Source organism: Carassius carassius, chromosome 30, assembly GCF_963082965.1.
Source record: "Carassius carassius chromosome 30, fCarCar2.1, whole genome shotgun sequence".
In the NCBI taxonomy this organism is placed as follows: domain Eukaryota; kingdom Metazoa; phylum Chordata; class Actinopteri; order Cypriniformes; family Cyprinidae; genus Carassius; species Carassius carassius.
Genome location: NC_081784.1, coordinates 2,795,497 through 3,028,105, shown reverse-complemented (window position 1 = coordinate 3,028,105; position 232,609 = coordinate 2,795,497). Strand labels below are relative to the sequence as shown.

Here is a 232,609-nt window from a genome sequence, read left to right as displayed (position 1 = left end):
TGCAGAAATTCAAGTAACACTGCAAGTGACTACAAAATACTACTGCCAACACAAACACAACACCTTAAATAGATCACTGCAATTTATAATCACCGTAAAGCCATCTGGGGAAAGCTGATGACCTAAGTGAATTTCTTATCTCTTCATAATGCAGGTTCTAATTTCCACCACATCATAAAACCAGGCGAGAGAAAGAAAGACAACCATCAAACCTGTCAAACACTTGGTCAAACCTCAGGTGACCTTCTCCATGAGTGGATGCTGCTGTCTCCAACAGGCTGCTTGACTTCACTGGTCAGCCAGTCCTGGTTGGAGAGATCCATCAGTTTTGTTGCTAATTAGTGAAAAAATCTGACATGTATGAGAGCACAATGTGAGCTATAATTGAGATACACAAGAGAGACAAAGTGATTATTGAAGTCTTTTTCTAAAGAGAAACATCTAAGAAGTGGAGGACAAAAGTCTACGAGAAACAATTGAGATATTAAAAGCATCTCATTTGTGATTTTTCTACCGTATGGGTGAAGCACAGACAAATCTGTCAGAAGGATGGAAAAGGAATCGCATAGATTAGATCTCTTCACACTAACCAGCCCCTCCTCTTTTTCCTCTTAGCACCTATTGCCATGATCTCTATATTCATCTGTCAATGTGTTTCCTGTCCGGGACGCCACAGGGTCAGTGGAGTGACAAACATAGAAATCCACCCCATTTCACTATATGCCCCATCCCATCCTGGGACTGTCAAACCAAATGGCCCCCTGCCCTGTGGTTCCCACAGAATGGGTGTCTGTCAGTCACGCAGAGTGACAGGCCTATTATACATCGCTGCAGTCCCTCGTTTCCAAACTGCCATGAGATGATGAGCTGTCTGTCAGTCATACAGCACTAAAGCCAAGCACTAAAGGGTCAGAAGGCCAACAAATAATGAACCCAAAATATGACATGCGGGCTCATATGCATAACATGTGAAGCTACCCTCCATATTACCCATATTATTTATAACGAAATTAAAGGAAAGGAAAAATTATGAAATCTTGCATCACTGTCACTACTGCACATGATTTGGGTTAGTGATTGGAAAAAAAACAAGGACAGGAAATATGAAACTTGTTTTGTGTGTAACTCATTCTGCATGTTTTTGCTACAGTCATGAATGATTCCTCAAATAATGTGTCAAATAACCCCATTGCAACAAAATTAAATAAAACATAGAATCGTAAAAAAAAAAAAAACCTACCAACATTAATAAAATTACCCAGAACACCCTATAGCAAATGCCAAAATACTAAATATAACCCAAAATATAATAGCAACCACATAAAACACACTTCAAAATAACATCAAACACCCTAGCAACATAAAAAACAGAATACCCTAGCAAGCCCTAAAAATAACCCAGAACAACCTAGCCTAGCAACATACTAAAAAATTACTCAGAAGAACAATTACTCAGCAACCTCATAGCAATATACTTGAAAATAACCCAAAAGAACCTAGTAACCCCTTAGTAATGTACTTAAAAATAACCCAAAACAAACTAGCAACCTCATAGCAATATACTTAGAAAAAAAGCCCAGAGCAATCTAGTAACACTTTAGCAAAATACTTAATAATACTTTAAAAATAGCCCAAAACAACCTAGTAACCTTAGTGACATACAGTACTTACAAAATAGCAACCCTGGCCCTTGAAGTCCACTTTCCTGCAGAGTTTAACTCCAACTCTTATCAAACACACCTGAACAAGCCAAACAAGGTCTTCATAAATAAAAAACATAGTTAAAAAAATAACACAGGACAACCTAGCAACCACAAATGAACATATAAACATTAAAAAACAACAACAACAACAACAACCATGCAACCCCATATTAATGCACTCAGAACAACTTAGCAATGGCATAGCAAGGCCCTGACAACCACCCACAACTGAAACAGAAAGAAATCTAGTCTATGTATGTAACCCCTCTCAGCATTCAGTTCAGAATGATGAAAGCATGTGTGTTTTACAGCAGCAGATGTGAAAGTGCAGAGTTAAATAATCATACTCATTTAAACTCCTGCTCTACCCACTATAACTCATTCCAGTCAGAGCGGAGCGGAGCGGGCACAACGCCTGTTCTCCTAACCTCCTGTGTGCCAGAGCCTGAACAAAACCAGAAGCACATCACACTGTCTTCCTGAATAGAAGGAATGTAGCTTGAGAAATGTGCTTTCTCCAGCAGACGGACAGCTGAATGGAGCCGAGCTGGTGCTGCAGTCTCTTGGCACACGGAGGCAGATGTCCCTACTAGATCAGTCCAGTGTTAGAAAGTGATTCATCCTGGGAGGGTGAACAACAGTTACTGTCCTTACATTCTTACGCAGAAAGGCATTTGATGGGGTAAGAGTTGGCATGAGTGCCAACCCACAACTGAACTTTAACCTTAAACAAACCCACAATCCATCCTGCCGTGATTAATACTGTCTCTTCACTGTCTGATGTATAATGTCACAATATATTAAGGTTTTGTGGCCGGTACCCTGTGAGAAAGATTCAGCCACTATGTAGACTATAAGCGCTCTCATTCTTAGGTTAGTGCATCTTATCACGATCTGAAGACTTAATGTGGTCAGACAAAGGAGGAAGATGTGGGTGTTGTCCAGATGCTCTTCACCGTCTCGTCTGGGGATAGTCCTGGGCTCACCTTCTTTCCAAATGGAATTGCACTGTCACACCACACATCCTCACTAAGTGATCGCCTGGATCATGAGAGGTTAAGAGAAGATGAGCTAATCTCATCTAACTCACACATAAAACTTCAAGAGGGGTTAGTATGACTCCTCACTCAGTTATTATGGATAACGCTCATTTGGATTCGGTTCGAAGAAAGGTTCAGAGTTTTTAAGAGTGTGAGTTTCAACATTGGGCAACAGATGAGAACAAACGTTCCATACTGTGAATAATAAAGAATGAATGATCAATTTACTATAAATAAACCATCAGTTCTGAACTACCACAAACCAAACTTCAAGCTTTCATTTTGAAGAGAATGACATCAACAGATGAGGAATTGTTCAGTGATTATCATTCTGCAAAGCTTATTATTCTATGTAATATTCAACACATTTCTGAAATTATTTGCTTGAGGTCCCTGGGAAAGAAAATACAGAATATGTAAATTAGATTTAATAAAATATTCATATGCACTAAATATCAAATGCAAAGCCTTTTCATCCTTACTGAACCGTCATATGACCACTTTAACATTTTACCAAATTATCTGCTTCTAAGATGTTTCTCCTGAGAAAAAGGCCCCAAATAATCACACACATCTCTTCTAAAGTTTCAAAAGAGATCTCGTCTCATTTTATCATTTGATCTTTGAAAGATCACCCGCTTTCAATGTATAACTCTTTACTTTGACTCTACTGTATGATAGAGAACCATACCATAGAAGTGAGTAAAAAGTTTCATTGGAGAACATAAATGTTTTGCAAACAAATGCAACAGTTCTAAATGGAACGCTAAAGTTTTGCCAATCAATACAAAGTTTCTTTGGGGAACACAAAAGTTCTGCAAACGAATGCAATGTTTCTTTGAGGAGAACAAAGGTTTGTTTGCAAAACTTTTGTGTTCCCCAAACAAAACTTGTTTACCTAAGAAACTTTGCATTCACTTGCAAAATTTTGCATTCTCATGAGAAACTTTGCATTTGTTAGCAAAACTTTTACATTCCACCAACACACATTGCATTTGTTTGCACAAAGTTTGCGTTCCCCAAGAAATGTTTCATTCATTTGCAAACTTTCATTCTACCATGAAATTTGGTATTCACTTGCAAAACTTTTGCATTCCTTAAAAAAGCTTGGCATTTGCAAAATGTTTACAGTTCCAGTTACGTCGATGTAACGGAGGCCAGCTAGTTAGAGCTCTGCAGGTAAAACCTGAGTCCCTTTGCCTTAAGAGGCAAGCTTTCGTCTTTAGCGTCCTTGTTATCATGCTGGTCTGAATCCCACTCAAAGAGGCGCGACTAGAAAGGGGAAGGGGTACATTAACACTAACAAAGAAAGTACGAAAACGCGCCATGGTAAGAGACCTGATTTATTTCATACCCTCTAACATCTCTGGCCCTTCATAAACACAGTTCTATGCATTTTGATTGTATCTCTGGTTTTTCTCTGCTCAACTGATCTTTTCTTCTTGTTTACCAGTGAGTACCAAAAAAGAGGAAGTCAGGCCTTCATCACCCTTCAGCTCCAGGCATTCCCATGAACCAGCCTGGAATATATACTGTACAAACACAATCATCATGGTTACACAACCACAACTAAACACTTCCTCTCCTCCTTCCTAGAGTATCAAATTCTTGATATCATTAATTTTTCAGGCTTGATTTTGGTTTCCATTATTTAACCCCAAATTTTCTCTTGGTTTCTTGTGGTTTGAACATGGTTGGTGCCACAGATCCCCGAAATGGTCCCTGGCAGCACATCACAATTCTTTGGGGCTTTGTAAGTAAATTCTAATTCTCTTTAAATTGCTTTTAGGATATGAAGGAGGCAAAGGAGAAAGAGAGGCGTCAAGGTTTTTAGTCTCCTCAGCTCAGAATTCCTGGATAATAACTGGGCTGTAACATTACAGCGCCGCTCACAGCCAAGTGAAACAATGATTTCTGCCAGTTTCTTTCTATTTATTTCTCTTCATTTTTCATCCTTCTATTTTTTTTTGTATTATTACACACATACTGTATTGAAAGTGAAATGTATAGAAATTTTGTGTTTAATTGTCATTAAAATTATAACAGAATAATAATAAAAAAAAAAAAGGTTTGGGTTTAAGTTTGATCTGGACATTGCCGTAGAAATGCAAAAATGCAAGAATAAATGTAAAGCAGCCAAAGTTAATGTATATCACTGAGAGACAACAGCTCTGTGAGACACAATGGAGGGAGGGCGAGCATCCAGACGTGACGTCTGTTGTATTTGGCAAGGCAGGTGTGAGGCTTTGCTCTGGAACACAGTGTGTGAGCAACTGATCTGCTGCAAGACTCCTTAAGACGACTCACTCACGCACCCAGACGCACAATTTTTCCATCAGACTCCGGGCCCTTTACATGGAAAAAACAGAGCATTTCTTTCAACAAATGTTAGAAAACAATAACTTGACATTGCATAAATCAGCATTAAAGGAACAAACCAGCCAAACCCGGATAATTCTGTCACTTGTTCACCCTTGTGTCATTCCAAACCTGCATGCAAGGCTTTCTTTCTCAGCAAGAGATTTTTTTGCAGTATATATGGACTCCTCTTTTCCATAAAATGAAATTTGATGATTATGCGCACTATCAAGCTGCAAAAAAGGACAAATATGCACCCTAAAATGCACTGAAATTAGCAGTTAGGATATTCTGTGTTGTGGTTCACATACTGTCACTATTAGCATTCAATAGGTCAATGCTCTGCTAAATGTTGATAACTTCACTTCTATATTTGAGAAATACAGACATTTGATTCCATCACAATAAACTCCATTGTACCTCAGAATAACAATGTGTTTTACAAGCATAAAATTCTTCAGAAAGCTGTATGAGAACTTTAAGAGATCATGAAGTACTTAACAACTGCTCTTGGCATGTGATAAGAAACTAAAGAGCCCAGTATGCTTCAATCCAAGCCTGCACAAAAAATGTAATAAAAATAAAATAGAACACAATTGAATCTTAATCTCATTGGTGTAGTTGTGTTCTCAAAGCAGACTTGTTTATTAAACTGCACACCTGTAGAAATGATAAAGTTACTGAACTGTATGCCATCATCTGTGATACAGTGATGATCGACCCGTTCTGTACTCTCACAGTAGCAGAGTGATTGGAAAAGTAGTTTATAATTTTATGACGCAGCTGAAACCACATGAACGTGTTGAGGTTGTGTTGTGAAGCAGGTTTAGGACGGGTCTGATCCGCTGGCTTCCCTCGGGCCTGAGGTGGTGGGATTTAATGTTTAACGAAGCGTGTCTCCTCTCTGCATTAATTAAGACCACTATAATCCCCATTCCAGCTCAGTTAGACCACCTCAGCCAAGACACTAAGCAAGAAACCAGTGTCTCAAACATTAGACCCGAGCCAGGTTACAAATGATTTTTATCTTATATACAGTATACAAACTTCTGACCTGTGACTAAGATATCTGCCCACTTAGATAGAAAGAGGTCATCTGACTTACATGTAACTGGACCAACTACAGTTTTCTAAGTAGAATTTACATACAACAGCTGATAGCTAAAAAAAAAACAAGGCATGGAAAAAATGTATTTCATAACATTTTGTTCAGAGTAAGAACCAACCAATATGAGGAAAAATAAACTGAATAATATTATTAATATATATATATATATATATATATATATATATATATATATATATATATATATATATATATATATATATATATATATATATAGCAAAATATTACTCATTATTAAAATTATTTTAATAACTATATATATATATATTCTGCTTTGATTTTTTATTCTTTATAATTATTACTATTATTGCTATGTAGGAGTAGCAGAAGTAACAGTACTAAAACGTGTTTCTGTATTTAATATTTTATTGATGATGAAAAATTAAATAGTAAGCTTGAGATGTTTCAGAAAACAAAATAACTGGCTCTTATTTGGCACTTAAAGATTCTTGAAATTACTGCAAATAATAATTATTACAACAAACATTATCTGGAAAGGGAACAGAACACTTTTTTTTTAATATAAAAGAATACATGCAGATTTGATTTGTACTGTTTATTATTATTATTATTATTATTATTATGCATTGTATTACCCTATTTATTTTAATTCAGAACACAAAAACACAATGAGATCACAACCTTTTCTTTCTAAGCACCTTGATCCATGTAAATACAGTACCAATGCTATATATCACTGTACCATTGTACAGCCATAGTCATTTTGAGAGGTACAGATGGTAGTCTACAAGTGATCTGAATTTATTTGAACAGTCAAATTTGTGATGCTGTCTAATAAATGAAAGGCTCTGACTTCACTTAAGCAGGTCAGACTAGTCGAATATTTGCATTGGTCATGGACGTATATGAATCTCATCTTAAAAGTGTCTATCATAGATTGCTTACATCAGTCTGATTTGATTGTTTTGGAGGAAAACACAGATATACTTCTTCATGTTTCTCCAAATCAGCAGTTCACCCATCTAAGGGTGCTGATGAGTCTGTGGTCAAGCAGTCCGGTTACAGCCAGAGTTTTGGACAAGAAAATGGAAAAAGGCTAAAAGTTACTCCACCCATCCTCTGGAAGATACAAACGAACAGAGTTACAGACAGTCTAGACTAGATCCACTTCAGAACGGTCCTGAAATCTGTGCCACATCACAACCAATCACCGTTTCATCAAGTGTTTAGTAAATCAGCACATCTGATTGTTTCATGTGTCAAATAAATGCAGTACAAATTTACAGTAGGAGGATGTAATACTTGAAACATTTCTGACATGTTAAATCAGGAAGGGCAGTAAATATCTCAGTCTCTATATGATTTACACACAATGAGGACACAGCAAACACGCTGTAGACCGACCACAAGCATTCATGATCTGAATAGTGCAGTGAGATGTTATGTCACCGCTTCACCTCCCGCCATCTTGTTCATATTAAATGGCAAACATGTTTTGCTGTTGCTGATGATTGATGGACAGCTCTTCACCCAAAAATGAAAATGCTGTCATCACTTATTCACTCTTATGTCCAAAAACCTGTTTTAGACATGTATGGCTTCTTTCTTCAGTGGAACTTGATATTTTGAAGATTGTTTTAATTGTTTCCATCCATATAATGAAAGTCAACGGGGTCCAAAACAACACTGGATCCCACTGGCTGTCATTGTTTTTTTATTCTTTTATTTATTTGTTTATGTATTTATTTTGTTTGTGTTTGTGTTGTATGGAAGCCCGTTTGTACCACTGAATAATAATAATAAAAAGTTAATTGCACCTCTTTATCTCACAATTCTGAGAAAAGTCAGAATTGTGATCTATACACTTGCAATTTTGAGATTTTCTTCCTAGAATTGTGTGATTTATCCTTGCAACTGCAAGTAATAACATCCATTTCTGAGAGGGAATTCAGAAAATGTTATTATAAAGTCAGAAATGCAAGATAAAAACTTTTATCTCTATTCTTTTCTCACAATTGCAAGTTTATGTCACACAATTCTGAGAAAAAAAACTTAATTGCAAGAAAAAAGTTGCAATTCCCTTTTTTTTTCTTTTTCTTTTTTATTCAATGCAGGAAACAGGCTTCCACAGATTTGAAACAACATGAGGGTGAGTAAATAATGACAGAATTTTCTCTTTAAATCTGCATTTAATGAAAACAGAAAATTATGTTCATGTCCTTTACAACACTGTATTAATATTTTCAAAGGCCACACTTTTCTGGCAGTCCAGCCCATATACATCAAATTGATTGCAATTCCTTATCATGCATCATTATGCTTAAGTTTCTCAAAAAAAAAAAAAAAAAAAAAGCAACTGGACCCAAATAAACTAATACGAGTCTCGTAACAAGATCTACTGGGAATATAAACTTAAATAAATAAATAACATAAAGAGGGTTGGAAAATAAACCCACAAAACAATAGCAGTTCCTGGAATAACAGATTATTACAGACTTTTCATGAGCAGAAGCAGCGTTTACTGGGCGAAGAGCTGAGCCAAGAACATTTACAGCATCAAATGAGGCGCGAAGAGGCGAGAAAAAGACAAGGAGGGAGAAGGAGTCACATCTTTAGCTGAAAAAATCACTTATGAGAGTGAACAGTAGTACGCTTGTTGTTTTTACAGACAGAATAATTGCATTGATCCATGACAGAAACCAGGAGAGAGCACCTCATTGGAACGAGTCACCATTACAACACTACCAAAGCAAGACAAGCGTATATTAACCCAATCTCCAATTCATCAGGTTTTGTGAGCTAAAAAATCAAAAAACATAACGTGCCGCACTGGACCATAAACATCTGAGATTTTATAATCTGAAATTGACAGAGGTTTTTGTGCTCTGGAGCGCAGGCCAGCTCTCCCTGAGACTCAGCAGGGCTTTAATACAGATGCCAAGCATCAGAGAACAACAGCAGCATCCACAAAGGTGCGAGATTTACAGCGTTTCCACTTCACCTGAGGTTTTGAGGACAGTGAGAGAAAATATTTATTTTCCACAATTCTGTTCTAAACCCTAGTGAGTGGCCTACCCAGACATCATCGACACACTCCTGACAACATTTATAAGGGTATGTTTACACCACAACAATTGGTGAAGTTTCACGTACAGACGACAATGATCGCAAAACGTTCCCTGTTCACACGAATACACAACAACTTTGAAACCGGTTATCAAAAGTTTGCTTTTTCAAGCCCCAAAAAACACAGCTGTTGTGTAAATGAATGATCTCAAATTTAAGCATATCTATCTTTTACTCATTATCATGTTGTTCCAAACCTGCATTATTGTGTTTTGTGGAACACAAAAGAATATATTTGATATAATTTTGGGGTCTAATGTTGACTTTCACTGTATGTACAAAAATATCTTCTTTTTTTCCACAAAATAAAGTCATACATGTTTGGAACAACATGATTAATAATCATAATTGGAAAATGATTGCACTATTTTAGGAACCCCCCCCCCCCCCCCCACCTCGTTACATTTGTGGTGTTCCTGGTCTAAAGGGACCACTCTACAAAAAACTGCTATACCTCTAAACTGGATTCAATCTTTTGAACAACTTGTTTTCTTTCAGTTAGCACAGGTTTTTTGTTTCTTTTTGGAAGTGGCTAATCGTAGGCATCACTGATCTGAGTTTATGCACCTTTTCTCTCAAAAACTGACGTGCATAAGCTCAGATCACATGAGAAACAAATGTTTTTGAACTTTGAATCGTATAAAAGTATTATAGCAGAGTCCAAAAAATAACCCCTGAACTTGTAAATAAGCATAATATGGGCACTTTAAGGCTTTGAGGAGATTGTGAGGTGTCCCATACACTCACACAAACATCACGGTTCAGAGCAGATGAATTTTATTGACAGAGGCAAAGGAAAGGAAGGTGGGGGTCCTACAAACCCCAGGCCTAATCCCTCAGAGAAAAGCCCTGCATTTAGGCCTTGGTACACTTAATCCAGGGCCCCTGTTCACAATGCACTTCAGATCTTCTGCCCGCTGCGCTTCCGCTTGGGGCCCATCCAGTGCCATGAAAAACACAAAGAGAGAGCGAGAGAGCGAGAGAGAGAGAGAGAGAGAGAGAGAGAGAGAGAGAGAGAGAGAGAGAGGTTAGGAAACTACAACACATGGATGGTTTCAACAAATCAAACTTGAGCAGTGATTTACATAAAGCTTCCACACGATCATCACCATGTTGACTGAGTGATATAAACACACAGTGTTTACAATATCAGATAGCTCTACGCAGCTTGTCTGGCTGCCAAACCAAACCCCATGCTTCCAAAAGAACACTGTGTTTTATTTACAAGTCAAAGGCACATTAAACAACAGTGAGACAATAATAAAACCACAAAATTAGAACACTAACCTCTCATGCCAGGACACAAGAAACACTCACCCTCCTTCTTGTGTCTGTGCCAGAACAAACATGTATAAAGAGCACGTACGTATCCCAAACACACACTGGTGGGTATTGTGAGTGTTTAGACGGAGCTCCCGTGTCGAGATGGAAAAACAATCGTCTCTGAATGGACAGATAAAGGAGGCCAGAGGAGAGATAATGTTTACAGGAGACGTTTGCCACATGTTTATTCTGATGCTGAAATATTTCAAGATCTGAGATTTGATTAGATTTGACCCTTACGAAAATATACTGTGGTGGCATCATACTAACAGATTGGACTTAAAAAATTACACTTCTGTTCAAAAGATTGAGGTCAGCAAGATTTTTAAAATGTTTTTGTTAATCGCTTATGCCCACCATTTTTATTTGCATTTCTTTGATCATTACAGTTAAAAATGTATGTTGTGAAACATTATTACAATTGAATTTATATTAAAATGTTATTTATTCCTTTGATGCGAAGCTGAATTTTCGGTATCTTTACTCTAGTCTTCAGTGTCACATGATCCTTCAGAAATCAATAATTTTTCTTCTGCTGTTTGATGCTAAAGAAACATTTCTTAGTATCAATGTTGAAAACAGTTGTACTGCTTAATATTTTTGTGCAAATGGTGAAACAATGATGATTTTTTGTTTGTTTGTTTCAGAAAGTAAAAAAAACATAGTATACTGTTTAAGTACATTCATATTAGATATTATAATCAAGTGCAAGGTTGGGGGTTTGATTCCCCGGGAACACATGATAAAAATTGATAGCCTGAATGCACTGTAAGTCGCTTTGGATAAAAGCGTCTGCTAAATGCATACATTTATTTATTTAATTTATATATCATCAATTATATCATATTATAGAAATGCAATGAATATCATGGATTTTAGCATCATAATAGAGTCCATAAAACTATCAAATTACAGTACATTCCTAAACAGCTCCTTAAACTGTTCAGCTTACTGTTCAAGTACAAAACACACAATGCTGCTTATTAAAAAAATAATAAAAAATCAAGAAGGTCCTGTTCAATAACTGAAAGCTAACTTCGCCACACTCCAGTCTTCTAAACAAACTGAATCATTGTAGTCAATGCCAGTATTTGAGTGGGATGACGGCAGAATCATTACCAGAGGTTACTTTAGATCCTCACATCTCACTCCATGTTTACCTCGCTTCCCATCGGTTCATGTGGCCTATCCATGCGGAAACTCAAGTCTCAGAGCAGAGAAAACTCTTCACCAACACCACAAAGCAACCAGTGTTTTTTCTGTCCTGCAGTCGCCACTCAATGCTACTAAATCCAAGTACATTTCTTCAAATCGAACTGCACGCTATCAGAGTAATAGAGGGAATTTACCATCATTTTGTGTTGCTTTAAACTACATCAGAGCGTTTACCACTACTGAAATAGGATGGTTAAACGGATTTTGCAGAATGCAGCCTTGGCATGGGCCACAGTGGTTGAAGATGATCTTGGATGCGATCTGAAACATGCAAATTTATACCTTTGCGAGTGGTATACAGAGGAATGAGGGCATCAAGGCACATCTGACTCCAAATACATGAGATCCTTTTTACGCATATGACTTTATGCAATTTTTTAAAACAATGTAGATGCATCATTCACAGTCTACAATAATCCACAAGTAATCCACAGCACTCCAGTCCATCAGTTAACAAATCAATCACTAATGCATTTTAACATGAGCCCATAATCCATAATAATGCTTTGTTCAGTGATAAAGTCCATCACCTGTTGTCCTCTCACATTAAAAGCCATCCACATACTTGTTTAAAACTGTTTTGGTCTGTATTCATCTCTAAATGGTGATCTATCTGTGTAGATTTCTGTCCTGATACAAACACCAAAACTTTTTTTTTTTCTGGAGAACACAATATTATTGATAGAGGATTTTTGTTTTAGAAGCAATGTTTTGAAGATAAAAAACATCTATATGATGGATTTATTTATTAAATACAGCTCCTAACTTCACAAGATGTTAACTGATGGTCTGGAGTGCTGTGGATTACTGTGATGTTTTTAATCAGCTGTTTGGACTCTCATTCTGACGGCACCCATTCACTGAGGATCCATTGCTGAGCAAGTGATGGAATACTACATTTCTCCAAATCTGTTCCCATGAAGAGACAAACTCATCTACATCTTGGATGGCCTGAAAATTAGTAAATTCTCAGCAATTTTTATTTTATTTTAGGTGAACTGTTTCTTTAAGCACTTCAGCTATATTTATGAATTTAAAACCGTTAAATGGTGATCAGTAAACGAGATGATAACACTAATGTGACTGAGGAGCATATCACAGTGCTGATGGAGACACTAAATCAGGACAAACTAAATCATTTGATCTGTTAACACAAATAGCTTGTGGCTCACAGCCCTCTTAAACACACCATGGCCAATGTTTTTAAAATAGTAAAGTGATGCCTGGTGTTTTTACAGTGCTGGCTCCAGAGCTCCGCTGGCACAGCGCAGAGACACTAACACCATGTGGCAGCGCCAACAGAGGCCTGAGAGACTAAGAGAGAAAGAGAAAAGTTACAAAGAAGAATACAAGAGACATGCAGTCCCAAAACATCCAATGCATACTGCATGCAAAAATGACATTTGCTTCCTCTGACCAGCTTTAATGTGATTTAACCGTGTGGGTTTTTTTTTCAACTTGTGTGACTTCCAGAAGCCAGGATGCACAGGATAGTTATGGTCAGACACAAACACATTTGAAGAACTAATCACTAGATTCACCAAAGTTCACACAAGAGTGAATCAGACACAATATAAAATTAACAAAAACATTAATAATGATAATAATAATAATAATAATTCCTTTCATTTATATAGCACTTTTCTAGGCTCTCTAAGCCCTTTACATAGAAGAGGGTAATCTCCTCAACCACCACCAAAAACATTGACCTGTAGTACTACCTTTTTTTAAAGAAAGAAATGAATGCTTTTATTCAGCAAAGTGATTCTTTCAAACCTTCAAATGATCCAAAAAATATATCAAGTCTGCTTTATTGTCAATTCTTCCACATGTACAGTACATACATACAGAGAATCGAAAGAAGCTGTGTGATGGGTGAGTGGGATCACCTGCAATGCAGAGGGCTTTGCGGGTGAGACGTGTTCCATAAATGTCCTGGAGGGAGGGGAGAGAGACACCAATGATCTTCTCAGCTGCTCTCACTATGCGTTGCAGAGTCTTTCGGCAGGACGCGTTGCAGGCGCCATACCACACAGTAATGCAAGCTCGACAGGATGCTCTCGATGGTGCCTCTGTAGAAGGTGCACATGATGGGGGTTGGGGCTCTGGCTCTTCTCAGTTTGTGGAGGAAGTAGAGACGCTGTTGTGATTTCTTGGCCAGTGCTGTAGTGTTGTCGGTCCAGGAGAGATCCTCTGTGATGTGCACACCCAGCAACTTGGTGCTGCTCACTCTCTCCACAGTCACACTGTTGATGGTCAGAGGAACGTGCTGAGTGTGAGCTCTCCTGAAGTCAACTACAATCTCCTTCGTCTTTTCCACGTTCAGAGAGAGATTGTTGTCACTGCACCATCCGGCCAGGCGGCTCACCTCGCTCCTATAGTTTGTCTCATCTTTGTTGCTAATGAGACCCACCACAGTCGTGTCATCCGCAAACTTAATAAAGAGGTTGGAGTTGTGTGATGGTGTGCAATTGGTTTGCAGTTTATATAGCAGTTTCCACAAAAATACTAAGCAGCTTACCTGTTTTTAACAATGATAATAAGAAAATCAGCATATCAGCATGATTTCTGAAGGATCATGTGACACTGAAGACTGGAGTAATGATGCTGAAAATACAGCTTTGTTCACAGGAATAAATTACATTTTAAAAAGAAAACAGTTATTTTAGACTCAATTAAACTCAATACATTTGAATTGATGTCAACTTTTTATCAATTAACCCACCTTTAAAAACAAAACTGTGGCTAAATGTCAGCCAAAACAAACTATTCCTGTTTAAGTGGGGCATCAAAAGCTGAGACTGAGCATTATTCATGTGGCTATCCAAAGACATAATGAATTGCATCAGATGTCAGGTGACACTCATTTCGCACGTTCTCTGGATCGACAACTGGCTCTCGCTCTTGGTTCAACACCAAGGCCACCCAGCCCTTCTCACCAGAGCCAGTTCTTCTGACAAAACACGCCGTCCCTGGCCAGACGCGAGTGAGTCAGCGGTCTGCATCAGCATTCACACGTTACTCTTTAGATCTGACCGAGGCACAGGAACGAGGACTGGAGTTTGTCCCAGAGAATACTCAAACACAAAAAACCTGCTGTTTCCAGTCCCACATACAGCTACAAATTGAGACCACACCAGCAGATCATTTATATTTTTTTATTTTGTTTGAAAGAAAACAATAGTATTAAAATAAAAGCACTCAAGCTATTACTTATTATAACCGAGAGACAAAGTGAGAAAATAAAAATCTGTTCCACAGGAATATGGATTGATTCAACCCTCCAGCAAAGTCTCTCAACATCATAGCTTTGGATAAAATTAGTCACTTTAGAAGAACACGAATATCGGGAACATTTAAGACTTTGGGAAAGCAGTTATCCATGTCACCAGAGGCCAAACGTTTCAGGGTCACAACAGTCTAGAAATACCCAACCAAACAGATTCAGAATGAGAGTCAGCCCAGCTAGTTAAGATGTGATTGGTGGCTTGTAAATGGGTAATATTTTGGGATACACTATGAGATAACAAGTGCATGGCTGCGTGTTGAATGTGTGCGAGTGTGATTATTACAAAGCGCTGCCGGCCAGAAAATCTAAAAGTAGAGTTCAAAGAGATTACGACAGCACAGCATAACAAAACTGTAAAAACAGATGGGGAAAAGACATAAAAAAGACAAATAAACAATCAGGAAGACAATAAACAGACAAGCGTACAAGAGGACAAACACTTTCATGTTTTGAAAGACAGACAGAGGGTTGTAAGGTATGAAGGGGCTCTAAGCTCTGTAGAGCAGGATTCTCTCTGCACAAGTCTGGCCCACCAGACTAGCGTACTGCTCCACTTCCTTCTCATCGTTCGAACCCTTCCGCTTACGGGCATAGGCCACATAGGGCATCACTGTCCTCCTGTGGAGCACTAACACCCTGCCCAGTTCCTTCAGTGCACAAGCATCACCTACAGAAGGATAGAGAGAAGAGTTAGACAAACCCTGAAAAACTACAATTCTGAAATTCTAAGAATTGTGTCAATTATTAGAAATCTTCTTCCTAAAAATCTAAATCAAATTGCAAGTCTGCATCTTGTTTGCAACTTCAATTCGAATTCAAATCCAGGAACTGAATTGGACCTTAAAATGCAATTCTCAATTCGATTCTGAAAAGTAAGACAAATGCTGAAAAACTTAAGTGCTGCAGGATCACTGAAAGTTAAAGACCATTTGTTCACATGATTGACCAATAAATGAAAAAGAGAAACGAACAAACCTCAAACCGTTGAACAGTAGTGTCGATGAAATGCTACAAAATGAAAACCTTATAAAGGCAGAATAAACACCCAGGTAAGCAAACAGGGCCTAAAAGTTCACTTCTGCCTAAAAATAAAGCCAAGGAAGACAACTCTCCAACTAACAGGGCTACTTCAACTTGAAATCCTTCACTGAAACAACATGAAGTCACTGGGTGGAGGATAAACATCAGTACACGTGATCTGAGCTCAAAGGTTCAAATGAGGGTCAGGTGCAGATTCTGACTCACAATTAGCCAGGTATGATGATGAAAAAGGTCAGTCAGGGTTGCTACAGTTTGACCTCAATCGTTCCAAAACCATCATCTCAGAGCAGAACAGCCAGAGATGTGAAACAATGACTCCTTCAGTGAAGGAACAGCTTGGTTACTTCTCATTTGTTTTAGGGCATTACTCCAGCAAGCCAAAATTCAGACACACATTGCGTATTTGGTCAAGAAGCCAGCACCTTCCCCCATGAGCTGTTAAAACAGGAATTGTTGTTAAAGAAAAAGAAGAAAAAAGCAGTTTGTGGAAGCTTGAAAATGGTCCTCCAAGGCAGCAGGAGGTTAAAACAGGGGAGAATAAACCACTAGCCCTGGCTGACTAACCCAAATGAAGAATTACAACGTCAAATCAACTCACATAGTAGCACTGAGCAACGGCACTATGAAACAAGGCTGTCAAGTTAACATTCACACTTTTTTATGTTTTTGAAATTTAAAACCATTTTGACATTCAAAATGACATTCAAAAAGGAAGCTGGATTCCAACATGAAGTTCAAATGTAAAAAAACGGACAATTTAGAATGTTGCAATTAATTGGAATTCTACTTTCCTTAAATTCAAATTCAAATTGCAATTCTGCATCTTGTTTGCCACCTCAATTCAAATTTTAATTTAAAAGGCATTGTTAATTCAATCTTGAATGGTGCATAGCCCTGTGCAAGAAACATTGTTAATAAAGCTAAAGAACATACTACAATACTTTTATGCAACAAAGTAGGCAAAATTATTTTGGCATAAAGCACTGGGAAAATAATGTAACAATGCACAAACTGACAGAAATACACAAACTACAGACCACCAGCCTTAAATAAAGCTGGAAGAACATAAGGGAAAATAAACAACAGGATCTGCAAAACTCCAGGCTAAGAGTGACAGATGAGGAACAATATATTGCTAAGAATTTTTTTTTTTTTTGTGAAAGTTATGATTGTTATTAACAGATCTGACACCAGCTCATGGCTCTGTGAAGTGCCTCATCTGGAAGCCAGCTGACAAGAGATTTCATGGGGATGCTGGGTAATGTAAATTAGCCCTCATCATTTCACACACACCGGGGGTATGGTTTAATTTTCACTGTTTCCCTGTAATATAACCAGTAAAACTCATCTACCACACAGACACTGTTTAAACTTGGCTTCGGGTTTTGTGGGAGATTGAGGGAATGAGAAAAGGGGAGACTGGGGGGTGGAAAAGAGAAATGAAATTTAAAACTTGAGCACAACTATAGTACCCACACTGTTCTATCATTTTAATACAAAAAAAAAAAAAACACACAAACACTGTTGAGAAGACCAGCATACAGTATGTTGTGTTATTCCAGATCATGCCATTTGACCAGCATCACAGTATTTCAGCAGCAAAAATCAGCCTGAACTAGTCTGGAAATCCATCCTGGTCTTAAGATGTTGCTGAGAAGTTAGGGAAAATAAAATAAAATGGAAACAAGATGGATTAGATGCACTCTTAAATTTTGGTGTACTTTGAACACTTGTGTAATGCCTAAATAAATGTCTGAACTTCATTGCATTATATGCAATATATAAAATCAAATGACACCTGCAAACATATGTTTGATATTTCATCTTCATTTCGAAGAGTACATCTATTGTTTGTCTTCAAACTTAATCTGTGAAACATTTGGCTTTCTTTCATATAAATGATATTTGCGTTAATAAAAAAATGTCCTAATACTTGTTAAGGTCACAAGAATTGAAGATGCCTTTATAAATGTTCAGATCTGTATGTTCTGTATTTGATTAGATCTGATCCTTGTCTGTAATGGAGAAAGATGCTAGCTACTCCAGACTGTAATATGATAGCAGCGCGCAGACAGATAGAGTTGGATAAATAGAGTGCGAGGAAGACAGACAGCAAAAGAGTGCACGCGAGAGAAAAAAAATGGAGAAAGGAAAAAGAGAGGTAGCTGGCAGTCCATCACACTACATCCAATAAATTATGATAAATGAAGAGCAGACGAGACCTGTGAACAGCAAGGTCTGGACGTTCTCTCATAACCGTATGAAGCCCCTGCCTACACCCCCAAACTAAACACTGAGAGCTTTATTATTTCCACTCAAAAAGATGAAAAACATTCCCTGGAAAACCCCTTCAGGCGCTCAATACTCAGTTTCTGTCCCAGTAAGGTTCTTTACTCACCCTGTTAGAGGAGAACAAACGCTTACTTTATATTTTTATACTGCAAATACTTCATTTTTTCGTCCACTGGCACTTTATTTTTTATTTTTTTGCTTGCAAACAGTAGTTCCTGGAATTAAATCTCCAAGCTAGGAGTTTAAAATTCAAGTCCAGCCAAAATTCTAAATCAGCACAAATGGTCCTCTAGGGTAAACAATAATCTGGTTCTGTACACTTGTGTACATCATATTTAGCAAATGCAAAAGATATTTACTCATTTAATGAGCAAGAGAAAAAACTAAGAAAACAGTGTTGAGATAACAAACAGCAATAAACAGTTCATAATAAAAGCTTTTAGCTGCTCAATTAAGCACGACAAAACACTGTAGAGAAGCAGTCACAACAGTTGGGCTCTTTTCATTCAAGACAATCCAAACATCCGCTCTTTACCGTATATAAACACACTCCTTCCCCCAACCTGTTCTTACTCCATTAATCTATCCTCTAACTCGATTAACACTTCCATCAAGCGGCATCAGGCCTTCTCAAATCTCAGTCAGCCGTGCCTAAGGTTCACCAGCACACTGCTTCAGAGCAAGATCTGTCCCGGGGTCAAAGGTAATTAATCAGACTTTCTCTGGAATGAGACAGTCAGAGCTGACCAAAGAGGTTTCTGACACCCCGGCACGCTCCTCAAAGAAGAGGAAGCCTCCAACAGAAACACGTTTCTGCAACACATTAAAACTAATTATTGGAACTTGTCTGTGCTTATGTACACTACCGTTCAAGAGTTTGGAATATAAAGAAGTCTCTTTTTCTCACCATTTTTAAATATAATAAAAATAAGAATATTGTGAAATATTATTGCAATTTAAATGAACTGTTTTCTATTTGAATACATTTTAAAATGTAATTTATTCTTGTGATGCAAAGCTGATTTTCAGCATCATTTCTCCAGTTTTCAGTGTCACATGATCTTCCGAAATCATTCTGCTATGCTGATTTGCTGGTCAAGAAACATTTCTGATTATGATCACTGTTGAAAACAGTTCAAATACTGTACATGCAGGCATGGTGACCTCTTTCAAATTCACTGAAAAATCTTGAATATTCAAAACTTTTTGCCAGCAATGTAACCCTAACTACACATTATGATATAAATATCCATTCACCAAGCAAGTAACATTAATTCAGCAACCGCTCTGACAGGCACAGCAAGTCATTTGTTAAGACTGATTCAAAAATGTTTATTTTTCTCCAAAAACTCCAAACTCACAAATCAGATAAATTATTTATGTTTATTTTGCTGTGGTGCTGTAGGTTCAGCCTAGACTTTCAATCCTGAAGATTAAATTTGAAAAACAAATCAGAGCAGTGTAAATGAAGCCAAATAAGTCAAATAAAATCAAGAGTTTTACTCATTACTCATCACATAAATACAATTATTGACATGACCTGAATCCTGACGGTCAGGAGAAGCTCATAAGGTCAGTATGATACTCTGTCTCTCCACATAAGCTCTTGATAGACAGATCCAGACAAACACAATGCAGCCCTTATCAAGCAGTAACCCCACGAATGAAGAGTTCAAACAGTATGTGAGTAAACATACTCTGCAGATACCTTCATCCTCTGCCTTGACTCTGTACTGTTCTCCTCCAATCACAGAGGCCCCTGACAGAATGTTTTTCTTTCAACTCTGAACTCACACAAAATTCAGTAAATCAGGTGTTGCTTGAGGACTGCAGAGGATGAAAGATTTGTTAGATCAGGACAAAGACATTTATGTCAGATAGACCACCAGTACTATATCACATATCAGCTAAAATGAGAAAAACTAATATGATCCACAAACTGTGTGTTTTTGGGTTAGATTCACACTGCTTTGTGTAGATGATAATAAAAAAATGAAAGGAACACTCCACTATTTAAGGAAAAAGGCATAAAGGCATCATTTTCCAACTCTCCTAGAGTTAAACAGTTGAGTTTTACCGTTTTCGAATCCGTTGAGCCGATCTCTGGGTCTGGTGGTAGCACTTTTAGCTTAGCTTAGCATAGATCATTGAATCCGATTAGACCGTTAGCATCTCGCTCAAAAATGACCAAAGGAACTTTGCTGCCATACCATGTGTACAGCAGGCACAGTGATATTACACAACACCTGAAAATAGTCCCCAGCTAGTCTGTGTAGTTGCTGGGGACTATTTTCAGGCTCTGCATAATATCACTGCGATATCGGCCGAGAAAATCGCAACTTTTCATTTTCCATCAGTCTTAGTACACGATGTGACTACAGAAGAGTCAAGTTTTAAATAGGAAAAATATTGAAACTCTTTGGTCATTTTTGAGTATGATGCTTACGTGTTTAAGTGATAGAGGTTTGAGTGAGCACAATTTTATTTTGGGGTGAATCATCTCTTTGAGAGCTATGAGCGACCTTATCCTTATCCTTAACCTTGAAATAACCTCAGTGATTAATTAAAGATTCTTCACAGTTTTCGAAAGAGTGCACAGAGTTTATAACAGCCATTTCTACATTAGATTCCTAATGTGGCTCCGATGTGGCTTCGACAGAATCCAAACATCGACCTCGTGGCCAACCATCAGACCACTGGCCTTGAGCTCTGCTGAGAAACAGGCCTGAAATAGTTGGTCTGTCTGGCCAAGAACAACAGGTCATGTAGGACTGGAGGCACCACAAGAACGATTTAAAAACACTGGGGAAATGAAGGCCCACGTCTGGTTGCCAGTCAGCACAGAGGTAGGTAAAACAATACCAAGGGCCTCCCAAGCTCTGCAATCAAACCAGCATGAAATGTGTGGGAAGCCATGAAGGTAACAATGAGGTTATTCTTATTGGCATCATTCAAAAAAAAAAAAAATTATAGACTGTAGAATATTTCCTATGCATACCCTACGCAGTTTTGACTTATATATATATATAGAGAGAGATGTCTCTTTATCTCTCTGTCTGACTCTCTTTTATGTTCATCTTGGTTTTGTCCAAACCAGCCACACTACGACAATTGACAAGCAATATTTGATTGGTTGCTCGATTTAAGAGCCCTTCCTACAATGAATCTCAATGCTCCCAAATTCTGCCTTGTGTAACTTGGTCATGTTAGACGCCATGATTAAATTGACACATATGTTGTGAAAATCAGATTGTACTTTGGAAGGCAGTTCAATCTACTGAACAGACTGTACTATTTATGTCAAATAAAATATGGTGTCTACTTCTTTTAAGGCCTGATTGGCTGCAGTTTTGATGCTTCAAGCAACATCTGACTATTACTTGGACACTGGCACTGTGACTGCTTAGTAAACTCTGTAACACCATATTTAGCGGACAAATTAGATCTCTACCATACATGACACTTCCATGAGGATCATAGAGCTTTGTCACCCTCTTCATCAACAGCTTCAGATACGAGTTCAAAAATCTCTGTGAGGATCTGCTGACCGTGAGCTTAATCTTTCTTGACCCTTACCTCAGCCCTGTTCCAGAGCGCTCCATTTAACGTCCAAACGATCAGCTCTAACTTAAATATTTACACACAAGAGAAGTACAGGCACAATTACGCTTGCCCCAGTGTGTTTACAGGGCTGACAGGGTCAAATGTGAAGACAGATGAACCTGATGACAAGGAAAGTGTACTAAACGCCATGATAATATGGATGAGATCAAAATACTATTGTTACATATATGGAAAAGTTTAGCCAGTATTTATGTTGCTAATGTTGTTATAACCCATATATATAATTCTTTACAAAAAAAAAAAAAGTTATCATATGCCTTTCACTTTTTTTTCTTCCTTTTTTGAACTAGTTGTATTCAAAATATAACTGTGACAGTAGACTTTTGCTGTTAAATTTATAAATATTTCTATTTCAAACAAATGCTGTTCTTTTAAATTTATATTTCGAAACCCAAATATTTTTACCACGGTTTCAACAAAAATATAGTAATAATATCTCACAATATTTTATAGTTTTTACTGTATTTTGATCAAATAACTGCAGCTTAGCCGAGCATAAAAGACTTGTTTCAAAAACATTTACCACAAACCTTTGAATGGTAGGGTATATGTAAAAGTGTTTGTGTTTATGAGCTCAATGGGAGAAATAACAGCATACAAGTAAGCAACATCAGGGCGAGTAAATAATGCCAGATTGTTCATTTTTAGGTCAGCTACTCTTTTAACATTATGTTCAGAAGGGACGTCTGACATAAAACAGACATGAGGGTATAGATGGATAAAGATCACAATGAGAAGGAAAAATAACTGCATTGTGGTGTGTCCAGGATGGCGTCCCAAAAGCAATGCTCCCTTCAGCCTCCGCCTGTATCATGCAGTATAAATATGAATTCACAATGTTAAAAGAATAACAGAAATGTCTCTAGAAACCCTCTAGAAAAACAGATCTTTGTGTCAGGAGAGCACACACACCCCTACACCTCTGCTGTGGCACGTCCTGATTACACTGGGTAACACACACAACCGAGACTCCTCTCAGATTACATAAAAAACGGTGCTTGAAGTCAGACACATATTTAAATTCAATAACACTGTCTGTCATAAGCAGACCTAGACGGCATTTTTACACAAATTTAATTTGGGGGAAATCTGAGGAATTTTGTCACATGAACACAGAATGTCCAGAGCTTTGAATGGCGGCTGTTTCTGAGATTCTGAGAAAATAATTTCTGAGTTTTATAGACTTGATCATGAGGCACTTAACATACTATATACGTCAGTTCTTACTTAATCTATTTACTATATAAGTAAAAATTACCTTTTTAATCTTTCATGAAATGCATTAAACTGCTCTGCCTCTGCATTGCCATTGCTTTTCCCACATATTTTTCAATCTCTCTGACGCCAACCTTTCATGACCAAAACATTTAGATTACGGTAAACACTATAAAAGAGTAAACTCTATACAGATAAATCTACACATCTCACCAAACAAAAAATCTGGACACACTTAACTGAAATTGTGTCTTGTGATCTTAAAAATCTTAAGATCAATCCTATGTTCAAATATTTGTAAAAAAAAAAAAAAAAAAAAAAAATATATATATATATATATATATATATATATATATATATTTCAAACTGATGTTGGAAACAATGGAATAATATAAGCGAAGAACTGCAAACGTCTTTTGAGTATTTGCAGTGTGAAATTAAAAAGAAAAAATATACTTTTCACTTACAGAACCTAAATCCAATTTGAGAATAGATTATATAAATAAAAATTTTAATTTTAATAATTTATTATTATTTCTATTAATTACAAACAGTCAAGGTGAAATTAATGCTTATTTTAGTCTTAAAACAGAACATTAATAATAATGATAATAATAATATTAATATGTATATATATATATATATATATATATATATATATATATATATATATATATATATATATATATATATTAATATTAATATTATTATTATCATTATTATATATAAATAAAATACATGTTTGTATATGTTGGACTGTGTGCTGTCTTAAAAAAACCCCAGTAATTCAATGATATTAAAACAAATGATCACCTTTGATAGTTTACAGATCATTCTTAAACATATATAAACCTATATTTTAAATGGATGTTGGAGTTGGAGCAGATCATTGAAAAAAACAAAAACAAAAAAAAACACCATCAACAAATGTCCAGCATGCATATTACTCTTTCAGGATGCATTTTCATGAAGTTGTAGTTCAAATATGAAGTATTCTTTTGGTCGCTGCATCATTTCATACTTCCATTTGTGTTATTACATCGTTTGCATGACTTTACTTTTATTCAAAAAAGTTAAAAACAGTAATAATAAACACGGAGAAGGTGTGTCTTAACTTTTGACTCCTATAGTGTACAAAAATGACAAATCTGAGAAAAAGAAGAAGAGCATAAGCGTTTTCCCTCCCTCTATGGTCCAGCCATGGCGTCTGCTTGTCAGTACTAACATTATTATATTTATTATTATTATCATTGTCATCAAGCCCACAGTTCTGGGCCGTGACCACAACACTGACCCCACTTGACCTTCCGCAGCAGAATCCTGGAAGCTCTCCATGCCTGGATCCAGTCCTGTTATTTCCACACATGCTTCAAAGGACCAATGCAGAACTGAGAACTATAAACACAGTTGACGGTTTACAAATTGAGCTCCAACCAAATGGCATCCAAGGAGCGATTTGTCAAATGGCTACTGTTATTAAGCTGATATTGCGTAATTACAGTCATGGGAAATGCTGTTACATATTTATTTTCCTACCAACTCCACCAATGTGTCAAACTGATTAGTAAGTCTGATATTAAAGGTTCATGATGTGGTCAAATGGAGTGGTTCCCGAAACTTACATGCGGTGATTGATTTCAATCAGATTTCACTCAAAAAATAAAAAATAAAAATCATGATCTGGATTCAAACATAAAAGACGTCTCATTTCTAAATGATGGCGATTCACGTGCATGCAAATGAGCGTGCGCAATTACCTGCATCTCTGGACGGAATCAGTGCAAGATCTATATGAAGTGAAATAGCTTCAGCGTTACTAATGTGATGTGTTGACGGTCGACTGATGCTTGTAAAGTGGCGCTCAAAGTTAAATTAATTTCAACACCCTGTTTAATACATTAATGAATCTGAGTTTTAAGTGTCGTCACTGATTGAAGGGTTAAATGATAACAGTCCTATGCCGCCTTAACAATGTAACTGCGCAGACTGACAGCCTTGACCTAATAGAAACACGGTAGCTGCAGGTCGGAGTAATGGGTGTAACAGAAACAAAACACTAACCAATAAGAAAGACCTTTATCCACACCCACTATATTTTGCCACGCCCACTGCTCCAGCCTGTAGTTACAACTACTAGACGGCACTTTTTTTAAATGAGTGCAATAAATGTTCTGGTTGAAAAAATGAGAATCGTGTGAGAGAATCGTGATGTCAGTTCCCATGGAGAATAATCATGATTTACATTTCAGCGAGAATCATGCAGCCCTACCCGGGGTCCAGTAACCTGCTGTAATTTTGACACTAAACAGACTGCATTTGATAAGCCCAGTCAGCTGTGTTAGGCGAAGGATGGCTGAACTTTCTCGAGAGGTCCTGTCAGAGTGGCTCTGGAGAAGACAAGAGCTGCCAATGTCTTCAACTACAGGATCTTTCTGAACATGCACAGTAGAAAAGGTGAGCTAGTGGATGAATCTCACAATATTTCAATATGTAAATTATTAATTATTATTAAAAATAAATTAATTAATTGTAATTGTGATTTATAATTATTTAAATTATAATAGTAATAATAAAATTAATAATAATACATTTTATTACTTAAAAATCTTATCTTTAAAAAACACATACATTTACATAAATACAAATAAACTATTGATGTTGGTATTTATTGGATTACCTATATGCAGTTTTTAATGAAATGGTTTTTAATAAAAATTTGTTAAAACAAATGAGTGAAGAGACCTTCAAAAGTAAAGCAATGGATGAGTCACAGTTCTGACAGTTAGCTGAGAAAATGTGCTTAGCTGTCATTAAAAGTGCAAAACCTTAAAAAAAGTGACAATTTTAACAAAACAAAAAAAAGTTTAATTTATGCAAAATATTCTGGGTGCGAAGAGTGACTTGAACCTTTTCATTTAATGCACAATGTGAGTGTATTTGCTAGGTCATGGGTTTTAAAATGATTGAAGGCTCACCTTCATGGGCGTTCTCACTGAGACGAGAGTAGGCAGAGATCTCGAGGCGGGGAATACATCTCTCGATGGACACCCAAGTGTAGGTTTCAGGGCACAGGAGGTCTGAAGGCTGGTACTGCCCCTATAAATGCAAAAACAAGTGAAAGTGCTTGGTCAGGGTCCTGGTATGTCAAATGCTGTATATTTGCTGTAAAAGCAGGAGAGAGAAAGAGGAGTAAAGCACATGGCCTCCTGGGCCTTGAGTTGAGTGTGTTTTAGGAGGCTGCAGATAGTCATACAGAGCCAAACAAACACACACACACCATTGTGACCGCAGTGTAAACAAGCAAACACCTCAGCGCAGATTTCTGCATCGCTTCAAATGCAAAAGTTCAGTGACACGCTGCACATACGGACACGCACACGCACGCTAAAGCCCACACAGATTATGTGGGTTTAGTTCAGCATTTGGTCAAACGAGAAGCAGCCTTGTTAAAGTCCCACCATTACTGACAGGATTCGTCTGTCATTATCCTGCAGTGGAAACTATGTGTCCTGTTTTTACAAGACGGACAACACGGTAACGAGGGACCCTGTGGAACGTGTAAATAAAAGGCATTTTGTGGGACAGCTAATGTTGGGTGAGTACTCATGAGGGAAAGGTTTTCACACTCGTGTTCATCACTCTGTCATCAGCGGACTATATGGAGAGCCCTAAAGAGTGAGGGGACTTATTCAGAGCAGACCGATGACAAGCAAGCGAGGGTCACTGGATTTAAAGGCCTCACTGAGAAATGCAAGAGAATCTGAATTTTTGAGCCTACGGACTGATGTGTGCACGATGTGTGTGATGTATAAAAGAAAAGAGAAACACAAGCTCCACTAATGCATAAAAAAGGGTGGAATTACAACATACACAAACACAAAAGTAAAGTAATTCTACAGGAGTACAAAACAAAAAACTTCAAAAAAAAGTTTTTTTTTCTTTCTGTTTTGATATAAAAAAAGCTGTGAAGGTAAGCAGAGGTTAGTCAAGCATAATGGTCTTTTACAGAAAATTCTTAAAGGTACAGTAGCAAAAACAGTCTAATGCTAGATCACAACTTTTCTGGTGGAAGAAACTTCACAATGGACTTCAGGGAAAAGGAATAAAATGCTACAAAAGTGCAGATTATGACCCCTTTAGAGTAAAGCATGTGCTACTGATATTCGGATATGCTTAAGTTAAACGTCACACTCCACAGCCTTTAAATGTGCAGCTTACGATCATGCTCTGGAAAGGAATCTTGGCTGCTGGTACATGCAAGAGCCTGTAAAGAGATTTTGCAAAGATGCAACTTCCATTATTGGGGAAACCAGGAAGTAACCAGAACAAACAGATGATACATTCAATAAGCCAAACTTAAAACGAGAAACAGTTCAAAAAGTGAGAGAAAGAAAGAAAGAAAGAAAGAAAGAAAGAAAGAAAGAAAGAAAGAAAGAAAGAAAGAAAGAAAGAAACATCTTAGAGACTGCAGGAAAAAAATATATAAATAATATTTTTTATGACACACACACACACACACAAACACACACACACACAATAAGTCATAAAAAAAAATTGTTATTGATCATCAGCCAATTAAATAAAATTAATAAAAGATCAAATGAAAAAGAACACAACAAAACAAAATATTTTACTTATTTATTAATAAACCACATTGAAGAACAAAATTATATATATATATCAAATAAAAATAATTTAAACAAAATTAATTAAAAGCTTTATCTCCATAACAGACAATTGCACATAATGGAATTATGGAATTAAGGAATTATTCATTTATTTAATATGTAAGAGAAGAGTAGGAGCACATAAAGATCACTTTTTGTTATCATACGGATGCTGGTATGACTGAGTGCTTCCAGTTCCTTAATTTAGGAAACAACAAAAACATTTCAACATTTCCTTGAACTCTGTTCTAAATCTGTTTTTTTTTTTTTTTTTTTTACATGAACATATCTTGGTTAATTCTGACCCCATTTGTGATTTTTTTTTTACTAATTCATTACACACTACACTGCTCACATCATATGTTAGTTTTCGAGTGCAACTAGTAAAGACAATATAGACGGTAACATGCAACAGAAAGTCACGTAATGGCTTTGTTTCACGATACATGCGATACCTCATCATAACTCCAGATCACATTTCTGGAAAAATATTTCTTTTACCGTAGTGCAGGAAACACTGCAGTTAGCACATACTTACAGAAGCCTGTGATCTCGGGGGAGTCCGAACGGTTCATGCAGAAGACACTTGGATAAAGGCTGTCAAAGAGTTAAGACGAGAGAGAGATGGAGTCTGGCTGGTCATTAGCTCTGCGTCTGTTCCACTTCCCTGACGGCTCTGTTGGCCACACGTCTCGAGGCTGAGCTCACCGCCGCACCAAAGGCCTTCTCTCCTCATCTCTCTAAGATCTGCTGTTTGCACGCTAGTGCTTGCTCTAAAGAGAACCAAAGTTTAACCAGCTCCTTGCTTTTAAAATTAGTGATGAGATTTTTCAGAAATTAAATAATTATGTGTCAGATTTCAAGTTCTAAAAGTTTGAATTTAATGTGTCTAGCAACTTTGTGATGTCTCTTAAGCTGAGCTCAGACTGCACGATTTTCAAAGTAGTCGGGTCACCGTTCTTTTCACACTGCATGACTATCTTGTCCAGCATTCAGTCACTGCTGTGTTCACACTGCACGATGGATCGGCGGCAGAAGGTTTCACACTGCATGACTTTACAATAGGAAGAATCGCAGACAACTCCGTCTGGCATGCAAACTACGTTTCACAACCAAACACCCACGAGATGTGACAAGGAAACAACGCGATATCACACGTGCAAGACCGGAGTTCTCACGTGAGACTGGGATAGCTCAGATGAAACCTCAAACAGACACTGGTACTCCTGCCAAATTTCTACTAATTTTTCTTCCATTTCTTGGGTCCAAATAGACCAAGAAGAAAGCCTTTTTCTGAAACGAAGCCATGCTTGCTGATATTATGGTCTATAACTCCTCCCCGAACCCCCGCTGCTCTGCGACTCGTTGGCGATTCTCTCAGCTCGCGTCTTTGCTCATTCACACTGCGTTATTGTCACTCGTGTGGATGAGCACCAATTTGCCTGTGATTTCGGGCATTTGTCGGCGATTTCTCAAAACCTGTCGGTGAGCCAAAAACTGGGCTAAAATCGTGGAGTCTGAACTTGGCTTTAAAGGAATGGTTCATAAATGTTGAGATTTTGTGATTCTTGAGATTCTGTCAAACTTTTCCTTACAATGAAAATGAATGAGAACTGGAGCAATACAATTTCAGTAATGCAAAAACAGTTCCCAGTTCACGTGCCAGTGGGAACGAGGGTGGATGTCAGTGCAAAATTCAAAGGATGTTTATAATGCTTATTATTGCTTAATTATACAGAATATATGCTACTGTTCAAAGGTTTGGAGTTTGTAAGATTTTTGAATGTTTTTAAAAGAAGGTTCTTCTGCTCACCAAGGCTGCATTTATTTGATCAAAAATACAGTAAAAAACTATAATATTGCAAAATATTATTACAATGTAAAATAGCTGTTTACTATTTGAATATATTGTAAAATGTAATTTATTCCTGTGACAAAAAGCTGTATTTTCAGCATCATTACTCCAGTCTTCAGAGTCACATGATCTTCAGAAATCCCTCTAACATGCTGACTTGAAGAAAAAAACTACTTTTTTTATTTTTTTTTGATTCTTTGACGAGTAGACAGCAGTGTTCGTTTGAAACAGAAATCTTTTCTAACTTTATACTGTAAACGTCTTTACTGTCACTTTTGGTTATTTTAATGAATTCTTGCTGAATAAAAGTATTACTTTTTTCAAACCTCAAACTTTTGAATGAGAAGAACAAAGAAGAAAGAAAAAATCATACAGGTTTAGACTGACAAGGTGAGAAATGGTTTTCATTTTCAGGTGAACTATTACTTAAAACACATCCTTTGGATTCAGTTTTTCTGTGAGGTCTGATCTGTACTCCTGCATACATTTACACAGACGGGAAATATTGAATCACGCTTTGAGTGCTGATTCTCATGTACAGCTGAGAGAGAATGACAACACCGCTCATGTTTTTATTGCATATTTTATTACAGTATTCTGTCTGATCTGTGGAACAATGCAGATGTTCCATAAACCACTAACAGAACTGGATGTCAGGAAAATCATAGTGTTTCCAAATCTTTTGTGAATCCATTCTTGCTATCTCCTGGTAACTTGATCTAGCCGACGCCTGTATCTAAAATGAAAGCAGAGGGTATCATGGGATGCTGAAGACTAAAAAACAACAAAAACAGCCAAACGTGCAAAAATAACCACGTGGAGCAGATTTTCCCCCCTTTGCATTCATAAATCCATCAGTTTTGCTAGCTCAGCACACTGCTATCAGAAGAGGATGTGATAGCACAGACTGAAGGCCAGGTAAGGGGGAAAAGCAGCAAGAAACGACATGCTCACTGTCCCACTCCTTCCAGCTGATCTAAAGCCACTCTTGTCTTAAGTAAGCCATGACGGCTGAAAGGATCAATTGAAATCAGTTTAATCCGTGTGTTTCTGTCTGCATTTCTCACTCCCCAACGTTTGTTTAAAAGAATGGCACGGTGAACACAGCGCCATCCGTCTTCAAGTCCTCCTGCCAACCTGCTTTCACACGACAATGAAGGTAATGTTGACAGACGGCCCGCACTCGCTAAGGCTCACTGACATCACCATAGTGAGGAGTGAGGAAAACAGAGGACAAAGAAAAGAAAATAAGAACTGTTTGAGAAGCACCTTTCGTCACATTGCATGAATAGCTGTTTTAAAAGAATACACAATAATAAATCAAAGATCAAATCAGAAAGCTCCAACAACACACACATGGATGTGGCTAGGACACAAATCCAATCAAGCTGAAGAAGAAACATGGATATGCAGGTATGTTTTGGTTTAAATTAGCAATCCAATTTCATATTTTTTAGAATTCTCTGCTATAGTCAAAGTAGGTTTAAATTAGAAACAGATAAATGTTTTCCGACATTAAAAAGTCATTTATAGTTTTTTTATTAATTCTTTTACTGTATATTATAATGTTTTGGTGAGACTATCTGTAATCACTCAAACATAAAAAAGATGCACAATACAAAAAAACTAAAAATAAATGATCACTGTATTATTGCCAATAATATCTGTGCACCCTTTGTTTATTTTACTGTGATGATCTAGTTGCTCAAGAGATGCTATTATATATTTCAAATTAATTCCTAAATTAGTAACACTTTTTAGCATGCATACTACTAGCATATTGGCTGTTTATTAGTACTTATAAAGCACATATTAATGCTTTACTCCATGACCATATTCTAGATCCCTTAATCCGACCCATACCTAAACTTAACTGATACCTTATTAACTATTAATAAGCAGTAAATTAGAAGTTTATTGAGGCAAAAGTTATAGTTAATAGTTAGTTAATAGTGAAAATTGGTCTTCTAAAGTGTGACTAAATTTGAATTGAGGAAGCAAAAAGGAAGCAGAACTGATAATTTGAAAAAAAATATATATATAATTAAAACCTAAAATGCATGTATCTGCAAAAAAGTTGACGTCTGTCAAGAAAAATCTTGAATGTAGGCTTTTATTTTAAAAGTCTAGTTTGTGTTCAACAGCATTCATGGTAAAGCTCCAAACGAACAAAAATAATAACTTTAAAACACGTAAAAAAAATAAAATAAATAAATAAAATAAAGACACTCAAACTAACCTAAAACCAAAAAGGATGGATTTTAAATATGGCCAGAAAACAGAGTATTTGTTAGAGTATTTATTTTTTATCCTAAGGTTAATCCACTGTACAGGTTAAATGCTCAAAAGATATTACATAAACTGAAAACACTAATTTTAACAATGTTGGTCTTGTGTTTTATATGAGAGGGAGGTAAAGTTCTGACAAATGCATATATATATATATATATATATATACACATTTGCTTCATTTTAATTTGCTGTAAAAACCTCCACCCCTCTGACTGGGGTACGCTGCAGGGTCCATACCTGAGAAAAGCAGTTAATCAGGGGCATAAATCCTCGACTTCACTGCTAGCTAGGAATCTCTGTGAAAGACAACACCTCGACTCTCGCTCTGGGGAGTGAAGATGTCTGCACAAGCTGATCTGGGAGAGCAATCTTTACCTTAAAGTCAACTATGACCTACAAAAAAATGGTTTACACATCATAAAAATGCTTTAAGTTAATCTACTCTAACAGCTTTTATACATCTGATCTGTAATCAAATAACTTCATGTAAAAAAAAAAAAAAGTTAATGTTATTAATCTCAAAGTTTAAATTCTAGTCGAACCAAAAATTTGAGGATTCATTATTGAGTTTATGGATTTACTTGCAAATTTTACAATTGTAGATCAATTAGCTGTTCTTTTAAAAAATCGGTGAAATTTGCTATGGTCACTTATAAGATCCAGATCAAAACCACAAACTGGGTCTTATAGGCCATCGTAGGCCACGAAGGGAACCCAAACCCTTCCACTGAGAGCCAATGGGGTCTAAATAGAAGCAGGATGTCGACTTTTCACCATTCACCATGATTTCATGCACATCTGGGGCCTATTTCCTCTGTAGAGGTCCATTTCATTTTTTAGAAGTATTCATAGGCACCTACAGGCTGAGAAGACTCAATGAGAGGAACTAGATATTTAGACTTTCTGATGAAAATGTGAATGGTGTTAGACCATGCAAAAGTCAAAGCCACACATGCTAGGGTGTCTGAAACCTCTAACCCTGAGTATGAGGAATAGTAACAGTGGCCCACACAGTAAAAGATAGAATTGTGTGCACTGCAGTCATGAATTCTAACTGCAACCTGTCTAAACATTTACCATGCTGTCCACATTCCCTCCTGCTCCATGCTGTCCCTAACAATGCCTGGCCTATCCCTTCTGACATAACAAGGACAGGCCTGTGCTTTGACAGACACAAGTGCACACTTGCTTTCACCCACTACTATCTTATCTTGGCTTTGAGACACACACAAAGAGCAAACACAGTTTGTGCCTATTGTTTAAATTGCAGGTTACACACACAATTGACGAGTACAGATGAAATACAGGCAAAAAGTGCTAAAGAGGCGGGATTCAGATCAGGAACATGCTCTACGCAAGTATGCAAACACAGACCTGTGGTTTTGCATGACAGCCAAAGGGGGCGATAGAGTTGCTTTCATTTATCCATGCAATAAAACCATGTCTTATTAATTAGGTATAAGCTACAAACATGTGAATGGTTTAATGCCTCTTGCATTGAGAAAGAAATGTGCAGTTTTTTTCTATGACATATAATACATCAGTAACACCCTACTCGTGATTTTTAAGCTTTTGTCTTGAAAAAGTGAACTAAATGGGACTACAGAAGTTGTCGGGGACATTAAACATCACAACAAACAGGAAACTTATTTTCTGCAATAATCCAAAAACTAATGGATAAATCCTACTGTCTTTTTGTCAGGGGAACCGGGGTGATGCTAACTTTCAGACGGGACTATAACAAAATCATCCTTGCAGCACTATTGATTTAGGCTGGAAGATCTGTCTAGCACTAAAAAAAGGGAGGGCTGACCTGGACTAAGACCTGATGCTTTCCTATAGGTCAGTTAAACAACGAGTGCATGTCTATACAAAGAAAACCCTTTTAGTTTTCCTCTAGTCATTTACTCTGGCATTCACGAACGCTGCACAGATGGCAAGACCGCCCTGTTAGAGCTGACATCAGGACAGACTTCACTGAATGACACGTGTAAACACACTTTCACACAAACAGCGGTCGGACAGGGCTTTGTAAATGAGCAGAAGAGAGGTGCGTGTGTAAATAAAGATCCCTCCCTCTCCTTACATACTACAGTATGGCATGCATACAGAGTACCACACAGCGGTCCTCAGGAGAGCATCAAACCGCATTCAGAATACAGATTTTTACACAAACCTGGAGTTGGGCGCGTCGTTTCGCCTCACTCAACACATTACCAGGGGACAGAATTCAAATAAACACAGTGTCCCGACTGCTAACTAATGCCTCCTCAGACATACACACACAAATACACTCTCACTTGTAGTGCCTGACCGGGCTGTGTATCAGGGGTTGGTGGATGACATCTTAATGATGGGAAAATATTTTTACAGGATCATGTTTCAGCAGGGCACCGATTTACAGGCGCAGCCTCCCGAGCCTCGTTTTATCTCTCTATCTTTCCTGCCGTTTATAGGCGAGCTGCTTAAGTGCTGCAGTCTTACAACCTTAACACTCACCTTCCTTAAGTGCTTTTCACTCCAGACATCTCTAATCTGGCTTATTAGATGAACACCCAAAAATAAAGCTTGTATGGAAATAAGCACCACATTTGTGCCAAATATATATATATATATATATTTGCATGATATATATTTGCCTAATTTTAAGTTTATGATCTAACAGGATTTTGGTGATAAAATACTTTGTATTTTGTTTGTATGGGGTGGAGTATCCCTTTAAAGGATCCTGAATTAAATTAATTTCTTAAAAAAAAAAAGAATCTTACTGACCCCAAACTTAAGAAAAAAAAAACAAAAACAAAAAAAACCACAGCAAAAACATCAGAATGTGAAAACAAAATTAGCATGCTTTATACAAATTACGTTAAGTACAAAACAAGACCTGCATGTTTCATTTCAATGCTCCTACAGGGGGAAAAAAGGCTGAAAATAGTCTAAGTTTTGTTCGCTTGGTTTCATGCTCTATATATCAAAGTGTGCTATACGTTATGTCTGTAGGCCTTGTCAAAGTGGCTGAATCCAAGGCTCTGAAAATAAACCGAGGGCGAGTTAATGGCAAGGCAAACACACTGCGCTGGCAGCTGGGCCACTCTAGCTATTTCACCCTGACATCAGATCTAAACTCTCATTTTCCAGCCCTTTGACCTTCACACCCCCCTCACCGAACACCCTTCCCCCACCATATATATCTGCACTCTTTCACTGCAGAGACTAAATCGCCTAACCCGACCTCTCAACTCTGACCCCGGGGGTCTGTCGTCATGTCAGCGCTGCTGATGGGGGAGCAGAGGAAAGTGCGCTGAACCAGGGCCTCAATGTAAACACATAAAACACACCACCTCTATTAACACACGGTGTCAACACACTAAACGAATATCCTGAATGTGGGTTATTAATTATTTAGGGATGCACAATATATCTGCAATTAGGCATGTTGCAATCATCTGAGAAAACGCAATCACTCTGCACTCAAAATTTCAAACTGCCATCCAAGTAAGTCAATTTTAGCAAATGCAACATGCATTTTAATGTCTTATGTGAACTCTCAAACGTCTCATCGACCCACATCACAGACCAACAAACCACACAAAGAGCAGCTACTGATGAATTCATGTCACACACACTCCTAAACAAAGCTTATTGTGCACTGCAACACAAAGCACCCTGGTTTTATATTACTATAAAATAATATTCATTTGGCTGGAGTCTATTAGAAAAAACACTATCAAAGAGAGCAAAAAAGGGAAATATATTAAAAACTTAACTAAAATAATATTATTCCTGTCATTCTACCCTTGTGCAGTATTTCTTTTCAAAGCCTTAAGGGAAATCAAAAATGCTCCACATTCACTATGAGTTTCTTTAGACTTTCTGAGGTGCAAGACTGAACTAGTTTACAATCCCTAGTCTGGAAGGGCAATCTTAGCAGTGTAAAGTATCAAAAAATGAATCTTGTTAAGAATTCTTCTGCTCACCAAGCCTGCATTTTTTTTTAAACAAAATGACAGATAAAACATAATATTGTGAAATATTATTAATGTTTATTCAAAATAAATATTTTCAATTTTCAATTTATTCCTGTGATTTCCAGCATCATTACTCCAGTCTTCAGTGTCACATGATCATTCAGAAATCATTTTAATATGCTGATTTGATCTCAAGAAACATTTCTGATTATTATAAATAGTGAGAAGAGTTTTCAGAAAAACATGACATGGATTCTTTCAGGATTCTTTGATGAATAGAAAGATCTAAAGAACATTGTTTATTTGAAACAGAAATCTTTTGTAACATTATGAATGTCAGGTTAATGGATCCTTGCTGAACCAAAGTGTACATTTCTTTGAAAGATTTTTAACAGTAGTGTATGCTACACACATGTGCTAAACATCTAAAAACAGATCAACTAGTGAGTAAAAATTGCATTGCCACAAAGATCAACACAGACAGAAAGAGTTTGCTAGATGTTTTTTTTTTTAAGTAATTGGAACAAGACCCTTGTACTGGCTTCAACCCATGTCAAAACTTACACCGTACAGAAGGGAGAGAGAAAAGAGAAGAATCAAACCCCAATTCAAACAAACTGTTCCCCTCATACGCCTCGCTGTTGGTGGTCTCAGTTGAACCAAATCAAAAAGCAACTTCTGTCAACTTGACCGCCAATGAAGGACTCTGGGAAGAGGGAAAAACAGGCAAATAGAGAGGACGCTGGTCTCATAAGTGTTACTTAAGAAGTGAGAGGTATAAAACAGTATAGTCAAGGTGATGCGGTGAGCAGGGCACGACTGGAACAGAGTAAAGAGGGGAACTGAGTTCATGAACAGATATTTTAAAGACACATTCAGCCAGCATTTCAGAAACGCTTCACCTAAAATTGAAAATGCTCATCAGCCTCACACTCTCCTAAACTTGCTTTTTGGATCTGTTTAAGCAAAAATAACATATTTGGGGTGAACTGTCCAAGCTGGCCAAGCTAGGTGTGCAATAAAAGGAGCTAAAACATTGGTGGTTTAGCATGTAGATCACGTATTTTGATATTTCAGTTCTATGCTAACATGTTCACACTTGCACATGCCTGTGGGAGAGACTTCGGACGGGCAGTGAGACCCCAATGCTGGAAGTTTTCTTTTTTTTCCCCCTGTCCTGACATGCACCACAATCACAAACCATCTCAACAGCATGTAACGAAAGTGCAGACCGCATTTCAACAGCTAACTGACAGCTCCACAGGGCCGTAGCTTATTAATGAAAGAAAAACAAGTGAAAGAGATTATGCTACAGAACAGAGAACGCTTCAAAGGCACTTTGATGGGGGGAAAAAAGGAGAAAGGGCAGAGCATGCCAAACTAAATGTGTGGTAATTGTTTATCTTTCTCTCAGACAACTTTCTTTCATTTCAACCCTCATTTCCTATCATTTCATTCAGCGCTTCAAGCTGCCGTGATGCTGTGGTTTACAGGACGAGCAATGGTTTGAAGTCCGTTTACATGATGAGGTTGAATGAGAAGGGCCGGGTTCTGCAAGCATACAGAATAAAAAGACTTCTGCTAGGACTGTGTCTCAAAACCTAGCAAGTGGCCTACCTAGACAGCATTGTTGGGCATTCAAACTCTAATTCAAAAATGCTGCCAGAAGGCAGTTCACTGGGTTTTTTTTTTGTAGGACCCGAGTTTAATCAAAGGTTAAACAAAAACTAAAGTGTGACCATGTGTGCAAGCACAAGCAATCATGTACAACACTAGAGGCGACAAGAGCGAGAGCAAGAAATGAGCATGTGTTCCCACCTGCCTCTGCATTCCTGAGGATTTATACAAGAGCAGGCAGAGCGAGATTCAGAAATACGTACAGCAAACAGGTCGAGGACTCCATTATAGAAATCTAGAGATTAGATTAGAAGGAGACTCTAAACACAATGTGTACAATCTCCAGGAGTCCCACTCCTTTTGATCACTGAATTTCCATGACTTCTGGCTAGATTTAAAGAAAGATGGACAGAATAATGGTTGTACTCACAAAGTCGGTGAAATATTTTTAGAGCTGAGCATAAAAATAAAAAAGAACTACAAAAATTTTCATAATTTAAGATTTTTTATTACATGAATTTTCAAGACCTAGAAATTGCAGCTTTTTCAGTTCTTCATAAAAGTGGGAACCCCGATTCCCAAAAGCAGTGCTAAAAACACTACCATTCAAAAGTTTAGGATCAGTGAGATGTTTATTGTTTTTGAAAGAAGTCTCTTCCTCTCATCAAGGCTGCATTTATTGAATAAAAAAAGAAAAAAAAAAGAAAATGGAACCGGTAGTATTGCGAGATATTGCTACAATTCTAAAAGAACCATTTTCTATTTGAATATACTGTAAAATGTAATTTATTTCAGTGATGTAAAGCTGAAATTTCAGCAACATAACTTCAGTCTTTAGCATCACATGATCTTTCAGAAATCATTCTTAGCCGATACACTGCTCAAGGAACATTTCTGATTATTAATGCTGAAAACAGATTTGCTGCTTAATATTTGTGTGCAAACCATAATACTTCTTTAATGATTCTTTGATGAACAGAAAGTTCAAAAGACCCTTAACATTTGAACTTTAGTATATACCAGCATTTTCACTTGCTCTGGCCAAAACAATGTTCTCATAAACTAAATCACCAATCTTTGTTTGAGATCAAAGAATTAAACCTTAAAATAAACAATAACTACATAGTTCACCTAAACTATTCTTTAATGTCACTGAAACACACTTTAACTCAAAGGAAAACTAAAACCGAGACTTGGGAACATGCTTGGTCTCAAAATGCAAAGAAAACAACGATAAATAAAATGTTGTGCAACATCGCAAGGCCCCACGCAAATTATGGGAAGTGGAAAACAGGGAAGCACTGACAAAAGTCAATAAATGTTAAAAACAAAAATGGTTCTAAGAATCACACATATAACAATGTGAAACATGAACAGATGTTGTCATCTATTTTGGTTTAGCATGCAACAAATACAGATTCTGCAATGCATGCATCAAGCTAATGCATGTTCTTTCAGCCCAATACAATTCAATACATTTGTCCCAGATTAGCAGATGAGAGGTTACAGTCAACCAAAGAAACATGTCACAGCAGGAAAACATGAGTGCAATCCCTCGACTACACTAGAGGGACTTTCACTGAAGTAGCAACTCTATACATAGCTATAAAAAACATACATGCCAAAAAAGGGTCCTTTCATAGGGGTCTTCCAGTTGCAAAATATAATTGAATGAAACACTCATGCTTTAAAAGACATATTAAACTCGCTGTACATTAGTAATTATTAAACATGCTTAACGGTGGCTCATTTGCATCAAAGTTGGCCTAAGCACAGTGCAAGCATTATCCATTTAACCCACTGAAAATCTTCAGGTTTCCGACATTAACTTAGCAGCAAGCGGCTCTTAAGACTAATGAAAAGCCTCTCCAAGATGACCGGCAGCCCAAACACAAACATACAAAGACCACCCCAATGCAGTTCTCAGACGCTTGTTTCCTTTGGCCTAGATGTGGAATTCACAGGAAGCTTTGAGAAACACCTGGTGGATGGAGTGGGAGGCAGAGGTAGGGATGGTGGAGGGGGGATGCATCTCCCGCCAGAACCCACAGACCTGCTCATTCCACCCCATTAGACACATTCAGAAGCTTGAAAGCTTGGGCAAAGTCGAGGGCCAAACAGCCATCAGCGGCTCAGGCACAGAATGGAGACGGCAGGGCCAGGAAGTCACGTCTCGGACTGGACGGCGGTCTGGCTCGACTGCAGTGAGAGGAAAAGAGCTTGCTGGCACTGGATAAAGCCTCCCGAAAAGACTCCAACCACTGCCTTTGTGACCAGTCAAGTTTAAACGGAGGCCAGTTAGAGTTCTTGGCATTTTGGTCTGCTCCAGTCATTCTTCCACAACAACTAAGTAATATATTCTGTATAAGTATCTTTATCTACAAAAAATAAATAAATAACTAACATGAAAAGTACATTACCATTCAAAAGTTTGGGGTCACCAAGTTTCATTAAAAATAACACTTTTATTCCGCAAGGATGCATTCGATTTATCAAACGCAACAGTAAAGAAATGTATAATATTACAAAATATTTCTAATTTAAATAAATGTTTTTTATTCAAATATATGCTTTATTATATTTACTGAATATTACAACTTCACATTCAAAGAATCCTGAAAAAAAAGAATCATGGTTTCCACAAAAATATTGGGCAGCACAACTGTTTTCAGCATTGATAATAATCAGAAATGTTTCTTGAGCAGCAAATCAGCATATTAGAATGATTTCTAAAGGATCATGTGACACTGAAGACTGGAAAAATGATGCTGAAAATTCAGCTTTGATCACAGGAATAAATTACATCTTAAAAATAATTTAAAAGAAAACAGTTATTTTACAATTTAAAAAAATATTTACAGTATCACTGTTTACTAATTCACTATAATAACTATAATACACTTCTGGTATCACGGGGATCACCATTGAAAAATGGAGGCAGAGAATAGGCCGATATTCCCAGCCAGCATTTAAAAAAAAGTTGTTGGCCATCTCTTAATCTTAGCAGCCGATGTGGAAAAGAATCCAGGATTTAAGATAATTCCTTGAGAAGTGTGTGGAGACAGTTGAGAAACTTGAGCATGAAAACGCTGAACTTCGGGAAAGGCATGACCGCATGGAAAATCAGAACACATGGTATTACCTTGTCTTTTATGGCATCCTTGGAGTCGGATCGAGAAACATGGTAAGAGTGAGAAAAAGTTGCAAGATCATGTTAAAGAATATTTTGATTTGGAACGATGTGGAACTCCCAACTGAGCGCACTCACCATGTTGTTGGTTCATTTCGACAGGTGGAAGGACAAGGAAGAGATTCTACAGAAGGCACGACAGAAATCATGGGTATGGTGTGAACAAAGTTAAAATGAAGATGACGGAATAAATGGGAGAATTCGGGTGTCAGAGGAGATATGCAGAGAACGCTGTTTTACTTTAATTGCAAAAGATATGTTCAAGGGTTAAAGTCTTTGTTAGTAGAAGAGAGCTACAACGCTTCTGGATATAACATGCAACTGGTGCGATCATTGTACCTTTTTAGATGATCAAGTCATCAGTTAGTTATAGAGAGAGATTAGTTAAAGAGAATTAAAAGATTTTTCTGTGCTCTTTTGCAGTTACAATTAATTATGACTGGGGCTTTTAAGATTCAGAAAGATGCAAAAACATCATAAAACCAGTTTATTCAACTCTTCTATAGTCATACAATCACTTTGTGTGATAGACAGATCAATAATGTAGACATCAGTCACTGAAAATCTGCCCTAGATTTTCTTGGCAAATCACTCTTTTGTATCTTATAAAAGAATCAGTTCATTGTTCATTCAATGATTCATATATGATTGTTTATCATTTAACTCAATGATCCAGGCGCAACTCATTAGCTACGTTTCCATGCACGTAAATAAATAATTTCATCATCATTATCACTCAAAAGCCTTCATGTAAGCATCTCGACTGATGCAATTGAGCTCAGTCTGAATAAACATTTGAATCGGATTAAAAAGTGGTCTAGACCTAAAATAATCTGAACAACAGGAAGAAAAATTAAGCATGTAAACGCTTGAATTCGACTTTTTTCTCAGTTGGATTCAAAAAAGACCTTGCACAGTGCTGTGATGCCAATTTAGACAAGTTTCACATCTTACAAACTTTAAGCTTTAATGAGCTCATTATTTCTGCCTAAAATTAATGAATTCATGTTAGCTAACTGTATGAATCTATTATCTTGAACTGTTCATTTCTGAATTGGACATTACTTGGACAGTCACCTCTGATAGCAGATCACTCTAAATGTAAAACAAATACAACTGGACTGCAGTTGTAGGGTTTTGTTCAGAAAATATATTTGAATATATGAATTGGATTGCCGCGTTCAGGATTCATATGTACAGAATGTTCAGACAATAATGAGTGTTTTTTGGTTTCTCACATAAATATATTGTATGGGTTCAGATGATACTTTAATGATGCTTTTGTGCCCTTTTTGAAGCTTGAAAGCTTCAGATCTCATTTATTGCAAATTTCATTGAAAAGTGCAATAAAGCTGCATTTGGATTTGGAAAGACACGAGTTGATTTGAAAAGATAGTTTCTGGATGTAGGTGAGAAACACACAACCTTGTAACCCCAGACTAATCTCTCAGTGCAGAATGGCAGGAGGTGAATCAAAGGGATGAGTGGCACTCATACCCATACAGAAGAGCAAGAGCTGGGCTCCAACCGAGCTCTATTCTCTATTCCACACACACAGCTCTGCACAAAGACAGACAGACAATCAACTTCCAGGACTGCAGATCCAGCCTGAGGTTGAAAGTTTGAAAGTTTGACTTTACACTCACTGCCGCATTGCAGAGATGCTCGAAGCTTTGAGATGGGGAAATTATGTCATGGTTTCTAATAGAGTGCATCACTGATAAACCTGACTTGGATATGAAAACAATCAAGATCAAAGCTGTGATAAAAGACAATGGACCATTCTACCAAACATGCCATTTGTGTAGCTCCTAAATAAATATAGGCTACATTTATATATCACAATGAAATCTTATTTTTTGAATGAATACTTTAAAGAAATTAACTATTGCATAAATAAAAAAGCTATAATGAAATTACGAGCCTATATATATATATATATATATATATATATATATATATATATATATATATATATATATAAAACTATCAGCAAATATCAACCTTGCTACCTTTCTAAAGGCATAATGAACATTATAAATGTATTATTAACACGTTAGGACTCTTCGACCAAAAAAAAAAAAAATTACTTCATTTAAATCAGTGGTTCCCAATCCTGGTCCTGGAGAACACCAAACACTGCACGTTTTTGGTGTCTCTCTTATCTGACACACACATTTGAGGTCTTGGAGTCGTCACTAATGAGCTGATGAGTTGAATCAGGGATAGGGAGACATCTAAAATGTGCAGTTTTGGGGGTTCTCCAGGACCAGGATTGGGAACCACTGCTTTAAATGAATTCTCAAATATGCTGCATCAAGACGTATCATGCCAGATGATGTTGATGATGAGATATGGGATCCGAGGAAAGGTATTAAACTGGATAAGAAGTTATTTGACCCAGCGAAAGCAGTTTGTGAAGCTGGGAGATTATTTTTCTGAATGCTTGGAAATTTCTTGTGGAGTCCCACAGGGGGCAGTGTTAGGCCCGATATTGTTTCTTATTTACATCAATGATTTATGCCAAGTGTCAGATGTATTGAAATTAGTGTTGTTTGCTGATGACACTAATATTTTTTGTTCAGGCAGTGATCTACAGTTGCTAGTGCAGGAGACAAATAAGGAATTAGAGAAGATTAAATTATGGTTTGATACAAACAAATTATCACTAAATTTAAAGAAAACAAAATTAATGATGTTTGGTAATGGTCGAAATAATTTGCAAATTGAAATTAAGATGGATGGAGTGGTCATTGAAAAGGTTAATGAAATAAAATTTTTAGGAGTTATCATTGACAATAAAGCGAACTGGAAACCACACATTAGTTATGTTAGGAGTAAGGTTTCAAGGAGTATAGCAATAATTGGCAGAGCAAGACCAGTTTTAAATCAGAAGTCTTTACGTATGCTTTATTGTTCATTAGTTTTGCCATACTTTACTTATTGTGTAGAAATGTGGGGAAATAATTATACAACAACAGTTCAGCCACTTGTCATTTTACAGAAGAGAGCTTTAAGGATCATTCACGGGGCGGGTTATAGGGAACATACTAATATATTTTTTATGGAGTCCAAATTACTAAAATTTAAAGATTTGGTGGATTTACAGACTGTGCAAATTCTATATAGGGCAAAGTGTAATGATTTACCTCAAAATGTACAAAAGTTATTTACTTGGAGAGAAGGAGGGTATGTGTTGAGAGGAAAACTAAATTTCATATTACCAATGGTACACAGTAGGAAGAAAAGTTTTTGTGTTTCCATACAAGGGGTGAAACTGTGGAATAACCTAAATGAGAAGCTTAAGAAATGTCCAAATATAAAACAATTCAGGAAAAGATTTAAAGAAATGATTTTTGAACGTTATAAAAATGAAGGAAATTGAGTTGGTTAAGCCAGAATGTCTGTTGCTAACATTTTGTATAAATGTATGAAGATTTATGTGTTTGTGTTTTGTAAAAAAAAAAAAAAAAAAAAAAAACTAATGTATTAAGAGTTTGAAAGAGGGGTGGGAATTAACAAGTGTTAAACTTCAGCCCACTCCTTTTTCAAGCAGCGGTGAATTTTATTTGTTGGATCATCAGTGTTTTTTCAATTATTGTTTTATGTTGTACATACTGTACACTTTTTCACTGTATGCTTGAAAATAAAAAATAAAAAAAATAAATAAATAAATAAAAAATAAAATAAAATAAGAAATTTGGTGCTGTTTGTCTTGAGGAGCCATTTTTTAACTTAACATAAGCATGAATGAGATTTCAGAGCAATGGACGGGTAAATGACAGACAGAATCATATTTATTTAGGTGCACTACTCCTTTAAAGAGAGGAATGTTTACATAAAGAGTAGAGCCGTCTACCTCTCTGATAACACGATCAGGTGACACCATGAACTACAGTAGCTCTGACCTCTTCCTCAACTGCTGATAGCTTCAACAGATGCATATATTCCCTCTTCCTCACCTTCAGCTCTGAGCCGGACCGTCACTTTTATTTTCTTTCTCCATCCATTGTATATGAATCAGCTGTTCAGTTGCCCAGCATCTCCCTCGTCTCAGTCAAACGACAGCCAACACGCTTCACACTTGGCCACACCTGTGCAAGCACTTACATAGAGTTCCCACTGGACTGCTTTACCATCATCCTCCGTACTCCTGCAGCCCAGCTTGAACACGTCTCCAAGTCCCTTGTTCACAAAAGAGGTTGAAAACCATCTACAAGCCAAGTGTGAGGCTACGGAACAGCTAACGGTATCAGAAACTCAATAAACCAAATCTGGAAGCATACCTTAACATTTTCCGTGGTTTATGCGCACCAAGAGGCTTATGGGCTGAAAAGCATGGAATGCGATATTGAGATTGCGCTGATGAATTCTGCAGGTTAGTCTGATGCTGAGTTTACTGTAAGCCAAATATATTAGCTTTCCACATTGCGGAGTAGTTTTAAAATAGTCCAACTGTTCCAGCAAAATTTAGGAACATTTCGTGTTAATAGTTATATGACCTGGGGTTGGCAATGCTAACATTATGTAATTGAAAAAACAAACATGACAAGCTAAAATAAAATAAAAAATTTAACTGAAGAAATGTATGTACTGGACTTATAATTTGTATAAAATGTGATTTATAATAATAATAATAATAATAATACAAATGAACAAACTTATTAGTTAAAGAATGAAAAAATTAATTAAAAACAAATAAAAATAAATAAATACCACTGATTAACACAGAAAAATAATAAACTTTTGTACACCAATGCAAGTCCTCAAACATGAAGAGGAAAGAAAATGAAGACTTGAAGGTGTGCAACTATAATGGTATTTTCTCACTCATCTCCAGTGCTGTTATTGTCAACTAAAATAAATACGGTTTAATTTTTTGTAATTAATTGAATTAAAGTATCAGGGCTGTCAAATTGATTAGTGATTAATCACATCCAAAATAAAAGATTTTGTTTGTGTTACATAATTATATGTGTGTACACAGTGTATATTATATGTATATATAAATCAAACATATACATGAATATATTTAAGAAAAAGATATTATATATATATATATATACACACACACCGTATTTTTCGGAGTATAAGTCGCACCTGAGTATAAGTCGCATCAATCCAAAAATACATCATGATGAGGAAAAAACATATATATAAGTCGCACTGGACTATAAATCGCATTTATTAAGAACCAAGAGAAAACATTACCGTCTACAGCCACGAGAGGGCGCTCTATGTCTTAAGTGTAGACTACAGGAGCACTGAGCAGCATAGAGCGCCCTCTGGCGGCTGTAGACGGTAAAGTTTTCTCTTGGTTCATGTCTCTTGGTTCATTTCTCTTGGTTCATGTCAAATTAATTTTGATAAATAAGTCGCACCTGACTATAAGTCGCAGGACCAGCCAAACTATGAAAAAAAGTGCGACTTATAGTCCGGAAAATACGGTATATGATTAATCGATTTTACAGCCCTAATTAATATTAGATAAAACCTTAATCTCATAAAAAGTAAACAAAAATTTGAAATGTTGCCTTGAGAACTAACTGAAACAATGAAATAAAAATATAAAAAAAAAAATGCTGAATAGAAGTATTTTGGAATCATAATAAATACTACAATAGTCGATAAATAAATTGAACACTGCTCCTCTGATACTGTATCTACCATCTCACAGGTCTAATAAAGGAAGGAGGCAGAGATATCTCCTGTGCTGGAGGCAGATTTCCAGAAGTGTGGCACTGCAGTTGCTCCCGGGTGAGTCATTGGGAAAAATTAACGAGAGACAAACAGATCACAGCGGCAACTGAGCGGAGAGGTGTGATGCTGGCAGACGACAGACCATTAACACCTTTAACAGGTGTCTACTTCAGCTCCAAAACAGACAGCCACCCTGTTGACTACACAACCACTGCCCAAAAGTGTGAAAGAGAGGATACATGCATATTAACTATTTAAGAAAGTGGATGCTCGCACCCCTTATAAAGACTTATTTTGATGCATATTGCTTTACTATTCAGCAAAGTGTGCTCTAGGGAAAAAAGTTTTGAAAGTGAGAGACTTAGCAGCATAATATATCTTAAACATCACTTCAGAATGGTACCAGAAAAATTTGGAAAACATTTGAGGTAGCTGCACAAGATAAAGGTGCATTTTGCTGGATGATACTACAATTGTCATGGTCTCTATACTGCCACCTCTATCAATATGGCATTGCAGTATCAGTGTTCGGTTAGGTGACACTGACCAGTGCAAACAGAAGATGAACGTACCTTATAGCGCATCTTGGGACACGAATGGACGTAGAAACCCAGATAGTAGTAGGCAAGTTTGGGGGACTGCTTCTGCAACTGCCTGGTGAAGGCAATCTCCCTGCAGAGAGGATGAGAGCAGAAACAGGCGAGTGTATGCAGTTATGCAAGGTTTGTGCTCAAGTTTGTAAAACTTGTAAACTGCTCAGTACAAAGACAAGTTAATGCTGATAAAATGCTACAAATATCCACTGTTTAATCATCAGATGTTTTGTTGGCTATTAACAGTTCTTAATTTGACTATAATCAGGATATGATGCTTAAAGTAGATCAAACATCACCAGAGTTGCTGCATATGGCCCAGATCAGTTTTCCTCATAAACAGCCATTTAAATGTGTATCTAGAAGAGCAGAAAAAGAGGAAGGGGAGGAGGAAAAACAAAAGGGAACTGAGAAAACAGAGGAGATTTATACTTCCTCCTGCGAGCAATCAATGCGCTTTATTCCCTGCACAAACATGTTTCTCTTTTCCATAAATAAATCCTGCTCTTTCTTCTCTCTTCTTCTGCATTTTGTACACCTCATACTCTCTGTGTTCCTAAAAATTCGGGGGAGAATAAAGGAAGATAGAGGGAAGCCAAAGCAAAATAAAAGCGCTGGAAAATGAAAGAGAAAAATAGTGTAAGGAAAAGGAGCGACGACAAACAGCGAGGTGCTGGAAGGTCATGCGGTCGCTGCCAGGTTCCCGGGTTCCCATCCCCTGGTGACAAAGCCTGGCACTCCATGAATGAGAGACGGATAAGAAGAGGCTGTGGAACCCATTCACAAAACAGAAAGAAAGGGCAGCCCCCTCCCTCCTCGATTTGAACCCCAGTCTCCACCCGCTCAGTGCTGGCAGCAGCTTGAAGCCTCCATTATCTCCTCTTCAGCGCTCTGACAGCCCTACACAAGCCAATTATACCACAGCGCTCACCACGACAAGACGCCTGCTTAATATTAATGTCACACACATTCAGAGCAGGAGATGTGAGGACCAGATTTCTCTAACTATTAAAGTAGATGTAAAAAAAAAAAAAATAGCAGTCAATGAAACAAAACATTTACATGGGTAAAGCTTCTTAAAATAATATATATATATATATATATATATATATATATATATATATATATATATATATATATATATATATATATATATATATATATATTTTTTTTTTTATGTAAATGTATTTTCTTTGACTGAATAACAAGAAAAATATACTGATTAAAATTATTAATTATTAAATTTTAATTATTAATTACAATTATATATAAAAAATTATATATATCACACCAAAATAAAAAAGGAATACATTTAACAAATAAAAAATAAATACAAAATTAATGAAAGGTAAGCTATTTTATATATGTTTCCATTATTACTATAATGGGAATTAAAATCTTTTTTTTTCTTTATAAAATGTGGTACAATGTCCAGACACAATGTTCTGAATCAAAAATTCTAAATAATCCTACATTGATCCTAAAAAAAAAAAATCGAATCAACCTCTATTTTATTCTTGCTAAATAATCTTTATTTTTTAATTCTTACGATTTAGGGGTTAAATAGGACAAAATATGACCAAAACACTCTAAATGAATTTTCAGCAGGTTTAGGTCTTGGAGGAAACTCACTGTGTTTGTCTTTGCTGGCCATTCATCATTATTTGTACCGTCCAGCGCAGCATGCTCAGACAGTCTCACTCAATCACACTGACACACAACAGCACAAAGACACTGACCCCGCGGCTGCTCTGGACACAACAGAGCCCCACGCACAATCTCCACTTCTCACTCGCACCTTCTTTTTATTCTCCTGTCTGTGAGAAATGAGGCTCCCGAGGCCTCCAGACACCCAAAACTGAGAACAACACACACACACACACACACACACACACACACACACCTGGCATCTCCTGTAAAGTGTAACCTAATCAGGTGAGTAGCCCATGTGAAACACATTTGAAAGACAAAGAAAAATAGGCGTGTGAGTGTGTATGGTTGTGTTTTGAAAACAATATGCATTCAAACTCAGGATGGATTCCTGTGCTGTTCATCTGCAGCATTAGTGCTGCTAAACTTTTTTTGGTTTTTTGGGAGGTAGTGTAGCCTAGTGGCTAAAGGTTTGGACTGGTAACCAAAAGGCTCAAACCAGTTTGTGTTTTTGCCTAAAAAGCTCAAAGATTAGAGTGAATTTGTGATTGGCTGACCAACCTGAGAGCAGAGTAGGTGCCCAGTGAGAGCGAGGAGAAGTCGGGGTGATAGTAGAGGTACACAGACGAAACACAGGAGGGCAGGATGTCCAGAACTCCTACAGCTACTATTCTGCCATCCAACCAATACTGCTGATGAAACGAGCCGTAGCCCACATCAGGACCATCAGGAGCGGTCTCAGCCTGGAGTAGATGAGCAGAAGTCAGAGAGAGAACATCAATTATTATTATAAACATTTAATTATTATTATTTGTAGCTTTTCGCCTCTTTTTATTGGATGTTGAAAACTCTGCTGGTCAGACTCAAGCATACATGACTCATATTATATATATACCGGTAAGTGGAAAAAACTAAGTTTTTTTTTATATTCATTAAAAAATCTGAAATTTTCAGCATCATTTCTCCAGTCTTCTGTGTCACATGATTCTTCAGAAATCATTCTAATATGCCGATTTGCTGCTCAAAAAACATAGTATAGGGCAAATAAAGAGCATATTAGAAAGGGAGCAGCTTTTTAGTCATCACCAAACATCCCAATTTTATCCATAATGATGAAAAGGATATTCAATTAGAAAAAAACATGAAGGGTGAGACCTTTTATTTTATTTTTACTTAAACATTTTTATTGACTTTTTTTGTGTATGTGTATACTGATGAACTGTACAGAATAAGACCAAGAACAGTCAGTTTAGATATTCTTTAAACTTTAAATTGAATTTGTAGATTTCGGACTTTCCGAATTTCCAATATTATATCATGCAAATCAATTAAATAACTGAAAACTTTATGAAATATGTTCCTGTGTGTGATCCTGTCAATCAATGATCAAACAATCTAAAAGTCTGAGCTTGCAAAGGAACACAGTGTGTACAGTAGCTTGCTAATTGTTCCCACATGTGGGCCGAGAGCAGAGGTGTGTGTGTGTGTGTGGTAAACGTCCATGCCAGGCGCACACATAAACTACAAGAGGCCATTTAATAAAAATCCTTTCATGAACAGAATCAATCTCCAGTCTGAAAGCCTGGGCAGGAGGGACAGAGGGGCTGTTTTTACCCTGTGTGTGAAGGTGTGTGTAAATCAGTCGAACCATAAAAAAAAAAAAAACTACCACTACTGTTATGTCTGAAGATAAAAGCCCACATTCCTTCACGTGACATGAATGCACTCGTGTATGCATATATGTCTGCTGTTTTGGACAGCTGTAAAACCCCAAACCGTTACCTGCCCGAGATCATATTTCCCACTTAAACCTTTAAACTGGCTTTTTTCAGTCAAGTGGCTTATTGAGGAGGGTGTTTTATTCAGCCTGGTCCAGCTACGAGACTTCAAACGTCTCAGCGGGAGGGGGCCTACACAGCCGTAGCTGTAACGGGATCTCTCCGCAGCCCCTTCGGCCCATCTGGGTCCAGTTAGCCCTGCAGGAAGCCGGCTCGTTATCACAACACCAGGGGAGCGACTCGGCCAATCCGATCAGTATGAGAGGCTTTAGACACTGCTGTGCCACGGTCACTCACCTCCAAATTAAAACCAACACAGAAACTCCAAAAACGCCACTCACAATGTTTTTTATGGTAAAGCCTGTAAAACCCTGTTACGGCAAGGTTCCTTACTCTATACGGTGAAAAAGTCCTGAAGCAGATTTTAGTCCTTTAGGAGCATGTAAAATGAACAGTATATCGGTTCTATAAATAAACCTGTTTTAATTTAAGTTTAGTCTTGTAAAACCTAGCATCTTCCAAAATCCAAACTTTACTCTGTTCACAACATCCCTAGAGAGGTGTTACAGTAAACCCCTCATTTCCCCAGCGAGGAACACATTCCATATGTATAGGTTAGTTACTTTTATTCAAAGTGCTTGTCCAGCAGGTTGGCGCTTTAAACTAGCTGTCAGTATTAAGTAAACACAGATCTCAAGATGAAGGTGCTTTCATAGAGCGGCTAGTGGTGATGATTAAGGGCTTGCGGTGAAACAGAGAGCCCCTTCTCAATCTGCCTTCTGGCACCACATGTGCCGGGCCCCGTTTCTGTCAGAACCAGACCGGACTCAAATCCAACGCCTGTCATGCTAACTTACCCTCCGGCAGCGGAGAGCCACTAAAAGAACGTTAAGCTCTCAGCACCACCTGACAGCTGCCCATCTTTCATCCATAATGATCTGACGGAATGTTCTAGATGGTGTTTTCACTTCGTTTTAATGAAACGCAGCCCCCGCAGAAGTATTTCACGGTAAAAGTATCAGACATGTTTACGCAGCCATGACCTAAGTGCGGAAAATGGCATCACCTTGACCCCGGGATCACCTCGCCGGACAGCCTAATGACTGCGTCTGTGCACACAGATGAGGCCAACAATAAAGGCAGGGGCCCAAATCACAAGCATATGGTGCTCTGTGTCGCTCTTTGTTCGGCTGACTTTCTCTAGTGTGCAGTGGCGTGCTAAGCGTCCGTTTGCAGTCTGCAGAGGGGACGCCAGCAGGCTGTTTGTCAGGCGGATGGGTAGTTAACATTCCTGTTTTATTAACAAAACAGTGACTATGTCATAGAAACAATAAGAGAGGTTAATGCATGCAGGAAACCATCCAACCAGATTCTATCATACAGGAGGCTGCACTCATACACTGATGCATGTACAGTATCAGAATAGTATTGTAGAATAAGAGACGAGATCCCTTGATAATACAAATGTACAAAATTATACAATTTAAATAATGTGTGTTTTGTTTGTAAAATTTACAATAATAACACTAATTCACATATAAATTACAATACATTTATTCATATTTTATTATTATAGTATTTTAGGGGGGAAATGTATATATCATTTGTCAGAATATAATTATATGTGTGTGCTTTAAATTTATAATAACAATAATTTACACAAATCTATTTTAATCAATGCATAGTAACGCACCGCATTTAACGTCCAGTAATGTTAACGGCGTTGTAACGACGGGAAAAGTAATTAGATAGATTACCCCGTTACTGAAAAAATTACCTCGTTACCTAACACCGTTCTTTTAAACGGCATTATTCCAAACACTGTTCATGACCTCTAGACTGGACTATTGTAATGCACTTCTTGGTGGTTGTCCTGCTTCTTCAATAAACAAGCTACAGGTAGTCAAAATGCAGCAGCTAGAGTCCTTACCAGGTCAAGAAAATATGATCATATTTCCCCAATTTTACAATCTCTGCAATGGCTACCTATTAAGTTCTGTAACAGTTACAAATTATCATTACTTACCTATAAGGCCCTAAATGGTTTGGCTCCTGTGTACCTAACTAGCGTTATACTACGCTACAATCCATCACGCTCCAATCTAGATTAAAAACACATTTCTTTCGCCAAGCATTCAAATAATGCATCTCATAATTTGTGACTGCAGTTGTATCTGACCAAATGTGCATTCTTATTCTTGAGCTTGGGTTAAACTAATTAATTTTAATTAATTTCATGCTAACCCTGAATCAACAAACAGAACTAACAAATATTGCTACTTAATATGCAATCACATTATAATTGCTGTTAATAGTGTTCATCGTCTGGTTGACTATGTCTTGTATACATTTTTCTGAAAATTCCTGTCATTTGCACATAAACTGACAGTCACCACTGATAAGCTACTACTAAATATGGTAGAAACTTAATTTTCTGTAAAGCTGCTTTGCAATGATTTGTATCGTAAAAAGCGCTAAACAAATAAACTTGAATTGAATTACCTTTTGATGACAAGTCATCAACATACCTGAAATCACCCTATAGCATAAAACAGATAACCACAGTCTACACTGTGAGAAGCACATACAAATAAAACTAACTTGAATGTAGTACAATAGAAAATAAAAACGCCCATTATATTATATAGAATACAGAAATTATTCCCACAGAGCATTGAATGTCAAAGAATTATTCCTCAAACGTGGCCCTGGAGAGGCACTGGGAATGCAACAGGACTCAAATGTTATTCGAGTCACACAGAGGCACTCTAAACTCAGCACTCATTAGACGCAGCTCTCAGCGACGGCTCATTTAACCCTACGTGGAAACAGCAACGCTCAATTACTGCTGCCATTTTTCTCCAAGTCTCCACTCACGGCATGCTCCCGTCCGGGGAACGGCTCCCTCTGCGGCACAGATGCAATGCCTGTCCTGGATACATGCAGGCATGTGGAGCTCTGATTATGGGGAAGTGTTTATTAATGCGCTAACGATTTCATTGTGCATCCTTCAGATGAGAATATGTGTCGTGCTGACAGAGGCACAGACAGTTGAAGGCCAAGTGCTATCGCTTGTCAAAACCAGTCACTGGAATTAAAAAATAAAGGAAAATTATGACATAAACAGTGTCCCACGAGTATGTGTGTACATGCATGTGGAAAAACAGGGGAATGGGGCAAAGGCAGGGTTTGAGGTCTATAAAACCTTGACGACTAATTAAACAACACCACTGTTAATGAGCATTTCCCCTTAGGGCAGACATTTCAGGTCAATAAAAAGACATTTAAAAAAAAAAGCCAAAGTAGAAACAGACATACAAATGCAACACAGGCGTGCATCAGGAGAAGGGCATCTCAGTGACGCAAAACATGCTGCCACGAACGCCATGTGATACACACGTGAACAAAGACACACACACACACACACACACACCTAGATAAGCACAACCAGGTGAAGGAGTCTAATGCATGCTAATGGCATATCCACAATTACGTTCCTTAACTTTTGACTTTCCAGGCGAAGTTCAAATAGTGTTATTGTTCACGCATCTTTAAGTGAGCGGATACACCACAAGCACACTCGGTTCTGCACCTGATGCCAACTGCCCCTTTAAGATTTCTGCATGAAGAATCTTACTTTATCTGTGCATGAAATAAAAGAGTCCTTCAAATAGCACTATATTAGCATTGTCTTTCTATAATGTAGTACTAATCAAATAATCTAATTAAAGCATCATTTCTTAAGCTAAACAAGTGAAACTAGTTTTGGTCAGTAAGATTTTAGAAATTAATACTTTTATTCAACAAAATCATTTAATCAGATCAGAAGTGACCGTAAAGTCATTTACAATGTTAAGAAGGATTCATTTTTTTCATGTCTTTTGATTTTTCTATTTATCAAAATGTTATGATAAATTCTAAAATAATTTCAATACATTTTCCTATTTATGTGTCACAGTTTAAACATAAATATTGAGCAGTACAGCTGATTTCAACATTGGTAATAAGAAATGTTTCTTGATCAGCAAATTATAATATATACATCATATTAGAATGATTTCTGAAGGATCATGTGACACTGAAGACTGGAGTAATGATGCTGAAAATACAACTTTGATCACAGGAATAAATTACATTTTACAATATATTACAACAGACATCAGTAATTTTACATTTTAATAATTGCACTGTATTTTTCATCAAATAACTGCAGCCTGAACAACAACAAAAAGCTTGCAAACAACAACCTAAAAAGTGTAAGTAAGTTTACACCATCGGCAGCAATGGTGTTGGAGCGTCTAACTACCAGGCTTGACGAAGTGATAAAAGCATGTTTGCAATAAATTCTTACAATCTTCATTAGCACGAAGGAGGAGGCAGAGTGCACGTTAACATCCACACCCTCCCCCTTCAAAACATTTAGAAAGAGTTAAATAAAAATGCTTATAAGCCACCTGCAACTAAAAATACAAGTAAAACAGCTGCACCCCAATAGAATCACTGCAGAGATGAATGTGACTGAATGGTGGCACTGGTCTATTTAAGGATCATATGCAATCTGTCTTACCATGGCTACACTAAATTTGAAATGAAAAACTGAAGTATTAAAAAAAGCCAATTAAAAATATTAGTAGATACATACATTACACCGCCTGATACTGTAATGAATCAGATATAAATAATGCCACGTGACACTAATTCTTTGGTACATGTCCCAAAAAAAAAAAAGAATAATAATAATAATAATTGGTAGTATCACAAATCTTTATGTGCATGTTTTAAAATATAAATTGGTAATATCTTGTTTTTTTGGACATGGTAAAAGCATGATATTGTTTGAAGTGGAGCACATCATATAAATACCAAGGAAAAAAACTATTTTAGTTTTTCTTATATACTCCTCATATATATACATATCCTCTGGTGTAAAAAATAAAAGTAAAATCGCAAACATTACAAAATATGACATAAAAAGGATTTAAATCACTAATTTTTCTAACATAAAATTGTCCAATAGTGAGACCAGCAGGGAGTCTGTGTCTCTCCTGCCTCCCCTGACCCCACTGAGTTTTAACAGACGGCATAAAAAGTGCGGTGAGTTTGGGAATAAATGAAGGGAAGTCACATGAGAGGAGGTAATGCCTCCATCGCGAAATGACTGGAAATGATTGGTTATGATTGGCTATGGTTGGTTCATGTGATAAATCCCACCTCTTGTGTTTGTGTGAGTTCCACTTTCACAAATGAGTCTGAATGAACAATATAATGCCATTAACAACTCACACACTTATATATCACCACTTCGCCAAGTCAAACTTCAAATGAAAACATGATCTGTGGGGGTTTTTAGTGAGCAATCAGCTTGTTGAAATTAAAGGTACATCTCCGCATCTGTGACCAGTGTTAACCGAGCTCTGATGAACTGAAAATTAGTTTATTATTAAAAAGAACAGTCTTAAGTGTCAATTTTTTCAAAATTGAGATTTACAAATCATCTGAAAGCTGAATAAATAAGCTTTCCATTGATGTATGGTTTATTAGGATCAGACTATTTGCAGAATATTTGGACAAGACTCAACTATTTGAAAATCTGGAATCTGAGGGAGCAAAAGAATCAAAATACTGAGAAAATCATCTTTAAAGTTGTCCAAATGAATTCTTAGCTATGCATATTACTAATTAAAAATTAAGTTTCGATATATTTACGGTAGGCAATGTACAAAATATCTTCATGGTACATGATCTTTACTTAATATCCTTGTATAATTCTGACCCATAAAATGTACTTTTGGCTACTGCTACAAATATACCCCAGTGACTTAAGACTGGTTTTAGAATTAAAGATATATAGAATTAAAATATATTTGTACCATGCCATAGTTCTTTTCTGTAATTCAAAAAGAACTTTTTTTATGGAAAAGCAAAGTCAATAAGATGTCCAACCTCCTCCATTCAAACACATTTTAACATCCCAAACATTAACAAACATTTGCCTAGTCACATTTGCTCTTTAATGACCTCTTCTGCTCCTCAATAATAAAGTAACACAACAAGAGGATTCTTAACACTGGCAGCTGGACATGACAGAGACACGGTCTTCTGTCAGGGACAATTTCACATCACAGTCAACTCTTTGTTTGTGTCCCGTGTGTGGCCATGCCATGCTGCACAGAAATGTGGTTGGTTTGGACACTTGAAACTTTTTCCATTGATTCATGAGAACAATTACACTGCTACTCAGAGAGCCGTTTCCACATGTTGTTTGTCTCACTCCGGCTCTCCTATAGACTGCACAAAATTAACATTGTTACTCTTATGTGGCATTACCCTAAGGTTTTATACAAATATATGAAAGTATCTCACAAAGCCTGTCAAGAATCTCTGAGTCATATTCTCCTTTAAAATCAAAAGAAAACAAATATAGTTTTGTATAGAGGTTCTGTGCAAAATCATTTCTAAGTAATTATAATGACCACCAATGGAAACTATATGCGTACTTTGAGTTCTTCAGCAGAACCAGGATTTGACTAGAAACCATAAGAAATGTTAAGATTATGATCCATATGGAACTACTGATGAAAGTGATTAAATCATCTGCTTTGAGACTAAACTGGACCTGTGCAGTTTCAAAGGGAAATCCTCTGAATTGGCCAAGACTTCAGAAAGAGGCAAATCTAAAAAAGACTTACCTCTAAAGGAGAGTCACAGAGGAACCTCTTGAACTGTGAGGGGAAAGAGGTAGAAAAGAAATGCGTTACTTTACATTCATGTACATATGACAAAATACAAAAGATGTAGTTGGCGGGCAGTCTCATGAATACAGCTGAGCACATTTGATATGGCCTTCTGCGTGATTTTATCAAACAATTCTCCTGCAGCCTTTGCTAACTCAAATCCCTTATTAGACTGCTAATGCTTGACCAGGCTTCATTCTATCTATAATACCTACACACAATCATGCACATAGAAAACTGAGTAAAGATTAATGACATGTCTGCAAACAACATTTTGCAGTGCTGGGCTGGTTGCGATGCTCGAACAAACAGATCAATGCTTTAAATTTTCAATTGGACTTTCAAATGTTTTAATTCTCCTTTATCTAAGAGAGTTGAAATAAACTTGGCTAAACAACAAAACACACAATTGTGACTTTTGTAATCGCACTGATGTAAGACATTTAATATTGTTGACTTAATTTCCCAATGAGTAGCTGTTCTGTTTGTTTTGGCCCGAAGCAAGGCGGCAGTAGCTGGATAGCATTGTGAAGAAGGAGAAAGAGTGAGACGTTTATTCAAGGAGGTTTTAAATAACTTGATCTTTGCTTAAGCATTTTCTTCAGTGCCATGATGGAATTTAGTTGTTATTGATGACTGACAGATGATTTGGGTAGTGTGTTCCTCTGTTTAGATCACAAATAAGGCCTAGAAATTACAAAAAAGACAAAAGAACACACACACACACACAGCATGTTAGGACACAAAACACATTTGACAACCACACACAAGACAGACAAGAGTGCTTATTTGGCAAAATACTACTGAAAATGAATGATGTCAAGTTGCTTTAACCCTAACCCATGAGTCACATAGTTTTTATTGTCTTTTTTGGGGCATAAGAACAATGTTTTTATTAAATCCTTTTATCATTTATCAATGCCTGGTCTGTCTCAAGTATGCTGGTCACATGATTTGCTTCAAGTTTTCAGTGGTATATTAGTCAGCCTGATCTAAATCCAACATGGCTGCCAGTGGTGGAGATCATTCAGATTTTGAGGTAGTTAATTATATATTTAACTTACTTTTCTTGAAATGTATGTGACTCCTGAGTCACGTTGCCTGTTTAGGGTATAAAAAAGAGAGTATTGAGTATATACGTAACATTACACAAAATTTAAATGGTTGTAATTTAAGAATGTTTTGGAATATAGACATAAGTTTGGTCTTGTTAAAAAAAAAAAAAAAGAAAAAGTAACTTCAAAAAATGATTACATTTACTGTAAATCAAATGTACTCTAAATATTTTATATAAAATATATATTGTACAAAATAATTTTTACTCTAAAATTACTATCAAATCAAAGTCATATGTCTAACCAATTTGTGTTCTAAATTTTAATTTGATATCACAAAATGTAACTTCCCATGAGATTTTTAGGCGTTGTACCAAAAATAGCCACTGGGTGTTTTTTTTATGCATTCTCCTGTATCCAATTTATACATTTCAGTCTCAATATCAAAAAACAGTTGGCAGATGGGACCGTAAGACTCAGAACTTTCTGATGATATGTGTTTTGTCAAGATTAGAAAAGTTTTTTTTATAAAGTAGTTCAAATAAATTGGGGAATAAAAAAAACCTGACACCACCCACTAGGTGAGGAGCTTGGTAAAAGAAATTAACCCCATAACTGTCACTGCCCCACCTGTGGGACGCTTGGCACTCTTTTTTGTTGTTGTCTTTTTCTCTGTTGTCTTTTACTAAATCTTTTAGTAATCATCATAATTCATATATCATTTGAAAAGTTAGAAGCCCAAGATTCATCCTGTGAAAACCATTTTGGAATCGGACATTGCTTTACCATGGAAATGGTACTTTAAAATCTAATGGCGGTCACCTCCCACTTAGTGGGCAGGGTCAAGTGTCATAAAACATTATGCATTACGGTCTTCTAGAACCAAAACTTTTTACAAAAGTGTTAGTTGGTTAAGTGCAGGCGAAAAAGATGAGTCTTTAGCTGTTTCTTGAAAATGAGTAAAGACTCCGCTGTACGAATTGAGATTGGGAGGTCATTCCACCAGCTGGGCACAGTCCAGGAAAAGGTCCGTGAGAGTGATTTTGAACTTCTTTGGGATGGTACCACAAGGCGTCGATCACTTGCAGAGCGTAAACTTCTGGAGGGCACATAAGATTTAACCAATGAGTTTAGGTAAGTTGGTGCCGTGCCAGTGGTCGTCTTGTAGGCTAGCATCAGTACCTTGAATTTGATGCGAGCAGCTACTGGTAACCAGTATAACCTGATGAGGAGAGGAGTAACGTGAGCTTTTTTTGGCTCATTGAAGACAACCCTCGCTGCTGCATTCTGGATCAATTGCAGAGGCTTGACAGTACATGCAGGAAGGCCAGCCAGGAGAGCATTACAATAGTCCAGTCTGGAGAGAACAAGAGCTTTGACAAGAAGTTGGGTTGCTTGCTCTGACAGGAAGGGTCTAATCTTCCTAATGTTGTATAAGGCAAACCTGCAGGACCGGGTAGTTGTAGCAATGTGGTCTGTGAAGCTTAACTGATGATCCATCACAACTCCTAGGTTTCTAGCTGTCCTCGAAGGAGTAATGGTTGATGAGCCCAGCTGTATAGAGAAGTTGTGATGAAGCAATGGGTTAGCTGGAATCACCAGGAGTTCTGTCTTCGAAAGGTTAAGCTGAAGGTGATGGTCATTCATCCAGCTAGAGATGTCACTCAGACAGGCTGAAATGCGAGCAGCTACCGTCGGGTCATCTGGTTGGAATGAGAGGTAGAGTTGGGTGTCATCAGCGTAGCAGTGATAAGAAAAGCCATGCTTCTGAATGACAGATCCTAATGATGTCATGTAGATGGAGAAGAGAAGTGGTCCAAGTACTGAGCCTTGAGGAACCCCAGTAGCAAGGTGGTGTGACTTTGAAACATCACCCCTCCAAGACACACTGAAGGATCTGTCAGAGAGGTAGGACTTAACCCACAGGAGTGCTGTTCCAGAGATGCCCATCTTTCTGAGGGTGGACAGGAGAATCTGGTGATTAACAGTGTCAAAAGCAGCAGAAAGGTCCAGTAAGATTTTGAAGCTGCTCTTGCTAGTCGCAGGGCTTCAGTAACCGAGAGCAGAGCAGTCTCAGTTGAGTGGCCACTTTTGAAGCCCGATTGGTTGCTGTCCAGGAGGTTGTTCTGTACAAGGAACATAGAAAACTGGTTGAACACAGCTCGCTCAAGTGTCTTTGCAATGAATGGAAGAAGGGATACCGGTGTGTAGTTTTCAAGAAGCGCTGGATTTAGAGATGGTTTCTTGAGCAGTGGGCTTACCCGAGCCTGCTTGAATGCTGAGGGAAATGTTCCAGACTGAAGAGAGGAGTTGATAACGTGAGTAAGCGAAGGTATGACTGAAGAAGAGATCGCTTGAAGGAGGTGAGTGGGGATCGGATCAAGTGGACAAGTAGTAGGATGATTGGACAGGAGAAGTTTGGAGACGTCCATCTCTGAGAGTGGGGAGAAGGAGAAAGAGTGTGCATCGGTCATTGTGAAGTTGTCCTCAGTCTGCGGTGTGGAGAATTGTCCGCTGATGGATCTTGTCTTATTTGTGAAGAAAACTGCAAAGTCGTCCGCTGTAAGAGTCGATGGAGGAGGTGGTGGCGGCGGATTAAGGAGAGAAGAGAAAGTCTTGAAGAGTGTCCGAGCTTCACAGCAGCTGTTAATTTTGTTGTGGTAGTAGGATGTTTTAGACGTGAAGACATTTGCAGAGAAGGAACAGAGGAGAGACTGATACACATTGAGGTCTGTAGAGTTTCTTGATTTCTGCCATTTCCTCTCTGCAGCCCTGAGTTTAGAGCGATGTTCACGGAGAACCTCAGACAGCCAGGGGGCAGATGGGGCAGTGCGTGCTGGTCTAGACAACAGTGGGCAAAAGTTGTCCAAGCAAGGTGTTAAAGTGGAGCAAAGAGTGTCCGTAGCGCTGTTCGTGTCCAGAGCAGAGAACTGAGAGAGTGCAGGAAGCGAGGATGAAACCACCGAAGATAGGCGAGATGGAGAGAGTGAGCGTAGGTTCCGTCGAAAGGTGACCTGCGTTGGAGTGTGAGGCACTTCAGGAGTAAGTGCTAGGTTAGCAGTAATGAGGAAGTGGTCTGAGGTGTGCAGTAGAGCAACTGAAGAATTGTCCACAGAGCAACAGCGCGTGTAGATGAGGTCCAGTTGGTTGCCTGATTTGTGAGTCGCTGTAGTAGACACTAGCTTGAGATCAAATCAAATGAGGTGAGCAGAGTTTTGAAGTCAGCAGCCTGGGGTTTATCTAGGTGGATGTTGAAGTCACCAAGCAGTACCAGAGGAGTACCATCTTCAGGAAAGTTTGATAGCAGCACATCCAACTCCTCCAAGAAGTTTCCCAATTGATCTGGGGGACGATAAATGACCACAAAGTGGATTTTAACAGGGTGGGTTACAGTAATGGCATGTGATTCAAATGCACCAGTACCTGTAGGTGATGGCTGAAGATCAAATTTCCATTCTTTTGATATAAGGAGACCTGTCCCTCCACCCCTCCCAGTGGTATGAGGAGTGTGGGAACAAGTGAAATTAGTGGAGAGGGCTGCAGGGGTGGCAGTATCTTCAGGTTTGATCCAAGTCTCTGTCAGTGCCATGAGGTTGAGACCGGAATGAGTAGCAAGAGAAGAAATGAAGTCTGCTTTGTTAACTGCAGACTGGCAGTTCCAGAGACCAACTGGAATAGAGAGCGTAGTAGTAGAGGTCAGAGGGACAGGCCGTAGGTTTGTCAGACAGGCCTTCCTGCGACGTACATAGCGTGCTCTCCGAGTGTTAGTAGTGATAGTAGAGATCTGAAAGCACATAGTGACTACAAGTGTAAGATATTTGAGAACAAGGTATACAAAAAGTGAAGAAAGAGGAAAAAAAGCAATACTCAAGTGCCCTGTCGGTGTCCTTGCTCGGTGGAGTCGCGCAGGTAGAGTCGATTGTCTTTACACTCGTCCGTCTTCACACGAGGAGGGCTCACACGAGGGCTGCCGCGACCGCTGCCGCGGTGAAACTTAGCTCTTTTGTATTAGCCTTATTACCTGTGATTGAAGTCAGCTGGCCACGCCTCACTATTTAGCAGATCGAAACCAGGCAGCCCCGCGATAGGCAAACGCAAAACCAAGCGCCACTTTCAGCACGTATTAACCAGGGTAAGACCAGTGTTGGGGAAGTTACTTTTAAAAAGTAGTGTTTGCTCGTTACTCGTTACTTTTTAAAAAAAGTAATCCGTTACTTTACTTAGTTACCCCCTTTGGAAAGTAACTTTTTATGTTACTCGTTACTTTTACGTTACTTTTATGTTGTTTGACTTTGGGCAGAACCCAATATCTGTTCCTTAATGTGTAGGCCTACATAAAGTTATACTATGGAGGACATAACAGGTATTTCTTTTGTGCTCTTTATTATAAAAAAAATAGTATCAATAAGCTCCTGGTAACCTCAAAATTGGTCATATGTCTCAAAATAAAACATGCATGCCTCATCTAAATCCAACAGAAAAAATAATAACTTAAAAATGGCTTGATGTCAATGGCTTGTGTAAATAAAATAAAATGGCACAATACAGTTTAGAGGCAAAGACATTTTAGCCAAAATAAAATCAAGCACAACTTATAGCATGACTAGCCTCAGAATTAAAAAGGCTATGTTAACTGAATATGCTGGCCCTACTTCACAGTATGATGGGCAGATAGAAAAGAGGATATTAGGCATAGGCTTGAGTTGTCTATAGCATGGGTGGCAGGCAACCTATTCCACATCAGCACAAAATGTGTGATTATACCTCATCAGGAGCAGTCTTTCAAAACGTTTATCTGAAAGTCTGTTTCTTCTGGGGGTAAGCACAAGACCTCCCAGGCTGCCTTTCCACCGGTGCACTGGATGGTGTGGCAGTGTTGTATTTCATGAACACAGCTTTCACTCGGGGGAAACGGTTGAGAACTTCTAATTCTGAGCCTGATCTCATGTACTCAAGTCTTCCTCCTCCTCACCAAAAGAAAAAAAAGTCATTTTCATTGGCGCTGCTGTGTGCGGCAACTTCTCTGTTTTTATTCTCAGCTGGCTCTGCATCATGGGGTAGAGTGCGACACTCCGCGATGAGCAGCGCACGCGCCGCTTCTCTCCGATTCGCTCCCCCTATCCACCGAACTTTAAATTTCGGCAACGTCAAGACAGCCAATAAAGTTTCCCTGCTCTCCAACACCGGTGCGAATCGCGTCTTGATAGCCTAGGACAAAATGATAAGACATAAGCTTAGCTTTCAGACATACGACGCACTCTATCAAGGTAGAAAAAAGAAAAAAAAAAAAAAAGAGTAGGAGAAAAAAAAAGAGAGATTTTGATAAAAAATAGGCCTATATATTTTGTTTAAAAGTAGCTACACATTTCAAGCTTTCTATATATTTCTCAGGTCTGTGAGGCAAGTAGCTTATCTGAGTTTATCTGAGACTCCAGTTCACGCCATGATGATATTGCATGCTATATTTACTTTCTTATTTATTAAATTCAGGTAATTGGTTGCCCACTCCATTTGTCTCCCGATATATTGCGCAAAATTATGATCTTACTCATGCTTTACACTTTTCATATAATCAACATAATCAATCGGCTGCTTCTCACTTGCCATGATTTCTTTGCAGACTGCTACCAGCCTCTGTCACGTACTGTGTGGAGCTTGTAACTATTGCGCAAGCGCGCAGATGGCAGTGTCGCTGTCAAATCTAACCATGAGAAAAGTAACGTTGCGCCGAATTGAAAAGTGAACTACGTTTCGTTACCAAATTTTCAGTAGTAGCGCGTTACACTACTTTTTACCCGAAAAAGTAGTTACGTTACTGTAACGCGTTACTTAGTAACGCGTTACACACAACACTGGGTAAGACACACAATTTAACCCAAAAACTTTCCTAGCAATGACGATCACACACTAGTCTGATGAGAAAACAAGGCAAAACACTCACAAGCTGCTGTCCTTCTCTGTAGCTCAACTGTTTCTTCTGACAAGTGCTTTCTAAACAGCTAATTAACTACTTTCACTGGCTTTGGCCACGCCTCACTATTTAGCAGATCGAAACCAGGCAGTCCCGCGATAGGCAAAAACGCAAAACCAAGCGCCACTTTCAGCACGTATTAACCAGGGTAAGACACACAATTTAACCCAAAAACTTTCCTAGCAATGACGATCACACACTAGTCTGATGAGAAAACAAGGCAAAACACTCACAAGCTGCTGTCCTTCTCTGTAGCTCGACTGTTTCTTCAATCTCACATGAACCTCAATTTTTTTCATATCAACTTCAAATTTGTAATATAACTTATTTAGACACAAGGCTTTAATTTTATACCAATTTTAGAGTAAAACCTTTTATGTAAAATATTTATGATAAATAAAATATAATAAAATTAATATTGCGCATATTATTTACAGTACATTTAAACTTCTATAACGTTTTGATACTTCAATTTCTTGAAAAAAATCCACGTATGCCAGAATCTGCTCATTTTCTTCTTTAAAAAGAGACCAACCTTAGGTTTATATTCCAAAGTGTTCATAAATTACAGCAATTTAAGTTTGGATAGTGCACTTTAATGCCTATTTAAAAAATGGGGGGTAACAGAGTACCATTTTTATGGTAAAGCAAGGTCCGATTTCAAAATGGTTTTCACAGACTGAATCTTGAGTTCGTAAGCTTTTGAATGATATATAATTTGTCAACATTACATCAGGTAAAGTATAGGATATAATTGTTTTAAGCATGCAGTGGCAAGTAGGCCAGTAACAGTTAACAGATTAATGACTTGGTCCTTTTTTTATACCCTAATCAGGCAACGTGACCTGGGAGTCACAACTCATAAAATCCAAAATATATCAAATATTTCAAAAATTCTTTTGGATATGTTTTACTTAAGCTCAGATGATGTAAAAAAAATGACATGAAAATATTTTTTGCTTATCATTTCCCACTCTTGCCTGTTTAAGGGTTAATTATTAATTAAGGGTTTAAGGGTTAATTACACCCTATTAAATATAATAATAATAAAAAATAAATTTGTCAGCTACAAGTGACTAATTGCAAAAAATAAAATAAAATAAATAAAACCTTCAATGGCACATTCAGTAGCATGTGTGTTGGCCGTTTTAGCTGGTTGTCAATGCTTATCTACAGACCTGTGAGAGGGATTTAAACAAAATGACTATTCATCCACATTCACTCCATTAGACTTGAAGAAACCTTTAAATGAAGCCGCTGCTTCCAGATCTTTATCAGAATAAATTAGATGGAATTACATTTGGTTCCATAACAAACTCCCTATCCCCCTCCATACAGACACATGCAACGAGGGTCTGGTAGTAATTGGGCAAAACCAGGCTCCTGTGGTTTAAAATCCTGTGTGAGCGGCTTCGCTCATTGGACGGCGAGAGGGTTGGAGAGAATTAGTCAGCAGTTACAAACTCCATATGGTGATTTCTGCATCTGTGATGTTTAGAGGACTAATAGCGTATGTGGGTTGGGAATCAAGAATAGTCCTAAATATACTACAACCACACAATTTATGATATTCGGTTTCGTTAAAAGTTCTTGAAACATATACACTTTTCAGAGAACTGTTATACTGCATGGCTTATATCAACAACTTATTGCAATAAGGCTCAATTTGTTTACCTCTCCAGGCGGTTGTGAAAGAGAGACGTATTTTTGGGAAAGTGGAACTGAGAACTGAGATGGGACGTAGGAGAGGGATGCAGGGAGTCGCTCAAGGGGTAAAAGCTGCCAAAGACTCTCTCCTGTGCTGCCAGGCACTCAACGGGGGTTTGTGGGTAACGGCTCTATGAGAGAGGACAACGCAGCCTTGCATATTTCCATTAGTCTTCTTGCTGATCTCCTGGAGCCTGGCAGCCGTGACCCAGCTTGGTTACTAACTTGGACTGGACAGCGTTAAGATTTACATTTACATGCACAGAAGAAGAGAAAAGAAGTTAAAAAGAGAAAGAGACAGAGAAAAGAAAAGAGCAGAAATGAAAAAGAAAATAAAGAAGTGAAAAAGGAAAGACTAAAAAGAGAATAAAAGAAAAAAGAAAGAAAAGAGAAAGAAAATAATGGAAAAGGAAAATATTAAAAGGACTAAAAAAAGAAATAAAATGGAAAAATAAATTAAAAAGCAAAAGAATAAAGAATAAAGAAAAGGGAAAAGAAGAAAAGAAGAAAAAAGAAAAGAAAACAAAACTTGAAAGGAATAGCAATAAATACAATGGGAACTATTAAAATGAGAAGAAAATGAAGAAATTAATAAAATATTGGAAAAGGAAATAAAATGAGAAAAAAAAATCAAATCAAGAATAACGAAGAAGAAAAAAAATGTATATATATGCAAAAGTGATGATATATATATGTATGTATATATATATATAGAAAAGGAGTTTTAAGAAAAAAAGAACTAATTTTGGAAAATGCCATTCATCATTTAACAGCAAATGCATGTACTAACACTTAAAAGTCAGAGACCCTAGTCTTTGTAAACCAATCCTGCTGGTAAGAATAAACGCACATGAATCAATTTGTGTTCCTCCTCTCCTCCCCAGTCCTACTCCGTATAATTAGTTAATGTGTCATTAGGTGGAGTAAATACAGTTTTAACAGGATTTGTTGGGCTGAAAATTAGTGCCACGTGTGTAGGAACTCAGTCACGCCTCACTACATCAGAATACAACAGCAGAACTTTGAGAGAAATGGGTTACTGCATGACCAACCCACAAATTCCATCATTTACTTTAATCACAGTTTCCAAAAGAGCATTGATGGTAACAGCAAATCAGCATATTAGGATGATGTCTGAAAGACACTAAAGACTGCAGTAATGGCTGCTAACAATTCAGCTTTGCATCACAGGAATAAATAGCATTTAGAAATACATTACAATAGAAAACTGTTCTTTTAAATTGTAATAATATTTCAGAATATTACAGTTTTTACTGTATTTTTTTTAATCAACTAAATGCAGACTTGGAGAGCCGGAAAGACTTCTGTCAAAAACATTTTAAAATCTTTCCAACCCAAAACTTTAATTTCACGATTCAAATTCCCACATTTTACCAGCATGTGGATTTATTAATTTGCTGCTGGCAGAGCCGGTTTCCAGGCCTAAGGGTGACAAAGGCCTCTCTCAGGTGACTGAGAATATTTGCAAAATATCACAGTGGTTTTTTTTTATCTATCATAAATGCAGCCTTGATGAGCATAAGTGACTACTTTGAAAATATTTAAAAACTGCCCCCAAACTTTTAAACAATAGTGTACGTGTGTGGAGTATGTTTCAGGTCTTAATGTAGAGTTGCACTCTATTACAATAGCATGACATGAGAGTGTCAATACTGCAAAGATAAAAACTATATTTACAGAGCATTCACAAACAACAGATCCATAAGCTATTAACCTGCTGACTGACTTCAGCAAGCCTCACTGAATGCCACCTGTTTGTTCATGACCTGTTTGTCATTCGGTTCAGTGTTGCTTTTTTTATCATTCTTTATAGAAAATTCGATTTTTCTCGGCCTCCCCTTGTCCTCCTGACAGTGTTTTAATAATGTAAAGATTCCCTACAAGCTCCCAGACTGCAAATGTTGCTTCTTTTATGACACGCAATTGAGTTATGGCCATGTTTTACAAAGCAGGGCATGTGTTCGACCCAGTCGAAGAAATAACACACGGTAAAAGAGTTTTACCCACTTACAGCTCAACAGATCCATCCAGTCCTGATTCACTCTCTACCAAAACACAGGTGAATTACTGACCAATCCAGACAATTGTTCATGTAGTTCTGCATGTACTAGAGAATTATTATAGCAGCTTTTCATTCAGCAACAGACATCTGTAATGAAAAGTTATGGAATCTTGTAGCTCTGACTCAAAATGCTAGTCATACATTTCTACTACTGCACGACTGTTACTAAAATCATCAAGGGGGACATTAATAGAAGATGCAATAAAAAAAAAAACTTTGGTTGCATGAATAATATATGGACCAAAATCTGCTCAGTCAAAAAAACATTTGCAATCTTCATTTCACATTTAGCATCAACCCCTCAACAAAACAAACGTATAATAAAGTACCTACTGTGACGTGCAATGTTCGTTGAGGAATCTACGTATATAAACATTTAGCCTCTGATTTAGCTCTTTTTATGGCAGTCATTACAAAATCAATGCATTCAGGCAGAAGCATTGTACAAAATACATAAAACCACACTGAATCTGTGCAATCTTTTTGCATATTTTATGCACATAATGCACTGGAAAAAAAACTTTCATTTGAAACAATTTTCACTCGGAAGTAGCTAGTAAACTTCACAATTAATTACAAAGAAATGGCAAGCAAACATTGAACTAAATGATACATTTAAAAGTATAATGAATGAAGTAGTATTTTAGTTTTATTTACTTTTATATTATAATACAATTTATACTACTATTACAATTTATATCATGCTACTATTATATATATTATATTTTATAAAAACTATTTTTACAGTGTGGGTGGGAAAGTCCACTGATTAGATTCAAATACAAATTCAGAAATCTCTACTTTTATTTAGTTAAAATGTAGTGTCAGTAACATGCATTTAAAAACTTGATCAAAATGTCGCTACAATTGGAAAACATGATGCTCGCCCATGCAAAAATTCTCTGCCACTGCTATGTGTGTTTTTAGGGGATGGGTGGAGGCCAGGGCATTGCTAGGGTCTTCTGGGTGGTTGCTAGAAGTTTCATATTAGAGTTAGGAGTTTGTTCCTAACCTTAGCACAAAGGTCCTAGCAATAGCACAAAGAGCCAAAAAAAAAAACTAAATCATCACATCACACAAGGCAGAGAAAAAAAAATTGAATGTTTACATGGTAAGTAGATTTGTGAGTTAGTGAGCAGAGCTTCAGGTCAACCGGTTGAGTGTTTCATGTAGTTGTGAATGTGACATGTTTCAGTCTGTACCTCGCTCTCCCCGCACTCGTACGGAGCGTCGCCATGAACGGTCATCTGGTAGCGGGCGTACACTGCTGCTGACTGCTTGTACGACGCCAGGAAGTCCGGGTCCTCAAAGCTGACCGGCACTAGCCTCACCTTCAGAGTGATGAAGGCACGATTAGAGGGAGGAAGAACAACAAAACGGCACGGGAGGAGAAGACGATTGAATAAGAAAGATGGAAGGATAATAAGAAATCAAAAACGAATAATGCGAAATAAAAAAGGGAAATGGAAGATAGGGAGAATGAAGGGAAAAGGTCATGAATGTGTGGATAAGGAGAGTGGTTAATACAAAAATAAGAATGAATTAATTTCAACAACACTATATATATCTCCTTTGAAGTGTTCTGTTCACATGACCTTTTAAATGTGACCCATATCAGACCCTGGTCTGAACAGGCAATGCTTAAATTCATCACAATTTAACTGAATAAATGAGTCAATATCGTAATTTGTTATAGGAAGCCCTGGTCTCCTCTGTATTTTTGTGCATTTCAGTCTAAAACTTAAGTAAGCAACTAACGAATTAATCATATGAATTCTGACTGTTCACATCATCACTTTTGCATGTGAAAGTGGTTAAGAATGTAATTAAACTTGTCCGATTTGATGTGGGGGGGGGGGGGATTACAAAGATTCTTAAAATAGTTACTGCATCTGCTGAAATAAAGACAGCCTAAGTGTAAATATGAACCCAAAAATTAAATGTTATTGTATTCCCAAGCTGTTACACTTAACTTCATTGTAAATTTTGCATATTTAAAGTAGTTTTTGCAGGGATTTACAATTTGGCTGTCACATAGTGAATACAAATAATGATTAATATTAGTGATCTTATAAACTATCAGTCTTATTAGGCTGACACTGGAAGTCATTAAGGAATAAATGTGATATGATATAGTTCAAACAGTGTAAAAGAAAATTCAAACAGTGTAAAAGAAGTGCACAGTTACACCATTTATATTACAATATTCTGATGAATCAAAATAAAAAAGCACATAAGATATAAAGACAAATATGACAGGGTAACTTGTTTCTGTGTTGAGTTAGACAGGGAAGGGAATGTGTTTCATGGATTCAAACTAAATGTAGGGAAACAGGAGGCTGAAGGTGAGGCTGGTGCACTGCGGCTCTGAAGACTCATACAGACAGTCAATGAACTTAATGAATGTCATCTGGGCAGTGGGATACGCACTGGTCCCTTGACAGATTTTAAAAATAAATAAATACATTAAAAAACACCCATTCCAAGCTTGATCTTTTTCAATGTGACAACTCAAGCCAAACAAAACCAGCATGTTTGAGACCAATATATGCAGTAGGGCATCAATAACTTGGCACCCTTCAATGTACACACACACACACACCCACACACACCCACACACACCCACACACACACACACAAAGCATTCATAAACACTTCAATAACTTGGAACAGTCATAAAGCGAGGGCAGAAAGAACAGAAATGTATAAAAAGCCAAAGACTGAAGTGCAACACCAATTCAGCCAAACTAACAACAAAAAAGTCCCATGCAAAGCTTCCCATTTATTCTCTAGTCTAGTTAAATAACTTAAACGTATTACAGTGTTTTCATTATGTAAGCTAATGTGTTGACCTACTCATTACTCAAAAGAGCTGGTTGGGTCAGACATCAACAGAACCACATCACAGCATATGTTTGTTACCATATGCAACAAGCAACATGCATCTATTAGCAGTGGCAGAGAATTGAACAAATAAGCTTAAAGATGTTATGTCACTGAGTTGATGATTTAGCTTTGGCGCTATAACAGGAAACACAGATGATGACGCAAATTAATGCTAATGAACTGTAATTTCTCACATTATTCAAAGAATTACTAAAACTTAGAAAACATTTGCAAAACTGTAGTAAAAAACAAAAGGTGCACTACCTACAAGATGATGTTTGACTAAAATGGCTGCTTTCAGTTTGACTTGGGAATATGAAAGTGGAAGGAAAACACCAGTATAAGAACCTAAACATCTCAACAGCATAAAAAAACTCCTCATTTTACATGGACACCTGTAGAATCGCTGACACACAGTGCAGTTGAGAGTGTTTTCCTCATTTCCTTTCCATTACTCTTTCGCTCTCTTTTCAGGATTAGATTCATGCTGTTTCGTGGAGTTTCCGTTGCTTACCTCCATTTTTTTTTCACTTATAACTGCTTCAACTTTTCCTCATTTCCTGTTTGCTTGCTATGGGTTTCCTCCTCCTCACTGCTGTTTTAAAACACTGCTCATTAAAGTCACTGCACTGTGATTTCTCGCTTCCAGTTGAACATTCTTTTATTTCTACCTCATGCTCTTTACCATTTCCACCCATCTTGGACTCCATCTGTAACATGCATCAAAAGTCAAAACCCTCAAAATATTATTTGGTTTTAACACGAAAGTAGAAGCATGGCCATGTCAAATGTGCTCAACAGCTAAGAGAAAGCCCTTCAGTGGTGGATCCCCTGACCTGGCTCTCGGTAGGTTTGTCAGGCGGGTCCTTGTGAATGACCATCTGGTAGAGTTTGTACACTTGGTACGAGGCGTCAAACGAAGCTTTGAACTGTGGACTGGGAGGGTTGGAGCGCACTAGCCTCACCTTCAACATGGGGATGAGCATCAGAGAGTTAAACAGAAAAATTATAGATTGTTTCCAAGAAACACGCCAAGATAAAGTTAAAAGTACAAACACTGCAGGAGAACATCTTATGATTTGGAATGGAAACAGAAGAAAAATAAACTGTACATGCAGTTCTCTTTACAGCACATGAGTGAATCTCATGAAACAGGTCAAGAACATGTCCAATCCAAAAAGTACAGTACAGACCAAAAGTTTGGACACACCTTCTCATTCAAAGAGTTTTCTTTATTTTCATGTCTATGAAAATTGTAGAGTCACACTGAAGGCATCAAAACTATGAATTAACACATGTGGAATTATATATGAAAATATGTCATATTCTAGTTTCTTCAAAGTAGCCACCTTTTGCTTTGATTACTGCTTTGCACACTCTTGGCATTCTCTTGATGAGCTTCAAGAGGTAGTCACCTGAAATGGTCTTCCAACAGTCTTGAAGGAGTTCCCCGAGAGATGCTTAGCACTTGTTGGCCCTTTTGCCTTCAGTCTGTGGTCCAGCTCACCCCTAAACCATCTCGATTGGGTTCAGGTCCGGTGACTGTGGAGGCCAGGTCATCTGGCGCAGCACCCCATCACTCTCCTTCTTGGTCACATAGTCCTTGATGCCTTCAGTGTGACTCTACAATTTTCATAGTCATGAAAATAAAGAAAACTCTTGGTGTGTCCAAACTTTTGGTCTGTACTGTATATATATATATATATATATATATATATATATATATATATATATATATATATATATATATATATATATATATATATATATATGTGTGTGTGTGTGTGTGTGTGTGTGTGTGTGTGTGTGTGTGTGTGTGTGTGTGTGTGTGTGTGTGTGTGTGTGTGTGCGAGCTTTGGCTGAGAGCGCATTGAAGACCGTCATTCAGAGAGTGGACAAGTACTTTATGGGTTAAAATAACTTTAATGTTTAAATTGGCATGACTTAAAATGACGTGCAAGTGACAATTCTGTCAACTGTCCGAAACGCACACTAGCCTTCTATTGCAGAGTGCAGCTCACTTGCAGAGCAAACTTAATGTGGATATTATGGTGGTAGAGTGGGAGAAAATGTAGAATCACCCAATCCCAATCATTCACACTGTTTGTAAACGTTTTAAATGACTGATCTGCTCTGATAATCTATTTGGATTAAACCTACATGCTATACACAGAGCCGTTGTTAACTGAGAAGATGCGCAAATAAACGCTGAAAATGAAGTGGATTTGCGCATCTTCTCAGTTAACAACGGCTCGGTGAAGTAAAAAACTGCTCTATGTGAAATCACGCACCTGATGGAATTTACCGCTGATTAGAGAACCGGCTTTACTGACGAGATGCGAATAACGATCGGCCGATCGTGATTGGAGCAGCCCTAGCAGAAATGTTTGTGGGAATTCCCCGCTTTTTAATTGCAAATCCTGTAGGAATCTGTCGGATTACGCACAATGGCCGCAATCCCGCAGGGAAATTCAATTCCCTGATTAAATTGCACAAAATCACAGAAACATGGCAACTCTATAAATTCACAGCATTTTATTTTAATGGAGTTGTTAAATTGTTATGTATATGACGTTGTTTGTGCTGCTTGCGCTGAATGCTAGGGATGCATCGATCCGATACTCAGGATCGGTATCGGCTCCGATACTGCCATTTTCTACCGGATCGGGTATCGGTCAGGCGAGAACGATCCAAATCCAATACTGTGCGTATACTATTCTGTTGTTGTTAAGCCTCACGAAAGCACAAAACATTTTAAAGCACCATAAAGTCAAAGTCCAAGTGTTCTGAAGCCATTCCATAGTTTAATGTGAGGTACAGATGAATATTGAAGTCGTAAAATTAAAGTTCACGTAAACTCTTCTCTTCACTGCGACTGTCTGTCATTCTCCATTCAGCATTAAAACTGCACGTCGAGTTTGATTATGACCAAGTTCGGTTATCCAAGATCGCACAATAACTGAGATTTAAAACAGGTAAAAGAAAAGGCTCAATAAACTATCGCAGATATACAGTAATAAACATAAATCTCTTTCCTTTGTGCTTTGAACTTGAACTGCGTGCTGTGACTCCTTGTTGCTTCAAGAAAATTAATTTTGTACACGGGATGCGCATAAGCGTTCTGAGTCCCTCTTTTCTGGAGCTTTTCGTATTATAATACTTTTGCGCAATGAAAGATTATTTATAGCATTTCTTGTTTCGTCCTATGATAGGACAGAAAAAGAAAGGCTATAAATAATCTAATGTATAGCACAGTAATGGAGGAAGCAATATATGATAGATAGAACTCCTAAACATTTAAAGGAAATGTCTTTTAATTTTATAGTTGATATTTAATTATAAATAAATACATTAACGTGTTCATTCATGTATTTTACAACAAAAAGAGCAATGTGTAACATTTTACCAGATTTAGTTCTACACTTATTCACATTTATTTGTTCTCCACTAAATAATGCTATATTTCACAATGTTCAGATTTTATAAAATTGTGCACTCATGATTTTTTTTTTTTAGAATAACTTTTGGTGCTAAATTATCCACTAACGTAGTTCATAATAGTATTTTTGTCAAAGATGGTATATTTTCTCATGTTATTATTCATTAAAATGAAGTTTTCTATATTTAGTAGATGGTGTTTAACACACAAAAGAGTGAAGTTTAGAAATTCTACATTGAAGAAAATAAAAAAACCTGCGCTGTATCTGATCAGAATCTGCCGATACTCCGAATTTTCTGGATCGGATCGGATAAAAAGGTCTCGTTGCATCCCTACTGCACGCTGAAGAGATAATCACCATAGTAAGCCTACAATAAAACCTTTACTCCAGCGTAACTTGACCAGACTCATCTTATAAGAGATAAATCATTTATAAACACTACATATATATATATATACAAGTGATGAAGACATAAATCTCTGCATGCATTCCTATCATAGCAATGCGCTGAAACCAGGCATATTCTTTAACACTCATGTTTTCATTATAATTTTATGTAGCCTATATGACAGATTTGTTCTGCACATGCTGTTTTTAAATGGTACCTTCCTTTCCAAAGTGATTCAAGCAATTCAAAACCATAATGGTGTACGCGTTTGAAATGTCTCAGCAGGAGGTATTGTAGTACGCCATGAGAATACTGTGGTACGTACCGTGGGATGTGCTTTGCTGTTTTTTTTTGGATCAGTTTGAATATCGTTACACCCCTAATATATATATATATATCTATATATCTATATATATATATATATATATATATATATCTATATATATATATATATATATATATATATATATATATATATATATATATATATATATATATATATATATATATATATATATATATAATACACACACACACACATAATATTTTCATGAGATTCACTCATACATCTGCAAATCAGTGGTCAATGAAAAATCAAAGAAAACATGCTAGAATGAAAAAAATATAAAACAGTGACCCATACTCATCACATCACAACATTTGTTTGCTTGGGTAAGATGCAGCATGGGTTCAGCAAGAAACTATTTATGTATTATTATTATGTATGTAAAATGATTATGTATATATAAAAGGGCGACTCTCGTGAGAACATGTCCATGTCATATTTCACCTTGAAACTAAAAAGAAAAACGTTTCTTTGCATTAACAAAATAGGAATTGTATATCCCAATTATGAATTACTTATTAATTATTGTGACCCAAATTACTAAATATGACCTGGGCATGTTCTTAACAGGCTTCATGAGACTCTCTAATAATATAATTTAGATCATCAGCTGTGTAATGCAATTAGTTGTGCATTTTCCCAACAGATTTTGGAAGAACGTTACTGTGTCTCCAGAAATCGGTTCATTTGTACATGCCATTCAAGAACCACTTCCTGATCCTCAATGTAATACAAACTGTAGAGAAGACGATTACACATGACTTCCTGCACTAATGATTAAACACAGACCTGCAGTGAATCCATCTCAAAGTGTCTTCTTACTGTATACTGATACAAAGGAAACTTCCTGAACTTCTAGCAGCAGTTGAACTGGCTTTCATTATACTGCATTAGCAAACACAGTCAAACACAGGAAATGATGTAAAGCTAAAATAATGATGACCAATACTTTAGGTTATGATATAAATTTAAAATATTTTTTTTCTTATCCAACCAGCACCTATACATATATATATATATAAATAAAAGAATGGGTGATTTGAAGAAGTAGTCCAAGACATGTTGAAGTTTGGCCGGTCAAGATGCATTACACCAGGTAATTAATAAAAACTTCATTGATTCTTATTAAAATAAGCATATACATTTACAAAATGCAGGTCACAACTATTAATATACATGACAGTCAAGTCATTCTGTGACACTCTGAAGACCAAGTGAGACTAAGCCTCTTTTAACTTGCTGTGTAACGTGTAAAACTGTGTGGGATCAGATGTTGTGTTTGATTAGTAAAACTGAGCTTGACATCTCACAGGATCATCTGTGTTTGCACAAGGAAAAACTGGCCTCAGAAGTGAGGAGGCAAAGCAAAATGCAATCCTCCAAGAAACATTTAATTGACTGGCAAAGCTGTTCCTAATTAAAGGACCTCTCACAGAGACACTTTCATTGGACGAGGAGCTTATAGTTCACAAGTACCCCAAAAGAGCATGATGGGAGATTTAGCTCCAGTTTTATTTTATTTGGCCCTCACTGGACATCTCTTATTATTGCTTGGCCAAGTAAATGAAGATATTTGCGACTTTAGTTTCAGATAAACATAAGTAAAGTCTTCTAATCTGCAGGGCGATTCTCTTGAGATCTAGACATTTGATTAAGTGTGTGAGGAGTAACCAAGACAAAGAGAGAGAAGCGCTGTCAAAACAGGGGTGAAAGAGGGTAGAAGAAATCTATACAAATCACAACTTGTCAAGATTTTCAATGTGGAAAGTTAGAATATTCCTCTACTGCCCTCCGCAGGTGTATTTTTGGGTGATATTGATAACAGCATTCTATCATAAATCTTGAGAAGACACAGACACATACATACTTTAAAAGTACTTTAAAGTTATGTTCTGGGTTCAATACAAGTTAAGATTGAGCAAAAAGCTTTTGTGACAATGATGATAACAACAGAAACTCTGATTACAACAACAACAAAAAAAACAAGGTTATAGGAAACAGGCAGTGCAACATTCATTCTAATATAAATGTATAGAGTTTCAAACTAAAAATTTGCATTCAAATTTTGATGTCTAAAAGAAGTATCTTACGCTCACCAAGGCTGCATTTATTTATTTAAAAAAAAAAAAAAAAATACAGCAAAACCTGTATTGTATTGTGTATATTGTGGAACTGTTTTGTATATTGTAAAATCTAATTTATTCTTGTGATTTTTTGTTGTTGTTGTCATTGTTGCATTCAATACTACAATCTTCATAGTCACATGATCCTTCAGAAATCATTCTAAAAATAAAACAATAATACATTTAAATTATGTAAAATATATAACAAAAAAAACTTTGGAATGTATTACAAGAAAGATTTTTGTGTGTGTAAAGTTACATCTAATCTTTCAACAAGCAAACCTGTTTAGGTTTTGCATACGATGAAAGTAAAGTCAGAGAGAGAAAGGATATCAGGCAATAATGCCTTCAGAATACCTGGAATATAGCATTTCAGTTTCATTGTTACACTTCGTTTCATTATATGACAGATTCATAGCATTGAAAAGCACTGCTCAGATCTCCTTTTCTATGTCATGAAAAGGGTAAACTATTCTTTCAATATGTACTGAACCCAGAACAGTCATATATTGAACTTAAAGGAACACTCCACCGTTTTGGAATCCTTTGTTGCCAGCTAGCATGGCCTGAGTAAAAGTGATCAAAAAAAATAAAAAAAACCCACCTAATTACTTCTTGTGGCCTGCGTATTCACAACGAGTACAAATAGCGATCCAGATTAACACTAGGCGATTTCCTAGGCAGATATTGACTTGGGACTATATTATGGGGAAGCACAGGCGAAGCACTGCTGCTTAGGCGAAGCACTGCTACTTCGGCGCAGAGATATCACGCAACACATGAAATCCCACGAATTCCGTCAACATAGCTGCGTGCAACGCGTCAAAAAAAACAGAAGAAGAAGAACATACCGGCGTGACCTGCACCGAGTGTCTTCGCTTTTGGATGATTTATTTTGAGAAGTTACAGCAAACATGGTTATTACCTGCATAGCAAAAGGTTGTGAGAACAAGCAAAGGACATACACGAATGTAATGTTTCACAGAATTCCACCTAATGTGGAACTGAGAAATAAATGGCTAGCAGCTCTGGAGATCTGTAGTTCAACGCCTCTCAACAAAATAAAGCAGTATTGTGTTTGCGAAGAACATTTTGCACCAGAGGACTACTTTGAAAACACAGGAAGAACAAAGTGCACATGTAAGTTGTCTTTTATTTCTCTTCCTATATAACCTATATTGCCTGTGAAAACATCAACTCTATGTGAATACAGCTATAATATGGGTCGATCTATACATGCGTCATGATTAAAATAATCACTTACTCTGTGGACAGCTGTCCATTTGGTCCATTCGGCGTGGGGCGTTTTTTCCAGTTCACTTTGTCACACCGGAAAAAAAAATCGAGTACTGCAGAATGGATCAGCGCCGTGAAATCCTCTGTAGATGTGACACAACTTCGGGCACGCTCATCTTGATCTGACGTGTTGAGCCTGGTCATCAATGGCAAAAACATGTCCCACTCTATACAGCACAGACACTCTATTTCCGTTGGCATATATTGGCATATTCCCCCACATTCACACCACCAGTTCATGTTGGCTCTCATCACGAGCGATCCTCCTCCTGTCGTTCTATTTCCAAAGCACGCAGCTCGTCTTCTGTAAACTCTGGTTCATATAGGTATGGTTCTGGTTCTTGACTGTCTGAGAAGTCACCCTCTTCGTCTCTCTCAAAATCAGCCATGTTCATCGCCATTCGTGTACTGTAAGGAAAATAGCCAGGCAGCTACTATACTTGACTATTCACGCCGGTATATTGACGGAAGTCGTGGGATTTCATGTGTTGCGTGATATCTCTGCGCCGAAGTAGCAGAGCTTCGCCTAAGCAGCAGTGCTTCGCCTGTGCTTCCCCATAATATAGTCCCAAGTCAATATCTGCCTAGGAAATCGCCTAGTGTTAATCTGGATCGCTATTTGTACTCGTTGTGAATACGCAGGCCACAAGAAGTAATTAGGTGGGTTTTTTTAATTTTTTTGATCACTTTTACTCAGGCCATGCTAGCTGGCAACAAAGGATTCCATTCATTGTGCTAAGCTAAGCTAACGCCAACCCAGTCAAACTAAAACAATGCATGCACTGACGCAAAAATGCATTTGCCCACCTATCTAAATGTAGGAAATAATGTGAAAAAGCCCTATTTCAAAAAACGGTGGAGTGTTCCTTTAAAGTAATATATATCTACAAAGAATGTTTCACTTACAGTGTGCTGTGGATTATAAAACACACTCCACACGTGTCTGATAAGCTGTATGTAAACATCTCATTAGGCCGGGTGTCTCTGAGGTCCCTCTCCGAGGGCTTATTGACCCCACAACTGAGATTTACTGAAATTAGCCCTAACACCCCCATTTCCCAAGTGATAAAATGAGGTCTGGAAAGGAAAGATATGATACTCCACACACTGTATTAAACATCCGTTTTCATTAATATGCACCAGAGAGATAAGTGGCAACAAACAGATTACAAGGATGGAGCTTCACTAACATCAAACTACACTCAACAAGTGTCTCTCACGCAAATTACACTCTTGAATAAACAAATGCACAAATTGTTTGTTTGAGTGAGAAAGTTTGTGGTTTTGTACACAAGAGCAGCTTCTAGTCCTGGCCATGAAGTCTCAGATTATCTCATGTGTTGTTTCTAAGGTGAACCATAACGTTGTTCAGATGGCAGTGACATTGACTGCTATCCACTTAAGATAATTGAATGACATGTTGGAAGTCAATCAAATTAGTCCAGTGGACGAGCTAATCGAGGGATGAATCAGCCCAGTGCTGTCTCCAAGGACAATCACATTTGGGGTATAAGATGGTCTTTCATACAGACTTGTTTAGAAAGCACAAACATTGGCTGTTTACCCATGCTGACTTCACCCAAGCAATCATAGCAAAAACAGGAGAGGACAGCTTGGAATATCTAAACAGGATACTCAACTACCGTGATAGTTACAGCTTTGAGATTGGTGCATCCTCTCTTGCTTTGGCCTGTTTCAGTTGATTACATACAAGCAAAGTTGATGTGCTACCTCTAGACGGTGCAGAGGGTCATTGGGTAAGGACTCCGTAATGAACTCCTCCAATGACTTGGGCTGATTAGATGAAGATTTTGATGGGGAGGGATCCACAGAGGAAGACTTTGCTTCTTGCTGCTTCTGTTGCTCCTTTTGAAGTCGTCTCTCTTTCCTGATGTCCTTAGCTTTCCGACCCAGAGGCCTGCTGGGATCGGCTCCCTTACCTAGAATTAAGAAAACAACAATGATAGAAGATATGAGCTGACTAAAGCACAAATTGACAGTACAAGCATTACTGCATTGTCCTATCATCAAGCAGTTACACTACTGTTCAAAAGTTTGAGGTCGCTACGTTTTATTTTTTCATGTTTTTAAAAGAAGTTTCTTTTGCTCTCCAAGGCTGAATTTATTAGACCAAAACTACAGTAAAAAATAGAAATATTTTTTTACGATTTTAAATAAATATTAAATGTAATGTATTCCTGTGATCTAAAGCAGAATTTTCAGCATCATTACTTCAGTTTTCAGTGTCACATGAACTTCAGAAATCATTCTAATATGCGGATTTATTTGCTTTGATGCATTTTGTTTTCTTTTTCAAAAGTATTTAATATACAAAAAGTGCTTGATTTAATGCGTTCTTGCTGAATAAAATTATTACTTTCTTTAAAAAAAGGTGGAGAACGATTTCATCCATGATGAATTTATACAATGGTGTCAAATGGGTGTTTTTACAGGTTTTTCAGCTTGCAAACATATTTATTTCTTAGCATTTCGAATAATGTGCACTGATAAATCACACACATTTAGACCAAGAAAGTAATGGGGTCAATGTTGATTTCATGGCTATATGTGGCATGTGTAATGTTTAAGAACGCACGCCCAATGGGCAGAGGAACACCCTGTGTCTAAAACATGTCAAATAAATAGTTCAGCACAGTGGAAAACTTGACATCTCCAAAAAGAGCAGAGGAAAACCAGCAGGAGTCGTCTGAAAAACCTGCGTCCATTTACAGACTACCACATAAACTGTAAGAGGCAGAGGAGTGAAGACTACAGGAGAGGTATAATCAGTAACAGGTCTTAAGCACATCCCACATTTGGAGCTGTTTTGCTGGGTGTGAGAGCATGTTTCTGTAAGCGGCTCGTTTGCGAACGGTAGGAGAGTGTGATCCTTCCAGCGGGTTACGAGCACGATGTGCGCGCTCCAACAAGTCATCTAGTTTGCATTAGTAAGCGCAGGGCCGGGTCCTCCTGTTTAGATGGAAGTCATTTGCGCTCCTCTGAAATCATGACATCAGCACAGCTGTAAAACAACACAGCCTCTGTTTGTTGACTCCCGCTGCTTTTGCGAGGATTGTTCAGGCCACTTGCAGGTTTAAATGAAAGTGTCTTGGATGGTTGTTCATTTGCCCTGAAGGAAACCAAAGGAGGTGGTATTCCCAGATCGAGAACGACAGGCAGGGCTGGTCAGGAAAAGGGGGGGCGGAGAGGGTCATTGCATCAGTTACTGTTTCAGAGTGTGCGGCGGTGGCAGCTGGCCATCCATTTTCTATTGAGAAGAGATTAGACAGTGGGATATATGGTGTAGAGTAATGGTGTAATGCTGAGCTAACGCTTGGACACACACTCCAGTCATGACCTTTATCACTAACGGTCAAGCACCCCATCACCTTATTTTACCTCAAAATACACATATCCTGGAGCATAATCACATTTCTAGCTACAATTAAACTTCTTAGAATAATCTGAGTGGTGCATATTATTTAAAGCACTTTCTGCTCTAATTTTAAATATTGCAATGCATTTGCTACAGTTTCCGTGATATTCTGGTCTCTAGATATGGCTCAGCTTCTTGCTGTAGGCAATTTTGAACTGATTAGCTGGCACTTATGAAAACAGACACGCATATTTGACACCAGAAGTGCAAAATGAAATGATTCACATGCTGTTCTAGCGGTCAAGAAAATTTGCTGGACTGTGCAAGCTAAACAGTTTATTTGTGATAATGTGTTTTGAACTTTGGCAGTATATATCTGGGTTAGAGTACAATAACCTGCTCCCTCCCTCCCTTCAATCTCTCTCTCTCTCTCTCTCTCTCTCTCTCCAGGCCCTCGGAGTGCTCCCGGCGTCCCATGTCAACAGTTTACACGCCGACATCCTGTTTGGAGCAATAAGGAAAGCAGGGTAATTTCCTGCATGTCCCTGTGCCAGCCCGCCTGCCATCAACTCATCAGAGATCAAGGAGCATAGCGGAGTGGATCTCATTAAACCTGTCAGAAGCATATCAATTAAATAAAACATTATTAAAATAAGGAACTATATATTTATATAAACAAAAGGAAACCTATTTCTAAAACATTTATTGCACTGTTATGATTATCACTACTGTAATTTTTTATAAGTACAGAAAAATAAATAAATTAATAAATAAAAACAAATACTTCCATGATAAACACTTCATAATTGTAAGTTTAGAGTAGGTTGAATTTTTTTTAATTCTATTTCAAATAAATGCTGTTCTTTAAATTTTAAAAAATTATACCACAGTTTTCACACAAAAAACTAAGCAGCAGCACAACGGTAATAATAATTATAATTTTCATCACTGGTAATAATAAGAAATGTCTCTTCTGCAGAGAATAAGCACATTAAAATGATTTCTGAAGATCAAGTGACACTGAATTCTAAAGTAATGATGCTGAAAATCAGCTTTGATCACAGGAATACATTACATTTTAAAATATATACAGATAGAAAATATTTATCTTTCAATTTTCTTTTAAACTGTGATATTATTTCACAATATTACTGTTTTGGTCAAATAAGAGATTTCTTTCAAAAACACACACAAAAAATTATAAATATACCGATCCAAACATTTAAACAGTAGAGTGTAGCTTTTGAAAATTACATTTCATTACAAGAATATTTCACTTTTAAAAGGAAAATGAGCTTAACTGTCATTAAAATAATGTCACGATGCAATATATATATGTCTTAAAGAAACTGACCCCAACAGGTTCTGGACTATTTTGGACAAATTTCAAGAAATTCACCTAAAAGCCACACAAGAACAAATATTTACTTACTTTGTTAATTTAATTTAATACTACAATAAACTCTAGACACCTTAGAAGTTATGTTTAGAAGTGCAGCATTAACCAGATACAACTTGTTAGTTACACTTGCAACACAACGCGCAGATTTGGACCAGCTTTAAAAAGCACATCCGTAACAGACTATTTACACTTTCCTCAAATAAATCTGGCCTTTACACGCTTCGCATGAGATGTGCATGAGACCTCCTACAGGACCTCCGAGTGCTGCTCTGTGACTTCCTCCGACAAAAAGCCGGAGTCACTGACACAATTAGCTCTTTCATAACATTCATTCTTCCCTTTTTTCCTGTTAATACCTCTAGGTGACTTAGAGGAGGGAAAGTTTCCGGTCAAGGTTGTAAATACGGCAAAGGAATGATAGCGACGTTGAATGGCTTTCCTCCAAATCAGAGTAAACATGAGAGAGCTAGAGCAGACGCTGGGCCGGATCCAGGACAAAGACAGCCTGCGTTCTGTAACTTGCACTGTTTAAGTGGATGGGTGCTGGTGTAGTGCTGCCTGGTTAAAATACAGTAGAGTATCATATGAATGCATCTGCATAGTCCTCAACTCAGCACACATTAAGAAACCCCTTGACACAGCAGTCAGGGGTTTGAGGTCCAGGTTTTTAACCACTTTCTGCCCAGTTACAACAGTGTTATGTTATTGACACAATTGCAATTAAACTCACTTAAAAATATTAGTATAGCACTTTTCAAAATAAATCTGAAAAGTTCTACCAAAAAAGAAAAACTCCAACAAGCAAGCCAACTTAAGCACAGAAAATCTTTTTAAAGGGACAGTTCAATACGTATGACTTCCTTTCTTTTGCAGGACACAAAAATTAAGATATTTTGAAAACTATTTGGGATTCAAACAACACTGGAACCCATTAACTTTCATTGTATGCACAAAAAACACTGATACACTTCTCAAAATATCTTGTTTTGTACTCCATCGAAGAAAGAAATGATAAAGATTAAGATAAGAATCCATAGACAAGAATAAAACATTGGGAGAAACTAAAATAATAGTAACTAAATAGTAACAAAATATATACCGTATTTTTCTGACTATAAGTCGCACCTGAGTAGGGCTGTCGCGGTTAAGAAATTTCCCCTGCCGTTATTATGGGTGGCTCAATAGCGCGATATGCGGTATTACCGCCGTTTTTTTTTTTTACATACCTAATTTATCCTGATTTTGCTGCATACAAAGCTCTATCGTTGAGTTATGTAGCATATATTGTTGCTTTTTTAACTGACAGAGAGACACGTTTTAAAACATTTTTGTTTATTGTTAAATGCCAAACAGCAACAAGAACATGAGTTTTCCAATACATTTTTTTTTAAAGAGATCAAAGAGTTCTAACGTATTACATGTATTTGCACGCGACTTTGGACAGCAGCGGAAATCTAGACTGATAATCGCGGCACTGGCCCAACAGGACAGTGGATTCGCGTTGGAGTCAATGCACTCCTCAAGCAGATAGCGTGTGTTAGCTCGTTATCTGCTCATGCTCTCTTGGGTATGGGCACTGAAGCGGAGGTTGTCCGTGACTTCAGCAGGTATGCCTGTTACTTTCACGTCTGTATTTTACAGATTTCGCAAAGGCTTCAGCTACTCCTAACTGTCGGCCGGTACCGGTCTCAGCTGTTCTTTTTGATGTTGCTCCGCGATCTGATGCTTGAGGGGGCAGCTGCACTGGATGACAGGGGACACTCTAAAACGCTTAACATGGCTTAATGTACTAAGACAGTGATATTAACAGACCAAACTCACTAAAAATCATACTAATAAAGTATACTATCTATAAAAAAATCAGATGAGCCCTGAATATGAATGCAACTCGTTTAATAACACGTTAAGCCTTTTCCTCCCATAGAAAACCGTTATAAGAAAACGCTTAATGTGGCTTAATGTGCTAAGACAGTGATTTTTAAAAACCAAACTCACTAAACATTATACTAATAAAGTAGTTAATGTGTTATTAAACGCGTTGAATTCATATTCAGGGATCATCTTTTTGTAGATAATATACTTTATTAATATGATGTTTAGTGAGTTTGGTCTGTTAATATCACTGTATTGTATTAAACCACGTTAAGCGTTTTTCACGTTAAGCGTTTTAGAATGTCCCGATGACCTCAAATTAGATGTATTGCCGCGTCACAGGAACCTTTTTTGCAGCACATTTTGCATATCGGCTCATCTATATTCGCTGGCTCGTCCTTTTCATTGGGTTGAAAGCCAAAATTATGTTTTGGGACGAGATCGAGCGTCTCCCCTCGTTTCAGCTGGCCTATTCAAAACAAACGAAGCACAATAAAGCTACGTCTCGCGAGAAAATTACAGGCGTAACCATATTGTATCATTAATTTATTTAACATTGAATGCACAGTGACGAATTGAAAAAAAAACAATAAGGCCACAGCCTTAAAAAAAAAAAAAGACCTGAACAATGCGGTTGCCGCGGTTTCTGCGGTTGCTATCTTTCCTCTGCGGTTTGCTTGTCAATAGCGCAGTATTACAATATTGCGGTTATCGCGACATCCCTACACCTGAGTATAAGTCGCATCAGTCCAAAAATACGTCATGATGAGGAAAAAAAACATAAGTCGCACTGGACTATAAGTCGCATTTATTTAGAACCAAGAGAAAACATTATCGTCTCCAGCCGCGAGAGGGCGCTCTATGTCTTCAGTGTAGACTACAAAAGCACTGAGCAGCATAGAGCGCCCTCTGGCGGCTGTAGACGGTAATGTTTTCTATTGGTTAATTTCTCTTGGTTCATGTCAAATTAATTTTGATAAATAAGTCGCACCTGACTATAAGTTGCAGGACCAGCCAAACTATGAAAAAAAGTGTGACTTATAGTCCGGAAAATACGGTGTATATATATATATATATATATATAATTTATAATATATAATAATTTATAATACTTTTAATGGTTTTTAATGATTACACTAATAATAATTGTACAAATATGAACACTATTTAACACAGCTCAGAGTGTATGAAGACTAATTAAATGAGTCATGGTCAAATGCTGACCTATAACCACTGAATATTATCACATTTGACCAGAAACACGGAGCGGATTGTACGGAGGTCACACAGACCTTTAGCAGTATACACGTGCTGTTTCGAGTGGGCGCTTGTGTGCAAGCGAGAGATCAACTCTGACAGATCTGTTCCTGTAGAAGACACATTCTCCCTCTCTAGCAGTTAACAGTTCGTAAAAAATCCAGAACTGGCTTTCCTTGAGGACTCATGGACACACATTTACAGTAACACATATACAAAGACACATTCCTTCAGATGCATGTACACCTGCCCACACACACACACACACACACACACACATTCTCCCTGAGGGGACAGTGGAAGGTATATTTGCTGTGTGGGGATGAGTCCAGGCCGGGTGAATTAGAGCTGGCACACTCCTTTATGAGAGGAAAACATATGGAAAGAGGAATAGTGGGGCGTGGAGAAGAGAAACACTTTTACTACCTGGTCAACACACAAACACACACACACTGGCAACAAAAAATTGAATCTAAATGTACTTTTGTTATACACATTCCTGGTCTTTTAGTGCAAGAATTATCAAGATGATCCCCTCTAAAAAAAAAAATTGATTATTAAATCTCATGTTTCGCTCAAAAATGCACCAAGTTTGAGTGTAGAAGGGATTTGCGTTCATAAACAGATTTCATGAATGTATGAAAACTAATCAAATGAACAAATGATTGGCCTTTTCACACAACAATTGTTACAATCAACTTCCATCAGACAGTCAAATGATTCATTAATGGTTCTGTTTCAGCATAATTAATGCTGCTCACTTAAACAAACGTATTACTTTCATTCAAAAAGACAACGTATATAGCTTGTGCTACAGTTATGCTACCGTTCAAATGTTTGAGGTCAGTTTTTTTTTAAAGAAAATAATATTTCAGGATGGATTAAGTTACAGTAAAGACATTTATATAATTTAGCAAAAAATCTATTTAAAATAAATGCGATTATTTTGAAATTTCTAATCATCGAAAATAAAGTATCGCAGTTTACACACGCAGCATGGCAATTTTCAACATTGATAATAATGAGAAATGTTGCTTGAGCATCAAATCAGCATGTTAGAATGACTTCTGGAGGATCATGGGATACTGAAGACTGGAGTAATGATGCTGAAAATACAGCTTTGTTCACAAGAAATCAATTACATTTTAAAATAGATTCAAACAGAAAACAGTTATTTTAACTACTTCCAAATATTATTGATTTTGCTGTATTTTTGAACAAATAAATGCAGCCATGACGAACTTAAGACACTTTCAAAAACATATTCAAAATCTTAAAACCTCAAACTTCTGTACAATAGTGTATAAAAATGCTTCCTCAAATGATGTGACTTGCACTTTTACTTTTCACACTTAACTAACCTCCTGTGTGGAATCAGTCATTTAGCTCAGTCTGTGTCAATGCTAACAACAGACATAAATGGTCATAAAGCAAGCTACGATAAATTTGAGAGAGAGAGAGAGATTTCTCCTTCTTTTAGGAGCCTCTATAAATCCTTCCCATTTCTGGACCGTTCTGTGGGGTGCTCATTCCAAGAGCCAGTAGATGTATGGGACTTTTAATTTGTCTATAATTCATATTCAGAGATGCATGATCCTTTGTGCTACTGGGAATTTATTATATGTTTGGGCTCAAGCACTATAAAGGAAAGCAAGGTGTTGACATTAGATACTTCTGATAAAGCTTCAAACTTCATTTCGCTAAAGAGTGAAATTCAGTTTGATGTGGGAAGTGATGTTTTCCAGGAACAACCGTCTTGCACAGATGAAAAAATAAAAAATAAAAAAAATCGGATGCCATATTTATTTCTGAACACATGCTGCCCTCTAGTGTTTCTCAGAGGAGAATCTTCCAGTTACCAGTCCGGTTAGGAATTGACAACTGGTTCTTATTCAGAACTGGTTCAGTTTTAAGACCCAGATGATTTTAATAACAAAATATGCAAAGCGGTGGTATGTGAGGACTGGATTTGAGAACCACTTACTCAACAAAACAAGCAACAAAATAACCACAACTTAGAATAAATCTATTTCTATTTTAATTCAACCTCTCACCAGCTGTTTTTTCCTCTGAGGAATCAGAGTTCCAAAAAGAGTCTAGAAAAAGCTGGATAAATTATAAAGTCTAACTTTCAGTGTGATTTCTAGACCCTGTAATAATCTTATGTCTCCAAGGGCATTGTATCATGAATATACAAAACGAGACCAAGCTCTATAACATTTAATCAGGTAGATGTTGTAAGAAAAACATTTAAAGATAATTATAGAGTAAAATAACACAACTGGAGGTCTTTGGGTCTTCACATACTGTTGTGGACAATGGGGGCCTTAGAGTCAAAACGGTTTAAGAGCCACTGCCTTGATGATGGTTCTTTGGCCTCTTAATCAATGTACAGAACAATGTGCTACAATTTTCTGATAATGTTTCCATTGATGCAACTGATTCTACAACACCAAGGCCAAAAACCTTACGCATGCTGGAATCTTTGAGTTTGCAGTCTGAATTGGATGTGATGAGAAAGACATAATGCACTCTAAAAAAATCTGGGTAAATTCTTAAATCTTAATTCTTGGGTTATTTTGGGGATTATTTTTTATATTTTTACCCAGGTGCTGGATAGTTTTTCTGTAACTCAGCTGCATTTTCACTGTCAATACAAATGATGAACCCCCTCACACACTTACCCAGCGCTGTAACCCAATGTTGGGTAACCCTGTGAAAAACCAGTAAAACTAGATACATTTATTAACAGTCATTCTGTGTTCTGTTCTGAGAGAAAACTTGACTGAGTGACAGGAAATTAAGGTTTGCATTACATTGTATTCCTGTCAATTTTTTACTGTATAAATAGGAACATAAATAAATAGTAACCTAACATTTTGTTTACATGTGTGTTGCAGCTAGTGTCTGCTTGGAATACTAGTCTACACCGGATCTACACTAAAAGCAAGCGCCACTCCGGTGCCACCATGGAAGTTTCACCCCCCGCCAAACGAATGCATGACTCAAAGACTTTAAATATACCAAAGATGGTGCACTCCTATTACATATGAATGGGAAAAGTGCCATGCACAATATGGAGGAATAGTCCTGCCTTCTCAATAAAAAAAGCCAATTGATAAAGCCATAAAGACAACATTCTGAGACCCCCGATAAGACTGCACATGCGTATTGGCCGGTCAAGCCTGAAAAATTAGCTTTTTTTAACACTATTGGAGCAGAAAAAACAACATTCATGAGGCAGTTGTTTTAAGATTTCATTGGTGAACAGTTTAGGAGAATTTGATGTTTCCCCATTTAGAAAGATAGGAGCTGCACTTGCATGCCCGAGAGGCGTTTCAAAGAGGGCCACCGAGTGAAATGACTTGTCTTAAAGGGACTTTGGGTGTATCTCAGTCAGCCCTCAAGCTTGTGAATCTCCCTTAAAATTTCTGACTCCCTTATCAGTGCTCTGACTACTGAACTAGTGAGCTGATTGAGACGCAGCCTTTGATTTAATCCAAAATAGTTATTTTAAACCAGCATTTTTAGAGAACTAACAACACAAGCCATCTTTCTGTTGTGATGTCCTAATTGGTTGCACACAACAGTAATGCGTTCCCATTGTGGTTCACATCTAATTTACTCTGATGAACCAATTATTTTTGTCAAAAACACTCAAAAATCTGTCTCAAACATATTAGTTATTGGTGAATCAGTCTAATGACTCACTGATTGACTCAATCAAATAACTGTAACTATGGTATATGTACTTAAAGCGGACATGTTTAAGAAGCACATTCTATGAGACTGACCTGGTTTGGGTGTAACATTAGGAGTTTTCTCTTCTGGGGCGGGCACTGCATCTTCTCTGGGCGGTGTTGGTGCAGCAGAGTTGGTGGTGTCTGTGTCTGGGCTGGTGCTGATGTCCTGTACGTCACTATGGTCTATTTCCAGAGGGTCTTGGGGAGGTGGTTGAACACCCTCTTCATGCACAGAGACCATGGGCTCTCCTAAAGAATCAACACATGCACATTTAAGATATCCATCATCACAGGGACTCTCATGTGGTCTACCACAGGAATTCATTTAACTCGCACCACTACTTGAACCATCAAATTATGCAAATCATTTGAAAAGAAAACCACAATTGGTTGCATTCTAGAACACACTCAGACAGGTTTTAAATGTGCATGTCTACATAGAATGAAATGGGTCTCGATAGGGAAGGGACTGTAGTCGCAAGCACAATTTCATATTATAAACCCTAACAAAACCTGTCCTACACAACACTGCACAAACAAATCATGCACAGAAAACACAAAATATGGAGAATAAGACAAAAGGGGAAGAAAACTGTGAAATATGGGTGAAAAAACACGTGATGCCTGGATGACAGGAAGGGGGTCTGATCAATGTCTGGTCTACAGCACAGAAAGCGCACCTGACAAAAACGACTGGGTTTTTCCTGCAGCTATAGCCACTGTCCTCTGAAGTATGGAAGAGAAGGGCTTTAGATGACCTTTGATATCTTCTAACAAACCTGGGATTGCAAACCGAATCAGACCAGACCACAAGACATAAGAAACAGACAGAGGCTATACCTGTAGAAAACATTGGCTTGGGGATGCAACTCTTTATACACTGGCTCAAATTAGGCAGATGGGCAATATACGGAATCATATGTAACCAGATATGATTTGCTGCCAGTGTAAAATTAAGTGACACTGTGAAAACATGAGCCATTTCAAAGGAGAAAAAAAACTTTTGAACTGCTTTCAATGCTGAAATTATGAATCCTCTATTGGAAAAATAAATCATAATTTCAAACAACATCAGATCTAATTCATAACTTAAGATAAACACTGAATATCAGTAAAAGCTATTATTTATTAGTCAACTCAAGCTCAAAAAGAAATAATGTGGCCTCTTCAGTTGAAGGGATGCAAATCACATGTTTTATACTATTTTCTGTCAATCAAAAGCTTTTTTAAATTAGTCCATAAAACAGACAATATGACCTGCATTAGACCTGCATGTGGTTTATGATACTTAGTGAATGTTGGGCCTAAATTGCCACTAGTTGCTGATATCCAGTAAATGGCTCTCACCTTCACGTCCCTCATCATGCCTCTCTACTGGCATCTCTCCTTTGGAGAGGAACCGGTTCACCTTCTTCAAGGTCTTTTTGTGAGTCTTCGACGGATGGAAGTTCAAAGCATGGCACCTTCATAAAACAAGTACAACAGCATATTAATATATGAAGAAAGTGAAAAGGACACATAACATATTTGACGTTGCATTGTTTTTTAGCGTTTCTGAGCTGTGATATATACAGTTAAAATGATCACTCAATACTCACTTAACTCATTTGACTAAGATATTAATTTTAATATACCACAAAGTATCCTATTGTATATAGTAAAATAAAAACATTTGGATCCTTTACCTGATGGTGTACTGTGGGCAGCATGTCTTATCCATTACAGGCTTGTAAACATATTTGCCACTTCTAAAAAACAAAAAGTAATTTTAATTTAAATAGAATAAGATTAAAATGTAGGCATACACAAACCAATAATTAATGATTAATAAAAGCAGTTCATTTATGCAGGGCTCACTACTAACTCTACATAAAAATTCACAGTTCTTCTTGTAATAAATAATCATTTATTAAAAATTAACATATATAAATGATGTTTCAATTAACCCTGGCATTGTACACTATAAAAATGTTGGCTCTATGACAAACTTATTTGTAAGTCAATTAGAACAAAAGTGTCTGATAAATGAACATACGCACATTGTTTCTCTTGATGAATATATATATTCACTCAAGTTGATCTTGAAACATGATCTAAAATGTGGATTTGTGTTGACTTGAATTAGATTTCTTGAGAAAAGCCATTTGTCTTGTTGTAAGGGTTCTGTGAAACAGCTCGGGGAGTATGTCTGATTCGGTCATTACACTGACTAGACTACTGCATCCTGTTCATGTGTAAAAGTGATTCCTGCTAAGATATTATGCAAGAACACCTATTTATGTGGCACATGATTTAGAGTCAGAAGACTATATTATTAAACACGCAGTTCAAAGGTCAGACAACAACAATAATAATAATAATATCAGCACCTCCTCCAGCCTCTGTCGATGAGATCTTGGTAGTCCTGCACTGTCATAGTATGGGACCACATGCCTAGAGAGAAAGAACCACAGCATTTAGAACATACTACACAAACTTACCAGGATAAACCTCTTAAATAAAGACATGTACGATCACTTGAACACTTAAGAAGCTGTGCGTGCATACATGTATAATATAGGGCATCTTAAGCCGGTGTTATATCCATGTGTACTGTAGATATGAGACACAAATGGACCCCTGACACCAAAGCTCTCTGACACACTGTTCAGAAAGGAAAACGTTTCCTTTGACGTCACAGAGAATTACATTCCCACACAAGGACACGTACAGGACATCAGCCCTCAAAGCTTTCTTAGAATCCTCTACATTTTTTGGCAGTGGGGTTAAAGGGATACTCCACCCCAAAATGAAAATGTTATCATTAATAACTTAACGTACCAAAGTAAAAGCTTTGTTCATCTTCGGAACACAGTTTAAGATATTTTAGACAAAAAGTACAGTTGAACCACTGATGGCAGAAGGACTATTCTGGCGATGTCTTTCATACTTTCCTGGACCTTGACAGTGTTACTAACTTGGCAGTCTATGGGACAGACTCAAGCCTCCCGGTTTTGCATCCAAGACATCTTAAATTGTGTTCCGAAGACAAACAAAGCTTTTATGGGTTTTGGAACGACTTGGGGTGAAACGACTTTCATTTTGGGGTGGAATATCCCTTTAAGATGTCTCTTTATCTAGATTGAGCTATAATGCATTTAATGCAAACACTTAGACACACAGAATTACAGATTAAAGAGACTCCTGTCAGTGATGCGCGGGCTGATCCAAAATGAGCGGGTGCCTGTGGTCATCCGCGGTTACGAGTCATCCAAGAATATTTTTAATGATATTCGGTCGCGGTCAGTTGGGTCGTTTGAAATAAAGATGCCAATTAAACCTTTGTAATTTATATAGTACTCGACACAATTTTGAAATACAAAGGCCTTCACTTTATTGGCTGAATAACTGGCGCGAAGATGACACACGAGCTCAGTCTGCAGGTACAGATGGAGGCGGCAAGAGAAAATGTGAAGACTGGGGAGCAATGGCGCTGTTTTTGGTAAAACATGATTTTGACGACTTCATTAAGTTTTGTTTGATAGAAATTTTATTTTCGTTTTGTATAAATTGTATCTTAATTTTGATCAATGTTTTATCAATGAATTGCCCATATTTAATAAATAAGAAGCAAAATATTAGACAATGTAATAAGGAGCCAACACGATCACTTGTATTGCATGTGAACTGGAGGGCGTCGAAACTCAGCTTGTGCTCACTGATTTAAGATATATAGGCTATATATTACAGAAAGCTTGAAATGTCTACTTTTAAATGAAAATATTCAAACCAAAATAAATAGGCTACTCTCTGATTATGTAATCCATATGAAATGTGCATTTCTCTCTGGTGTTCATAGCGAGTCCACATCGTCAGCTTCATCTTTGCAGCGACACAGAAAACACCAGTTTATTATTAAACAATTACTAAACAATCGTAGCTTATTTAGACACATTCATAATTGAATTGAATTTGTGGCAAGTTTTCTGCGTGCGGTCATATAGCTTATTATCATGTAGGCTATAGCCTATTCTGGGCGCTGCGGAATATTAAGAACGCTCTCCACTCGCCCCAACATCACCCCCTCCCCCCGCACCCCTACGTCTATGGCCCAATGACACTACGATGAGCATTTACTACTTTTAAAAAATGCGGGTCTAGAAGCGGGTCGGGTACAATATTTTCTTTTTCTTTTTTTGAGGTCCGAGTTGCGGGCGGGTCAGTTGAAAACGTCAGTCGGGTGCGGGTTGTTTATACATTGACCCGTGCATCACTGACTCCTGTCACTACCTTGTGAACTAAAAACATAATTATTAAAACCCATACAATACTGACAAGACATTTTATTAAAGAAGCTTATAAGTGACTGATAAAAATGAGTGACTGTTTACATTTATCAATGTGAAATGGCATAACTAATATCGAAAACAAGAGGGCGGGCTGATAAATACATGTGATGTAGGCTAAAATAATTAATTATGACACTTTAGACATGAACATAAAAAAAAATTATCATATTTGCTTGTTGGCAGATTTTGGAAAGGACACAAGAGGGTGCTGCCAAGTAGGAATGGTCAGTGAACAATCATTTAGATTTATTACTATTTAAAATTCTGTTTGTAATCTACATATATGAATTCGATTTTGAGCATAACACAAACATTTCAATAGCAATGTATGATAACGGTGCAAAAAATTTACATAAATCATGCTCTTAAAAAGTTAAAGGGAAAGTGCTAGATTACAGAAAACAGTGTAAACACACACACATAACTTAAACAACAAAAAAAGGGTAAATAACAATAGGAGTAAATATTGTTTGATGTACTGATATCATGCATTGCTACTGAAATGCTCAGACTGTTATTTTATATACGGAGATTCTGAACTGGATTTTTAAGTGGGATTTTAGGTGGGAAACTGAATAAATAGTCTTTATATTTTGCACCGTTTTTTATTTGAATCTATTTTCATTTTGTGATCCATTTTAGAGGTGGCTTAAGGTATAGAATGCTTCATTAAAGAATGTTCTAAAAAAATTAGGAAGAGAATTGCTTTTGAAAAAAGAATCTGCTAAACGCACAAAATGTAAATGTAAAATTATCAAGAAAAATGAATTACATTTAAAACACTTCCAGAATCTGAGCCAGGAAAAAGCAGGTGCTCACTTTCAAGCTCTACAGGCCAGAACAATAGTTCTCGAAGCAAAAACAAACAGACGTTTCAACAGAACACGACACAATCCAGAAAGACCCATGAAGTGACATCATCTGATCAGCACAACAAAAGAGGTTTGTTTTTACCTGACTTATCGTACATTAATCTGGCTGACAAAAGACACCTGTTTTTCACAACACAATAGCCCCTGATTCGTTTTGAAGCAGATAAACAAGCCAGCAACAACTCCTTAAAAGATTACAAATTTGAGTAATCATTTCAAACATACTACATGATTTCCTCACGAGAAATTAAAATCTTCACTGGCAAACAGTTCAGTTCAGTCCCAAACCACACCACACAACAACAGTTAGTCAGGGCCCTGAAAAGACAGAGCCGGACCACATCCTGTGCTAGCTTACCTGCAGTCTGATTTATTACTGCACTGCTAAAACACTCCATTTGAATACTCTACTCGTATAATAAAGAATAATAACTAAAAAAAAACCACTCATAAACAGGGCTTGACAGTGCAAGCATTTCACTCCTAAAAATAGGAGTGTATGAACCCTAAAATGCATACAAATTTAGAAAAAAATTATTGCGGGACCCTAAAATGTAACAATAAAAATGATAAACATTCAATTATATGAAATTTAAGGTCATATGGTGTAGAGCTGAAACAACGAATCGATTTAATCGATTAAAATCGATTAGGCCTAAAAAGAAAATTTGTTTGGTTCCGGTTTCCGACCGACCCTGTCAATTTATGTGCGACCCAAATTTATTTTATGAGACTGGGGAAGAACGGTCTTTCACACATCGTTAATTAAATTACAGTTTCCTTTAAATGCTGTTTTACACTTAAGTAATCCGTTAAAAACCATTAAGTATTGCATCAAAACCCTTTAACTGTCAATTCCTAAAGTGAGCTATAACTTAAGGTTTGGAAATCGTAACATTAAGAGAAACACGGGGGGAGGGGGGAGTCAACAATATATCGCGGAACAGAGAGGGCACTGACAACATGCTGACAGACAGGACATTAACATTACCAGCTTACTTTTAATATGAAACAAAGTCTCATTTGGTTATTTCACCCTTCAAATGTGGTCATTTTTTAAAGAAATGTAAACAATAAATACCGTTTTGTGGCTCTTGAATGTGTCGAACAGATTACTGTAAGTTAGATCATCAGTTAAAACTAACTGATCGTCTCTTGCTTCTAGTTAATTTATAGCATCAAAATCAAATAAACCACATAAATGAACATCATAAAGAATGTTGTTTGACTACAAAAAGATGTCTGTACACTCCGTTTTTCAAGTTCAAATCCTCCAAGTTAATCTACTATGAGATCGCCTGTCAAACTCCCGCGAAGGCTTTTTGTGTGTGTGTGTGTGTGTGTGCATTTTGCGTGTCTATGGCAACAACAGACTTTAAACGGGAATACAGAATCACTGTCGTAAAAGTACCGGTACACACATTTAAAATCAGCGCGGGTGTGTGTGTAAAACTGCCACTGGAGAAAAAAAAAAAAAATTAAAAAAAAAATAAATCCCTACCGACCAATGACCTCAACTGACAACCAACCGGAACCAAACTTTTTTTTTTTTTAGGCCTTATTAAAATAGTTGTCAACTAATTTAGTCATCGATTCGTTGCTAAATAACTTTTATTTGCCGTAAGCGGCTCATTTCGAACATATTTCAAATCTGCGGTGACCAAAGTGTGGCAGTAATGAGCCACCGGAGGTTTTACTCAGCCAGTACAGCAGGAGAAGTAGCGAATAGCCAATAGGTGGCCACGTTTTATGTCACGTGCTTCCCGAACATCGTCTCTGCAGCGTTCAGCGTGATGTGGGAGCTGGGAGTACTTTACTTTGAGCCTTCAAAAAAGAAGAGTAACCTGTAAACTCTGCACTACTGAACTGTTTAAGGGGACGTTCACATATCGCGTCTTTTCGCAAGCGCACCGCGGGGTCATGTGACAAGAACTAACCAATCAGCTTCATTCTTTCCCGTAACAACGTTAAAAGCTCAGTCAAGATGAAAGCAACAGCTGATCATAGTTGTATATGGATTTCCATTTTAAAATAAATTTAGTAGCAGAGCTACTGCAAGCGATTTTTGAGCTGCAAATCCATTTATCCTTTGCTGAAATTTCCGTGTCTTCAAGGAGAGAGCACGTCATGGTTGCTTAGCAGAGGCAGACGCCTCAGGGGCGCTTCTGCACGAGCGCTTTGGAAAGAAGGAGAAAGCGGTGCGCCTAGCGTTTTCCATGCGTTTTTAGGCACGATATGTGAACGGCCCCTAAGACTTTCATTCGTGCAGATTCTCCAGTACAATGTTGTTTGCAAATGTTTAGTCGTAAAAGCTGATAAAATTGCTTTTTAACAGTTAACATTTAAAGCTTTACAAACATGTTCTGTGATCAGTTTGTCGTTTACCAGTTCAAAATTCAGTCGTGCAGCCTAATTATGACTGAATGAGAGAGGTAAATTTTTAAAGATATTTGAAATGCACTTTTTTTTCTAAGTATTCACTGCTCTTTTTCACACAGCAGGTTTTTTGTGTGTGTCCAATTTTTTTTTTTCTGGTCAACCTTCTGATGGATTTTACTTTAAATTGTGAGTTCCATTCAGGTTTCATGCCATTGGCACTTTTTTCGAAGGATTCTTTACAATTTCACAGCAAAAGCTATAAAGCTGTTTCCCAGTAAATAATAAAATACAATGCACTGCAATCTTATTCTGTTTTATCCTTATTCTTCGTGATAATATGTTCTGAAAGATTCCTTAATAAGCTTCGTTCGGGATGTTAAACTACTTTAGGAGCTCTAAGGACTGCCATGGTGAAAACATTATTTGAAATCTACTTGTGAAATTTGCTAGAGTATGGGTCAGTGTTCTGATTGCAGAAGAGTTCGACAAAGGATTACTAACACAATAAAACAACTCCAGGTATATTTTTGATGAGGATATGACAGTGCAAAATGGTTAAAATCTCTTAAAAATCTATGCTGAAGGATAAAGACCATTTATTAATAATTTACTTGGGGAAAAAATGGAAAAAACTAAAATATAAGTACATAAACCGATGAATCAATTAATCGTAAAAATAATCGACAGATTAATCGATTATCAAAATAATCGTTAGTTGCAGCCCTAATAAGGTGTCTTCATTATCATTTTACAAGGTCTTAACGCGGGGATGTAAAACAAGGAACCGTACACAGCCTAATGTAAATTAAACTTCAAAAGATGATGATGATGATGATTTCATTAAATACATAAATGTGCTGCATGTTTAAAAGTGAAGGCTCACGCTTTCAGAGATTACATATTTGAAAAGAAAGCCAGCAACACTAAAGCATAGACATTTCAAAATAATAGTCCTGGTGTACTTCAAGGTTGTGAATTATTAAAAGTTGCACATAATTCATTGAGGATTTTTCTAATAAATTAAATATCTCCTTGTATTCATTGCCCTAAAAAGATTTTAAATGCACTCATAATTTTGCAATTTAGAAGCATGTGTCTGACAAAGGATTCCGGCTGTGTGCAATCTCTGGGTTAAGCATTAGCCCAGTATAATGCAATCTCATTACATAAATTTGATCAGAGTGTTAAAGTTAAAAGTTTAAGACAAGTCATTCACTTCTATATAGTTATGCCAGTCCTTAAGTCATCCAGCAGCAGCTTTTCCTGCATTTCCACTAGACTGCTGATATTTATGGGAACTGGTCAGTATACTTTACAAAGAAAAATTATGCACAGCTTTACCACAACTGTAGTTCAGCCCAAATAAAAGAGAAAGCTGTACTGTTCAAAGAGGTCAAGGTGAAACCAAAACTGACCCATTTACCATCTCAGACTTATTATTCATGATACATTAGTGCACATAACTCAAAAAAGATTAAGAAGATGAACGTGCATCTACTACCGCAAAGTCCAAAATAATGCATTGACTTAGACTTATTGTGAATGATGCACTGGTTCATATTACTAAAAAAAACAAAAGAAAAACATCATCAGGCCCTCTTATATTTCAACAGCTCAGCTTTATTCTGGTATATAACACCCAGTTTTCACAAATACATTCGCAATGAATATCCTAAATTAAAGTCCTGTCCAGCTTTTCTTCTCATTGAATATCCAGTTTCAATTGGAAATGCATGCAATTTTCAAGCTGACTTTAAAAGGTTCAAGTACTTGCTTTATCTTTCTGAAACTTTGGCAATCAATTCAACTATTCTCCTACATGGCAAGATTGAAATTATGGTCATGGCTGCCAATCGGTTAAAAACAGAGCCCCCAAAGATATGAAGAGTTACTGAGACAATCACCATAATGCTGGTCACTGGAATAATCAAAGCAAGTTATTTAGGACTCCTGCCAAACTAAAGTAATCAAACGTCTCTGAACGGTCCTCGTGATGGCTTCTAGCCACATCAGGATTAGCATCAGAGACACGCTTCCTTCTTTCGGTCTTCCACATAATGTGGCATGGAGCAGATTAGCAGGATCAGATTATCTCCAGCACGTTCATTCACAGACAAGCTTCATTTCAGTCTGAATTATCTGGTGGCTGCAGCAAAAAACAAACCGAGAGTACATAAAACCACTTATTTCCATGACCATCCTATTGCATCAAACTTGCAATTCCCTGGACCATTTTTAACTATTTATGGATTGGGAAATACGAAAACTGGTACATCTGGCACATGTTCTAAAAAGATTTATGTTTAAACTGTAATATAGAAGCTCTATAGTACAGAGGTTCTCAAACTGCAAGGAGGAGGTCGCAAGGGTGAACTAGGGAGTCTGTATAAAATGTAAAGACAAATAAAAAATAATAAGTAATACTTTAATGAATTAAAAAAAATACATTAAATAATGTATTAATAGTAAGAACTTAAAATAAATACATGTATAATTGCAGCACTATAAAAGCCCTATAATGAGTAGAAAATACAAAAAATATTTGAGACATTTACAATTTAATTTTTAACCGCATAAATTTGTGCTATAATTAAGAAACCATGTAGAAGCCTTTTAAATTTTAGGATGGGGGTCCCTCACAAGAGGATAATTGTAGTTGGGGTTCTGTGCCATCTAAAAGACTGTACATTTATTATTTCATAAAGTCATTAAAACTGTATTTGATTGTCTAAATTGTATAAAACAAGCACTTTATTATCAGGATAAATGTTCAGTTTAAATGATGATCTGGGCTGTTAAACCCATTGCAAAAGAAGGACATATGATTCACTGGTCCAGACAGGGTTGATCAAACATGACCAGGCCTCTGCTATTCCTAGTTCACAGCAAGAAATAATTTATATCTTCTATTTAAAATATATATATATATATATATATATATATATATATATATATATATATATATATATATATATATATATATATATATATATAATACTCCTTTAAAATTGCAAACTAACACATTTCAGTGAGAGGAAAGGTTTTGCTGACAGCTGACAAGGACTTCCACTATGAGACCATCATGCTGTTAATAATGGATTGCACGATGAAGTACTATAAGCAACCCATTTGGAACTATATAACCAATACTTTTATATCACTAAGCGTCTCAATATTCGACAAATCATGCTCACCAATTCACGAAACCGTTGAAAGCTAGTCAAAACAGAGTGATCAAACCCGGCTTCCCTGAACAGTTCCGTCAAGTCATTGAAACATACCACCAGCCATTGGTAACGGATTAATATCCACTCACCGTGTGAGAAATTGCCTGTTTCTTGTTTACAGTAACCGCAGCGATAGCCGCCATCTCCCCCAAAATACTCCACGATACTGTACGATCCACCCGCTGCCATTTCCACGCTCTCAGCTGCGCAAAGAAGCCTACTTCATGAATATTAATTACGCTGCGTAACGTTCGCCCAGTGCGCTTCTCTGATTGGTCTGACTTGCTGAAACCCCGCCCCTAGTAGGTGGGCGCCAGCGCTATTGAAACATTCCCATAGGCTTTCAGTATGAACTAAGGAATGCGGAAGTAAAGCGTGTGACGCGTGTATCACAGTAGGAAGTAAAGTTTCCAAATATTAATTTTATTATTATTTGGATTTAAATAATAATAACTGCATTAATCAGTTGATTAGATCTATTTTTGTTAATACATCTTCTCCTCCATCTAAATGATGTTTCCTTCATTTGAGTGGGAACATTTTGGGGGAGTTCTTTGTCATTATTGTGTTACTAATAAAAGCAAACAAATGTCCTTTAAAATTGATCACAGATTGTATTGTAATTTTAAAACGTAGTCAGCGTAGTTATCCACGCACAATCAATGCAGGTTATGTGTTACTATAAACTGCTGTAAATATTAAACCCATTCAAACAGACTGAGCTCCATGAACCACGTGACCACGTGGCGGCGAGATCAAAGCATGTTACATGACCTGGACGCACTGATTTACTGCACATTTCCTGTTGTGGTAAAAGCCCTTTTTAAAAAAGCAACAAAACATTTATGATTCATAACTATACAGAATGCAACTTACCTTGTTCATATGCACAAAAAAGACTGTAAACGAAATGTGTTGTTATTTACTTGTTTGTTTTGTGTTTACTTCATACTATGCAGCTTCACTTAACGTATGAAGCTGTACCCTTCTTCGTTTACACAGTAGCCACAGCGATATCCACACTTTACACCTTTGAACTCCACTATAAAGTACATGGAGTACGTCTATTAATATAGATAGTTCATGCCATGCAAAACTATGTCTATGTAGTAATTAAAAGGTACACAGTAAAATGCCCGTCTCCGACAACGTTGGCAGTTTGTTTATAAGAAGACAGTGACGCTTTTTTGCGTGATATACGTTAAAATAAATACTAAGTTAAACTAAATATTCATAAAGGACCGAAAACGCCGAGATATGACAGCTCTACAAAATAAGAACACGTTCAAAGGATGGAGACGTTTTCACAGCCACTAGAGGACAGCACATGCCCTGTTGTGGAAACCACTGATCTATATGATATATATTCTCTGTGGTTAAAACCAGTTTAATAAAAATAGTGTCATGTTATGTGTTTATATATTTTTTAAATACTTGGAATCTTATATTAATCATATGCTATTGTTATTTATTATTATAATATTTTGTACTTCTTTCGTTTTGTGTATAATACTTTGCGAATAATTTATGTAAACAAAATCATCCCAGTAAAGTACTTTAAATTAACAATAGCTGTGGAAAGATAAGTAAGATATCCTCCTGTATTCACAACTTTAACAACAGATTGCAGCCAATTTTAGCTATATTAGTGCGCAACAACCACCACCATGTGGCAAAGTCGTTTAAAAGAACGAATGTGACCGAACAATTCCGAGACAATCCGACTAAAACCGAACACCAAGCGAACGTGCGCCACAGAATTCGAAAGCGGAGCCGAGTGTGACCGAAAGAATCCGGAGAGGGCCGATCTTGGACGACGCCCCAGCTGAGAAACAGTTCGTGTGTTGCCTATCAACCGCTCGTACATACACCGGCCCGACACATCACAGCCATGCTAGGGCTTGTTGAGTATCAGTGTCGTACAGATGAGACACTAACTGAATGATGGACTAATCCTCGGCATTTTGTTTTTCCCAACACTATTAAACCGTTTTGAGGAAATATTAACCTGGAGTTCTGAGACTGTTACGGTTATTTGGGGATAACAGAAGTAGCTAGCCGAAAGCTACTTTGGCTTTGACCACTGCTGCCAGGTGAGTTATCTTAACTTGTGACATCTAAACTAACTAGTTTAAGCGTTGTTAGTCTGATCATTGTGTTGAACTAGTTTTAGAACAAGAAAACGTATACAAATGTTAAACAATTGAGATCCAACTAACGTTACCTTGAAAGGCTAACAGTTCGGCTAGAGCGCACTAGCCGTAATGTTAACCAACTAAGAATTTAACTTTATTCATAAGTATTTTCATATATATCAGTACATAATTACCTGTTGTATATCTTTAATATTTAAAAGATATAACAAATATCTCACAGCAAGTGTGTACGTTAGCTTGCACGGTTATTTTGATGTCGATTAGCCTCACCTTATTTAACTAACGTTACAGCTGTTTTTCTAAAAGTCTAGTAAATGTTGATGGTATCTGCTGTGGTTATTATTGAGCTCGATGTACTTGAGGTGATATGTGGCACAGCTAATCTGTCGATTAGTGTCAATCCTCACCAGCATCATGACAGATTATGGTGGACTCTAGTGACATATTCTGATCCATCCGACTATAAAGTCACTCGAGTTTTATGAAGGCATCTAAATCAAATGTTACTTAATGTTTTGTTATGTTGAATTTGAGCTTCTAGAATTTTAAATGTATTGTTTGCGAATATGAAACTGCAAAACAGTTTAAAGCAGGGGTTTGAAACTGGGGTCTGCAAGAAAAAAATTAAATAAATAATTAAAATCAACTAAATAAATCAGTAAATCTAATAAAATATATTTGTTTTAATAAATAATAGATTTCACAGCATAGCACTATTTTATCTGGTAGAATAAATTGAGTAATATAAACTAAATATTTTCTAAGTAATATCTGACACAAATTTATAATTTAAAATTTTCACAGTATAATTGGGTTTTTATATATAAACATACAGTATATAGGTGCATTTTAGATTTTAAGATAAAGTAATTATTCATGGCATCTATGAAATGCAAAACCCCAGGTCTACTCTGTAATTTATATATATATATATATAAGTTGTAAGTAAAATGATTAAAGATTATCAGTGTTTGGAAGAAAAAATTATTTCAGTCTTTCTACTTAAAAATGTCATGTTTAATAAAATGTTACTTGCCTTTTTTTTTTCTTTTTTTAATATTTGAGAATTTTACATTACCAGTAATTTCTAAGTGAAAACTGTTTCACCAAGTTGTCAATGTAGAGAAATCAAGTAAGCATGATATTATGTAGTTATATGATGGACACTGTTGTGTTGTTTATTGTGTTTTACATACTAATTAGTTACTTTGACTTTTTAATCTATGGTAGCTTTCATGTTTGAGAAAAAACCACTTGTAACCTGTAGCCATCTACATGTTGTATGTGTGTCTTGGGTTAAATAAGTTTTTTTATTGGTATTCCAGACTTGACAGATATGTTAAAACTTTACCAAACCTAAAATCTGCCAGGTTTGTTTATCCTGTGGCAAATCACTTCATTTCTGTTCTAGCAGCAGAAGGCTGCTCATTGTTTTCTGCTGCAGCTCTATGATCCTATGAGCGTTTGGCCTCTGGCACAGCTTAGTGCAATGAAAATCAATATATTGAGCTCATTGGTTTCTGAGCTCAATAATGGCTTAGAAATAGGATAAAGATTTAAAACAGTTTCAGTACATTTCAAAAATATAAAGGCCTCACTCAAAATGTAATATTGCCTCTGGAGTCAGAATCTAGTTTACCATTTGAACTAGGCTTTGAGCTTGGCTTTGAGCTTGGGTTTGAGCTTGGGAAGTCGTGGCCTAGTGGTTGGAGAGTTTGACTCATAACCCTAGGGTTGTGGGTTCGAATCTCGGGCCGGAAATACCATGACTTAGGTGCCTTTGGCCTTGATCAAGGCATCAAACCCCCAACTGCTCCCCGGGCGCTGCAGCATAAATGGCTCCCCACTGCTCCGGGTGTGTGTTCACAGTGTGTGTGTGTGTGTGTGTGTGTGTGTGTGTGTGTGTGTGTGTGTGTGTGTGTGTTCACTGCTCTGTGTGTGCACTTTGGATGGGTTAAATGCAGAGCATGAATTTTGAGTATGGGTCACCATACTTGGCTGAATGTCACGTCACTTTCACTTATGAAACTGAGGAGAATGTCAGATCTTACAAAGCTCCTTTCAAATAGGTCTGAAGGCCAGTTCACACCAAGGATGATAATTATTAAGATAACTCTAAAGATATATTTCCTAAAATCATTGTCAATATTAAAGAATAACAGAGTCCGAACCACAGCTATAACGATGTTGTGTGTGAACGGGCCTTTACTCAGCAAGGCAACGACTGCTTCTGGGACTCACCTCACATCCTGTCTTCTCTGACGAGAATGTACAGTTTGCATGCAAACAAGATTCAGATGTACTGCCTCCATGTGAGCCCTAGGCTTTAGTTGGCTTTATTAATAGTCAATGGCAGTTACTGATCTCGAGAGCCCGGGGATAAAGACTGACCATGCTCCATTTACTGACTCAAAATAAACACTTATTCATGTTAGCTTTGAATGATTGTAATTTTAGCAGTAAAAGACTGTAAAATGTTATGGTAAAAACCTGTTGTTTAACGGTAATAACAGAGATGTAAGATGCTGTTACTAAAGGGAAATAAATTACTGCTAAATGTGCAGTTTTTGTTATTGAAAAATAAGAAGTCATCTTATAATACATTTAACACCTCACCTTTGATGCTTTCATTCATCATTTTGCTTTCTCTTCAACACCTGTGTTTTTATGGTGTTTGTCAGTATTCTAAATGTACCAAACACTTTATAGTTCTTTGGTTTATTAACATGATATCAGTAATCTGTCATTGAGCATTTTTAACCTATTTTGGTGTTCCCGGTCAAAAATGGCCAGTATTTGAAACTGCTTGTAAATCTCCCATTCTGCTATATTATCACCAAATCTTGGATTCAGTTGTTTTGTCAATGTAGTTTTCTTTGGATTAGCACAGGTTGTATTTCTTTGAGTAAGTTATTGGTCGTAGGCCTCACTGATCTGATTTTACGGACCTCACGTGAATGCGCAAAAAACTCATGTCAGAGCAGCATGCCAATAATGTACTTTTTTGATTGCGAATAAGTCCAGGGTCCTGTGAGTGTAACTCTAATGCTGAGTTAACATCTGATGTGAATGTATGTGGTGCTGTGCAGTATATTGAGAAGGAGGTGTCAGAACTGCATCTGATAGAGTGTGCGCTGTAGCATACTACCATATTTCTTCAAAAGCAGATCATGGAGACATTTTAATCCCTCCAGACCCCTACACTAGCAGATTACATTCAGACAGCACGTGTGTATAGTGTGAAGACATAAAGGTATATGAAAATAAATATGACTCACAAGTTAAAAATAAAGTGGTAAAGTGTTTAGCACTGGATCAGGTAGATACATTTAATAAAATTCAGTAGCAGAAAAAAAAAGCAAAGGGAATAATTGTACTTGTATTACACAGTCCACTGAAACCAACTAGACTGTAAGACTGCTGCTAATGTTTATGAATTGATATCATGTTGACCTTGGACATTATGTCATAATATGTTATTTACAGCTCTGCTGTTATGAAATGGTGCCAGTATTACTTCACTCTTGTAATGTGGTTAATGATCGACAGTTTCCTTTCACCTTGAGGCCAACAACCCCAGAAAAAACAGATTATCAGAACGGCACATTCCTGCTGTGGCATTATATTTGTCTGTCCTTCTAGTGAAGGCTAAACTCTGAAGTGTAGTCCAATGGGGCATGAAGATGACGTGTTTGTAAGCAGAATGATAGTGTCCTGAGTGTAGGAATGACTTGTTTGTTGGTTTGTTTTTACAGGCAAAAGCAGTTGTTTGAACTGATCCAAGAACACTCGCTCCCGTGATGTAACTCTCCATTAAAAAGTAGCAAGGCTAAAGTATTATTAATGGTTGTGCACCAATCAGAATTACATGACACCATGATACTGAATATTCAAATGAATTAATATCATTTCTGTATGCATAGTTTCATTTTTCAGAATGCATCACTTAAACAATCAATAATTCCATTCAAATTCCATTCAAAAAGCGAAAATTGTATATTATATTCATTCATTACACACAGACTGATATATTTCAAATGTTTATTTCTTTTAATTTTGATGATTATAACTGACAACTAAGGAAAATCCCAAATTCAGAATCTCAGAAAATTTGAATATTACTTAAGACCAATACAAAGAAAGGATTTTTAGAAATCTCGGCCAACTGAAAAGTATGAACATGAAAAGTATGAGCATGTACAGCACTCAATACTTAGTTGGGGCTCCTTTTGCCTGAATTACTGCAGCAATGCAGCGTGGCATGGAGTCGATCAGTCTGTGGCACTGCTCAGGTGTTATGAGAGCCCAGGCTGCTCTGATAGTGGCCTTCAGCTCTTCTGCATTCTTGGGTCTGGCATATTGCATCTTCCCCTTTACAATACCCCATAGATTTTCTGTCAGGTGAGTTTGCTGGCCAATTAAGAACAGGGATACCATGGTCCTTAAACCAGGTACTGGTAGCTTTGGCACTGTGTGCAGGTGCCAAGTCCTGTTGGAAAATGAAATCTGCATTTCCACAAAGTTGGTCAGCAGCAGGAAGCATGAAGTGCTCTAAAACTTCCTGGTATACAGCTACATTGACCTTTGACCTCAGAAAACACAGTGGACCAACACCAGCAGATGACATGGCTCCGCAAACCATCACTGACTGTGAAACTTTACACTGGACCTCAAGCAACGTCGATTGTGTGCCTCTCCTCTCTTCCTCCAGACTCTGGGACCCTGATTTCCAAAGGAAATGCTAAATTTACTTTCATCAGAGACCATAACTTTGGACCACTTCGCAGCAGTTCAGTCCTTTTTGTCTTTAGCCCAGGCGAGACACTTCTGACACTGTCTGTTGTTCAAAAGTGGCTTGACACAAGGAATGCGACAACTGAAACCTGTGTCTTGCATATGTCTGTGCGAAGTGGTTCTTGAAGCACTGACTCCAGCTCCAGTTCAGTTTGTGAATATCCCCCACATTTATGAATGGGTTTTGTTTCACAATCCTCTCCAGGCTGCGGTTAACCCTATTGCTTGTACACTTTTTTTTTCTACCACATCTTTTCCTTCCCTTCGCCTCACTATTAATATGCTTGGACCGAGCGGCAACCTCCCGCTCTCTCTAGTGAAGCCAATAAGGAAGTGACTTAAACTGCAATTCATCGACTGGCCGCTTGAGGCTGGCTGCAAAAGAGAGTCAATCCCATAGACTCCCCATGTTAAAATGCCCAACTTTACAGCAGAAAAAAACATGTTTTCAGCCTGGTGCAAAAAATGATTTTGGTCTATATAGCTAATTTTGCCCTTCATGACAAGGGGGTGAATTTTTTTATAATTTATATAATAAATTATATTAAGCCTGCATAATTAAGGGCGTGGCCACTTGAGTGACAGGTGAATTGCCACTGCTGTCACAGCCGTCGCGCTAGGTGGGCGTGGCTTCAGCAACCAGCTCCCGCCCTTTTGCCCATTTTCGATTGTCCGGGAGAGTCGCGCGGTAACGCGCTGCCAAGATGGCGACGGCTCGCTCTGCACACTTTAGGCTTCAAAAACTCTCTTCAGGAGTCTACGGGTGACGTCACGGACACTACGTCCATGTTTTTATACAGTCTATGGCTTGGACACAGAGCTCTGTGAACAGCCAGCCTCTTTTGCAATGGCCTTTTGTGTCTTGCCCTCCTTGTGCAAGGTGTCAATGGTCGTCTTATGGACAACTGTCAAGTCAGCAGTCTTCCCCATGATTGTGTAGCCTACATAACTAGACTGAGAGACCATTTAAAGGTGTTTTGAGTTAATTTGCTGATTAGAGTGTGGCACCATGTGTCTTCAATATTGAACCTTTTCACAATATTCAAATTTTCCGAGATACTGAATTTGGGATTTTCCTTAGTTGTCAGTTATAATCATCAAAATTAAAAGAAATAAACATTTGAAATATATCAGTCTGTGTGTAATGAATGAATAAAATATACAAGTTTCACATTTTGAATGGAATTATTGAAATAAAGTGAAATAAACCTTTTGATGATATTCTAATTATATGACCAGCACCTGTATACACATCTGTACCTGTATACACAAGGTGTTGTTAACTTGTATAGATCAATACTGTTGGCCTAAGATGATAAACTTTCAGAGACACCGTAACTACTGTTAAAGGTCATGTGAGTCTAGCAGAGCCGAGTCTAATGATACTGGCACAAATTAGGGCAGTGAGGCTGTGCTATAGATCAGGAGTTTCAGCAGCAGCACTGGAGAAAAGTTACATCGGAATCTTCTTTTCATCTCTCCATTTCAAGAAAGTTCATTTGTTTAATCAATACTATGAAAGCAACATCATGTCCAAGATAAATAATTGAATATAACAAACAAATCAGCAGTAGTTTGTAGCCTCGTTGAGGTCAGAACTTTCAGTTCAGTTCAGAACTTAACGAGTGTCAGCATGTTACGGGAAGGCACGTGCTTTGCTGAAGTTTCCAGTGACCTGTTCAGAATCAGTTCTCTCATTGATCTGTTGACCACATTTTCAGACATCTCAAAAAACGGGTGAAAGAGCAACGGTCTTTCAGAGCTCAGGATGCATTCAACATGAGGCCTTTTTCAAACCATTGGCTGTCAGACTCAGATGGACCGCTGTTCAACACTGTGTTTTGAATACGCAATGCCAGGAAATCACAAGATCTGTCCATGTGGCAGCAGGCCTAATTGAGCATAAATAAAGAAGGGCTCTCTGTGAATGGGTCTCTATAATATGGATCATTTGCAACCTGATGCTTTTTTTTAGAGCTTGGCTGTCACAAGCTTGTAACATTTTCTGTCATGCGCTGTTTGTTTCATGACTCTGCGTTAGCATTGAGTTCAGAAGAACAGCAGCGGGGTGGATGTCCCAGCTATCTGTCCCAAAGCCTCCTAGAGACCCTAGTCTGATGTCTACAGGCAAGAAAGTATGAATTGTTTGACGGCTGCCAAAGGCAATGCATTAACATTTGCAATTTCTTTTATAAATTCTTTTAACATGGCTGAATTTAATGCATCTCGTTAATCTAATTTGAGATTCCAGCTGTTTGATTCTGTTTCGTGTGATTGAATGTGCCAGGAACAGTTGCAGAAGTTTGCACAAACCCCTTCCCATGGGGACTTTATTAAAGCCTTCGTTTCAGATGCCCATTCACACTAAGAAATATAACTATATTACAGTCCAAACCAAAGCACAATATTGTTCTGTTTATTATAAATGCACAATGCAGTTTTGTTGTTCACTTTAAATGCTTATGAAAGCAAGATGTTCATTCATTGTCAGTATCATTTTAGTTATATACTCAACAAGAATTAGAACGATTATTAAAACTTTATAGTTATTGTCATTTGTGTGAACAGGCCTTTATAAGCCATGAGCCAAACCAACCATCTATGATGTGATTCACAACATTACAAACTCGAACAAAAAGACAAAGGTACAAGATTGTGTACTTCACAGCTTTAAATTCCATGAAGCATTACAAAATTAATAAAAAATTATATAATATATATATAATATTTATATATATATAAAATAGTATTATATAATATTTATATATATATATATATATAAAAAATAGTAGTTTGAGACTGACTTGCATCATTTGCGGTTCTTAATGGCAGTGGCGCTATTTTTGGCGCTATTTGTATGTCAAAATTCCCTGAATCCAGAAATTTCTTTGCAGGGTGATATAGTATTTCACCAACCAGGAATTGGTGCTTGTGAAATGATGTCAAAGATGATGCTTATGGCTGACCCCACCTTCAGCTGGTTTGGCACAGGACTTGGTTTGTTACGAAACCCAGCATGTGACTTTCTCTCCCCATCACTCTTATGTGCTGTATTTATTTTCCATTGGAAAAGTCAGAGTCCTGCTGTCACTGTTCACATAACCTTGGTTCTGACATGAATCCACACCGGACAGCCCTTTTATGTGTATGTTGCATTACATTCTTTGTGCAATATATTAGCAAATGTAACTACAAATGACAAGCGGATTAAACCGTAATATTTGGTCAACCTCTTTTACCATGACAATGAAAACAAACATCAGTTCAAATTAACCCCACTTAATTTGATTGCACATTAAAAGCATCATTATTTTAGTATCTGCAGCCATATCACCCTGGAGCCCAAGACCGGTTTCCCACTGAAGCTAAGCAGGGCTAAGTTGGTCAGTACCTGGATGGGAGACCTCCTGAGAAAACTAGGTTGCTGCTGGAAGAGGTGCTAGTGAGGCCAGCAGGGGGTGCTCACCCTGTGGTCTGTGTGGGTCCTAGCGCCCCAGTGTAGCGATGGGGACACTATACTGTCAACAAACACCGTCCTTCAGATGAGACGTTAAACCGAGGTCCTGACTCTCTGTGGTCATTAAAAATCCCAGGATGTCTTTCGAAAAGAGTAGAGGTGTGACCTCGGCATCCTGGCTAAATTCGCCCTTTGGCCTCTGACCATCATGGCCTCCTAACAATCCCCATATCCGCTGATTGGCTTCATCACTCTGTCTCCTCTCCACCAGTAAGCTGGTGTGTGGTGGGCGTTCTGGCGCACTATGGCTGCCGTCGCATCATCCAGGTGGATGCTGCACACTGGTGGTGGATGAGGAGATACCCCCTGATAGGGATGGGACGATAACCGGTTTTATTGATAACCGTGATAAAATGTGCTGAAGGTAAGTAATATCGTTTAAAAATGAATTATCATTAAAACCGTGTTTGATTATCGCGGTTTTAATAACTCACTATTAAATCATGTCCAGCCAGCAACAGTCTGACGCAAGCGCAGCGCACAATGTTTTTTTTGTTTTTTTTCGAGAAGGAAATGTCAAAAAAAAAAAGTCAGTGACTTTTCTATGCTTTTCTATGCTTCTACACTTTTCATTGTAAGGAAGGAAATGCCACAGAATTTAATCTTTCTTTAAATTAAGTGCATAGAGTTGCTTGTTTTATTAGTTGTTTGTTGATTATTAAATATAAAACTTGCTGAAATGTTTTCAGTGTGAGCATCAACTATTTTTGAACACTTTCATCTCGTTTCAACAAAACCGTGATAATATTGATAATCGTGATAATTTTAGTCACTATAATCGTGATATTAAATTTTCATACCGTCCCATCCCTACCCCCTGACTGTGTAAAGCGCTTTGAGTGCCTAGAAAAGCGCTATATAAATGTAATGAATTATTATTATTATTATAATTATTATTATCATTGACATTGTTATAGGTTTTAAATGTTTTATATATTTTTATATTTATTATTCTTTTCTTATTTTTGTTCTATAATAGTGTCTGTATAGTTTTATACAGTTTATTTCAGCTTTAGTTCAGTGTTTTGTTTTAGCTACCTAAATTTTGTATTTAATTTCACTATTCAGTATTTAGTATTTAATTTCAGTTAACCATAATTTTTTTAACTACTTATTTCAGTTAACTACTTTAATAATGCTTTTATGGGGCTCTTTAGACTGGAAAAAGGGGAAACCATTGCAAACATCAAAATTTATTCCTTTTTTTTGTATCACAGATGAAAGAACACATTTCTTTCTCTCTTTTTTTCATCTGTGAACTATTCTTTAAAGGGTTACTCCACCCCAAAATGAAAATATTGTCATTAACCAGAGGATACTCTCTGTAATGGCACTACGGTGATGCAGAGAGACATAGAGGAGACAAATTGTTGAATAAAGTAATTATTTTAGTTTTCTTTGTGTACATAAAGTATTCCCCCTTACTTCATAACATAATCTCTATTATAGATCAGTGGTTCTGTAGTATTAACCCCAACCCCAAATAACGCACCCCCCCCCCCCAACCGCTGCCACCGATCTCAACGTCCATAGCGATGTTTCACTGCCAAGCTTGCAGCAGCATGCCAGAGCACAACAACATTAGAGGTGTGAACCTACACTGGTCTCACGGTTCGGTTCGATTACGATTATCAAGTCATCGATTCAGTTCGATTCGATTATCTCGATGCATCACGATGCATTGATGATGCACTGCCTCCTTATTTTTCAATTTTGCTTCATGTATACAATTTTGTCAATAAATACAAGCAGTCAGATATATGAACTGAACCTTTAATTTTACCTGAAACACGCTTCTTGAATGTATCAAACATCAAATAAAACTCAAGTCTGGGCACAGAAGACAACAGCAGCATTAGATTAGAACACACAAATCTAAGTACTAAAAGTGCATAATGCAGGGAGTGTACTTAAATACTTATATAGTGCAGTGTACTTTCTTGTAAAACATTTAAATATTGACATTGAAATTAAATTACAAACCAAAATAAACAAGAGGCCAAACCTACTTGAATATAATCAATATACAAAAAACTAAATCTGCACTTCAGCAGTGTTTGTTAATACACAAAATATGATATTCGTCGGATTCTGCCCAAAAGCCTGGAGAGCGCGCCCACTTTAAGAGCGCGCTGAGATGCCAGATTCAGCGTATGCGCGAAGCATGTTACGTGAGGGAATTTTCCAAATTGAGCTGCAGCGATCATGTTCGACGCATTATCTGTTACAAGCACTACATCCTTATGTGATAGCTGCCATTCATCCACGACATGAGACAGTAGCTCTGCCAGATGAGCACCCATGTGAGACTCATAAACGGCTCACGTTTGCAGCACATGAGACAAAATCTTCCAGTCATCGCTAATGTAATGTGCCGTTTTCCACTACAGAAAAGGGCCGTATATCCTTTGCAATAAAAGATGCCACTGCTCTGGTAATTCTCTGCCCTCGCACTGAGTTTGGCGGCAACGTTGATATAAGTTGATAAATTTTTGGCTGAGCTGGATCCACAATGGCACTGACAGGCGTTTGCAGCTCGGGGTGAAAACGACTGACGTGGTTTCTCATGTTGGTGGTATTACCCCCTGCATATTTTGTTTTTGCGTGACATGATTTGCACACAGCATGTGTCTTGTCAAGGTCGGGCTTACCGTGTTGTTGATAAAAGCCGAAATGTGCCCAAATGTCGGCTTTTAAAGTGGTTGGAGCATTTTTTATTGCACGCTCAGGCGTTTCGCCTCCCTCTGCCATTGTATGCCGCGACTAAGCACGCAGTGATGACGTCAGAAATGCGTCAGTACATTATAACCGGTTATGGTGTTTCTATTGTTTCCTTTTAATGTAGTCTTTTGATCTTTAAATATGCTAGTTCAGCTAAGTAATTCTCTACGAAATCTAAACTGTCTATGCCATTTCTTAAAGTACAGTAGTTCACCTTAAAATTACCATACGGCCATCATTTACTCTCCGTCATGTTGTTCCGAATTTCTATAACTTTCTCCTGTAAAACGCAAAAAAGATGGTAAGCAAAATAACAGACTCCTACAATGAAAGTGGGCTATTTTTATTTTTGTTGCACATACAGACCCCATGTGATCAATTTTAGAGCTTTGAGTCATCTGTATGCTAGTATACCCCTAAAAACTTTTTTTAAAATGCACATTATCACCCTCTACATCTTATCTTCAAACAGGTGGAGTTTCAGCATGCAGCAGTACTGAGGATGCTGATTGTCTTAGCTTTGCTCGTGATGGCTGCGACCGGTGAAGCTGAGGTCTGCACAGGCTCTGACAACTGCTCCAGCTCCAATGGCTCCAAGGACTTCTGCTATTCAGCCCGGATCCGCAGCACCGTGCTCCAGGGCCTGCCCTTTGGAGGAGTGCCCACCGTACTTGCCCTTGACTTCATGTGCTTCTTGGTGTGCATCACAGGCTTACAATTTTCAGTTGTTGTTCATTTGCCATGAGTTTGTCATTCAAAGTCAACATGCAATCAGTCTTTATCATCTTTACTTTCTTAATACCTGTTCTTGGTCTAATGCATGATTCAGGCTTGTTGTTGAATGTTAACCCATTGTAAAATAGCTGTTTAGGTTACTCTTGTAGGTAATGTACTTTTTAATAGGACATCCAACACCATAAGGATAAACACAGTCTATTCTGGTATGGAACACACTTTTCACAATTCAAATGGGTTGTGAAAGCTGTTTCCATGTTGACTTTAAAATGTAAACAAACACTGAATGGTGCAGTTAAAGACACACATTTTCTGCAGGCACTTAACCACTCTACAACCCTATACCAATGCACTTGCAAAAAACAAACAAAAAGAAAATCATTTTCTTTCACTTCTCTACATTTCTCCACTGCTATAGTTTATTTCCCAACCAAGCAGTCTTATAAACGTGGCATTGTATACTGAGAATATTGCTGCTTCTGTGACAATTCTCTTATGCTAATCTATTTTAAGTCACTTTGAATAAAAGCATCTCCTAAATGCATATTGTAAGTGTTAATAGACACGTGGCTGAGGATGCATAAAACAGTATCAAATTCAGTGGACGTCAGCAGAACTTTCCCTGAAATTCTGCACGCCTTTACGATCCACAATGCACATATTTGTGATTATTTTGGGCCTCAGAAAAATAAATTCTTGTTTTCCTGCAGTTCTAAGTTTTAGCACTGTAGGAATGTTTCATAATTGTGTTTAATTTGCATGTGCTATTTGTCACATATTTGCAGTGTTGTGCATTTGAATACATGTGTGGAATGAGATGTGAAATTGAATGTGTAATGTGTATGTTCTGTGTCTCCAGGTGCTGCTATGTGTGTTCTCTTTCTTGAGGAAGGTGGCATTTGATTATGGCCGTCTTGCATTGGTCTCTGATGCTGACAGGTAAAATTAATAGTAGCTTTCTCTAATATACAACTTTAAAAAAACATTCATTTACCGTTTTGCACGTAGGCCTGTTCTGTCGTTATTCTAATTACCGCAATGTGCAAAAATTCTCATTTGCAGAACCGTAATACTGAAAACAGTCATTTTCTTAAAACTGTAAAACACAACTGCACCATTAGGGCCGTATTTCCAGCGTTTCATACTGCAGCCTCAGCTGGCTGCATTATCACAGCATGCTCTTGGCCCCAATATAACCCCAAACAAACTCTCATCTTCCCTGCACCAAGTAACATTTTGTGAAACCGTCAGGCTGTTTATTTACAGCTGGACACTCAATCCATCAGTCATGATTTGGACAAGACCTCTGATTTGGCAAAAGAAAAGAGAAAATGCATCCTGCAGCAGTGTTTCTTGCATTGAACACTCCGTGATCTCAGCAGCTGCATAATGGGTTTAGCTAATGGATTTGTTGTACAGAAGCTTCTACCTTTCCAAAAGCTCAGCCAGTCTTATTTGATAAGTAATATGACCCTGCCTTTCAATCATACTCGTATCCTTTGATTTGGAAACTGGTTTGACCACGATGTAAGTGCACAAGAGATTATGTTTAAGGGGGATCTGATTATATTCCGGGCATCTCAATCATAATTTTGTGTCCTGTCAGATCCTACAGTCACTATGCAGATGTCAAAACCGATTTTCCATGTTGCAGGCTAGCACATATACTTAAAAAAAAAACATCATTCAGCTGGGAGTCAGATCCACTCACTGTATTTTAAGAACAAGTCTTGGGTTTTATCTAGTCATTTTTTAAGGATTATTTGAGGAGGTGTCGACCCTTAAATGTAATGAATGTTTTGTGTGTACCCATCTAACATTCACTGATCTGTTTTGAACATTTAGTTCCATAAACACTTCCCTGAATTACAACATGTACATTATGACTTCCCAGTTCTCTATTTAAATGTCATAAAAGTTTAAGAGTGAAAAGTCTGATCATGAAGCCAAGTGCCTGTTACAACTTGGCAGTGCATTACTTTTTTAGTGAATAATTCAAAGGTTTATTAATGCACTCGTACTGTACCATTTGTCTCAGGGCATTTTACATGTTTTCGTCCCTAAAACATTTAGAACTGTTTACCTGAGTCACAGATTAATCTTGCTTACAAACAGGTCAAGCTGACAATACTAGTTTATATTTATAATATATTACTAATATATATATATATATATAATATTATTTTTAATTTAAAAAAAGACAACTGTGTCACATGACATCTGACACCAAGAATGCAATATTCATTGAAGGTTTGATTTGATTTAGTGTAATAACTTGCTTGAGCCAATGTGAATGAAAAATTACTAGTGTCATTGCATTACAAATGAGTGATCTCATATTTTGACGATTTTTGTCAAGCATGAACTTTAGTGGTTTCTTTTCCCTCAGCCGTAGGCAGAATCCACAGTATCAACGTCTGGACGATCAGGAGGAATAGTATGTGTTGTTTTTAAACTTCAGCTCTCTCTTCCAAGGAGGCCTTGTGTCTGCTTTTTGAATTTACCCTCTGGCATTTCTTCTGTTGTGTGTTCTATCGGGAGAATTTTGGTTGAATTTCTTCACTGTGTACTGTTTGTAACTCTTTTTTTCTTCCTTCTATTGTCCTTTTTTTAAATGACTTCCACTGGTTGAGGGTTTCTCAAGATACTAATCAAATTTACCTGAACTAATCAATATAATTGTGTTTCTTATGAATTGGTGTCTTTTAAAGGTGAATTGTGTATTTTCTACACCAAACAAAATTGTACAAATGTTTCCAAACAGATATCCTAATCTCTCCCACATTTTCTCATCAACATCTTCCATTGTTGAAATAAACAAGATAGTCCTGTCCCAAACTCACAGCACAAGTCGGACTGCTCCAAAAACAGAGGAATGTTTTACAAGTGCCAATGTGACTACACATGGTTTACTTATATTTTTCTCCATGTACAACTGGAATTGGACAGAGTTATTGTAACATTGCAAAAACTACACTCTTCACCATTAAATAATATATTTTTGTTCATTAAAGCGTGCACTTTCTGGCTATGGTCTTAGCACCCTATAAGTCCCACAGGGAAGAGGCTTACAGGGAGAGGTAAAACATCCTGTGGTGGCATAGAAAACCCCTGTGTAACTGGAAGACCTAGTTTTGATGGATACCTGTGATTTGTCCAGTTGTTTAATTGTTTTTGTCAATGGATAAATGGATAGGGTTGTTACTTAATCCAAGTGCCCTGTAGAAGTGGCCCTATAGAATCCGTCCAAATGTTTGTGAATATTATAGCTAGAGAATGACACACATACTGGCCCCAAAAATATATTTTTATATTTAAGGCGTACTTGCGTGTATGTTGAACTAAATTGCATTTGTCAATTTAATTTAAAAACAAAAAAACAGCACACCCACACTTTTAAGCTAAATGCAGTTGATATTTTGTCACCTAATGCACTGTAGGTTCGTATTAAGTGTGGCATTTGGAGGCCACTGTATCATCAAATAGAATTGTTATAGTTTTATCTCTGCCCAGTTCTTGATGAGTCTTTCTCCGTTTAACACACTCTGGTTTCTAATCAACTCTAAATGTATGCTCCTCTCGTTGCATGTTCTTCTCCTTTCTAGGTTTACTGTAGTCTCTTTGTGAACAGTTTGTGTGCATTGTCTCTCAACTGCTAACGCTAACTCTTGTGTTTGAGTTGTTTGCACAGTCACTTATTGCTGCATGCCTGACATGTGGTTAGCCTTGATATGGCCTGATGTAGCTGGAGTAATTTGAACTTGCAGGGCCTAGCAGTGCCCATCACTTATTAAGAAGCTGGCATTGAATTGACCCTGTGAAGATGCTAAGATAAAGTTAACCGTTATTAAAAGATTAGTTCATCCAGAATTAAAATTGTGTCATTTACTCAGCCTTGTGTTGTTCCAAAACCAATATGACTTTCTTCTGTGGAACACACAAGATATATATGTATCATGATTGATTGATTGATTTTTTTCTATGCATAGTAATAAATGTGGACTGAGACTTTGTCTGTGTGTGTTATTTGCTGGAAGTATTAGTTCCTAAAATCTTATTCAGTTGTATTCATTCATTAAAAACCACAGGTGCATAACACCAGGTTTCTCTCCTTACTGACATGACAAGACAAGTTTTTTTATTTGTGAAGATTTTGAGAAAAAAAGATCTGTAGCCAAGGGGAAGATTTTCAGTGAATGATCATATTGCTTTTTGGGATGAACTAGTCCTTTAACATGATCATACAGATCAATCTACAATGCTTATTACAATTACTGCTGAATGAAGTGGCATGCCATTAAGTGACTGTACACTTGTGTGTTCGCTTGAGTACTGTGCTCTGAGGGCACGTGTTTAATAATGTGTGTCTGTGTTCAGTGTGGGCTCCGCCATGCAGACGCCTGCTGACTCCCGATACGAGCGTCTCACCTCTGTGTCCAGCTCAGTCGACTTTGACCAAAGGGACAATGTAAGTAGCTTGCAAGGTCATTAATGTGGACGCGTATGACTATGTTCAGAATGGAATACACTGTATACAGTCTATTTTGTTAATATATGTTTGTAAAACAGCATTCAGTATGCAGCAATGGGCATCAAGGCTCTATCTGCAATGCTCTTTATGTGAAAGTCAAAGCAGCACATAAGTCAAGAAGTGCAAGCCCTGGCATGAGTGATTTGAAAGGGACATCATTCTCTAAATAGAAGATGAACTTGAGCGCATTTCATCATCCGGGTTTCTGTCCATATAGAAAACATTTACATATTGTTCACAGATTACATGCATACTACAAAAGTATTAAAGGTGCTATAAAAGTTTGCCATTCTGAACATACCCTTTGTCTTCCTTGCTCATGTATTTGCTCTTTCACGCTCATATTCACACAATCTGAAAAGCACATGCAGGAAGTATTTCTTTTCATCTACTATAACTCTGTTCACACCTGTGCATTTCATAAAAGCACACACGCCTTTTGAAAGCCATTTGTTTGCCTCTCCCTGCCCTGCTGTGATCTGGAATAACTGCACTTGTGTAAACTGGTGTCACGTGCACCCATGCTGCCTCTAACAACTCCTTAAACTGCATTAGAGACTGTCCATGTCTCTGAAGATGATGATGCACATGGCAAGTTCTTGAGAGATGTGACCGTCAGCGGGCAACCAGGAGAGACACAGGGCCCACAACTGATCTAAAGTATTCTGATTGAAATTTGTTGCCCATTCTCAATAGGAAAGTGCCCAAGCAACATTGCTCTGCAACATTGCTCTGTTTATCATCACCTTTGATGTTGAAGTGACTGACAGACAACAGTTAGAGTGCACTGAATATGATGTTCTATTCTTTGGCTCTGTTATAGGGCTTGTGTTCCTGGCTAACCGCCATCTTCAGGATAAAGTGAGTCCTTTCTGCATTTGCTTTATGAACATACTGTAACTACTGAAATGAAGACTATTCCAACTGTGCTAAAACAACTGTATATTAACACATAACCACATTTACATGTCAGCAGTTCCCAGGGTTAATTATATTATATTATACTTTATTCACTGTTACGCACTGTAATCGGATGATTTTTATCAACTATTTCATTTATAGTGTTTATATTGTGAACTGAAAGTTGTGCTTGTTTAATGAAATAATATTAATAAATAATTGTAATAATAAATATTTATATAATATAATATAAATATAGACTAGAATAGAACATTTTAAAAATTATTCTGTTTTTTCTTTCTTTTTCTTTTTTTCTTTTTTGAAGTGATGATGATATTAAATGTAAATCCAAAGCCATATTTCAAGTTTAAGACACCTGGCTAAAAATGTTACTGTTACACTGACATATCTCTCTCACACTTACAGAGATGATGAGATCAGGGAGAAGTGTGGTGAGGATTCTGTGCACTACCTCTCATTCCAGCGGCACATCATTGGTCTGTTGGTAGTGGTGGGCGTGCTCTCCGTGGGCATCGTCCTGCCCGTCAACTTCTCAGGAGACCTGTTAGGTGAGTCAGAAAAATTTGAGAAAGAGTTATCTAGGATTACTCATCTGAACGCATATATGACTAAAGACTCCCTATGACCCACTTCTTATCTTCTGTTTCTCCAGAAAATAATGCCTACAGTTTTGGGCGAACTACAATAGCCAACTTAAAATCTGGGTAAGCCCGGGTAATGTGACACTATGAAATAAGTCTTGAATGACTGTTGATGAATAACTCATCTCTTTGTTTTTGCTCTCTTTTAGTAATAATCTGCTATGGCTGCACACTACATTTGCCTTCTTATATCTGTTACTGACTGTGTACAGCATGAGGAGACACACTTCAAAGATGCACTACAAGGAGGATGACTTGGTGAGCAGAGAGAGAAATGTTCTGGGTTCAATACAAGTTCCTATCTACAACATATTTGACAATGTCCTTTACCACATAAAATAATCATAGTTAAGCACAAATTTTACCTAGGCTATAAGTGCCTTACAGTAACCAACGTTTGTATCGAACCAGGAACATTAATTTATTTTTAGATTTTGACTAGAACCCAAATTCACAATTACTCAAATATTCCATTTTCCCGCTATGGACCTTAATCAGAGTAAACATCCCACTGCAACCCACTTTACTTGCATAATCTAGCATATTTTTGAGTGAAAAAAGGATATTTAACATTAAAAAAAAAAATGAAGAGTGGATGATGGTGATGTTGTTCCATATCAAAGATTGCTAAGAAAAAATATTATAATGTGAAACAACCTGGTCAGTTATTTCATCATTTTCCTGACTAAGGTCCACAGTTTAGTGTTGCTCTGTCATATATATATATATATTTATATATATATATATATATATATTATATTATATTGCTCTGTTAGTGGGGTTTAACATAGAGCATCAATCAATATTATAGATTAAAGGATAAATAAATAAACTAATGTCTCTAAATTGTCTCCATTCACAGGTGAAACGCACTTTATTCATTAACGGGATCACAAAATATGCAGAAGAGAGTCAAATAAAGCAGCATTTCGAGTAAGTTCTTAGTGAAAATACTAAATTTATGTCACAGTGTTAATTAGGATGTACCTTCCCATCAGCTGTGAGGGTGAGGTGTGTATTTATGCACATGCATGACTCGCTTTCCCGTGTAGAAGATGCCAAGAAAATATTTTGATATGTCCAATCCAAGTCAGTGTTGTCTGCTGAAGCATTGTTGGATCTCCTTTTGTGTTCTGGATAAGTAACTCAATCCATTTTGGAACTACATAATGACATATTGTACATAGTGGACTATCCCTTTAAGATTTCCCAGTCCACACAGTAAATTCAAGCTTAGTTCTGAGATATGACCCATGTAATACATTGACAAACTTTTTGTTTTAATTGGTCTAAAGTGGTCACGTGGCTACAAGATGCTCAGTGTGTCCACCCACTCAGTTTAACTAATCTCATTTACTGCTAAAGAATGTGCGGGACAATACATGTCTTTAACTTCTTCTGAGTCAAGGATTTCTAGAATTGACAATTGAGAAAGAGAAATGAGGATGTGTAGACAGAGGACAAGGAGGAAGAAAAGAACAAACATAAAGCAGACTCACAGACGTCTCAAAGCATATCGCAGTCTGTCCCTCTTCAGCCAACCGGGAAAAGAGTCATCAGTTCTTTAGACTCCCACAGATCTATTACTTTAGGTTGGATGGAAATTTTGACTTAATAGTCTTTAGTGTTGTGTACTTCATCTCACAGAGACTGCTGTGTCATTATTTAGAAAGCAAGCCTACCAATTTGTTTTGTGCCAGTCTACTATTTTGGTACCATTGATTTTAGATTTACTCACCCTTATGCATCACATAAAAAGAAACAGTTGCTGGTCATTTTACATGTCGGTCATTTTCTTCCTGTCTAAGCGAGTCATTCTTGGCCCGTGTAAAGTACAGTGTGCGCCAGACAATACTGAAGCCTGGCTCCTACAAGACTGTCAACACTGTGTTCCAGTGCCAGGTTAAAACTGTTTCCTGTCCTCCTCATGGGAGTTTTGTGTCTCTTACACTTTCATCTCTTTGTGTTTATATCCAGGAAAGCATATGAAAACTGTTTGGTTCTGGATGCTCGCATTTGTTACGACGTTGCCAAACTTATGTCCCTGGAGTCTGAAAGGTACAAATTTTTCTTTTCAATTCTCAGCTGCTTTCAATGACCCTTTGATGAAAAAGAACATAAATTGGCCTGAAAATCCTAAACTATTTTGTACCTTATAGAAATTGCAACTCAAATGTTATGGAAGTATGTTCTTGACTTTGTCTTATTCAGAAAAAAGGCAGAACGCAGCAAAAAGTTCTACACCGACCTGATGGCCAGGGAGCACATCGCCATTATGATTAACCCCAAACCCTGCGGCCACCTCTGCTGCTGCATCATCACGGGCTGTGAGCAGGTCAGATCATATGCATTATAGCCTTTTCAACACGAAGAGTTTTGAATAGTAGCGGGTTTATAGATCCCTCATTAGTAGATGAATCATCATACTTTTTACCTCACATTCAGATTTAACACTGTAAAAAGCATGAACTGTCATCATAAATACCCCACTTTTTCCCATCAGACATGCAATCAGTGCTCTATATCCTCTGTCTCGTGTGCTGCCTGCAGCTCCGCTTCTCTATATTTACAGTCAGGATGATGTACGCTCCGCTGCTGTGAGACATGTTCAACATCAGCTCCCAAGCGTCCTTATTAGATCAGATTTCCCGTTTGTCACTAGTCATTTTTCTGTAGCACTTCATGTCCCCCTGCTGGACGATGCCTGGAATGCTTTAGTCAGAATGACTTCTGGGAACACAAGCTCTTAACTGGCAGGCTTACAAAACATTAAATAGAGGGCCTGTTGATTAATTGTTGACTTGAAGCATTGAGAAGTAACAGAATTTATAGGGACAGTCACCTGACGTTAACCTTGTGAAGCCTGACATAAGAAATAATAGTAATAATAATTTTTTTTTTTAAAGTTTACTTATGTGTTTTTGTTGAGATGATCTTATTTGATACACCAGGCAAAAAAATCAAGAAGAAAACCTCCTCTGTTTTATTCAGAGGTCCAAACTGAGCAAAAGCATGCAATTTGGTGCAGTTTCTGATATTTTTATGGTCAAAAAGTAAGATTAAAATTAAGATATATAATTATAAATAAATAAATTAGATCTAACGGACTACTTCAATAAAATGCATATAAAAATCAGTTGTCAATCCATATCTCACAGTAATGTCCTAGTAAGATGATGTTTAAATGCTTAGTTTTATGATCAAAGCTTTGTAGTTTCTAAATGTATATAATGCATAGGCAATAAGAATGCACCCAAGATATGTTGCCTGTTTTCCTGTAAAATGCATTGTTCATTAGATTACAATTGCTATTATAGTCACTTAGGCTTGAATTATAATTCTGAACGTCAGATGACAAAGGCCAAAAAAAATCACATAGATTTGCACAGAGGAATGGATGTAAGCCATATCAAGAAACCAAAATATCCTACATGTTCCAGTTACAAATCTATAAAACAAGTGCATTTTAGTAGTGCTGTCTAACTCTTGTAATGCTAATCCATTCCTGCAGGAAGAGGCTGTGAACTATTACACCAAGCTCGAGGCCAAACTGAAGGAAGACTACAGAAAAGAACGAGAAAAAGTCAACACTAAACCTCTGGGAATGGCTTTTGTGACCTTCCAGAATGAAGCAATGACTGCCCTGTAAGTCTAACAGACATTTTGGTCTTTTTGTGTGAATAAAACACAAACCAAAAAGTATCATTGTGGTACTATGATTTTCTTAGAGGTAAAATTGTACATAAATATTGTGATCATTCAGAAGTATCATGGTATTACCTTCTGATATTATCATGTTACAGTCACAATACTTTACCAGAAGGAAAAATAATATTAATAATAATATATCTGATTTTCACCATTCCCAGCATCCTGAAAGATTTTAACGCATGTCAGTGTCACGGCTGTCACTGTCGACGAGAGCCAAAGTGCTCCCCCTTCAGCGGCCTTCTCAACACATACAACTGGACAGTCACATATGCTCCAGATCCACAGAACGTTTACTGGTAACATCCTCATCCTAAATCTCATGAATTTATTATGAGCATACTCTCACAGAGCTAGACTTTGGACATAAACCGGGATCCACTTTGCGGTTTCATTCTGACCAACAAATACCCACTTAGACAGGAAAAGACTGACCACAGTTAGTTGTTTTTACATGCATGTAAATCTGAAATTGATGATACCAAAATAATAATTAATTCCGAGCTGGACCTCTAATGCATGTTATTGATAAATGATATTGACTAGGGCTTGTCATTTCATATGCAATATGCATTAGATTGTGCAGGTCTGTGGGCTATTTTTGGAGACAATGATCAAGTTAAATTAATTTCTGTAGCATTTTACACAATGCATATTGTTTCACAGTAGCTCTACAGAACATGATGTTAATGTTTTTATAACATCTTAATATCTTCATGCCTTATAGTTGCATTTAGCAGATTAGAGCTGTGCCATAATATAGTTTACATTTTGCAATGATACAATCAACCTATATTGCTAGATAACTTTATTGCTACTGTGTTGCAATATAGTATATATCGGCCTAAACAAGTGTACCATTTGTATGTGGATAAATTTGTACATAATGGCATATTCAACTTTATATAAAGAGCTGGACGATAATATAGTTACATTCAAAACAAAACAAAAAATCAGCAGGTGAGATTTGATATACAAGTAGTATATATTCCTTTACGTGAGTGTATGTATGCAAATAAAGTGGGATATAATCTGTCCAACTTTAAAAATATAGAACTATATGATAATAGTTAAAATTTTTGCAACAATATAAACAATCATGCAGGTGAGATCTGCTATATAGTATAGATTACGAGTATACTGTATGTTTGCAGGTCAATTAGGATTTACTATATATAAGAATCAAGTGGAAAAAAGTTGAAGATATATTTTGTCCGATTCCAACAAATCATACTTAATTTAGAAGTTTTTTAATAGAGAATGTGAAAAATAACAATAACTCATTTTTAAACATTTGCTCATTTTGACTCATTTTGCCAGCACGGGGCACATACAGTAGTTGTATAATGTGTTACCTTGTTTTTCACAGGGAGCATTTGTCCACTGGTGGCCTCAAGTGGTGGCTCCGCTGCTTTATCATCAACTGCTTTCTCTTCCTCTTGCTCTTCTTCCTCACCACCCCTGCCATCATCATCTCCACCATGGACAAGTTCAACGTCACCAAACCCGTGGAGTACCTGAACGTAAGGAGTCTGTTAAACTGGGCATTAATGAGCATCAAATTCAGAGTGATTATTGGGTCATGATTCTGTAACTCATCACTTCCCATCCTCGCCCTGTGTCTGTTCCTCCAGAACCCCATCATCACTCAGTTCTTCCCCACCCTGCTGTTGTGGTGCTTCTCGGCCCTTCTCCCCACAATCGTCTACTACTCTGCCTTCTTTGAGGCCCACTGGACACGGTACAATGCCAAATTCTGCATATCCCTGTATTTTTAATGACCTGGAGTTGTTCATCACTTAGAGTTTCTAAACGAAACCATTTTCTGGTAAACACAACCCCTAAAATATGTATGACTTTTCCCTTTAGATCTGAAGAGAACAGAACAACCATGCACAAGTGCTACACCTTCCTCATCTTTATGGTTCTGCTGCTGCCATCTCTAGGACTGAGCAGGTATTTTTATAACACTCGGTTTACATAGAGAAGATAAACCGCTTTTATGCTAGAAAAAAAAAGTTATCCCATCTTAACCTTTCAAATGCCTTCAAATAGCACTGACTGCAAATAGTATTGAATTTTCTCTCTTTAAGGAGATTATGTATTATTATTAAGTATTATGTATTTATTAAGCATCAACATTCTTCAGCAATATTTCACAAAACTACTACTGAGTCCTTATTTTAGGTTTTGCATCCTAACCATTTATATGATGTTTTATCATGTAATATTTTCCTGAATAAACAACCTTTTAACAAAAGTCTGAAAATTACCAATCGTTAAGTTGTTGATATAATACACTAATTTGTGTGATTTTAATTATTTAAACTTGAAATACGGTAATAGTAATTTGTATGATGGAAAATCTTGCCTTTTTTGTGTATTTTCACATCCAGAAGATTCTTTCTGATTATGGGAAATGGAAAACATCTAAACTTTTATCCTGGTTGCATTTGTCGTGTTGCCTCATTTCTCATTTGTATTAAACATTTCACATAATCTTTTCCAAAATGCAGTTTGGATGTTTTTTTCCGCTGGCTCTTTGACAAGAAATTCCTTGACGAGGCAAAAGTCCGATTCGAGTAAGTCCACGAGAGGATTTGCAGCTTTAAAATCCTGTGTTACAGGGGTTATTGTTACAAAACATTTGGTTTATGCATATTTTCAAGATTGTAGATAAAGTTTTTACGGCTTCTTTTTTTCTCTATTAGGTGTGTCTTCCTTCCAGATAATGGAGCTTTCTTTGTGAACTATGTCATTGCGTCTGCCTTCATTGGTAACGCCATGGACCTGTTGCGCATTCCTTATTTTCTTATGTACATGATCCGGCTGTGTTTGGCACGTTCAGCAGCCGAGAGGCGCAATGTGAAGAAGGTATTCATTATGCTTACCCTAACTGTTGTTATTGTTATATTCAATAACTCATATGCTCATCTTGAAATTGCGTTGTTCCATTTTGTTACAGCATCAAGCTTATGAGTTCCAGTTTGGAGCTGCTTACGCCTGGATGATGAATGTCTTTACTGTGGTAATGACCTACAGCATCACCTGTCCAATTATTGTGCCATTTGGTGAGTGACATTTCTCGCTCAAGAACTATAAAGAATTCTGGCATCATGGTGGCACTTTTAACACAGTATGATTTGACTTTTGTCTGCAGGACTGATGTACATGCTACTGAAGCACCTGGTGGACAGGTATAACATGTATTATGCCTACCTGCCCTCCAAACTGGATAAGAAAATCCACTCTGGAGCTGTCAACCAGGTGGTGGCAGCACCCATCCTCTGCCTTTTCTGGCTGCTCTTCTTCTCTACTGTTCGTACAGGTAAGACAATGCCAGATAGTGGGTCTGTTCCACACACTCACAAGTTGCCTACCTACACAGAATTGTTAGGCATCATATACTAACTCTGGATGCAACGATAGCTTCAAACAGCAGGCAGCAGGGTTTCTCACTTGCACTTATTGTGGCCCAGTGGAAAACAAGGTTGAGAACCAGTGCTCTAAATGGAACTTCTTCTAATATGACTTTTGCTCTCTTCTCTCTTGATTTCCTTGTTAAATTTGAAAGGTTTTGTTGCTCCAACATCGATGTTTACCTTTGTGGTTCTGATCATCACCATCATCATTTGCCTCTCCCATGTCGTCTTCGGTCACTTCAAATACCTCAGTGCGCACAATTACAAGGTCAGAAATAGCTCTGTCTGTTTATTCATTTTTTTATAAATAAAACCAAGCCCAGAACTTTCTCTAACCTGCAGTGTGATTTTCCTGAATTCTCTACAGATCGATATGGACGTTGTAGACAATGGACGACAACCAGATTCATCTCCACCTGTCAAGTCTGTTGTAAGTTATCATGATGCGCGAGAAAGCTTTTTACACCCCTAGTTTTAAGCATTAACACTAGTTATTTAGTAGTTATTCATCTGGCATCACTAAAATTCTATATTGTCACATTTTATTTCTTCACTCTTTTTATTGTATATCAGCAGACGTACGTCGCCCAAGTGCTACAGGACCCAAACACAGACGAGACAGGAAGCGGTGAGGACGAGGGGCAGGGGTTGTCACAGGATGAGGAGGGGGTGAATGATGGTGATTTCCAATCAGGAGAGGACAGCCTTATTGAGAACGAGGTGCACCAGTGACCCAGGCAGGGCCACGCCATGTGCTGAACTTGGCAGGACTTTAACATGACCAAACAGAGATCCACTACACCGCTACACCTCCCTTCACTTCCATCACAGCTGACGGCTAAAACACTCCTTTATCATTGAGGCTTGGAGACAGGATGGCCAGTTGGCAAGAATTTGGAGTGGCTTGTGATTGTACTCCCCCTATATGAGTTTCATAATTCTTCTTTAGAAGATAGTTAGAAGAATAGTTACCCTGTTTGGTAGAGTTGCTTGCCATTACAAGCGCATGTCTAGTAAATAAGACCAAAAACAGTAACAATTACTCATAATTTGCAATTAAGATTTTACTGTACCTATGTTATGATGAATTAAAACACCCATAGTGCTATCTCAAGAGGGCAGGAAAATTACATATTTGAGTGGATTTCTCATATACGCTTAGTCAGATTTCACCTCCAAATCTTTTGCATTAAAAAAAAAAAAATACGATTTATTCTTAGGAAATTAGTTATGTAGAATAATGGTCAATTAAACGGTTTGGTGACTGTTAAAAGCAAAAATAGATAGATATGGCAACTATGATTTAATGGAACAGAATCAAGTATCTCAGACAGCCACGTGATCATTAACAATCATTTGATTTTAGATGTTTACCATCTGTAGTGCATAGAAACAACACATTTCAGTGACGGTCACGTCAAAATGTATCAAAATGCTTGTGGAATATACATCAGTCACCATGACAGACAGTTGAGCAGAATTAAGTTTTGATTTAGAAACCAAATTTATTTCTTTTTTGCCACTACACCACAATATATGTGAAGGGGCCAATTTCATTCTTCTCTATCAAAGTAAATGTATTTAACATAAAGACCTTTATTAGTTCCCTTTTGTATTCGTAATTGTTGGAAAAACGAAAGGATAGAAAAACTCACTCCAGCCTGCTGAATTAACCAACTGTGAGGAAAACTGTCGCCGGACACTAATTGTCTCACCATATACATGGATTGGAAAAGCCACTTTTCCAGTCTAACGGACGGAATCAAAGGCAAATCACCATCCCTGGAACTATTCTCATGTCTACCCTCACGTCTTCTGCACATCCAGTGTTTAAATGTGGAATGATGCTACTTTCTGAATCAGGCATCAGATGGACCGATTTTAAATTGTGTTACTCTACTGTGGAATGTTCTGTCAATAACTGATACTGTAGCAAAAAAGAACTTAAACGCACAGCAAATTCCCCATGTGGGCTTAAAGGTGGAATTTGTGAAAGTGAATATATTTTTTATTTTTGTTATGCATGGGTATGAAATAATGGTTTCATCAGGTTTTGGTGAATTTTTTTTTTCCTTTTTATTGGCACTAGCAAGTGATGTACACATCACCATTTTTGATCACTAAACATATTTTACTACTCATAAATGCTGTAAAGTGTGCATGGAAAACATAAGCAGAAATCCCTGAACATCCTAAAAATTGGGTTTATGATGATAGCAAGATATCTCACGGGGTCAAATATATCAATATGTCTTAATTATGGTCTTCTTTATTGCTATAGTGGTGTGTTCCTTGCAATTTTACCAGAGAATGAGAAATAACAGACATTTTTGCTACTCTGTCCATTAATGCATTTTTGTGTTTTTTGTCCATTGTTAAAATGCAAGTCAGAACTGGAAACAGAATATTTTTTAGTTTTTCTTTCAAAATTGAGCAGACAAAGGCTGTGCCCGAGTACTTGCTTTAAAATATGTTTTTCTTTGTCCAACCTCTATATGGTAGATCTTTCCTGCTAGTGGACTTAAATAGTTCTCATTATGTCATTTATTGTTTACAGGAATAGCAATGCGGTGTTTAAACTGACATTTTTTGCAACAAATGTTAACTTGAAACAGTTGTCGGGTGTTTGCAAACTTGTGAATTAAACATTAGGAAGCTAATCAGTGATATCTTTAGTTAATTTATGTAAATTGCACTAGCCTACATATCTATCACTGAGGAGCTTGTAACTTTTAAATGCAAATAACACTGTAGGCTATGCACTTCATGTGGAATGTTTAACATTGTCATGGTGTATATCAAGCCATTTTTGTCAGTGATCTTGTTTGGACAACACTGAGTAACTGCAGTGCTTTGTACATCTGATGCTCTTGCTGCTTAGATACTGTAGGGGATGACTGCATTCTGGATCCATTTAAGGAAAAACACTGTTTCAAGCATGATGCGGCAATAATTTATTTATGCATCTTTATAGGCTTTTCCCATTTGTTACAGATGTTGTCCACAATATTTATTTCATCTGTCAATTACTTTTCCGTCTTTTGAATTAACGGCCATTGGCCTGGAGTGAAGTGGTTAAATCAGTGTAATATTTTTGTAAATAGAAGCATTGAGCTGTTTTTGAAACACTAAACTATTTGCATTTGTGCAGCTTAGCCAGCAAAGCCATGTACAGTTGACCATGAATTGTTTGCTTTTGCCCATTCAGATTTCCCTTAGTTTCGTACTTTGCTTGCGATTGCTGTTTTTAATAGTTTTGTATTTCAACCTCCCCTCAAATTATCTTTTGTAGTGTCATCCTCAAACTGTTCCATGTCTTTGAACAATAAAATAGACTGACAAAACCATATAAAAACTGTCATGAAATGTTATTTACATAGAAATCCACTTATCGTATTCCACTTAAATTAAGTCATATAAGCTGTTTTATTCTATTATAGTTAAAATTGCTGTCATTGATTTAATTATTTGCTAAAAAGCTATTCTAATTTTGGTACATTGTTCCACATCTACAAAAAAATGCTTCCAAATAGATTTTAAGAATTTCTAAAGGACAGTCTCAAAATGCAAGTGTCAAATTTTCTTATAATAATAATACGGTTTTAAAACACTCTTTTTCTCCCTTAAGGCATAGACGTATAAATACCTAGACACCTCGTTGGCCGCTTTGACCCGTTGCCGCGATACTTCAACGCGTCCGCCATGTTAGTGAGGGCAAGACTGCCTTAAAACAAATGAAAGTAAACAGGGGAGCTGCGGTTTTTACTGAATAAAAACACGATAACGTTCACATTTATCAACCGATTTCAGAGGTTTGTGATCTACGTGGTTAAAAAAACTGTCTTTTTTCTTTTGCCTCCAGTTATTTATAGGTTTGGAAAATTATTAATTGAAAGCTCACATTTGTCTCACTTGTTGATTTCGTTGATTTTTTCGGTTTACAAATCTGTTAATTTAGTATAACTGTTGACATATTCATGTAATGTAATTTGAATGTACATTACATGATATGGTTGTTTTATTGCTTTCTCTGTGTTCAATCCCAACATTTTTCTTCCTTTTTTTCTCTCTCTTTCTTGTGTCTCAGGTCAGAACACAGCTCATTCCCTTTGAAATACTGGGATAAAATCTAAATAATACATCTTTAAACACTAATAATTTACTATCGTTGAGATTGAATAAAACAAATAAATACAAATCAAAAAGTGACACTTGTAGTCTGCTTTTTAATTTGATAGCACTATAGCCTACAGATGAACTCCACAAATAATAACACATGTAACTGATGAGGCTATGGATCCAGTGAAAATGAAAATATGAACTGATACAGTGCACAGTAGAAATATAGTAAAAGTGATATGTTATATTAAAAAGTATATGTAGTACAACTTAAAGTAAAGTGAATAATATGAAAATCGAGTACAACGGTACAATAACATGTAACATGTATGTGATATAATAGATTTATAATAACATAAAATTATATGTATAATAATAATAATAACATAATAAATGACTGAACAACAATAGGTTAATAATAGCAAAAATAATATGTAATATAAAGGGTGGAATAATACAGAATAGACAAAAATGAAGAATAAATTAATAGTAAATTAAAGAGTAAAATAAAAAAATTTGAAATGTAATTTTAAACTACCATTTGTGTAATAATTATTTATCAAATTAAGACAACTAATGACACAGAAACCACATTTTGAAACAGTGGTTATTTTTCCATGTATGTTATCCAGTGTTGGGCAGTAACGCGTTATTAGTAACGTTATTAGTAACGCGTTACTAACGCAGGTCCATTTGACAGTAACTAATACTGAAACGCATTTCTTTTTAAATAAATTAACTCCGTTATTATATGGTGCATTGTCCGTTACTTTTTTTTTAATTAATTTTGAGTGAAGTGTACACTGTTAATTATTTCACTGTAAATTTACAATAAATAGCAGGTTAATAATTGCATGACTTTCACAGCAAGTTACCGTATCATTTTTACAGTAAATAATTGTGAAATGACAGCTGTTTACTGTGACTTCACAATAACTATGCCGTCATATTACTGTGATTTAGCAGTAAGCTGCTGTATAATTACAGTATTTTACTGTGCAATTACAGTTAGTCTATCATATTACTGTAATTTAACAGTAAGGTGCTGTAGAATTACTGTATTTAACCATGTCTATACCGTGATTTAGCATAAATGATGGACCAAACAAAACTGATAAAAACAATGGTTTAACTTTTATTTTTTTTGAAGAAAAATACATTTTAATAACAGGAATAAACACTGTGTAACATGAATGAACACTGGGTAACATGAATGTCTGTCAATATGTGTGTGAATGTGTTTACTGTGTTTACCATTATGTGATAATGGTACTTGAAAAATACAATTTAATAACAGGAATAAACACTGGGTAACAGGAATGTGTGTCTATGTGTGTGCACTGTGCACGTGTTTACTATGTGATAATGGTACTTCACAACGTAGGAGATGCAAAGAGAAAGAAGGAGAGAGAGAAGAGAGAGTGAGAGAGAGAAGAAAAGACAAAAAGGTGGGAAAAGAGAGGGTTGCAGGTGTCTCACTCCTTCCCTTGCAGCAGGCACCTGCATAGTATGGGTTCTGTCCACTATCTACAAAAGATAAGAAAGACAAAAAGTTTAAGTTACTTTGTGGTGCAAGTACCTGCAAGTATGGTACTCGCATTGTAAAACTAATCCTAAAATGTGTACAATTTAAGAAATTAAAATTTTAAAACTCATGATAAATCAGATAAATCATGTGAATAGTACTATATCAATTAATATTAAATCAACAAACCAGAGGACTCTGAAAGTAACATGATTGAGGTTAAGCAAAAATTACATGACATGCGTACATAGTAATGCAACTCAGTAAGCCAGTAATGTGATGTAAATTTACACTTAAAACTATTGTAAAGTTTTTATTCTAACATATCAATAACCTATAACATTGAAAAGGCATGTTTAATTCAAATAAACGTAAGAACAATGAATTTTACACATTTTGCAGTCTAAACTCGTAGAACAGATTAAAGGGATAGTGTACCCAAAAACCCACCCTCATTCCAAACACGTTAGCCCTTCATTCATCTTTGGAACACAAATTAAGACATTTTCTGACTCCTCCATGGACAGCAATTTTATTACCACTTTCAAGGCCCTGAAAGGTAGTGAAGATTGTTAAAATAGTCCATGTGACTACAGTGGTTCAACCTTAATGTTATGAAGCGATGCAAAAATACTTAATAGTGCGGAACGCACAAAAAGTATTCTCGTCGCATCATAGCAATAAGGTTGAACCACTGTAGTCACATGGACTATTTTAACAATGTTTTTACTACCTTTCTGGGGCTTGAAAGCGGTTATAACATTGCAGTCTATAAGCGGGATCAGAAAGCTCTCGGACTTCTTAAAATTATCTTTATTTGTGTTGAACAAAATTGTTTGGAACATCATGAGGGAGTGTAATTAATGAGAGACTTTACATTTTTGAGTGAACTAACCCTTTAATAGCTTAAGTAAACATCTTACTGCATAACTAATTCTAGCTTAAAACAAAGACAGTGTTTCGTTAGTCTGTTTTGAAGTTGGAACACAACTTACATTAGACTGACATCCATTCAAAGTCAATGAGCTTCCTGATCAGTGTACAGACTTGCTGGTTTATGTGTCCTCTCTGCCTCTTTGATTTTGTACCTGTCTCTGGGTTGATGCCCAAGAAGCACATATAAACAAAAAGACAGAGAAGAAAGATGTTAGTTTAATTCAAGTGGGATTAAAAAGGTTTCAGTTCCTAGTCATCACCTTCAGTGGGTCACTGCTGTTGCAGTACTGAGCAAAACTAAAGTTAGCTCAGTTTTAACAAGGTGACATTACTTGGATTCAATTAAACAGCAACCATTTAAATAACTTAACAGCAACTGAAAAACATTTACATCACAAACACACAGTCAAGAATAGTCCTGCAACAAAGTAAGTTAGATGTGTGTGATTTGTTAATCACACACATTCCACTCATTCAACAAAGAGGAACGACTGATTTTGTCAGTGAGCAGTCAACCAGAGCTATATTACAAAAGTTCATTTTTCTATAGAGACAGGAATAAAATAAAGGACCTATATATATATATATATATATATATATATATATATATATATATATATAAACGTATTAATAGATTGATTGAATAAAGGCCAAAGATAAGAAACGTTTCGTTTTACCCCAAACAAATTATATTTTAACTTGAACCACTAAAGAGACATCAGAGCCAGCGGCAAATGTCAGAAGATCTAGCCGAGGTGAGGCTGCTCTCGGCGGATACATGATGACGGAGCTCCCGCTGATGGCATGGAGCTCATCTCCGAGATCGGCGAAACACATTTTTTAAATAGACGCTGTCATTATAAATAAACCGCATATTTGAGTTTAAAACAACTACATTCTCGCCTGAAATACTTTTAAAACTACATTTCATGACACAATAACAGTAATATTTTGAAAATTATCCGAATAAAAATGGCGGTTTAAAATGCTGCGTGAACTCAGCTGGCAGAAGCCCCCCCATGACCAATAGACGCGAATTCGCGTCTGTTGTGAAGTTAATTTCACGCGCGAATGAAGCGAATGATCTCAAAATGGTCAAGCGGCAAACTAGTAGTGATGGGAAGTTCGGATCATTTTACCGACTCGGACTTTTGAGTCTCGTTCAGCAAAATGAACGAATCTTTTTTCGAGTCATTTCGTTCATTTTAGCAAAATGTAATGAAAATGTTATGTGTTACTTCCTCAACACATCTAGTAGCCTACTTACGCAAACGTTGATCACACTAAAAACAATACAAAACTAAAATGCTATAGGATACAGAAAAAAAAAATCATTCTTTACCTGGGTCTTTAGTCTGTGATTAGCTCACCTCACCTCTCATCTGACAAGAAGTCCTCGGGTTTAAGTCATTCTTTAATCACTTGACAGCCCCATACGCAAAACTAACGCAGTCTTGAGCCGGAAAGAGAATTGATTAGTTTATCTCATGAGTCTTTCGGGTCTCGGGTCGAGTTTGACTCGTTCCTTAATCACGTGACAGCCCCATACGCAAAACTAACGCACAAACGCAGTCTTGAGCCGGAAAGAGAATTGATTAGTTCATCTCATGAGTTTTTCGGGTCTCGGGTCGAGTTTGACTCGTTCCTTAATCACGTGACAGACCCATACGCTATTTCTGACATTTTCTGTCACTGTGTTTTTGTTACTGTTTGTTAAGGATCTGTGGTTTGTTATTATTTTATAAATAAAACCCTGTTATAAATAAAATATTGATTAATTTGTCTTTTTGACTGTCTATCAGTAAACAAACACTAGGGCTATATAATAATATAATAATTCAAGCTTACAATAAAAAGTATTTATACTAGTTTGTTCGTTTTTACTCCAATTTTGAGTTTCCTGGTATAATAATTGCTTTTCCTAGGCAGACTTGACATATTGGTGTAATATATGTATAAGAAGATTGCTCAAAAAAGGACATAATGACATATACATTAAAAGCAAATAAAATTTTGAATTTGAATTATTAATGTTAGTTTAAAAGGTTATGATAACTTCAGCTTTAACAGTTTTAACCCAGCTCAGAGTGAAGAGGATACTTCAGATCCTGGTGCGACTGCCAGTGCAGGGGCCATGTTTTGGGAAGACTTTGACGAGAGGGTAGCAACTTGAGGCCTTCTGCTACCTCTTCTAAGACCTCAGATGCTATAAAGGTGCAGGCCTACCTTGCAGAGCCACTCTTACCCCGCACATCAGACCCTCTGGCCTGGTGGAGGAGATGTTCACCAGTATACAAAAGCCTTTCTGAAGTCACAAAGACAAGACTTTGCATTGTGGCCACATCTGTGCCATCTGAAAGAATTTTTTCTAAAACTGGGCAGATTATCTCAGATAGAAGAAACAGACTCAGCCCATCCAAGGTCAGGGAGCTTGTTTTTTTTTAATGCAAACATGCCTTAAAGCAAGTCCTAAAAATATAGCCACAGTGTGTTATTTATTTTAAAGCTTATTTATTTTTATTTATTTAGAAAAAGCCTAGCTTGTTGTGCAATATTTTTGTTGTTGTTGTGATTTTAAAGGTAATTTGTTATTGTTATAAGGCTCCGTAGCTTTAGTATCTCTTAATATTCATTTATTTTTATTTAAATGGTTTAAAATTATTTGGGGAATAGTTATCCTCTTTGATATAAAGTTTTTATTTTGGCACAAAAGTGTTATTTATTTTAAAATGTATTCATTTTAAATTATTATATAAAAAAGCAAAGCTTGTTGTGCAATATTTAGTTTTTCTTTTTTTTTCTTTTTTTTTATATTGTACTTTTAAAGTTCATTTGTTAAGGTTATTAGACCCTGTGGCTTTATTATCTTTTAATTTTAATTTTATTTTTAATTATTTACTTTTTTATTATTTTGATTTATTTTGGAATAGTTGTCCTCTTTGTTACATAGCTTTTCTGGCACAAAAATAAACAACAATTCAAAAGTATGTACACAGTGTTTTTTAATGTTTATAAAGTGTCATATGTTACAAAAGTATGGTTTATCTGATTTAATAATTACTCTAGCCAATGTTGTCACATCACGGGACAAAAGAACGAACAACCCGAAGAACCGAAAGATGAACTAATCAATTCTCTCTCCGGCTCAATACTGCATTCTTTTACTGTCTATGGTTTTAGGTTTTAGCTTATGGGGCTGTCACGTGATTAAGGAATGACTCGACCCGACCCGAAGACTCATGAGATGAACTAATCAATTCTCTTTCCGGCTCATATTGCATTGGTTTTAGCGTATGTGGCTGTCACGTGATTAAGGAACGAGTCAAAAACCCGATAGACCCGAACTATGAACTAATCAATTCTCTTTCCGGCTCAGACTGCATTGGGTAAGCGTAAGGGGCTGTCACGTGATTAAGGAACGAGTCAAAAACCCGATAGACCCGAACTATGAACTAATCAATTGTATTTCATCTGGACTTTAAAACATATTACAAAACAATAGAAAACATGCAAAATATGAAGGCTACAAGAACATTTCATCTCCTGAAGGAACTGAATATATTTTAATTTTCCCCTTCTATAAATTAATATGTTATTATCCTCTGGTCTGTACATTTCTTTTTTTTGTTGTGCAGGTTTCACAGTATTTGTAGTGTTCTCTGTACCTATTGTCCTGTGCATTGTTCATAATAAAGTTTGAAAAAAAAAAAAAAAAAAAAAAAAAAAAAAAAAAAAAAAAGAACTAATCAATTCTCTTTCCGGCTCAAGACTGCATTGACTGACAGGTGAATCACTACTACTAGAACAGAACCTATAGAATAATGCGCATGCGCGACTGAACGAATCACTCCCCGAGACGACTCGTTCTTCCCGAGTCACATTAAAGATTCGTTCAAAATGAACGAATCGTTCAAGAACGACACATCACTACAAACTAGACGCGGTAGACGCGAATTTGACGCTCTATTCGCGTTTGGTGTGAACACAGCACTAGAATTATTACCCGTTCACAGACAAAATGGCTCCTAATATCTCCAGATGTCGACCTGTTTTACTTTAGAATAGCACAGCTAACGAAGCTCCACTAATTCAGTGATAAAAACATTTATTTTCCTATATCTTTTTTATAATAAAATGCACTTTATTTTTTCTGTTGACGAGACAGACAACGGCTGCTCCGTTTCACACACACGGCAGAAAAATATGGACGACGCCCAGCTAGCTAACATTACTAATTTGAGATTAATTTATTCCACCTTTGCACAAATCCACAACACTATAATGTATCTAGTTGATCATAACTGTCATAATACACACATTAAGGCCACAGCTTACCTTATAACTTTATTTCCCGGTGGTAGAAAAATGCTGTGGGAAAAGAGAGTGCTGTTAGAGTAACGAACATTAACTAAGAAAAGCATTAAGCAAAGCTAAAGTTCAATTTTGACGGTGTAGTTAACGTGAAGCCTCACAGTTAATAACTTAATATGGTACTACTAGCTATAACGTTACACTTATTAACACAACCAACGTCTGATCATTCAAATTTGCGCGCTCAAACCTAGACGCGAGTCTGCTCCATACAGTCAGTCTATGGCAGGGCTATTCAATTGGCGGCCCGCGGGCCACATGCGGCCCGCCAATCATCTCCATGCGGCCCGACGGCACCAACCTCCCTCCTCCTCTTTTCGCTCCGATTGACCTGAGAAACGTTTTACGTGTGAATATTTCAGCAGTTATTATATGTGTCCCGAATTTATGTCGACTGAACCAGCGATAGGCTACCAATCCTTCGTGAATGAATCATTCTTTTGGTTCGATTCTTTCTAAACGCGCTTGCATAACGGTCTAAAACTATTCGGATTCATTCGGACCGCTCCGTAACTGAATCATCTGAAGCGGTTTCTCGTTCAGTACAGTTACAACAAATAGCGATGTTTTCAGTTGTTTCACTAGTTGTTTAAACACGGCCCAGCGCGGAGTTGCGTTTACTCCCGGTCCCGGACACACTAATATTAAACAGCGTTGCGACAACCAGTGGAAGCGTTTCATTTCGACAGAAACATTTCTGTTACAAACCACAAATCACTCGATGATTTAATTAGTATTAAATCGGATGAAACAGCCTCAACATTCCCAACGAGACTGATGAGGAAAGCAGGAGAAACATTGTGGCATGACCGAAATTAGAAGACTTTAAATCCCCTAATCACCCTTACAAACATTTACCACATTTACTGTAGTAATTTACCATGGTTGGGCAGAAATGTGCAATATTTATATTGAATACTATGTAGTAATAAATAAATATAGTAAATATATACTATAATATTATATAGTTTAATAGTAAATATAGTGATTTATATTGCATTAGTTTTATTAGGTGGGTAGAGGAATATATATTTAATGCTTGTTATGAAATTATGTCAGTTTCTTTGTAAAGGTGCGTATAGTTTTTAACTTGTGTTTAGGCATTTTTTATACAGTGGGAGCCTGTGGTTAACAAGTCTCACTGTCAGAATATTTTCATTTAAGCATAACAATTATAAATAAAATAATTATTATTTCTCACCAACAGCTATAAGTTTGTATAAATAATTTATTTGTTCCAAGGAAAATAGTTGTACACAGCTGTAAATTATCAAGTTTTTATTTATTATGGTTTTATATATTTGCATACTGTTGGGTACCACATTTCCAAGTAAATACCACACTTCTTTAGGGTTACTTTAGCTTATTTATTGAAACTGTTATGTTTCAATAACATGAAATTTTATATTAAAAACAGTCATCAAATTGACAAAGTTTGAGATTAAACACTTACCGCAATGAATCCGTCGAGTGAGACCACGGAGATCAGGCCAGGGAGCTCCGGGGGAGCTCAGATGACGCAGTTGCAGCGCGAAAATGACGGAATTCAGTTTCTTGTAAAAGCCCCTCGCCTGCATTATTTTCACAGTAAAAGTCTAAATACGGTATTATATTGTGAAATATCACTGTTAAAGCCTGTGAAGTGGTAATAATGTAATTACCTGTGAAATATTAGAGTTATATATTGTGAAATCCTGGAAATATTTTACAGTGCAGCCTAACCTGTTTGCAGTAGCGACGCTGATTGTAGGATTGGTGGATGCCAACCAATGTAAACATGAAGACGCACTGTGGGCGTGTTTCCATTTATTCAAGTATGTGCGGCAGTCATGGCGAGTCAAGGCGAGAGCAACACGAGTTTCTCAAAGTGGAAATATGCTCATTATTTCACTTTAGTTGAGCATAAAAACAAAAAGCTTTTATGTTTTATGTAATGTAAGATGTGTCTTTCTGGTTCGAATGTCCTATCCTAGCCCACGAATTTCCAATCCGTGCACTCAGATTTTGTAAACCGTACCCTCAGTTTTTGATTCTGTACCCGCGAATTCGTAATCTGCGTGCACACTTTCGCAATCCGTTCCCATGGATTTGTAAACTGTAGCCTACTCACGGATTCATGCAGCAAGCTCCTACGTGTTAACATACAGTTTTAATGAATATTATTATGTGGAATGGGTCTACAGCAAAGTGTCTTAAGTGATTCTCTGTATGTTTTTCTCATACAGGGGAAACATTGTTGAAAACATGCAGCCTGTCTCTACTGTCGAGTCGCCGGCTTTCAGTCAACTCCTTAGCATGATAACATAGATTACATTTTTAAACAGCATATATATATATATATATATATATATATATATATATATATATGTGTGTGTGTGTGTGTGTTTCTATGTCTAGAAATTGATTCTGAATAATTCAGATTGCTTTCATTTATTTACTTCAAAATGTTCTGTGTTATGTTGTCCATTGTTGATAGTTTTCATACTTAAGCTGTGAAAGGAACATTTTTAAGGGCTCAACACAACAGCTTTTATGATGCAGAAGCCACTTTAGTTTTTGATTCTGAATATATTATTCAGGTGTTTTGTTATTTATTTCAGAAATCCTTGTGATATACAATATTTGGTTTGTGCCGTTCTGACTTAATCAAAATAGTGTTTAAACTATTTAAAAAAATAAATAAAAAGTTACTTTTAACAGTAATGCATATTTCTTAGTAACTAGCACAACACTGGTGTTGTCATAACGTTCACCTTGGAGATTGAAAATGTTTCTTTTTTGAGACCCCAGGAGCCCAAATTCAGACCCAGAACAATAAAACCCACAAAAGAGGTGGGAGTTCAAAGGAGGAATCTTTATATTACCAAACTGCAGGGAGAGGAACAGTAGATATAAGTCATGATCTGCAAGATTAACCACAATCTGATGTGATCCGACCACCTCAGAGAAAACCAGTGTTGAGCTGCTGCAAGAGCTTTTGAAGCACAGCAGCTGTGGTCAAAGAGTTCTCGCGTGTTCGGAGCGGGATCGCGAATCATTTGAGTCAGTTCGGGAGTTCGGAGCGGGATCGCGAATCATTTGAGTCAGTTCGGGAGTTCGGAGCGGGATCGCGAATCATTTGAGTCAGTTCGGGAGGTCGGAGCGGGATCGCGAATCATTTGAGTCAGCTCGGAGCGGGATCGCGAATCATTTGAGTCAGTTCGGGATCTCGTAGCGGGTTCGCGAATCATTTGAGTCAGTTTGGGGATCGCGAATCATTTGAATCAGTTCGGGAGTTCGGAGCAGGTTCGCGAATCATTTGAATCAGTTCGGGAGTTCGGAGCGGGTTCGCGAATAATTTGAGTCAGTTCGGAGCGGTTCGCGAATCATTTGAGTCTGTTCGGGAGGTCGGAGCGGGTTCGCGAATCATTTGAGTCAGTTCGGGAGTTCGTAGCAGGTTCGCGAATCATTTGAGTCAGTTCGGGATTTCGGAGCGGGTTCGCGAATCATTTGAGTCAGCTTGGGAGTTCGGAGCTGGTTCGCGAATCATTTCAGTCAGTTTGGGGTTCGCGAATCATTTGAGTCAGTTTGTAAGAATCATAGCTGTATATGGATAGGCATTTTTAACTAATTTAGTAGCTAGTTCTAATTACGTTTTCCACGCGTATTTATGTGTGATATGTGAAATCATATTTTTTTTAATGATGTGCCTTTTAATAGTATCAAATATATTTAAAAACTTAACAAATCGTGCCTAAAAAGTGCATGCATCTAGGCTAACTGTAAAAGTTACATGAAGAAGTCATAGTACGCATGGCGCGTTCATTTTGAGTGCGTTCTTTCACTGCATTATACAGTGTATTCAAATGCATTTATGAATGCATGTGAATGATTACAAAATTCAAGATATGGGGGTTAGAAAATGTATATATTTATATCATTTTATGTAGTTAATCAATAACACAGGAAGAGTGCCATTTCAGTTTTTCTCTAAAAATCAGCATGATTAAAATGTGATATTAAGTTACTACAAACAATAATTTAATTACAAATACAAAACGTTACAGAATAATGTAATATATTAATGAATAATAGCCTAAAGAACCTTTGTGCCAAAAGGGTTCTTTCTTGTCAGTATAGAACCTTTTTAGCATAAAAGGTTCTTTGGAGTTGAGTAAAGAACCCTATGGTTCTATATAGAACCCCAATGAACTCTTTTTTTTTAAGAGTGTTGTCCAGTGTTGGGCAGTAACGCGTTATTAGTAACTTTGCAGTTACTTTTGACAGTAACTAATACTGTAAAGCATTACTTTTTAAATAAATTAACTCTGTTACCGTTACCATATGGTGCATTGTCCGTAAACACGAAGACGCACTGTGGCGTGTTTCCATTTATTCAAGTATGTGCGGGCATTCATGGCGAGTCAAGGCGAGAGCAACACGAGTTTCTCAAAGTAGATATATGCTCATTATTTCACTTTAGTTGAGCATAAAGACAAAAACCTTTTAGTCAAATGTAAGCTGTCTTTCTGGTTCGAATGTCCTATCCTAGCCCACGAATTTCCAATCCGTGCACTCAGATTTTGTAAACCGTACCCTCGGTTTTTGAATCTGTACCCGCGAATTCATAATCTGCGCGCACACTTTCGCAATCCGTTCCCATGGATTTGTAAACTGTAGCCTACTCACGGATTCATGCAGCAAGCTCCTACGTGTTAACATACAGTTTTAATGAATATTATTATGTGGAATGGGTCTACAGCAAAGTGTCTTAAGTGATTCTCTGTATGTTTTTCCCATACAGGTGAAACATTGTTGAAAACATGCAGCCTGTCTCTACTGTGGAGTCGCCGGCTTTTAGTCAGCTCCTTAGCATGATAACATAGATTTCATTTTTAAACAGCATATATATATCCTAAAAATTCAGCTTTGCATCACAGAAATAAACGATAATTTAAGGTATAATAAATTTAAAAACAATTATTTTAAATTGTAATAATATATCACAATATTATATTTTTTTCTGTATTTTTGATCAAATAAATGCAGGCTTGATGAGCAGAAGAAACTTCTTTCAAAAGCATTAAAAATAGTAACGTTTCCAAACTTTTGTTCTGTATATATATTTATGTACATATACATATGTATGTATGTTTCTCGAAATTGATTCTGAATAATTGAGATTGCTTTCATTGATTTATTTCAAAATGTTCTGTGTTATGTTGTCCATTGTTGATAGTTTTCATACTTAAGCTGTGAAAGGAACATTTTTAAGGGCTCAACACAACAGCTTTTATGATGCAGAAGCCACTTTAGTTTTTGATTCTGAATATATTATTCAGGTGTTTTGTTATTTATTTCAGAAATCCTTGTGATATACAATATTCGGTTTGTGCTGTTCTGACTTAATCAAAATAGTTTTTAAAATTAATTTCTGTTTTACTTTGTGTTTGTATAGACCATAACACATAAAAGCGCATTAATGGGAACATTAAAGAAAGTTCTTTAAAAAAATAACTAAAAAGTTACTTTTAACAGTAATGCATTACTTTTTGGTGTAAGTAATCAACAAAGTAATTGAGTTACTTTTTGAATTAAGTGACTAGTAACTGTAACTAGTTACTATTTCTTAGTAACTAGCACAACACTGATGTTATGAATGTTTGAGTGTGAGTACGTGAGGTTTACCTTGCACAACAAAATCTCAAAGTATAGTTATGTTTATCACAGACCAGAATATGAGATGGTCCCCTCAAAAAACTTCATATTAATCAAAATTAATAATCATTATAACAACATCACAATGAGTTTATCATGATATTGCAGCTGGACTCACTATAAGTTCCTGTGTTTTTCATTTCTAGGCTATTTACATCATGTAGTTTTTGTGTAAAGACACACGCAGTACATTATCAGCATTAAACAGCCTGTGCAAAGCTTTTTAATTGCAGTCTATAGTATTAGAATATGAGCTGGGTCATTCTATCGATTCATTCAGGGCTGCTCTGGGTTTAGTACAAACACAACACTAGTCTAGGGAGGTATAGGCTTGTCTCTTGGAAATGCAGAGAACAGCTTCCTTAAGGCTGTCATTGTCCTGTTTGCAAATGGCTAAAAGGGAAGAAAAAAAGAATACATATAGAATAAGTGCACAGTTTTATGAAAAGCAATGAAATCCTTATAATCAAGTGATGATAAACTTAATTGGTAACACTTTTGAATAACGGTCCATTAGTTAATATTAGTTAACTACTTTAGTTAACATGATCTAGCAAGAACAATCCTTCTACAGCATTTATTAATCTTAGTTGATGTTCATTTCAACATTTACTAATGCATTATTTAAATCAAAATTTGTGCTTGTTAACATTAATTAATACACTCTGAATTAGCATGAACAATGAAAAACTGTATTTTCATTAACTAACATGAACAAAGATGAATAAATACAGTAATAAATGTATTGTTCATTGTTTGTTCGTGTTCGTTAATGAATTAACTAACATTAACTAAATGACTAGTATTCTAAAGTGTTACCACTTAATCTTTGTAAATAAGTAACGGTAGTGAAATTAAAGAGAGAAGCTTTAGCTCCATCATCGAAATAGTGAGTAAGTCACAATCTTTGACCTCACAGTCTTGTGTTGGAATCTTGTGATGCGCCTCAAGAGAAAAGAAAATTAGGAACCATAGACATCATATAGGTAGACGCCCCATCGAACGCTATTGCCTATTGGAAAGAACGAGCCGTGGAGCCGCCATCTTGGACCAGTCGACAGCTCCACTCAGTGTAACTTGTTTGCCAGGTGCAATGAGCTGTCAGCGCATTAAATTAATCATATCTCACTGAATACCAAACTGATTTTGACGCGGGTTTTTTTTGCTGCAAAGGTCATTCATGCAGCTATGATACAGGACACATGGTTCAGCGTATTTTAATATTCATAATAGGCTTTACAGTTACATATTATATTCTGATATAAGATATAAGTTACCTGATGCCCAAAATCTAAATATGTGAGGTAGGATATTTATAAATCACACTCTATAAATATGATAAAGAAGCAGAAACAGATAGTTGCAAAATAATATATTTTAATAAGTTGAAGAAACAATTTAATTATAATTTGTGACATATACACTCTCTCTGGTTCTCTCTCTCACACACACACACACACTTCTCCCTCCCTCCCTCCCTCTCTCTCTCCATCTCTCACACAACACACACACACACACACTCTTCTCTCTCCATTACACACTCTTCTCCCTCCCTCTCTATCTCACACACACACACACACACTCTCTTTTCTCTCTCTCTCTCGCTCTCTCTCTCATACACTCTCTCTCTCACACACACACACACACACACACACACACACTAAAACCCCTGAAAGAGGACTGTTTTGCAGAGCTTCTTTCTCGTGCTCCCTTTCTGTAGTTCAAGAGAGGAGAGTTTGTCAACATGGTGGAGCCTAATCTTTAGAAACACAGACACAACCAATGACAACATATCAGACTGATTGTTGATGCCAAACTGGGTCTCCTCAATGTGCTCCCTAGGAAGGAAAACATCCTCTGTCGCAATCTCCTCCCGCACAATGTGTGTGACTGTTGACACCTTAGGAGCTTGTATTGCTGAAGCTTGGCGGATCACCCTCTCTGCAGCTCTCAGCACCTTATAATAAGAATACAAATAATACATATTTATATAGCGCTTTACACAGTACTCAAATACACTTTACAGAACAGAGAAAATATGATCAAAGCAACCTTAATATACTTTACTTCCTGATATCACGTGCGCAAACACAAATAACAGTTATGTTCTGTCGAACAATGTATGTATTAACTTCAAATTGGATTGTGTTGGTAATAGGCACTTAACGTTACCTAACGCTAAAAGTAAGTTTCGTGCGTCTAACAAGTGCTTTTTCGAACTTCTTTCTGATCTGAATAGTAAGTTATGTGAGAAACACTTGAGTTGAGGGAGGTAGATAGTCTACTAACGTTAGCTAGCTACGATTTCAGTACAGTACTATCAAAGATCCTTGCTCCTTCTCAATTCTCTGGATTTAAGGACAAACTACAACCAATAGTACAATAGTAATGTTAAATCTTACTTGTGAAAAGTAATACCGAGCCGTACTTGCGATGGTCCGCCGATTAGAACAGGAAAATGCTGCACAGTGCTCTGGTATCTTAACTGCTGCTACGCAACGAAACTAGGAGTACGACCGGTTCAAGATGGCGGCCGCAAATCTCGTCGCCCAGCGGCCAATAGGGCGTCTACCTATATGATGTCTATGATAGGAACAGTGAGTCATAAACTGATATCCAAATCACTACTGAATCTTTCGTTTCAATCGATTCTTTGCAATGATTCTGTCAAAACATTCGACTGCATTTGGCGAAAGAAATCGTAAACAAATATTATCAACGTCACATCGAGAAAGAGATAAAGGTCATGGTTGTCTTTTTATATGTCTTTGGATTAATTAATTATAATATCAACGTTCTGAATTCAAACTGTCTGTATGAACCTGATCGTTCCAGTCGTGTTGTTTTATTTTTTTTAAATCACATATACCTTACACCTAAGTGTTCTTATAACAATATTCTCTGTGAATATGTGTTTAATATAATTTAAAAAGTAATTTGTGAAGAAAAAACGTCTTACCTCAGACGGTGCGAGTGTGATCTAACGTTAACCTTAAAGATATCAGTTCAACGGCTTTTACGATTTGAAATTTAGGTCACGTGCCTATTTAAAAACCGTCACAAATTTTGAATATGAATATTTACAATTTATATAAGTCTTAAAGAATTTTTTATTTATTTCTTAACGTAGACAAAAAAAGTTCCCCAAAAGTATTTTGGCATTCACTACTTATTCACAAAAGTCTCGTTCAAATATATTGATTAAGTTATTTAAATATACATAAATCTAATTATATTGATACATTTTGTTATGTTTTGAGGCAAATTACCTACGTATTCATATAACCAAATAGTGATGACATACTAATAAACAGCAATTTTACTACAAAAATGACTCGGTTCCTTCCATAAGATTCTCTCAAATGAATCACTGAATCAGACTCTCCCCTGAGCATTAGGATCATGTAATGCTGTTCGTCTGACTCTAGGGGTGTAGTTTAGGGTTTTGGAAGGTGTTGAGACGTGGAGAAATCTCACTATGCTTTCCAGCGAGTGTTCAAAGAGGATATTGTGTATTTCTTTTGTGTTTTAGGGTGTTTGTTGCATGCGATGCCGCCTGAATGAGGTTTGATCGGAAGGGCTGAAGAGCAGAAGCAGTCATGGACGGAGCTTGGGCTGTTATTCTCATATCTCTCGCTATGTTCGTGGGATGTTTCGTGCTCGGGATAATTCCACTGTTGATCAATTTATCAGAGGTAATATGATCAATATGCATATTCAGCAAATGCTGATTGGTTAACTTTACACAGTACTGTAAAGCAGAGCCTAATGGAATCTGACAGATGATGAATGCAGATAAAAACAATGCTTTATACACACAATACAACACATGAAAATTGTTGCATGCATTACTATACTTTGTACTCTACCCAGTGCACCTGAGTTCAGTCACGTAGCTAGTTGTAGTTTCTGCATGCAATACTTTCTGCTTTCTATCTGTAAATCTCTAAGAAGCAACCACAATTAAAGTCCTTAGACTTAGAATTGTATATACTGTGAAACATAAAAGTCCATGACTATAAACATCTAAGGCAGTAACCATGTATTTTGACATTGAAAATCAAGTTTAAAGACATATTTCAAGACATTTTCTCCACCCTTACAGCAGAAACTGCAGCTGGTTACTGTACTTGGGGCGGGGCTTCTGTGTGGCACTGCTCTGTCAATCATCATCCCAGAGGGGGTGGAGCTAATGCAGGAGTCATGGAAAGGTGAGCTCTTCCTCTACTTTTTATTCATCTCCCTATTCAGGGAATGAATATGCACAGTCATGCACACTTTTACAATGCCGAAGTAAGTTACCAGTGGAAACTCACTGCTGGTAGCCTCATATTGAGGAGAAAACGATTGATTATGTTTGCCAATAACTGTTTCTTCTCCTCCTCATGTAGACCGGTATTGCACCGCTATAGGAGAGAATCAAAATATCTCTATAATAAATTCAACATTTCATCTGGCCGCAAAGAAAGGTCTGCGTCCTCAGTTTTTCATTGGAGTCTCTCTCGTCTTGGGCTTTACGCTCATGTTTGTGGTGGACCAGATTGCCAACTACTGCTCTATGCAAGGTACCTCAGTGCTGCTTCTTATTAGAAACACATTTCAATACTTATCCACTCACTTCTTCTACACGGAGGCTGTGTTGTGAATAGAAATCTATAAGGGTGACCCTACTCCCTCTTTTTCCGGACAAGTTCTGACCAGGATTTCTGAATTGCCTTAAATGTCCAGGTTTTGGTTTTGTTTTCCTATTCTTCATACGTTTTATGTGTATTTGCATTGCTTTGATTGTTCTCTGTAGATCCCACCCTCTCGCACACCATGATTGGTCGATTGTGGACAATGCCTGCACACTATTGGTCAAACTGGGTTTTAGTTATTACCTGCAACAAATAGAAAAACAATAGGAAAACAAAACAAAAACCTGGACATTTTAGGCAATTTAGAAATCCCGGTCACGATATGTCTGTGAAGAAATGATGTATGGTCACCCTAAATGTATGCTATTCTTAATTAAACAAGATTCAGTGTTTTGCTTTAAGCTTAGCTTTGTAATGATTAATACTGAATGACTCTGTGTTAATTATTGCATTGAATTATTGTCTCATTTTGATTTGTTGCTTAATATTGTTTTCAATAGTTTCTGAAATGGTATACAACAAAAAAAATTCCGTAGTATGCAATGTTGTTTACTTCAGCAAGTTGCATCCAGTTTTAATGTCAGAAATAAAAAAATATTTAGTATTTTTCATCCAGCTTCTTTAAAAAAAAAAAGTCCTAGTTTTTAGTGTGGGTCTCATGAAATATAAGGGTCATATTTTAAAGGGATAGTTCACCCAAAAATGAAAATTATGTCATTAATAACTTAATAACTGTATACCGTGCACACAGTTTCAGTGGAGGTGACTGAGATCTCTCGGACTAAATCTAAAATATCTTAAACTGTGTTCCAAAGATGAACGTCTTACGGGTTTGGAACGACATGAGGATGAGTCATTAATGACATCATTTTGCATAAAGACAATGTGAAAAAAAGATTAGATATTTTGTATGTACATACGCGTCTTGTATTTAAATTTTCATTATCCTACTGTAATGTGATAGATCTAATTCTTAGTGTATTATTGAAATTGTAAGCATGCATTATGAAGTAAAACGCTATCAGATGCCCTCTTGAGAAGGTTTCTGTTTGTCTTGTTTGCCAGAGCCCCGAGCGCGCATGTACAGTGGCAACAGTGTTACTGCCACCCTGGGTCTGCTGATTCACGCCGCAGGTAACAAAGGCTGCACTTCCAATATTATGTTCTGAATTGCCCAGACACAACAGATTACATTACAGTGAATCACGCCAGTAGTTCTAGTCCTTCTGAGTATGGTTGTTCAAGTCAATAAACAATGGGTTTTTCAATTGTGCTTAATAAACTCCATTGTGTTTTTATCTCAGCATCTGTCCTTTAATACCAAAAAAGGGACACTAAAAACAGACTAACCTCATTGTGTGGTTTGATTTCATGGCTAGTATTACATTACGGATTTCAAATATTGGATTACAAGGAGTGCCAACAAAAAACGTGTAGTTCACGCCAAAATTAAAATTGTGTTATTAATAGGGTTACCATACATCGTCATGTCCTGGCTGGGATTTCTAAATTGCTTGAAATCTTCGTGTTTTGATTTTGCTTTCCTACTGTTTTCATACTTAAAGCTAATGGATGAAAAATAGTTTGACCAATAACCAACCAATGGTGCTGTGCAAGCAGCTGGGAACTACAGCTAACGGTCAAAGCAATGCAAAATATGCATACATATTAAATATGAGGACTGTGGAGAGACAGTAAATAGGAAAACAAAATCAAAACCTGGACATTTAGGCAATTTAGAAAAAAGAGAATGTAAGGTCACTCATTTTATTCTGTGCCGCACTCAAAATAAATAATGATCGGTTCAGTTTGGTTGCTGTGATTTGTCAGCTGTGAAGAAAAGCCCTTATTTTATAACATTAGCATTTTCTTTGTCTTTCCAGCTGATGGTGTTGCTCTGGGTGCAGCTGCGGCCTCATCACAGGTGTCCGTGCAGGTTGTCGTGTTTTTTGCTGTCATTTTGCATAAGGTGAGTTTATCTGTACTAGCACTGCTGAGTCATTCTGCTTTAAGTAGTTCAGACAGTAAAGCAATTAACCCTTCACAAAGACCCACAGCCCGTAGTTACTGTTGCTTTGTCTGACAAGCCATGGTGCTCTCATGCCACACATCATGTTCTCACGCAGTGAAAAACACATCACGGAGCAAAGAAGACACTGATAACACACTAACAGATGAGACAGAGCAGGTTACTTTTGGTTTGAAACAAAGTCTCAGCTTTCAAATGTTGTCATTGTTTAAGAAATGTAAACAATAAATGCTGTAAAACGTGAACATTCCTCTTTACTTGTTATAGCATGAAATAAACATGAATGAACATCCTAAGCTAAGGTATCTCATTTCAACCATATAAAGATGTCAGTACACATCATTTTTCAAGTTCAAGTCCACCGATGCTCATCTACTCCTGTCTGGTTTGTTTGCTCGGGCAAAATGGCAGATTCTGTGTTATGATTGTGTTATGATAGTGTTCCTGTAGCTCAAATGGCAGAGCATTGCGTTAGCAAGCAAGCGCAAGGTTGGGGGTTCGATTCCCCGGGAACACATGATAGGTAAAATTTGAATGTCTGAATGCACTGTAAGTCGCTTTGGATAAAAGCGTCTGCTAAATGCAGAAATGATTGGTCAGATCACCTGTCAATCAAACTCTCTGCGATGGGTCAATTCCAAGGTGGCTTTGATTCTCATGGAATGCATTAACTGATCAAATCTATACTATAATGCAATGGAGGTCACTGTTCATGAAAAGCAAGTACTGCTAAACATGTCTCCAGAAAACTCAGAGAGATCAAGAGAAATATGTGAGCCAATTAAAAAAACCTGATGTCCTCTGCCATGCTTTTGTTACTGAAGCATTACAGTGAGTGTCCAATTGCCTTGCTTGTTTCAACACAACTCACTTTTTTCCCTCTATTTAGGCTCCAGCAGCATTTGGTCTTGTGTCTTTCCTCATGCATGCAGGTCTGGAGAGGAAGACTATTCAGAAGCATTTACTGGCATTTTCTGCTGCTGCGCCACTGATGGCTATCAGCACCTACTTCATCCTGAGTGCAGTAAGAAACCTCACTTTCTCTTTATTTGTCCTGTGAAACTTAAGTTCTAGTAGAATAACGAGTCGAACATAAAAACATGCACACAATGCAGCATTATTAAAGTATATATATTAAATTATATTAAAAGCAAATTCAAAATATGAATACATTTATTTTTGTCAGTTTCAATTCAAAGAATTATGTTAAGCCCCTTTGTCTGTTTTATTAAATTTATTTTTTTATTAAAAAAATATATATATTTACAAATGTTTGTAAGTAAGTACATATGCATTTATGTATTTAGGTTTTATTTTATTTCAGATTTTGTTTTTTTGATGACATGACATCAGATGCTTTTGAGATCTGGGGCCTGTTGCATAAACATACCCATTATGTTAAGTCAGTCTTTCTTTTCAGTATCAACTTAGACCTTGATAAAAAATTTGTTTAACTAGTTTAAGCAGTTTATGCTATGGGTTTAAGCAGTTTTTGCTATGGGACCAACGTGTTCTTTTTGGACTGTGGAGAGAGATTGTTTTTTATTACATTTAAATACATTTACTTTTTGTTTTTAATAATCATTAATAAGTAATAAATCCTGTTTATTATCTTTGAAGTCTAATGGCTCTTCTCAGAAGCGCCTGAGCACTACAGGCATTGGCATGCTGTTCTCTGCTGGGACTTTCTTATATGTGGCCACGGTTCATGTTCTGCCAGAAATCAACAGCAGAGGGCTTCAGCGCTCCACTCACCCTCACCATCACACAGGAACCGGAGCCCACCAGCAGCAGAGCAGTCTGAGCATCACAGAGAGTCTGACTCTCATCCTGGGGACTGCACTTCCTGTTCTGCTGGCTCTCGGACTGCCAGACGATTAATCTGTTAAAACAATCCAACAACCAAACGTGACAGCGATGTGTAATATTTCATTTTAAAATGTTTGTATTTGTATCATTTGAGAATGCTCTTTGAGACTTTTATGTTTTGTCATGATTTGTGTTATCAAAAAAAATTATATTAAGATTATATTTGATATTCTTATATCTAGAATCAAAATTTGTTTTGCCTTAAAAATTAAGTAATTTTTATCACCTCCATAAAGTTGCAAAACTTAAGTGCAATACAGTGATCTTTCTTCAAAAGAAATGTAAAATATTGTTCATTTTTTAAAGTTTTGTATTAAACCAAAAATGCCTTGTACTGATAAACCAATGTTTATTTTAAGAATTAAATTCAAATCAATCAGACAGAAATGCAGATTGTGATCAGATTGTGGTACGCAACAATCTATTAAAAGCCATAAAAAAGCCTCATATTTTGAGGGCATTTTTGTGTTTTGCATTGTTTATTTGTGTTTTTCATGTGTTTCACTTGACCTTAAAGGGTTAGTTCACCCCAAAATGAAAATTCTGTCCTTAATTATTCGCCCTCACGTTGTTTCAAACCCATAAGACCTTTATTCATCTTCTTAAGTGAAGTGACATTCAGCCAAGTATGGTGACCCATACTCAGAATTTGTGCTCTGCATTTAACCCATCCGAAGTGCACACACACAGAGCAGTGAACACACACACACTGTGAACACACACCCGGAGCAGTGGGCAGCCCTTTATGCTGCGGCGCCCGGGGAGCAGTTGGGGGTTCGATGCCTTGCTCAAGGGCACCTAAGTCGTGGTATTGAATTAACACAAATACAGATATTTTTGGTGAAATCTTTCTGACCTTGCATAAACAGTAATGGTACTGACATGCTAGTAAGGATATCATTCAAATAGTCCATGTGACATCAGTGGTCCAACCCTCATATTATGAAGCTACTAGAATACGTTTTGTGTGCAATGAAAACAAAATAACGACTTTATTCAACAGTTTCAGAACAAACACTGTTATCAGTAATAACACTGGCACAATGACCTTGTCAACCTTAAGATGATCGATACATCACTTGTTATTATCAGAATATATTTATCTTAAAAATGCAATTTGAGTTCAGTCAGTCATGCTTTATTTCAAGATGTTTTTTTAGTAATTTATCCCTTGAATGCCCAAGAAGAATTTGATGAAGAAGTTTCTATCTCAAACATAATCCATACAAAATTGAGTGATAAATACTGTAAAAAATTCCAAAAGTTTATATTAATATTAGTTAATAAATCCTCCTTTTTCAGATAAAAGTCAATAAATAGTACATATTCAATAAATACTTGACCTTTGGTGCTGCTTATTAATCGTCTTTATCTAGATGAATACATTTATCAGCACCGTAAATACTAATTTGAATGAAAAATACATAAAACTGGTTCCATTAATACTGTTATAATTATAATTTTGTAGTTCTACTCTCTTCATAGTTTCAGGTGGCTCAGTTGAGCGGTCAGCTGTGCTTCTCGTGCCATCTGGTCAAAGGTGCGACGGGACGTCTGCTCCCTCACTCTCTCCCGCATGTAGCAGGAGGCGTGAGCCACCTTCCGGCTCCTCTCCTGGGCCTCGGCCTTCTCTTTCTGCAGCTTCTCGCTGCGCTGGTTCTTCTGTGTCATGGCCTTGCATCTCACCTCCCGTTGCACTTTCTCCTCCTCCAGGACTCGGTCTCGTAGTCTGCGATGGCTGAGTTTCTTCTCCTGGTTTTCTCGCCTGAGGAGTTGAGCTCTGCGATGCTTCTGCTCCTGCACCTGCAGCACTGCACGCTCCATCCGCAGCTGGCAACGTTGCACTAACGTTTGCTTCTGCTCCAACCGAACCCTGTTCTCCCTCCTCACCTGCTGCTGTGCCATCCGCATCTGCTCCTCCTCCTTCGCAGCACGTGATCGCATTTCCTGCACTCGCGCCTCTAGAAGGAGGGCATGGTTCTCCATGGAGCGATGCAGCTTCTGCTCCACTCCTTTCCGCTTGAGCTCCTTCTCTGCACGCTCCTGCTCCTCAACCTCCTTTTTTAGGAGGAGGTGCTTGAGTAGCTCCTTCTGGTTCTCTTGCTCGAGTCTCCTCCTTTCTGTCTTTTCCTGCGTTTGCTTGCTCCTCATTGCGTGGTGTTGTTTTTCTTGCGCCGCCTGCAGCTCTTTCTCTCGCTGCGCCTCCTCCATGCGCTCCTTCTCCTGCAGGAGCCTCTCCTGGTAGCGTTTGCGCTCTTTTGCATCCCTGCTCGCCACATCAAGCTTGAACCTTCGTCGAGCTTGTTGCTCCTCGGCGTGTCTCCTCCAGCGCTCCTCCTGCCAAAGCGTCTCCCGCTCACGCTGCTCCGCAAGCATCGCCTCCTCTTCCTCTCGCCGCCTCCTCCGCTCCTCCAAGTCCTCCTGCCAGCGGCGAATGTGTCGCAGAAGTCTTTTCCGTCGCTGTTGCTCCATGTGAGCTCGCCGCTCCTCCTCACGCCTCTGCTCCTCCTCATGATGTTGCTCCTCAAACATACTCTGACGTAAGCGAAACTGCTCCTCTTCGTGCCTGGCCAGCATCAATGCAACAATCTTGCGGTCTTTTTCTGGGACGGCGATGTTTAGTCTGCGACTGATCTCCTGCAAGAGGCTCTTCACCCGACGCTCCGTCGCAGGAGAACGTCTGAGGTCGGCCAGACTGATACTGCAGGGGAACCTCTGACCGCATGTGTTCGGAAATCTGTCTGAGATGGAAATCGCAGACTTTGAATGAACTCGGTCATCTGTGAACCGTGTCTTCGTCGGACACTTGGCTTTGGAATCGGTGCTTGGACTCTCAGCTGTCTGCTCAGGGACGGTTTCCAAGACTAGGAATGGTTTTACTGATGACTTTCTATTCCAGTCGGGCTCTTGTATGATCCGCTCTCTCTCCTCTCTACACAAGCGCAGTCGTTCTCTTCTTCCTCTCTCATACTCTTCATATAACACAGTCACCTCCTCCAGAGAGGACTCCTGGTGTTCATCAATGAAGTCTGTGAGGGATCTGAACAGCAGATCAACAGGTTTCACTCCCAATCTAGCACAGGATTCAAGTGAACGTGGACTTGTCAGAACATATCTGCTGTCTTCAGCTTCAGGAGAGCTGAAATTATTTAAATCCAAATGCAGGAGAGGTGAACCAGATCTAATGTGCTCCATTAATAACTGTGTTCAATCCACTCTGTGCATTACATCGAGAATTCAGCAGGTTTACCTATCCATAGTTGATGTTATAAAACAGCTTACAATGAAATAAAACGTCTCTTTATACTATTTAATTCTGAACTTTCTGTTTTTACTTATATGAATGTTTTAAAATACTTATTCGCGCCTTAATCTGCTCTTCGAATCCTCGGAGCTTCTCTGGTCGCCATAGCAGCGCAGCAACGTCACAGAGGTTGCTTTAAATCCTGCTCAGCTCATAGAGCCTCAGACAGGAAACAGCGCCATCTAGCGAGCAGGCGGCGACATTTTTCGAAATAAAAGTGTTGTTCAAAAAATTTAATCTGAAATTTGAATGATCTGGTTTTGGAAATCCCATATTTTGCTGTCCAGAATCAGGTAACCCATCTTACTTTTATGCTGGATCACCCTGATCCAGATACACACTTTTTCAGATTTCCAAATCTGGACTACTAGTAATACAGAGCCACTAAAGGAGCATGGTGATAGAAAAAATAAATGGAATAAAAGGATAAAAAAATGTTTTGCATTGCATCAACACAAATAGCTGCTTCTGACTGGTCCATCTCTTATGATTGTGCCAATCTAGTTTACAATCATTGATATATATATATATATATATATATATATATATATATATATATATATATATATATATATATATATATATATATATATATATACAGTACAGACCAAAAGTTTGGACACACCTTCTCATTCAAAGAGTTTTCTTTATTTTCATGACTATGAAAATTGTAGAGTCACACTGAAGGCATCAAGGACTATGTGACCAAGAAGGAGAGTGATGGGTGCTGCGCCAGATGACCTGGCCTCCACAGTCACCGGACCTGAACCCAATCGAGATGGTTTAGGGGTGAGCTGGACCGCAGACAGAAGGCAAAAGGGCCAACAAGTGCTAAGCATCTCTCGGGGAACTCCTTCAAGACTGTTGGAAGACCATTTCAGGTGACTACCTCTTGAAGCTCATCAAGAGAATGCCAAGAGTGTGCAAAGCAGTAATCAAAGCAAAAGGTGGCTACTTTGAAGAACCTAGAATATGACATATTTTCAATTGTTTCACACTTTTTTGTTATTCCATATATAATTCCACATGTGTTAATTCAAAGTTTTGATGCCTTCAGTGTGACTCTACAATTTAAATAGTCATGAAAATAAAGAAAACTCTTTGAATGAGAAGGTGTGTCCAAACTTTTGGTCTGTACTGTATATATATGTATACTTATGAACATATACTTATGGCTCTTTCTGACTTACTGTGAACCTCATCCATTTTATAGAGTGTGTTTTATAGTGTGTGTTTTATTGTATATTACCTTGTTGACTTGCTTGTTTTGCATTCTCTGTGCTGCACTTTGGTCGACTTTGGTTGTTTTAAATGTGCTATATAAATAAACATTGTATTCAGGGTTCTAAATTAACACCCGCCAACCCGCCAAATGCGGGTTAAAATTAATTTTGGCGGGTGTTAATTAAAACTTACTAGCCAGTTTGGCTGGTGATCCATGGCATGAGGCTCTGTTCTCGGTTATTTATCCCCCTGGCAGCACTTCCTACATTTCCCATGAACACTGTGCTGTAATGCTACGTGATGACGTTTCATATGCCCATTGTCTGCACGCAGTTTGCAGTTAAACCAGCGCGAAAAGAATAGAGCGTCCATCAGAAAAACACAAGGAAGAAGAACGAATGGAGCCAGAGCAGGGAACATAGACTGAAAGAGGAGGGAGTTAGCTATTAAAGAAAAAAATTAAGATTAAACTAAATGCGGCGGTGGTTGGGACAGATTTCTGGGGGCGAAAAGAGGAACGAGGCAGGGGATGAGGATATTACGGAGCCCCGCACGTCACCTGTAGGAGAAAAAACAATCAATCCGTGGCGACGGTTTTGCAATCCGTCCCCTCAGTTTATAAACCGTACTCACGAATTCATAAAATGTTCCTTCGATTATGATCCACAAATAAATGTAACAAGATTCACAAAAATATATCAAATTCACAAATAAATGTACAGAGTTTCACAAAAAAATATAAAACTCACAAATAAATAAAATGAGATTTGCAAATAAAAATATATATATTTACAAATGTGTTTAATGTCACAAACACAACTCTACCTGGTATTTATTTGTGAACCGCTGTCTGTGCATTTGTAAATCACTGCACGCATTTGTGGATCGGTTCCTGTGCATTTGTGGATTTGAAACACTTCTAGCGTCGACGTGCAGATAAATCCACAAATAAGTGGACTCCACCCACCGTTTACTCAAGCCAATCAAATAACGGCCACATTGAGCTGACCAATCGTAGCACGTTATCGCTTCAACCAATCACGTTTTGGCTTAAATCCGGGGGGGCGTCTTGCCTGATCGGCCATGTTGTGCGTACTTGTCTGTAACGTTACTTGTGGACTTGTGAAATGTCATCAGTCGCTGCCCAAGTACTGTTTCCCTTTTCAAAGTTCACATCTAGCCAAGTCCAGTTCAAATCCCCGGATGTGTTCTTGCTCCGCTCCTTTTACCGAGGATGCATGGAGAGGTGACTTGTGCGGACTTGATACGGGCCATAACCCAGAATTCAGCTCGAACCAGGTTAGCATCAATGGCGGAGGAGAAAACTCACAACTGTAAGTTATACATTTCGAAATACTATTGTTGTTTTATCACAAAATGTAATGTAGTTCTAAGAGCTTTGATGCCAGAATGTTGTTTAAACTTCAAAGCTACCGTCGAATTTTAAGGAACTATTTGAAAATTTGCTCAGACGATTTCGTTACGAGTTGAAAAGTAGCCTAACCCTCGGCAAGTCCTCCTAAAAAGTAGCTAGGCCCTGTAACATTTTGTAAAATATGGGGCTGCCTGTGTTGATTCTGTAGTGGATAAACATTTGATATATTTTGCTTTGGGTATATCTAATGGGCAATTGTTTTGCCTGAGGGAAAAGTTTCCTAACTAACGTTTGCCTAACGATACTTATATCAAATGCAAACCTTATTTTAGAGTGCTCTTGTCATTTTAACCAAATAGTTTGCTTGTCTTTATTTACATTTTTTTTACCAATTTTTTTATAATTGTATTATTTTTCATCAACTTAAATTAAGCATTATTTTTTATCAAGGGGCTGCTGAGGAAACTCGGGCCTTGATAGAGTGGCGGGCGGCCAACGAAAGGCTTTTCACCGGGAGGCGCAATTCCTCCAAAAGTTGATGGGAGTGAGTATTCATTTTGAGTGCTTGTATAATTCCCTGCATGTCTGAAGGTTTGGAGCTAGATTTGGACAGTCTTCATCCATAAAAATGAATACGTTATTGAAGTGGAATCATGTAAATCTTTATGGTTTTGTTTTGCCTATAGGCATTTTGTTCCACTTCTGGTTTGGCCATAACTGCCAAACAGGCAAAGAAAAAATTGAATAACCTAAAAGATAAATACAAGGTAATCTGCCTGTTTCTCTACTTTCTGTTACTGAAAGAGGCTTACCAAGATGTGTGTAAAGACTTTCCGGTCATATTTGAAACCTAACATAGATGCATTGGCCCTTACATTTTATTTTGTAAAATGTAGTTTACTCCGTTTACATTGTTTACTCTGAGACTGTAAAAAGAATAGTTCACCCCAAAATGAACATTCTGCCATTCACCTACAATTTTAAGTTGTTTCACACCTGTATACACTATTTATTTATTCTTTTTTTTTTTTTTTTGCTTTACACAAAGGAAGAATATTTGTAACCTAAGAGTTCTGGGGCACCACTGACATGTGTAATTTTTTGGTGCCTCAAACTGTTAGGTTACAAAAATTCTTAAGAATATCTTCCTCTGTGTAGAGCAAAAATAAAAAATGTCTGAAAGTGTGGAACAACGTGAGGTGAGAACATGACAGCATTTTGCTTTATTTCAGGAGCTTAGGGACCCACCCACAGGAAAAGGGGTAGAGGCCGGTAGTGTGACTGCTGCCACCTGGCAGTGGTACACTGCAATGGATGCTGCACTCCAGGGGCAGCACTCGAGTTGTTGCATCAAACCCACTGCCACTACAGGTGGCTCAGTCAGCACACCAGGTTCAGCCCCTTCTGTGGAAGCCAGGAGTAGCCAGCAGTCAAGAAAGAGGCGACGGGACAGCCAGGCTCTTCTTTAGTTTCTAAAAGAACAGGCAGAGAGGGAAGAGGAGAGGGAGAGAGAAGCATTGGCGAGAGAAGAGGAGAGAGAGAGGGCAGCAACAGCCAGAGCAGAGACATATTTCTCTTTTAGAAAAACTTAATAAATTCAAAATTAATGTTGTATTTAATGATAAATGATTTTATATAGATTATTTGAATAAAAAAAAATAAAAATGAATGTTTCAATTTCAACCCTGGCAAATCATTGTTATAGCAACAGTGTATTCTTTATATTTACAACAAAAACACAAATAATATAAAATAATGTAATATCCAATGTCTATAGTGGTATACAATTATTTACAATCATGCAGTTAAATCTCAAGAAGAACATACCAACATTAAGAAAACGTATAAATGTATCTATACCCATCTACTTGCACATTTATTCATACCTATCTTTCTAATTAATGTCATAGCTATTTCAACTGTTTATGTTGCTCTTTTAATGAACATGACAACATCTGGAAAGGTTTACTGTCTAGATGTAGTACTGTTCAGTTAGACACCCAGGCAGTTCCACGGGAGAAGAAAGCTGAGCAGCCAGACGTCCTCTGAGATGGTTCCCTGATAGGTCCCTCTCACCCACTGCTGCATTCTCACCATCTTCGCTGTCTTCTTGTCCTTGGCTTTCCTCCTCCTCCTCCAAGAGATCACCTCCCATCACACAGATGTTGTGGAGGATACAACAGGCACCAATCACCTTTGGGGCGAACAGTGGCCTGATCTCTAGGGCCCGCAAGAAAATTGCACGCCAGTGAGTTTTTAACATCCCAAAAGTGCGCTCGATGATGTTCCGTGCTTGTGCATAATGCCTGTTGTATCGGGCTTCAACTTGGCCTGTTAATCAAAAATCGTGTAGAAAATGTGTAGTGTATTGCAAATTCATAACAGTAAAAATTTGGTTTATCGTGTGTGTGTGTCTGTCTGTCTGACATAAAAAAAGTGTTCTTACTTGCGACAGGCTGGCGGTATGGGGTCATGATTGCAATAGGATGCTGCAAGCAAGGGTATCCCCCATCTCCCAAAAGATAGTATCCAGCTGGTGAATACAAAGCCTGCTGGTACATTGGTGATCTGCGCAGCACAAGGGCATCCTGTACAGAGCCTGGATTGCCAATATACACATCTATAAATATGCCTTTAGCATCACAGGTGCCCTGTAGAATGATGGAAGGGAAGATCTTTCTATTTATGTAGCATCTTTTTTGTGGCATTGCAGGAGGAACAATCCTGATGTGGCACCAGCAGCACAGCGGAATGCCTCATGGCCAGCAAGGCCCCCCACCTCATCCATTTCCTCTGCTTTTGGAAAATGAATAATTTTGTGGAGGATGGTCATCATCTCCTCCACAACATTGTGAACAGTCCTACAAACTGTTGAAAGTGGCATGCTGAAGTCATCTGATGTGACCCTGTAGGATGCTCAACAGGCAAGCCAATAAACCGTAACAAGTACTTCAATTTCACGGCTCCATCCATGGGCTTTTTGACGGGGCAGCATCTGTACCAGCATGTTGATGCTGTTCCTGGAGAGCCTGAAAGCTGCCTTTAAATCCTCTCCAGAAAAAAACTTGACCAGGATTGGTACCTGGTCATTGATCTGTGAATACCTGCGAGTGGGACTTTGTTCCTGTTAAAATATATAGATAATATATTAAGAATGTTTTTACTTTTGTTGTATTACGTATTTGTTATATGTATTGCTTTTAAAAAGTTGTTACTATATGTACTGTCGTTGCATTGTATTTATTATATTTTTGGATTTAATATAAGCTATATACTCAGTTGTTTTAAGGATTTTGTCTAAAATTTACTAAAATCTGCCATAATTAAATCTCCCTCTAACATTTGCTCTTTTCGTGAAGTATTTCTTTATACTCTATTTCGGTTTCATTCATTTATTGATAAGCTCTAGCACAACATTCATCCCAGAGTCTAAAAGTTGTAGCCTATATGATTATTATAGATATTAAATTGTCCTGTTTGTGTTAATGCAGTAATATGATGTGCACCTAGCTATATAAAGATGATAAACTATAAACTTATTTGAGCACCACAAAGACAAATAAAAGGTGTGTGAAGTGTAAGCTAGTTAATTTAAATGTTAGCAACTGTCAAACCTATTGTACTTGTCAGTTTATTTGGTATACTGAAAAATCTAATGTTGTCTCATTACATCCCTGCAATAGTTTACATAACTTTTTGTGAGATAGTACTTTGTAGTCTGTTGATAGGGTGCCTATATGATACATTATAATAAATTTTTATTATGACTTTTCATTTGGATATACCTAACTAAGTCCACATAAGTATATGGGCAGTTTATGAAGAAAGAATAATTAGAAAAACGTACAATGCTAGAGAGACATGCTAATATGGCACGTCTCTTCGCCATCCTCCGCTGCATCCTGGCTTTTCTTTGAAGGATTTGTCTCCTCCGTTCGGCAGCCTCCTCTTCAGCATCTTGATAAATAGCAATTGCAATGGCAATCCTAAGCTGTTCCATTTTGATTTACACTTATTTACAATTGATTTACACTTTTCAACCGTATTATTTAAATTGTAGCTGAGTGGGTTTATTGCTAGATTGTTCTTAATGAAAAGAGGCAGTTGTTTCCACATATTTTATTTATTTTGAACGACGTAAATATAATCACAGTATTAATGTTACCTGAACCACATATTAATGTTTAATAGTTTTTAAAATAAAAAAGAGACAGTCGTTTAATATTATATTCAATTTCATTATAAATATAAAGTGAAAATAATCAGAGTAGGTAAATATTAGTTTTTTAATACTAATATATTTAATATATTGAAAATAAAAAAGAAGTTAATTCAAGTAAAACATGCATGCTGAGTGAAGCTATCAAGTACGCTGCCGTTCCATTTGTAGAATGACTGGACTCGCGTCCTCCCGTCCTCGAGAGTTCGTTCTTCTGAGTCAAACTTGGCATGTCCAAACTCGGAAGGACGGAAGTCCAGACTCTGCGAACTTGGTATTGAGAAATGCCCTGACTGTCTGTTGTTGGTCTCAAGTTCGGTGTCTATTCCCGCAGTTCCCCTGGCTGTAAGCCAAAACGTGATTGGTTGAAGCGATAACGTGCTACGATTGGTCAGCTCAATGTGGCCGTTATTTGATTGGCTTGAGTAAACGGTGGGTGGAGTCCACTTATTTGTGGATTTATCTGCACGTCGACGCTAGAAGTGTTTCAAATCCACAAATGCACAGGAACCGATCCACAAATGCGTGCAGTGATTTACAAATGCACAGACAGCGGTTCACAAATAAATACCAGGTAGAGTTGTGTTTGTGACATTAAACACATTTGTAAATATATTTTTTTTATTTGCAAATCTCATTTTATTTATTTGTGAGTTTTAAATTTTTTTGTGAAACTCTTTATATTCATTTGTGAATTTGATATATTTTTGTGAATCTCGTTACATTTATTTGTGGATCATAATCTATTTATTTGGAATAATGCAACAATTCTAACCCCATACTCGTGCGGCAGTACCGGAGAGTCTCAGAGACTAAATAAGGTCTGTCAAAAAAAAAGTCGCTAGTCGCTTTTTTTGAAAAAAAAAAGTCGCTAAAAGCATAGACATCTATATGATGTCTATGGCTAAAAGGGTTTGAAAAGTCGCTAAATCTAGCGACAAAGTCGCTAAATTGACAACACTGCACACGGATTCAAAAACCGAGTGTATGGTTTACAAAATCTGAGCGCACGGATTGGGAATTCGTGGGCACGGTTTGTTAATCTGTGGGCACGATTTGTTAAACCGAGGGAACAGTTTATGAATTCGTGAGTACGGTTTATAAAATGAGGGGACGGATTGCAAAACCGTCGCCACGGATTGATTTTTTTCTCCTACAGGTGACGTGCGGGGCTCTGTATTACGGACAGAGAAACAAAGAAAAGAAAATGTAATGCCAAATGGCTGACGGGTCATGAATGGCTTGTGTTTGATAACAAGAATGTCGTAATGCTTTGTCAGGATTGCCGCATGTAAGTTACGCGGAAGAAAAAACAAAACAAGCAATTTCGTGGTGGGAACTAATAATTTTAAATTTTAAAGAGTCAGTGTATATTTTGTTGTATGCATTGTACTTTATATGTGTTTTTCATGCCAACAATGTTAATAAAATGATCAAATGCATTCAGTGGCACTCATAATTAGTTATTTTTACCGAAAAAAAAATGGCTAGTGGAAATTCTGATTGGCTGGTAACTTTAGAAAGTTACCAGCCACATTGGCTGGTGAACAAAAAAGTTAATTTAGAACCCTGATTGTATTGTATTGTATAAAGAACAATAATAATACAAATTTTGAATTTAATATATTTTTGTTTAATACTGACAGCTGTTTGAGGATTGGGGGACATATTATATGTTACAAATAGGTTTTGTTTTAGTTTTTTTTTTTTGTGACCAGTTTCAAAGGTTTATAAAAAAAATTGCTCAGATTTGTTTTTAATTTAATTGATCAAAAGTATCCAATTCTTACTAAAACATTTTAAACAACACAAATGGAGGATTTAATACAGATCAAAACCAAGATTGGATTTTGTGATCTAATCTTTTTTCTTCTGAACAACCAATTTTCAAGATTTGATCCAATCCAATGGCCAATATCTGATCAGATTATACTTTTTGAAAAACTGGCCCCAGGAACTGAGTTTGACACCCCTGCTCCAATAGGACACATGTGTGAACCCGAGGAGAAATAACTTCAAATATGTCTAATAATACTAAATAGTGCCACATCGCTTGATTAAACATGATAATAATAAATGTGAGCCATCGAATTAGTGAAAAGATTCTGCAGCATTTGATTGCTTGTCATTAACTTTGATATTTTGTCTAATGCAATGACATTTAAATACTCTTTTCATATATAACTTGACATTAAACATCGTTGCATGACATTGTGTAAGCAAAATCAAAATAGTTTCTAAAATATTAATCACTGTTTATGTGGTCTTCATTTTAGTTCCCTTGTTTCATGGCAATGACCCAAGTTAAATGTATGGTATTTTTATTTAAAAAAAAAAAACAGCCTTTGTGAATGTAACAATTGGTGGATGTTGTTGCATCAAATACTAGGGAAATTTTCTTGAGTTTGCCACTGGAATGACGCATTAATCAAGCAAACCGTTTTTACTGGAACCTTTCATTACCAGAGCGTTGACAAACGAGCCGTTGAGTCTCTGGAGCAGCTCACGTACTGAACAGACATCGTCATCGAAATACAACCAGAAATGTGTTTATTTGCATTCCCTTCCATACACAAACCCACCCACCCACCGCACATTTCAGCATTGCCCTTTTTTTTTTAAACATCTCATTCAAAAGGCACCAAAGAAAGTTGTGCATTTACATGGTGTAAGATTGTGTCATACATGCTGCATTAATAACATTTCATTAAAATAAGCAGTTTAAAAAAACACATAATAATATAAATAATAAGGTCAAATGTAACACTTTTAGACCTGTAACACTTGTAACTCTTACAAAATGTACTAAGGCTAAATATTTGAAAACATGTTCAAATCAAATGCATTGCAAAATAAACAGCAGACATCTGAACAGATCTTAATCTTCGAAATGCCACTATAAACTTCAATTGGGGCCCTTTAATGATGTGATACAGTACGATTAATCTAGAACCACTGCAATCAGTATTTTTGCCTCGTTTTCAGTACACATATATGCAGTATATGCTTAAATGAAGAGACATTTACTTAAAAATGACTTATGATGCTAAGTCTTGTTTTATCAAACTATCAAAATTACTAGAAAAAATTACAAGTAAAAATATCTGCCAGTAATGCAAGACAAACAAACTTAATTCAAAGGCAAAACCAGATTATTAGATTGATACTTTTTTTAAGCATAAACTTACTTAATTGGGATAGATTTTTCATAAAACAAGACTTCATATGATATCATTTTGAATTTTTAGACATTTGAAAACTGAAAAAAAAAAAAAAAATGTTTTGCAGTGAACCTACTGCCCTAATAGCTGCAAGTCTCTGCCATCACTAAACGAAACTAGAACAGGACAATTAAAACTGTTAGTGCTCACACAAATGATAAAAATAACTAAAACGGAAAGGGGTTAACCTGAACTATACATTATTGTTAAATACAGAATTGTTCTTTACTTACTTTACAACAAGTATACAAAAAAAAAATGCAGACAGATTTGGCTCGTTTTTTTTTGTCTGATGAAGATAATGATGCTCATAACATCCTAATGTTGATGAAGATGCTCCTTCTTAGAATCCTTGTGTGAATATTGTCTATAACAGTTCCACTTCATTACAGACAAACGGATACACATTCTCTCTGGCTCTGTGTGTATCTAGGGTTAAAGTTCATCTTCATCATACTGAGAACTAGGCCATGCTTCTAGATCATGGCCCGGAAACCGAAGGATAACGCAGCTCCCACAGCCAAGCCAAGAGAGAGGAAAAAAGCCATGATGGCCCCTGCAGTTTCTGCTTCATGTTGGGATACTTTCCTGTGGGACGAGCACAAAACATCAGAGGACATGAAGAACTTTGACTATCTGTTAGATGAACACTATCATACCAGTGTTTAAAATGTACAGAGATTATTCACGAAATATTGCTACTAGTGCTGGGTAAAAAAATATCAATTTCTCTAATAGATTTTTATTTTTATGGAACCATACTGATTCTTAAATCCCAAGATTTGACTAGTCTAGCCTGTTTTCAGTTAATGAACGTAACATTAATAAATCATCATAAGCTTTGTGATTTGTGTTTTTATGCCAGCCACCATTTAGATGTTTATTTTATAATATATCAATATAATAGTAATGTAGTTTCAAATGACTCTCATGTATATTTTACAGCATGAATTGTTTTTCTTGATAAAATGTGTCATGTATTGTACACGATAGCCTATATATCCAAAATAATCGATATTGAATTGAATCGAAAGCTTGGGTCATAACTGAATCATGATATTTGTTTTCAAAACCCTAAAACCTTAGGGTCCTTAAATCCTTAACAAGCAGCACAACTCATTCATGTCAATGCAGCACACAGGGACATGTTTTGACAGTATTTTTCGAGCAGCCTGACATAAGTAAGTCTGTTTCGCATGCATGTTGATGATATTTTGTACATACTTTGGTCCGAAGCACATGCAGAGACTGGCCAGGTATCCGTTGCTGAAGGAGAAGAGGATCATGAAAATGATGTACCAGGTGTCGTGAGCGAACACCACGGGCAGGTAGTGTCTGGGCTGAACGTTACAGAGCATGAAGAGAGGAACGAACACCAAGCGTGCGATGACCAGGACGGGCAGCCAGATGCTGTCTTTACCAGGCTGAGCGGAGGACAGAGAGCACATGCTGAACAGAAATATATCTGCAGGCATCATCTTCAGAACAAACCAGATTTATTACATTTTATTTGTCGAGACATACTGTATTAGTGCACGTTGAAATTCCTGAAATTCAAACTTAAATAAGAATAAACTATTGCTAAAGAGAAATATTTAAAATCGTAATTCAAATATTTAAACATTTAAAATCGTAATTCAAAATGACACATTTTGTCATAAATTGTCAAAAGATAGTGTGCATAACCATTTAACACACACACATACGTACCCACATACAGCCCTGAATCAACAAACATAACTAACAAATATTGCTACAAGTGTGACTGCATCATATAATAATTATTAATTATTAATAATATTAATAATGTTCATCGTCTGGTTGACTATGTCTTGTATTAATTTTTCTACAAATCCTGTCATACGTGCACAAACTGACAGTCACCACTGATAAGCTATTACTAAATATTGTAGAAACATAATTTTCTGTAAAGCTGCTTTGTAACGATTTGTATTGCAAATAAACTTGAATTGAATTGAACTTTTTTCAAATTTTAAAAACTGTTATTTTTAAGTAAAACTATATTGATTTGTAAAGATAAATATTTAAAACTGTAAAACCAATTTAAAGTGAATTACTAAACACTGAAAATAATATTTAATTAATATAAATTATTTTAATACATAGTAATTAATATTGTTTTAATATAACATTTAAATATATATATATAATTTAAAATCAAATATGATTTATTTATTTTAAATATTGGGTAACACAAAAAGGTTTATTTTGTTATTTAACTTTGTTAGCATGAACATTTTCAGCATTTAGTTACTGTTAATCTCAACATTTATTAAAACATAACCAACATCAAGAAATGTTAGTGTTACCGAATATAATATAAATATTCTCTTAGACTCAGCAATTCTTTTAAAACAGTGCACCGTTTTGTATTATATCATAATACACAGCTGTCATTATCATTGAATCAACTCCCATCAGGACCTTATCAAACCCATGCTGGTCAACCAGTGCAATCCATTCTCTTAATCAGCCAATCAGTGCATGAGAAAGACATCTTCAACACATTCTGAGCTCATGTGAGCATCCATGTGAAAGTGGTTTTGCTCCTGAAACACTCAAAACTCATGACAATACCGAATCGAAATCTGGCTCATGTACAGCTATTGCATAGTCACGTGACATCTTCAGTTCCTTAACTAGCTCACTACGTGCTGATCTACAGCTGTCACAGTTTCCCATGATGCTCAGCTCTCATTCAGATGCACATTTATGGACTCAAGAGAAACAGTGTTACATTGCGTGTGGTAACAGTGTGCATGAGCAGCACATGAGCGTGAGACAGCTGACTGCACACGAGACGCGTTCCAGTTATGAAATGCCAGGAACACTGCGAGAGCTGATCTGCTCCACTGAGGTTTCCTTCATCAGCTTTCCCTGGAACTGAGTTTGACTTTATATAGAGGATCAACTATATTTCAACTCTATATCAACTATAAATAACATATCCTTGTATATTTCCTATATTTGTATTATGAAAAAAAATCCTTGAATATTTCCTATATTAATGTAATAAATAAATCCTTAACATTTACTATATTTGTATAATTAATAAAACATTGATATCTACATGGTTAGCAATCAGTTCACAATTAAATAATCGTTTGAGGCAGCAATTAATCGTTCAGAGTCCATTTACATTATTCTGCGTGCTTAAGATGTGTTTTTTTTTTCTTTTCTAAACATTTTCCCAATGTTTTAATTTTAGTTTTAATATAACATTATAATACCATGCATATTATTACTTTTTTATTATTATTTAAAGAAGAAACCAAACCAATGTATAGTTGACATTTGAGGCTTGATGCTAACTGAAATGTTTTTCAGTTAGTGTTTACAGCTTGTTTATTTTCATATAAAAAATATGGCATGCATTTGCATCAAACAAACATTCAATGTAAATTGTGATCATCGTAATTAATAACCAAAACTACAATTTCATTTTAGCAGCCCTATAACCAAAAAAAGTACCATAACAGTAGTCATGAAAATAGTTTTGGTATGAGGAACAGACTAAAACTGCATGAATGAAAATAAATAGTTGCAACAGATTTTTGGTCAATAACATATTTCAGTCTGCTCCGCACACAAAGCCATCATATGACTTCAGAAGACCACTTTTAAAGGTACTTTATGAAGCTTGACAGCCTGTGGTCCCTGTATGGAAAAAGCAATCTGTTCCACATAATAAATGAAGTCACATGATTTCGGTCACTGCTCTTTTAACATTTTCTAGAGAAACTACTCAACAGTGTTTTCCCTGCCCTGCTCTTTGTTCAGAAAAAAAAACACATCTTAACAGGAAATCAGTGAAAACCCAGGAGGGCTCGGTCAGTTGCTCCTGTTGATAGAGCCTTAATAAAGCATTCAAAACACGTGTTGAGAGTCCCTGTCTGAGCCTGATTAACACACACACACACACACATACTTACCCACATACAGACAGCAGTCAGGCTCCTGCCGACCCAGTCCATCATGTTAAACAGGAGGAAGCAGGAAACAGGTATGAAGTAAGTATCTGTGAAAGAGACAGAGCACATCTGCTCTTACTGGCAGAGAAGAAGTAGGAACATCGATATAATGACATGCAAACACACTCACCCCAACCGTTCCCCTCTTCAACAACAGTGGTCTTCACCTCAACAGTGACTGCTGGGAAGATGCCGATGGTGACAGCGAAAACGAAGCACACAGAAAGAGCCATCACCCAGATCTACGACAGGAGACCACAGAGTATTACAAACAGACTCCTGCTCTTATTATGCATCGCTAACTTCAGCTATGGCTTCGAGATAGCTAGTTTGGAGGGTTATGTAGGCAGTTGGTTAAAGTTAAGACCTGTTTGAAGATGCCAAACACTGACACGGCGGGTCTGCTCTCTTCATCAGTCAGGCTCAGGACCGGCCTCTTCTCTCTTTGACCTTCTACAAGACAAGAGTATAAAAACACCATCAGGTTCTCTTCACAGGGAGACACGAGTAACGACACAAAGCCACACCGATTTCTGTATCTGTCATTTAGCAACAAAAAACATCATGAAAAACACATTAAGACGCTGTTTAGACACTTCGAGACTGGGATTTTTTTAGGGAATGGTATCCCAAAGTCAAAATATTTAGAAGATGTAGATAAGATATTCTGAGGAGCAAAAAAATACCTCATAATCTTGATTAGATATGTCTGTTTGTTGTCTGAATACTCGCCATATTAGAACTCCTGCCTGTTTTCGCTGTCAACTTGTGTGATATGAAATAAAACTAGAATTAAAAGTTAGTGAACTAACTTTGATGTTGGCTTGGCCATCTTGGCCATGGGGAAAAAGAGCCACAGTACTTGTGTGCCCAACATTCTTGAGTTGCCCCGCTGCAAAAAAAAAATAATAATACCATAAAAAAATACACCTGCAACAGTCGTTTTCCATGGTCCCTTGCTGTTTTTCTTTTTTATAAAAAGCCTAGGCTATGATAACAGCTAGGACAGGGTTGTCTAGCTGAATGCGAAATAAGTCATGCAAAAACTATAATCTCCTAAATACCATTCAATTTGATCTTATTTTAATAGTACAGACAACATATTTAAGTTATCACACAGTACTGAAAAATTAAAGAAGGGACACTATATATAGTATATTTCGTCAGTCAAGAGCTAAACAAAAAGTTCTGTTTCATTACAAAATACTGGACCTTTTATAAACTATACTATCACCACAGAATTTTAATTTATATTTATTAAAAAATAAATATTTCATAAAACTGAAACTTAAATATATTATTTCTATAGGCTATACAAAAAAGAAAAGAAAAAAGACTAAATAATAAGGCTGATCTACAGCATGTTAAATGGTGGTTGCCTGTCTATGAATGGTACACCCCTCTAAGCTCACAGAAGTGGTTTGACCCAAGTCCTCAGCAGCCAATGACATTGACCCATTCAAACTGATTTTTGTTAAATACACGCTGATTTTTCACTTGTAAACAACACGTATTTTTAAATATCTGTTGTCTACGCGTGAAATTACACGTATTTAACGTGTTGTTGACGCGTTAAAATTCACGTGTATTTGACCCTCTTGGCCTTCCATACACATTAGATATTTTTTTTTTTTTTTTTTTTTTTTTTTTTTTAATTCGGTCCTCACAGACAATCAATCATACAAAAATAAATGAAGTTATACATAATAACCGAAAAGGTGTAGGCTGAAGCCTCTGCTTATTACGCCTACCCTTTGTACATAATTATCAATCAAATGAGCGGCACTTTTTACTAGTAGTGATTAATACAAGACACACATACATATACAAATTATATAAAGAAAAAAGAAAAAAAAAAAAAAAACAGAAGGAAAGAAAAATAACTTTTTAATACCCGTTAAATTAAATATTTATTAACCACCTTGTTTTTAAACATTTTCTTGAATTTACAAAGTGAATTACACAATTTTAATTCTGTATGCAAATTATTCCATAGATTAACCCCTTTGACAGATATGCATCTATTTTTTGTATTAGTTCTTACCCTTATTTTTTTAAACATGTGCATTCCTCTTATTCCATACTGACTTTCTCTTATTTCAAACAGCCTCTGGATACAGTTTGGAAGCAAATTATTATAGACTTTATACATTGTCTGTACAGTATAGAAATTTACTAAATCAAAAATTTTTAAAGCATTTAAATTACTAAACAATTGATTAGTTGGCTCGTGGTAGTCAACATGTTTTATAATCCTTATTGCTCTTTTTTGTAACATATATATTGGATTTATATTGGTTTTATATGCATGTCCCCAAACCTCCACACAATAGATCATGTATGGAACTATGAGCGCACAATACAAAATATATAATGAATTTTCATTCAGAATATGTTTAGTTTTATGTAATATTGCAATGGATTGTGACATTTTTCTTTTTACATGATTAATATGTGGTTTCCAACATAATTTGTGATCTATTATAACACCTAGAAATTTATTTTCATATACTCTATCTATTTTCTCATTGTTAATCCTAATTTTAACTTTATTAAAACTCTTTCGATTACCAAATATTATGAACTTTGTTTTACTTAAATTCAATGACAATCTATTATCATCAAACCATTTTTTTAAGATCATCAATTCAATTTCCACTGTATTCAGAAGCTGTTCCAAATTTTCCCTGAACAATATAAATTAGTGTCATCAGCAAACAAAACCATTTTTAATATTTTTGACACTTCACAAATATCATTTATGTACAGTACAAACATTATGGGGCCTAACACCGAGCCCTGTGGAACACCACAAGTAACTTTCATTAAATCTGATCAAAATTTTAGAGAACTGGGAAAGCAGGGAAATTGGTCTGTAATTGGAAAAAAGATGTCTATCACCGCTTTTAAAGATAGGAATAATTTTAGCTATTTTCATATTATTTGGAAATATACCTGTTAAAAATGATTGATTACAAATATATGTAAATGGTTTTACTATATATTCTATGATATTTTTTAATAATGACATGTCGATATCATTACAATCAGTAGATTTTTTATTCTTACAATTATTAACAATATCAAGTATTTCCATTTCATGAGTTCCCCTAATAAATATTGAATGGATATTACTAGGGATATCTACTTCATCTGGCCTTTCCTCATTTCTCTGCTCCACAATCTCTTGTGCTAACTTATAACCAACATTTACAAAATACTCATTAAATGTATTGACAATGTCATTCACTTTATTTATAATTCCTGAGTCATCATTTACAAAATAATTTGGGTAATCTACTTTTCCTCTATTCGTTTTAATTATACTATTAAGTACTTCCCATGTTTTTTTAGTATTACTCTTATACTTGTTCAATAATGTATGATAATAGTCCTTTTTACTAAATCTTATAATACTTACTAATTTATTTTTATACATTTTATAATTATTTTCAGCTTGTTTTGTCATTGTTGCAATAAATTTCCTGTATAATGCATTCTTCTTTTTACATGCCTTCTCTATTCCATTTGTAATCCATGTTTTGTCCACATTTTTTCGCTTCCTTACAAACTTCTTGAAAAAACAATGTTTTTCATATTTTTCAATCACTATGGTTAAAAAAGCATTATAGGCTCTATTAGGATCTTAATTTTCATAAACCTCACTCCAGTTAAGTTTCTTTAAATCCTCCCCAAGGGCAGCAATGGCTTCTGGTGTTCTATGTCGAATCATTTTAACATTGTTTGTCCTATTTTCATTTGGTTTTGTAAAAAATCTTTGAAAGATCGCAAAAACTGGGAGATGATCAGTCATATCATTTATAAATAATCCTCCTACAATTTCCCCTTCAATTTCATTTGTATATATATTATCAATTAGTGTAGCAGTGTCTGATGTTATTCTACTTGGTTTTGTAATCACCGGAAATATACCTTTACTATACATTGTATCAATAAAATCAGATGTTCTCTCATGTCCATTTGGATTTAACAAATCAATGTTAAAATCTCCACATATAATTTGTAACTTGTTCTCATTCCATTTATTTAACACACCTACTAATCTATTCATAAATGTATCAATACATGATCCTGGTGTTCTATACACACAACTAATTATTAGATTTTTAGATCTTTCAAAGTCGATTTCTATGGTTAAGCATTCCAGAATATTTTCTATAGTCCATGACATACTTTTAATCAGACTACATTTTAACGCTGTGTCAACATATAAAGCAACTCCTCCTCCTTTTTTTTTAACTCTGTTAATCGTCAACAAATTATATCCATCCAATTCCACATCTTGTGCTTTCTCATTATCAAGCCAAGTCTCTGACACAGCAATCACATCAAATTTATTAAACTTGCACAAAAAATCCTTAATTTGTACGAAGTTTTTATAGAGACTTCTACTATTAAAATGTATTATTGATAATGCCCCTTCCATTTCCACATTTCTATTAAATTGTTCTTCTGTATAGTACTCACAACAATTATTATTTATATTATTGAAAAAGTGGTTTTCTGGGTCTATGTCATTATCAATCTCATACATTTTGTAATCTGTGTGATTGAAAGTTTTAAAATTTAAATGTTCATACTTACAGTGACTTTGTAAATCACCAGACTCACAGTCTTTATGAATATGAACAAACTCCCCATCATCAATATCTCTAAATGGAAACAAGAAATCCTTATCAAAGTCCATCATTTTATATTGTTGATCCATGTGAACAGTCCACATAGTTCACCCTTGTAGCCACGATTTACACATCATTCTACAAGGATATTCCTCCAAGCAGTCCTTACTTATCCGCACTGTTCCAATTCTTTAAGTTCTCTTATTGTGAGTACTTTGGCTTCTTCAGGTGTTCCATTTAGCCGTATCATCACTTTGCAATTCCTTGTCCATGTAGTTTGTATCTTGTTCTGTTTCCTCAGAGTGTGTGCATGTCTTGCAATGTCGGCGTTCTTTTTTGTAAGATGTTCATTCAGGTATACCCCCGTTCCCTTTAGCTTCTTTGCCTGCTTCAGTAACTCGGTTTTATGCTTGCGATTCATAAACCGAACAACTATGGCGGGCTTCGCTCCGCTGTTTCTTTGTGGAAGGGTATGACAGGCCACAACATTATCGCAGTGGATGTACATATGTTTACTTTCAAAAAACTTGATTACTTGATTTTCCAGCGTTTGAAGTTCCTCTGGCAGGGCATTTTCACCAACTTTGTCTCTGGCCAATGCACTAGCATACGTTCGATGTTTTGTTTCCAGTCCGCTTATAATTAAATCCTCCATTCTTGTGTATTGTTCCAAATCATCAATCCTTCTCTCTAGTCCTTCAATTCTCTTATCTTTCTCTTTCACAAGGTTCTTCAGTTGTTTGACTTCATCCATCAGATCAATTAGCATAGCTTGTTGTTTAGCAACTTTGCTCAATTCATCCGACATGAAGTTTAGAGATTTCCTAATCACCTCCAACTCTTCCTCAACTACGTGTCACGTTCGGTGTTACAGGAAACACAGGAGAGGGAACCAATTGCAGGTAAGTCATTTATTTAAAGGGTAATCCAAAGGGGTAAACAGTCCAGGCAGGGTCAAAACCAGAATATCCAAATCCAACATAAACAAGACACGAAGACAAGGTAAGGTAAGGCAAGGCAAGAAGCGACAGACATGAATAATCATAGGACATTAAACAAGGACTCAGTAACACAGACTCAGACAGACCGGGTATAAATACACAGAAGGATAATGAGGGAACAGGAGACAAGTGGGGAACAATCAATTACTCAACAAAGAGGAAGGTGACCAAATAAGGGAACAGGAAGTGATAAGGTGACAGACACCGTGGGAAAGGAGGACACCTAGTGGAAACCCAGGGAACACAACCCAGACACTGTGACAGTACCCCCCCTCTACGGAGCAGCTCCCAGACGCTCCACGACAGACACAAAACAGAGACCAGGAGGGAGGCGGACAGGTGGAGGCTCAGGGGGAGGGACGGAGGGCCAGAAAAGAAAAACATGGGGAACAGGCACCAGAATTGAAAACACAAAACAGGGAGACCAGGAGGGAGGAGGACCGGAGGAGGTTCAGGGGGAGGGACGGAGGGCCAGACTAACAGAAAGGAACAGGGACAGGAGTGAACAAAAAGCAAAAACAACAACATGAAGCCCCCCAGGGCAGGGCAGAAGACCACCACATCCTTGTGGTCGACGCCAGAGTCCTCCAGGGCGGAGCGGAAGACCACCACGTCCTTGTGGTCAAAACCAGAGTCCTCCAGGGCGGGGCAGAAGACCACCACAACCATCTAGTCAGGGCGAGAGCCCCCCAGGGCGGAGCAGAAGACCACCACAACAGTGTGGTCAGGGCGGAAGTCCCCCAGGGCGGAGCAGAAAACCACCACAGCCATGTGGTCAGGACGAGAGGCCCCCAAGGCGGAGCAGAAGACCACCACAACCGTGTGGTCAGGACGGAAGCCCCCCAGGGCGGAGCCGAAGACCACCACGTCCTTGTGGACGAAGTCAGAGTCCTCCAGGACGGAGCGGAAGACCCCCACAACCGTGCGGTCAGGACCAGAGCCCCCCAAGGCGGAGCAGACCTCCGTGTGGCTGGACCAACAGGACGACGAAACTCTGGTAATCCCCTGGTGTCCTTACTGGATTCCAGAAGATTGGTGCTGGCCTGACACTGCTCATGAAGATCAATGGTGACTTGCCTTTGTTCATGAAGATCACAGGTGACTTGACTCAGTCCTTGAAGATCACAGGTGATTTGACTCAGTCCTTGAAGATCACCGGTGACTTGACTCAGTCCTTGAAGATCACCGGTGACTTGACTCAGTCCTTGAAGATCACCGGTGACTTGACTCAGTCCTTGAAGATCACCGGTGACTTGACTCAGTCCTTGAAGATCACCGGTCACTTGACTCAGTCCTTGAAGATCAGCGGCGACTAGCCCTGACTCTGGAGGATCAGCGGCGACTAGCCCTGACTCTGGAGGATCAGCGGCGACTAGCCCTGACTCTGGAGGATCAGCGGCGACTAGCCCTGACTCTGGAGGATCAGCGGCGACTAGCCCTGACTCTGGAGGATCAGCGGCGACTAGCCCTGACTCTGGAGGATCAGCGGCGACTAGCCCTGACTCTGGAGGATCAGCGGCGACTAGCCCTGACTCTGGAGGATCAGCGGCGACTAGCCCTGACTCTGGAGAATCAGCGGCGACTAGCCCTGACTCTGGAGGGTTCACTGGCACCTGACTCGACTCTGGAGGGTTCACTGGCACCTGACTCGACTCCGGAGAGTTCACTGGCACCTGACTCGACTCCGGAGAGTTCACTGGCACCTGACTCGACTCCGGAGGGTCAACTGGCACCTGACTCGACTCCGGAGGGTCAACTGGCACCTGACTCGACTCCGGAGGGTCAACTGGCACCTGACTCGACTCCGGAGGGTCAACTGGAACCTGACTCGACTCCGGAGGGTCAACTGGAACCTGACTCGACTCCGGAGGGTCAACTGGAACCTGACTCGACTCCGGAGGGTCAACTGGAACCTGACTAGACTCCGGAGGGTCAACTGGAACCTGACTAGACTCCGGAGGGTCAACTGGAACCTGACTCGACTCCGGAGGGTCAACTGGAACCTGACTCGACTCCGGGGGGTCAACTGAGACTCTCATCCTGTGCAGCGGCGCTGGGCAAGCAGCCATCTTGGGCCATGACTCTGGACAGGCAGCCCTCTTGTACTGTGGTGCTGGGCTGGCGGCCATCTTGTGCTGTGGCGCTGGACTGACGGCCATCTTGTGCTGTGGCGCTAGGCTGACGGCCATCTTGGGCTGTGGCGCTGGAACGGTGGCCAATTTGGGCATTGGCGATGGGTTAGCGGCCATCTTGTGCTGTGGCGCTTGGCTGGTAGCCATCCTGGGCAGTGGTGCTGGACTGGCGGCCATCTTGGGTTGTGGCGCATGGCTGGTAGACATCCTGGGCAGTGGTGCTGGACTGGCGGCCATCTTGGGTTGTGGCGCTTGGCTGGTTGCCATCCTGGGCAGTGGTGCTGGGCTGACGACCACCCCGCCGGAAGAGACAGAAGTGGCTGGGGCATCCCACCGAAGCCGATGCTGCAGGTAGCGCACGAATTCCCAGAATTCCAGTGTCTCTAACTGCGCCATCTCCTCCTGAGACACTGGATCATCCAGCCCGCCATTGAAATAGTCCTTGAGGGCCGCATCGTTGTAGCCCATGCCCTCGGCCAGGGACCAGAACACCTGAGCCAGGGCACCCACTTCATTGCCCTCTTGGCGGAGGGCGATCAACCGAAGGTACTTGGTTCGCCGCTCCGCCATCTTGGCTGGGGAACGGAAAAATGACATACCGCTGGTTCCTACTGTGACGGAGTCCTTCTGTCACGTTCGGTGTTACAGGAAACACAGGAGAGGGAACCAATTGCAGGTAAGTCATTTATTTAAAGGGTAATCCAAAGGGGTAAACAGTCCAGGCAGGGTCAAAACCAGAATATCCAAATCCAACATAAACAAGACACGAAGACAAGGTAAGGTAAGGCAAGGCAAGAAGCGACAGACATGAATAATCATAGGACATTAAACAAGGACTCAGTAACACAGACTCAGACAGACCGGGTATAAATACACAGAAGGATAATGAGGGAACAGGAGACAAGTGGGGAACAATCAATTACTCAACAAAGAGGAAGGTGACCAAATAAGGGAACAGGAAGTGATAAGGTGACAGACACCGTGGGAAAGGAGGACACCTAGTGGAAACCCAGGGAACACAACCCAGACACTGTGACACTACACTACTGATTTTCTTCGGTGGCATTTTGTTTAGTTTTTTTTCGTTTCAGTACAAATCAGCTATATCAATTTAGTTTAGTTTAATTATTGTCACTTTGTTCTTTCTGAAGTAACTGCATGCCACAGGGTGCCGCCATCTTGAATCTTGATATAATGAAGGGAGACGTGAAAAAAGGACATCGCGTTGTTTTGATATGGATTACTTTATCACAGAATATTTGATCGGCAGCACTTGTTTAAAAGTAGACATGTCAAGCTTTCTATAGATATCTCTCTCATGTCTCTTCGTTGAGTATTCACGGAGTTACTGTTCATTTTAATGACGTGTTTGTAAATGAAGATCAGCGCAGACAAAGGCTGCAGACAGCACACCTTGTTTGTTATCTTTATTTTATAAGTGCACAAAGTTTTGTTGTTATTATGTTTGTATCCAAAAAAAGTAGACCCTTTACAGATTCGATTGATGTATTGCTCTTATCTGTACGATTAAAACTGAAGGTGTAATTTAAGTAATTTTCGGGTATATCAGGAGAAAATGACTCAAAACGCGTATATGCGTTAATCGACTCCAGAGGGTTTTAAAAGGCTGTCGTGACTTTTTTTCCTTCCAGTATTCATAAGCTGTATCACGCTGTCAAATTATACTTCATTTTGCACACATAAACAGCTCAAAAACACATGAAATCTGCTCTTGTTGTGTTCTAATGGGTGGATTAGTGCATTCGCTGTGATATTATTTTTGGAAGCTCTTAAAAAATGTAAAAATGCTTTTATTCTGAGCTCGTAGTGATAACTGGGCTGGCTGATGAAGCGCTCATTTCTCTCAGATCGCGTAAATCAGTGTAAAATGAATAAAAATGACGATTCTGTCTGAAGAAATATGAAGTAAACATCAGTAAATATATCCATATATCGCCGCAGATATGCATCTTTGGTCTATAAATCCTTATTGACGCTGTTCAGTGAGTCTATGTGAACACAAATAAACCGCTGCTGACGTGACTGAATATGAATGAGTGGTGAATTTCTATTCAAAATGTGGCATAATACGGACATAATATGTTAACGTGGCTGTTTTCGTTTATATTCGCCGAGCTATTATGAATTTTGAAATAATCGTGTACTTGATTTGTCCGATCTACCGACGAAAAGCCAGAATCACTGTCCTCTGAAGCTGGAGAGATGGATGTTATTTTCACCTAAGACAAAAAGATCACACAAGCACTGATTTTGATCTCTATAATATATTCTTCTAATTGTTTTGTGTTGATTCGCTGCACTGTTTTAATTTAAAAGGCTGTCGTGACTTTTTTTCCTTCCAGTATTCATAAGCTGTATCACGCTGTCAAATGGGCTGCTGATGAAGCGCTCATTTCTCTCTCGTCTTTCTCTCAGTTCTTTGGCCAGAGACATAATTTATTAATGAGATCTGACCCGGTAATAATAACATATGTTGGTTTAGCTTGTCAGTGTGAATGAAATGTGTATTTATTTGTCCGATCTCGCCACGAAACGCGGCTGTCATGTGACTTTTTTCCCCTTTGCGATGTCAAATATTGCATTTTGCACACATACACGGCTCAAAAACCCCTGGATTTTGCTTTTGTTGTGTTCTAATGGGTGTATTGTGTGCATTCGGAGTAAAATTGTATTTTAAGAAGCTCTTAAAAATATATATTAATGACTTAACCATGTTATGCAGCGCAGAGCAATCGCTGGTACGTTCAGCTCAGCCTGACAGAGAAAATCTCACAAGCACATATAAACACTCATTTTCATGTGTATAGTATATTCTTCTAATTGTTTTGTGCCGTTTCGCTGCAGTGTTTTAATGTGAAAGGCTGTAAATTCGCTCGTTGTGAGCTCCGTGGAGACAATGCCTGCTAACCAGCAGAGATTCTTCTCTCGTCTTTCTGACTGCTCTCTGCCCAGAAATCAATTATTAATGAGCCCTGGCCCATGCAATAATCAGATATGTTGGTTTAGCTTGTCAGTTTGAGAAAAGTTGTATTATTTACTTGTATTTTTAACCTGTTTAAAAGTGAAACGAAACCCGACTCCTCCCCTAAATCTCTCTCGGCTATTGCAACTGTAGGGGCGCAATTTTTCTCAGACAATGTAAGTCTATGGGTAATGAATTAAACATTTAAAAATTTTTTAAGTCTGATCACTCTGAAAAGATATAGCACACACCAACGCTCTATCCCGCAGGTGTCTGCCGAGTTTGGGGCTTGTGGCTTTAAAGCCCTAGGAGGAGATACGTTTAGAATTTTTAGTCTCAGAAAAATAATAAGAAGGAGAAGTTTAAAGTGTAACTAAACCCCTGCTCAGAGCCTGACTCCACCCACTGACAATATTTGAAAAATGCTGAAAAGTGGGCAGATCACAGCGGAGATAGAGGGGACTAGTGATGGGATTTATGGCTCTTTGAGGGGATCCGGATCTTCGCGATCCGTTCCTTTCAAAGAGCCGTTCAAAAGAACGGCTCTTTTGGCTCTTTTAAATATTTAGTCAGTTTTAAGAAGCCAGCTTGGAGCCATCTCAGTTTATCCTGGAAATAATCACTGGGAAGAATGATGAGGTGAGATTTGTAGTCAAATAATTAAAACTCAGATATCACACACCAATATCTGAGTTTGAATTATTCTGAAATATTGATTATTACCTCATTTGTCATGTGTGGACTATATTCCATAGGGTTGCACAAATCCCTCTGCTTAGACAGTGACATCACTATTTTGGATTTACCTTTAGTACAAAGTGTGTGTGTGTAAAGCTACGTTGACTTATGTTATTCATACAATACCTACTCACGAATAAACATCAAAAAGAAAGCCGGCTGCAATGAATTTATGTGCAAAACAGCTTTTACTACAAACACTTCCACACAAGAACATTGTTATCACACAAGAACATTTTGATAGAAAACAAAAAGTATTTAAAGTTAGAATAAATAAAATGGAAATGTCTACATACAATTACTACTGTAAACTTTGCAAACATCAGCCCCTTCAAGTCAATGAACAATAACAAAGTGGGCTGCAATAAATGTCTGTGCAAAATAGCTTTTTTTTCAATGCTCCTACCCAATGACAGAGGCACGCAGGATGTGAAGGACGTGAAGGATGCGTGCACAACTAATAACTAATATCATCACGCTATAAAGGGTTGGCCTGCGCTGGGTGCGCCCCTCCCCCTACAACTGTTCTGTCTCGCGGAGGAGCTCATTTGTGTGCATCTGTGTGAAACACGCATAGGAAAAAAGAACGACAGAAAGAACGGCTCCCCTCCAGCCGCGACTCGGCTCCCATCGTTCATGTTTATGAGCCGTTCAAAAGAATCGGTTCGTTCGCGAACGTCACAACTCTAGAGGGGACGAACCGAGGGCGGGGCTGAGCGAGTGCAGCGTGATCCTGAGACTCGCAGTGACGGATTGATTGACAGCTGCTGTCAGAGACGCTAAAATGGAGAGTGACTGTAATGACGCAAGTAGCTTTGCAACAGAGCGATCATTTGAAGTAGAGGACTTTTCTCCCCCACTTTCACCTGAAGTGGAAGGTGTCGAGGTGTCTGTTCATATCAATTCGAGCCGCTGGCTCAAACTGCGGTCTTACCTCCCGCACCGCGTCGCTTTTCAGCGCGAGCTGTGTGGAGAAGCCCATTTCCACCTCCATTGCGTTGGAGAAGCAATCCCGTTTAAAATGCAGTTTGCACACTCCAGCTCTAGGCGGGAACTTGCGGTCTTCCAGGCCAAATGCATGCAACCACTGGCGCTTAATTTTAAAGTCTGCTGGTAAACTATGCAGTCCAGGAGTGCTGTTGCAACCAGCAACACACCTCCGTACCACCCTGACCACTGTACTAAATACAGATAAATCTACGCTAACTTGAAGATCTAAATAACTATATAATTGCTATGCTAAATAGATGCTATATTAGTCTATCCTGGTCATTACCAATACTCGCAATTCCAGCTCCTGACTCACTACAGTGATTTTGATGGTTTTATACTGCCAAGGGCGTGGTAGCTCGTACCAAGGGGCGCGGTGAGCTGGAAACTGCTTACGTCACCTGCCAACGCTTACGTCACTTGCCACCGCAACATCCAATAGGAAAAATCAACTGCAGTAGCCACCGTTCAACCTGAAGAGGGCAGCACTCAGACGTTTTTACACCATATATTGTAGAATTAAAACACTTTATACTCAAATGTCCAAAAAGTTACTCGAATCAATGAACAGCACTAATAAAGCCCCATTCTTATAGATCATTAACTAAAAAAAGTTAGTTTAGGGTTTAGTTACTCTTTAAATAGCATAACAGTATGTTGGCTTTGCCAAGCCAACATAATGAAAAGCAGTATGAAAATTTACTTTTACACAAGGTTGGATGCACTGGAAACAGTGGTTTTTATTCCAGTGGTCTCATATATTTGTTTGTGAGTGTTTAGGTGTCACTTGTGACATTAGATTATTAGAGAAACATTTCTGATAAACATGAAACGCTGGCCATTACCTGGTTTCAGCAAATCCATCTTGTTTTCCTGATCAGCACTGGATCGGGAGCCACTGCTCTCAGAGAAATACTGGAAAAACTCCTGCAGAACAAATACTTTCAGTTTTTAACATGTATTCACTGAAACATAATTCTCAGCATTGATCAGTGGAAATAAAACGCAGATGTGAGTCTCAGGACCAGGGCTTTACATCATACCATTTTAGGCAGAGCGAGGTAAGAAACGATGGCCAGGAGAATGACCACACAGGCAATGATGAAGTAGCCGAAGGCACTGTCCTGTAACGCTGAGCCCGCTGGAAAACACAAGATTCAGGTCAATACCTGGCCACACCTGGAACAGATTCAGCAATTCAAACGTTCTTATGGAAATCCCTGTAGAATGGTTTTATCAGCACATAAATAAACACACAATTATCACTTACATTAACGAGCGTAGCATTTTTGTTCTGACATTTAACATCACTTTCATCCATCTTTGAATTTGTCAAATGCATTTGATAAATTTATTAATATTGTTAATAATTTTGTTCCATTCATTAGTATTTTAAGTTTTTTTATATTTAGCTTTTTTAACATTTGCTATTCTGCTTTTATTTTATTAAAATTTTACTTTTATTATTTATTTATTTTTTCATTTTTATTTCAGCTTTAAACATCTATTTTATTCTACTTTGAATCCTTTTGTGCAGTGTTATTTTAGTATTATTTATATCCTAATATAGTATTTATTAAGATTTAAAAATTGATTTTTTTATTTTAATATTAGTTTTAGTACATTTGTTATGCGTCTTTGTCCTTTTAAGCTTTATTTTTATTTTTTTCAGTTTCAGTTTATCAATTAATATTTAATTGTATTTCAACTTTAAACATCTATTTAAATCTACTTTGAGTATGTTTTGTACAGTGTTATGTTTGTATTTTTTATATTCTATTATAGTATTTGTGTGTGTGTGTGTGTGTGTGTGTGTGTGTGTGTGTTTTAGTAAAATTAATTGTGCATTTGTCATTTGTATTATCTTTATCTTTTTTAATACTTCTACTTAGCATTTTCGAATTTTCGTTTACATTCTTTATGTTTGCGTTTTTCATCTCATATTTAAATCTGATTTGATTTTAGATTTATTTCAATAAACAAACTTGTTTTAACAGTTTCAGCTAAAAACAACAAAGCTGGTTTAGAATTTTCCAAATTCTGGTTCCTACGATTTGGAAAAGAAGAAAATAAAGAGTGACAAAGGATGAACACATACAGGCGAGCGCACAGATCATGGAGAAGGCCGCAAACGCCCCTGCCAGGCCCTGTCCGCTCATGATGGGCGTAGTGTAGGATGCTGGGAGCATTCCAGCCAAACCAAACAGACTCCCTTGCAGAATGGCTCCGAACGCTGCAGAAAGAGACAGCGAAGAAGAAAAACCATGGTTAAGATTAGACATGAATGCTGATAAAAATGAGTAAAGGTTGTAATAACACAGAACATCATGAAACATTTCTAAGAGCTCAGTCTTGTATGATCTCCTCTTTCAAGTAGACCTTCCCTGGCTTGATTCTCCAAACATACTGGGTATTAATTTCATCATCAAAGGGTGTGTGTGAACCCAAGCCATCTTTTACTCATTATGAACCCCAAACAGAAAGCAAACCTCGTGACCCGACCCAGAGGAGAGAAGACCATGACACTGAGGTCAAAGTGGCCTGGTGCAGACACACTGCAGATGATGATGATGATGCTGATCATGGTGATACTCACAGTTGATGCAGATGATTTTGATCATAGTGAATGCAAAGAACGGCAGGGGCTCCATCTCCACCTTCACCAGCACAGCTGTGATGAGAAACACCACGAAAATGACAGACAGACTGCCTGAGATCCTCAACTTCTGAGGAATCCTGGGAAAAAACAACACAAGATCACAACATCAGCTCACTGGCTAACAGGGAGATTCATGCAAAGTTACACAATATCTCTGAACTATTTATTACAACTCAATTTCTACATTTTAGAATAACAGTAAAGTCATCAAAACTGTAAAATAACACAATGAAAGATGTGAGCGAGTCATAAGGGATGTGCTTCGTTCAATATTTGGTCCAACTTATCAATTAAACTCTAGTTTTATAGAGAAACTAGGCAGCTGATATTTTCCTACAAAACATTATTTTCAACATCTATCCTAAAGCCTTTAGATGAAAGAGATTCATCAGAAACAGTTTTATATATGAGGCAGTATTTATGTGGGTTGCAAACAGATTTAATTGCAATTAATCTCATGTCTGTTTGCCATAAACACATTTGCTGTGATAAACTATAACAATTAAATTTTCATATTTTATTTAATCTATCCATTATATAATCTATATATATATATATACTGAACAAAATTATAAATGCAACACTTTATTTTGCCCTCATTATTCAAAAACAAAACAAAAGTGTTGCGTTTATAATTTTGTTCAGTGTAAGTATTTTTTTTTAACTAAGCACACTAATAATTGACAGTTTAAGAATATATACACATAAAAATAGAAATATATATAGTCATATGCAATTTAATTTAACAAAATATGTAAATAATTATTTTAAGTACATTTATAATTGATATTAAATAATAATAAATTATATAATTTTTACTTACACTTACATTTTTTATAAAACATGAACATAAATAATTGCTTCTGATCTTTCTCTGTCATTGACTGGTAACGGTGACTAAGATTTAGTTTTAGTAACCAGGTTTTATTTCAGCCATCACATTTCCAAAGAGTCTTAATATCAGACACAGAACAGAATTTCAGTTAGCTGCAATGTCCAGTTGGGTAAGCTCAGTTGTGCATTAAAGCCATATTTAATATTTTACATGAATGCCTTAACTTGGTGTCAGCTCTAATATATGTATGTTTCTGAATCGCTCTCACATGAAACACAGAGCTCGTCTCACCTCTGGTGGATGAAGGAGTTGAGGCAGGTGAAGATGAGCAGCGGTACCATGGCACACAGCGTCATCACGTTGTTGAACTTTGACTCTAGGACGTTACGGGTGTCACCCTCTATCACCACCGACCCGTTGACTGTCTGATTGTGTTCTTCATGGGTCTGTGGGTCCTTCAGACGCTGGGTGAAGTACTGCAGAACAATGAGAAGACAGATGTTGACACTTTGTACAGTTATGTTACATTAAAGAGTCATTTTTACATCAATCTGCATTTACAAAATAAAATGTTACAAGTGCATTATGTTTCTGGCCAATGTAAAACATAATCTGAACCAAAGTCATTTTTTGATCCAAAACTGAAAATTCTGTCAACATTTACCCTTACGTTGTAACACTTTGGTTATTCTTTAAAACACAAACCAAAATACCAGATTAAATCTGTTCATCATATAAAGCGATCATAAATGCAAAACGTTTATGAACCACTGCTATACACAATATTTACCTACATAAATGATTTTCACAAGAACATTTGAAAGCATTTTAAACCTACAGCAGGAAATTTAATCTACAAATAAAAGATGCATTAAAAGCAATATTTATAGTTAGATAATTTTATATTTCCAAAATCCAAAACCAAAACAAATGTCCCTTTTGGGACAATGAAGTATTCCAAATCCAATACTATAGCTCAAAAAATCATGGATTCATCTAATAACGTCCCATTAGTGTTTCATTGTTTTAACTAGACGATGGTTACCATGGTAGCAGTCATGAAGAAATTCCATGGTAGCAGAGTTCCCAGGCCCAGAATGAAGAATATGATCCATACAGCATTATACCTGGAAGACATGTCATGTTATTCACATGCAGTTTCATTACGGAGCATCTGTTTCATGTGAGAAAGTCACGCTCGCTCACACATTTACCTGTCTCGTGGAGCGCTTGAGGCTGTCATTGCGTTTGTCTGACAGATCTGTCACTGATTTGGTTCAGAATCTGGCATCAAATCTAAAATCAAAATCACATGAAAACAACCTTCATTCAGTGATGCTGAGCCACAACGCCACAGAAGATGATCTATTGTTTTATCATTTCAAACCCAGTAAACTCATTTTAGTTAAATATTCAGTTTGAAAAGTCTATTTGTGCAGCTTTTCTGTAAAAAGCAAATGATTTAATGATATTTAGACATTTCTAAGGAGTACTATGTCTAAATACTTTCTGAGGTCACTGTAGATCTCAACAGGTCTATAGGCTTCAGTATTTACCGTGTAAACAGCCATTATTATTGCCTTTCATTCAAAAATATGATTCTGGTAATGGATATTCTGGCCGCCCAGAACACAAACATACTGTAATATCTAAATGAATGTTTATATTTTCACTTCAGTGATGTTTTTATATGTGCTTGCAATTAGCCTAAATCTCTAAAACAATATTTTGAACATATCACATATTCTGCTTTATTAAGCCTTGGGTATAGAGTTCATAAAATAACAAAAAAGTTAATTTCCTGAGCTCAAGCGACTGCTTGTCTGGATTTGAGGAATGAATCACAAAATCCTCTGCACTAAAGAAAGAGCGAAATATTGATTAATCCTGCAAATCTTTGAGAATATAAATAAACGGAGAGTGAGAAACTAATGCACTCCATGATAGACAGCCTCAGAGTTTCTCCTTGCTGAATTTCCATTAATATTGATATCTCTGAATTTTCAGTGTACCGTATTAGTATGGTGTTTTTTGTCTTATAGATGGATTCTGTTGCTCTTAAAGGATGTGCTTCAGCAAGTTGTTTCAGATAAACTGTTTGCAAACTAAAAGATTGACAACAGAGACTGTGATGTTGGTATCTACATCTCCATGGACCATAATGAAGCTTGCTGTATGTAATAATCTGCTTAATTTATGTGGTTTATGGTGACAATGAGCTTGAAGACATATTGATGCATTATCCTCCTCCAAAAAGCATACTTTCAGCAGTCCCATAAACACATTTTCTGAACTGTCTGTACACACAGAGCCCACTGAAGTACTCTTCATTCATTCAGCTATAATTTACAAAACAGGCCTCTTAGTGAAGAGATTTATTGGCTGACAGGAGGTCAAACATAGGACGCCATATTATCAATCATTTTTTATTGTATGTTAAAAACTTCTTCACAGAGAGAAGATTAATTTGAAAGAAATTCCAAAGTTGCATTTCATATTGTGTTGAAAAACAATGAAAAATAATGAAAAATAGGTTTTCTCCACAGCTTCTGGAATTGTGTACAATAATCAGTATTTTTCAAAGAAACTAAGAAGCATTATCTCTTTTCTCTGCTATTCTCTTCTGGAAATTGCAAGCTATTATTTTGCAGCATTAGGAAATCTGCACAGTGATTTCAGTAATCAGGTTATGGTAAATTGGTTGAAATGCTATGGTAAGGTAATCAGTATTTTCCAAATGAAAATAAACATGAGTTTAGTTTCTCCTCCCATTTCTACACAAGCCAATGCACACACTGTCAGAGCTGCACTCAACAAATGAATCCCAGCAGCCTACAATCCCTCAGTCATCCGGTCTGGTTCCTGAAGAACACCTCTGGCTTCCCATCGATGGAAACACATGTCATGAAACTGCTTTATGAATTATAAATGGAATATTAGAATATTTAGAATAAAAATAGTTCTCAATTCCCAACTCAAGTCCTGGCTGTATTTTACAATTGTTACTACACTTAAAAAAAAAAAAGTTCCAACAGAGGGTTTTTGCATCAATGCAATAGACAAACCATTTTTGGTTCCCCAACAAACTTTTCACTGATCGGTTTTTTAAAGAACCTTTTTTTTTCTCAATGTGAAGAAAATTTTAATAATCTAAATAACATTTTCCACTAAAGCAGGGCTGGGTTTTATATCTAATATTAGAGATATTATTGAGAATAATCAATATAAAAATACAAAATATTCTGAATATCAAATATTGTTGGAAATTAAAGATTAATGTGCCAAAGATGGCACCAACAAACTTAAAAATTAAAGGTTCTTTATTGATGGTTCCATTAAAAACCTTTAACATCAATGGAACTTTTGTATTCCACAAACAGGTTTTTTATAGTAGAAAAGGGTTCTTTAGATTTTTTTAAAATGTTCTTTACACTAAGAAAAAAAAAACAGTTCTTTTAAGAACTGTTAGCTGAAAGGTTTATTGGGGAACCAAAAATGGTTCCTCTACGAAAAACACCCCTCTTGGAACCTTTACTCCTCCAAATTAGCCAATAATTGAAAGTGTGAAAGTGAAGTGACATTCAGCCAAGTATGGTGACCCATACTCAGAATTTGTGCTCTGCATTTAACCCATCCGAAGTGCACACACACAGAGCAGTGAACACACACACACACACACCCGGAGCAGTGGGCAGCCATTTATGCTGCGGCGCCTGGGGAGCAGTGCCTTGCTCAAGGGCACCTAAGTCATGGTATTGAAAGTGGAGAGAGAACTTTACATGCACTCCCCCCACCCACAATTCCTTCCACAACCTTTCGATTGGGAGTCCGACTCTCTAACCATTAGGCCACGACTTCCCCTTAATGTGCTCCTGTGGTTCAGACAAGAACAAAGAGATTTTAACTCCAGTGGGAACATATACAGTGTCATAGAGCATCTTTTAAACCACTGAGAGACTTATGTTCACAAATAAAAATATGTGAAACACCTGTATAATTGTTGGTCTTATTGCTTTGATTGTTAGGTCACTTTGGATAAAAAGGGTCTGGTAAATGATTATTATGTAATGTAAATGTAATTTACCCCAGCTGCACAATGCAAAATAATTTATGGGAATTACACTGATTTAAAGAAGCTGTCAGAATGTACTTTTTGTACATTGTATAATGGTATTATTATTTACATGCTTTAATTCAATAGAAATAAGTACAGTCCCTAGGTCTACATTTTTGTTAACCGTTTTTGCACTAAGCAATGTGCTTAGAAAGAATAGCTATTTATTAATTTTATCATCAAAATCTGGAAAAATATAGAGATCTCAAATGTTTGGTATATCGCAGCCATATTAACAACCTTTTGTGCAATGGATGTTAACGTTTCTTCATGCAACCATCAATGCCAGTAAAGAAATTTTATTTTTAATAGAATATGGACATAAATATGCATAATCTCAGTCAAATCCCCAAGATGTGACACCCTACCTGTGCCAAACAATACCTGATTTCTATAATATATTGTCAGACACAGGAGAGCAGAAGGTCATGACTCTTTTCCTAAAGTGCTGCAAGGCAGGCCTGTTTTCTCTACTGGAAATCATTCAAGAGTAAGAAACTCACTAGGCCATTTCATTTTCCCTCTATTCTCATCCTCAAGAAAACATTTACTGAAGCAGGAACGCAGCCATAAGAGTTTGACTTTCTGCCATGCTAGCAAAGACAAAAACTTGATGCCACTCTTGAAATCTCCAACCCTAGTTTTGCTTTAAACCACTTCAAATAACATTGACAACACCTTTTAATTCATACATATGATGCCTATTTGAGTTCAATGTGTAAAAATGAGGTAAGGGCATTGGATTGTGAAAACTAGGTGTTAGATACTAGAAGTCGCCTTTGTGAACGTCAGAATAAAAGGAAAGTTAATGATTCTGATTAAAGATTATTTAAAAAAAGTTATTTGGAATAACATGGATTTCATTTGGAATAACCAGGATTGTGCATTAAGAAAGTAAACTGTCAAAATGATTTTTGATTTCTTCATGTTTGATTTCTAGTTCTGTATCGACAGACTGTATTTGCAGAGTAATACGCAAGTTTTGTGCTGACAGCTGCACACAATACCATTTAGAAAACCCACATATGTTTTGGCAGTTTTGCGCATTACACAAGCATGTGGTCAGAGTTGCACACTATTCGTGCCACATGAGTTACATTAGGAACATTTTTGGATAAAGCTCACATGAATCTCATCTAAAGTGCACGAGAAGGGCATGCACATCTACTATCCAAACCACAAGCATATGCATCAGCATCATGGCACTTCAAACTCAATCTTTATAGAAAACTAAATGCCACAAACAGACAAACTGTAAATAAAACTGAGTTGTTACTTTTTTTTCTTCTTTTAATAACAGTAACAGATATCCCATCAGGATCCAAACATAATTTATTTAAATTATTTTTTATTTTTTATCTGTGCAGTGTCAAACAGAGAAAAGTTAGTCAATAATCCAAGAGGACAATAAAAAAATAATTTTCCCAGATAAAGACGCATCAGAAAGTTTCACATCAAAAAACAACCCTTTCAACTGAAATGAAATTTCAAAAATCTATAAAAAAAAAAATTGATGAGTAGGCTAAATTAACACCACAGTACCAAAAACTATTTGTGAATGACTCGATACATGCTCAACCACAAACAATAAAATAACACTGTTTGACACATTAACAACGTAATCAACACATACTTATATAAATATTAAAGATAATATCTATCGCCGTATGTGTCGCTAAGAATATAAAGTCGCGTCGCGAAATTGGCGCTCGATTTATCCCGCTCTCGCACGCTACATTTAAAACAGCGGGGAATAAAACCCACGTGCTTTGACAACACTGGATGCGTTGTTAATACCAAATAACACTGTTTGTTCAACTTTTGACCATCGATGTCTGAAAGTAAGAAAATCAAAGGAGCAGTAAATCGCGCGATAACAGTGAACGTCAGAAATGTGTGTGAGAAGTGAATAAAGTACTGTAGTAAACATGAGCCCTACCTTCACGTGTGGTGAGTAGAAATAGAAGAGACTGCTGAGTCTGAGAGAGAGAGAGAAAGAGAGAGCTGTGTGTGAGGAGGGATGATGATGAGGAGGAGGAGGGGAAGGATAGAGCTCGACTAATGTAGGCTGCTACACAGTTTGAGAATACTAGATCTTTACCTTTTCAATAATAACAACAACGCTTACTGATGATGTGAATCATCGCATTAGTTTAGCTCGGACTAAAAAAGGTTTCTAATGAAAAGTTTGGACACTTGACAAAGGCTTCTGCCTAAGTGCTTGAAATGAGTTTTTTCGAGAAACACACCAGTGTCTTCTTATGAATTTCCCCACAGATACATTTTCTATTATCTAAGCATTTATTAATTCATTTATTCATACAGAAGGAATGAAATGGATTGGTATGGATATATAATGGATAGACAAGAGTAGATAAAGGAACTCTGAACATGAGGGGGAAAAAACATGCCATGAAGTACAAAGAATGTCCTAATATTTACACAAAAAGAGGCACAAATGTATTTCCACCTGTTATTTCAAAGTTTTGTTGACTTTATTATTTGTACAAAATGGAAAATAGCCATAATAAGAATGAAGTGTCCAAACTTTCTCTCCCACTGAATGCACTGCACTGCAAAGCCTAGGCTGAATAGCATTATTTATATGTAACTATGTATTAAATTAAAAATAAATAAATCCATACTTGAACAAAAATAATTATTTGTCATTGTTACTCTTTTAATCAAAATTCACTTATATTGTTTTGACATTTTAATGTAGAAATACAACCCCCCACCCCCTTCTCGTGATATGACATGGTGGGCCAAATCAAAAGCCATGGATGTGCACATGGTTTTTGCATATCTGATCTAGACATACTTTATCGGTCATGTTTGAGGTGTTATAATCCGTCATGGCCAAATTTAACATCTCCTAAAGCATGTGACAGCAAACTTTGCACTTCATCTTTGCTGTTGACAATGACAGACATCTGTTGTTCTGTCTGTGAGGAGATGCACACTTTCCATGTGACATTCCACACCCAGAGGAACCAGGGTTTGCTGTTCAACTCACACGAGGTGAAAACTCCCATCATAACAGCTGCGCTTTCTGACATTCCTGAAGGGTTCACAATTACACATCTTTATCGCATTTTCAAGGACGTGATGTCTCCAGGGTTTGTTTAAAGCTGAGGTACTGCAGCTGAATGAATATTTAGTAGTGTCACTGTCATGTGCTGAACAAGTTTGAGCTCTCCTAAATTGAGTTTAATTGCTTGCGAAGCAAAGCATCACTATGCTGTTTGCTTATTCTCCTTCTTATCACTATTATTTTTCTGTTCAAACTTCGGCGCATTCATTTCTTGCCATTTTTTTTATATTTTTATATATTAAAATAAAGAACATTGTGACTTTTTATCTTAATATTCAGACTTCTTCCCTCACAATTCTGAAGCAATTCAAAAAGTCAACTGAGAAGACCATTCTGAATTTCAATAAACTGTGAGAAAATGTCTCAGAATTCTGAATTTTCTTCTCAGAATTCTGTTTCATTTTTTACCCTGTGATGGAAGCAAGATTACATAGTATTTTGAGATTTAAACTTTAAAACTTTTCATGATACACTCAATTCTTATGTGCATCAATATATCCTGGATCACGCAGAAATACATGACAGCAGGAAAATTAAATGGCTTGGAAATTTAATTTCATGTTTTTAGACCTGTGTGATTTATAATTAAAATACAGTTTAACAGCCGAGTCCAGTAAACAAGATGATGTTCATTTTCAAAGCACTTTGAATGTCTTGTTTTGACTTGTTTACGTCTGTAGGTTGGGTTCTGTGTCAGATGAATTTGTAGAACTGGCAACCGTGTTGTATTCTTATGGTCTGCCGCTTGAATATAACTGTGTGGTTTCTGTTTGCACTTACAGTTTGACCGCGTCCACCTACACCCTGTCTCGTCTGAATGCAGCCGTGGTTGGAGTGAGACAGTCTCTCCATGGATATGAAGTTTAATAAGTATACGTCCAAAAAACGTAGGAGGGAACAAAAACTCCAAACAAGCACTTCTTGTGCAATATACCTTAGAGTAACAACAGTTATCAGCTTCAAAATGAGTGCTACATACTGGTAGCATTTAGAATGACGTCCAAGAGTCTTCACTGCAACACTGCCTCCATTCAAACATAAGTCTTAATCATCCAGAAAGTGAAGGGTGAATGAAATGACAACATTGTGCTGTTGATCAACAGAATGTTTTAAGGGTAAATGTGAGCCATCAGCTTTATGATTGTTGATCTGGAGGTGCTGGGAATAAGAAAACTGAATTCAATCAGTAAAATGTTCCATATTTTTGAAGCCCCTTTTGAAAAGCATCTGATTTGGAGTCATGTCAGTATTGGTATAAAAATACATACTTTCTTTGAAAACTCTACTTGTACAAAGGTGAGTTAACAATACCGTATATTGGGTGAACTACTCCTTAGGAAATGTATATAGATTTAATTTATTATGTCTGCTGTTTTTGTTCAGACCAATGCGAAAAATTATATATTATTTATTTGAATATATAGAACATGTTAGTAGATAACATGTTAAGCTTTATGTCACCGAACCAATAATTGTATTTGTTTAAAATCCATTGGTTTTCATGAAACATACAGTTTGGTGAAATGATTTCAGTGTGTGTTTGAGAGCTTTTTGAACATTTCCAGCTAATTTTGAACAATATTGTGATAGTATTAATAACTGTGATCATTTCGGTCACTACAATCATATAAAATGTTCATGCCGTTTTATCTCTAATAACAATAGCTATGTAAAAATAATCTTGATAATAATGCCAAAATAGTTTTATAGTCTAAAATGTGTAGTGCCTGGTTGCTGTCTGCCATGCATAAAGCTATTGCTTTTTGTATTATATTGTTTAATACCCCAGATTAATTTTTTAGCATGAAATCAAACATTTGTAAATAAATGGAGGTGGCTTTAATTATTGCATTAATTTTACATTCACTTGCATTGAAATGTAACTTGATTAATAGTCCTAGACAGTTGTTGATCAAATCTGACTGAATCCAGAATGATATTACAAAAGAAACTAGCTGGAGTTAAAGCATTGTCAAGATGTGTTTTTTCAAACATTATTAGTAAAACTGACAGATTTCACAGAGATCTCGTTGTAGAAAGCACACAAACATAGAGCGGGCCGTTCTCTTATTGTTATTTGCAGACAAGAAAAGGGTCTTCCTGCTGAATCTTCTAAGGGAGGAGTATCCTGACGTCCACTCAAAACACAACATGTTCCATTGTCCTCACCCCACTATCACCTGAGGCATAGCGGGCAAAGACAACAAGAGGAAACTTGGTTTAACCGACCCAGTGACCCACGTTCCTTTGTTACGTTTTGCTGTGGAATTGGTCTAAGACATCCTGATGAGCGGACAACAGATCAGCCCTACTTGACTGTCTAATAAAATAAAAAACCAAACATCCACATATTAAATACCCCCCAAAATCTAAATTTGTTGAAAATTTTCTCGCCCTCGGGCCATCTAAGATGTGAGTTTGTTTCTTCATCTGAACAGATTTGGAGAAATTCACCATTCCATCACTTGTTCATCAATGGATGTTCTGCAGTGAATGTGTGCCGTCAGAATGAGATTCCAAACAGCTGATAAAAGCATCACAATAAGTAATCCACACCACTCCAGTCCATCAGTTAACATCTTGCGAAGCCAAAAACTGCATGTTTGTATGAAACTACTTAAAAACTTTGCTTTTGGATAAAATACAAGTCCTCTGTCCATAATATTGCTTTCTCCAGTGGAAAAAAAGTAATCTGGTCTGAATCAGGACAGAAATAAACACAGAACAAGCACCATTTACAGAATTCTTAAAATAATTTGCAGATTTCCTCTCAGACCTTCTGGTTACAGTTGATAAAGCGCTAATCATGGGAAAATATTCACGCTGATAATACAAATGATGCATTAGGACTTGCGTTTACTGACCTAATAAACTCTTTTGGAGTCAAGCAAAATGTCACCGGGCCCACTCATCGTTTTTAATCATACACTAGATTTAATTATATCGCATGGAATCGATCTTACTGATATAGATGTCATACCTCAAAGTGATGATGTTACAGACCATTTCCTTGTATCGTGCATGCTGCCTATTACTGATATTAACTATATGGCAGCGTTACCATCTAGGCAGAACTATTGTGTCAGCCACTAAAGACAGATCCGCAAATAACCTGCCTGATCTATCTCAACTGGTATTTGTACCCAAAAATACACATGAACTAGACGAAATGACTGACAACATAATATTTTTTTCGAATACATTAGAAGCTGTTGCCCCAATCAAATTGAAAAAGGTTAGAGAAAACCATACTGTGCCATGGTATAACAGTCATACTCACTCTCTCAAGAAAGTAACTCGTAGTCTTATACACAAATGGAGAAAAACTAACTTGGAAGTTTTTAAGAATTGCGTGGAAAAACAGTATGTCAAGCTATAGACATGTATAGATATATATATTTTTCATAGAAAATAACCAAAACAATCCAAGGTTTTTATTTAGCACAGTGGCTAAATTAACAAATATCCAGATGCCACCTGATTCAAATATTCCACCAACGTTAAATAGTAATGACTTTATGAATTTCTTCACTGATAAAATAAATAACATTAGAAATACAATAGCGAATGTAGATTCTACAGCGTCTAATACTTCAGTTTTTATCCATCGCACCCAAGGATAAACTGCAGTGCTTTACAAATATAGGACAGGAAGAGCTAAATAAACTTATCACTGTATCTAAACCAACAACATGTTTATTAGATCCTGTACTCACTAAATTACTAAAAGAGCTGTTACCTGTAGCCGAAGAACCGCTTCTCAATATTATTAACTCGTCTTATAATTAACTTTATCTTTAGGTCACGTCCCAAAACAATTTAAGCTGGCGGTTATTAAGCCTCTTATTAAGAAACCAAAACTAGATCCTAGTGAACTGGCAAATTATAGACCTATTTCAAATCTTGCATTTATGTCTAAAATTTTAGAAAAAGTTGCGTCTGCTCAATTGAGCTCCTTCCTGCAAAAAAAATGATCTGTATGAAGAATTTCAGTCAGGTTTCAGGCCCCACCATAGCACAGAAACTGCACTTTTTAAAATTACAAATGACCTGCTTCTTGCGTCAGATCAAGGCTGCATCTCATTTCTAGTTTTACTTGATCTTAGTGCTGCGTTCGACTCCATAGATCACAACATACTCATAGATAGATTACAAAACTATACAGGTATTCAAGGGCAGGCTCTAAGATGGTTTAGATCCTACGTGTCTGATCGCTACCATTTTGTTTATTTAAATGGGGTGTCATCTCATTTATCACCAGAAAAATATGGAGTGCCACAAGGATCCTCGCCACAAGGTCCTAGGTCCCCTTCTATTTTCAATATACATGTTGCCCCTTGGTAATATTATTCGAAAATAACGGGATTCGTTTCAACTGTTATGCTGATGATACTCAGCTATATATCTCAACGAGACCAGATGAAACTTCTAAATTATCTAAGCTAACAGAGAAATGTAAAAGATTGGATGACCAATAATTTTCTCCTATTAAATTCTGAAAAGACAGAGATATTAATTATTGGACCAAAAAACAGTACCGTATTTTCCGGACTATAAGTCACACTTTTTTTAATAGTTCTGCTGGTCCTGCGACTTATAGTCAGGTGCGACTTATTTATCAAAATGAATTTGACATGAACCGAGAGAAATAAACCAAGAGAAAACATTACCGTCTACAGCCGCCAGAGGGTGCTCTATGCTGCTCAGTGCTCCTGTAGTCAACTACTGAGCAGCATAGAGCGCCCTCTCATGGCTGTAGACGGTAATGTTTTCTCTTGGTTCATGGTTCTAAATAAATGCGACTTATAGTCCAGTGCGACTTATATATGTTTTTTTCCTCATCATGGCGTATTTTTGGACTGATGCGACTTATACTCAGGTGCGACTTATAGTCCGAAAAATACGGTACACAGAATCTTGTAGATTACAATTTGCAACTAAACGGATATACTGTTATTTCCTATACAGTAAAAAATCTGGGTGTTATATTAGACAGCAACTTGTCTTTTGAAAACCATATTTCCCATGTTACAAAAACTGCATTCTTCCATCTTAAAAACATTTCCAAGCTACGAAACATGTTACCTGTTTCTGATGCAGAAAAGCTAGTTCATGCATTCATGACCTCTAGACTGGACTATTGTAATGCACTTCTTGGTGGTTGTCCTGCATCTTCAATAAACAAGCTTCAGGTAGACCAAAATGCAGCAGCTAGAGTCCTTACAAGGTCAAGAAAATATAATCATATTACCCCAATTTTACAGTCTCTGCACTGGGTACCTATTAAGTTCTGTATCAGTTACAAATTATCATTACTTACCTATAAGGCCCTAAATGGTTTAGCTCCTGCGTACCTAACTAGTCTTCTACCACGCTACAATCCATCACGCTCCCTAAGGTCTCAAAACGCTGGACTTTTGGTAGTTCCTAGGATAGCAAAGTCCACTAAAGGAGGTAGAGCTTTTTCACATTTGGCTCCCAAACTCTGGAATAGCATTCATGATAATGTTCGGGTTCAGACACTCTCGCTCTGTTTAAATCTAGATTAAAAACACATTTCTTTCGCCAAACATTCGAATAATGTATCTCTTTAACTGTGACTGTAGTTGCATCTGAACAAATGTGCATTCTTATTCTTTAGCTGGGGTTAAACTAATTAATTTTAGTTTGTCGGAACAGAAGCTATGCTAATGAGGTCTCTATTTGTTTCTCTGTTTTGCGTAACTTGGATTTACACAAGCTTCAGTCTGGATTCAGAACAACTGAGAAGAGATGATGCTAACCCTGAATCAAAAAACAGAACTAACAAATATTGCAAGTGTGATTGCATCATATAATAATTGCTGTTAATAGTTTTCATCGTCTCGCTGACTACGTCTTGTATTAATTTTTCTGAAAAATCCTGTCATTTGCACACAAACTGAAAGTCACCACTTATAAGCTACTACTAAATATTGTAGAAACTGTAAAGTTGCTATGTAATGATTTGTATTGTAAAAAGTGCTATACAAATAAACTTGAATTGAATTTAATTGAATTGAACCATTTAAAAACATTTCAGAACAAATATGTGGTTGGATTTTGATGTGAGAGGACAACAGGGGATGGAATATATTTACTGTAAGAATCATTATTTTGAATTATATTTTAGCAGGAAGCAACAGTTTGAGGTTAAAAAAAGCCTTAAAGGTGGATTGTTTCTCACAATCACGCATCTATTGACTTCACAAGTCATCAGCTGATGGATTGGAGTGGTGTGGATTATTGTGAAGTTTTTATCAGATGTTTGGACTCTAATTCTGAAGGCACCCATTCACTGCAGAGGATCCACTGGTGAGCAAGTGATGCATAGACATATTTCTCCTGTTCCAATGATGCAACAAACTCCTGAGAGTGAGTAAATTTTCTGCAAATTTTCATTGGGTGAACTGCTCCTTGTATGTTGCCGAAAACGATATAAAACACCTTGACTTCATCCAAAACACAAATGGTTCAGCTGGTTTACACAACTTGAGTTCAAACACGTCCTCCGCTGGCCTTCGTTCCTTTATTAGGAAATTACTTCATTAGGGAAAACCAAAACTAAAGCTTCATATCTGCTCTCCTCTGATGTTCAGATGTAGTACAGATTAGATAAGTCAAAAACGGGGAGGTTAAGTGATAAAACGTCCTCCGCAGTAAAATCACATGCAGAACCAAACTGCAAAGTATGCACAAACACAGCTAGAATAACATCACTGACTTCACGTCTGAAGTCAACACATCACATGACCAGTTCTCCAGAGAAACACAATGGCCCGACTCTTTTAAGGTTAGTCTTATGACCTTCCATTTAAACCCACTAGACCTCGACATGTCAGAAATTATCAAACATTCTTCATGCTACATTTACTGCAGGAAATATATGAACACTGGCCTTTGAAAATACTGCAAAGTAGGAAAGGACATTCAACCAGGTCGTTTACAAAATACAAGGAAACTTTCATAAAATCTAATATGCAATAAGCACAAATCCGTGAAAGCAAACATCTTAAGTTAAATGTTCCTTTAGCACATGTTTAACAAGCACCATGTCACATTTCTTACCTGAACTTGTGTGTCTGTGTGTACGTGGTGCTGCTGCTGGCTTCGTAGTGTTATGGCTCTAATTTCATCTGTACTGGCAGACGACTCCTTTAAAGTCGCATCCACTGCAAATGGAGGTAGTGCCAGTATTATAAATAGCATAAAAAGTAGACAAAAATACTTTATTATTAGGGAAGGCACACTTTAAAATAAATCTCCAGCTACACCATGTTCAAAAAGACACATGCTATTTTTATAGTTCAGCTTGCCTTCCAAACCCATAAAACAAACATCAACATTTATTTACTGTAAAACTCCTTCTAACATCTCAGCAATAATTAAATAATTTAAAATTAAATAACTTTGTATTTATTCTCAACTGAATTATATTAAACATAAAACATATTGTTATCATTTTTTATTTATATTATAATTTTTTTAATGAGAATTTGAGACAAAAGGTAACTGTCGAATGTCATTTATATTGTCATCCTTACTCTGCTTTTATTCTTCCTAACTAGCCACCGTCTCTGCATTGTTGGCACTCCAGACGACCTGAGAAACAAGCCCTAGACTAACTTTGGAAAGTTTTACAGACATTTATTTACAAGTGGGCTCTTTACCACTGGACACAGTGTGTCGCTGTTCTTAAAATCATTAGAAATGGCACTTTGGAAAATATTGCAGAAATGTACTCATCCGCATCTGGACATGGTTTAATCTGTTGTGGGATCTTACTGCCCAATAAAAGAGACCCCACCTTTTAAACTGGAGTCAAAATTGAACCCCATTGAAATATCAGGTTAACTTACAACCATCTAAAAATCCATCTCAAGATAAAAATCCTTATTTTAAGGGAGTATTTTAAGGGGAATAGAAGCATCAAAGAATAAAAGATGTGCTAGATTTCAGAAAATGTCAAAATGGGCATCATTTAATTAATACATTTATGAATATTCATTATGGATAGGGAAAAAAACTTTAATTTCTGATGTTACTGTATTCTGTTTGTTTAATGAATCAAAATAATAACAAATATTGATACTTTAAATGTTTTAATTAGCAATTTTATAACTAAGTATAAATAAACATTTATGGTTATGAGATGATAGGATTTTAAGGGGATATTATTTTATTACAATTGCTCTTTAATATTATAAATATGTATATAAAAGACTCTATTTTGGGTCAAACATTTTACAATTATGTCTATGAAAACAAATAAATATGTAACCTAAAGTCTTGTTTCAATGCCAAATGCTGCGTGGTAGTTATAATATATTTATTAGTGAAAATGGGTAAAAAAATGACTCTTTCTGAAGGGTTAAACACATAATGAGACCCAGTTTAACATAATAGGCCTTTTATATCTGTTCTCCACAATCTATATATTACATGAGTCTCTTCAGGCACTTCTCCAGTCTTTCTCACACTCAAGCTTAAATTGTTGCTTTCTTGTCTGATTCTTCTGGTGTTCTGTCTTATTGTCTCCATATGTTTAAAGGGAACCAAAACTTGGTGTTTATTTAACATGGTGTGGAGTTTTCACATGCTGGCCTTCCTCTCCCATGAACTCTGAGACTCTGTAGTTTTCTCTCGGTCATGTTGTGTTTTCATGACCCACAGCTGACGTCGCAGTGAGCGATGGGAATCAAACAGTAGGTAGCACTCGTCTGGGGTTTTTCTGTAAACATAGATGTTCAGAATGTTTTGTGTAATCCCAGAAAGGCTGCTTCTTATCTTGTGAAGGAAGTGTTTTTGTCAGCTTTCAGGGTCAAAAATTATTAGATAGATAGATAGATAGATAGATAGATAGATAGATAGATAGATAGATAGATAGATAGATAGATAGATAGATAGATAGATAGATAGATAGATAGATAGATAGAACAACAGAATGACAGAACGATATATAGAACAATAGATGATAAAACGATAGAACAGTTTCTTCTTTGACTGAAACCTGAGTACTGAACTCTACAATGGAGGTGAAGCTTTCACTCTTCTGTTTATTTGAACCTCATTTTCCACATGCCTCGTTTATCTATCAAAACATGTCTCTGCTCATTATTGTACAGAGAGAGAAATATGCTTTACATAGTCATCATTCATCAAATATTTGCAGGGATTATCCTCAGTCCCGTTCCTCGAGTTGATTAATTCCTCTCATCCCTCCTTTATTTAGAGACAGGCCATGGGGTCTCCTGACTCGGTCTCATGGAGGACACGGGTCATGTGTGTCTTCTCAACACTCTCGCATTAAAGTCCATTGGGTGGAGTGGGATAACTGTGAGGTCAGAAGAGGTTAAGAATTTCTAGCTAATTCGTTTTAAGTTATTGCCAATGGCCCGTAATTTCTTCTGAGGCTGGAAGTTCCTCACTGCAGCATGTGTTACTTATCTTCAACTCTGTGGCATAAGCAGAATTTATGGTTTGGGTGGGTCTCCAAAAATACGGGTGGGAAAATTTAAGGGGGAAGCATGTAATTTATTCTGCACTGGATGGGCAAGTTTCTCGAAAACACACTGATCCAAATCATTACAACAGAGCCACAGCAAACAATGCACACAATTGAATAACAGTTTAAGATCAATATTAGCACACAACCGAAACAGCAATGATGCAGAAAAACTGAAAAAATGAAAACACAATGGGCAGTATATTCTAAGGCTTTTCTGCTTGTGAATGCATGTACAGAACTGACAAGAGGGAACAGACTGTGCACAGTATGGGGTGGCACACATTTAGCACACACATCTAATGCCTATCTGGACCTCAGTTACTCTACTCTAATTTCAGTTTAGATTCTTTGCATTTGTATGTGCTGAATCACATGGAGCTTCTTGGGCTGCACTTAACAACACATTAATGAGGCCTTAAACAAGAATCTACCGGATATTTTGGGGATTTTCTCATGGGATATCCTGTGGGGGTCTCACCCGAAACAGCATGTGGGCTGCGTACACAGTTGTCTACCTTCAGCTGTCAAGATCAGTTAATTTAATCAAACACTGACAGAACACTTACTTATTGTGAGTCTTTATGGAATTTGTTAATTAATAATTAAATATTAGCATTAGTAATTTAAATTTAATTTATATTAAAATAATTTATATTAGTAATTTATGAATAAACAAATGACTTAATATAAAGTAATGAATAATTAATTATTAATTATTGAAATTATTTTATAATATTTCATTTATAATTATAAAATGTCTTTGCTATTCAGGTAAATATAACATTATAAATCTGTCTGTCATTAATAAATAAGCATAATCATGACAATTCCTTAACAACAATAACACACTTGTCTATTTTGGGTGCCCTGTCTAACATAATGACATACATTTTTCATTTGATATAAATTATAGAGTTTTCAAAAACCAAAATGTGTCCCTGGTCATTTGTAATTCTTAATACACACTTTGTGTTCTCAGGGCTTGTTCTCAGATGTTTGTGGGTGTGTGTTATGTGCATACACTGAGGAATTATGAACCGAGCTATTCAGAGAACAATGCATCCAAAGACAATAGCAACTGAAGCACTTATTGTCAAGCACTTATTGTCTGTCAGTAATCATCTTGACATATGAAAACTTCTCTGGCAGGGGTTTCCAGCTGCCCGTCCGCTGTATTGTGTGAGTCTCCTATGAGGCAGAGAAAAAAAACAGACAGAGAGAGATTTTGCCTTAATTACATTCACAGATGGGGGTTTCCTTCATCTTCCACTCATTATAATAACATTGAACTTTTCTTAAAATGCACCATCAAATTAAAGTATTGCAAAACATTTGGATATGATATTATGCACTCCCAAAACTTTGGTCTGTGAAGCATGATGCATGATAAATTAAACAACTGATAAATTAATTATTTAGATTTATTTATTGGGTTGCAAGAATAAAAGCGTTAGTTAATGCTTGTAAAAAACATTTTTAAAAGACGTTATGTGTACGAAAATTAATTCTGCAATAAATGGCAAATCTGTGTTGAAACCTTTATTTGTGGAAGAATGAATCTCTGTAATCTGTGTTTAAAACTTACTGGTGTGAGTTATGAGGTCTAATAGTTTTATCCGTCATGCTGTATAAGTTGATAAGTCTTATACGGGAAGTCGTGGCCTAATGGTTAGAGAGTCGGACTGGCAATCGAAAGGTTGTGAGTTTGAGTCTCGGGTTGGCAGGAATTGTGGGTGGGGGGAGTGCATGTACAGTTCTCTCTCCACCTTCAATACCATGACTTAGGTGCCCTTGAGCAAGGCATCGAACCCCCAACTGCTCCCCGGGCGCCGCAGCATAAATGGCTGCCCACTGCTCTGGGTGTGTGTTCACAGTGTGTGTGTGTGTGTGTGTGTTATCACTGCTCTGTGTGTGTGCACTTTGGATGGGTTAAATGCAGAGCACAAATTCTGAGTATGGGTCACCATACTCACCATACACCATTCTGTGTATGGATGGCTCAGGATACTCAGCCATCCTGAGTATGGGTCACCATTTATTACATAAAATTGGCTTTGTTAACTTGCGTTTGAAAAAGAGTCTAGAAATCCAGAAGATATGGAGTTGTTCATTTTGGCCAATAGTGCTCCTCCAGATGGAAATCAGCAGTGCCTGGATTATTATGCAACATAAACAATGTCCTAAACATTAATAAAACATAAAACACAACACAATTGTGCAACAAATCAGCCATGAGAGACGTACAACGACTTCCACAATAGAAACACTTTCGCCACTCTTACTTTCACTATACATTTTCTTTCCTCAAAAATAAAACATAATTTAAATGAACAACTCGATTATATACCAATCAGTGTAAACTTTTGTATACTTTCTAGCAATACTGCCATCAATCTATTGGCTTCAGTTGATAGTGTCGCTGGATTATGTGCATGTATTGTATGTTTTGTATGAAATTTATTAGAATAAATGCTTTATTATAAAATAGGCTACAGTAATATTAGATATTACATTTTCTTGTAAAATTTAAATGCTTTCTAAAACACATACGTTTGGCAATATTACCATCTACTGGTTTCAGGTGGTATTGTCGCTTAGTTACGTACAATTTGTTTTGATTTCACAACTTTTGGAATTTATTCTAGTATTTCTATATTATAAACAAATCATTTTTAATGACTAGACTATTTTATAAACTGAAGACTTTAAAACTCTTTTATGTTAAAATATTATAAATTAAATCCATGGATGTAATGTTTACCTTAAAATAACGCTGAAAATACTCAGACGATCATATCTTTATTAAGAAAAAAAGTATTTATATTGTTTATATAAAAAGCGTTTAATTAAACAAAATAATAATTACGTGAAAAAAATTAAGAATAAAATGTTATATTTTATCAAAAATAAATAAATGTATCAATATTTTATTCATAAATTTCCTCCGGAAGTACAGTAATGTTGACCATTAAATTAAATGCATGGATGTAACGTTTACCTTAAAATAACGCTGGAAATACTCAGAAAATCATATAATCTTTATTAAGAAAAAAATCTATTTATATTGTTTATATAAAAAGCGTTTAATTAAAATAATAATTACGTGAAAAAATAATTAAGAATAAAATGTTATATTTTATTAAAAATAAATAAATTAATTAATATTTTATTTATAAATTTCCTCCGGGAGTCCAGTAATGTTGACCATTAAATTAAATGCATGGATGTGATGTTTACCTTAAAATAACGCTGGAAATACTCAGATAATCATATAATCTTTATTAAGTAAATATATATTTATAATGTTCATATAAAAAGCGTTTAATTAAACAAAATATAAATACATAAAAAAATGTTATATTTTATAAAAAAAAAAAAAATTAATTAATTGTTTTATATTTTATTTATACATTTACTCCGGGAGTCCACAAAACACATACACATATGTTTTCCATATTGACCTTGATGAATTTTCAAAATTATTTGAAAATTTTTTTTAGGCAATGTAAACGCTTTTTAATCAATAAATGTCAGAGCTTCTTAGGCTTGTAACTTTATTGACTTTTATTTTGAAAAACAATTTCACCCGGAAAAGGCATCCGCAGAACATGTGAATGTTGTGGTTCGTAGGTGTCAACTGTAGGCTGCAATAAAGTTGCAATGGTTGGAAGCCCGTTTTTATGGTAAATGCTTTTATTTACCTTCAAGTGCTCACTTTAAATACAGCACTTGAGTCGCGATGGCCGTCGTTGGCTTTAGTAAGAGTCTTTCATATGCAGGCAGGCGGCTGCTGAATGTGACACTGTTCAGGTCAATCACGAGAGGATCAGTATGCAGATGTCCAGCCATTCACAGGACTGTTAACAGCACAAAAGCACGCGCTCCACGAGCCTTTCATACATCCCAGTCTGTGATGGTCTCTAAGATACTGTCTGTGGAAGAGATCTTCAACAAGAAGTCTTTACATGACTATCTAAAGAAAAAGGAAGTGGAGTATAACACATGCCTGCAGTCCCTCAATACTGAGAGCCAAACACTGGATGAAGAGGATGTGAAAATGAAAAGGACCAGCCTCTCTGTGTTAGGACCTGTAGTCCAAAAAATCAGAGAATTAGAGGAGAAACAGAAGGAGCTGGAGGACACGCTGGACTTGTTGAAAGGTATTTCTCTGGAAAGGCGTGCTGGAAGTGAAAAGCTTTGTAGGGTGGCTCTCATTTGCATCTCTATCTCTTTTCAGATAATGAACCAGAATTACGTGAGCTTGCAGAGTTGGAGAAGGAAGCCTGTCTAGCAGCCATTCAAGATCTCAGACAAAAGGTGAGGTGTGACAGGCTCTCGTTAACATTCCAGTCACCTTTATTAAATAAATTACCTGTATTGACTCACATACAGACCTGGGATGAGATGAATAACACATATACACTTTACAGACTTTATGGTTTGAATCTCACATATCCACGTCACATTTTAAATTCCAGAATTATATATATATATATATATATATATATATATATATATATATATATATATATATATATTTTTTTTTTTTTTTTTTAATTTTTTTTAAATGGAAATGAAGCCTGTTTTAGGATCATAATTTTATATGTATATTATAATATTTCATTATTTGTATGTTATTATACATTATCATTGTAAAGTAAATGAGCATGAACTAAAATAATATATGAAACCAATATAATATTAAATATTAATAATATAATTGAAATTAATATTATTGTTGTTGATATTTAATATTACCATACATATATAATATGCACATTGAAATCTGCTGTTAACATGTTTGTATAGTAGCATAAATATCAAGTAAATGTAAATGAACTAGAAACATATAAAAATAAATTGAGAATAACATTTAATATTATATAATATTAATATTGTATGCTATATATATATATATATATATATATTATTGTAGCAATAATAATATTAATATTATTGTAATATTATTGATATAATTGATATAATATCAATATATAAATAATGCTTAAAGAGCTATTAAAGGCAATACAATAATAGTAACAATTTAGTTAGTCAATCCAAGTAAAAATATAAAAAAAATAGTACTATTATGTAGTAAGTTTAAACGTAATGCAAACTGAGTCTATGTGCTGTTTTTCAGATTTTATCTCTTCTGATCCCAGAAGAGGAATCAGACATGAGTGACCTGGTCCTAGAGGTCACCGCTGGGGTCGGAGGTCAAGAGGCCATGCTCTTTACCGCAGAGATCTTTGATATGTATCATAACTTTGCAGCTTTCCACGGCTGGGGCTTCCACATCCTGGAGGTCATGTCCAGTGAGCTAGGTTGACAGATTTATCCTCTATAAAAGCTTAATAATAATAATAATAATAAGTGCTTGGGTGGATTTAAGTCGGTGCTTGCATCTGTTGTGGTCATATGCCCTGAATCCTCATTTCCAGTGGTGTATGTGGTTGTTTAGGAGGCATCAGACGTGCAGCCGCCAGTATCAGTGGTCCACTCAGCTATAAAAAGTTAAAGTTTGAAGCTGGAGTCCATCGTGTCCAGAGGGTCCCGAAAACAGAGAGTAAAGGTCGCATACACACCAGCACCATGACGGTGGCCATACTTCCCCAGCCCACTGAGGTACAGAAATCCTCAGCTCTTATTGATATTCAGAAATGGATGATAGATTAGGTGTTATAATTAAAAACAGATTCAGGATTCCGCTAGAAAGTCAGTATTCAGGTGTGTGTGGTTCTAGATCTTACTGCATGTTCTCTTAATCCACACAGATCTCATTTACCGTCAATCCTAAAGAGCTGAGGATCGAGACAAAGAGAGCCAGTGGTGCAGGAGGACAACATGTCAACACCACCGACAGCGCCGTGAGGATCGTCCATCTGCCCACAGGTCGCATTTAGGACTTATTTTATGGAAATGTCATAGTATTAATAATTATTTTATGCCAAATACTGTTCTGTTCTATCTATCTATTTAAATATATTTGCATTTATCTGATCAATACATACAACACAAACAGTAATATTGTGAAATATTATTATAATATAAAATAACTGTTTCCTATTTGAATATATTGTAAAATGTAATTTATTCCTGAGATGCAAGCTGTATTTTCAGCATCATTCTTCCTGTCTTCAGTGTCACATGATCTTAAGAAATCATTATAATATAGTATATATTACTAATAATGATTCTCATTATTTTCAATGTTGGAAACTGATGCTGAAAACTCAGCTTTGCATCACTGAAAAATATTCAAACAGAAAACCGTTTTTTTTTTTTTATACCGATGGGTATATAAGATTTCTTAAAAACATAAAAAATCTAAAAAATTCCAAACTGTTGACCTGTAATGTGTGCATAGATAGATAGATAGATAGATAGATAGATAGATAGATAGATAGATAGATAGATCCTGCAGGTCCTGCAGGACTCTGGGAGTGAGACTTGTCTATGTTTTGTTGTAACTTCAGGGACAGTGGCTGAGTGTCAGCAGGAACGCTCTCAGATCAAGAACAAGGAGACAGCCATGACCTTACTGCGGGCCAAACTCTACAGCGCCCGGCTGGAGGAGGAGACCAGTAAGAGATACATGGCTCGAAAACTACAGGTCTATTCATTCATTAGTCTTTATTAGTTAAGCATTAAACCTATTTACTTTCTGAAGTAACTTTCCTGCAAATGACTTATCAGTGCAACTTATTCAATAAATTATGTGACCCTGGAACACGAAACATATGGGTCATATGGGTAAATTTCTCGAAATTGAGATTTATAGATTATCCTAAAGCTGAATAAATAAGCTTTCCATCTGGTTTATTAGGATCAGACAATAATTGGCCGAAATACAGCTATTTGAAAATCTTGAATCTGAGGGTGCAAAAAAATTTTAAATATTGAGAAAATCATCTTTAAAGTTGTCCAAATGAATTCTTAGTTATGGATATTACTAATCAAAAATTACATTTTGATATATTTACAGTAGGAAATGCACAAAATAGCTTCATGGAATATGATCTTTACTTAATATCCTAATGATTTTTGGCATAAAAGAAAAATCAATCATTTTGACCCATACAGTGTTTTTTTGGCTATTGCTACAATTACACCCCATAGACTTAAGACCTCTTTTGTGCTCCGGGGGTTACATATAGTCTTTTATTAAAATATATTCTTGCTGTTCCTCTGAAATAACTTCATGATCCAGTAAAGTCCTGCCAATCATTTAGTTTCTTTAAATATCCTGTTTAACGTGTGTTGCATTTAGTAAAATGGGTTGCAATTCACATTGACTTTAACTTTATTAATTATTAAATTATAAATTAATAAATTGCATTTACTTCTCTTGTAACAGATTGGCAGCAAAGGCAGATCAGAGAAAATCAGGACTTATAACTTCTCTCAGGACCGCATCACCGATCACAGGATCGGAAAAACCGTTCACGACGTGCATGGATTTTTACAAGGAGAGGAACTGCTGGAGGAGATAATTGTGTTCCTGCAACAGTTTTCTGAACAGGAATCTCTGATGGACATTCTCCAAGACAGTGATCAGAATCAATAGTTATCTGCGACAATAAAGAAATGCGTAAACGTTTGGTTTATGGGTGTCAGATTGAATTATATGCACAGCCGTCTAGTCTGAGAGGAAGAGCATAGAGATTCTCACTCTTTGTTTTCTCTTGAACTTTAACACAGCAGTGTGAAATGCTTTTGGTGGGGTGTTCGTTTTCTTTTCAGCCAGTTTGACTTTTCCAGCTGTTTGAGATTTTTAAAAATCATTGGCATTTTAACACAAAGAGCAGTTTCTAGCTTATAAAATATCAGAATCAGAATCAGAATGAGCTTTATTGCCAGGTATGTTCACACATACGAGGAATTTGTTTTCGTGACAGAGCTCCGCAGTGCAACATAACAGCGACAGAACAAAAAACACAATAAGGAATAAAAATACAAAAAAATACAAATAGGTGGGTAAGGATTGACAATATACAAATTGACAATGTATGGCAGGTATATTAAAATGAGCATTTATGTATGTACATGTATATTATGTGGAAAAGTTTTAACTGTACGCTAAGTATGTGTGTTGGATAAATAAGTGTATGTGTATTATTATTTAAGCTGAGTATAACATACATAAACTTTTTTTTTTTACTTTTTCAGACTTGGGAATCACATACTCAGGATTCCCAAATATTTCCAGTATTTTAAATCACAGATTTTAAATTATCATTTAATATTATACATACAATATTAATATTGTATGCTCTCTCTCTGTAAATTATTGCATTGTTATAAGCAATTAATATAATTAATAATAATCATATTTAACATTAAATTATAATAATATAGTATATAATAAATTATGATTATTTAATTATTAAATGAAAGCCGTACAACAAGTAGTAACAATTTAGTAAGTTATTATCAATATTTACGCTGAGTATAACAATTTACATATATTAGCCTACTTTTTCAGATATGGAAATCACATACTCATATTTAAATATTTAAAGCTTTTTAAAATCCTGGTATGTATATAATGTATATGGTATGTGTTTAAGCCAACAACAAATCACTTTTAAATACCATCTTTATTGACTTTTTTCAAAAATGCGCTTTTTTTCCGAAGCGTGCATTTCATTGGGTGGCGCTCTTCATGCACGGCTCCGTTGAACGTGCGTCATGACATCATTTGAGTAGTCCGCCCAGCGCTTTCATTGGCTGCGGGTCGTTTAAAGGTTTTCCGCTGCGCACTGATTGGCTAAAAGGTTTTGTCGCGAAATTTCAAATGAATTTGCAAGTGGCGCTTTTTGCCCGAGACCACTGACTATTGTGTTCCGCTTAGATGTTTGCACTGCCACTGAAATAGCGACCAGGACACGGTTCTAAGAACATATGAGGAATATATAAAAGTGCTTTTCTTTTTTAAAGGTAAGAGACAACAGCTTTAGTGTTATTTTCGTAAATTCGGAAACTTTTGGAGAGGATTTTAAATCAGTAAATGCTAGATGCCCGGCCTTGTTCGCGTTTCCCTCTATGTGATAGTCTCAGATTAAGGTTTAATATTGCATTTTTGTAAATATTTATACTCTAGAAAGCATCGCAAGACACCAAATGAGCAATTTTCGTCTAAGCACATAGATTTGAAGTTTTATTTTTAAGCTAACATGTGGTGTATCATGTGCCACGTCAGGAATGCACGCATTTAGGCGCGCCAAATTTAAAAACACATATCAATCACATAAAAAAATAAATGCATTACCTGTATAACGTTTAAACACATTGTGTATTATGCATAAACAAGTATGTATTCTGACATGTATGATCAGTGTGTCTTAATACCCAAAGCTGTAATAACTTGAAGTCTGGCTAATGTTCATTTATTTAAATCTAAATCAGTGGATGGATTAACTTGGATTTTGTGTGTATGTGTTGATGTATTATGTAATTCTTTGTTGTATTATACATGTACAACATCAAGAGAGTCAACAATTGAATGCAATTCCAGTATATACTCATTTAATGCTGGTACATAGTCTGGCCTATGTGAATTTATAGGAAATACTCATGTTACTAAAGGTTGTGTGAATTAACATGTCTTGTTTGCTGCTTTCCTCTAGTTTGCTGGATCAGTCTCAATATGAAGTGTTCCAGCTACAGTGATGATTCAGCAGTTTTATGCCAGATGGAGAAAGCTGAAACAGACCTAGGTGAGGTGAAGGGCCACATGGTTTCTCCACGGAAATCACCCTCGAGCAAAGGCCCCCACAATAAAGAAAACAACCGGCATTCTCTAGACGTGGCATCAGACGACGAGGTGATTCTCAGCAGTGGTGGTCTGACCGAAGACAGCGGCTATCTTTCCCTCCAAAACAGCCAAGTGGATAACGGGGACTTGGATGCTGTGGACTCACTGGAGAGGAATGAAGAGGCACGTGTGTCCTCTCAGTTGTTGAATGTGGAGGGTCGTTCTGCGCCATGTCTGCCCGTGTTGAAGTTTCAGGAGGAGGTGTGCAGAGAGCTGGCTAAAAGCTTTAAAAGGAGCAAAAGTTACGACTGGACTGTCGTTGATAAGGTTGCTGAGAATCATGGGCTACATAATGTGATCGGTGGGAAGATGGGACGCCCGTTTGTGGACATCCTTTGCGGCCTGCTGAGGAAAGACATGAGGCATATCCTTTCCAGGATACTGGGCCTGTTGGGAGATTGTGACTTAGTGAGGTAATTTCCTGTTTAGTTGTATTTCTTGAACTGGATCTTCCACTGATGTGAAACAGAATGACTGACTGTTTGGGGTCTTTTGCAGCTGTAAAAAAGTAAGCCGGACGTGGCGGAAAATCATTTGTGAAGATAAGATGGCCCTGCGGCGCTGCAGAGATGCAGAAAGAACATTAAGGGTAAGAGACTTACAGAACGACACAATTGTACCAGTTCATCCATGTGGCGTTCTAATTAAAATTTAAAGTGCTAGTACATTTGTTCACCATGTCATTCCAAAGCCATAGAACGTTCTTCTGCGGAACCAGTTTTTAACCAGGTTCAGTTCACAAAAAATACAATGGAATGTGAAACATGTGGTCACAAACTGATGAAATCTCATCTTCTATGTTCCACAGAAGAAAGTCATACAGGTTTGGAATGACGTGAGAGGGAGCGAGTTTTCCCAAATTTTACCTCTGTTGCACTACACTAATAAAGATCTGAAAGCATTTTCAAACTTTGAAGAGTTGCTGATGCAACTCATTGTGTGCTTCCTAGCCATGTAGAGAATCTTGGTCTTAAATGTACCCAAACACTGGTAGAAAGTGTGATTGTGTGTAGTTCAAAATAATGGAAACCTTCATGAATGCTTGATTTTATATTCAGGTTCTAAGAGTGTTTGACTTTTTTGCTTTCAGGACTCTGGTCACCCCATGGGCTCATTATCACGAGACTTCATCTTGAGCAGGGTGGTGTTCTCAAGCATGCAGACCGTCGCCTCTACACCCGTTCACAAGGCCGTTAGGAAGCTGCAGTGCCAGACGGGTGGAGCACAAAATGCATCCAAGTCAAGTCGCTTCCAACAGTTCCATGAGGTAAAAAACCCCCCCACCAAATTATCTATTTACTGATGCATGCATGACTTTAGATGCATGTGGTTGGCAGCTGTTTATAATTGTATTTTTTCTTCTAGGTTGCCCGATCGCTCAAACAGCATGAATCTCTGCGCTCGTGTATCATCTGCGGCTCTGCAGCACGGTTCGACGAAGCCATGCAGCGGGCCGTATGCACACGCATCAGCTGTGCATTTGACTTCTGCACATTGTGTCAGTCAGCGTTCCACGGCTCTGCCTCGTGCCGCAATTCTGTTCAGACCAGATCCGCTTCACAAAAAACACTCATCGCCGGCTCGGCTCGAAGCAAAAGGAGCGTCCGTCGCCTCTGAGCACCAGACGGGAAAATGTTACAAGAACTTTTAAAAAGCTACCTTTTAGTATCTTAACTGTTTTGAAGGACTTTTAAAAAAATAAGCGTTTTATCGTCTTCCCAAATGTGAAGTGAATTTGGCCATGTTTGTGGTCACTGCACAAAGTGAAAATACAACAATCATCCTCAATGCCAAAAAAAAAAAAGAGACTTCAACAAGGAGGTTAAACAGCCTTCTCAATGTTGTAAATTATGTTTTATAAGATTTTATAAAAAATTGTAAATGTTTTATTGATGAAATGATCAATTCCAATCTGTTTTATCACAGAAATTGTACATATTTAAATGGTTGAATAAAGCCTTTGTATATTTTTAAACTTCGCTTCTTCGCTTCTATGATCTGGTCAGGTTTGTCCTAATGGGTTTGTTTGCAGGTGGTCAGCTGGTAGGTTGTGCTAGTTAAGTTTTGTGGTCTGAAGACCCAAAATGGAGACCAGGCATGGTTTTCATGCTAGTTTTTGGCTAGATGGCACCAGAGAGCTTTTCTATTTACACCCCATTCACTCACATTAAACATAAAACTCACATAAAACACTCAAGTGTTTTATTCAGTGAAAGATCCATTTTAAGCCAATTCTGTTTTTTTTTTCAGAGAGGAGGTTTCCACACAACTACAGACACTGAGGCTTTGTTTAACAATCATTCACTGTCCAGTGTGATTCAGCGATAGAAAACCGAGCTAAACACAATTAACTACTTGCTGGAATCTCAGTTAGTGTCTCCCCAGAGAAAATATCTCATTTATTGCACAACATTTACATAATATGCCCAATTTTCTCATTTCCATTATGCCTGGGCTCGTAACCATGTTTATTTTCAGAGAACCAAAACAAGACTTTCCCCTGATGATTCTGGTCATGTGAATTACAATGATTATGGTCTGAAATGCAATAATCCAACTTTCCCGAAGTAGGAATGAGCTATATATCAGTTTAATATCATCATCCATTTAACACTTTTAAACCATAACATCTATATAAAATATTATTGAATGCTGTGAAATTTGAATATTGTGCCACGAGAGAACATAAACCAAATTGTTGGCAAGTAAAAACCATGTCAATGTTTGATTGAAAGATGATAAGTATGGATTAAACCGTGTGCTTGAAGCAAAAATACAATTTAACCTAGAATAAAAAGTATAATTGATTTTTGGATTTCCTTCTACATGACTGAAATAAAAACTTGGATGTTTAATAGACATTTGTTTGCTCATGAAAATCATAAGCATGCCTTTGCACAAACTGCAATGGTGAGGGTTATTATAGTTAATTAATACTAAATCCATGAAACCTGAAATAAACTTTAAATAATTTCATTAAAATTCGATTTAGATTTTAGTACTTAATATTTAAATAAAAATGTCACATAAATGTTTAAACTGAAAAAAAACTTATTGTAATAAAAAAATTACATTTTATTTCATTAACTTATTTCAGCTATTGTCAAGAAAACATTTCTCATTTAAATTTAGTTTAACTTGAAGTTTTAAAATAATAAAATGAAAATAATGAATATATATGAATATTATAAGATATAAAAAAACTAATAAAAATACACAAGTGTTAGCTAAAATTAAATTGAAAATGGAAAATATAAAAAAATATCAATAATTTCTAAATATTAAAAAAGCTACAACAGTATCTCAATACTAAAATAAAACTATGGTACAGTGATGGAGTCAGATGGTACTATGGTACTTTGATACACAGTATACCATACCATGTCAAAAATCATGGTACTTTTTGTTAGTGTGAAAATTAAAAAATTTACAGGACACTGGGTTAAATTTAACAACTTTTTAAAGACGCACAGAAGCCAACAAATGCAAAAGAGAGGCATTCAAGTTTTTGAGCATGCATTTAAAACAGGCTTGTTTTATCAATCCTTTCTGTGCATTCAACCAGTTCATAACCATAAATAAAGGCAAAATATCCTTTCCTTTCTTCTGTGATTAATCTTGAAATCCACTATGGCGCCATTGTTAAGATTTTCGGCTCCTTTATGATAAATGACTTGTTTTCCCTCATTTGAATGTCACTGTGGATAAAAACATCTGCTAAATGAATAAATGCAAATGTAAATTTTGATAAAGAACCGGACAAGACAGGACCTGTTTGTCTTTTCATTCTAAAGCTGAAATATAAGTGTGTAGTTGATGATGCTGTGACTGTCCCAGAGACAAGCGGTCATTTCCCATAACTCCCCTCCGGAGCAAAGGCTGAATATGGCTCTTAAAAGAAATAGATCACCCAAAAGTAAAGATCTGCTGAAAACGTACTCGCCCCCAGGCCATCCAAGATGTAGATGAATTTGTTGCATTACATCACTTGCTCACCAATGGATCCTCTGCAGTGAATGGGTGCCGTCAGAATGAGAGTCCAATCCACAAATCCATCATTAAGTTTTAAAACTTCAAACCGTTGCTTCCTGCTAAAATATAATCCATAATAATAACGCTTCCCCCAGTGAAAATGTACTGTACATCCCCTTTTGTCATCTCACATCAAAATCCACCCACATATTTCAACATCTTTAGAAGTGAAAAGTTGCGTGTTTGTAAGAAACAAATCCATCATTAAGATTCTGGCTGAAATTTGAGTCCACTGTGCATATTATTGCTTTATCCAGTGAAAAAGTCGTCTCGACTGAATCAGGAGAGAAAATGCACAGATCAGTGTTTACAAATGAAGACAGTCAAAACAGCTCTAAACAAATATGTGGATGGCTTTTAATGCGAGAGGAGAACAGATGAAAGACTTTTTCATGAGAGGAAGCGTTATTATAGATTACAGATTAATGAATCGTAACAATGGATTTGTTTCTAACTTGCAGCTTTTCACTTCACAAGTCATTAACTGATGGGTTGGAGTGGTTTGGATTATTGTGATGTTTTTATCAGCTGTTTGGACTCTCATTCTGACGGCACCCATTCACTGCAGAGGATCCATTGGTGAGCAAGTGATACATTTCTCCAAATCTGTTCTGATGAAGAAACAAACTCATCTACATCTTGGATAGCCTGAGGGTGAGTAAAATTTCATGTTTGGGCGCACGATTACTGTAAATGTCACTTCAGGATTCCTCATAACTTTTATTCCTTTATTTCCAAATTAATATGTCACCATTGGGGTTGTAGTTGCTACATGTAAAAAGACAAAAATATAAGACTGCTTGTGCAATTGTAAAAGGACAGATTTGGAGTGGAGTGAATTAGGATTGGGATCATAAAAGCAGGTTTGTGTCGTTGAGAAATATTCCATCATTAAGGTCTTCCTCACAGTATAATTAATCTCGGAGCTGACCTTTCTTGGACGCGAAAAGCTCTGCGCCCGTATAATATTGTATTTCCATTTTGATTTATTAAACCACGGTCTGTACAAATGAAGCTCCAAATCAGCCGAGGACACAGAGAGCAAAACAGGTGTTTACACTGAAACACACATGCACACACACACACACACACAAAACATATCACTTATTATGAGTCATTCTGCTTGGGAATACTAATCTAATATTTCTGTTGGACGCTATCAGCTGTGATTAACCTTTCAGACTAGATGCAAACTGCTCTGAGTGTGCGTGTGGGTGATATTTGAACATTATTTGAGTCACATCTGGGTTTAAATTTGAGTTAAGGGCATGTGGGTTCACTGAAAATATGTGAACTAGGTTATTGGCACTAAAGAATGCATTATTATGAAATCGGTCTTATAAAACGGAGAGTTCTGACTCACTAAATGCTGATAAACGCATGCTTGTGATTGGATTTATTCATGTTTTGTAACCATAAAAATTGTACTGTATAGTCTAATTTACCACACTCAAAAATGAGATAAAAATAAATAAAAAAGATTAGAAAATCTATTAGAAATATTAGATTTATGCATCTGATTTGCCTATACATTTTCATTCATTTGGATTACACCATTTTAAAATAAACTTACGTGATGCATATTTGTCAGTCATTCATAAATGAAACGGGTAAGATTTCTGTACCCAGAAAAACCATGGCATAGTTTATTATTAACAATTTGCATCTATTTGGTTTTATTTAAATAATATTTAAAAAATGCATTTGTTCAAATTGCTTAGAATCAGCATAAATCTGTTGATTGTGAAAACAATTAAATTTGTTTCTGGTAAAAATATGAAAATGGTCAAATATCACTTATTATGAAAAATAAGCAATATTCAGTATTTAATAAAAACAATTTAATATTCATAGAAACTATATGTATGAGACTGAAACAAATTAGATTTATTGATGATAAATATATAAACCTGGCTACTGTGTATCTATAACATTTGAATTATGAATTTCATTTATGCATAATTGAAAAATATGCTGAATTTAAAATGTTAAAACTGCAAAGGTATGGAAATTTTAAATGCAATTCAGACATAAATCTCAGATTTAGGCCTAAATATTCTTGGAGTGTATATTACTTGGTCAGTTCTTATTTTACTTATTAATATTTGTAAATAAATCAGTAGTTCTGACTCTACAGTTATGTTAATGCACTGTAATGACAGATTTATTTATTTATTTTTATTTAATTTACTTTTTTTAATAAAACAAAGATTTTTGCAGTATGTTTTAAAAGGAAGTACTATTATTCTGTCCACTTCAAAATGTCACGTTTAATTAAATGTGTTACTTGCTTGTTTGTAATTAATTGTAAAATTAATTTCTGACTGAAAAAAAATCTACACTATTTTATTTAACATCACTGAATCAACCTAAATATATTAATTTATACCAACACAAAGTTGTTTTTATGGGTTAAATTGGGTAGAAAGAGCTCTTTAGGGTAACACTTGCATGTTTTTACAGTGTATACCACTTTAAGATCTCTCTTCAGCCCTTCAGCTTTCTTAAAAAGACACATGTCCCATTCAAGCCATTTCCTGTGAAATGAGGGGCATGTGTGATGTTTATTATGAATGACTGGTATCAGTCACATGACCGTACATCAGGGGTCAAAAGGTCGACTCCTGTCACTGTGATGGTCTTCAACCAGCACCGCCACCGGCCCCAAGACAGCCGATCCGCTCTGCTGCTCACACGCAGTCACGTTCACCAGAGATTCAACAGGAACACGTTAGAAGCGTCCAGGACAGATGTAGAAGTGGGTTATTATGAGTCATTTCCATATCAAATGTTGTTTGTCCTTCATTGTTGTGATCCACTAGCGTGCATTTCATCTCTGCAGTTCCTTTCCTCCCCCATGTATAAGCATAAATGATACAGAACATGTAGGGATTAATATACTGGCGGTCTTGCGTGGCTGGATAATTCTGTTAAGATTTGTTTTTGTGCATTTTTTTTTCTAAGGAACTGCTCTCATCTAAATGGAGAAACACAAATCATGCTCTATTCAAACCTTAAAAATTAGGTTAGTTTAATATATTATTTATTTACATTTTTATTATAAATTCATACTTTTTTTCATCAAAGAGGGATGCATTGAACTGATCAAAAGTTACAGTTCACACATTTATGTAACAAAAGATTCAAATAAATGCTGTTCTTTCGAACTTTTTCTCTATTCATCAAACTATCCTGAAAAAAAGTGTCACAGCTTCCACAAAAATATGAAGAAGCACAATTGTTTTCAAAATTATTAATAAAAATGTTTCTTGAGCAACTAATCAGCATATTTTCATGATTTCTGAACGAACATGTGACACTGAAGACTGGAGTAATGATTCTGAAGATGTAGCATTGCATCACAGGAATAAATGACATTTTAAAATATATTCAAAAAGCAAACAGCAATTTTTAACTGTAATAATATTTCAAAAATTTTCAAAGGTTTTCGATCAAATAAATACAGCCTTGGTAAACATGACAATGGATATGTACCATGATTGAACCTTGGAGTTTGTATATAAAAAAATGCTATCAACAAAATGTCATCTATTTGCTTATTTATTAATTGGAAATTATCCTTTAGTACTACCATGATATTTTCTGAATTCTCAGAGTACCAAAACTGACTACAAATGTGTACAGAAAGAGTGCAATGCACAAACACACACGCTCACTAATGCTCGTAGCAAGTAGTTCCTGGCCAGCCATTTCTACGCTGAATCACTTTAAGTGGTAATGCACCCATTATCAGAGTAGAGCTGGTCAGTGTAGAGTCTATCCATCTATTTTTACCTGCTGTGGTCAGCAGGTCCATTTAGCCATCCAGTAATGAGAGCTAATGAGCTGCTCCTCTCCACACGGCCCTGGACAAATCACATAGCATCTGATTAGCACCACAACAATTCAATAGCCAAAGATTAAGCACGGTCACCAGTCTTTACATCATACCTGTTGATCAGATCGAGATAAGACCAAGAAATTAGTATTTTGTCAATACGTCTGAACATAGTATTTAGTAGTGTTATCCCTGTATCATATAAGCTTTCCATTGATGTATGGTTATGTTATGATAGAACAATATTTGGCCGAGATACAATGATTTGAAAATCTGGAATCTGAGGAAGCAAAAAAATGTAAATACTGAGAAAATCACCTTTAAAGTTGTCCAAATGAATTCTTATAAATGCATATTGCTAATCAAAAATTAAGTTATTTTTAGATATTTTACAGTAGGAAATTTACAAAATATCTTCATGGAACATGATCTTTACTTAATATCCTAATGATTTTTGGCATAAAGGAAAATTGATAATTTTGACTGTTTTTTTGGCTATTGCTACAAATATACCCCAGAGACTTCAGACCGCTTTTGTGCTCCTGGGTCACATTTGATACATGAATTTCTAAAGCCTCTATATTTCCAGCATGATTAAAACTTTGCTGAAAACCTGTTGCATACAATCTACTACATGCCTTCTGTCATCTGATTTATAGTTTAGTCTTTTTTTAGCAAGCATAAGACCTGTCCAAAAGTCCACCTTCAGCTTGTTGTTCATGTGTGTTTTTGCTGTGAAATCTTTACTCAATTTTATAAAGTAAACGGAAGAATAACTTTTATTTTGTTAGTAATATTTAAAGATGAACTCTTACTGGACCAAAATCAACTTCATGTTCATGTCCATGTTCAAATGTGAGTAGCCATTGATCATCAGGCTTTTGAGAAATGTTTACTTGTTCATCTCTCAGTTATCATTGTATTTCATTGCATTATATGTTTTGTAACTGCAGAGCTTTAATCATAAAAGTAAGCATTTAAGACATGGGAGACACAGAATGGCAACTGATACTTATTTCATTTTCTGTATATATCTGCAATACTGTCTTAAATTCGCATTGATTTACATTACAAGCTCAGAATTTCATCTTCATCTTAATATGCACCAAGTTGCATATTTGTGCTCTGTTTGGGCCTCTGAATAAATCCGACGTGTTTTTTCCTCCTTGAATATGTGCTTCATATTCTCCTATATCACTATGAGCCATTAAACGAGGATAAATGAACACTCATTAGCTCATTTGCACTAACATATATTATATATTGAACATTATGCAAATACAACATTAGGTGCATGAGTGATTTTTGTGAGTGATTTCAAAGTATTTAATCATTTTTTTTCTCCGATTCTTTGTTATTGTTCCATTGAGCTTGATTTCTAGCTTTTCCAGGAAGATGGGATGTGCCACAAGGATTACAAACGATGAGCTAAAATGATTGCATTAGAAGAAACACAGCCACAGAAGAGCACACAACAGCCTCTTCAGTTACCTCGTAGAGCACTAGAGCACTAACAACCTGCCAAAGCAATCAAAGAGCAGGCACTCACTGACCATAACCTATATTCTTTACTGTTAAGCTTCAAACATCCTATTAAGAATCAAAGGTTTGCACTAACCTGAACTTTAACTAAAATATTTCGTTGTTGTTGTCGTCATATTTTTAATTTAAAAATATGATTTACAGCATTATCAAAAAATTATTTACCTAAATAATATATATATATATATATATATATATATATATATATATATATATATATATATATATATATATATAAACTTATTTATTTGTTCTGGTTGGTACACGTTCATGCTTAATACTATAGAAAAGCACTAAAAGTTTTTCAGTTAGAGTGTTTTCAGCTTATTTATTTTCATATACAAATACGCCATGCAGTTGCATCAAACAATGGTGTAAACATCATACAATGTAAATTATGATAATTGTAATTAATAATCGCAATTACAATTTCAAGGGAATAATCGACAACTATGATTTTGTCACAATTGTGCAGCCCTATAATAAATCTTTTTTTTTTTTACAAAAATAAAAAATTGTATTTTAATTTTGTTTATACATTTTTCATTTAAAACTATGCTTTACATCATTTATCGTCGTTCATCATCGTTTTTTTTCCATAATGCCACCTTAATAAAACAGCTTGCAGTTAATTGTGCATATTATATACAAATGTCATATTTAGTCACAACACAGCTGACTGATCAGCACAAAATGGCCATACTTATTTTTGTGCCTTGACCGCTCAGATGTCTCTTTTTAGATATTTATATCAATTATAGTTTAAATGGTGCAAACTAAACAATTTTCCAGGCCAAAGGACGACTCACTATAAATGTAATTTGACAGACAAGCCTAATTTTGGCAACTAGAGTCCCATCATAGTGCATCTCGTCTTATATAACGTCTTTTCTGGCATTCCATATCCTCTGACATTTATGATTCAAAATTTCCAGAGCTGCCTTCAACACATTGTAGATATGCTGAGTCACAGGCCAGCTAATAATAATGACCGTTTCCTTCAGAAGTTCTCAAAAAAAAGGGCCTAACACTCACGAAACGAGGAATTACATGAGTGAGTGATGTGTTTTCAATCGCACACCTTATGCTGTTTGATTTGGTGGAGTCATCTCATTGGAGAGCAGACAAACCCTTCTGTATACGCCTACATATCATCATCCCTTGACACTTGTACATCATTAAACCGACTGTCTGTTCCATAAATTTACCATCTTTTTGTAAAAAATGTTTGCTATACAATCTTGAATGTTTTATTTGTGTCTTTCTCTGCACCTGCATAGTCCAATTTATGTGTATTTTCAAGACACAGAAATATAATTGAAACTGCCTGAACATTACTCAAAATATGGCCCATTATTCTAAACGGCCGTTACTATGAAACAAAAGAAAACAGGTAGAACCTGACCATAAATCAACTGCAATTCGTGGCTAAAGTTTGTTTCGCAACATTGAAGTTGAGCGCAGTCAAGCATTTCATGAATTTTATTATACTTTGAATGGCAAAAATAAAGATTTCCAATGTCCCAACCCCCCCGGACCCAAACGATCCCTCTAGAGTTAGAATTCAGACAGAAGAAACAGAAATACGTTCATCAAATAATTCATTTACAAAATGCACGTCGACTTCATGTGTTACTTGATCACTCGAGATCCAATCAGCAGTCTTCAGGTCCGAATATGCGCTTCTCTTATTGTACCAGTCCGGGGTTTGTTTCAATGCATTTATTGTTCTACAATTTACAGGAAACATGTCAAAGCAATTTGGTTTCCAAGGCCAAAGCACACTATGTACATCTTCAAGCTAACATCTCTCATCAAAGTTTATTTTCTATGTACAGTGCAAACATTTACGTCATAGGTAACCACATTTTTCGGTTTCAACACGTTCTTTTAGTATTATGTTGATGTCCTATACTAGACTGTGTAAATGGAAAACCTATGATGGTCTCGAAGAGTTGTTTTCTTGTCTTCAAACCAACCTCAGAGAGGCTAGAAGAGAAAAGATCAGTATTTAAATGAACTTTATTTACCAGTTTGCAAGCACTTTTATTAATACAAAGTCATATGCATGTCTCCATCTAACGTACCAATGGTATATGATTGAGAAGTCGGTCTACAGTGACGTCATCGTAGCTCTCCCGATACGTGGTCTCTCCTCCAGTCGATTCCTCCTGCAGGCTGGGTGGGTCTTCTTGACTGAAAAGAGGAAAAACACTAGTAAAATAGCCTTTTTATTGCTTAACATCATAGAAAATGTTCTTGGGTTCAGAGTATTTCATTATACTAGCAGCATCTTGGATTGAAAGGCTTGGTAAAACCCACGAAAGCAATAACATGCTGGTGTTTAATACCTTCTTTTTCCTGTGAGAATGGAGTTGAGATATTTCTTCACCGCCATCTGCTTGCGAAAGCGGCTGTAGTTGTCTGTGAATATTGCGTCTGAATGACGCTTCATCGGTGCCTGGTCTTCCATCAAATCATCACTAAAATCATATAAAGAAATATGTCCTTCATGAATTTACAGTTTACATTCACGCATTTACAAAGCTGTTCTGGTCTGGTTTAATGGTTTAGAAGGATTTCTTTAAGCTGGTTTCAGCAGGGCTATGAATTATGTTATGGAAATGGCCTTAAAAATAAGATTTCTGTACCTGACCCGCTTTCCGATCAATGACTCCAGGTACCGCCTGGCAGATATCTGTCCTAGAAGTTTACTGTATCCGCTTGTGAAGAGCCCGTCTGCGTGTCTTGTATCTCTGCACAAAGACACAGAACCAAGTGACTCTCCAGAATCCAGTGTGAATTACACAGTTGCTCTTATAGTTCATCAGATTTGTTATAACTCAGCTTGGTTTAATTATATAAAGGCTTTAAAGTTTTTTTTTTTTTTGCAGTGTCTACAATCTCCTTCACACACACACACACACACACACACAAAACATAGTTAAGCTAAATGTTTATTGCAAACTAATTTCGCGTGTTTCTTTAAGAGCAAACCATCCATTAAGGATTTGGAGGTAGTTAAATCAACTTAAGACTACACTGTGCAACTATAAATTACATTTAAAATAGAAACTATGTATAGCCTATATGGATTTGGTAGGATCATACAGCATGGCAAAATTATAATTTACATAATTATCTAATTAGTTTCTTTGTGCTTTTGTCGTGTTGGCTTACCTGCGCGCGCCCCGATCTGATGGAGCGAGCAACGCGCGCGCATGTTCCGATATAGAAAATGCTTTAAAGCATCACAAAAGAGTTAGGAATTAAGTTTTATTCATGTGGTTTAAGAAGATAGAACTCTTACCTCATGGAGGCGAAGGGTAAACTTAAGGTCCGGGCATATAAAACACTGGAGAGAGTTATGAAGAGCAAAAGCTGAGAGCCGTTCCTCACGAGCATTGCTTTACACCTGTGCATACATGAAAACATTCTGTTATTTCACACTAAATAAAACGACAAACATAATTGAATTTTAAATCTTGAATGCAATATTAAAGCCATTTGAATGGATTTGAAAAATCAAGTCAAAATATGCAATCTGTTTTCGGTGTTTGAATAGCCTATATTATAAAGAGTTTTTTTATGGGAGACCTTTCTGTTTTATTAATTAAAAGTGGTTATGCTTTGCTTAAAACCATTTTAAAATTAGTTTCGTTCAGCGAAGTCTTGTCCTGTTTCGTTACAAGGCTGCGGTGTTTTATTATAATACTATAATAATAATAATAATAAATGACATACTGTTTCATTGTGAACTAATTAATGTAAATGCCGTGCAATTTATGTTTATAAATGTTGTGAATGTAAAATAAAACCAGTCTAAATGAATGCAACATGCACGTAAGTAAAAAGCGACTATGGTAAATGTTTAACTAAGTAAATGCAATCAAAGAAACTTACATGTGCTATAGAGATGTGATCCGCGCGCTGATCGGGGTCCTGAAATACCTCCAGTAAAACCTCCCAAAGTGACCAGGTGGGGTTTTTAAGTTCCTTTGCGCGGTCTTGTGTCTCTTTAAATAGTCTCACCCCTCGCCTCGTTTTATATGTCTGAATACTTTCCATCAGACAGGAAGACAATCAGATTTGATTTGCGTTAATACGTCACATAGAGTCCCACTGGGATTGATGTGTTCGTCATTGGTCGACAGGCACACACACACAAACACACTGGTGAAATTAAGTTTGTGATTGCTCAGAATGTTTTGTATTATTCCTGGTGATTCATTCTTTGGATATTTGTTCGCATGGATGCACTTTTTGGTCAAAGAAGAGATAGAGCTGAGACAATGCAATAAACCCTTGCATGACTTCCCAAGTCAAAAAAAAAACATAACGAAAATTGAAAAAGACGTGCACATAATTTTTTCATGTAATATTTGGAACTGATCTTAAAAAAAATCTTAATGGGGATATTATAAAATATATATTCTACAAAATCTTTCAGGGCACATTTCTATAGGTTCCATGAAGGAGCTTTGACATCCGTGGAACCTTTCCATTCCATAAAGAAGTTCTTTACAGAAAAAACAAACAAAAAACAAATCTAGATTATTAAAATATTCATCACAAATTAAAAGAAAAAAATGAGACAGATGGTAGATAGATAGACAGACAGACAGACAGACAGATAGATAGTATATTTAAAAAATATCAGTAATGACTCCTCTATGGGTTGCTGTGGCTTACCCGCATCTTAACCCCGATTCAGTCCTTTTTGCTAACTGGATCACTCTCTTCATTAAATACATCACTGCCAAAATAATGAACAAACATGGTCAGTTGTTGACTGCTGCTAGTGACATAAACCAGACTCTTTTAAAGCATAAAAACAGGAAATGTTTACATGCATAAGTGTCCACCAAGACCCTAGAGACAGTCGTCCTGAACACTCATTTTAGTTTGGACTGTCGTCATTTATTCTCATAATCAGTAATATTATGTTAGCTTGCTATTGGCCTTGCATTAGGACTGTCCTCATTGTTTGAACAAAGGTATGGCATGGTGAGCCCTCTGGGTTTCACATTTAACTGCGGTAACAGTGACCTCTGTCCTCTGTCCTTAACAGCTTTATTTGATCTGGATTGCTGTTTTCTAGGGTCTCCTTGAGGACAAGGTGATTAATGAGGAATGTAGACTGCAGATGCGATGCCTATAAATCAAGTTTACAAATGGAATTTCAGTCTTTATTCTGTATTCCCAGCCTTACATCTGATGCATCAAGACAGAATCTAAGTGCGAGACTTTCTGTGGCTGGATGAATTAGACGGAGAAGATTAATATATAGTGTTAGGAGGTTATTTAAATCAAAAATCATCAATAGGAATAGTGATGCTTGACAGTGCAAGCACCATTAACATGCAAGTTCAAGGGTCATGTGATTTCCTGATCCCTTTTCTTCCTTTGCTTATTGTTTCCTCTCTGCTCTCTCAATGGACCTGTCTATAAAGTGTTAAAAAGACACATGGACAAAAAAAAAAATAATAATATGTCTTTGGGGATGCCTAACACACTAAAAATGCATGAAAAATTTTAATTAAATCAATATGTTAATGTTAGGTTTGTAATATTTAGCATAATTGTCATTTGTATGACATTCATAGAGGAAGCAGACGCTTTTATCCAAAGTGACTTACATTGCATTCAGGCTAACAATTTTTTCCTAACATGTGTTCCCCCGGATTCGAACCCCCAACTTTGCGCTTGCTAACGCAATGCTCTACCACTTGAGCTACAGGAACACAATTTATACGGTGGACCAAAACCCAGTGACAGATCAGTTAGATAAATCCTTAAGTGTGTCCAGATTAATGCAGTGAATACATCTGTACATGGCAGATGACACAGAGGACATTAGCTTCAATAATGTTATCAGAGCATCATTAGATCTGTAATGAAAGCTAAGGACAACAGCGTCATGCCCCCGAGACCACCGTTCCACATGGCCAATTACATTATGATATTATCTATCTATCTATCTATCTATCTATCTATCTATCTATCTATCTATCTATCTATCTATCTATCTATCTATCTATCTATCTATCTATCTATCTATCTATCTATCTATCTATCTATCTATCTATCTATCTATCTATCTATCTATCTATCTATCTATCTATATGAAGTGTAAAAGACTGAACACATAAACATTCACAGACAAAAATGTTAACTGTCATGGAATATTTCAAGCCTTTGGGTTTTCTTATGACTAATGGTTTGCAAACACTGACAAAAATGTCAAACTGTTTTCTGGACATCTTCTCACACATATGAACATCACACTGTTCCTTACCGGTTGCCTGTGTATTGCATATGACTCAGATATATATATATATATGACAGCATTCGATGGTGAAATATTTTCTCCACACAACTCTGTCGTATTGTGTAATTCTTCATTCGATATTGCCAATCAAGCTAAATCAGCTAAAGTTCAGCAGGGCATGCAGTGGAATGACTTGGGTTTAGTCATATACAGAAACAATCTGAAGGACTGAAAATCAGTTCTGAGGTGACGCTTGCCATATGTGTGAGAGGGAGGACTTTTATTGAAAAATAATCGAGTGAGATGACAACACTGGAGACACATTCATCCAGCCGCACACTATCTAGCGCACATTAAGAATCCCTGTCCCTGTCCCTGAGTCTACAGAGGAAGCATGCAACTCCTATTCTGACTCTATTGAATTCATATAGGTCTCAGCACATCCATCGCTATTGTGTCAGTTTATGGGAAATAAAATGCCTGAAATTCACTACCACCTCAGAAACTCCATATAGTGGTTTCACTCAAACAGTATGTGTTCCTCTATTGATTGCACAACAAATATACAAATACAAATATGAATAACTTATATACAGCATGCATGATACAATATCATGCTTGCATCAAATGCAAAGCAATTTTTCTAAAATTGATTTTCCAGTCATATACAGTAGTCAACATTTGAAGTGGGTCAAAACCTTTCATCAAAGTTGTCCTAAAACCAAAACAATACCCATTCTTGTCTTAGGACAACTTTGATGAACCTTTTTGATCCACTTCAGATGTTAACAATCACTTTCATTTAGAGAATTCAACTAATTTTGTGACCTGCATCCTTAAGAGATCAAATAGAAAGTGTTATTAATAATCAGTGGCTTCAGGTTTTAGTGTGGTTGTTGCTAAATACATTGCAGATATGCTGACTGAATATAAACCTAACAGAGCATTCAGATCATTAGGATCGAGTCAGTTGGAAATACCAAGGTTTCACACAAAACAAGGGGAATCTCTGTTTAGTTATTATGCCGCCCGCAGTTGGAATCAGCTTCCAGAACAGATCAGATGCGCTAAAACATTAGTCACAATCAAATCTAGACTCAAAACTCATCTGTTTAGCTGTGGATTTATTGAATGAGCACTGTGCAATGTCTGAACTGTTTGCACTGTATTTTATGCAACCTGAAATGATTGCACTTTATTTTATGTATATTTTTAACTCTTAAATTCATTTTAAATAAATTTTTAAATAGTTTTCAAAGTTTTTAAATTCCTTGTTTTATTTTTGTGATTTTATTAATGATTATTTTATTTTATTTTATGTAAAGCACTTTGAATTACCATTGTGTATAAAATATGCTATATAAATAAACTTGCCTTGACTATAAAGTTTATACCACTGATATGGAATTATTTTGTTCATAATTAAGAAATTACCAGTATTTAGAGTATAAACATGGATGGTATTCAAAATCATAGCTACAATAAAATATTTATTTGCTATTCTGTCAACAGATCTTTTGTCATTATTATTAGGTGCATGGTATAGTTAAATAAAATGTATATTTGAATAAAGTTATAAAGCAGATTTGTGGAGTGTATAGGACTAAATTACTTTCATTCGTTTTGCATACACTATTATCTGAATCAACTTACAAATGAAGAATACAACAACATAGAAGATAAATAAGAGATATTAACATGAGAAGTGCAATTAAAATGCAATTAAATTAAATCAAAGTCCAGTGTTTACACATGAAATAGTTTTTTTATGCAGGCAATCACAAAGAAAAGTACTAAGGGACCTAAGTAAACTTCAAAGGGGGCTTCAAAATGTCTTAAAGATTATAAACAAATAAATATTTGAAATATATAACAAATTAAATCTTTTAAATATATTAGTGCAAAATAAATATCTGTCACAAATCCGGTCTATGAACTTCCGTTCACTCCAGAGGTCACCCGCTCACTACATAGACTTTCACACTCACCCTGGACTACAATTCCCATCATCGATTGCACTGATTGCACACAGCTGTAACCAATCACACATTCACCTAAAGTCAATCACACATACACTACATTACACCCACTCAGATCCTTCGCAAACTGCAGAGTACTGTAAAGTGTTTATCACTCTCATAGTGATAGCTACTTTAAGGAGACATTTTTAGTTCTTAGCTCCTAGTTGCTTTGCCTGCTATCCTGTGTTCAGATTTTTTCTTGTGTATTTTGGATTATCCTTTCGTCTTGTCGTTCTGACTATCTTTGCATCTTGCCTGGACTATTACTCATGTTGTTGGATTACCCCTCTTGTCAAGCCCCCCTAGATATTGTTAGCCGCTGATCCACCACACCCGTTTTGGATTACTCTTTTGTCTTGCCCTCAATATACCTGTTTGCCGTTGTCTTACCCATGCCTGTTTTATGACCACATCTCTGACTGCATATGGATCCGCACATCTCTCGTCTCATCAGCTCCATAACCGTATCATATCTACAGGAAAAAAGCAGGAATTTTTAGTACAATAAAACACCTTTTCATAGATATTTAATCTAAGATTTTTCATAGAGCTATAAAAAAGCTTTAATTAATTTTAATACACTGAAAGGCTAGTATCTTTTAATAAAAAAGTTTGAAAACAAGTTGCTATGTCAGAAAGCAAAAGAAAGCATCATGCCCATGAAGGATCGCCTTCAACGATTGAAAGATGTCTGACTTTGCAAAGATTAAGAACCATTGGTGTAAATGTATAATAGAATATATAAATATAGCGACAGAACTTCTTTTTTTTATTATTATTTTTTTTAAATTAACCCTGGAAGTATCATGCTTTAGACATATATATGACATATAAAGTACCATGGTAATAATTTAGTAGCCTATGACATATGTGACCCAGGATCACAAATTGTACCAATAGTCAAAAATACACTGTATGGGTCAAAATGATAGATTTTTTATTTATGCCAAAAAATCATTAGGATATTAAGTAAAGATCATATTCCATAAAGATATTTAGTAAATTTCCTACTGTAAATATATCTAAACTTAATTTTTGATTAGTAATATGCATTGCAAAGAACTTCATTTGGACAACTGTATAGGCGATTTTCTCAATATTTAGATTTTCAAATGTTGTAACTTGTATCTCTGCCAAATAGTGTCCGGAAAGTTTATTTATTCAGTTTTCAGATTATATGTAAATCTCAATTTAGGAAAAATGACACTTATGACTGGTTTTGTAGTCCAGGTCACATATATATCAGAAAACCATGGTGTGTTCCCATGATGCCATCACTATCTTGCTTAGGTCGCCTTTATGTGCACTTGCGCACTGCCAGAACGCAGCTCTCTGATTGGTCAGACGCTCGGAAGTGCGTCACGGGATAACAACATGAGCATGTCCGCGGTCATTTGAAACATTGTAGTGTGCTCACTCGGTTTTCCCTGCATACTTTGATGCGTTTGTTTGTTAACTTCAACGAGCAGGCGAGGAGGGAGAGGCATCTGTCAAAGGGAAGGACCCCACTCCAGGACAGCAAGCTCGACTATTTGTTATTTAGCAGGCGAGTATGTGAGCGGATGTTGTTAGCAGTAGCGCCGCTGCTAATGTTGACAGGATGA

The 232,609-nt window shown here is 36.8% G+C and overlaps 8 protein-coding genes across 15 annotated transcripts; 4 read left to right on the top strand and 4 right to left on the bottom strand.

Moving 5' to 3' along the window:
- Window positions 1–15,566: 15,566 nt before the first annotated feature.
- LOC132110413 (arginyl-tRNA--protein transferase 1-like) lies at window positions 15,567–102,411 on the bottom strand. 4 transcript variants are annotated; one of them, XM_059516988.1, is made up of 12 exons: window positions 101,985–102,411; window positions 92,672–92,735; window positions 91,988–92,050; window positions 91,650–91,765; window positions 90,354–90,551; window positions 80,384–80,592; window positions 71,896–72,024; window positions 57,313–57,345; window positions 49,407–49,588; window positions 47,175–47,274; window positions 26,289–26,409; window positions 15,567–15,808 (listed from the first exon to the last, which is right to left on the bottom strand). In XM_059516988.1, the coding sequence occupies exons 2-12, from the start codon at window positions 92,731–92,733 to the stop codon at window positions 15,630–15,632; spliced, it is 1,392 nt and encodes a 463-aa protein (XP_059372971.1). In that variant the 5' UTR covers window positions 92,734–92,735; window positions 101,985–102,411; the 3' UTR covers window positions 15,567–15,629. The 4 variants fall into 4 exon arrangements, with proteins under 4 accessions (XP_059372971.1, XP_059372969.1, XP_059372970.1 ...); XM_059516986.1 differs by lacking the exon at window positions 101,985–102,411 and adding an exon at window positions 101,198–101,350; XM_059516987.1 differs by lacking the exons at window positions 71,896–72,024; window positions 101,985–102,411 and adding exons at window positions 69,376–69,504; window positions 101,198–101,350.
- A 493-nt stretch (window positions 102,412–102,904) lies between these two features.
- Window positions 102,905–130,914, top strand: tmem63ba (transmembrane protein 63Ba). Of its 3 annotated transcripts, none has more exons than XM_059516984.1 (24): window positions 102,905–103,201; window positions 114,769–114,993; window positions 115,891–115,970; window positions 117,421–117,468; window positions 119,409–119,499; window positions 120,386–120,423; window positions 120,889–121,031; window positions 121,136–121,187; window positions 121,274–121,382; window positions 121,987–122,057; window positions 123,102–123,182; window positions 123,336–123,459; window positions 124,636–124,769; window positions 124,994–125,131; window positions 126,202–126,355; window positions 126,467–126,573; window positions 126,702–126,788; window positions 127,349–127,414; window positions 127,544–127,706; window positions 127,798–127,903; window positions 127,993–128,160; window positions 128,407–128,522; window positions 128,622–128,684; window positions 128,831–130,914. In XM_059516984.1, exons 2-24 carry the CDS (start codon window positions 114,799–114,801, stop codon window positions 128,984–128,986), a joined length of 2,490 nt encoding a protein of 829 aa, XP_059372967.1. In that variant the 5' UTR covers window positions 102,905–103,201; window positions 114,769–114,798; the 3' UTR covers window positions 128,987–130,914. The 3 variants fall into 3 exon arrangements, with proteins under 3 accessions (XP_059372967.1, XP_059372966.1, XP_059372968.1); XM_059516983.1 differs by having other exon boundaries at window positions 128,828–130,914; XM_059516985.1 differs by lacking the exon at window positions 117,421–117,468 and having other exon boundaries at window positions 128,828–130,914.
- A 17,406-nt stretch (window positions 130,915–148,320) lies between these two features.
- Window positions 148,321–153,561, top strand: LOC132111083 (zinc transporter ZIP9). Of its 2 annotated transcripts, none has more exons than XM_059518251.1 (7): window positions 148,321–148,597; window positions 149,011–149,113; window positions 149,294–149,467; window positions 150,605–150,673; window positions 151,423–151,508; window positions 152,458–152,592; window positions 153,189–153,561. In XM_059518251.1, exons 1-7 carry the CDS (start codon window positions 148,502–148,504, stop codon window positions 153,447–153,449), a joined length of 924 nt encoding a protein of 307 aa, XP_059374234.1. In that variant the 5' UTR covers window positions 148,321–148,501; the 3' UTR covers window positions 153,450–153,561. The 2 variants fall into 2 exon arrangements, with proteins under 2 accessions (XP_059374234.1, XP_059374233.1); XM_059518250.1 differs by having other exon boundaries at window positions 148,322–148,597; window positions 149,008–149,113.
- A 698-nt stretch (window positions 153,562–154,259) lies between these two features.
- LOC132111082 (coiled-coil domain-containing protein 177) lies at window positions 154,260–156,849 on the bottom strand. The gene has a single exon (XM_059518249.1). It carries the CDS (start codon window positions 156,630–156,632, stop codon window positions 154,917–154,919), a length of 1,716 nt encoding a protein of 571 aa, XP_059374232.1. The 5' UTR covers window positions 156,633–156,849; the 3' UTR covers window positions 154,260–154,916.
- Window positions 156,850–166,830: 9,981 nt separating this feature from the next.
- LOC132110411 (equilibrative nucleoside transporter 1-like) lies at window positions 166,831–201,085 on the bottom strand. 2 transcript variants are annotated; one of them, XM_059516981.1, is made up of 13 exons: window positions 201,045–201,085; window positions 187,965–188,046; window positions 187,796–187,877; window positions 187,042–187,226; window positions 185,853–185,992; window positions 185,355–185,489; window positions 184,300–184,397; window positions 184,102–184,183; window positions 171,140–171,225; window positions 170,903–171,014; window positions 170,734–170,819; window positions 168,005–168,204; window positions 166,831–167,368 (listed from the first exon to the last, which is right to left on the bottom strand). In XM_059516981.1, the coding sequence occupies exons 2-13, from the start codon at window positions 187,991–187,993 to the stop codon at window positions 167,257–167,259; spliced, it is 1,347 nt and encodes a 448-aa protein (XP_059372964.1). In that variant the 5' UTR covers window positions 187,994–188,046; window positions 201,045–201,085; the 3' UTR covers window positions 166,831–167,256. The 2 variants fall into 2 exon arrangements, with proteins under 2 accessions (XP_059372964.1, XP_059372963.1); XM_059516980.1 differs by lacking the exon at window positions 201,045–201,085 and adding an exon at window positions 192,804–192,880.
- A 5,976-nt stretch (window positions 201,086–207,061) lies between these two features.
- Window positions 207,062–211,087, top strand: mtrf1l (mitochondrial translational release factor 1-like). Its single transcript, XM_059518248.1, has 7 exons — window positions 207,062–207,644; window positions 207,722–207,801; window positions 208,625–208,808; window positions 208,946–209,109; window positions 209,259–209,376; window positions 209,961–210,097; window positions 210,842–211,087. The coding sequence occupies exons 1-7, from the start codon at window positions 207,224–207,226 to the stop codon at window positions 211,049–211,051; spliced, it is 1,314 nt and encodes a 437-aa protein (XP_059374231.1). The 5' UTR covers window positions 207,062–207,223; the 3' UTR covers window positions 211,052–211,087.
- Window positions 211,088–213,076: 1,989 nt separating this feature from the next.
- Window positions 213,077–215,276, top strand: LOC132110409 (F-box only protein 5-like). Its single transcript, XM_059516979.1, has 4 exons — window positions 213,077–213,714; window positions 213,800–213,890; window positions 214,392–214,568; window positions 214,667–215,276. The coding sequence occupies exons 1-4, from the start codon at window positions 213,134–213,136 to the stop codon at window positions 214,916–214,918; spliced, it is 1,101 nt and encodes a 366-aa protein (XP_059372962.1). The 5' UTR covers window positions 213,077–213,133; the 3' UTR covers window positions 214,919–215,276.
- Window positions 215,277–224,420: 9,144 nt separating this feature from the next.
- On the bottom strand, window positions 224,421–226,777 carry vip (vasoactive intestinal peptide). The gene is made up of 6 exons (XM_059518247.1): window positions 226,617–226,777; window positions 226,024–226,128; window positions 225,365–225,469; window positions 225,065–225,196; window positions 224,801–224,909; window positions 224,421–224,702 (listed from the first exon to the last, which is right to left on the bottom strand). Coding segments are annotated over exons 1-6 (462 nt in total). The 5' UTR covers window positions 226,619–226,777; the 3' UTR covers window positions 224,421–224,693.
- Window positions 226,778–232,609: the final 5,832 nt, after the last annotated feature.

Coding starts and splice junctions, on each gene's coding strand:
- LOC132110413 (XM_059516986.1), bottom strand. CDS start 101,297: ATGGCAGCGGGTGGATCGTACAGTATCGTGGAGTATTTTGGGGGAGAT. Junction 72,025..80,383: donor ACCCTCTGCACCGTCTAGAG/GTAGCACATCAA, acceptor CCCATGTTGAAG/GTGAGGCTAGTGCGCTCCAA. Junction 49,589..57,312: donor TCTGTGACTCTCCTTTAGAG/GTAAGTCTTTTT, acceptor CATCTACTCCAG/GCTGAGACCGCTCCTGATGG.
- tmem63ba (XM_059516983.1), top strand. CDS start 114,799: ATGCTGATTGTCTTAGCTTTGCTCGTGATGGCTGCGACCGGTGAAGCT. Junction 125,132..126,201: donor GATCCACAGAACGTTTACTG/GTAACATCCTCA, acceptor TGTTTTTCACAG/GGAGCATTTGTCCACTGGTG. Junction 128,161..128,406: donor CTTCTCTACTGTTCGTACAG/GTAAGACAATGC, acceptor TAAATTTGAAAG/GTTTTGTTGCTCCAACATCG.
- LOC132111083 (XM_059518250.1), top strand. CDS start 148,502: ATGGACGGAGCTTGGGCTGTTATTCTCATATCTCTCGCTATGTTCGTG. Junction 148,598..149,007: donor TGTTGATCAATTTATCAGAG/GTAATATGATCA, acceptor CCACCCTTACAG/CAGAAACTGCAGCTGGTTAC. Junction 152,593..153,188: donor CCTACTTCATCCTGAGTGCA/GTAAGAAACCTC, acceptor TTATCTTTGAAG/TCTAATGGCTCTTCTCAGAA.
- LOC132111082 (XM_059518249.1), bottom strand. CDS start 156,632: ATGGAGCACATTAGATCTGGTTCACCTCTCCTGCATTTGGATTTAAAT.
- LOC132110411 (XM_059516981.1), bottom strand. CDS start 187,993: ATGACAGCCTCAAGCGCTCCACGAGACAG. Junction 184,184..184,299: donor ACCTCGCTCTGCCTAAAATG/GTATGATGTAAA, acceptor TTTGTTCTGCAG/GAGTTTTTCCAGTATTTCTC. Junction 170,820..170,902: donor TGAAGAGGGGAACGGTTGGG/GTGAGTGTGTTT, acceptor TCTCTTTCACAG/ATACTTACTTCATACCTGTT.
- mtrf1l (XM_059518248.1), top strand. CDS start 207,224: ATGGCCGTCGTTGGCTTTAGTAAGAGTCTTTCATATGCAGGCAGGCGG. Junction 209,377..209,960: donor GATCGTCCATCTGCCCACAG/GTCGCATTTAGG, acceptor TTGTAACTTCAG/GGACAGTGGCTGAGTGTCAG. Junction 210,098..210,841: donor ACATGGCTCGAAAACTACAG/GTCTATTCATTC, acceptor CTCTTGTAACAG/ATTGGCAGCAAAGGCAGATC.
- LOC132110409 (XM_059516979.1), top strand. CDS start 213,134: ATGAAGTGTTCCAGCTACAGTGATGATTCAGCAGTTTTATGCCAGATG. Junction 213,715..213,799: donor GGAGATTGTGACTTAGTGAG/GTAATTTCCTGT, acceptor GGTCTTTTGCAG/CTGTAAAAAAGTAAGCCGGA. Junction 214,569..214,666: donor GCTTCCAACAGTTCCATGAG/GTAAAAAACCCC, acceptor TTTTTCTTCTAG/GTTGCCCGATCGCTCAAACA.
- vip (XM_059518247.1), bottom strand. Junction 225,470..226,023: donor TTACCCTTCGCCTCCATGAG/GTAAGAGTTCTA, acceptor GTCTTTGTGCAG/AGATACAAGACACGCAGACG. Junction 225,197..225,364: donor TTGATCGGAAAGCGGGTCAG/GTACAGAAATCT, acceptor ATATGATTTTAG/TGATGATTTGATGGAAGACC.